The 288,358-nt window shown below is 44.1% G+C and overlaps 1 protein-coding gene and 1 pseudogene across 1 annotated transcript; both read right to left on the bottom strand.

The window, feature by feature from the left end:
• Nucleotides 1-289, bottom strand: part of LOC138515162 (proteasome subunit alpha type-4 pseudogene) — a 752-nt pseudogene extending 463 nt beyond the window's left edge.
• Nucleotides 290-48,733: 48,444 nt separating this feature from the next.
• LOC138515756 (SPARC-like protein 1) lies at nucleotides 48,734-285,133 on the bottom strand. The gene is made up of 11 exons (XM_069630458.1): nucleotides 284,947-285,133; nucleotides 195,281-195,345; nucleotides 188,333-188,386; nucleotides 159,665-160,864; nucleotides 137,224-137,296; nucleotides 134,233-134,351; nucleotides 124,304-124,424; nucleotides 113,818-113,954; nucleotides 106,745-106,893; nucleotides 62,316-62,464; nucleotides 48,734-49,383 (listed from the first exon to the last, which is right to left on the bottom strand). Exons 2-11 carry the CDS (start codon nucleotides 195,332-195,334, stop codon nucleotides 49,355-49,357), a joined length of 2,085 nt encoding a protein of 694 aa, XP_069486559.1. The 5' UTR covers nucleotides 195,335-195,345; nucleotides 284,947-285,133; the 3' UTR covers nucleotides 48,734-49,354.
• Between the last annotated feature and the right edge of the window lie 3,225 nt (nucleotides 285,134-288,358).

The raw sequence follows: 288,358 nt of genomic DNA, 5'->3' as shown, positions 1-288,358 counted from the left end.
ACTTCATCAAGAAGTTTATGGATGTTGCGTCTCTCTGCAGCTAGCAGAAATCCATCATTTGCTAATATTCCAAGGCATGTGCCACCATGTCCAATGGCTTCCATAGCATATTGCACCTGATATAAGCGACCTTCAGGGGAAAAAATAGTGGTCCTTGAATCATATCTTCAAGACATGGTGTTTGTAATTTACAGAACCCGCGATTCTGCAAGGATCCCGTAAGCAGGACTGCACAGTTAGAAGCAAACAGAGAGATACCGGCAAACAGTGCTCTGAAACAGGGACAAGTGAGCCCTGAGGCTTGATTATGGTAATGCTCTCTTTGCTGGCACCTTCGAGCGCAACATCTGCAAGATGCAGGTTATTCAGAACAACGCACTTAGAGCAGCCATGAATAACCCAAAACTCGATCACATCACCTGAGGCAGGAGAAAGGCACACTGGCTCCCCATTCGCGAGCCGATCATATTCAAGGTACTTTCAATCACTAACCGGTGCCTTCACAATGAGGCCTCCCCTACGTATCACAGAAAATAATTGACGCAAACTCTTCCAGATGTACAAGATCAGCCTATGCCCACCGTTTCTTGCAGCCTAAATTCAAATGGGTTAAAGCTGGAGGCTCAGGCTTCCCAACCATTGCAGCCAATTAGTGGAACCGACTCCTGCCAACCTTGCGTGCTGTGCAGTCCTACTGGTGCTTCAGGAAATCTCTAAAAACACTGCTATTTGCCTGAATACTGATCCTGCACATGCTTGTTATACATGTTCTTTCTTTACATGATCTTGTAACTACCTTCTGTACATGTTGTTTCTTTGCAAATAACTGGTTATGTGATACCCGCTTGATGCCTCAGCACTTAGTGCGCTTCACAAATGAAAAAATAAATACATTTAAAAAGAAATCTCAGCTCCTTTCTGCACTGCTTTGAATCTCATTCATTCTCAACTGTGGAGTCAGAGATTGTACACTCAACTAGTCTTAAAGCCAATCATTCTCTGGATCAAATGGCTAACACCTGGAGAGGACACATACAGGAGGCTTCTGACTGAAGTTCAAAAGTGTCCACAGAAAGGTAGCTCCTCTGGTATAAAGATGTGAAATCGCTGCTGTTCTGGATTGGGCGACCACATCTTTTGACACAACCGAAGAACATGACTGCAAATGACAAGCCTGGAGGGACGTCTTCCTATTTGCCTGTCGAAGGATAAACTCCAAAGACCCAGATTATCATTGAACCACTTGCCATGCAAAACTCACTTTGACTTTGAGACGAATTTAGAATAAATGTTTGGATGTTCACTTAGTACTTTGTATTTTAAATTTGATTACAAATACTGCTGATGCTCTCTTTGGTGGAGAAGTGGAAAGGTGAATGTGTTTCGCGTCAATTATGCTCTTGCAATTTATGGCAGGTGGAGACAGTTATACATTTTGCGTTTCTGCCCCTTATTACAGGATATTATAATCACACTGGTCGGTTCCCATACCTAAAAACAACAGTATCAGGAATATGAAAGTTACATATCATTTCTGCAGATGCACCCATTCTGTGGTCAGTCAATTATAAGTATTCAATATATTTTCAGGACTTGGCTCTGTGGGATCAGAACATCAAATAACCATTGCTTGATGCTCCTCAAACTGATTGATACTTCAGTTTCATTTTACAAAGGTGTTGTAAATTGATTAAGTATTTTAACTTGATTGTTTAAATGTTTATATGTAACAACCTGTACTAATGGTTCTATGTTTGGTAAACCATTAAAGATTTTACTTTACCACCGGTTATAAATCCTATTCTATAGTTGTTCAAAAAAATACCCCTACACGATTTTCAGGATTTAGATCATTGAAATATCAAATTTAATTCAAACATTACCAAAGAGAAAAAAACATACTTTAAAGTATTTGATGGATGGTGCTTCTATTATAATCAATTGTGCTAACAAACGTTAGACACTCGTGGTTATGGACACTTTGTACTATGTACTGGAAATTAGGACCCAACTGGGTGATTAAACCACTTACCATTCACAGACACTTAACCCTTTCAAAGAAATCATGAAGTTGTTTTCAAACGGTCATGGAGGGGAATGTCGACTGTGAATGCATCACTGATAAATGTGGCAAATTCTTCAGAAAAATACAACCACAAAGACCAGTATTATACACTTCCAAAAATTCATATCAGTTTGCAGTGCGATGCTCTGTTTAAACCAATTGCTATGTATGTCTTAGCACCCAAAACAATTAGTCAGCCGAGGCCCCAATTATGTTACAGACATGACTGATTTTATCAAAATATTGGAGGCTATTAACCTCATGCATACTGATATTATTGCTACTATTTACGTAGTCAGCCTTTATAGGCCTAAACCCTAAAATGAAGGTATATTTTCAGTTAGAGAGGATCTAAGGCAAATTGACATATGAGGAATATATGGAACATGTATTGTCTCTCTTCTTGATATATCTTTGGAAAAAAACGAATTCTGTTTTTTGTCAAAATTTTATAAGCAAATTAATGACACCTCAACGGTTGCTCATTTCCCCCCGAAATTGGAAACATATTTATGAATTGGCATGACCAAGAAAAAGCAAAATTGGCCACATGGAACAATGATTTAAAGGGGCCAATAGATAACTGTGGTATATTAAAAATAATGTTGTTGTGTGGTACTCATTTGAAGATATCCAGTTTATCTGTGTAACATTTTTTTAAAGTATCCACACTACAAAACGACTCCCATTTTATGTGGGTCCAAGATCTGTACATTGTATGGGTACAATGGTCGACATTCAGAACAACAATTGTCAGAGAAAAAAAGCACAGGTACGAATTCATATCTCTATGCAACATTTTATGTATTCATCTATATTCAGGAGGAACAATGCTCTTTTGATCACAAAAGAAAGTACAAGAATAGATATGAAATCAGATTTGACGGAAAGCAGTGAGCTTCTTATAATGGGGTGAGTAAATGGAACAGTCTCCGGGGACAATACATAAGTGGACATATATAGATTAAGGACAATGGATATTTCACATTTTTAAGTGCAGGTAGGGGGTACGACCAGCTGTGCTTGGGATGTGACCATGATGGGTGAAGTACTAGAGTGGAGGCGAGGGAAACATGTTAGCTAGCAGGCAGATGAGAGGTAGGTTAAGAGTGTCACTTGGAGGCAAGAAGTGAGGCTTTTAGTTTGGTTTTGAACAAATCCATGTGGACTGTTTCTCGGATGTCTGTGGGAAGAGAATTTCATGGAAGTGGAGCAAGAAGAGAGAAGGAGCGGAAGCAATAGGAGCACACAGAGGGTGAGGAGCCACAAGGGTAGTCGAGGAGGCAGAGCAGAGATTTCGAGAAGTCTTGCAGAGTTGGATAGAGGAGGATAGATATAGTGCTGTCCTACCATGGATAGATTTGTGACCCAGCAGAAGACATTTAAATCTGGCCCTGTTTTGCATTGTCAGCCATTCAGCCTGGTGATGGTACGAGGAAGTATGGGTGAAGTGCAGAGGCGTAGCCAGGATTGTCTAGCAAATGGGGCCTGAAGCTAATGTAGTTGGGCCCACTGCACTGGCAAAAATATCAGTAAATGCCCACACAGCGCTGCTGAGTGGGCATTTACAGATTTTGGGTGGGCCTTGCCCCTCAGGCCCTACCCTGCCTACGCCTCTGGTGAAGTGAGGGATTTCAAGGAGAGCCCTGGTAGCAAAGCTAATGATTTTTCCAAGAAGACAGAAAGCATAGTTGGGGAAACCAAAGAGGATGTGGACACAGTAGTCCAGTTTAGGAAAGACATGTTTGCCAGTATTACAAGGAAGCAGGTGCCTGATTTTCCTAGAATTTAGGAGGTTGAGGCGAGCTGTTGTTCCACTTTCCGAGATGAAGATAGAGAAGGCATGAGAAGGGTCATAGATGACGCATAGGTTTCTAGCTGAAGAAGAGTATGGAAGAGTGTCAGGTGGAAACTGGATAGGCAGAGGAATAGATGAGAGAGAGCTTTTTCTGAGAATAAGAACATCTCTGTTTTGGTACAGTTTAACATCAGAGTGTGCAAAGCCTTCCAATATTTAATTGCAGAGAGATAGTTGAAATCATGTTAGACAGAACAGAGGAGATTTCAGGAAACAAGACGAAGATCTTGGTGTCGTCCGCAAAATATTGGTACGAGAACCCAAATGAGTAGATTAGTACCCCAAGAGCAGAGGTGTGGAATGTAAAGAGGAGCGAACCCAAAACAGAGCTTTGTGGAACACCAACAATTAGAGGAGTGAGTTGAGAGGTGTTGCTACTCCAGGAGACATAGAATTGGTGAGGTGCAAGGTGGGATTTCAATGCAGGCAAGGGCTCGATCATGAATCCCAAGATGAAAGAGAGTATTAAGAAGATCAGAGTGATTCACAATGTCAAAGGCAGCAGACAGGTCAAGGAGAATTAGGATAGAGGATAGGTTGGAGTGCTTAGCAGTGGCGATAAAGTTGGACAGGAGCAGAAACCTGCTTATAGGGGGCCTTGAAGGTTGTGGATGTCTAAGAAATTGGTAAAATGGTTGGTAAGATGGTTCAACACAATCCTTTTGAGAACTTTAGAGTAGTGCGGAACTCGAGACACTGGGCAAAAGTTAGCTGGTAGGTTCGGGTCAACCCCTTGCATTTTTAGGAGAGTTATGACCGTGGATGTTTTGAAAACAGAGGGAAAGCAAACAGAGTTAAAGCACAGGTTGTATTCAGTGAAGTGTGAGGCCACTAAAGGGGCAACAGCCTTTATTAGCAGTGGTGCAAGAGGGGTTAGCCTTCATAAGTAGAGAAAGCACTTCATCAGTATTAGTGTGACTGAAGTGGGAGAAAGAGGCAGGCAATGAGAGTAGAGTAGCCAGAGTGTAAAATGTAGGAGATGGGACTATGAGAGTCTTTAACTTAGGAATTTAAGTATTGTGCTAGGTCATTAGCTGTGAGAGTGGAGTTGATAGTCATATACTTAGGAGGAGTGAGGAGCAAATTAAGGGTGCCCTGAAGCCGGCGAGGATGGTTGGAGTGAGAGTCAATGAGGCGTAGTTAGAATTCCCTTTTTGCACTATCAAGAGTGGACTTCAGTTCAGGGCAGAGAGGTAGAGTTGCAGGTCCTCGTGCAACTGTTTATACCTCCATTTGCGCCGCAGCTGGCGCATTTCTGTGCAGAGAGCATACGCAAAGAGTGAACCATAGCTGAGGATGCTGAGACTTAGGGGTGAAAGTAATCAGTGGAAAATGAGAGGATAATGCGTCATGTAGTAGGGATTGGAAGCAAGAGGAGACAGTGTTGGTGGAAGAGGCATTGGGTGTGAAGAAAGAAAGAAAGTGAGAAATGTAGGTCAGAGAGAAAAGGGGGAATGGCAGAGGTTTCAATTTCCTTTTAATAATAGGTGGAGCAAGAGGGGACCAGATATGGATGGTGCAACAGTAGTATTGAGGTGGAGGTGAAAGAGATCCAAATAATTAACCCATGTGTATGTAGGTAGGTTATGGATAGCATGGAGAGTGTGGTTACTAAGAAAAGACTGAAGTTCAGATTTCTGAGAAGTGGTTGGAGAGGGAAGGTTAAAGTCACCTAAGAAAATCAGGCGATGTTTAGTGAAAAGGAAGTCAAGGAGTTGACCAAGACCATCAAATAATGGTCCAGTGGGACTAGGAGGGTGATAGATGGAGATGGTGTGAACCAAGTGAGGCAGAGCAATATAAGAGATGGTGAATTCAAAAGAGGTAGGAGAGGACATGGCATTGGAGATTTGTGAGGCATTGAGGCAGGAAGAGAGTAGGTGTCTGACACTTCCATCTCTGCCAGTCAGCTGAGGAGAGTGAATGAAGGATAGGTTGGAGTCATATAGGGTCGCCACGGTGGCAGTGTCAGATGGAGAAATCGAAATACAGGTTTCAGTGATAGCAAGAAGGTCTAGGGGAAGAGAGCTGGAGTGAAAGTAGTCAGTGATAAAAGAAGTTTTGTTGCATACAGACTGAGCATCCCAGAGTGCAATGTTCAGTTGATGAGGTAACGAAGAGAAGAGAAGTTGAGTCTAAGATGAAGAGAGGTGAGGTGGATAGGTGTTGGGGGAGTCATGGTTAACTCATCAGCTTTGTTTGTTGGAAGGAGGTGGAAGAGAGATGGAGTAGTGGGAGTTTTGAGTTGTGAGTTCTATAAAAGCGAAAGGAAAGGAGGAAGTTGTGGCATGATTGTTGAAAGCGTAGGGAGAGGTGAGTAGGAGGAGAATGAGTGAATGCATTATAGGTGAGACGCACAGTGTAGAGTGACAGTACACTAATTTGGGAGCTTGGGGTACTCACAGGTGCAGGTGTATGCAATTAGCTGTTTTAGTGGAGTGCGTTGTTGGAGTTATATTTGAATGTTGTTTGTGTGCTGTATTCAATGCATTCTTGTGGCAACCTGTTGCAAACAGGGGCTAACAGAGAACACAGAATGAAATAAAGAAGGCTATAGTAGCAAAACCTAGCTCTGTCTTCCCTTTTCTCTGGACACCCGGGCAAATGGACGCCCAAAGGACATTGCTTATATACCCAAAGTAATCCAGAGGTAACTTTGTCAGAGGGCCTGGGGCAGTCACTATATTGGTCATGGATGCTTCTTTATGGTCCCCTGACCTCTGCAGCAGCCTGAGGCAGATGGGAAGAGGGCTTTGGTGGTGTTGGGGTAAGCACTGTCTTGTTTCCAGTTGAAGCCCCTTTGGGAGGAGGAAATGCCTTCCATAGATGGGGTTTTCGGGGTCAGAGATCATGGAGCCAGTCCCTAGATCGATCCTGGATGCTTCTTTAGGGTCCCCTGACCTCTGCAGGCAGCCTCAGGCATATGGAAAGAGAGCGTCAGGATGGTCTGCAAGCCACCAAGCTCACCTGAATCGCTTGTAAGCTAAAGAGGCGAACAGGGGTTGGTGCGGCAACAAACCCACAGCAAGGTGGACGATAAGCCTATCAGGGGAGGTGGGAGGGCTGGGATGCGGGAGGAGGGAGGGAGAGGAAGCAGATGCATGGGGAGCAAATCTAGGGTGCATGCAGGGTCTGGGGGCTTCAACAGTCACTGCAACGTACAAAATGCAAGGCCCAGGAGGGTCTGCACGCCCCCAAGCTCACCTGAATCGCCGGGAAGCTAAAGAGGCAATCAGGGTTTGGCTCAGCAACAAACCCACAGCAAGGTGGACGATTAGCCTATCAGGGGAGGTGGGAGTGCTGGGATGCGGGAGGAGGGAGGGAGAGGAAGCAGATGCATGGGGAGCAAATCTAGGGTGCACGCAGGGCCCACGGGCTAACGGTCGCTGCAAAGTACAAAGTGCCATCTACATATAAGAATTTAGTCTTTGGGCCTCATTACAACTCAGGCGTTAAGGGTTAACGCCGTCGTTAACCCTTAACGCCTGATTCCGATTTTAATGGCTGCTTTTAGCAGCCATTAAAATCCATGGCGCCAAACCGATTTGGTGCTAATTACGCCACCGTAATTTACGGTGGCGTAATTAGCGCCTTCCCCACTCCCATTATGCCCTATGCGGCAAAAATGGGAATGGGGAAGGGTAAAATGGGAAATGGGGATTTACCGCCCCACTCACCTTGGAATGGGGCGCAAATCCGCCATCCACCATGGTGTAAACATAGTTTAGTTTACACAATGGTGGTAAAGTCGGCGTACTTACCGCCTTGGTCGTAATGACCCCCTTTGTCTGCAAACAACAAGGTTATTGTAAACACATTGTGATTACAACATTAACATAAATTAACTAAATAAACTGAAACCACGCTCTACAATGGTTTTCAAATTGTGTTTCACCTACTGGCCAGGAATCATGAAATTACAGAAGATTATCAGGAAACATTGGTGACTCTTTAGTTCTCGACCATCTTGGAGAACATCAGTGGGACCGATCAAGAGCCTGACCACATGTACAATACTCAAGAAAATAAAGTTTTATTTTTGGAACACAAGTGGTAAATGGTTCTTTCAATAATGAACTATCAATAAAGGAAAGGTCTCTCCACATGTCTTGAATTGTGTATGTCATGGCTTTACTGTAGAGTCTGCTGGCAACAAACTCAGACCTCTGTGTTTAGGTTGCAGGCCTTCAGTGTTCCAGAACCCACTTCCACAGAGTCTGTAGAAAAGTCCTTCTGAGGCAAACCGAGGTGGATCTTTCCTAGCACTGATCCACTCTCCCAGAGTCTTATAGATGGGCTTTCAGGATGCTCTGTCACCTGACCACCTCGCTGCTCTGAGATCCTGGTCCCCAAGACTCAACCCCCTGCCAGCTCAGACATAGCCTCCCTGTCCGCCCATGAGGTTGTACCATCTTGAACCTCCTCCCACTTCGTAAGGCTGTCCGGGAGCATCCTGGTATGTTGCAACATCTCTAATCTGTCTGGCTAGTAGGGGTATCTGCTCTCCAATCTCCAGCTAAGGCCTTGTAGCCCGATGTCCCCCTTAAGCTTTCCTCCACCCTTCCAAGATGGTAATGATTCCCCCTTCTAACAACTTCCTCAGTCCTCCTCTCCAGATGATAACTCTCTCACTCCAGCCTTCTCATTATAGCTCTCCCCAGATGGTGACCCCCTCCCTCTGACCTCCTCAGTATCACTATCTTAAGATGGCAACTCTTCCTCCAACCTCCTCAATATTACTCTCTCAAGATGGTAAATTCCTTACTCAAACCTCCGATATTCTCCATCCAGCACTACTCTAAAAATATGATCCAATTGGAAATCTCCTCTAAACACCTTCCTCCAGCTCCCTCTTTAACACTACATACTTTCTGACTAAGCAAGCTGTCTGTTATAATTCAGTCTCTACCACCCAAGTGGAGGCTTTATGGTATGACTTGCACCTGTTTAGTTTAGCTGTGTTTGTTTTGTGATTGACTCATGTGCCTCTGCTCATGTGGGCTGAAAGGGAGTTGGCCTGAGCTAATATTAAGGACTGCCACAATCTTGAATTCTAACATGTCTCAGAACCTGGGTAAGGCCTCCTTGTCTCCCTTTTGCAAACCTGTTGACATTGCTTGATTTGAGATTGGTGTCTCTGTTTTTGTCCCACTTGCATCATCTTCATCCTGGGATTTGCACCCTCTCATACAATTGATGCATCTTTGTGGCAGGTAGGTACAGAAACCTGGCAATGTTGCAGTATGTACAAGAAGAGAATCTTGATTCCTTAGTTGTTGCAGGCAAGTAACAGTTGAATATAAGAATGAGATCAGCCATCTTTTCAGCCTGACCTCACTGCTAACTCTAAAACCCTTATTCACCCACTGCTTGCACTTCATGCACACACACACATGCACACAACTACATGCACATGTGTGGCACACTCCCCCACAAACCCAAACACACACACACAAACTCTGCACATAAGCTGGCGTGCTGTTCTATACTGTAATATCTCAACTAACTGAGTGATAGGAGGGTTGCCTGGTTGGAGAGAGAGATGCCTGACCCAACCATGGCAGCATGCGTTCACGAGCAAGGTGGAGGAGTGACACGGGCCCTTCGCTCGGGTCGTGGAATGTGGAACGCTGGTTGAAGGGCAACAGTTTCCAGCTTCGTATGGCGCAGCTAGCTCCCTCCTTTCTTTCCCATACATTAATACCTGTTGTCATAGTTAATGTAAATGTAATAAATATCTGTATAAATAAATACGAATTTACCATCTGTATCATTCATACGCCAACCCCCACACTACAATTGGCGACGAGGATTTCTCTGTGATTGTGACCAGCTGATTCACACGGAGCTGCTCCGCTCATGCCCGAGCGTTGCAGCGGCCCCGGTGTGCCCTGAAGGTAACGCGCTTCATTTTGTGCTCTCATATTCTCTGCTGGTGTCACTAATGATTAACAGGATCACTGCTGGTGTCCCATTTAAGGTGTCGGCCGTTGCACAGCTTGTTTCGTTTTATCTTCCTGTTCGTCCAGCGCGCATGCACACTCATCGTCTGCTACGTTGTGCAACCTGTGGATATTTTAAAGACATATGCGCAAGTTTTTCGGATCGCCTGCTTTTTGCTACAATGTAATGCGAGCATCCAACGGGGGATTTTAAACGGCTTCAAGTGTACACTGAACTATATTTAAAGGCACAGCGCGCATTTCTTAATCACTGACACTATACCTGTAAAAAAAAAAAATAACATGCAAAGTTGGCACCAATAAGCCATTTGTGAAAGCTAACAAGATTAAACACAGTGATTTCATGAACGTTATGTGTACAAGGATACTGACATTCAAACCTCAGTGTACTGCCACAGCTGCTTTTGTAGTGAACTGCAAAAATTGCAAGGCAGTATCAGTTCCAACCCAGAAGCAAACATATCAAGTGTCACAGTGATAGTTGTCTTATGCATCAAGGACTCTTTCAACAACATTCTACAACACAGCATTAGTTTTATATCATCTATCGCCTTAGTGCAACATGGCTTTCAGCAGTGTGCCCCCGCCTGCATTTTTTATGCCAAGTACTGATGAACCTAGTGTTCTGTGGAAGAGATGGATAAAGTCATTTGAGCATTATGCCGGAGTTGTTTGCGGCTCCAATTGCAGCGCAGAAAAAAGGAAGTCGTTGTTGTTGCACTGCCTGGGCCCAGCTGGTCAAGAGAAATATGAAAATTTGCCAGAGCTGTCAAGTGAAGAAGGTTCTGAGTTGAGTGTATATGAGTATGCTGTCAAGAAGATTGACAGACATTTTGAAAAAAAATAAGCATTATTTTGGAAAGGTACAAATTTGGAAAGAGAACACAAGAGGAGGGAGAAAGCGTTGAGAAGTTTATTACTGCCCTGAGAAAACTAGCCAAGTCATGCAATTTCAATGAGCAACTTGATGAAAGGCTTAGGCACCAGTTTATGCTAGAATGTCGTAGTACCAAAGTGAGAGAAAAACTTTTATCAGAAAATGATCCATCCTTGGACACAGTACTTCGTGTAGCGAAGGAAGTGGAACATACAGAGGAATGTGTGAAGGAATTGGAAAATAAGATGATACGTATGAAACTTGAGAATTGCAACACTAAATCTGTCAGGGTGTCTGATAACGCTGCTGAAGAAGGCGACTCCATATCCATGATCAATAATATCTCTACGAGAAGGAAAATATCTAACAGACAGCATGGGTCATCGCAACCTGATAAAGGGAAACACAAGACTAGTCATAATGGAGCCGTGAGTGATCGGAACAGAAAAGGTAGTCCTGACAAGCAGTCCATGAATCTGAGGAGGAGACTTCAAGGAAGGTGTTATAGGTGTGACAGTACCAACCACTGGGCCGATGGCCCAGATTGCCCAGCTTTGAAGATGATTTGCAGCACGTGCAAAGGTAAAGGTCATTATTCAAGGTGTTGCAGACTCCGGAATACCTCTACGAACTGGATAGGAGGTAATTCGGGTAGTAGCCATATCGGAGCAGAAGAAAGTGAAGAATGTGTGTTTGTCATAACTGGTGATGATGACGAGGAAGTTTTGGAGAGTCCCAAAGCCATAGTTTCAGTCGACGGTGTGGAGATAAGTATGATGATCGATACTGGTGCCAAATATACTTTGTTGCTACTGCACCTATGGAATAAAGAAAAATATGAGTATCTCCATGAGACTGATATCAACCCCAAGGCTTACGGTGGAGTAAAAATTAACACCATAGGGTGGTACTGGGGGAAATTGAAGTTTAAAGGTAGAAGAGGCAAGGGCACAATTTACATCACAAATATAGGCAGGACACCACTCCTAAATTGGACACTTCAGAACAAACTGCAGGTCAAATTAGACTCTACCATTGAAGACTCTGTGTTTGCTATAAGCAATGATAGGGGTGAACCAAGTAAGGATCCTGTCATGAATAAAGTGAACAGTACGGAGATGGTGCAAGCTGTTTTTCGAGATGGTGTGGGATGTCTTAAGGGCTATGTTCATGAAATACGATTAAGGCCTAATCATAATCCTGTAGCCCAGAAATTGAGAAGTGTCTCTCTTTCCATGAGGGAAGAAGTCAGAAAGGAGATAAGGAAGATGGAGGAAACGGGAATCATCGAAAGCATTGATGCTAGCGAATGGGTTTCACCACTCGTCATCATAAGGAAGAAATCAGGGAAACTCAGAATTTGTGTCGATATGCGTGAATTGAATAAATGTGTCATTCCTGATCGACACCCCCTTCCCAATATACAAGAAATAATCTCCACAATTGGACCTCCGAAGTTCTTTTCCACTTTGGATCTGACTTCTGCATACCATCAGATTAAACTACACAAACATTCCCCTAATCTTACTGCATACCGCCTGATGGGCTCTATCAGTTCAAGAGGATGCCTTTTGGTTCGGTATCTGCAGCTTCGGTGTTCCAGAAAGTAATGCATAATTTATTTGAAGGTGCAGCTGGTGTGATTTGCTTTCAAGATGATATTCTGGTCCATGCCGAGAATCAAGTTGTGCATGACGAGAGGCTGCAATATGTGTACGAGAAGCTGTACAGGGCAGGTATGACTCTAAGTAAGGCAAATACAAAATCAACTGTTCAGAGATAGAGTACTTGGGTCACTAAATTTCTGCGGAAGGAGTTTCTCCAAGGCCACAATTGGTTGATGCTATTAATAAGATGCCAAGACCGTGCAGCAAGGAAGAAGTTTGCACATTTATTGGAATGGCAGAGTATTATTCCAAATTTTTTCAGAGATTTTGCTGCTCACACAGTTCCATTGCGGGAATTCCTCAAGAGGAGGAGTTTTGAATGTGACGATGATTGTGAAGAGGAGTACAATTTTATTAAGGATGCTATAGGATCAGCTCCTGCCCTGAAGAATTCCTGCAACAACAAGAAAATAATCATCACGACTGATGGCAGCAATGTTGGGTTGGGAGCAGTTGTCACCCAAGAGGACAAGGGTCGTGAAGTAGTGATTGCTTTTGCCTCTAGGTTGCTTAAAGGAGTGGAGTTGTCGTATGCTCAATTGAAAAAGAGGCCCTGGCGATAAAGTGGGCAGCTGAAAAGTTTAGAAGTTTTATATGGGGAAATGAGGTTGAATTTCGAACAGATCATAAACCAATCACTCATGTGTTCATGTCAAAAGGTCTGGACAGAGTTTCTAACAGAATCAGAAGATGGGTTATGATGATGCAAGAATTTAATTACAAAGTGGTATATGTTCCTGGAGTAAGGAATGTCACAGCTGATTGTCTTTCTCGTCTGACTAATGTTTCAGAAACTGTTGATGAGGAAGATGATATGGAAGTTGTTCTAAGTATTGAAGCAGCATCGATTTCAAAGTCTGAGTGGGACAGTGCTGAACAAGATGATGAGTGTCTCAAAAGTCTAAAGGGGTTACTAAATTGTCAAGGTTCTTGGAACAGGTCAAAATTTAAAGGTGAAAACCTGTTGGATGTTTGGCCTGTTGCTGATGAGCTACACATTCATGACAAGTTTGTTATGAGAGGAGACAAAGTGATTCCTCCGTCAAGTCTACGCCAGAAGATCATTGAACTAGGCCATGAAGGCCATCAGGGGATTATAAAGACCAAGCAAAGAATAAGGAATGACTTCTGGTGGCCAGGATGCAATTTACAGATAGAACGACACATCAGAAATTGTATCCTTTGTCATAATAGCGAGACAAAATGTGTGGGTGTGAAACAACCAATGGTGATTACGGAAATACCTAACAGAGTATGGAAGGATGTGGGCATGGATATCTTAGGCCCAGTGTGTAGTAACGGTGTGCAAAAGTATAGTCTGTTGATTATAGATCTCCTCACTTGGTGGGTGGAAGTGCTCATAGCATCTAGTATTACGGGGAGAACAGTTACTGACTTTCTTTCCACCATATGTGAAAGGGAAGGATACACAGGGAGCATCCTCTCGGATAATGGTACCCAATTCAAGTCCAGAGAGGTAGCAGATTTCTGCCAAAGATACTCAATTGAGCATAAAACAAGCTCGATATATCATCCCCAGACAAATGGGATAGTTGAACGTTTCAACAAAGTTCTGAAAGAGACTATTAGGATGTCCTGGTCTAATGGTGTAGATTGGGAGGAAGCGGTCAGAGATAAGGTGGTTGCTCATCGTTTTACACCGCATTCCAGCACAGGTCTTTCGCCATTTGAACTCAGTAGGGGTAGGAAAGCCAACACCAAATTAGCACCTGTATGGTTAGATACCAAAGGTAATGGGGTGGAGAAGGATTTCGGCAGTGTGTGTGAGAAGATCAGAAGAGTTCAGAAGAGGAACAAACTGGTTTATGACAGGAAAAGGTGTAGTAGCAAATATGAAAGGACTTCTGTTGTGGGTAAATTGGTGAGAGTTTTGCTTCTGTCCGCTCTTAGAGTGGGCCCATGTAAGTGGTCTTTGCCGATTAGGGTGGTAGAAGCTTTTAGGCATGCTGTCAGAATGGAACATGGTAGGGTCTGGAATGTTGAGAGGATTTGGGTTTGTGAGGACAGCAACGGCAAACACAATGGGAATGGCAGAGAGTATGTCAGTATCGATGCGAGGGGTGTTGGTCAGGATGGTCGTGATGGATTGGATGTGAAGGAGAGGAAAGATGTTTCTAGGAGCAGAACTAAGCATATAGATATTTCCTTGTCAATCCGTCCCAGCGACAACGGTCGTAAGTCCAAATGGGGAAGACCATATCGACTGCCTAAACGGATGGAGGACTATGTGTGACCTTCATTTGGAGGACTATGTGTGACTCTCATTTTTCTTTGTTTTTTGTCTTCTTATTTTTTCGTTTTTTTTATTTTTTTTGAAGCACTTCGTTGTGAACAATATGAAGGAAAGGAGATGTGTAATATCTCAACTAACTGAATGATAGGAGGGTTGCCTGGTTTGTTAATGACTCCAATCAAGCATTCCCACTAAGTCAGTGCCTTGTCTGGGATTGCTCAAGGGAAGCCCTTATTTATATATTTTTATGACAAGTTATAATCTGGATGATGAACCCTTGTATTACGCCCCTCTCTTAGAATCCCCCTGACCCCACTGAGGCAAGAAGTAGGTTTGTTTTGCAAATTAAAAAGGTTTATTTGGAAGATTAAACAATAGATATATATCACACTTTTATAAATAAATTGATAATTGATAGCACACGTGTGGATATGAGCAGTAATCAGCAATAGGTAATCCTAAAGTAGCACAGTTCTTGGTTACTTATGAATAAGAACAGAGGACTAAGGTAGCAGAGAATGCTTTATATGGTTCAAGGAAATGCAAGGTGGGACAGAATGCAACACAGAAATAATTTGATATGATTTCACAAGAGATAATGTGATCGCTTTTTCTTTTGACAATTCACTCCCCCCCTTTATGCAATATAAGGAAATGGAAGGAGAGCACACAGTCTTCAAGAATACCAACAAAAATGCAATACAAAGTTCCAATTCCCCCCCCAGCAAACTTAGAGAAACTGGGATGATTTTAAAGGCAGGCAATATACTTTAAATGTGGTATGCAAAGAAGGGAAACATATGCTAAAAATGATTTTAATTCCCTATAAGAGATTCAGGGTGGGTGATAGCTACTTCAAATTAGTTCAGGATCACTTTAGCAATGGTTTATGAATGATTGTTAGGTTGCAAACGAATTTCAGCCCAGGAAAGCAAGAAGCTGCTATTTTGACACGTGAAGAAATTTGAGCCAAATCGCAAATCGCGGCACTTTTTCCGAGTGTGCAAGGAAAAAGTATAAGGAATAGAAAGTCCTTTCTGAGTTTGTTGGAAAGCCTACAATCTTAGCTTTAAAATGAAAGTTAAATCTTGCTTCTAGCACAAACGGTTCAAGAGATACGGACGATTTTATGAAGGTGGTTTTTCAGAAATGAAAGTAAAGCTCAGAATGACAGGTGACAGTTTTGCAGCTTTGAATCAACAGGAGGGACACGATTTCTATGATGCAGTTCTCAATAGGTTGAAATAGTTTGAATTAGATTATTTTAAACTAAGAGATTGGTTTTGCACAGTTCTGGCTGAGTACTCACACTATATTTTGGACAGGAATGCGACTTTGTCACAGATCTGGTCAACAGGTTGGACTGGACTTCTGGGCGGTTTCTGGTACTGGTTCTCTGGTTCCGGATCTCTGGTTCTGGTCTGGTCTGGTCGGGATCTCTGGTTCTGCTCACAGCGATCTGGTCTGGGTCCGGTCTGCGGTTCTGGATACAGCTCTGCTTTCTGGGTGTTTCTGGCACAGGGTTCTAGGCCAGAATCCGACAGCTCAGCCCAGCTGTTTGAATAATTTGCAAATGATTTTGAGGCCTGCTGAAAAAGGATTCAGCTTGTGGATTCAGGCCTCTCTACTACAAGTTCTGGAGTCTGGATTGAAAGTTCTTGTCTCTGGAGATTGATGGATTTGAAGTCCGGAGTCTCCCGGCAAAGCGTCCCGCAAGAAAGTGGAAAGTGAATGTCCCTACCTGGGTTCCAGTGGCTCTTTTTATGTCTTTTGAAAATGGGTGTGGATGCTAACTTTCTTTGCCCAACCCACTCACGATTTGATAGGTCAAGGATTTCTCTTTGACCTGATTTGAGAAGGGAACAGTGAGTGATGAGGTAGGTTTATGGTCAGAGGATCCTCCCCTTGTCAAAATGCACACAAATCTATTTCTGATCCAAATACCCATTTATCTATGTACCATTTTTCTAATATTATATGTCCAGTTAACATATTTTCTGTAGCACCAAACCATCCGATCCCTGTCTTTGTAAGATGTCGTGTCCACTTTTGACATAATTCTGCCCTTTTCATCCAGATAACGACCTCTAAACTTTTCCAGATTTTACAAAAATGTGCACAAGGGATATGGGTTTCAGATGATAAAGTGTCAGATTTTTAACATGCATACATTTGGAGTAACAACCTTATTTTCCACTACTACTCCGCAGAACATACCACAAAGTCCTGACACCTCTTAAATTGTGTACAGAAAAATCACAAGAATGATGATATTATTTATATAATTTTTACAAGTCTGCACTATGAATTATCCATCTTTTTAAAATTATGCTCTGGCCCCAAAGGGGTGTGGTTTTCCAAAGCACATGGTGGAATTTCTGGTTTGTCCACTTCCCCCAAGCTCAGCTTGCTCACAGAGGCACTTCTCCTCCCACTTCTCCCAAGAAGAAGCTATTTTACAACCCCCCCAATATAACATTTGCCTGAGCCCAAGACAGTGCTTTGTTCAGTTTCCTGCAGTCCCCAGGTGCCACTCCCCTAATTCAATCAGAGAGGTGTGATCTCCTTTTGGCAGGGGCAGCAGAATGCAACCAGGCCTGGGAACACAGCTGCTGATCAAGTTTCAACTCCTGTCGGGGATAGTTGTCAGGCAGAATTCAATCTCTTTAAGCCAGGCTTCAGCTAAATGTCACTTTGGTTCCCAGTTTTCTACATTCAAACCAAACTTGCCATTTTTACACATGCAGCTAGAAAACTGATTCTAAGTTCAAAACTATGACATTTAAACAATTGCAACCTATGTGACACTCAAAAGTAGGTCACTCATTTATTCCAAACATTTCGATTTTAGTGGCTTTAAACCCAAATTCACTTAAGCTGCTGACATCCCCAGCTATTTTCAATACATACATTAGACAATTACTTCCTTCAAGTCATTTCAGAATATAGTTTTACATTGTATCCACCTCTTAGTAAGTCTTTCTTTGGCCTTGTTTGGTTCATTTGTTCAGTTTTACACAAGTGTCTGGTGGTTTTAAAACGTCGGCTTTCTGGTAGTGGTGAGCATGAGTATTGCACCCCTTTTTGACATTAATAACAACAGATTTTGAACAGCACCATATTCCTTAGCACTGATTTCGCTCATGGCGCTTCTGGCCCCTCACGCTCACACTGGTGGGTGTTAAGCTGCTCGGCCCGAGAGGACCGCGTACCTGTATTCTTGGTGGTTGGTCTTGCTGAGGTCGCCAGTCTGGAGTCCAGGAACTGATGAATGGGCGGCACGAGGAATCAGCCCCTCCGCCACCCAAAAGAGGAACTGGGTGAAGGGTGGACCGACCCCCCAATGTCACGATAAGTACTGTCCAGATGAGCGTGACTCGAGGGTTGATGGCTCAAGATGGTGACACTGTAGCTTTAGGTAGAGCCGATTGTCGATATCATGAATCTTCCGGAACCAATGTAACAGTGAGGGATTACAGCTGATAGAAAGTCCGGTTGGTGCTGATAGCTCCAGAGGTTTGCAGGATTGGGTTCGGAGGTAGGCAAAACAGGAAGAGAGAGAACAGCTGGAGACTAGCTGGTACTGGGCAAGTCCCGGGTAAGTATGAAGATGGGCAGACCCAGTGCCGACAACAAGTCAAGGCTGGAGGTAGGTTGGCTCAGGACTGGCCACGGGTAAGGCTGGAGACTGGCTGACCCAGGACAGGCCACAGGTAAGGCTGGAGACAGGCTGGCTCAGGACAAGCCACAGGTATGGGCTGGAGATTGGCTGACCCAGGACAGGCCACAGGTAAGGGTAGGAGGTAGGCTGACCCAGGACAGGCCACAGGTAAGGGCAGGAGATAGGCTGACCCAGGACAGGCCACAGGTAAGGACTGAAGGTAAGCTGACCCAGGACAGGCCACGGGTATATGCAGGAGGCAAGCTGGCCCAGAACAGGCCACAGGTAAGTGCAGGCAGGAACAACGAGGCAAGCGAAGCGAACCGCGTTGAGACGCGACTCGCTGAGAATTGCGGCCTCCTTTATGGGCCGCCGGCGCCCGAAAGGCCTGGGACGTAAGCCGTTCCGTTTCCGGACGCCGGCGGACCCATAACGAGGCTTGAGAAGCAAGCCCCGCTAGGGAGATGAGTTCGGCCCACGGCGCATGCGCGGAGCCGAGAGAGAGGCCTTCCGCGCATGCGCCGAAGGCCGCCAGCCCTGTAGCCCGCCACTCCCCTCCCGGCGAGCCCCCGGAAGCAGATGCGCGGTTAGACTCGCCAGGAGGGGAAGAGAGCGGCAGACCCCCGGTTCCCGTGTGACATAACACTATGCCCCCTCCCAGGAAGGCCCGGAGCTCTGGGTTTCCAGGGAAACCGTACATAGAACTCACGTATCAACCGGGGTGCATGTACATGTTGGCGTGGCTCCCATGTACGGTCACAGGCTGGGTACCCCTTCCAGTCAACTAAATAGTGGAGCACCCCTCTACGGAAACGGGCATCACAGATCTCGTGTACCTCAAACTCCGGGACACCCTGCACTAGGACAGAGGCCGGACGGGGAGGAGTGCGGCCATAAGCATCGACCACATAGGGCTTTAACAGGGACACGTGAAAAACGGGATGTACATGCCAGGAAGAGGGTAGGCGTAGGCGAAAGGATACGGAGGACAACCGTTTGGTAATAACAAAGGGACCCAAGTAACGAGGAGCCAGTTTGACGGGCAAATTGCGGAGTGGCAAATTCTTTGAGGACAACCACACCTTGTCACCCTCCTGAAAGTCGGGTTCTACACTCCTCTTCCTGTCTGCCTGTCTCTTCATCCGATCTTTGGCCTCACTTAGGATCTTGCTTGCCAGTTCTTGTTGATTCCGAATGTGTTTGACTAGATCATCAGCAGAAGGAACAGTACTGGAAGGAATGGGTTGAAAGGGCATCAATCGAGGATGTAAACCAGTGGAACAGAAGTATGGACTGACTCCGGTGGAAGCATGGATGGTGTTGTTATAAGAAACCTCGGCCAGATCTAGTCCATCTTTCCAGTTAGTTTGTGTGGCATTAGAAAAACAACGGAGGTACCCCTCCAAAGTCTGATTGGTCCTTTCGGTCAGCCCGTTGGTCTGTGGGTGGTAGCCAGAGCTTAGAGCTCTGTGTATTCCTAAATGACCGCATACCTGTTTCCAGAATGAAGAAAGGAATTGGGTTCCTCTATCCGATATGATTTTCTCTGGTAGGCCGTGCAGCCGGTAGATGTCATGCAGAAATGCCGAAGCCATTTGGGTAGCTGTAGGGATCTTCCGAAATGGGATGAAATGAGCCAGTTTAGTGAAGCAGTCTACGACCACCATTATACAGGTGTAACCTTCAGATGGGGGCAAATCCACAATGAAATCAGTAGCGATTGTATGCCATGGATAGAGAGCTGTTTCAGTGGGCATTAATAAACCCAATGGCCGTTTTCTGGGAACCTTGCACTGTGCACATATTGGACAGCTGTCGATGTACTTCTGGACCTCAGTCGCCCAACCTGGCCACCAGAACTGTCGAGAAACCAACTCTCGAGTGGCTCTGACTCCACGGTGTCCTCCTATGGGTGAATCATGGAATCCATGTAAAACGCCTCTCCTAATGGCTCCTTTAGGTATGTAAAGTCTCTTCTGAAAAAACAAGAGTCCCTCACGTTCAGTAACTGAGTGACGACTAAGAAGGGATGTTCTTTCGGGGTCCAACCGGGTGGCTTCTGCGATGGACTTAAGGTGAGAGGACAAAGCCAGCAGGAAATGGCGAGGAGAAATCAATGGCTGTTCAGGACCTTGCGTCCCATCAACATTTTCCAAGGACCTGGAGAGAGCATCTGCTTTTATATTGGAAGTTCCCGGGATATAAGTGACATGGAACTCGAATGGAGAGAAGAAGAAGGCCCACCGGGCTTGACGAGGAGTCCGACATTGCAGAGAGCGAAGATATTGCAGATTGCGATGGTCGGTTCGCACTTCTACAGAAAAACGGGCTCCGAGGAGAAAATGTCTCCATTCCTCGAATGCGGTCTTGATGGCCAACAATTCCCTTTCTATCACCGCGTAGTTTTCTTCGCTGGGACTCAACTTGCGAGAAAAATAGGCAATTGGATGTTCCACTAGCGTGGCTGGATCTTTCTGGAGAAGGACTGCTCCGACCGCGAAGCCGGAAGCATCGGCCTCTACAATGTAGGGCAAGTCCTCCTGGGGATGGCGCAGGATGGGAGCAGCCATAAAAGCCGACTTTAATACTCCAAAAGCCTGGGAAGCCACAGGACTCCATTCGAAAGCGATCTTGCTGCTGGTAAGACTGGTGAGGGGAGCCGAGATCCGCGAGTAATGTGGAATAAAGCGCCTGTAGAAGTTTGCGAATCCCAAAAATCGTTGGAGAGCCTTGATATCGTGTGGATGTTTCCATTCTTGTATGGCTAGAACCTTCTTGGGATCCATCCCAACTCCTTCTTGATTGATAACGAATCCCAAAAATTCGATACTGGTCTGGTGAAAGCTACATTTCTCTGCCTTGGCGAACAAATTGTTGATGGATAGTCGATGAAGGACCTCACGAACGTGTTCCACGTGCTCGTCCAAGGATTTAGAGAATATCAGTATGTCATCCAAATAAACCCAAACGGATAATCCTAACAGGTCACCAAAAATGTGGTCCATAAATCGCTGAAAAACAGCGGGGGCATTACATAAGCCGAAGGGCATAACCCGATATTCAAAGTGCCCGAAAGATGTTTTGAAAGCTGTCTTCCACTCGTCCCCATTCCTGATGCGTATTAAATGATAAGCTCCACGGAGGTCCAATTTGGAGAAAATACGTGCAGTATGCAGGGTTTCAAGGATACTACGTATCAAAGGCAACGGGTACCGGTCCTTGGCTGTAATGTCATTCAACTGTCGGTAGTCGACACAGGGTCTCAACGTGCCTTCTTTCTTCTTTACAAAGAACAGGGGAAACCCTGCAGGTGACTTTGACGGTACAATGTACCCCTTGTCTAGACTTTCAGATAGATATGCCTGAAGAACTTGCTTCTCGTCACGGGTCAACGCGTACAACTTCCCATGAGGTATGACATGGTTCGGCAACAGGTCAATGGAGCAATCAAAGGACCGGTGTGGAGGAAGGGGTATGTTGCCGGGTTCAGAAAACACCTGTTTGAAATCGGCATATACCTGTGGAACCAGAGACGTGGAACATAGATGAACCCCAATGTTGTCCGTCTTTAGAGAAGTCGAAATGGTCATGGTGGGAACAGATAGCTTGCATCCTTGAGCACACCTTTCGGAGGAAAAGGTTAAAGTCTGAGTTCTCCAGTCTATCAACGGATTGTGATGTTGTAACCATGGTAGACCTAGGACCATTTTGTAGTTAGGTGACTTAATAACATCAAAGGAGAGTTCCTCGTAATGATCAGTAATCTGAAGAGCCAATCCAACCGTGAACTGGTTAACAGGCCCCGAAGACAAGGGGGTACCATCAATAAGCTCCACCGACAAGGGAGTAGGCCTGGAAACGAGTGGTATTTTATGTCGGGCGACGAATGTTTCGTCGATGTAGTTGCCGGAAGCCCCACAATCCAGCAGACCAGATATCTCCAGGTCTCTGTCTGGTAATTTAATCCTGACCTTTAGGGTCTGTAGCACCACTGGTTGCATGGGCCGACGAATGGAACAAATAACCGAAGGGTCTGAGGAGGAGATGGGACCTGTCGTTGCCCTTCCTATAAACGACAGGTCTCCTAGTTTCCCGACTTCTTCTTTTGTGGACGTAAAGGACATATACTCAGATAATGCCCAGCTGCTCCACAGTAAAGACACAGACGCAAAGACCTCCTTCGCTTCTTCTCTTCTTCCGACAAAGGCCCTCTCATGACTCCTACTTGCATGGGCTCAGATCCGGACTCGGTAGATCCAAATGAACCAGCAGGCGAGTTGGTTGTCCGGGAACCGCTTCTGTCGAACCGACGTCTCTCAGCCTTTCGTTCGGTTAGTCTTTGGTCAATACGAAGTACTTGATCTATCAAGAGTTGAAGACTCTCCGGCTCGGGGATGTGGAGTAATTCGTCTTTGTACTCCTCTCTCAGGCCTCGACGAAACAGCGTTTTCTGTGTAATTTCGGGCCACTGAGAGTCGGTAGCCAAAAGCCGGAAGCGACTGATGTAGGTGATGACGTCATTGCTTCCCTGTTTGTAGTCCATCAACTGATTCTGTGCGACGGAGGCCAGGTTCGGCGTCTGGAATACTTCCAGAAAGGCTTTTTCGAAGGCAGCAAAGTCATTCAAAATAGGACTGTTCGTGACCACAAACGGGGTTGCCCAAGCCAATGCGTTCCCAGTTAGATTCCCCAGGATATAGCCAATCTTGGCCCTATCGTTGTTAAAGTGCGTGGACCTGAAGAGGAAATGGATCCTACAGTGGTTACAAAACTCTGCCACCCGTCTAGGATCGCCGTCGAATTTGATGGGTGTTGTGTGAGCCAATGGTCCCTCTGTCTGAGAAGAACTGGATGCTCCTTGTGTTATCATTTGGCGTAATGTTTGATTCTCTTGATGCAGGGCGGTCATCTCAGCTCTGAGTGCCAGCAATTCGTTCCTCATTTCTTGCGATTCATCCATCTCCGAATCTGAAGGCAGGCGTCTCAATCTGTTAAGCTGCTCGGCCCGAGAGGACCGCGTACCTGTATTCTTGGTGGTTGGTCTTGCTGAGGTCGCCAGTCTGGAGTCCAGGAACTGATGAATGGGCGGCACGAGGAATCAGCCCCTCCGCCACCCAAAAGAGGAACTGGGTGAAGGGTGGACCGACCCCCAATGTCACGATAAGTACTGTCCAGATGAGCGTGACTCGAGGGTTGATGGCTCAAGATGGTGACACTGTAGCTTTAGGTAGAGCCGATTGTCGATATCATGAATCTTCCGGAACCAATGTAACAGTGAGGGATTACAGCTGATAGAAAGTCCGGTTGGTGCTGATAGCTCCAGAGGTTTGCAGGATTGGGTTCGGAGGTAGGCAAAACAGGAAGAGAGAGAACAGCTGGAGACTAGCTGGTACTGGGCAAGTCCCGGGTAAGTATGAAGATGGGCAGACCCAGTGCCGACAACAAGTCAGGGCTGGAGGCAGGCAGGCTCAGGACAGGCCCCAGGTAAGGCTGGAGGTAGGTTGGCTCAGGACTGGCCACGGGTAAGGCTGGAGACTGGCTGACCCAGGACAGGCCACGGGTAAGGCTGGAGGGAGGCTGGCTCAAGACAAGCCACAGGTATGGGCTGGAGAATGGCTGACCCAGGACAGGCCACAGGTAAGGGCAGGAGGTAGGCTGACCCAGGACAGGCCACAGGTAAGGCTGGAGACAGGCTGGCTCAGGACAAGCCACAGGTATGGGCTGGAGATTGGCTGACCCAGGACAAGCCACAGGTAAGGGTAGGAGGTAGGCTGACCCAGGACAGGCCACAGGTAAGGGCAGGAGATAGGCTGACCCAGGACAGGCCACAGGTAAGGACTGAAGGTAAGCTGACCCAGGACAGGCCACGGGTATATGCAGGAGGCAAGCTGGCCCAGAACAGGCCACAGGTAAGTGCAGGCAGGAACAACGAGGCAAGCGAAGCGAACCGCGTTGAGACGCGACTCGCTGAGAATTGCGGCCTCCTTTATGGGCCGCCGGCGCCCGAAAGGCCTGGGACGTAAGCCGTTCCGTTTCCGGACGCCGGCGGACCCATAACGAGGCTTGAGAAGCAAGCCCCGCTAGGGAGATGAGTTCGGCCCACGGCGCATGCGCGGAGCCGAGAGAGAGGCCTTCCGCGCATGCGCCGAAGGCCGCCAGCCCTGTAGCCCGCCACTCCCCTCCCGGCGAGCCCCCGGAAGCAGATGCGCGGGTAGACTCGCCAGGAGGGGAAGAGAGCGGCAGACCCCCGGTTCCCGTGTGACATAACAGTGGGTGGCAGGTCAGGCAAACATTTTGTTGTGCACAAAGACTGCGCGGTTCTCCAGGATTCTGGCGCAAATGTGGCCTTTTCCGCCCTCTTGGATTTCCTAAGCCCACAGCACCAAGTGTTGCAGCATAATAGTCCAAACGTGGGTCAGGATACCCAACAGGTTGGAGAGAAACATGCCTGACCCAACCATGGCAGCATGGTGGAGCAAGGTGGAGGAGTGACATGGGTCCTTCGCTCGGGTCATGGAATGTGGAACGCTGGTTGAAGGGCAACAGTTTCCAGCTTCGTATGGCGCAGCTGCTCCCTCCTTTTTTCCCGTACATTAATACTTGTTGTCATAGTTAATGTAACTGTAATAAATATCTGTATAAATACATACGAACTTACCATCTGTATCATTCATACGCCAACCCCCACACTACATATACACACAACATTGAAATCATGATCGTGCCCAACATCCCTTCTATCCAACTGCCCACACCATGGTCTATGGATATGGGAACCAAACCAGAAGCCTGCAAAGTGGTTGACAATCTCAGAATCCTGATGGACAATGAGTTAAAGCTGGAACCACAGGTTAACACATTCGTATAGAAATGCTTCTTGGACCTACGATGTGTCAGAGGGATATTACCCTTTCTCACTTCTCCACACAGAACTCTTGCCATTATCTTTCTTGTTATGTCAAGAATAGACTATGGCAATAGCATCTACACTCGTATGTCTGACTACCTCACCTAAAACTGCAACAAAGGATCTATTTGAAAACACTCTGCATTGTTCACAGGGCAACTCATGACCAAGCAGCAGAATTCCAATCAGAGCCCAGTGGTCTAGTAATGAGATATGCATTTAACCCATCAACACACAACTGTCTAATGCTCTCCCCAATTGAATACACACTATAGTGGAACTTCAGACCTTCAGGAAAGCAGTAAAGGAATCACTGCTTAATATGCCAAGCTAACCTGCAAACTATGTTCTTAACCAAATTGATTGCACAAATTGGAACGAATGCTAGATTTGACCAAATTCGGTCACTACCATTAGTTCAAATTTTTGCGATAAATTTGAATCTGAAAATAGCAAACATGATGAGTGGGGGTTACGGTGCTGTCGCCCGCTCCCCATGTTCGGTTTCTTCGGATTAAGATGTTGCGGGGGTGTCCTCCACACCCTTAAAATTGCTCAGGCCCCTGTTTTTAATGAACCATCAACCCACGAACACAACGTTTGCAGGCAGACAACCCATTTCACAAACCTCTGCCCATTGTCGAAGAGACACGAACAGAGCTGACCAAGGCACACTGGGTTTCAATTACATAACAAGCTACCCGCAAGACTGTGACTTAACCCAATGCCATAACGTTTGCACTCTATTTCCCGCACTTACCCATACTAAAATCCTCATACTCTTTGAAACATATCACACACCAACCAACTATGCATACACGATATCTATAACACCCTCCCAGCTGACACCAAACAGCAGAACTCCACAACTCCACTAATAACTCATTCTATCTTACATCATGCAATCTTAACACTGTCAATGCATCCTTGCAGCACAGGCACAGAGGGTTTCCCATATGGGGGCAAATGACCTGCACATTCAACAACCCAGGGCACCTAGTAGCAAACCCACACACAGAAACCAGTTTTTCCAAACTGAAGCTACCAACAACATAGTAAAAGCAATTGTGTACTCTCCCCCTCCTCCACTAACAAATGTACCCTCTCTTATTTTGCAAGTCATGGAAAGTACTCCATAGAATAACAGGTATATTTAACATAGCGACCAGGAGCATATGTTAGGATCTGCATGTGATGTACGTTTTGGTTGAACGCACAATTGCTCCCGGGTTCAATGGATCACTGTACATGACACTGGCAGCCTGGCAAGACGTTGTGAACCATGACCTCCCTTTGAAGCAAAAACCCCTTTCAGAGAGCAGGATGAAGAGGAATCCACTTTCTCATATCCAAATACAGACAAAGCGTTATAAATCCCACCGTAGAAATATAAAAACAACACTACGGAGGTAAGAAATGGCCGAGCACATTTCAGCCTGCGGCAGCACATTCCTTGGGATGAGCACACAATCCCACCAAAATGGCGGTTTCAAAAGAAATCCTGACGCAGCAGGAGTTAATTTGCTGCTTTAATGTAAATAGAGTTTGCGGAGCGCCCGTTCATAATATTCCTTGATCTCGCACGCACCGATCTCTATCAACAAGAAGAGCAGGGGCTTATTTTGAAACAATGTTGTGAATTTTGTATTTTTGGGGAATGTGTTTGCATGCCTTTGCAGTTGAGAGTTCAATAATTCAGAATAACTCTCACAGGGGGCACAGGGACAAACCAGCCATTGCTTTCTGAGACTGATAACACATCCCTGTGGTAAAATAAACCAAGAAATGGTTGCGCCAATGAACATTGGGCCTGTTAGAGGAACTGTGCTGTGTGGTGTAAATTAAAATTGCTGTGTTAAAGTTGATTTCGTGTTATTTGGCTTTAACAGTGCTAAACTGGAGGGGAATAGTGCAAATCGCTGTGGTACATTCTGCCGGCACTTATGTTCCGCATAAAATGTGCATTTATATTTTATTTCATTAAAGTGTCTGCTCACGTCTGTTAAAAATTGTAAAGAAAATATACAGAGAACGCATAACAAGAAGAACATGTCACACGGTGCAATTTACTTACCCCATGTGCAACATTCTTCTCTGCAGTTTAGCACCACTCCATCAAATTAAGAAATCTCATTTAAAATGTCATTATTAAATTACACAACCCATAAAAGTTTATGTAATCCAGCCCGTATCTGTAGCGCAGAGGACACTTGCTCTCAGCCTTCCATTGGCCCCTCTCTCTCTCTCCCTCCCTCATACTCTCCTCCTTCTCACCAATAGCACAGAATGAGGCCACCAAGACTGTTTGCTCTATGAAAGTCTACTCCACACAGGAGCTTCCCATCTCCACTAGAAATATCAAGGACAATATTGCCGCACTCACTCTCTCTTTGGCTGAGTTCTGCAACCACTGTTTTGCCACTGGCTCCTGCCCACAACTCTCAAGCCCTCCCTTGTGCACCCTCTCTTAAAAAAGCTGTCTGCGGACCTTTCCTGCTCGGCTAACTACTGCTCTATTTCCACTACCCCCTTCTTGGGGGAAACTATTGGAGAGGTTGGCCATCTCCCAACTAACCCACCACACTAAAGCTGTTGGCTGTCTTCATGAACACCAGTCTGGCTTGAGAGCAGCCAAAGGCATGGAAACTGCTCTCCCCAACAGCTGTCATGACTTGCTCTTTGATCTTGACTCTTGTTCTCCTTCTGTTCTCATACTCTTTGATCTGTCCTCTGCTTTCTACACTGTCCATCATGCCATCCTCCTAAATCGTCTCTACAATACTCTGGACATCACGGACCGGGCATTGGCTTGGTTGATCTCTTTGCTTTTTAATCGCCCCCCCTAGGTTCAACTAGGCCCTTTTCTTTCCTCTATCTCACTCTCTACCTGCAGTGTCCCTCAGGGCTCTATCCTCTTGCCGTGGCTTTTCAACATTTACCTTGCCCCTCTTGTCCACTTGATCTCCACCTTCTCTCCTCTCTTCTAGTGTGATGCAGATGACACACAGCTTTCCTTTAAGCTGCCCTCATCTACCTCCTCTCCTTCCTCTCTCATTCCCAATTGTCTGACAGCTATTCAGGCATGGTGTGCTCCTAACAATCTCTGTCTTAATGCCAAGAAGACTGAGATCCTTCCCATTGGAACTCCTGCACCTTCTTCCCCCAATCTCTGGCTGCCCTCTTTGGGCCCACTCCCCTCACCTGCTTGTGAGGCAAAAAACCTGGGAATCATCTTCGACTCCTCTCTCTCCTTCTCACCTCATATCGTGGACCTTGCCAAGAAGGTCCACTTTGAACTCTACCTCCTCAGAGGCATTCTCCCTTTCCTCACTTTCTCGCAGAAACTCATTGTCTCCAGAGCTCTGGTTCTCTCCAGGCTGGACTACTGCAACAGCTTCTCTCTCATTCTGCCTCTTTCCTCCCTCCGCCCTCTTCAACTAATCCAGAATAGGACTGCAAGACTTATCCTTGGCCTCAAGCCCGGGGAACACATCTCTCCAGCACTAATATCTCGCCACTGGATCCCAGTGGCTACAAGGATCAAATATCCTCTGCATAATCCTCAAGGCTTTCCAGGGCCTGGGACCGCACTATATCCAACGTACCCTCCCTAAATACCTCCCTTCTAGAGTCCTTCGTTCCTCTAGCACTAACTCTCTGCAGGTCAAACATTTCTTCAAGCAGAGATTGGGGAGTAGATCTCTATATTCGGCAGGTGCTTCCCTCTGCAATGGCCTCCCTGCCCTTCTCATACTTGAACCAGACCTCCTTAGGTTCCAGAAGCTTCTCAAGACCCTGCTATTCTCTACTTTACCCCCCTCAACCACCCACTTTCTTGTTAAAGGCCCCTGCTTGCCACTGCAACTGGTGGCCTGGTGCACTTATGAGTCACATAGTGAACCAGGCCCTCCCTGTCCAGACTCCACCAGCACCCGCTAATCAGTACTTCCCTCCCTGTGTCTCTTCCCTGACTAGCCTGGTGGGTTAACCACCCTCCCCCTCTCGCACTTAGATGGTGGCTCTCCTGTGTCCCCCCCTGAGCACTTGTCTGGCCCCTTGTTAGGGAGAATTTTCATTTCTGTGCTAATTCCCTTCAACCTTAGAGACCCCCAGCTCTTTTACTGGATTTAATGTTAACCCTGGAGTGAGTGAGACCTTTTTCTCACTCTCTAATGTGTTTTTACCTGATTTGGATTTTGTGTTTTCACTGTTTTTGGAGTCTGACAAACTCCATAGGCGTCTGCTTTTTGTATGGTGACACACAGCACCCTTGTCACTGACTTAGGGTTTAAATACAATTTCTTGGGTGAACTACAGTTCTCAACAATAGTAAAGTGAAATTGACTTTACTTACCTTTTCTCTTTGTAGGTACAGAACAAACCATCTTATGTGGAGTGCTGGTGGGTTACTTAATAGCCCCTTATCCTACATTTCCATGTAACATTTTTTATGTTACCCTCACTACTTTAAATGGCTGGTGGCAGTGGTTTACTTTTTCCTACCACTGTGCTTTACTACCGCAGGCTGAATCCTCAGCTGCAATGCAGCACCCATGGGTGACCATTTTGTCAAAATGGCCCCTGTCTTCTTTTTTCACCATTTTCTGTTTGTGAGGTCTTTCTTGGGTTATACTCTGTGCGAGACAGGTTTGAGCCCTTTGTTTGTCTTGCCTTTGGCGGGCTTCAGCCCTGAAGCCCGCCCCAGGCTCCAGTGTGTCTGGAAAGACAGGGTGTGAGGGAGGGTGCTGAAACTCCCCTGTCCTTTGTCTCTAGGAATGCCTGACTACAACTAGTCCTGAATGCCTGGCTGGCTTTGATTGACAGCCTAGGGTGTGCATGAATGGGACAAACTTGCTTAAAAGGCGAGGGTTTGGGGACTACAGGCAGAGTCGACCACTGGGAGAAACACCAGACGAAGAAACCATGAGCGAAGCTTGCTGCAACCTCCTGGACCTTTAAATTGCCCGGTGAAGCCCTGCTGCTGTGCTGACCGCCTATTTCACATCGACAGAGAAGCTCCGGACGGAAATACTTCTCTCCCTTGGGTTAGTTGGACAAACTAACCCCTGACAAACTCCACTGGGCCACCATCCCCGACTTGCTGTGGTTTTCCATTGCTGCTAGAGCCCAATGCAAGGGGTCGAGTGTCCGTAGTCAAGTGCAACGTCTGTCGCAGAACGAATCTGGCTTGTAGCTCCAGGAGCCTCCTAAGGACCTTCCAGTAGCAGGACCTCCAGATCCAGAGTCCTCTGACCAGAGTTCAGGACCGGGAGAGTGATGGAAGTCCAACCGGTATCCGAGATCCCTATCAGTGCTGTTTGCTAAGCACTGAAACCGCAAAATGCCTCTGTACCGAAAACAGCCCGTAGCGGCTGATGACCTCCCGAATACTGCCGCCGGAGCCCTCCAGACATCCCCCTCTTGTCCTCATGACTGCGGATCAGGAACCAGGGTCGGCACCGCTGTTGCAAGTCGGAATCCAGCGGGACCTCTCTTCTGCTAACCAGAGGTACTGTTTATGCTTGGGGTACTTACCTTATCACCTTTAGCACACTTTTCTGACTGGGGAATTGCATTGGCTTACCTTTTTTGAGTTGATTTCAACTCCCTTCTCACAAGTTTACAGCTTGTGACCCTACAAGTGATTTTCTTCTGAACTCTCCAACTTTGTGCAAGACTTTTATCCAAGAAGTGCAACATATCCATAGACTGTGTCCAAATGAGTTTGGCTGTCCTGGCTCCCTAATGGCACTCTTCTAAATCCATTGACTTTGATACTGTTTGTCCCTCAACAGCTTTGATAGCTTGTTGTATACTGGTACTGCTGGGAAAGGCTTATCTAGACTTCATTGGAGGATTCAGCTGTCCTCACAATTGCTGAGAAATGTTTTGAACTAACTTCCCTAGCCCTTTCCGTCCTGCAACTCAGAGTCTACAAAAGAATATTAGTGTGATATATAAATGCAAATACTATCCTTGTGATTGAAGTCACCTCATGCTCTAGGAGGAGTGTATGAAGCTTATCCAAAGATTATCCACTGGCTTTATTTGACTCTGAAAGGTAATTTTATAGTGTATTTGAATTGTTACAACAAATTGTCTTTTTAAAAGAATGCTTCTTTAAACTGATGTTAAATAAATAAATAACTATTTATAACTGAAACCTTGAGTGTAAGTGTTACTTGGCTACTTGAATTTACGCATTTCAATTGTACAGCTCTACAGCTCACATTTACCCCTCTTAAGATAGGCCTGGCTGCTCAGTCACACTACCAACATGTGTAGTACAGACCTATACCAAAAGGTGGGTTACCTAATACCAAGCAGATAAGAGTTGTGTAGTCTTATACAGTGTGACTGCACCAATTCTTAGCTAACACCCCTTAGACAGGCCTTCCCCCTGAGCACTTGCCAGGCCTACCCAACCCCCTCCCTGCATCTATTTCTTTGCTTTATTCCCCCCTCCACCACTCCTCTACCCGCCCAGCACTTCTTCCTGCACTTGCAGGATCTGAATGTCACAAGGCCTAGTAGGACCATTACTGTTGTTTTATATCCCCTGTGCACCCCCTCTTGTTGCTTTGGTGCACCTATACATTTTTTTTGTTGTACAGTGCGCCTTATAAATGCTCAATAAATAAAATAAAAGAAATCTAGTAAAAGCAATTACAGAAGCACCCTTTCCATCAATAAAGGAAGGACTAGTGTCCTTTCCGGGGTTGTATGAATTTATCGCCAAATTTGCTCCCAATTTCGCTTCTGTGGTATTGTGAGATTTAGTTAAGAAGGGGACAAAGTTTTGGTGGGCCAGTGAGCAAAAGAAAGCCTTTGAGAGAACAAAGAACATGAGAAAATACAAGCTCCTACTCTACAGCCCTTCAAAGCGCTCAACAAGTCAATACTGATGGTAGAGGCCAGCACCAAGGGTGAAGAACAACATATACTTATGCTGGGCCAACTAGGACTAGTGCAGGGAACAGGCTAGGAAGCTGCTGAAACCGATAATGCACCAACATCTGAGAACTTACTGCAACTATATCCCACGGTGTTCACCGGCTCAGTCAGGAAAACCAAACACTGCAGGCACTGAATTGTACTTAGGACAGGGGTGCAACCAGTCAAGCATCAAGTGAGGAAGGTGCCCTTCTGACTACAGGACCAGCTACGAGAACAATTTGAAGAGATGTTGAAAAGGGCATAACCCAGAAAGTACAGCAAGCTTTTCTCTCACAACTCAAGGGAGGAGAAGAGTACACCATTCCATTTGCATATAGGGTGCATAAGCCTGTGGAAAGGTACTGCCCATTTATCGAAAGGGAGGCCTTCACCTGTGTGTGGGCAGTCCAACATTTTTTACAGTACCTATGAGGGGCATCCTTCTTTCTGAGAACAGACAAGAACCCGTTGTTGAAGTACTCCCAGCAGCATGCACACCCCAGGTAGCTCCTAGATTGGCCAGGATCGTGGCCTTACACTAAGAACACACTACTCCATTGAGTATAAATCAGGAGGAGCCAATGTGGTGGCAGCAGACTGTTTTTCACGCATACCCATAAAGGAGGCGGCCACCGCAGAGCAATTTGATGCTGTCATGAGTGTTGATGAACTAGACCATTTTGATGACTTTGCCAGTGTGCAGTTAGGGTCTAAGGCTGCAATTCTGCGAGGGTGCAGTTCTGCAAGAAGTAAAGAGACATGTAAGGGATGGACAACCACCTTCTAGGCAATTAGATGAAGAACGTCTGCCATATCGAAGAGTTCGAGATGAACCAGCATTGTCTGGGCATTTCTTGTACAGAGCAGATAAAATAGCACCCATAGTCAGTGTCAGTCCTCCTGCTCAGGGCCATCCACTGGGGACATTCGGGAATATGATTCACTAAAGGGAAATGACTAAAAACTACTGGTGGCCAGCTATAGAGATTTGTAGGACAGTGTAAGTCTGCTCCCAATCAAATACGTCTCTTGCCACCAGGCCAGTTTGATCATGCCCATAACAGTTCCTGAAGGACCCTTGTGCACTCTGGCCATAGACATAGTAGGTCCATACAGCACTCTTCCTCATTTCACATATATGCTGTTGTCACAATCGGATCACTTTTTCAAGGGGGCAGAAGTCATCTTTCTAGAATCAGTCACCACAGAGTCCGCGAAAACGATATTGAGGGAGCTTTTTGAAAGAGAGGGTTAACCGAAAAAATGTATATCGGATGATTGGCTACAGTTCACATCAAGGGTCATGAAAACACTTCTAGGTTTCATGTGGCTTCGTCTATCGAACCACCTCCCTCTACCACCCACAAAATAATGGTATGGTTGAGAGAGTTAACAGAATACTGGCATCCACCATACAATTAGCATTTCAGAACAACGTTGAACCAACAGTGGTAGTACAAAGCATGTTGTTCACGTACAGGGACACTTCCCATTTAACAACAAAGGTACCCCCATTAGAGCTGTTGTGGGGATATAAAACACCCCTTCTTTTGCAACACTGGTAGGTGTTTAAGAACAAATCAAAAACATTACAATAATTCCTGGCATTAAACAGATGAATGCCAATTTACATATGACACAACAAAGCAAGAAAACACTATGCAAGCAGTCCCATGCCATGTGGTCATCTTGCGTAGGAGATTGGCTTACAGTAAAACTGCTGGGGTTAATTCCAAAGGGTTCTTCCACATACTCTTGCCCCCTAAGGGTAACCCAAGTGCTATGTGGAGCAGGGTGCACAACAGACGATAAAGTGTGGAATGTGGAACAAGTAAACCATGTCAATCTAGGAGCAGACCTGTTTGGTCCAGGGCAAGATAGAATAGGCCTCCCAGCACTGTCACTAACTGCCTCTAGTGTCAGCAATGACACAGGTTTCCATGACAATGACACAGGTTTCCATGAGAGCATAAATCCCGAAAGCATAGCCATGATGTCAGGGATGGGGCACCTGATCTCCAAAACACTGGAATTCCAACTTAATTTATTGACACCGGTACCTCTTCGAGGGGAGTAGGACTTAGGGTGTTGAGTAGTGGCTGTTGAGTAACAAAGTTATTGACACATTTATTGCAATGTTACTGGAAATAAAACAAAATGTGTGGCTATGTTAGGTATGAAAAGTTGTTCACAAAAATATACGTTATTTAGAAGAAAGGGAAAGGAGTGGTGTTGCATCTTGTGTCTCCTGATGCTGCTCCTCCATCATGGGGGTTCTCGAACCATGAGACCAAGCAACGTCACGAGTGGAGGACGACTGGGAGAGAGTGAAGGAGGCAAGAAGACTCTCCAACAAATAAACCGAAAGAACATGACCTGTGCTTCTCTTTTCTGTGATTGCTGCACCTCCATGACACTGAGTCGGGGTGAAGAAAGATTAGACCTGCTAGGAAATTACACAGGCATTCAGAAAAACGAACAGAGAGTGCAGGAAGAGCTGCCAGACACGGAGTATGATTTAAAGGACATCTCTGACACACACTTAGGGCAGGCTTACAGAGAGACGGGGAGTATCATACAAAACAAAATGTAGACAACATTAACTTACATGTCTGCTTACAGGGAAGTAATAGCAGCCTCCCTTCACAGTCCAGATTCAAGTGACATGATCTAGCACCTGGAATACTTGACTCTCACCAACCACCAAGCAGAGACACTGGAAGCTCACAGGTGAAAATCCCTATCTCAGGAGTACGCTAAGAGGACGAGCTCCACTATAAAAAGGCCATCAGCACAGATCAATGTGTCACTTGTCTGGACCAGATCAGAGGAGTTTGGAGCAGCAGTTGGACAACCTTTGGAGAAGTCTGAAGAAGGAGAAGACTGGAGCGAAGGAGATGCACAAACCGAAGTGGCAACCAGTGGTGGTGGAAGAAGGGTGAAGAGCTAGAAGGGCAGAACAAGGTGGACCAAAAAGAGGCTACAGACCCAGACAACCAAGATGGCATCAGCAGGATTGACAATCATCCAAAAGCCAGGTGACCGGACCTGGATGGCTAATGCAGGGAACTGGTCCGTAAAAGAGTTGGAACTGACAGAAACAACACTAGTAGACTGAGATGATCTTGAAAAGGGGAAAAGGTGTTTATAATTAAAGTTTTTGGATGTAGTCGAGCAGAAATAAAGGTTGCCAAGTTAAAGGGCGATGTTGGTGAGTTTCAGGTAGAGGATGGAGTATTATCAGAGGAAATGGGAGCAAGAGAAGACGAGGAGAGGGTGCTTCAAGAAAGGGCTAGGGAGTTCAAGGAGAAGGTTGGTGTGTTGTTTTAGGAGGCTTTCAGAGCTACGCAGCAGATACCAAAGTTCTTGGGAGAGATTGGGAAATTGAAAGAGTGGGTCAGAAAATTTAAGGCTGTGGGGGCATTGTCGGAGGACACTAAGTATGAAAAGGATGGAGGTTGTGGAGACATGGAAGAAGAACACATCAGGAAGAGTCAGAGGGTTTTATTGAGGAAGATGAAATACGATGCAAAATTAGTTATCAAGAGTAGATAGGAAGTGGTGGCCAAATATTGAAGAAGGTGTCAGAAGTGTGAGAGGTGTTATCTGTGGTTGATTCGTCATGGATGACAGTCAAAGAGTACTATGGAAAGGTGAAGATGGTTAGTAACAAGGAGGTTAATGAGAGTCTAGATGAGGAGGGGGACATAGACCTTGAGGGAGGAGTTAAGAGTGGAGGAAAACTAGTGAAGAGTAGAGAAGTTGTGCTGCACCACTTGAGAAGGACGGGAGTCAGATGAAAAACAAAGTTAGCAGTAGTTCAGCTAGCCGACACCTAGGGCTCTCAAATAGCTGTACCGGAAAGAACCCAGCGACCTCCCTCTCTCTATAACTCAGGATGACCTAAGCAGGACCTAGGAGGTGAGTGTCTGGGAAAGAAGAGGGTTTTAGAACAACCACAATCCCATATTTAGTTTTAGTAACTCAGGACTTTTGTGGGGCACTTGGAAGAATGGAAAACCACTTGAAAAGATAACGACTGGTGTAGCTCAAAGTGATAGAAGAAAGGTGGTGTCATTAAGCAGAGTCCATAGTGGTGGAGAAGAGGTGCTAGAAACCAACGCAGCCCAAGGTGGCAGAGAGGGGGTGGTGAGAATGAGAACAGACCAAGTTAGTAGGGAGGTGATGGGGACGATGAGAGCAGCCCAAAGTGCCAGGAAGTGGTGACCAGAACAAGCTGAGGTGGGATAGAGGAAATGGTTGTGATGTGAGAAGCCCATGTCGGTTAAGAGGAGGTGGCAGACAAAGATGCCCAAGGTATTAGAACGGATGCAGTGGCCAAATGAACAGCCCAAGGTGGCATCAAGGAGCTGGTGGCCATGCAAAGAGAAGAGAGTAGTAGAGAGGAGACAGTGATGGACAATGAAGAGAAAGTGCCCACAGAAGCAAAGAAAGAGGGGGCAACTCAGAAATAAAAGTTGGATAAACAATGGAGGGGTAAGAGGAGAATAAAGAAGAAGAACATGCTTCTGCTGATAAGACGAGAAAGGGGAAAGCTAGGGGAATATAGCAGAGGGACAGATACGTTATTAAGGAATCAAACAACGTGTGGGCTGCAGGGAAAGATCAGTCAGCTATAGGAGGGTGGCTCTGAAGGGCCAGAAGAGGCCTTTGGTAGGACAAGCAGAGGTGGAAGTTCCAATGGGGGACTTTCCCTCCTGTCTGACCCTTATGTTGTAATTGAAGGGACCTAGAGTACATTGCATGCCTCACAGACTGCATTCATATTGGGGTCTGGAACCTTGGAAAACAGCCAACTAGCGTAGACTGACCATAAGGGTTCAGGTCACAATTTTGGCCATCATTAGAAGGAAAGAGACATTTGCGAGCAGAACCTTTTGTTATGCTTGGGAGGAACCAAGGTACTCAGTTTAAGTTTGCCCATACCTGTACCCATTTCCCAAATAAAGCCTTGGAGCTACACTGTTGTATTTTTAGGGTCCATCTTGATTTCGGTGTCCTATGTTATAGGTCCATAAAAGTGATGTTGCTCCTTCAGAACCAGACCTGCATCTTAACTTTTTCAATAGGTGCAATAATCAATGCCCGCCTGCAACCCTGTTATTAATCCATCGCTTGAGGTGACAGAACAACTCAGCACAGTCATCTGCATCACTTATATCCTGTGAGCTAGAGTCATCATTTACCCAGCCACTGTTCTTCACTGTTGTCCTACGAAGCCCCACCCCAAGAGAACCCAACACTCCTGTTGCCTACTTTCAGGTCTTCCCACATGTCCATATCAGTCCACGGCCTGCTGGAGCACCAGATCTGGCTTTGTCTGCCATGAGTGCATACTCACCCCTGCAGCTCCGCCTCCTCTCCTCTGTAGCTTTACATCAGAAATCTCAGGGTGGCAAAGTTAAAGGGAATTGCCAGCATAGTCCTGTGGCCAGCACAGTTGTCCCAGTGGCTTCAACCATATTGGCTCTATCTTCTCTGACATAGACACATTTTGAAAGGAATGCAGGCTCTAGATTGATGCTGCACAGACTTGCCATGCTGTCTTCAGCCCACAACACACCATTTCTTAGTGTTCTAGGCAGGAAGCAGGGCACCAACCGTCCAACCCTGCTACTCCATTTTTAGTGTCTCAAGCAAGTTCTGCGAACTGGCAGACAAGAAAGAAGAGAAGGAGCTCATCAGGACTTGACCGAATTTGCCTCCATTTTAAACATGCCCCTTCCAAATTTCCTTTTGATAATGCGTTGAATTGGGATGAAACCCGGGAACTTATTTTGCCTTCTATGGGATAATGCATTTCTCTACAGGAGCCAACATTTCCTGGTGTTTGTTTGAAAAGATATTCTGGCATCGCCGCTAGAGTGCTGCAAGAGGGAGAACAACCTTTACAAAGGTACCTAAATACAAAATATAACAAAAACGGTTGACCTTTTATAAAACATATCCACTAGAAGTGTTAGATTTACATTGAATAACTTACCCTTTCAGTAGGATATCCTGCTACATATTATTGCATTGTATTTCATGATGTTATTCTAATTATACAATACTAGCTGTTGCCGGGGTAACATATGCCATTTCTATCATATCTTAAAGGTCAATATCGGTCGGTAATTCATAGGGTCACTTCTGTCCACCTGCTTAAATATTGGGATTACCACTGATCGCTTCCAGGAAGCGGGTGTAGGTCCCTGTGACTTATTAATGGTCACCATTGATCACATCCAGGAAGGGGGCGTAGTCCCTGTGACTTATTAATGGCCATTGAAAAGGCTAAACATATAGGTAACTGTCTTCTTTTGAATTTGAAAGGCATATTTGTATCAGATGGATTGAGAGGTATGCGTGGTATAAGAACACTATCTAAGTTCAATCAATTACAAGGGCCTCTATGATGTGTCTTTGTAGATGCATAATTGTCAACCCTGTTCCATTGCAGAGTCCCCATGATGGCATAAGATTGTGTAGTTGCATAATTACAGCACCTACTTTCAGTTTTAGCTTGTGAGGAGGCATTCGTCCTACAGTGTTTGGCTCTTTAGAGACTGAAACGTTGAGCCGGTAATTAACTGTTTATTGACACTGGAACTGCTGTGCTATGTGTGAAGAGAAGTAGGGGTGGAAAGAAGTAACTTGAAATTATTCTGAATGTTTGCAATATTGAAAGGTGAAAGTGACAGTATAGAACCATGCTCATTCTGTTTGTTAAAATGATAGCTGTGGTTAGGGCACACAGAGGTGCACTTTTCAATTTGGACAGCAGAGGGAAACCTAACACTGATAAATTGCATTAGAGTATTGAAACATACCTAAGCCTTTTATATATATATACATACCATCATCAACACATTTCTGTGCTTGTATCTTATCATGAAACATTCCATGGCATGTTATGCAATTTTATCCACTTCAATTGTTGGTGTTACTACATGAGTTGTCTTTGTTTATATTTTCTCATAAAATCTGCAAGCTCACCATATTTTAAGATCTCTTGCCTATGCAAGTCAGGATGGTTGCTTTTAGCAGTCCTAAACTTGCATGGACATTTTATTTGCTCTTTCTTCCATTAGACAACATTTAAGCAAATACTAACAATAGATTGATCATGAGGAATACATTTAGTTCAATAAGAGCTTAAGAGGTGAATGTTAAGAAAAGAACAAAAACAGGTTAGCGTAGAAGAAAGGACAGAAAGAGGGAGAGCTTTGAAAAGTTAAGAAACTAAAAGAGCAAAAGGCTGAAAGCGAGATTGCATAAAGAGAGGACAAGGGACAGTGAGGGGTAATAACAAAGAAGAGAGAAGTGACTAAAGAGGAACATAAAATGATACCAAAGAAAAGATTTGGTGCGCCGGGGGGAAGGAGGACGGGAGTGGGTAAGATCATTAATGCATTTAAAGAAAACAAGACTGAAGTTGAGCTGGAAATAAAGAAAACATGAAGCAACATGACCGTACAGACAATGTTCACACAGTACACAGATATAATATGATATGATAAGTCATTTATAAAGTTCCTGTACACAAGTGTTTCTAGGCGTAACAAGACAAGAGAAGGAGGATAGAGGGAGGACAAAACAAACTACCTTACTAGGCCTTGTGTCATTAAGATCATCTAAGTTCGGGGGAGAGGGGAAAGTACCAGAGAGAGGGAAAAGGGAAGTGCAATCAGGGCAGTATTGCTCTGAGTAAGTGCAACCAGGGCAGCGCGCTCTGGGTAAGTGCAAGAAGGCAGGCGACTGGGTTACAGATACAGCCGCTAAAGTGCACTGTGGGCCGAGAGCCAGTGTAGGGGCGACTGGTCATGGAGGGGCAGTAATACTCTGAGGCCCGAGCCACCAGTCATTGCAGCAGATAGGTAGGTAGGTAAACAGGTGAGAGAGAGAGAGAGAGAGAGAGAGAGAGAGAGAGAGAGCAGAGGTGAACAGGATGGTCTCGAGCTGCTTCCGGAAAACTTCAGGTGGTCTGGCTCAAGTTTGAGAGGGGCAGGGATTGCATTCCATAGCGAGGCACCTGTAGAGGAAAGAGATCTACCCCCACTCTCTGTCTGGAGAAGCATCTTACCCTCAGAGAGTTAGAGGTGGCTGAGTGAAGGACTCAAGAAGGAAGGTGTTTTCGAAGAGAGAGGTTGATGTATTGCGGGCCCCAGAAAGCCTGGTGGATGATGCAGAGGGTCTTGAACTTGTTCCTTGCATCCACCGGCAGCTAATGGAGAGATTTCAGGGCAGGAGAGATACAGTCCCTGGGCTTGAGGCCAAGGACAAGTCTTACAGTTCTGTTCTGGATTAGCCGCAGTGGGCGTAGAGGAGAGGAAAGCAGATTGGGAAGGCAAATAGTTGCATTCAAAATAGAGTGAAGTGGAGCAAGAACACAGCCAGGCAAACCGACAAGAAGAGAAGTAGTTAAGGTCAGAGTAAGAACTTGGCAGTCAAGAAAGAATGACATGGACGACCTTTGCAAATATCTTAAAGCTTGTAACAACTCTGCTGGATACATCGTCAAAAGGGGCTCCTTCTAGTGCTAGGTATATTAGGAAATGGAAAGCACAGAATGTTATTCCTGCAAAAGATTTTTCCTTCCTGTTTGCTGTTCCTAAATGGGCACTATCTCTGTGCAGTACATACACCAGCAGGAAGCTCTGTGCTTTTAAGAAAGACGCCATATTGTTTTGGGAAGAAGGCATTGCAAAGTTACAGGCAAGCCACCCCTTTTGGAACAGGCTGACAATCTCACGATAGCAACAAGGAAACAGGTGATTCCTTCTTAAGCAATCAGTTTCAATGTGAGCGTGCTTTGTGTAAATAGACTTTGTAGTACTGGTGAGAGGTTGTACGTGTTTTCATAGACAACTATTTTAAAGTAAGCATTTTGTTTGTGCGCTTTCGGTCGACATTAATTCAACCTTTTTTTTATTGCCCCCCCCCGCACCCCCCTAACTCCCTGCACTAGCACACACCGTCACCACATTGCTCACACATTCGCGCCCCCTACTCACATACCCCCCACATACACATATATTCATGTGTATGTAATTGATAGATTTCGACTAAAAGAGCACAAACAAAATACTTTCTTTTTTTTAAATAGTTATCTATTAAAATAAACACCTATTACGTCCGAGATTACATCTGTTCCATTGAAGTTTCTGTTAGCACATTTGGTCTCACGAATGCCATCTGCATTTGAATGCAGGTCAAAGGTCGCTGTTAATGATCGCGCGCGGGCCCTGCAATGGAACTTCGTCTTCAGCTCAGCTTTATTGCGTCTGCTTAATAAAAAGAAAACACCAGGTCAATGGGAGCACAAATCTGATTTTCAATAAGCCAGAAGCTGACCTTTCAGTAGAGTTTTGCATTCAGAGAAAGACAATAAAAAAGGGAGAGAATTCCTGGAATCTCTAAAAGTAGACACTGCAAGACATTTCTTTTTTATCCCAGATATTGTGAGAGGATTGTCTTCAGGAGATGTAGTAGAACGACCTAATGAATAAAACTGCATCTTGCAGAGAAAGTGAAGAAACATTCTCAGCTGTTATTCTGTACCGGATATTAAAGGCAGAAGAGGTCAGTGGTGGATTACAGGAAACTCTGGAACTTTCCCGGTAGGCCTCTGCAGCTGGGGCCTCTTTTGTGTGCATACCCTGGTTTTCTGTTCCTCTTACCTTCTTTCCCATGTGCCCTTTCATCCTCCTTCCATCTCTATGCGACACCCCCTTCCAAATATTCGTCTGAGAACCTCCCCAAACCCTAGTTTGTGGGGCTGAGCTTGCGTGCACATGTAATATGGGGCCACTTTGGAAAACATTTCCAAGACCACTTTTGGTTCCCAGGCCACCCATTGAAGAGGTGGCAAAATGTATGCCTGCATGAGCAAAAGATTTTTGATATTTTCCTTGTTGTTTGTCTAGCATCTGGGAAAGCTGAGTCATGTAAGATATCTCAATGTTTTTGTGTGCATTAGAGGATGTGTGTCATCTAGGAGAGGAAGAGAATCACAGGAGGTCTGAGTACCCTTTGAGAAAAGATGGCTGCAAGCGTGGACCCCTTTTCAGTTTAGCAGCGTGACATTCAAAACCAGGAAAGGTGCAGAAAGTACACAAGGAGGACACTCCATGCCTCTTCCACAGAGTGCATCCTGGGTACAAATTCTTTTGAGTCTGACAGAACACAAAACCGACCTATCTTTTCTTCTTCTAAACCAATGAGTTGAGAAGAATGTAGTGACATTTAAAACTGTAGCAGAGCAACTAAATGTAAAGTAAACATTTTGAAGGCACAACTAACTCCAGTATCTTCTGGAAGTCAGACTGGGCCCTCAAGGGTGACAAAAGGTAGCAACGCATCAGGAGGTAGTGGCACCAGAGGGATAGTAGTGTAAGTTCTGACTCCTCCGACCCTGCTGTCAGCTCCTCCAAAATGTTTTTGTGGTGGACCCTACTAAATGTCCTACATTTATGACTCAGTGTCATCTTCATTTTCTGTGTAGGCTTGAGACCTTTCCTGATGATACTGCCAACGTACTGTTAATATTTTCCTATTTAGGGTGGAATGCTGCTGCATAGCCAAATTCATTATCACAGAAAAATAATCAAGTGCTTGGGAATTTCGTTAATTTCAAACTAGAAATAGATACATTGTTTTCAAGAAAAGCATTCAAGCAATCTCTGGATAATGAAATCTTGAATTTGAATCAAGGGTCTCGGGATCGCATGCCATGCATCACTACCTTACATTGGATAAGTGATTGAGGCCAATTGTCGAGTAGCAAAGAACATCCTGGCTTTACCAAGGCCTAAAGAGGAATTAAAAGATGGCTTGGCACGAGTTGTTAATGCCCCTAAATGAGAAGACATGTAAGGGAGAAAGATAGGCCGTATCAGAGGAATAATAGGAGAATGAAAGGGGTCAGGAGGAGCAGCAGTAAGGTTCACTCATTGGAGCAATGAACAGTGACTCTTCAGAAAGAAAAGAGAATGGAAACAACGATGAGGAGGTAACCGCATAAGGAGAAAAAGAAGGGTTCAAGGAAACAGGCAAACAAATATGATTGATCTTAGAAGTAAAGTATAAGAAAAAGTCAGAAGCAGGGAGAATAGACTTAAGTGAGCAATCTAGAGAGCGGGGAAACAAAATAATGCAAAAAAGGCAAAAAGCACATAGTGTGGAGATCGAGTAGAAATTAGAGATTGATAGTGAATGCCTTTTTGCATAAAACACATCTACTGCGTACGAATCGCGAAGAAGGACAAAGCAATGAGACCGTATGAATAAGGAGATTTTCTCCAAGAGCATTCACGTTTGCAAAGATGTCTGCGAGAGGATTGCAAAGAAATCATTGCCCAAGTTTGAGAAGGTTAAAGAGAATGCAACGAGGAGAAAGTAGAAGAAGAAATAATGTAAGCTAAGAAGGAAGGAATACCAAGGGATATTTTAAGAGAAAGAAAGAAAGAAAGAAAGAAAGAAAGAAAGAAAGAAAGAAAGAAAGAAAGAGAAAGAAAGAAAGAAAGAAAGAAAGAAAGAAAGAAAGAAAGAAAGAAAGAAAGAAAGAAAGAAAAAAAGAAAGAAAGAAAGAAAGAAAGAAAAAAAAAAAAAAGCAATACCGCCTGAGGAATGTTTGACAAGCAGCAATTATGGTCAAAAGTTTTGAAAAGGGTAGACAGTTTGTGCTATTAATCATATTTAGGAACTTTTATAATATTTATAGAAAGTAATGCTTTGCATGTATAACATAGTCTGTTGTAAAGAAAAAAAAATATTAGCTTTGTACTGAGTATAATGAATATTGAAGAAAAAAACAGAAATATAATTGAAATAATGTTTTTTTTTTAATAGCATGCTGACAGTATCTAAATGTAACAATTGTTAGTTGCCCCTTCAGGGCATAACTTTGTGTTGATAATGTACAGGCTGAATCCAGACAGCCATAGTCCTTCATCAAATCTCCTTCTTACGAGATATCAAGTCCTCCAGCTATCCACTAATTGCAGACTTAAGGGTTATGTGATGGTTTGATAATGGCTATATCACACTCCTCTGCCATTTCCATGTCCCCTCTGGAAGCAGAATCCAAGAACTACAAGAGTCCAGTTAAGGTTCTCTTTCAACTTTTTCCTCATAGTGGTTTTTTTTCCTCATGGGATTTAGCAGCAGAAGGATCCCACGGGACTTTCAGCAGCCAGGCAGACTACGCCCAGACATCTTGACTGCTGGCCAACCACATCATTTTGGGGTTATTACCTTCTCCCATCGCATGTGCAGCGCTCAGCTACACATATTACTTTAAGTTCTCCATGCATTAGGGATAAAACGCCAGAGGAACTGTACACAATTCCCTCAGGCAGTGCCTCTGGACTTATTAGTCCACATTGTGTCGAGGATAAATCTGGAATTTTTCCTGATTACTTCCTTTCATGTACCTCACGTGTTTTCCAGCGCCCTCCACTATGGTCAAGTACCTAGGTACTGCTTGGGCTAGATTGTCCCCAGAGTATGATACTGATCCAAATTTGATATTGTTATTAATTTCTACCTTTATTTTTGAATTTTGCCATCTTGCTTGCATAACACCCTGCATTTGTATACCTCTTGCGCTTCTTTCTTCATTATGAAGTACACGTGTTAGCGAAAAGCCCCGAGGTTGCCACTTCTGATTTTTATTTCTTCACCTTATTGAATTTAGACTTCATTTAATTTTTTTACGGGAGAAGTGAGGTTATCACACATCATGAAAAAGTGCAGACAACCCTTTATCAGAAGGCCACCCGTATCCCAATCCTGCATTTAGTAGATGGTACTTTAATAAGCCAAGACGGAAGCGTGATGATCATTATTATTGCAACTCTTAAATCTGCGTGAATCGCAATTTGAAAATGAATACAATTACATCAAAGGATATGGGAACTCCTTTTAAAGAGGGAGGATATAACTGGTACATGTTTTTTTAGCTGAAATGTACATTTCAATAAAGTAATTATATGCCAATGGAAAAAACGGTTATATTTATTTATTTCTTGATTTATTGGGCATATGTATGGTGCCTATACAGGAGAAAATATTTCCAAGTACCACAAGACGAAAGAGGGGATGGGGGACATTGGAGAAAAGAACGATAACGGTCCTACTTGGCCTTGTGATATTCGGATCACGAAAGTGCAGTGTCAAGAAGTGCAGACAGAAGGGGGCAGGTCGGGGAAAGGATGGGAAGGGAGAGAGGAAGAAGTGCTGGGAGGGGTGAGGGCAAGGGGCTGGGCAAGTGCAAGAGGGTGCCCAGGAGAGAAAGTGCCAGGGGATGCTAGGGTCATAGTGCAAGGGGATGGGGAGGACCAGCCTCAGAAGACTAATCAGGGAAGGGTACCTGAGGGCAAGTGCTGATAGGGGACTGGATGAAGGAGTGCCTAAACCTAGGGAGACTCATAAAGGACATAGGCATCCAGTTATAGTGGAGGAGGAGTATAGCAGGGGAGAGGGAAGGAGGAGGATGGGAAAAGGAAGGTCTTGAGGAGGTTCTGGAACTTAAGGAGATCTGACTCAAGACGGAGAGGGGCAGGCAGGCTGCTTCAGAGGGAAGCTCCAGCCAAAGAGGGAGATCAACCCCCCATTCTCTGCTTGAAGGAATGCCTGACCTGCAGAGAGCTGGAGCTAGAGGACCAAAGGACTATAGCAGGGGGTATTTAGGAGGAGAGAGTTGAATGTAGCGAGGTCCCAGGCCCTAGAAAGCATTGTGGATGATGCAGAGGGTCTTGAATTTGATCCTTGCAACCACCGGGGCCCAGTGGGGAGATTTTAGGGCTGGAGAGCTGCGGTCCCTGGACTTGAGGCCAAGTATAAATCTTGCAATCCTATTCTGGATTAGTTGAGAGGGCGGAGAGAGGTAGGTTAAGGAAGAGGGTATTGCAATAATCAAACCTTGCGAGAACAATAGCTCTAGAGACATTGAGTTTCTGGGGGAAGGTGAGGAAAGGGAGAATGCCTCTGAGTATGTGAAGCTGATAGTGGGCCTTCTTGGCAAGGTCAGCAATGTGAGGTGAGAAGAAGAGAGAGAAATCGAAGATGATACCCACATTTGTAGCCTCATATGATGGTTAGTGGAGGGGACCCAAGGAGGGCAGCCAGGGAGTAGGAAGGAAGGAGGTAGCAGGGGTTCCATTTAGAAGGCTCTCGGTTTTACTGGCATTAAGGCAGAGATCGTTAGAAGCACACCATGCCTGAATAGCAGTCAGCAGTCTGGAATGAGAGAGGAAGAGGAGGGAACCTTAAAGGAAAGTTGTATGTCATCAGCATAACAGTGGAAATGAGGAGAGACAGCAGAGATCAAGTGGGCAAAGGGGGCAAGGTATACGAGCCAGGGCGAAAGGATAGAGCCCTGAGGTAGAGTAGAGAAAGGGGCCCAGTTGCACTTGTGATGGCCAATTCAAGAGGAAAGAGGTTAACCAGTCCAATGCCCGGTCCGTGATGCTGAGGCTATCACAGAGCCTACTTATGAGGATGGATTAATTGACTGTGTCAAAGTCAGAGGACAGATCGACGAGAATGAGGTTGAGGGAGAGTTGGAGTTGAGGTTTGAGAAGAGATTATCACAGGTGTTCAGAAGAGCAGTTGCCTCTGGATGCTCTGAAGCCAGACTGGTGGTCTTGAAGGCAGTTTGCATATTCAGTGTGATGGATTAGTTGGGGTATGATCAACTTCTCCAGGAGTTTGTCCAAGAAAGGGGTAGTGGTCATAGGGGAGTAGTTAGCCACGCAGGAAGGTTCAGCAGATGGCTTTTTTAGGAGGGGGTGCACAAGGGAGTGCTTGAGGGGTGAAGGGAAGGAGCCAGTGGCAGAAGACAGGCTACAGAACTCAGGCAAGGACGCAGCGAGAGAGGCAATGTTGTCCTTCATAGTTCTTGATGAGCAGGGAAGCACCTGTTTGGAGCAGACTTTCATTGAGCAAATTGTCTTGGTGACCTCATCAGGTGTATTAGGGGAGAAAAGGAGGAGAGTATGAGGAGGGGAGAAGGGGGAGGGGGAGGGCAACATGCAGTTGGGTGAGGGAGGGGTGCAGAGGAGAAAGACAAAAGGATATTTTTGGTCTTGGTTGTGAAGTGGGTGGCCAAAGCCGTGCAGCGGGCCAGAGAAGTAGGATTGACCAGTGCCTTACACATTTTGAAAAGTTGAGCTCTGTTGTTTGTGACTCCAGAGATGCGGGATTGCATATGGGCACGTTACTTGGAGCGAATAGAGAATCTATATTGATTTTGGCGCAGGCGACAGGACAGTTTATCAGGGAGTGTGCTAGAAGCCAGCCACGTCCGTTCTGCAACTTTGCATTTGCGCGGAACTATGGGCCGGAGGCACAGGGACGTATAATGATGGCAAAGGAAAATAGCAACTTTTACAGACCTCATCTCAGATGTGTAATGCCATTATATCATGGCAAAACGATAAAAAAACAGTCTAAAACAAACAAAAAAACAGTTGGATAAAGTAGTTTGAATCCTGGAGGGAGCATTGTCAGGATGGAAAGTTGGCTAAAGAAGAATGCTGATCATTGATGTGAAATGTTGGGAGTGAAACAACAGGCCCTGTGACAGTGGTTCAGGCCCTTTTTGAACCATTTTTCATCATGAAGACTAACATGCGTAATCCTACCATTCCATCGTTTCATTGACTCTCTGTGCCTGTGTGAAAAATGGGAGCATCCATGAAGACCTACATGTTCTCATTCATGCCTAGGTGCCCCCAGCCACACCCCACTGCAGATTATCTAAGGTTCAGCGCCTTGATGCCCTTGGGTTGAGGCCACTTTATAAATGTAGAAATATAAATAAATAAATAATAAATGCATTATTATAAATGTACTGCACCTACAGCGCATGCCATGTGTGGGGCACACAGTTGTGCGACTCACACAGATGTTTTAAGTTATTCTCAGGCTGAGCTGACAGGTGTTGTTGAGTGATGTTTAGCAGGAGCTGAATCTACAGGTCCTATGAAAATGAATTTAATTGTATATAACAATAGCATTATTCTAATAATGTCTGGCACCGAACTGATCCCTCTTCAGACATCAACAGGATTGCTGGTGTCTCAAGGTGCGGACTGCAACTCCGTCCTAACTTCATAATGATCGATCCGCGCCCAAATAACAGCAAAAGGGGCGGCAACAGCACCATGCGTGGAGACAAGGTTCCGACTCTGTTTTTCTCAGAAACACTGTTCCTCGTTCTAAGGAGAGGCTGAACACTTTGAAAGGGTGCTTTTTTACAACAAAAAATGTTTTAATGTGCACACTGATGTCATGCATCTCCCCCCTTCAGTGGCTAAAATGTTCAGTTAATGAGAAGACACTCTATAAACGTATGGCATACATTGCAAAGAGGACAATCAGAAGGTCAAAGGTCAGCAAGTCTGACGGCTCCAGTTCCAGGATCTGCATTCTCAAATTCCTCAACCTGTGCATCCTCTACTGTCATACCTTGCAGTAGGGCACTGCCTTCACCACCAACATAGAAAAGGATTGCACACAAAAACACTGAGACATGTGTTATTCCATATGGCCTTTAATAAAATGTCAACAGCAGCAAGTGACGCTACATTCAAAACACGTTCTTGACATTTAGACGTAGGCAGTGCTCAACTGTCCAAAGTATATCTGCAAAGAACTTTAACCAGTCATCAGACCCAATGACAACCATGATGCATGCCTCTTCCATTTTAAATGATTTTGAAATCTCCACACGAAATTGTTACATATTTAAAGTTTCTTTAATCAAATTCAGAGTGCGCTTCCAACTGTTACATGACTAGTATACACAAAAGCTGCTGCGTCCTGTCTTCTCAGGCTATCTGCCTTAGCAGAAGCCTGTTACATTCAAGTGACGATTAGTAGCAATGAAAATATAAGACTTGCTCTACAACGGATACTAACAGCCAACGCATTACATGTAGAAACGAAGGTACAAACATACGAAACGACAATGATTCCATTTTCAGACGAGGAGCCTTTCTTGCGAGGAAATCAGTCTCAGCGCGAGCCGGTTACATTCAACATACGGTTAGCATCTTTGACAATCTAGGTTTTGGTCTATTGCAGATATTAGCATGTAACCAAGACTACATGTGAAGATAAAGAGCGGGGGCATAGTACACGCCAATCCTCCGATTTTCAGAAGAGAAGATCTTCACGGATGTCTTCTGCAAAACCAGTACAAAAAAGAAGCACGTGTTATTACAGTGATTTACTAAATTAGCCAACTGTGATATTACTGTTACTATGTATTAAGATAATAGAACTAGTCTTTCTTCATATTTTCCTATATTGTGTAACTCAAAGCTAAACTACACTATCTGCAGTAGACTGGAGGATTACACAGTGCATGCTATCCTGTGGCCTCCTTAGTGCATTGAACCTGCTAACACTACTTAACCTTATCGTTAGGAACCCTATCCTTCATACAATCAATATGGACTCCTATATAGGTATGAATCCCTCCCTCGTAAATCTAGCAATGCCAAGTAACTTGCCCGCCCCAAATGACATCCAGCCATCTACGTTCCTAAAACCGTGCCTTAACAGTATCACATTTGTTCCTCCTAGGCTCCCTCCACTGTCCCCTACACAGTATCTATAGCCTCAGCTACCTTAATTATGCCACAGGTTAGAAAACCTGGATCACGCCTTACATCAAACAGACCTACCACCTGGCACCCTACACCTAGTTGCCCTCCTTTAAAACCTACAACTCTGCCATGCCCTATATAACAGAGAAACCTTAGACTTGTGTCCAGGCTTCCACAACACTATAGACTTAAAACCAACACCAACAACACAACTATCACTAGGAAAAATATTGTCACCACAGAACCTACTAATGCTGACAATGATTGCAAAATACACTCACCTGCACCTAGTTATATTACCAACACATTAAAAGTAGGGCTTATCAATGCTAGAACCCTCCAAGCACATGCATTAGACATATTGCACATCGTGACCACCCATGACCATCACGGAAACTTGGCTGAATGCTTCCTCAGGCCCTTCACCAGCACTAGCATTACCGGATAACTACTCCATTCTACGTTCTGACAGAGTGGCCAATGCGGCTAAAGGAGGTGGAGTCGCTTTTATCTACAAAACAGCATTAGATCTAAGAATGATTAACAATCAGCATCTAACATCCACCAAATTACTTTCAGTCAAACTATCTACATCCGCCACATCCACCATTACAATGCACCTGATTTACCGACCCCCTGGTAATAACACCACCTTCGAAGATGACATCTCTCACTTACTATCGACCAACACAAAATGTAAGTCTCAAATTATAATCCTAGGAGATTTTAACTTGGGTCTTGATTACCCCAAAGACTCTAAAGCAGCTACCCTTAAGGACACCGTTTCCAATCTGGAATTCACTCACCGCATTACTAGTCCATCACACAACAAAGGCCGTACGCTTGACTGGCTCGCGGACCTTAACTGCAGTATTAAAGTTTTCACTAACACACCTTGCGCCTGGTCCGACCACCATCCAATTACTTTCACTATAGATAAAGCTATATCGCAATCCATAAATACCCAAGCTCCAGCCTTAATGACAAGAAGTAAACGTAATCTTACCCTTGAAAATTTGTTATCACTGCTACGACCTATAACTCATCCTACCAACACCCACTCAGACCCATCGGATCTAGTGAATCTTTACAATGATACTATGCTGAATGTCATTAACAAGATAGCCCCGCTTAAGCTACAGAGATCTAAGCCCTGTGCTCATATCAACAAATGTTATACACCACACTTTAAAGTCTCTTAGGAAAGAAAAACGTTCAGCGGAAACTACTTGGAAAAATTCCCCATCCATACAAAACAAAGATATCGTCACAGCAGCTTCATTTAACTATAAAATAGCTATTGTCCAGGCAAAAAACGACAATTACAATGACCGAAAAGATAAAAGACAATTCTAGTACTAAGGAATTGTTCAATATTCAAAAGAACTGGAATCGCCTGCTCCTATACCTGACTCCTGTACTAAAGATACTCTATGGTACACCAATATACAGAACGTCTTACAAGATAAAATTACTCTCCTACTCAATAAAATATCCACAAAGTAAATTCTTATCGATAATGCCTTACCACAGAACCAGCCACTAACTCCCAACACACCACAATTCAATTTCAAACCATTATCTAGCAAAGAAGTAGAATTGATCATTCTCAAACTTAAACCGTGCAATTGTAAGGGTGATGTCTGCCCGGCAACGATTATCAAGCAAGCAGCCACTGCACTAGCTCCTTTTATCACTATATTCATTAAAACATCTTTTGACAAGAGCATTTTACCTACTAATCTGAAAGAAGGATGGGTACTCCCACTATTGAAAAAACCTACGTTGGACCCTAATAATCCGGCTAACTATAGACCTATTATAACATTCCCATTCCTGCTGAAAATATTTGATCGTGGAGCTTACCTCCAAATCCAGCAGTAACTGGAAACCAATAATCTTATGGTTTTAAGACAATCAGGTTTCAGACCAAGACATGGGGCGGAAACTGCACTCATTACAAACTTACAAACACAAATCCAGCTTTTAAAAGATAAAGGAAAGTCTGCCCTTCTCTTACTACTTGATTTATCTGCAGCATTTGATATGGTGAACCATGAAATCCTATGTAAACATTTGTCATCTGCAGCTCACTTTTCTGCCCAAACCAACTCCTGGAGTAAATCCTTCTTCAGCAATAGATCTATGAGGGTCTATGAGAGTCAGCTGCTCCGACACCAGTCTCCTGTGGAGTTCCACAGGTTTCTTGTATGTCCCCAAAACTTTACAATGTCTTCACCAAGGCTTTATTTGATATACTAGATTACCTGTGTGTTACGTATTGGTTTATAGTCATAAAACCGAAAACAAAAATCCCGAATACAATAATCTCGAATCCAAAATCTCGAAAAAAAAAAAGTCGAATTTTTTTTTAATGACGTTTTTTGTTCGAAATGGGGGGGTTCCCCCCCCAACCCCCCTTTTTTCTATTTTTTTTTTATTTTAACCCATTTTTTTTACTTACCTGACCCCAAAAAAGCATATAATTAAATAAATAAAAAATTCGACTTTTTTTTTTTCGGGATTTTGGATTCGAGATTATTGTATTTCGAGATTTTTTTTTCGGTCTTTTGACCGACCACCGTTACGTATACTAACTATGTGGACGACACCCAGGTACTCATCCCTATCACCGGTGACTATGTTGTAGATAGCAAAAAACGGAATGACATATACAGCACTATACAAATACGGATGGCAAGCATGGTTTATGGACCTGATTCATGGAAGTGTATTATAATGGCATAATCTCATAGTAAAACGTTCCATGAATCAGGCCCCATGTCTAAACGACAAAACTGAACTACTCTTACTTGGCTCTCCAACTAAATTTAACAAGTTAGGACCTTCATTTAAAGCTTTCAATATTGACGGCAATATTATTAAAGTAGCCAATGATGTGAAAACTCTTGGTATCTATATTGATTCCACATTATCCTTCACGAGACAAACTAATGCCTTAGCGTCAGCTACATCATATACATGCAAGCTTATTACATCCTGTCGACCGTATCTATCATTTACCAATTGCATCTCGGTAGCAAGAGCCCTAGTACTATCTAAGCTAGACTATTGCAATGCGCTCTACCTAGGTACGTCCCAACATAACATCAATAGAATGCAAGTCATGCAGAACAATGCATTTAGATCAGCTTGCGATATCCCCAGGAAACATCATATCTCAACAGCCAGACAGAACTTAAAATGGCTGAACATTAAGCAAAGGATAGATCTCAAATCACTCTCACTAACACATACATGCCTCTATAACCAGGCACCTTTATACCTCTGTGGCACCTTTTCACAACACATATCATCGCAATCCAGTTGGTCTGCACAGTCACACTGTGTCACCATACCGTGGTTTAACCAACAACGAGTGGGCGGGGCCAGTTTCCCAGACCTGGCTGCAAAAAAATTGAACACACTCCCCATTGCCATAAGGTCAGACCCTTCCTTCATGGCCTTCCGTAACAAAGTCAAAACCTGGCTACTGGACCATGAGCACAACAGACCCGTTGTTTAAACATGTCATACAACATTACTCTACTGTCACCTCTGTATATATGACTGTTAATTTGTACATTCATGTTGCTATTGTTACTCACGTACGAGCTTCTATGCCTGTTGTATTGCTCACTGGCACGTCAATTTGTATTCCTCAACTATTTATTAATAATGTACTAACGTGGGCCACTTGTATGGTTCATTGTTATGTTAACGTGTAATATTCCAATGATTATATGTAATGTCTATAACTGTGTAAACTGTATACATTTTAAGAACAAGCGCTCAGTTGCCTCAGTGCTGGACGCACTATACAAATAAATAAAATACAAAATACAAATCATGGCTGGAGCATTCCCATCTCGCCCCTGCATTGATTTCGCGCTTGCGGCTCAGGCGTCCTACAATAGTGCTATACACAATGCAGTGGCTTTAATTAGTCGACATGTTTGGGTGTTTTTAATCTCTCCTTTTTCGTCAGTAGTTGTAAAATGTATGGCCTGTCTTGAGAAACGAATTGAGTGTCTTAAGCCGATTGGATATGTGTTAAAAAAGTGACATTTTGAAATAAACCTCTGATTTCGTAAACACCCGTTTTTCTTTCTCTCCATTGTTTTAGTTACTTCGAAATCATAATTTCCAGTTGTTCAGCTAGTCCAAAGTGTTGCCTCCAGGACTCTCACCAGTACTCTCACTCTGAACCGTAGTACCTTGGATTGTGTAGCTCAATGGAAAAGCACTCCAAAGCAATGCGCTTGTCTGGGAAGCAAGCCGATGCAGGGCAATACAGGTTCGAATGGTGCGTCCCCGCTTAGAAATCTCTTCGGTATTTAGCCCGTCATAAATATCCAATTATAATTATATGTATAAGGCTTGATAATTATAAAACAGTTTTAAGCTCCAGCTGAGCAATTTGAAAGCACCATGGTCACTGATCCAAATGAAATTGCAATGCAACTTCTTTGATGCTTTCACCCTTATTTTGCTGTGAGGCGCAGCATGGATGTGGGCTTGGTTACGTCTGTGGGAGGTAGAGATGCTACAGGGACGCTACCTCCTGGTCTTTACAGTAGTTGAACTCTGCCACATTACAGATTGCAGAAAAGGCTGGTTGGAGCACCTGGCCACCTACAATTGTCCACCACCGGGCCACATTTGTGCCTGCTTCACCTGGGGACCTGATCATGGCTGGAATTACACAGCCTGTGGTGGTAGGGGAAAGATGGCCCACATTATGACGGACCTCAGGCAGTGTTTTGGAGGGGTCTCCCAGATACATTTCGATGTGTAGGTTGTTTGTATCACCTCCCTAACCCCACGGTTATGTTATGTTACTGAGATTTATAAAGCGCGCGGTTACCCGGAGATATCATGGCGCTAGAGAGGGAGGAAGTGAACCATTGGCCCAACAACAACAGTTACCTAAAGTAGATATGTTTTTATCGCCTTTCTAAAAGTCAGGTGATTTGCCAGTTTTTTTTACTGCCAATGGGAGGTCATTCCATAACTGTGCAGCAGTCACTGAGAAGGCCCGACCCCCAATACGAGAACGGCGGAAGGGAGACACACATAGCAAGCCTGCCAAAGCTGATCGCAAGGAGCTCTTTGGAAGGTAGCAGTTGAATTTAGCCCGGAGGTATTCTGCCCCCTGATGGTAGTAGCAATAGAGACCCTACACCAAAAAGTGTGGAATGGCCTGCAAATAGGAAGAGCTAATACCGATTTCACCATGTTCTGTTAGGGATATTGTGTATAAACATGGGGGCCAAGAAGAACATTCTGAGTTCTCCACTTATCCTGGCAGAGATGACCACATTCCTGTAATACCACTCTGCCGACGGGCCACACAAATGTAAATCGAAGTGCACACATACTGTACAATTCTTGCATGCAGTAATTACTGTCATCACATCATTGCTGAAATGTTGTGGTGGACATTTTAAATCTAGCAAACACAGTCCCAGGAAACGTGCACATCCGTTAGTGGTGCAGAGACAGGCTTCACATGTTACGTGAAGCCCCACAAGCTTCAAATGTCATGTTTATGTTTATGCTGTCATGCTCCTTCCGATACCAACATGGGGGCTAGCGGTCAGTAGGAGATTGTTCTCGCAGCCACCCCACAACAATATTTACCTTACAAAAGGTTAAACACAATGAACACTTAGAAAAGAACCCACTGGAGGGTCGTTTCCTATGACATTGAAAGCAAAGTATAAAAGGATAAATGTTAAATGTTAAATGTTAAATGTTAAAGGTATGTATACAGCGCACAGTCACCAATGGAATTGGTCCCCGGGCACTCAGGCGGATCTGTAAACAAGAAGGCGGGCGTGTTAGGTTAGTCAGGTAAACAGGGAGTAGGAAGGTGAGAAAGCAGTGGTGTGCTATTGGCGGCTTCCGTTCGGTTTCCACCGTGCGCTGAGCTTTGGTGTGAGTATCGGAATGATGCATGACCTTTTGTGCTGTTGGTTTAGTTTATGTGTTGTTTATTTGTTGTTATTGGGGTGCACATCTTTTAAACCTAAAAGCTGTTCTGCAACACTCCCGATTTCCTGCAGAGTCCAATCTTAACAGGTGATATCACAAACACCCCCAATCAGGTGCTGGAGTGGTTTTGTGCTGATCGTTCCCTTCTCAGTTTGAATTCTGACTTCGGCAGCGGGGCGTCCCATCACACCAAAATAATGAAGGGTGGCACATGGATTATCTCAGATGCGGGGTCACGTTTCTGGTCAGATACCAGACCAGTCAAAATCTGGTGCAAATGCCAGAACTGGTTAATTCCAATAACATTGCTACTACTGCATAGTTTCCTCTAATCTGTGATCTTCATCTTTTTGTTTTATTTAAAGTAACTGAACTATTATGCAAACAAGCTATAGTAGTGAATGAGACAATGCTGAAGCATTTATGCATCTAAGATTTGGCTACCAGAATTGACGTGGTTATCATACAAATTGAAGATAAGTGTACATATAAAAGACATTCAATTTGTGTAGTTTAACAGCCTGAAATTCATCGCATCAGACCAGTTGGTACATGCATTTGAAACATGGTCACTCCAGGGCTTTCTACTCATGGCATTAGAACATTCCTGGTTTTTGTCTATTAGTTGCGTTAGTTAAATCCCTCTACCTGTCAGGGTTAGACCATAGAAAGGCTGACACAAAAAGATCCAAGTGAATAGGATTGGCATTTGAAAATGAAAGCAACCGCAAATCTAATTTTCTGGAACTTAAGGATTCTGAAGATATCAACAATTTATTACATCATCATTAAGAATTGATCAATTATTGATTTTGGTTCTTTCTTCTGATCCCACGTCGTGTCACATTGCAACATTTCTAGAAGTCTCACTCTGCCAAGAGCACAACTTAACACACACATTTTCAGATTCCTATAGCACCATTTTATTTCAAACCTTCTTGTTTATTGTCAAAATACCTTAAACAATATGTATTTGAACTCCATCTGTCCTGATGAAGTCAGATTTATTTTGCTTTTCTGAAGCCTACCTTTTGACCTCTTTTTGTCTTTTGCTTTAAAGAGCTTTGTTGACTGCAACACAACTCTTTCCTGTAGTTGAAAGTCACACTGTTACAATGAGTGATTTCCAACAGAAAATGAGTTTCATTAAATGTAACAGTTGTATTTTCCTTTAAATAATAAGATCTAATGTAATGAATCTGGATCTTGCATTATACATCTTCCATGTTGACACACTCTTGTCTCTTGCTTCCGAAAGAGGTTGAGTTTTTTAAGTGAGTGGGAACCAAAAGTATAGTAGGAATATGCAAGATTTAAGCTCCTGCTCTGCACCAATGAATAGCAAACACAATCTGTGTGCATGTCTGATTCTAAGAGAGATGGGTTAGGGCACATGGGAGTTGTATTGCCATAGGGCAACCCGAGAGGTTGTTATGCTGTGTTGTGTTAACAAGATTTTCCCTGTCAGCATAGGTTGTGTGTGATTGTGTTGTGATAGGATGGTTGGCAAAGTGAAGAGTGGTGAGATTGTGACTGGTGTGATGAAATGCCCTGGCTGGTGATCATGTTAGGGGACAGTCACAGGGAAACTGAACTTGACCTCGGTCCTTTAAGGGCGACCCTAGATACAGGGTCTCCCCTTATCAACCGTGAGGATACTTCCTACTCTCCCCAGTTCCCCAGAAGAACCAATGGGAAAATAGGTGCACCTCTTTAAGGGAATCAAGGAGCAGTGACCCAGTAGGGCTGGTAGAGCCTGTGTTATTGGAGCCGCTGTGCTAGTGCAGAAATCTGTAAAGAGAACCATATGAGCAAGGCCAAGGAGGCAGTCAACCAGCAACATGTGCCACATCAAAAGTGGACGTGCCCATCATAGGAGGGACCTACTCGCCAACACCAATCCGAGCAGCCTAAACATGAAGAGGGAGTTAGGAGCTCAAAGATGGTGGATGTAGTTCCAGATGCTGTAGTCAAGAAAACCTGTCCATGTCACGAGAATGACATATTTCAAGTCCCTTACACCAGAACACCTGAGTCACCTTTCCCCACAGAGAGGCTGGAAGGTGGGGTAAAGGCCCCAGAAGAATCCAAGGCCAGAGTTAGTGTGGGAGGACAGAGGCCAGGGCAGGAGGAAGAAAAAGGAATTGTGAGAAAACTGGAGGAAGTAATGCAGAAGAAGCTGAAATGAGTTTGGCGAAGGAAACAGAAGAGGAGGAGCTAGAAGGTCAGCGGGAGTTTGCCCTGGCAGAGATTGCTGAGGGTAAGAAGGTGGAGGCTGAAGTTATATTGGATGAGGTAGGGTGGGGAGAGAGAGCAAGGAGAGGTTTCAATAGAATTCAAGGAGGAGATGGAGGAGTGTCAGGAAGTTTATGGTAAAGATATGAAAGAGGAGACTGACAAATGTTTGTTGGAGAAGGTAGAACATTGGTTGGAAAAGAGATAAAGGAGAGTTTGAGGAGGTTTGAATGAGGGGTTAAGAGGAGAGAACAAGGAGGAGGAGGGGAGATTATAAAGGAGGTGTTTGGAGAATAAGTTCAGGAAAGTATTGAGTAGGTAGAGAAGGGATAGGAGGTGGGATCAGGGCAGCATTGGGGGACAATAAAAAAAGGTTGTTAAACAAAGAGAGACCAAGGAGGAGGGGGAGAAGAACAGCAGTAAGGTGATGGTTGGAGAAGACAAAGTAGGTTGTGGTGCACTTTGTAATCAGTAAAATGATCCAGTATAGGCAGGAGGAGGGTGATCTTCAGAGCAGTGAAGGAGAAGCAGAGAATGGGGAGGTGTAGGAGGTAAGAAGAAACAAACTGTGGTTGAGGAAATATAGAGGTTGGGGGAGTGCTTGAAAGGAGAGGGGACAACTCGAGTGGGGAAAGAGAGGTTTCAGAGATCGGCCAAGGCTGGAGCGAGTGAGTCAATTCCTTCCTTAATGGTTCTGGAGGGGAGGGGGACTCCTGTTTGGATGAGACTTTCATAGACCGCACTTGTCTGGAAACCTCATCAGGAGAGACAGGAGAGAGGGAGGAGAGAAGGAGAGGAGAGGGAGTGGCCAAGTAAGGCTTGAGTGAGGTAGAGAGGGAGGGGAGCAGATGAGAGTGAGGACAGGATGTCCTGGACTTTAGTGGTGAAATGAGAGGCCAGGTGCGAGCACAGTGCCTAGGTGGGTGTAGTGGAGGAAGATACTGCAATAGGATTGGCTAGCTCTGTGTCTGATCTTTAAGTTTGGCCTGGCAACATAATACAGTTGTTTGCTTCATGTGGCCTGGAAAAGGCAAGCCATGACATGGTCCAAGAAGCAGGTAACTTTGGTGGTGTTATATAAATTAAGTAAAAGCAGTACTCACAAGGTGACACAAAATGCCTCATCGGATGGCAGCTGCACCCACGGTTCCTGCCAATCACACGGGAAAATTGAAAGTTTACCAGCAAAAAGTGATGCAGTAACCGTGGGTGAAGTTGCCATCCTATGTGGCATTGTGTGCCACCTTGAGAGTTTTTTTTTTAGTTACCTTACATAACACCACCAAAGCTACCATGGCCTGTCCAATAATTAGATCTACTACCGAAAATCAATGCAGCAGTAATTACTGCACATTCCGTTTTAGCATTATTGCAATAATATTCGTATCTTGCACAACCTGACTGATTGTGGTGTGCAGTATTCATTTGTGAGTATATGCTTTTAGGGTGTACTAACAGCTTATATTATAATGGGCACCGTTCCCAGGGCTTTACCCTCTGCTTGCCATCTCCCCTTGTCAGTTGGCTCCCATACAAGCAAGACATGAATATTCACTAGCATTAGAAAATATGTATGGGCAATGCCAGCAGTTTGGGATTTCGTGTAGGCATGGGAAAGGCACTTTCCAGGCACTGTCGTAGTGGTATTAACTTGTCATTGACGGTAGCAGATGCAAAATGGTGTGGCTACCTGGCCATCTAACAGCAGTGCCTGGCAAATGCCTAATACGTATACACAGGATATTACACCTGTAGCACGTTCACAATGCCAATTAAGTCATTCAGCTCAGAAGACTGTTTGAAAAAGCACTGGCAGGCAGTTTGAGTACAAAGTTTGATGGTAAGGTGAGTTCAAAGCGTTCCTCTGAAAAGGTGTTTTGGGCAGGGAGAGGCAGGGGCTGAGTGGGGATGGCCATAGGGTTTAACATGGCCATGGGCAGTCAATGGGTATGAAAATAACCAAACAACGCCTGCAAGCTTTGTGTCCATCCTCATATGCCATTTGTCCTTATCTGTGCTCTAATGCAATAGTTTTGGCTTATGGGTGGTCCTGAAAATCAAGTGGTCTGGCAGAGAAGCAGAGATTATTTTTGCTATAGTTGTGTTCTTAGGGCCATGTGCAAGTAGGAGCAGGAGGAAAAGGGAACTCTAAATGAGCATGACCCCTGTTCACAGTCAATAAGCTTGCACATTAAAACATCGGAGCACACTTCTTTTTGGAATATTTCTCACCTTATTAATTGCACCACCTCAACTTCAGAGTCCCTTTTGTGAAAGGCTTAATAGGACCGAACGTTTAGGTTGAAGAAATACATTTGGTGGAAATGTGCCAACTCTTTTCTGCTGATTATACCGAAGTTTGCACCAATCGCTACTTCCCATCTTCCTATACATTGCTGGTCTAAATTGTTTCAGCGCCCCACTATATTTCAGTGTCGGTTATGAAGTATTGCATTAACTGTTGAATTAGATTGTAGAGATTTTGCATGCTAGAAACATTGTTTCTGCACGCTAGAATAACGGTTGTATTATTTTTGTCCCTAGATTAATTGCTATCTCATGTATTTTCAATGCCTGGTTGTATTAAATGAATTGCTGTATTAATTGAGACCCTACATTATTTGTCACCTGCTGTATGTACGCACCCTAGATTAATATTTCCATTAGTCTTTGACCTAGGTTGATTGCTGTCCCACTCTATTTCTGCTCAATAGTTGTATTAAAGTAACATTTGCATAAACTGTTGCACTTGATTGGGTGATACTTATCTGTATTTTTGCAACTTTGTCTATTTGTTGCGCCAGCTGTTGCACTGGATAATTTTTGGGGCAACTGTATGTATGCTTCTGGGTTTTGCTAAATTAATGGTTGCCCTGGATTGTTACCCCACTGTATGTCTGATCCCTTGTTGTCCTAAATTAACTGTTGCAATTTTACTGGGTGCTAACCTTACCCACTGAAATGTCATCTTCTAAACTGGACCAAACAACAGAACACTTCATCTCTACGGCCTACTTACACTTACAGCCAAAGCGCATTAGCAACTTGGGCACACAAGGCTCCCATATGGATACACGCACCTCCATGGTCTTAACAAAGAAGACCCAGAAAACATACCTGCAGAGAGGGTTCAGGGTATTTCTGGTCAAATTTATCTTGCATTCCCCTCTCACTTTACTAATATAATCTACCCTACTGTCTTTCAGATCCACCAGAGCACCTGGGGACCATGCAAATGGCTGCCGTGCATGCTCTGAACGAACCCAGTAACATAACACAGCACAAGACAACACAACATTCCTGAAATGTGCAACACCAGTATGAGCTAGGAAACCTTCTGACAAGTCCAAGTAAACGAAATATCTCTTGCAAATATGCATCGTCCAAAAACAAGACTAGTGTCAGTGGGCCTCATTACGACCCTGGCGGTAAGGGGTTAGCGCCATCGTTAGCTGCGCCGACCCCTTACCGCCAATCACGAGTTCCCTTTCCGCCATGGCGGATTTTACACCTGCTTCTAGCGGGTGTAAAAATCCATGGCGGTAAGGGAACTTGGTGTTAATTACGCCACCGTAATTTACGGTGGCGTAATTAACGCCTTCCCCACTCCCATTATGCCCTATGGGGCAAAAATGGGAATGGGGAAGGGTAAATGGGGATTGGGGATTTACCGCCCCGCCAAGGTCGGAATGGGGCGGTAAATCCCCTTACCGCCATGGTGTTAACGTAGTTAGCACCATGGCGGTAAAGTCACGGCCCTGGCGGTAACTTTCCGCCAGGGTCGTAATGAGGCCCAGTATCTGGGCCTCATTACGACCCAGGCGGTAAGTTACCGCCTGGGCCGTGACTTTACCACCATGGTGTAAACTATGTTTACGCCATGGTGGTAGGCGGATTTACCGCCCCATTCCAACCTTGGCGGGGCGGTAAATCCCCATTTTCCCATTTTCCCTTCCCCATTCCCATTTTGCCCCATAGGGCATAATGGGAGTGGGGAAGGCGTTAATTACGCCACCGTAAATTACGGTGGCGTAATTAACTCCATGGTCCCTTAGCGCCATGGATTTTAACACCTGCTAAAAGCAGGTGTTAAGTCCGCCATGGCGCTAAGGGACCTCGTACTAAGGCGGTAAGGGTCGGCGCTGTTTACGCCGCCGTAAAACCCTTACCGCCTGAGTTGTAATGAGGCCCTCTGACTCAATGTCAATATCTGACAGTGAAGATTATGTGGCCACAACCAAATCCTACTCCACCCCTGCCCTTTAGCTCATTACCCTCTTTAATTCCAAAGCAAAGGCACCATTCCTTCAAGGAAACATATTTGTTGTTGTCGGTATTGCATTCCTTGAAGAACTCTGTTATGCAGTGCTCCATCGGAACCAAGGGGACCCGCAGCGGAGCCAGCTCTGAATGTGACAGGCGCCTGCAAAGGAAACAAGTAGAGCATAAATTCAGGGTGCAGGGATTAATACACACCAAAACCTTGCAAAACAGATATACTTTTATTTCCACTACTGGTCAAATGTTCCTTATGAAGCTCAAAAGATTAGCTACTGAAGCCCTCCACAAAACATCAGATGAACATCAGAATGTTGATGAGCATTGTACATTTTTAGGTGTATGGTTTCAGAGGTCTCCAAGCAAGTGATTTACTAGTCATCTTCTCTGCTCCCGAGGTGTACATAAAGAAACTAATGGGGTTCAGAGAATATGGGTCAGGAGACTGAAGGCCTATCTGTCCCCTGGCCTCCACGGTTTCTGAAAATGTGAAAATGAACTTCTGATAATAGATATTTCGAATGTCGGTGATAACTTGTAAAGCGGGAGCCATCAGATGATGATGTCATCACAAAGTTATATGAGCAACTAGGAATAATCACCATCTCCATCTCTTGATCTTCTCCAGATAAGGCTTGGACTGGCCCTTATGGCAACTGGGCAATGCCTGAAAGTCTGTTTTCCACAGGCCAGGGTTGGTCAATGCGGACTCTGTTGATGACTTAGCGCATGTATCACTAGTACTTTGGATGGATGCAAATTGCTGAGGTCCCTTAACCTCCACCAATTGCCACATCATTTTCTAGAGCAAGTGATATCAGAACTGGGAAAGTTGCTACAAGCCAGCAACACGCTTTAATGAGAAATCAATAACCAAAACAGTTCTCTTTTTGCATCTACCATGATTGTCCCCTTTGGCAAATCCAACTTTTATTTAATGGTCTATTTTGCCCACCACACAATGGAGGCCAAGAGTATGGCAATCCCCCCCACATCAGGGGGGCATAGCAGGGCAGTTAACATCTAGCCAGCCCGAGCTAAAGCAGGCTGAGGAGAAGCGAGGGCCTCGGGAGAGGGCTCAAGGTCATTACCGGTCCTGGTTCGCCCACCCAACTAGGGCGAGATAGCTATTTGCACCTCTGGACTCTGTGCAGGGGAAAATTGATATTTCAATTTGTTTATTTTGACCAAGTCATAAAACATACACACATACAATGCCAACATCACAATCGATCATATAAATCATCAATTGAAAAAAATAGCAGCTTATATTCATGGACGTATGACAGGTATACAAAAATGCATGATCTAAAACGTGACTTAAAAAACAATAAAATATTAATTATAAATTCGATTCTGCAGTAGGGTCCGTCGATAATCACATTTAGCTCAATAATAAGGTGTTACTGTTTTAATACCCTGGGATATTTCATACAATTCAATACAAGAATAAAGTGCATAGTGCATTGGAATGCTGCGGATTAAAGCCTAAAACAACGACAAAGTTCATTTGGCAGTTAATAATTTGGTGGGGACTCGCTCTGGGCGGGCTCTAACTTGCGTCACGGCCTTCAATGGTAAAATAGTAGGCATAGATAAAAACAGAAAAAGTCTGATTCATCTTAGCAAAACGCATACTCATTAAGGAATCAACCACTGTTACATTAAATTACATTATGCAAACAAGAAGCGGTTTAATTTGACACCGGCATATATCTTAATCTTTTTCGCCAAGCATCAGTTAAACATTATGCCACAGATTATTCAATGGAATAATCATAGTTTTAAAGCTTCCTTTAGATTATTGATAACTTTTGCTTTTAGCAGTGCAGTCAACCCATGGGATTTTAATGATTTATACAGGGGACAGAAGAAAATGAAATTAATGAATGTTTCAGCCTAGGATGAACAATAGCAGCATATAGCTGAGCAGTTAACCCTCGGTTTATGCATCAATGTGTTTAAGGACAACATTCCCAGTTGCATTTTGACTAGCAGGGAGCCGTTGCCGGCTTCAAATCTGTCAAGATATGCTTTGCAGGCACAGTCATTGTTAACTTTGACAAAATAATCTCCTGAGAGGTGACCACCCTCACTAATGCACACCATTTCGGTAATAGCCCAAGAGTCACATGCCTCGTTCAATATAGATTTTATCCTAGAAACAAGGCAGCAAGGCTTATTATGCCAGAGGTTTTGTAAATTCAACACACACAGCATATGTTTGACACATTTAAACAAATGTGGGTTCCCAGTCCCTGGTCATTTAAGAAAATGATCTAACAAGCCAGCCTATACTTTCATACGATCACTATTCCAAACTTGCAGAGAGTAAATAAGCGGCTTAAACGCTATCCCAAGTATCCCCAGTTTCATCTTAGTTGGAAGCGATGGTGCATTATAGGGTAGAGCTAACAATCTTTTCAGATCTTGTTTTCTTTCATTTCATTTGCAGAGATATTACAATGACCCCACAGTTCTGAGCCAAAGGTTGACGCTGCTACCGCCGGTAAATTGTACACCTCAATTGCATTCGATTGTGCCCTGCCTTTATAATACTTGAACAATTTAATAGCTGCTTCTCTTCTGCTCAGTATCGTAGCACCTTCCGCAATTTGTGGTTTCCAACTGATTACATTCTTATTTCTAACAGCAAAATAATCAAACTCTTCATCAATGTCCATAGAGATGACGTCTATTGTGAAAACCATCTTAAATGTCTTTTTGCTCCTGGGCGGTTAGAAAATTAAAATCTTTGTTTTGGCAATGTTTATTTTTAGGCCTTTGTCTGTTGTAAGGTTGTTAAAAACAAATACTCGTCTTTGCAAGCCTATTGGATTTTAGATAATAAAATAGCATCATCTAAAATATATTAGCTATTTAATTACGGCCAAGACACACGGCATCAGAGTTCAATTCTGATATACTATTCATCATATCAGTAATAAACAGTGAAAAAAGTACAAGAGCCTGGATGAACCTCTAGAACACCTCCAGATATATGTTGCATGTCAGTTTGTACATGGCATGCTCTAAGAGTATAAAAAGAAGACAGAAATGTATTCATTTTAAAAAGCACAATATGTGAATAGTTGATAGAAACCATGCACAGTATGCAGTGTGAGATTTATGTTTTAAAACCGTTGCACCTTTGACGTAAATCAAGGCTCCTTTTCAAAGCTAAGATAAGGGCTGACACGGAGACAGGACGTGATTAATAGTTGTAGAAAAACAGAACTGTTTGTATTTGAAAAAATGAGCTAGCCCTGTGAGTTAAAGCGGCTACGAATCAGTTTTGCATAAAGAAAGAAGAATATGCTTTTTATCTTCGTAAAAGTACAATACTTTTATAAAACAGTAGCAGAATTATGAGATGCTTTGTGAAAGGATACATGTATGTATGTGTATTAACATTGAAACAGAAATAAAAAGAGAAAATTCATGAAAGTATGATCAAAATCAGTGGGAATGAGTAGGGCCAGAACTGACACATGTATGAGCATAGCATGGAATAAAATGAGAACAGAGACAGATTTGTTTTTTAAAAAATATGTGGCTTTTGGCTTTTTGGAACATGATAGTATGTTCTGTATAAATAGTACATTGATTTTGGATCACCATTGTTAACAAGAGTGTATTACAGTGATTGATTTGTGCATTTTTGAAAAATTCATATTTTGTGTACAACGGTTGTAAGTGAGCCAGGGCTGATTCACATCCATATGGAAATGTAGCCTTGAATCAGAACTCATTGAACTGGTTTTCATTTTTTAGGGGGTTTTGTGATACACCCATGTAATGCTTGTGTTTTCTGAGTAGGGAAGCTCAGCTGTAGGTCCGTATGAGAAACACCAGTTGAAGAAATTGATAATTGAGTAGGTTTTGAGAACAGCATTTTTACATGGTATTTGTGCGTGCTTTGTTGAAGTCAGGTGCTAGAGAAGCACTTGCGTGAATTATATGACATTGTGGGATAGTTAAGCATCTAGTTGTTTTGTTAAGCAAAGGTACATCTTTTGAAAGATTGCTGTTTTGCCAAGGAAATTTTACGTGACTAAACCATATTGTGAGTTTACTGTTTTATACTAGAAATTGTCCCCAGTCATTGCACATATGTGAACTAGGGTGGCCCCATTAGGTCACTGTGTACAGTCACACAAGTCATTTCCCATTTTAAAGGATTTGTTAGTTATTTTGGAGTTAATGCTAGATACCTTCTCTTTTAAGCACACCCTAGATCACCTGTGATTTGGTAATCTCATTTTAATACAAAATAGGCATTTCTTATTAGGTATAGATGGAACAATTTGAAAGAGCATATATCATAAATCATGCATGGGCCAATCACACAGATAAGGAAAAGGTAATGGAAAGAAACCATTAAAAAAAATCTGGATGTATTGATGGAAAGTAATTGGGAAAAGAGGAAAGATGCTTTGCTAAAAAGTTTCAGTGCGCTACTAAAAGGAAGAGCAGATGCACACAGTTTATTTTCATGGAATTTGTAACAGAAGGCAATGAAGTATGTCAGAAGAAGGAAATGGGAAAGTGATTACAGAAGGAGAGAAGGAGAATGAGAAAGGGACAAAAAATGATTAGGAGAGAAAACATAAGGTAGAGATTGCAAATGAAAGCACAGGGGAGTGCTAGAAATAACCAGAACAGTGAGACTATTGGTTATTAAGGACAGAAAGAGGAGGAATGGGATATGCGCCATAATACAATACAGAGTCATAAGGATATTGCACATGCAGACTCAAGCATATGCACCATAGCCACAGCAAATTAGACATGCTTCAAGGGGGGAGCATCTCCCACACTAAACAGCACAGATGCATTACAAAAAAGAAATACAAAAAAGTCTACAATCACACAATTTGTGAAACATGTACCAAGAATGACAATGTAATTATGAGTGTAAATTACATTAAAAAGTAGGTTAACACAATAGTAAATTATATTAGATTAATCACAGTAAGTATTTATGGGGAATAGCAAGAATTAAGGAGATCAACTATCTTTTTACAGCAACAATGTTAAAAATGCATGCATTGATGGAGACATTGGTATTTAGAATGGGGAAGCAGTAAGTAATGAGAGGAAGTACTCTCAAATGCAGCAGGGCTAAGGTTACACATGCTATAGATAAAAAAAGACAAACATGATATATTTAACATTTGTACTGAGGATAGATCTCAGTAAATAACTAGGAGATAACATGCACTAGTTTAGGGATTATTTATGAAGACTCACAAGAAATCACACTAGTATTTTTTAATGCCCGAACGTGTAAAAGAGTGTGCCATTAGGTCAAAGATGTATTTTCTATAGAGCACACACCCTGATTAGTATGATTTACATGAATAAGGAGTGCATTATTTAGACTGTTTGCAGGGTTAGTTTTGATGAAATATATTCATGAATAAGTACAAACAGACTGGTAACTGACAAGAAAAAACAAGGAAGGCTTGGCACAATTATCAAGCAGGATATGGATTACTATTATGCATGATGAATGGATTTATTTTGAGAAGTGGAGAGAAACAGAATTTGGAGATATGACAAGAGAAGACATTTTCGCATGAGATTAGGCAAAAATAGAAATAATTAGGTTAGAGTCCCTATCATGATATGCTTATAAGGAGAGGGGGTGTCTCACACACACACATGCACACAAACACATGCACACACGCACAGACACACACACATGCACACACATGCACACACACACAATCTTGTGGAATTACAGGCAATCAATGGATCACAGGTTCAAGTTAGATAAAAACACATTTAGATAGTCAGTGAAGGAATTCAATACTGCAATGAGAACACAAACTCACATATAGGCTGCTTTCACTTTACATTAGGAATACCAGTTAGGAACATTATGTCTTGCTAAAATACGATATAAGAGTAGCTGGATATTTGGAGACTATGGGCCTCATTACGACCCAGACGGAAAACCATGGTGCTAATAGCACCATGGTCCATGCCGGTAATTTACCAACTCCGCCATGGAGAAAGAGGTAATTACCACCCCATTACAAGGTTGGTGGGGCGGTAATTCCCCCTTCCTTCATGGCCCTTCCCCATTCCCATTTTTGCCCCATAGGGCTCAATGGGAATGGGGAAGGCGCTAAGTACGGTACCGCAAATTATGGTACCGTACTTAGCACCAAGGTCCCTTTGCGGGTCCCTACTTTAAGGGCTGGTGTAGACCAGGCGCTAATGGGTTAATGGCGCCGCAGCCTTTTACGGCGCCATTAACCCATTAGCGCCAGGGTTGTAATGCGGCCCTATAAATGGAAGAAAGGTCAGAATACCTTGAATTAACAGGCTTAAGAATAAACAAGAAGGGTACACACTAATAAAGCTTCATTTGAGAGTGGTAAGGCTCTACTGGCAAGGCCAGGTAGGAGAGGGCACATCAAATTCCCAGAAGGGATGACAAAAAGAGAAGACAATACATCCACTAAGACAGTGTTGGAAGAATGTACATAAGGCAACAAAATAAAAGTATGCACACGTAAAGGATAATAATATGTTAAAAATATGAGTTTGTGTTGTGTTTAGATTAATTGAGTAATTAATATAAGATAACAATAAACAGTTAATACTAAAAGCGCTGAAGTAAGAAGTTCCTAACCAAAGGATTGATGTCAATCCAGGGGGAAATAAATAAATAAATAAGTAAATAAAAAATGATGAATTAATGAATGAATGGATATTAAAGCAACAAAAACACATGTTGATAGAAGGTGTAAATAAAGGAACAAAAAATAACATTGTGAGACAAGGGTGATGGAGGAAGATGTTGATAAAATATTCAGATTTTCAAACAATGAGCAGCAATGGGTGGTGCGTGTTTAAATTATTCAGTGTTGTATATTTGATAAAAATAAAATGCGATTAATGAAAGGACAAGAAGGTATGGATGGCCAAGATTGATGTAAAAGTATGAGAGAACCTTTAGTAGAATTGCACAAAAGAAGAAGTAACAAGAACATTGTTTGTGTTTATATGAAAATGTCGATTCATGTATTACAGATGAAAGAAATTGTAATTTTTGGAGCACGGGAGGAATGTCTATATGGCCTTAGTGGAGTATAGCGATATAATGGGAAGAAATATAATGACAAAAGTAAGTACTAGTGGACAAGTAGAGAAAGAAAAGGTAAGTACCGGTTTACACTGTAAGTGTGTGAATAACCTCATTGATCATTATTATGAGTCAGAAAACCCAGGGGAGTACAGAAAAAAGGTAGTAAGGGATAGCATTTTTTCCAATAAAGGTGTAAGCAGGTGTGTGCACAGGATAGTACATATATGTGAGTATCGCCATATCTAATGAAGAGAATGAGGAAGATTTTTGGATAAAAGTTGGAGTAACCTTTTTGTAATCCTGATGATAAGGAATGTCAAATATGTACATTTGGCAAACGCATGAAACTTTAAGGGCAGGCAAAACAGTGTATGCCTATATGCCACACTTGCATGTACTTAATAGGATCAGTGCTTATTTCCAAATACCATGGGTAGGTACGATTAGTGTAGGAAGCGCAACAAAATATGTTAATTATGTCTCAACAGAATAAATACAGCAAAGAAAGAAGAGACCGCGGTCCCACGTCATCAGGAGGAGGACTTCAAAGTACAGAGAACATTTTCAGCATAGCAGAAGAGATTAAAAATAGGCCTGTCACTACACTTATGACATTTCAAAAGAGACTAAAAGTGCAAAATCATTTTATTTTTCAGGAATGCGACCCTGCATTTTATTGGGCTGAGGATACCAAGAGATGACCTCAGCAACATCATGTTAAAGGAAAATCAAGGCTTATTTTAAAGAAATACCTTATTGTTTGGCTAGTTTATCATGACTTCACCTTTATTTTGGCTTCTACAGGGAGCAAGAAACCATAACAGCTACGGATACACCAAGTAGAAAGAAAAGGAGCCGCTAATGAAGACAACATCCTTTCTTGAAAAAAAATGTTTTGAATTTGTTATGTTGTTTGTTTTGTCTTTTATTGTTTTATCATAAAGAAGGAGACCATGTAACTCTACTGGTGTGAAGAATGACACAAACAGAGAGAAAATATTTCCGTTGTCACTTAGAAAATAAGGACACCATAAAAAATTGGAATGTAAGCACATGAAAAAATGAGGCAATTAAAGGGAAAAAAGTGATGTGCTTTATGGTTTCATGTCATAGACACACCCAGTTGTCAGCCAGTATATACGAAGCATAGGTGACATTGAGATATGCTAGTAAGGGAGAAAGAAGCAGCCATTCTATTATATTAGAAAAAGAAAAAATTCAGTAGCAATTGTTTTTAGGAGGTAGGAATGCTTAAAGGAGAGGGACACGGTTATTATAAGGTTTAGGTTTGAAGAGGCAGTACTGATGATAAAAATGTACTTAATCTTCAAGAAACTCATCCAGTTTTTATATTACAGATGGACGGGAGGCACCTGCACTCCAGGTGATTGACAGCAACCAGCGGGCAGGGAGAAAAACATATTGTTGTGAAAAGGGTTTTGAGCCACCCAGTTGCTACTAAAATTGAAAACATTCCTATATGAAACTCCCCCATCCTTGTGTTCCCCAGAAACAATCTAATGCCCCACAACTGACTATTTTATGCAAGTCCTCTGTGGTGACAAAACAGTGAATCCAAAAAGACTGGCCTATGAATTAAGGGGCCCTTGAACTTGCTGCAATGTAGCCAAAAAGACAAATAAAATAAAGTATGGACTGAATTGAGAAAGTCCTTGGACTTGGAATAAGGAGAATAAAGAATCGGGTGGAAGATGTGCAGATGGAAGACAAATAAGTTGAAGATGAAACTAAATGTGCATGGGGAGAGGAAAGGCACCAAGGAAGTGTTGTGTGGTGGGAGGAAGAAGAACACGTATATAAATGATAAAATGTTGCACGTGGAAGCAACAGTAGAACATGGCTGGTGGGTTCCCACAAGGAATGAGCAAATGTTCTAAATGATCTCTCCCGATTCTCGTGGTGGCTGAAATCACTTGTTGTGCATGTTATTTTAATATTGAATTGGGTAACAGGGATGGGAACAAGACAGGAGCAAAACAAAGTTATTGTTTGAGGATACATACATACAAAGATTAAAAGAGGGCAAAACATATGTCATGGTCTTTTGACAGAAAAGAGATACATATATAGCTTAGATTAGGAGAACACAATATTGTTGAAGACACTGTTGATTCTTTAGAAGCGTCTTTTATGATACCTCCCATGTTGAGATAGAGCACTACATTGAGGGGGATGATTGAGAAAGGGATGCATAGGTACACTGCATATGGGTGAGGGTGGAAACTGGGTGTAGTGGTTGAATATTGAACACTGGTAGAATATCGACCAGAGGGGGAAATGTATCCCTATACATTGCCAACCCCTCCTCCTTAACTGAATATAGATAATATGATAGGCAGATAAAATAGTTCTATTATTGCAGAAATCAGGATTATAGCACCTTTATTTAAGGTCAAACGTGCATAGGACACTGCACATAATTGGGTTAGGATGACCCAGGAAATGAAGGATGCTTTAAATATCACACACATAAGTGTATAAAGCTATATTATGAATAAGGGAAACAAAGTGAGAGATGCTTAATTGAGTAAATAATAGCTCACTAGAGAAAAAATACAGTCTTCATGTCTTCATTCTTTTCACAGTTAATGATTTTATTGTATTAAAATATTCAAACACCTCTGATCGCAGATCTTAAAAGTATGTTTCAGCCTAAATGTGAATTCTGTAATTTACATTATGACAAGTATGTCATCAGTTTTTTAATTGTACAACACGAATCATCAATTATTATTCACGTTCCTTTCAAAACAATGTTAATGCCTGGGTTGTGTGAACAGTCTTGGAATTAAAGGCATCCAGTGAAAATGTTGCTGTTAGGGAAAATTCTCATTTTAGTGCCACTTCCCTTCAACCTTAGAGACCCCCAGTTCATTTGCTGGTCTTCAGGACTTTTAATATTAATCCTGGAGTGCATGAGACCTTTTTATCACTCTCTTGTGTTTTGACCTAATTTGGATTATGTGTTTCCTCTGTTTTTGGAGTCTGACAAACTCCATAGGCATCTAGTTTTGGTTTAAATACCTTTTCTTGTTTGAACTACTGTTCCAAAGAATAGTAAAGTGAAATTGACTTTACTTACCTTTTCGATTTGATGGTCCAGCACACTCCATCCAATGTGGAGTGCTAGGGGGTTACCTATTAGCCCCTTATCCTACATTCTCATGTAACATTGTTTATGTTACCCTCACTACTTTAAATGGGTGGTGGCAGTGGTTTAATGTTCCTACCATTGTGCTTTATACCGCAGGCTGCATCCTCAACTGCAGTATAGCACCCACGCATGACATGTATTCAAAATGGCCTGGTCTTCTTTTTTTGCCATTTTCTGTTTGTGAGGTATTTCTTTTGTTTTACTCTGTGTATCAAGGCCGAGTTGAGCCCTTTGTTCATTTTGCCTTTGGCGGGCTTCAGCCCTTAAGCCCGCCTCTGGCTCTAGTGTGTCTGAAAAGGCAGGATGTGAGGGAGGTTCCCAAAACTCTCCTGTCCTTTGTCTCTAGGAATGCCTGAATACAACCTGTCCTGATTGGCTGGCTGGCTGTCCTTTTGGGACAGCCACCCCGCTGTGTGGTTGACAGCCTAGGCTGTCGATGAATGGGAGAAACCTGCTTAAAAGGCGAGGGTTTTGGGAGTAGATGAGTTAGAGGTGGGGTGTATCCTAACATGGATGCACAGTTCTCCAATGAATGGTTATTGGTCATTTGCAGCAGTATCAGCATAAGGAGTACCCCTAATCCTTCCAAATGTAAGGTTAAAGATAAATGGTATGCTGACAAACAGAGCTTTGACCATGAGTGTTAGAAACTTGAGAAATCTCTCTAAATGATACAACTTAATAAAATTTCCAAGTGTGCACTCAAAGGTTTCTTTTTTAATAGTCAGATCTTACACACCACATTCAGTTCTAGTGCCGTTGTGTAAATCAATGACTCCCCAAATGATCAATATGAATTTCCAATCCTTTGATACTTGTCCTTTTAGGTTCAAATTTGTTTCAGATTCACTGGCTCCAAATCATCCTCTTAAATATGTCGCTGGCGATTTGTATAGCTCCTCTCTTTGCATGTTTAAAAGGTCCCAATACCAAAGTAGTCTCTGATTAATTTACGGGATCAATTCTGCGTGGCTTCTAATTCAGGTCTGTCATGGTGATCGCATAGAACTTTTTGAAGTTCTCGCTACTAATGGATGAACACTCGACAATCATTTTTATCAGGGAAACCAATTGACGAAACAAGTTGCCTTGAGGATGACCACAGATCGAAACACGTGCTGGCTGTGCAAGATTTGACTATTAAAAAAGAAACTTTTGAGTGCACACTTGAACATTTTATAAAGTTGTATCATTTAGAGAGATTTATCAAGTTTCTAATGCTCATGGTCAAAGCGCTGTTTGTCAGAGTACAATTTATCTTTTGGGACTAGAGACAGAGGCGACCACTGGGAGAAACAACCGACGAAGAAACTGTGAACAAAGCTTGCTGCATCCTCCTGGACCTTTGAATTGGCCGTGAAGTCATGCTGCTGTGCTGAAACTCCTTTTTCTGGTCGGCAAGAGAAGCTCAGGAATAGAAGACTTCTTCCCTTGGGTTAGTGGGACCAACTAACCACGAGACAAACTCCACTGGACCTTCTTCCCTGATTGGCTGTACTTCTTCGCTGCGCAAGAACCAAGTGCCAGGTTTTGAGAAATCCGTAGTACAGTACAATGTCTAAAATCTGACTAGAAGCTCCAGGAGTCTCGGAAGGACCCTGCAGAAGCAGGACAACCAGAGCTCGAGTCCCCTCCCCGGAGTGCAGGACCCATGGAGTGAAGAAGCCCAACCAGTATCCAAGATTCACGGTGGTGCTGTTTACCAAACGCTGAAACTGCGAAGTGCTGCTGATCCGAAAAGAGCCGTAGCTGCCGACAACCTCCAAATTGCTGCCACAGGAGCCCTCCAGATGTCCTCCCTCTTGTCCCCACGACTGAGTTTCAGGAACCCAGGGTATGCACCGCTGCAACAGGACAGAATCCAGCTGGACCACTCTTCTTCAAATAAGAGGTACTGTTTAGAATTTGGGTACTTACCTACGTTTATTTTTGAGCTGCGCTTTGTGCAAGACTTTTTATCTAAGAAGTGCCTGAGCTCCATAGACTGTGCTCCAGTTGACATTGGCTGTCCTGGTTCCGTGCAGACCTTCTAGTCCATTTACCTTCATATTTCTGTCCCTCAGAGGTCGCAACTTGTTTTAGACTGTTATTACTGGGAAAAGCTTGTCTAGATTTCATTGAGAGATTTACTTATCCTCACACATATTGAGAAGCTGTTAAACCTTTTTCCTTCCTTTAACCTTTCCTTTCTGCAACCTCAGAATCTGCAAATTATAACTAGTGATACATAAATGCCATTTCTGTCTATGTGAATGAAGTCGCCTACTGGTGTAGGAAGTGTGTAAGGTGCATACCCAAGAATATCCTCTAACTTATGCTGATTCTGAAAAGTATTTTAAAGTATATTTGATTGTTACATATCTAGCCCTTTTTAAAGAATGCTTCTTTAAAAACAGATGTTAAATAAATAAATAAGTATAGAACTATTTATAACTGAAGACTTGAGTGTAAGTGTAACTTGGCTACTTGTATTTGCAAATTTCATTGCTACAGCTCTACAGCTCACATTTACCCATCTTGAGATAGGCCTGGCTGCTCAGTCACCCTACCAACGTGTGTACTACGGACCTATAACAAAAGGTGGGTTACCTAATACCAAGCAGACAAGTGTTTTGTAGTTTCACACAGTGTTACTACATCAATGCTTGCCTACCAGTTGCCAACAAAAATATAGTCAGTAAAAAAATAGTGTTGAAAATACCTCTGAAGTGAAAAAGTCTCCGAGCAAAACGTAGTAAAAAAATGCAGCTGAAAAGTCGCCAAAATATGCAGCGCTACTAGGGTTCAGTGGGATTGTGATTGCCAAGTTTTCCGGTTAGGATATGGTAATGATAGGGTTTAGGATTAGAGTAAAGATGCTGGTTAGAGTTAGGGCAAAGGTTAGGGTAAGAGTGGTTGTGGGAAGGATAGTGATGTTGGAGTTTTGTTAGTGGCAGTGGAGTAACTTTCCTGAAAATGGTGAGGTGGACATGACATCTAAAGGAACGGGGCCCCTGACAAATAAGAGGGACAAAATGGTGTGCCACGAAAGTTGAGGGGGACCAAACACCCTTGTCCCTCCCTAAAATTATTCCCCTGGTTAGTGGTTAGGGTAGACCAAGTTTTCAGGTTATGTGTTACAATGGGGATATTGTAAAATTAGCTCTTACAGAGTAATGATTTTGGTTAAGTGTTAAAGAAAAGGACAGGGAGTTTGAAGAGGGCAGTTGATGTTGGTTTACAATAGTGGTTAGGGTAAACTTGGTAGCTAGGGTAGAGTAAGCATTGGAATCATAATTACTTGTCATAATCTTTATCCAAAGCACCTTACATACATTTTATATACAATTGGTATTACCAAATCGAAATTGGTACTCAATTGCATTGACCTTTGACAGAGGAAAGACACAGTCGACCTTGCAGGGATTCAAACCTGCGACTGATAAATCACACACAGATTGCAGCAGCGAGTAATGAGCCCACTGAGATATCCTACTGACTTAAAGCAAGTCTTACAGTTGCGGTTAGGGTAAAGCTATTACATTTTTGGTGCACTGTTGATGGGGTTGGAGTTAGGTTCACTGTTCATTTTCTATTATTAACGTGTTATGTATCAAGTGATATTCAAATAAAATGCTTTAGTCTGCTGAAGGGTTAGTGTATGGTAGGCGTTCAGGGTAGAATAAGGGTTGTAATTAGAGTTAGAGCAAGGTTTAAGAATGGAGTTAGGGTGATTATGGAGGTTTTGTTAGAGATTGAGTCTGTTAGGGTTACAGTCTTGTGCATTTCTATATTTAAAAGTAGCCTTTTTGGCAACATTTTCACGCTTAGCTTTGCTTGTATTGAAGGACTACATGTTTTAAAACAACTTTTTGCTGACTACTTTTTCACATGACTACATTTCCCTGTGGCTATTTTCACATAGAGCGAATTACACATTAACAAACTGAGTGTTGCTGGTGAAATCTCAGGCATCTGATTTACCTGCTGTTAATCAACGTTGGGCCTCGATGGACAGATACATAGTCAGGCACACAAACAGGCATCTAGAATGACAGATTTTGCTGTTTGGTGCTTTAGAAACACATTGGAAAAGAGAGATGGAGACGGAGCGAGAGAGAGGGAAAGTGAGAGAGGGAGCGAGAGAGAGTGAGAGAGCGAGAGCGCGCCAAGCCAGCAGAAATTAATCGAGGTGGAAAGATCAACAACCATGCATTGTGACTAGGCCTGGACGAATGAATTCAGTAGAACTTCGGATCACCTGAATTTTAGGTGATTCGATCAAGTTGAACTTTACGGCAAACTTTTTTAGATGAGCTATAAAGAACCATAAATGGCTGGATTACACTTGCAGTCCTAGGCAGCTTTCAGAGAAGCAGCGATTGTTTCTGGATGCAAGCGCAGTAATTTCAGGGCACGCTTAATAACTGGAGTGGGGCTAGAGTAGTTGAGTAGGAAAAGGGTGCAGAGAGGCAGTGAGTGAATGGGTACTCAGGGCGTTACATTCAGGGTACATTTAGTTTGCAGCGTGTGACACATTCATTGATTTCCAGTGGGTGAACAAATAAGTTGTTTTATAGTGATTTTCATTTAGTGAATAATATCACAAGCATGTTGGAATTAAAATATTATGCGTTGCCTATGGTATTGTGTATAGGTATGTAGTAAATGGCATGTTTTTAGAAAATTATATCCTGAATTTTAAAGTTTTTGTATATACATAAAGGGTGTTGTTAGGGATTAGGAACGTCTGGCATCTCTTCTCTTTTAAATGGGCACTGCAAACACCCCAACTAGGGATAAGGAGCTGATCAATTACGGAACGCTTAATTCTTCCTATTAGTTTAATAATCTTATTAAAAACCTCAATGACAAAAATATGTAAGGTACTGATAGATATTTGCGTTATGCTACTTTATCTGAATGTATATATGTATCATTAGAGATGTATCACAACTGTAATAATTTTAGTAACACTGTATATAACTGACCGCCTCGCTTTTATAGCAATGCCTCAACCGTTATTTCAGATATGCTTCCCTGCTTCCCTGCTTCCCTGCTAAATCTGTATATACCTCCCTCCTTATCACTGTAAATTATGTCACATTGTAATTTTATGTAACATTGTAATTCGCTGTAACATTGTAATTCGCTGTGACATTGTAAGTTTTGCATATTCTCTTCACTGCGCCCGGTTACCCTTGGGTCTGGCGCGCATTACAAATAAACAAACAAACAAACAATAGTTGTATAAAAAAACATAGCCACCTTCCCTTTTTGTTTTATAACGATCGATATAAGTGGCATCAGCTGAGTCTATGGCAGTGTTCTGCAATATGCAGTACTACAGATGTTTTGGACTATGATTCCCTCCTGGAGCATTTGCTAAACCTTTTGGCTGCCCTTCTTTTACTTTGTGCTAAAGATTAGTGACGTCGACTAGAGAATTGGTGTTTTGAGATTAGTGGTACACAAACCAGACCGCAATGAACTCTGAACTATCTGCACTAAATGTACAGTTATACCTAAATCGATGACCTAGAAACTTCATCTATCCTACTTTATGATTTGTCCATGAATGTCACTTTGCAAGTTTGTTTGATGCTCACGCTACTAATTTACAGTATATTTATTGATGTGTTTTGTTTAAATATATGTATGTTTTGCCTTTTGTATACAAAAAAGTAAAAATGTTAGGAAAAGATCCAAGGAGTCACATGAATTAGACTCTACAAACCTGTAGCACTTAAGTTGTGAAGAGAACTAGCCAAATAAACAACATAGGGAGACTTGAAAAAACCCTCAGATAATTAACTATACATGACTCACGCTGTGTTCGTTTGATTGGTATTAATGCCAACCGATAGGGATGTAAATTGTATATATCACGCAAGGATGATGAAAGAATAGAGCCAAAATCATCTTAGAAACTATCTATTAGGGTAATCTCTGTGTTACAATAGTATCGGCTTGCTCTATTTTTTCCAATAGTACAGGGTACCCTCATGTTAAATATTTGAAGGAGAAAGTAGCAGAACTTTGGGAAAGTGGGTGATACGCCATTTAGTATTTGCATTTTGAAATGAGCAACCAAGACGTGTGACACTTGGGAAGAGGGACAGATGTATTGGGGAATTCATGAGGGCAACTTTTGCATTACTCATGGTGGCATGATTTTTGATGGAGAAAGTAGTAGAGATTCAGGGAGGCAGAATATGCACCTGTCAATGGCCATGTCTTAAAGTAATGAATGGGCCTCACTCCATCATGTGACACTTTGGAGACGGTTAGGAGGTGCAGAGAACCCTTGTGGGAAGCTTATGAAAGACTCCTTGTTGGATGATTTTTGAGGTAGAAAAGCAGAGATTCAGGGGGACAACATGAGATATAAGTGTTGTTTCTTGAAGTGGAAAAACAAGACACGTGCCATCAGGTAACATTTGCTTGATGGACCAGGGAGCGCAGAGAATACCTGAGGGAAGCTTGAGCCAGACTCATGGACACATGACTTTTGAGAAAGTAGCAGAGATTCGGGAAGTGGGAGATACCATTCCGTATCCTTTCCTTGAAGTAGCAAACACGGCATATGCCATAGGGTCACATATGGGAAGAGGAGCTGTAGGAGCAGAGAATATCTGAGGGCAGCTTGTGCGAGACTAATGCTCATGTGATATTGAATGAGAAAGTAGCAGGGGGATGGAAAGTACACCAGTCAGTGGGCCTCATTACGAGTTGGGCGCAAAGGGATACCGGGCACCGGTAAGGAAACCGGTGCCGGTAATCCCTTTGCTCCCTATTCCGAGTTCCCTTAGCGGGTCCCTTCCTTAACGCCTGGTTTTACCAGGCATTAAGGACGGGACCCGTTAAGGGACTTTAGAGCTAATAGCGGTACTGCAATTTGCGGTACCGTTATTAGCGCCTTCCCATTGAGCCCTATGGGGGCTCAAATGGGAATGGGGAATGGCTTTTTCAATGGGGACTTACCGGTCCCGCAAAGGTCAGAATAGACCGTTAAGTCCCCATTAAACGAGGGCGGACTCGGTACCGGGATTGGAGGTAGTCATGGCGCTAATAGCGCCATGATTACCTATATACTCGGAATGAGGCCCAGTGTCTTTCTTTTGAAGTGAGCAAATGAGGCACATTCCATTGGGTGACAGTTGGGATGAGATGGAGGAGAAGAGAATCCCTGAGGGCAGGCTGTGCAAGACTCATGCTCATGTGATCTTTCAGGGAGAATGTACCAGAGATTCAGGAAAAAGGGAGATACAATTTAATATTCATATCTTGAAGTGAGAAAATAAGGCCCGGTCCATCGGGTGACACTTAGAAGTGGAGCACATAAAGCAGAAAATACATGAGGGCAGCTTCTGCGGGACTCACAATTGCATGATTTTTGAGGGAGAAACTAGCAGAGATTCAAAGAAATGGGAGCTACATCAGTGAGTGTCCAGAATCATCAAGTGAGCAAATTAAACATCAGGTGAAGGTTGGGAGGAGAGTAAGGAGGATACATGTGCCTATGGATTATGAGGGAGAAAGCAGTAGAGATTAAGTGAGGCAGTGGATAGAAGAGTATGTGCTTATCTCTCGAAGAAGAGCTATGCCATCTGGTGACACAAGGGGTCGGGGGCATAGGATCCTTGAAGGCAGTTTTTCAAGGCTCATGGTCACATGATTTTCTAGATAGAAAGTAATAAAGAATAAGTGAGAAGGAAATACAACAGTCAATGCCTGTCTCTTGAAGTGAAAAAATGTACCATTCAGTGACACTTGGGAGTAAGATCAGGAGGATCAGAGAATAACTGAGGGCCGCCTGTGTGAGACTCATATGTGTGAGATTTTTGTTGGACAAAGTAGCAAAGATTCAGGGAGGCAGGAGATACCATTCAGTGAGTGAACAACATATGTGGACAACCTGTCTGTAGCACTGAAACGGCAGGTGGTGTGTGGTGTTGGGTGTGGTGTTTGTGTTCTTTTCCCATCTGCAGAATCACTTGCTGCATGCATTGGGTAGAATTGCATGAGGTCATTTAAATGTGCCATTCTTACGTTTCCCACCACCACAGCACAAGTCACTCTGGATTGTTTGCAACTGTACATGCATGCGTATTGCATGACAATTATGAAACCACACAATGGCAGAGAGGAGGCTGCACTTTCAGTTCCATCCACTACACTATCTCAGTGGCAGAATGGGAAGGGATGCACAACTTTCTTACTCACTAAACCTGCTGGGGGAGGCCAACATATTGTTAGTTCACACAAAAAAGGACCAACTCTGATCAACTACTTTCACTTGCAACATATTTCACACTTAAACAAAAGTGGAAAAAGAGGTCACCCTTACGTCTAAGCTCTACAAAAGAAGACACCACGATAGCGTGAAGGTCTATCTAATACTGCCTGCACGATACTAACACTAGTTTTCGCTGGTGTGCCGCTTATCTAAAGGCAGACAGGAAAAGAAGAGACAAACTATTAATTCTTCAACTATGTTAGGTAATATGAATGGACCTCTTCATAAAACATATGACATGGTTGTTTTAGTAAACAACGTATGTGCTTTTTAGATTTATTCCTTATGACAAATGGGATTTATTCATTTTCCTCTATAGGTAATTAAAAATGTTGTTAAACCACAAATAGACAACTGAACCACGTTAAAATTGCCCTGTCTCCCATATTTTAGATGTGTATGAGTGAGATTGACGGATGAGGAGAAAAGTGCCATTCCTATTACCTAGCATAGTTGAAGAATGAATAGATTTGTCTTTTCTTTTCTTTTCTTTTCCTGTCTGCTGTTAGATAAGCGGCACACCAACAAAAACTATTGTTAGCCTCATACAGGCAGTATTAGATAGACCTTGACGCTATCCTTGTATCTTCTTTTGTAGCGCTTAGACATAAGGGTGACATCTTTTTCCACATTTGGTTAAGTGTGAAATATGTTGCAAGTGAAAGAAGTTGATGATAGTTGGTCCTTTTTTGTGTGAATAAACTGCTTGTCAGGATCAACCCTGCATACTTGGTTGGTAGGCACCCCCTTTTGATTTTTTTCACCATATTGTTAGACCAATATTGTGACATATTTATCTAACATTTTTAAACCACAGGGAAGGAGAAACTCACATGACGTTAAGCACTTCTCCCAATAGCCTGGGATTGACCAAATCGATATTTTACCTGACACCAAGTTCTAACATAATGGATGCTGATGCCGTATATTTCTGGGGCTGCAATAGGGCATGGCAAAATGTAATTTCCGCTAGCTCCAACGTCTGTAAACTGGTATCTCACCACAGTATAGCACTACAACGAGCATCAACCATAGCTTTTGCCTGAAAAAGGCTCAATAGCACTAGAGATAACCAGGCTGCCAAACATTCTGTTGAAGCGCAGGACCATGCCTGCATTTTGTGGCAGTGAACCAACATCACCACTTTCAGAAAAACATACCCTGATCTCCTCCACTGCCATCTCTTGTCTATCCTAATCTTCATATCCTTTTCTTAAATGATTTTGTATCTTCTTTCTTCAACTCCCACATTTTCAATATTTGAACCATGTGAGGTGCTCAGAGACACTCTGGGTAGGGCCAGAGCAAAACAAAAATGTTCAATATAGAAATAAATACTCTTTAATATTTGAAGCTTCCACAATAGTTTTTTGAAAGTTGTTTTCCCAAGTGGTTTTAATAACTGACTACTTCCAAGGCTGCATTAAAAAAACACAACATGTCAGTGGGCCTCATTAGGACCCTGGCGGAGAGGGTTTTACGCCAGCGTAGTGCATGGCGTACCTCTCCGCCATACTACGAGTTCCCGTAGCGCCATGGCGGCCTTTTCCGGCTGGTTTTACCAGGCGGAGAAAACCATGGCGCTACGGGACCTCGTTGTTAATTACGCCACCGTATTTTACGGTGGCGTAATTAACTCCTTCCCCACTCCCATTATACCCTATGGGGCAAAAATGGGAATGGGGAAGGGTAAAATGGGGAATGGGGATTCACCGCTCCGCCAAGGTCGGAATGGGGCGGTGAATCCGCCAACCCCCATGGCGCTATCGGCGGCTTTCCGCCATGCTTCGCGGTGCATTTAGCACCGCGAAATCCGCCTGGGTCCTAATGAGGCCCAGTGTCTGCTTCTTGGATTTTGGATCATTCTTTTTTCTGTTAAATGATTTTTATTAATTTTTAGCATAACACAGTTACAGAACAGTAATGAACAGAATACTGAATCAATGTGAAAGTATGAGTGCTATCATATAATTATTCACAGCAAGTAATAAGTCAAATACAAAAATGGTAGACACACTAGACAGACAAAGAAACAATAGGAAATAAAAAAGGGCAAAAACTGTAATAGGGCCTCATTATGAGTCTGGCGGTGTGGCCAAAACGATGGTAATGCAGTGGTAACAGATTTACCACTGCATTATTGCTGCATTGCCACATTGCCAAACAATGGGTTTGGCGGTAACGTGGAGAAACAAACCTCCAACAAAATGCTAGAGGTAATTCTGCGACCTTTCCAAAAAACTGCCATTTTGGTGGAATGACGGCTGGTGGAATTACCGCCAGTGGTATTTCTATTGAATTCGTCATGGAGTCCTGCGGACTCCATAAATGGGGATGCAAACTGCCATACTGGCAGTATATCTGTAATCTGGTGGTAATTCTGCCAGACCATGTGGTGGTAACAGTAAATCCCTTTGGTGGTATCTCAGCAGATTTACCACCCAGGTACCACCAAACTCATAATGAGCCCTTAGTGAACACATCCCATTTATTAATTAATGTAGTGATACTATCACTCGAAAAAAACATGAAACTTTCCAATTCTGTGAATAGAACTAACTAAATTCCACCTCATTAAATAAGCAAATTTGTCAGAATTCTTCGAATCAGAGGGAATGTGACGAAAGCCAATACAGATGTAATAGCCTTTGAGAAGATATTATATACTTATATGGATTTGACAAGGGTTCCAATCATTAAATTGCATAAGGTGAGTGGTTCATGAAAGTCAAAAATAACCCAAACCCAAATCTTTTCTCAAAAGGCCAAAATAAGTTTACAGTTAAAAACAGAATGGGCCTCATTATGACCCTGCCGGTCCGGAAACAATGATGGCGGTAAACCAGCCGCCACCGTTGTCTCCGGACCGGCAGACTATGAGTTCAGCAGATGGGTGGCCTTACTCCCACCAGAGTAACACCACCCGCCTGCTGACGGAAATGGAAACACTGGAACCCTTAATTAGGGTGCTGGTGTTTCCACGGTCCCCATTCCCATGGAGTCCTAATGGAATAGGGAGTTACGGAATGCTGGCTCCCGAATTACCGGATCACCGGGGCTGTAATGCCCTGGTGATTCCGGCAAGTTCAGAGCCGATAATTCATTCTGGGTCAGAGGGCAACCTGCCGGTTTTTCCGGCAAAGTTACCGCCGGCCTTGGAATGAGGCCCAATGCATTAAATCTGCGTTTGGAGCCTGACATGACCAATAATGATTGGAAATGTTACTAGATAGTTTCGAAATTTTCACTGAGGTAAATAAGCTTGTGGCAAGATGAAAACATTGGTTTTAGTGAATTTGGTTTAGACAGATGTAATATAATATTGTTTCTACATGTTTTCCAAGATATCAGGGTAAAGATGTAAACTTCAATCTATCGCCCAATTTTTAATAGTAATGGTATTAAATAGAGTCCTATTAATGGTCTCATTCAAAATAGTGTATAATTTTGCAGTTTTAGTGGAGGAATTAATCATTGTTAATAACCATATTTGAGAGGGGGTTTTCTGAGAAACAATGGGCAAAATCTTGAGTATACAGCTAACAAGAGTGTTATGAAAGCTGCGATCAGAGCCCTTTACGTTAAATTCTAAATACAACTGTGGGAAAGGGATAGCAACAAAGTGATGTAATAAATAATTAATTCGACCAATGCGACTAGAGTTCCACCTATGAAAAAATGATAGGATCATTTTTAACCACAATGTACCAATTGAACCAGATACATTTATTACATGGATCTGTTTAGGCTTAAAATGTTGCTAAACATTTGTTCCAAGTAGTTTTAAAAAGGTGCAGTAGAGGGGTTGCTTTGATATTTGGCCACTGTGAAGTATGAAGAAAATGGTTAAGGTAAAGCAGATCTATTGATTGAGCTTCAATCTTCACCCAAGTGGGGGCCTTATTAAGGGCATGGAGGCCTCCATACTCGTATTGAGGCCCACAGTCTTCTTCTCACAGATAGGAAAGCACATTGCATCCTTACGTGGCATCTAGGACACCACAACCATCACTGCCAGCACAATGTCATCAAGCCTCTGTGCTGTTAGACCACAATGACAATCAAAAGTCTCATATTACTTGATACAGAATAACCAGTTACTGCTTATAGCTGCAGCACATTCTGGAGCAAATCGTTCTGGTGAATATGAGTATGTGGAGAAATGAGAACAAGGGAGAGCATGTGGCTTTGAGTTGCAGTCTTTATATGAAGTATTAGTGATTCCAGGAAGGGAATGAAAAACTCACATAGAAGAGCTATGGCAATAACCTATTAATAATGAGTAAATCTGTAAAACAGTGTCAAGAAAGGGGCAAAACAAAATGGTGATCATCAGGGTTCCCAAACACACTGGTCTGATGTGTTCAGTAAATGCAAAAGACTAGGATAACCCTAAACTGGTCAAATAAATGTTGCAAATCCTGGCCAACACAAGATAGATGTGGCATTTCCACACTTTGGTGTGTACTTACCTTCTTCTCAGGCCAGGCCGTAGTGTTGTGTACGGAACACATTTATATCAATGAATGTGGATTAGGTCCATGGGCATCAGTTGGACATTGTTTTTCTTTAGTAAACGTTAGAGTGCACAAAAGTGTATCAATTATAGTGAAATGTTTCATATATATATATATATATATATATATGTTTTTATTTGTTGTAAATATATGTTGATGGATGTATTTATGTTGTATGTAAATCATTGTCTTGTCTTGTATAATAATTGTCTTTATAATGTATATTTTATAATGTAGCTTTAATTAAAAAATGCATGCCAAAATGTGAAATATAATATTGATTTCTTGTTCTAATTGACAAATAAATGTTTGCATAGGATTGTTTTGTAATTTATGTTGATGTCGCACATACACTGTTTGCACTTTCGGCCTTGCTTAGATGTGCTTTTCTACCCCATGGAAATATTACCATGTTGATCCAGGATAAAATCTAATTAGTCTTTATATATAAAGCTGGATGTATGTATGTGTGTGTGGGTATGTTTGTCGGGCTATACAAATCCACACCGCTGAACCCCCGTCTACCAAATTTTGCATGGATTCCTCTTTTGTCTGGGGCAAGATTGTAGTCTATGTTTGGATGCAAAAATGTCACTCCGTACACACCCTCATTTACTGATGCTCACCCCGATTCACTAGAGTATGTACTAGATGTAGGCAAAATTTGAAAAAAGTGTCTGAAGAAAAATGTTCGATGTGTTGGATATTCCTTTCAAATGTATTACTACTGAACACAGTTTGAAAGTGTTTATTAAAGCATTTTTAAAGGGAATTAAAAAATAAATATTTTTTATCACGCTGGTCCAAATATGGGAAATGCCAAGGTTACAGTTTACTTAAGTCCATTCACAAGAAGAAAGCACAATCAATCAATCTTTCTTGGCCATTTTCTCAAATATCCGGAAGCCATTGAGTGACTGAAACATGCTGCACAAAAAACGAACATCACTTGGGAAAGATCCATCTTATGCAAAGCGAAAATCTATAGCAAGAGCTTCTGAAACACAACAACAAACAGAAGCACGATTTGCCAACCAGATGACAAGAGCAACTTTCTCCAGAGCAAATAATATGGCAGAGCAAGCTGAAGCAAGACTTGCAGACATGAGGACAAGAGCAACATCCTCCAGGGCATATGAGACACCAGAGCAAACTGAAGCAAGACTTGTCGACAAGATGACAAGAGCAACATCCTCCAAGGCACATGAGAAACTACTTAATCAGGACGCGGGCAATGCCAGGTAGCCCATCTATTGTTTACACCCTTAGATATGCATGTGATATTTGTATTGTATTTCTCATTAAGGAGATTTTGTGTTTTATTTACAACACATGATTCAACACATAATCTATCAATGTCTGTCCCCAGTCCAGAAATAAATGCAAAAACAATTTCCCTTGGAAACCTCTTTCAAGATGTACTCACAGTTCCGGTCTCTTCATGACCTAGCATCTCCACATCCTTTCAGCCACTTCTCCAGACCTCTCTATGGTCCTTCTCTTTGGTAAACCTCTCTGCGACCTCACGTGTTCTAGACCTTTCCACTGTCTCTCTCCTCTAAATATCTCCATGTCTCTCTTGTTCTCTGGACCTTTCCACCATCTTTCCCTTCCTTATCCAGCCCTCGCTGCAGATCTTCTCTTCTATAGACCTCTCCAGGGTCTCTGAGTTTTCCCATCTGCCCAGGTACTCACTCCTTCCTTTGCCTTTGGGTTTCAGTGAGGGCTCTTTTCACCTTAACCATGGGCACACCAGATCCCTCTCCTCAACCATCTGGGCCTGTTGTCAGAAGGTCATTTTCTCTCCCTCTATTCTCTCTTTCCCTATTTCACTCTTTCTCTGGGATCAGGGTACCTGCTCCTTCCCCAGCCTCTGTATTCATAGAGGATACTTTCTTCCCTAACCCGACCATGATCATCTTAGTATGCTCGTATAGCAAGTAATTTGTGCTGACTCATTCCTTGGATCCTTTGTAAAAATGAATGATGCTCTTTCTCAACACAGAAAGATTCCGGGTAGCTTCTGACAGATCCAATTGTTAGATCTCTATCCATCAATCCTTCTCTTTATCCCCCCTTTGGTTAGGGCATACTCTCCTTTCCTTGTCCTTTGTTTTTGGGTGGTGGTGCTGTCTATTATGAAGACCTGCTATAGTCCTACTCTTTCCTATCTAAACATCTCCACATTCTTTCTTCTCTGGCACTCAGTTTTTTCATATGTCGGGGTACTCACTCGTTCCCCTGCATTTGTGTTTGGAATAGTGCCTTCTTTTCCTTCAACCACACATCCTTCTTTCTAGATGCAAAGATTATTTTTCCTCCTCAATTCTGATATTATCACTCACCTGCCATGGGGTCCTCCTTCTCTTGATTGAGGTCTGCTCAGGACCATCTCGGAGGAACTTAGTTCTCAGATCTTTGGCCTTTCTCCAGGTGCCTGTGATAGAACCTTTCTGTGGGCTCCATCTCTCGCACACCAGTGGTTCTGGTGGTATGCACTCTGCCTAAGGTCTAGCATAGCTTCTGCTGGATAATTACCAGAAGGTGGGCTACCTCAGTTTGGTAGTAGTCTCCCCTTTTCTCCAGAGAGCGCGAATAGCACATCTGCTTCCTTCCAGTTTGTGCGTATTTGAAGGCCGCCCCGGGATTGGTCTGTCTTAAGGGAAAACTGTCTCAGGTCTTCAGATTGTCTTTTTTGCCATTGGTCACCTCCTTGGGTCTTTAGCCAATTAAGGGTAGTGTTCTGGTTTTGGGTACATGGCAAAGTGCAACTGTTATTCTCCCCTATTGCTTCCATGGCTTCAAACATATGCTATGCTCTTGGCACCATCTTTGAATTCCTTGTGGATATTGTGGTGAACCAGAAGAAGGAGTCAGACTCGAGGTTAACATTTGAAGGGTGTTTATCTATATATATAAAAGTGAAAATATGTTTGTGGCGGGATTTGTGGTGAAGCGTTGTTCCTTAGACTGTTCCACACCGTGTTTACCAATCTGCACCTAATGTTGCATAGTTGCCTGTTAGGAACCTTTGGGCATTACTAGCTACATGACATTTGGACACTCCACTCCTTTTGCCAGTTTTCAGCAAAAGTCAACATTTGTTTGTGGGTTTGTGGCTCGGTGAAGCATTGTTCCTTATACAATTCACACAGTTTTACCAATTTGCACCAGTTACCTGTTAGAACCCTCCGGAGATTACTGGCTACATGACATTTGGACACACCTCCCCGTTCCTGGGATTTCAGCACAAGTCAAAATTAGTGGGTGGGTTTGTGGCTTCACTGGCTAAGTGACATTTGGACATTCCAACACTTTTCCTGGATTGCAGCACCTTCACACATGAGACGGTTTCCTGAAATCAGCAAAACATCAATGTGGTCGTAGAAGGACCGATACCGACACAAGGCACAAAACTCGAGGTCCATGCCGTTGGATGCACAGTTTCCAAGATGTTTGCTCCACAATGCACCACAATGAACTGCACCACACCAGGGTGAGGCAACAGGTGGGGAGAGAGCACAGAACGACCCAGTATGCAGCAGCACCCCAACTCTCGCCTCGCCACAATGTCTGGTCCGGTCCATTCTCAGTGCAATTTACTTCAAGGTGCAAAGCACATCAAGTGATAAGCAAATCAGAACAGCAACCTACAGGATCCATGTTATCATGGCTGTCTTCAGAACTCGTTCGGAGAATGAATACTTCTGCTAGTTTTAACTAAAAAGAAAAATGCCTACCTGTCCCTATTGCTAAAAGGGATTTCTCTGCCTACAGACTTAAGGTGCTCGTCAATTGTCGAAAATCAATAGTCCTCACTCCAAAACCGATTCACTACTTGACCCTACCTCTTTAGAAAAAAACAACATAAAAATAAGCCAGAGCAATAACCTCCTTGCTCAGTCTTTGCCTGGCCAAAGTTATTAAGGTCTCTCCCATAATTGCTGGTCGTAGGTAAAAAGTTTGTTCTTCATAATTCACAAATTAAAGGTTTTCAGGTCTCTTTTTAAGAAAAATTGCAAATATTTATACAAATAAAATGTCTCAAGTTCTTAATGGGTGGGATTATTTCCACCAATTTAGACGTTTTCTTTTTCCCAGTAATATGACTTGGATAAACTAATTGTACCCTCCAGTTCCCTCTGGTATGAGTTGACAAATGTCCACTATCTCTCCAGGGCTCTCCAGACTCCTCTGAACCTCTGTCTTGCTTAACCTTTGAGGTGGTGTCTTGTACCACTATCCAACACTCGGCTCTATAGTGCTCCCATAACCCTCTTTATTTTTCTTACTATCTCTCAGGGTCTGACCGACCCATATGTGATATCACTCCACTTGCTACTATCTTTCTCTCCTCTCTTTTTGTCAGCTGGTCTCCCTCCATCCTGGGCAATCCTGGTACATTCTCTTCCCTCGGGTGTGCTCCGGCAGCATGGTGTCTCAGTGTGGACATTGCTGCACATCCCTCTCTTCAGCATCTCTGTCGCATATGTCTCGACAGATTCACTATCCTCGCACAGAGAGTGGGGGATTAATTTCTACATTGTTGCCCTGTATTGGTGTCTGTTTGCCAGAACCTGGAAGGAAGGGACGAATTTGCCAGATTCAAAACAATATCTTTATGTCCTGTACTGCAGCTCAACCACCTGAGCTTGCGGGCCGCACTGCTATGGTGCTCCCGCCAGTCTGTGCAGTTAACTGGTGGTTTTGAAACATCTGTCTCGACTGATATGCTAACTCTGCTCCTTCATCTGCCCGTTAAGTACAGAGGATCCTGGGCTTGGTAGTCATTTTTTTATTTTTTAGGTTCTGGTATCATCACTTGACAAAACATACTACTGCATCTCGGAGGTGGCAACTAACCCAAGGATAACCACTCCATTCACCCTCTGGAAAGCACTCCACAGGAGGGAAGGATGGTGCTGCATCAAATGCCTCTTCACATCAGCCTCAGTCGCTGTACAGTCCAGCTCCCCGTGGCTGAGAGGCACCAGGAAATACAAGCATTGGTGTCTTCATGCCTCTGCACCCAGATCTGTGGGTTATGCCCCAATATATGAACTGCCAGTGGTATACTGCCACCAACTGCTTGCTGGGTGGCATCAGCAATATTATCATGCTTCTGCCCATAGTCACTGGTGGCACTGTGGCACTGATTAGGCAAGACTGGCAGGTGTGTGTGTTCTCTGCTGCTTGGCATACCATGCCAGACACTGAGACACTGATGTTGTACTGCTCACTGGTCCAATGAAGTACTATGACCTGGTAGGTAGTTTGGTAGGTAAAAGCTGTATATAATGCCTTCAGAGAGGTCTCAGGGCACTAAGACTTAGCTCCTTAAAACCCAGACAATTACCCAGGCTCGGATTATTTAGGAAATGGCAAGGTCTGTAAATTGCATCTGGAATTCAGTTGATCTTCAATAGCGTGCATGGAAAATGGTATTGAATTCCATAATTTCAACTTGTGGATAAATGAGCGACCACCCCATTTGTAGCGTTTACATTTGGGAAGAGCAGGTAATGTCTCTCAAACAGGATTGAAATGGCAGGAGGGAGAGTGTATGCTTCCGTTTAGACAGAAAAGATGGAATCCAGATCCACACTGTGCCCTCAATCCCAAGATTATAAATGCTTTTTAAAAGGAGATCATGATCCACCATGTTGAACGCTGCTGACAAGAAAAGAAATATAAGTACCCTTATTCCGCCAGCACCCACCCATTGTTTTAGGCTTATATGGCTGCTAGTAGCCCTGTTTCAGTCTTTCATTCAGGTTCAAAGCCGGCCCGACCCTCATCGAACCATCCGGTTGCTTCTGCAAAGTTATATAATTGTGACATTACCAGCACATCCAACAATAATCCCCCATAAAGCAGTTGAGAAATTGGTTGGTAGCTTGCCAGAGAGGGTTCATTTAACAGGGGTCTAACAGCTGCTATTTTAAGTGGATCAGGAATCTTTCTGCACTGCAAGGACATGTTGATAATTGAGCAGATCTCAATAATCTTAACTGTTTCAAAATTCTGCCAGGACAAGTATCTTAAGGAGAGCCTGTAGGGTGCCCATCCTCCACCAAGCCAATTTAAGTAAGGACATTTTGGTAACAGGGACAAAGGATTTGTTTACCGTAATCTGCACCATGTAGAAAGGTGTTATCTGACATGGATGTTGTGAAAATTGTGCCTCGGAGTCGGTGCTGAGTCTCGAGAGTCTGCTGTGTGCTGGGAGCAGACCTTGTCCTCTCTCTATCTCCATTGACATTTGACTCTTGCCCATAAGAACTTCAGCAACTCGCGCAGCGGCGCGGAGTCGGTGCTGAGTCTCGAAAGTCTGCTGTGTGCTGGGAGCAGACCCTGTCCTCTCTCTATCTCCATTGACATTGAATCTTGCCCATAAGAACTTTAGCAACCCGCGTAGCGGCGCAGAGTCGGTGCTGAGTCTTGAGAGTCTCTGTAGGCTTGTGAGGCTCTCGAGGTTCTACTCACTTTCAACATGTTCCAGGAAAAGGAGCAAGAATGTAGAATTTGACAGCCGCTCACACGACTTCAACTTCGACGCGACTACGAAGGAAGCCGCGGTCAGAGCACATTACAGGTAAAAGAAACAGGCGTTGAACATGTTAAATCACAAGTAAGACCTGAATGTTTCATTTTTGCTTCGATTCCCGTTGCTGTCAACCACGCGAACAACCAAAGTCATCCCGCTGTACAGGACTTGGTTACTGCGAGTGCGAAGACAAACAGTAACGAACAAAATTATAGCCCACGCCCCACAAACCAGGACCCCAATGATGTAGATCGACAAGGGTGTAGTTATCAGCGCGAATGTGAGCATGGAGGGTATGAGAACGGAAACGAAATAATCCGAACATGTGAGCGAATGCGCGATCTTGGATTTACACTAAACATTAGTGATGTAACGACCCTAGCTAGTGCCATCATGAATGACACCAAAGTTCAAAGAGACCCAAATTCAATAATTTTTCCCCCATTACGTTTTCTTGCATGGGTGAAATTGTCTAATTTCAAAACTTCTGAAGCATTGAAACATGATACTCTAAAAAGCTGAATGCAGCGACTGACATCAGAAAGTATAGGCTCTTGGATCGAAAGTGACAACTTCTTGATAAAATGTGATTTACCAAAAAGATTCCCTCATAACAAAAGTGCTGACAAGTCTAGCAATATTGAGTGGCATAATAATGTTGGCGTGCCCTTGATTAACGAACAACAGGACTTAGTGACGGAATGCTGGGATGACGTTGGTGAAACAGGTGGCGCATTGGCTCCAACCTGTGAAAAGCTAAGCCCACTTCCCTGTGCTAGTTTGGACTCTTCAGAGCAAGCAAAAAATCAAGACATAAACAACCGAATCGAATGCAAGAGTCCAAGCCCAAACAAACGGCGGGACTCTATAGCAGTAGTAAACAAACTCCTAAAAGATTTGACAAAAATTAATGGTGACATAAATTCCAAAGTGACGACAAATGACTCTCCTATATCCAGCAATGAGCAATGAGGAAAGTCAAAGCATATTAAATGAGTTGAAAATGACCTCACAGCCTCAATGTGGAGGTGCTTAGCCTGGCAACTAAAGGGCTGCATGGAGCGTGAAAGCGCTGTCGATTGAACTCAAGTCCTTCACCGGAGGTGATGTGTTCACAAAAGAGGAAATATGTTCTAAATCAGACTCCAAAAATTAGGGAATTTTCGAACAAAAAGAACATGGTCATTCACCAACCTCACTATGTCAAAGATTCAAAAGAGAAGCCTGAAGGAGCCTCGTGTACATCCTCCTCATCAGACGAATCCTCGCTTGATTCTTCTATAATGGATCGTCAATATCCAAAAACAAGATGTCATCAAAATAAAGTACAGTGCAATCAGAACTGTAAAAAAAACTTCTCCCAAAACCTCATCAAAGAGGTACTAAATGATCTTAGGCCATACACAATGTCATCATTGACTATTTTGATAGCGCATATATATGAGCAACTAAACGAAAACATAAAAGATCCATCAACACTGTCTGCATTGATGAACACAAAATTGGTAAGCGGAGAATCCAACGATGTCTCTGCAAAATCCAAAATATGGAATAACATAAGTAGAATAGATGGGGCATTGAGAGAGCTTGCTGACCAAAAAAGGAATAACAGCGAAGACAAGAGACTGCTGGCAGAGGTTGCCAGAGAAGCATTGGGGCTTCTCAAAAACAACCAAAGTACACATAACGTAAACAATATGGAGACCATTGCAAACCTGCAACATAAGGAACTCAATGCAAGTAAAAACATAGCAACCATGATAAGTGACACTCATATTGTAGAAAACAACTTGATCCACAAAGACAGTGTTATAACAACCGCTGATGCACTAATGCCTGAAGAGGAAGTCATTGATTTGGAAGACACTATGGACATCCAAGATACACATCTTGCATACTTGCCCTCTGAAAATGCACACACAAATGTAATACAGAAAATTAGAAATAAAAATGAAGGAGAAGATTTGATTTCCCTAAAACCAACACCGTCTGCAAATGGAGAAGGGGTGATTGGCAATCCAGACCTCAACAAACAACAAACAGTTGAGGAAAAGGACAAAACATTTTCAATCTTTCAAAAGAACAGTGCTACGGTAAGAAAAAAAACAAAAAAAAAAAAATGCACAAGGAAAGGAAACAACTTGGGTTCCCGAAAATTTCTCCAAAACATAAAAGTGAGAAGCCTAAAAGTGATGAACAATCAGCAAAGCAAACCGTCGAAGTACAGGCTTCCGTAGATCAAACACAAATGGAAAATCCCAATGATCTATTAAACCTGTCCACATATGAAGATGAAATTGATTCGTATTATAGCCAGGAAGAGTGGGAAAATGTGCTCGTGGAGCCCCCATCTGGTATTCCAAAATCTGATAATGGTGCAAAATCAGAGACCTCTACAACTAATGAAAGCAATGCCCCAGTGCAAGACAGAATTTGCAGGCTAATATTAACGCTGGAGAATCATAAGCCGCCAAAATCAATGGCACAAGAGGTAAAGTTTTTAATCATGGACGAAAAAAGAAAACGACTGGCAATGATAAATAAAGAAAAAGCCCCAACAACTGATAAGTGTACATCGAGACTGGATGCGAGAGAGCAATTCATTGAATCGCCAGCCATTAATGAAATAAAACAAAACTCTAACGCAATCGAATTTAAACAATTAAATCCAAAAGTATACAATTTTACAAACAAGAGTACTAAAGCTGAAGAAAAGAGAGGGCCTATAAAGCAGACGGAAAATAAACCCCTCAAACGTCATCTCAAAACGGCTAAATATCGTTTAGTCCTTGAAAGAATCCTGACAGCTAAAGATGATCTAACTCTCAATCGAAACAACGTCCTTCATTTACTACATCATGTACCTGGACTAAGATCCATCGAATCCAGCGACATTCAAACTGTAGAATTCATAGACGAGCACATCTTCACATTGATTCCAGGCTGATATGTGATCTAATGATAAAAGCCGTCCCCTTTATTCTGTCCTTGGGGTCCGATATTCATGAAGAATTCGATGAAAGTATCGAAAAAAAGACAGCTGGAGATGATGCTTTACCCAGTCAAAGAGACAGACGCAGATGTGTGGAGTTAGACAGTTGTCACGACTTGGGGGAGATGGCGGGTTTGGAACCGATGGAAACATAGTCCACCGTTGATGTTCCCATCACGTTCCTCACAGCGTCGTGTGCAGGTGTAGTTTTCTGTTGCTGCACGTCCGACGCCCGTTGTTTTCTTTCCTCACTTCCGGCCCTCGGACGCGTTGCAACGTCCTATGGTTTTTCCACTTGCGGTTGCCTGCGCTCCCTGCTCTTGCTATGAGTTTCACTCCTGTCCGCCCTCCTTACCTTTCTTGTCGTTTCTCTCTCTCTCTGTTTTTTCCTCCCATCCTCCTTGCTACCCTCTCTCCCGTTCCCCGGTCCTTCCGTTCCTTCCGTCTTCCGTTCATTCCTCTGTTTTCCTTCTTGCATTCTTTCCTTCCCGTCCCTTTACCATCTACCGGCTGCTATTTTCCTGTCTTCCCGTATACCGACTCCGGGCCGCCTGCCTTTGGATTTCTCTGCCTACTCCATTGACTTCGTTACTCCTCTCGTGTGACCCAGACCTGCGCCTGTCCCCGGACTGCTTTCCTGATCGTTCGGCACTACGCTCTGCTCAAGGTGCCACTCTCTGCAGCTGTTTACAGTTACAGCGGTATACTCATGTGGAACCACCTTTCTCTAGTTTCTTCACCCGCTGGCAGTCTTGTCCACCAGACTCCTCATGTAGAAAATACTTCAGAGTCAAACCGGAACCCAGCAACTTCAATGAATTCCGTGGAGACTCCTTTGTTTTTTTTTGTGCCACTGGCTTTTTCCCCGCATTTGGCTACCGCAGAGGATTGCCCACAGTTTACCTATAAGGTGGCACTGTGGCGTCCTTCCACGGCTGCCCCTATCTTCATAAAAAAAGGAGAGACCCGGACTGAAAGGAAGAAAGAAGCCGGCATTCAGGTGGAAAAGTAGAGGTGAGGAGGAAGGGGAGGTGGGAGAGACGGAGTCCTCAGTGGAAGAAGAGGATATTACTGACCAGCCTGACAACAGTAAACAATTACATATAGAATCGAACAAAATTGCAACAGAGGCTGAAAACGATACAGGACGCATACAACCACTTGCAATCAAACTTGACAAAAGCCCAAATAAATGTATCCCGGGTGAACAAATCAAGATAACATTTAGGTGCAAACTGAACCCTGAGGACCAAAAGGAGAACCAACTGAATTCATCTAGCTCAGTAGAACCTCCCACACAGTGGAATTGGCTAGCTGGTGTCTTGGGAGGGCAGAAAAGCTAACGCCAAAAAAAAACCAAGAAGGTTGTGAGCTGAACATTTTATCCTGGAACACCAGAGGATTTAATCACCTCTTTAGAGACTGCTCAAATTGGATAGAAGATCTTACCATCGTATGCCTTCAAGAAACATGGATGGCTAGCTGCCCACTCTCAGAGGATTTTGAGATATCAATTATTCCTGCTATAATGAGAGAAAAAGGGCGTCCATCTGCAGGGCTGATGACACTGATTAAAAAAAATTCAGGGTGGAACACCATTTCATCAAGCAATCACTCTGCATTCATACAGCATACGATTATAAAATCAACATGCAGTAAGACCAAAAAGGAAAATCAACTTGATTTAATGAACGCATATTGGCATCACACCCTGGCAGGCACAACTAAATTCATAACGACAGTCTGTGAAGTAATTGATGATATAAACAGTGAGCAAGAAACACCAAACATCATTCTTTGTGGCGACCTTAACTTGGAGTGCCTAAAAATGAACATTGGCTGGAACAACACAAAGATAGGCTCCCAAAAATTGGCAGCCAGATGGCATACTGCAATGGACGACAGAAACTTAACAATGTTAAATGGTAACACCAAGGGTGACATCCCTGCTCACACAACGTGGAGCGACAAGAAGTCGACTTCAACTATAGACTTCTTCTTTGTCTCTGACAATCTCACACAACAAATCAACTCGTTCGAAATTAGAAGACGCAGATGGCCGATCATAGTCAACTTAAACAATCTCTTACATATGGTGAAAGAGTAAAGGCTGAGTGCTGGAATCAGAGTGTCCTGGTGGAACCAAATTGGAGACGCTTGAAGATAAATGCCAATGAGGTAAGAGTTCTTGTAAACGCATATGCAAAACACTCAAGCAGACATCTGCCTTTAGAAGTGGAGTACTCTCATTTATTGCAGCAGTACATATACCAGAACAATGGCTTAAAAAATTGAGCTTTTAAACGGAAGCACCAGTATAACAACGAACTTGTAAAAAGAAGACAAAAATTGCGCAATGTACTGCGACTACTTACAGCCCCTGCTAGTAAGGAACAACAAATTACCCAAAAAAATGCAAACAAAATTACAAAAACTGGCTAATCTCCCATAAGATAATTCTCCAGCAAAAAGATGCAGAGGCGATGATGCGTAGCCTGATAAACACCAACTTGCAAGAGTTTTGGAAATTAATAAAACAGAGTAGCTGTGAACAACAAGGCATACAAAGCAACATGGGAACAGAAGCTCAGTGGGTGTTGCACTTTACAAACGTGTATGAAAAAAAAGAAACTGCAGTTGATCCTGACTTTCCAAAACTAACACATTGGAATATTCAGTTTGATGAAGAGGATATTCTTCAAAGCATTACCCGGTGCAGTTCATCACGGGCACCGGGTCCTGATGGCTTGACAAACTACATTTTAAAACAGAATCCTAAAGAGTGGGCGTCCTTGTGTTTCAACCTCTTTTCAACCATAGTCCGGAAAAAAATAACACCTGCTTCCTGGAAGAGTGTGATCGTCGTCCCAATATTCAAAAAAGGAAACCGGGCCGACCGAAAGAATTATAGATCGATCGCACTCCTTGATGTTCTAGGTAAGATTTATGCGATGCAGCTACAGAAACAACTATTAAACTGGACAAGAACAAGTGGACATCAAGATCCACGCCAGACAGGCTTTGTGAAAAGAGTAGTATATGGCCTAAATTTGTTTACCCTTAATGTTTTAAAAATGGAAGCCATCAGAACCAGACAGAACATATATCTTGTGTTTATAGATCTATCGCAAGCTTTTGATAGTATCGACAGAGAGCTGATTTGGCAAAAGCTAATAGCTTGGAAATGTCCGGACAGTTTAATCATGGCAATAAAAGAGCTGCACACCGACACACATATAAGAGTGAGATTAACCCAAAAGGGCACTTTATCAGATCCTATATATACTGGTCGAGGAGTTAAAGAAGGCTGCCCCCTGGCGTCACTAATCTTCAATCTATTCATCTCCGACATTGGTGAAGCTTTTGTAAGAGCCAAAGTTTTTCCACCTAAGATCAACGGCAAGGAAATAAATTTCCTTCTCTACGCAGACGATCTCGTCCTGTTAGATTTAACACCGATTGGTCTACAGCGAAAGTTAAACATCCTGCAACAGTACATTCGGCAAAACAGACTATGTGTAAACACCAATAAATCAGAAATATTGATCTTGCAAAATCTACAAAAGACCATGCACACGTCCGCATCAAAAAAGTTCACCTGGAAAATTGGAACAGACTCCATCAAAATAATAAACCAAACCATATACTTAGGAATGTGCATCAGCTCTAGCGTTAACGAAGCTCCATGGGTACAAAGAACAAAGGACAAATGCAAACAGCTTCCATTCCAAGCATGCCTATTAAATAAAAAATATGGGAAATTTTCCATTATACCAGTGCTGAACTTTTATAAACAGATGGCTGTTCCAGCCCTAATACATGGTGCTGAGGCTGCCTTTGGTTGCAAACCGGATTTCTGGTCATCATTAGAACATGAATTCTGGTCAAGAGTGTTGTGGTTTCCTAAGGGTGTGCCAACTGCGTGTATACGTTATGAGCTGGGCTTAATATCCATTAATGCAAGAATATCATGGAACACCCTAAATGAATATCGTAAAATGAAGATGAAGCAGTTGGCGCCCCAATACGCAATTCTGCAAGATCTAGACATTGGAAATTGTGTGAATATTCTCACAACATGGGCAAAACATTGTGATATAATTTTGACTGACATAAGCACTGATATTTTCACCTTGGAAAGTAATCCAAACAAAGTTAAAACCATGTTGTGGACCCAAGATTGGATTGACACCATCGACATTCACAGCCAACACAGAGCTATGAGCTCAGTTCTCATGGAAGCAAAAAGTTATAATATGGCAGAACATTATCTTGAAAAATTCCCTGGGAAAGCTCGTAGACTTATATTTTTTAAATTTCGGCTAAACCAGTTGCCAACAAGGGAAAAACTAAACTTTTGGTCAAAAGAAGAGTCTGTAGTCTCATGATGTCGCTTGTGCAAAAAAAACCCATGTGAAACTCTAAAACACCTAACCTTAATGTGCTCGGGCCTAATCCAAGACAGCAATTTGCACTTCTCCAAAAATTTAGTCATGAGACCATCGTTAGACATAGAAGATTGGTGGAGAAACTTATATAGTGACTCCGATTGAAAATTAACAATTAAATTAACCTTCTTCTTAGAAAAGATTGTAGAAAAACTAAGAAATATCTCATGAAAAACTCAATGATAGATGTATCAACTAGTCAGTTTACTATTGAGCATGACTAATGGTCTTATGATTAATAGATAAGAATGTTTTAAAAGGAAAAATCTTGTTTTTTACTGTTCGACTTGTTTTTTTTAAAGGTTTGTAATAAACCAATAAAAATAATTTAAAAAAAAAATGGTGCCTTAAATAGTTCTGATTTTGCCCTAAAAAAATTGAACTGCATTTTCACATAAAAGTTGTCAGGGAGCTACTGAACAATTCAGCTTGGCTGTGATATGAACCTGAGCAAGAGCTTTAAATAGTTCTTTACTTTCATTTTAACTATTAAGAATCAGTTCAGTGAAGTAAGGATGCTCTGTCTAGTTTATGAGGCATTTGTATATGTGCAATTTTCTACTGCTCAATATAAAGTTGTCGTTTCTCATTTTCCTTCAACCCGCTCTAATTGTCCAGTAAGCTTTATGTCACTCTCATATTTGCATTATACCAAGGCTTACAGATATTCTATATTTGTTTTCTTAGACAGGATCTTTTAAGCAGGAGACAGGTGGCACACTATATTCATGCTCACGCCAATAAATGTGGCAAAAAGCATAGAAACGACCTGCAATTCCAAATGTTCTAGTGGCGCTCTTTGGTAATTAGAAAAAAGAGACGAAATATTCTCCATTGAGTGATTAGACCATTTCTGCCCCATGAAGGCATTGTGCTGCAACGAGCATCTTCACCGCTGCTGGAGGTGAATGCGTTGAGATCCAGGTCATTGGTGGTATAGATATTTGTGTGCGACTCATTTTCCCCATGCATCTCTTGGTGTCACTGACGAATGTGGTTGTGCATGGGTGTCATCCCCAGGGTGACGCCCTTGCTTTTCTGCTTCTGTCCCACTTTCTTGTCACAGCCACCCACAGTGCAGAGGACCTCACATTCATCATTCTCCACCATCTTCCACTTTTGAAGGTCAAATTACTGATTCACCCAAGCTATGATGGATAGGTCAAGAGGAGTGAGTCCATTGCTCCATGGGACTCCTGTTCCTGTATTAGCCCCCTATAGAATGGCAGGTTTAGGGTGAGCTCCTCCTCCTACACCACCTCATCTGTCTCCACCACCCCCACTCATAATCACAGGTAGGCAAACCTATTTCGGCCAACTGTGTGAAGACCGCTTTCTCCTCTTCGATGGCCCTCAAATACTCAGGAACTTTTACAATGCGGTCCTCGAGAAAACTTGTAGCAACTTCCCAGTGCTGCCCACCTATATGTCCTCCTTTTCCACCATATGGCCTGCTTCCTAGGGGCCTCTAACAGATGCCCTTCCTCCCCTGCCTCGAGGGAGCCTAAGCCAGAGCCCTGCCTCCCCCGCCTCTGTGCTTCAGAAGGCCTCCTCAAATGACCCAATCTCCTCTTTCATGCCTCTTTCTGTGGCTAGCCCAAATGCTGTAACCTACCCCGGCAACTCAGACACCATGCAATACTGCATGGACTGCAAAGTGGTGCCAGGAAACACTGCGCTGTTTCCATTTTCCCCATCAATCATGCGGAAATCCTCCTACTCCTGTGAGAAGCTCCTTCTCATCTCCTTGCAGCTACTTAAATTCCCAGAACCACAAGCACACCATTCCCCTCCTAAGACAACTGAACATGTTATAAACTAGTGAACTAGAGAACCATCGAGAATCATCAAATGGCTCCAAAGGAACTAGACAACACAAAACATACTAAAGTACTCTACAGACAGACACAACAAGACTGACCAACTAGCACAACAAGCACATGAGAAGATAATGTCAACAACAAACATGCAAAATTAAACTGTCAATGGGTCAACAACTTTTTGGATTCTTTTGAGTTTTTTGAGTAAAGGAATGGGGATGTAAAAACATTTTGGGCTTTTAACATGTTTTAGGGGTAACAATTTGGGAAATGGAGAAACGGAAAGGGCAGAGTTCCTTTGCTACCTTATTTTGTCAGAGGAAAACTAAAGAAACACTACACAAACACTAAGCAGATAAAGTGAAATAAGAATAATTGTCACAATCTCTGCAAACAACACCACATTATACAAAAATAAACACCAAAGTCTAAAAACTCCTATAATTGGTCAAAGTGTTCCAGAAAACTGAAATTATGACCCCTCCCTGTACACCAAAACAAAAGAGATGATGGCTGGAATGCTTCTATTTAATCTGAACCTCTGGCATTGCTCTGGGTTACCCTCAAGACCATTGTTTTTCACCCGCCAAACCTGTAAAAAAGGGGAAAGACCATATGCAAATCAGGCTTAGTCCCACCCCAAAAGGGATAGTCCAGACCGAACTGCTTGGTCACATCCCTTCTACACAAGGCCGCACACATACCCAAACATGTTTCGGCCTCGTACGACCTCATCAGTGAGGAGTAGTGTGGGTCTCCAGACCCAGCAGGCACGGGACCCAGAGCTGGGCATACCTGTCCCACTCGGGGTGACTACAGCAAAACAAAAGAGGTGATGGCTGGAAGGTTTCAAATTAATCATAACCTCTGGCATTGCTCCTGGTAACCCTTTGACCATCGCTATTTGCCTGCCAAGCCATTTCAAAAAGGGAAAGACTATATGCAAATCAGACTTGCTCCCGTCCCAAAAGTGGCAGTCCACCCTGTATACCACCTTTAACCCCAGCCTAGCAAACCCCCAGACGACCAAGAAGTGAGTTGGGCCTTTTTTATAAAGCATCAAACCTTCTTTAGGAAATTTTGGGGGTTAATATTGATTGTACAAACTCGATGAATGAGCCATAGAGGACATTTATTTGCGGAATGAACCCGACAAATTAGCCCGAGATTTGACCCAAGGCTCCTGATTGGATCACAAATCAACACAAGATAAGTGGAAATGAGTCATGAGTTTGACGTGGGAATCAACAGTATGACGAAAACATTGCATACGAGATTTGAGGTGCCATTGGGTCACATTTTATTATGTTGGTATAGGCTTAACTCTCACAAACTGATACAACAACCGAAAAGCAGATACAATCCAGGGACAGATGCATGTAATTGTCTCTCATTATAATAAGCAGCTCCAAGAATTATCCAGTGCTTTATAGACGCAAAGTGAAAATATGACACTGGCTTGTGTTTGTCTAATTGTCTGATATGACTTCTCGACTGACATACACAGCAACTAAGTTGCAGCAGTTCTCTGCAGAACTACCTCAATGTAAAACCACGTGTTCTACCTGCACTCTGCATTCATAATGTATACTTTGACCTCTCATCTTTTGTGGACACCTCCACATCTGCAACCCAACCACTGCAATCAACACATCTGAACGCCAATCTATTGTCTTCCCCTCTCCACTATGCTTCCCAGCACCCACACTCTGCACTACTAGTCTGTTCTGTCTTCCAATTGAATCCATCCACAAACAGATACCTCCTAGAAATCAGTCCCAGTAACTGCTCCTACATCTCTCAAGAGAGCTTTTGTTGGTGGCATCTCTCTGTCGTGCATAGCCTGTGCACCTAGACAGACACACACGTCCTATGAGTACCAGGAGGTTACAGCTTACTGTGATGAATTCCAGGATGTTGTCACTGCTTCCATAGGAGGAGGCAAGGTAGATGAGGCCGCTATGTGATAATCCCCTGGGTGGGGGGGTTGTTACTCAGCCTGTGGATCTCATGGCTGGGGAAATCCCCTATGGGACCAGTGATGGCTATTGTGGGAGAACACGGTATCCACCTTGTACCCACACCTCTCCTACACCCAATCTCCTCACCCCTACCCTCCTATCCTATACACTTCTGTAGTATGCAAGAAGTAGGAAGGACTGAGACGATGAAGAATAGGGATGAATACAATGAAGATCTAAAGGAAGAAACTGTGATGAGGAAGAGGCACAGAGCCATGCGGAACAGAGGAATCTATCTGAATGTCTTTAGTCACAGAGCTTCCTAGTCAGCAGCATAAAAACTGGCAACGGACTCAGCCAATTATCAGATGTTCCAACATAGGAACCTCGAGAGGAACTGACGCTCTGGGAGAAGAGCAGCAGGAGCTGACCCAGGTGCAGAGACCCTGAGGTGGCTGCCTTCACCAGACACACTGGGTGAACTGAAGGGCTATCTGGGGAAATCAACAACAGCACAGCAGGCAGAACCACGCAGTCCGGCTCCGAGAGAAGCGCAGGAAGCCAAGGAGAGCTACAGAGCAGCACAAGACCAGGGGAATCCCACAACCGACCGGAGGGCTGCAGCCAAGACCCTTTAGGTATTTGGGTGGCTGAGCCTATGGTTGGGAGTCTCCAATGGATACATGGAACCCTAAGTACCACACTAGAAGGAAAGTGGGGCAGAGAGAATAACTGCTAGAGAACACTAAGGAAAACGTTACCCAGATACAGTAACAAAAGGAATAGGGACTTGGACCCTTACCAAGAAGAGTTGCAGTGCATAACAAGAATATCCTATCTTCTTTGTGACAGTACTTGGAGGAAAGGCAACCCAGGGCTGTCAAATAAGAGAGGGGGAAGCAGTGTTGAACTGTAACTGTGAATATTAGACACATGACTACAATACTTGGCAGGAGAGTAAACCAAGTCTGCAGGTGAGGTCAAGAGGCTTTCAGAAGAACTATCAGAGTAAAACATATGGAGGCAGTACTTGGCAGGTGAAAAACACCAAGTCTACATGGAAGACTTACAGACTATAAAGAGTACTGTGACAGCAATGCAGATGAACATAGAACTTGGCAGGAGATTACACCAATTATATGTTTGGGACTAAGAGACCTGATAGAGAAGGAAGACAGGTCTAATGTTTGGAGAAACATCCAAACTATTCTTCTTAATTGCAGTACGTGGTACCAGGTCTTCCAACCAGGGTCAGGGACTCACCCCAGCTTGGGAGAGCATCCAAGCTACTCTTCTTCATCACAGTACCTGGTAGAATGGAACCAGGACTGCCAAGCAGGGTGAGGTATCCACTATAGCTTGGAAGAGTATCCACGCTACTCCGCTTCATCGCAGTACTTGGTGGAAGGAAATCAGGTTGGCCAACAGTGCCTGGGACCCCAGAGACCGAGAAGAGCCTGAGAAAGGCTGGTTGGAGAAGGGAGACATTCCTGTACCAATTGCTGAGCTGTTAAGTAACCTGAGGAAGGCTGGGGAAGGGAGACAATCCCCCAGCAGTCGATTCACTTTACCAAGAGCTCAAGGATAGCTGGGGGACGGAGATATTCCATCCCACCAACACTTGAGACTGTACCTTTTGTCCACGGGAACAGAGAAATTTCTCTGGACTAAGAAGGTCTTCTTTTGATTTATTTAACTTAGAGTGGACCGTGGGCTTTTACTTTTGATGTCCTGCTTGTAACATTAGTATTTCAGGTGAGGCAAGGAAACCCCTGTAAGAGTTAGGGCAAGATAGTGTTTTCTATAGATTTTTCACTTGAATAAAGGTTTATGCCAACCACCATTATCTCTCTGTGTCATAGTCTTCCTTCTGCATTACACACTTGTGAGAGCTTTGTTCAGGGAACGGTGGCCTCAGAGGGCTGTGGCCCCCCCTTATTTGTGTAAGGTGGACTTGGTGATCACTGTGGTGCTCTTGGGTGATGGCTGCTTGGTCATTTCACCTAACAGCAGCAGGTGCACAGAGATTGGGATTTCCTGGGGGTGATGGTCTGACATTTGTTGTTAGGAGCCAGGTGGGCAGTTTCCGCAGCCATGCGCTCGAAGATGTCATTGGCGAAGGATTGGGCTTCATGTTACCCGTGTCCTAGCAGATGATGCCGGCGTCTGGGTGCTCTTCCATTCTCTCCTTATAGGTGTACATGGGAAAGCTCTCATTCCTGGTCCTCTATCTCTTCTTCCCATCCTTCTTGGATGGCTTGGACAGCCCTTTATCGGTGCCCTTCTTTGGCGCTTGGCCTGGACTGACAGGCTCAGCCATGGTGTACAGCAATATTCACTATGTCGATGATTGAGATGTGTACTCTCAACAACATCCCCTAACAGACACAATTCTGCATTTAGACCAAAACATCGACCTTTGACATACCACAGTGCAAAAGAACATGTGTTTCTGCATACAGGATTCTGATTTAATTGTAAATAAGTCAAAGCATTGCCCAACTGAAGTGCACTATGCTGGGTACACAATCGCGTTACCTTTTATCAGCACTCTCAATATTTGTAACTGGATCATTTTGATTGCACACATTTCAAAACTGCGTTGCCTGTTAACAATTTGTAAATGTGCGACCAATGAATTGCATTTCGTAACAAAATTAGGGGGCATGTTCCAGTTGTCTGTACAGTATAGTCTCTGTTGGGAGTATGTTGCAGTCAGCGGTTAGAATGTCTTGACAGATGAGTGAACACATGCACCCTGAGGTAGAAACGCATACATGTGCAGTGTTAGGAGGGGGACGGAGGGGGAGTTCATGGCGAAAATAGTCTATGCAAAGCAAATCTAGGAAACATGTGTCTCCTATACTAAAGCCCACTGACTAAATTATAGGTCTCTTGTCTGATGTACAGGGCTGACATTCACCCTTGGCTAGCTCTCTCTCATGGCACACTCAGAATAAAAGCTCACGCTAGCGTGTGCTGCTTTTGCTGCGTGGCCTGTATTGTATGCTTTGTGAAGTATGCAGATAAAATATGGTAGAAAAATGTGTCAGTCGATGAGGGCTGTGAGCATGCACTGTTGGCTAAAAGTGTACACAAATGGACATGCATTTGTTGATAACTGTGTATTTTCCTGGATTGTGCCCTTAGCTTCACAATAAGGAGTTCAACCGATTACACAATAAGTGTTAGGTTCTCGCATATCCAAGATGGAAAGATGAACAGCCACCCACGTACTTATGCAATATACAGTCAGTAGGGGGCAGGCACAGCATCATGTGCCCTGCTACATTAAAGGTGATGAGACTGCCCGGAGCGACGAAGGAAGATCAGCATTCTCAGGCAGTCCACGGGTGATGATTTCACTACATTTGGTGGAGCATTGCTGGAATTCGCAAAATACATTTCCCTGCGCAACAACTATGCGAAGAGGATGTGACCAAATGATGAGTACGTTTTCGTCCATTTTGTAGAAAAGATTTCCAATCATGTGGCAGTGATGTCACTTTCTCAGTAGTAGGCGGGTTTTGATAAACATCATACTTCAATCAAAAGTAACATTTTCAGACCAAAATGGGCTCTTACCTGTCTGCCGGGTGAAGGTCAAGTTGACTAAACTGCCAGTGGACAGGGTACACATACATGTGATAATTCTTCTGAAAGTCTCTTAACAGGAGGTCAAGTGTATGGTTGCCGTTCATAAGTCTCTTTTCATGAAGGTATTTTTTCTTGACCTAAGTCAAAATAATTATGAAGCAAAAGAGAACCAGTAAGTCTATATGGATACTAACAAGAACCTGACTTTAATCTTAACAAGCTACCACATTCCATGCTTCCATACCATTATTCCCAGAGAAAGGGCAACTCTGACGTCTGCAGTAATTGAACATCTGATTCATGGAATTATTTGCGTGTAAAACAGGGATTTGCGTGCCATTCTGCCCGCAAATCCCTGTTCGTCCAACAGGAATTTGTGGGCAGAATGGCACGCAAATCCCCATTTTACACGCAAATAATTCCATGAATCAGGGCCTTAATATCAGGCAGAATGTTCTTCCAGAAACATAGCTCATTTAATTTTTTAAGCTCAAATGGGGATGATCTTGAGAATACCTGAGCATAGTTGTATACAGCTGTCACAGCCAGAGTGTGATTAAGTCTTTTCACTTGGCTGTCGAAACCCTCTGTTGGTGGTGGGTCAGGAGCAAGGGTTCTATTAGCAAAGGCTTTTTTGACATTTGCTTAAGTTGTTGCCTGTGCGGGACGTCTTGACACAAATGTGTCTCAGGAGAGTATGAGTGTGGCCAGGGGCCCTTAATGAGTCCACACAGGATAACTCAGTTTAGACAGTAAGCTATAAAGCAGTTTTTTATTTAGGCTTTCGAACACACTAAAAAATGAAATTAGAGGATAGTATTATCACACCCTACTCTATAATACAAATATATACAATCACCAATATGTGCATTCACTATATTTCATCAAATAACTTTCCATGAAACTAGGTCAGTAATTCAGATGCAGTTTAAGAACCAGTGACAAGCTCAATTCCATAAACTTTAGAAGCTGATACCCTGTAATGTATGGGGATGGTTACCTGTCTTTATAACAAACAATTGAATAACAAATGAACATATAACAAAAGAAAAATTACAACAAAAAATAATGAAATAGTTGGTTTCAATTTTTTGAGGGGTTCTGCCCCAACCCCCTGTTTTCCCTGGCTAAAACCCCACTCCAACCACATCCACACAAAATGAAACCCTTTACCCCATACCCACATATATTTTCGTTATTTTTTTCGTTATATTTTGTTTCATTATAAATTAATTTGTTATTATAAAGACTGTATACCATGGGGCCCAGTGCCCAAAAGTCACAGGGGGTCATTACGACCCTGGCGGTAGGGGGTTAACTGGGCCGGTAGAGCTGCCGGGCCGTTAACCCCCTACTGCCTCATTACGAAGGCCTCCTCGCAGGACCCGCTAAGGACGTCTGCTTTTACCAGGCGTCCTTAGCGGGTCCCGCAAGCAGACCAGCATGCTAACAATGGGCCTGTCATTAACGGGCCCATTGTTAGCATGCTCCCCATTCCCATTAAGCCCTATGGGGGCTCGAATGGGAATGGGGATGGGTTCCTGGAATGGGGAAATACCGGGCCCTCCAATGTCAGAATGGCCTGGTATTTCCCCATTCCAGGAACCCGGACCCGGTACCCGGAATGGGGGTAGCCATGCCACAAATAGCGGCATGGCTCCCTCCAGGGTCGTTATGACCCCCACAGGCTCCAACATAAGGTTTCTCACAAATATGTACTCTCTCTAGGGATGCAATAGACTTGTGGTAGTGATGATTCCAAATAGTTTCAAACTATTTAAAAGTTCAACAACAATTTACCAGAAGAAAGGTAAGCTCTCTTCTCTCTTTCAGACTCAAGGTTAACCCAGGGGCAGGGACCTGTCCCAAGTTCGACAAGCAAAGGTAAGTAAGAGGGAGATTGGAGACAAAAGGACTTGTTCCCAATGGTATCCAAAGGAGGGAAAGGGGGACAGGCACAGTTATACCCCGACTCAAATTTTCTGAGGGATCACGATGGCTTGACTAGGGGTTGATGAGAGCGCAGACTTCTGTCTTTTGTTCCAGTGAGAGGTTCCCAGTGGTTGCAGGTTCGAGGATTCTTCCTGTTGAGTGCAACTACAAAATACATTCCCTGTCGATGCAGAAATGCAGATTCTAACACCAATGCAGACCTCTTCAGGACACTTCACAGGATGGAAGTTCCAGCTACGATCACAATTTACAGACAAAGACAGGCTCCCCTCCAGTCACAGTCACGGAAGCACCAGGACAGGTTCTTTTGAAGATAGGAAGCTGAAATCTAGGGAGAAGGCAACGTGTGGCCCAAGCTGGCGACCACCAAAGTTCCAGGCTTCAACACGGATTGATGACGCTTCTGGCGAGGTAGCCCACGATGGAGCTTGTCAGTCTACCGGGCAGTAGGTGGACAATTCTGAATGCTCTGAGGGGCTGGATCCTCAAGAAGGCTTTGAGTCTATTTGTTCCCACTAGTCCAAGGGCTGAAGCACCAACAAGGGTCTTTGGAGATCAGGCAGAGGAGCAGGGATTCCCCGGGCTGGTCACTGGAGAGGTTGCTGGGCCACTGCAGAAGTCGACCTCGGGTCATCAACAGGCTGCTCTTCTTTATAGCATTCTTGGCTCCAACATAGATCTGAAGAATGGCTGCAGGTGTCTTCCTCTTATCCAAAATCCTAGCTGGAAGCAAGCCCAAGCCGACCAATGGTAAGGATCTGCACCATTCGAACCGCCAGCAGTTGTCCAATCAGGGACAACTTCTAGTTTTAAACCCATCCCGGTAGCAGACATTCTGGAACTAGTGATGTGGGCTGAGATTAGACAGTCCCAGTCCCCTTCCGGGGCCACACACACACACATACACAAATGCTGACTAGCCTGCTAATGCAGCAGCTTTCCCGGGCAAGTGCATGACCTTATAAGGACTTTCCTGACCTGAGAAGGCAGGGAGAAGGCCAAACTGCAGTTTGGCCAAAGAACAAGTGAAAATAATGTGCCACAGCCATTTTAGTGCACTGGCCACGTTTAATAGTCATACGCGGAATGCAAATGTGCACACCATTAAAAATGCAAAAACATTAAAAATGTAACTGCTGCACAGGCTTGTCTTTAGGCATACATGAAAGTAACCAAAACTCCCTTTTATTATTGTTAGGGTGATACAAAAGTATCTTTATTGCACTGCACTGTAAGGTGCTGTGTGCTATGTAAAAGTACAAGAATTCAAAAGGGAAAAAAGAAAAAAAAAATCCCAGTACCGATACTATGAAGGACTGATCAGTTTCCCCACAACACAGGAACAAAAGACAAGGGAAGGGAAGCTGAAGGATTTACTTCTCTTCAAAAGGTTAGGACAGGATCAAAAACAGAGAAAACGAATAGGGTTCCATGGAAGACTATGAGGGAAAAGTGCAAAAAGACATTTTTTACCTAACAGCTCCCCTACAAGGTCAGTCTTGGGGGGAGGGTGGCCTTGTATCCTCCATCCCAAAGCAGGAACCTGGTCCAACCGCCCACTTGTTCTGGCCCAGATCTGCTGTCTCTGACGCTCTCTAGGCCTCTTCCCCGGAAGTCTGGTCTGCTGTGTGGTGTGCAACGTGATGCAACTTTAGTGTGTTGGGCTTCCAGGGAAGCATCCTACATACCTCAATCAACTTGCACCTGACGGCTGATTTCCCGAATTCCTGTAGACACGTGTCTTAAGGGCCTCGTGTCCTCTTTCAAGTTGTCCTGTAGTTTATCTAGGCATGTAATCAGGTCCTCTTTGGAGAAAGAGAAAGGGTTAAAGGTACATGCAGACCTCTCTTCTTTTTCTGGATGAGTGGGAGTAAAGTGTCAACATTTCTACTTTTTTACTGCCAGTGTTGCTTTGTGCTTTGCTGCTCAAATAGAAATCAATGAACCCTTTAAGGAGTTTTCTGGCCTTTTTTTATCCTTCACATGGGGTTCAGTTGATCATTTAAGGCACCCACATAATCTGGAGATTAAGCAGCCAATTCCCTAGACTGCACAAGATGGCGTGCATTTGGAGGACAGGCGTCTCACCTCTTCTAATTCCAACCTGAACCAGACAGCCTATCAGAACAATTAGCACACCCTGTTGTTCAGTCATGGGTCTTAAATCTGGTGACAGCTACCACAGATAGACTTGGCTTCATTGTTTCAGAGACAGCTACGTTCCAGAGGTGGCTCTTAAAGCAGGGATGAGAGTGCTGCTGAAGGACTGTCAAAGAAGTAGATACCAGGGAGACATAAACATGCTTGGCCCCATCGCAAGTTTCAGAATTGGTGATGAAGCTCTCACCTGGCGTGCTATGGCGCTGATGAGTCAACGCACATTTGAAAAAAAAAACTTTATTTCATTTCGTGATATACAGAAAGCCGCACACATGCTACCAAAAGCTAAATAAAACGTATAAGCTGTACCCAGCACATTTTATGCCAATCTAGTATACTGCATCTCTCAAACACACCATCTCTTTTTCTCTCTCTTTGTCTACTTTGCTCTCTTCACTCTCTATGTCTCTCTCTTTCTCTGTAGGTGGGATTTATGTTGGCAGGTGTAAGTTTCCGAGAGGCCCCCAAACTTTGTTGAGAGCATCCTGACCAGGAAATAATTATTAATATCGTGCAGGGAATGCACTATGTTTTTTAGAGTTGAACGTTGAATGAGAGCATCGGCGATAGGGACAAGGGCTGGTATTTGGAAACATACATTGCCATTGTATGTGTCCTGCAGGAATGTTGCCATCAAACTGAGGTTGCATTGCCAATACAGGGGAAGCTGAGGGGGACACAGTGTACTGGGGTCCTGATATACCTTTTATGGGACCTGAGGACCAGGTTGCAGGGTTTACAACTGAGTCTGTAATTTTCTGTTATTATTAATGTTTGTGCAGACTGTACCAAATGCGCTGGTTCTGATATACCACTTTGCCAGGCCAATATGCACCATTCAAAATTGCCTTGGTGTTCATAGAAGACCGGATCACTGGTTTTAATCTGAGTGATGCAATTTCCAAGAAGGAATAACATCCTGATAGACAAAAGTGTGTGTATTCTCAACAAAAGCTTTAAAAAAAGAAAATTATTTAATTGTACACACATTTTAATCTTGTTCCGTTTACAATTTAACAATGGTCATTTCTAATGATCCCTGCCAGTCTATATTGTGGTCATAATAAAAACGTTACACTTGTCTCACTTAACAAAACATATTATCAAAACCTAGACTAACCGTATACATGATTTACTGAGAGAACTCTATAATTCAAAGGTGTTTCCTTCCTATAGAACTCTTCCAAAATGCCCTCATAGAAAATGAGACAAATATCACCAATGAGGGTTCCTTGCTTCTTGGCATACCATCGTAGAGCATTGTGGAAACATACACATACACATAGTCACACATCTTTGCCAAATATGCCTGTCATAAAAGGGTTGCAGGCGTTTGTAACCATGAACCATATATGCACATTCGGACTGCTTAAGGGTTTGGATCAGAGGATAAAAGGGCTCTGATATCTATCACTCCATTGGGGTCCGAGTGCCATCCTGCTTCTTGGTTTGTGAGCCTCACAGAATGTTGGGAGAGGAGGGACTGCGAAGGAAAGCTGAATCTCAGGGAGAGGATGGCAGTGTGCATTCACAGTCCCGAATGCACAGACATCCATAGAGAATTATTTATAGGACTGGGTGGTGAAATGTAAGCATGTGTCTCCATAGCTTCTCATTCCTCCTCTTCATCTGGGGTCTTGTCAATCCCTCTTCACTTTCCTGGCTGATTCCCTAAATTAGCACATGCTGCCACTATGCTCAACATTATATTTTGAGGTTGGGCATGAGAACTGCACAGATAATTTTCACTATTATAATGGTTGACAAACATGTTATTGTTTGCAATAGCGCCGAAGACAGAGGCCGTGGGGCCAATTTCATAGGGTGTGGCTCCCAGCTGTGGTCATAGGGTCATAAAAGTGGAAAAAACGGGGAAAGGAGAATTTCAGTGGGCTCCTTTTGAACATATGCAGAAAACCGCTCCCTCCCAGTAGGAATGACACTTTCAGATTTGGGGAAACAATGTTTGCAAATAGCCCGAGCAATAAAAAACACACAATTATGTCTAAAGACCTGCAATCTATTACTCAGCCAACATGACAGGAGGAACCTTTCAGAGGCTACACTAAGGCAAAGCCATGCATGGATCGGGGAGTTCACAGATGGCGTGGTTTCAACAAATTCATCTCTTTCATGGTCACCATGGATATCATCTACGTGATACTGTGCTTCATGCCAAATTCAACAACGCAAACCAAATATGTGGCAAGTAATGTATCTCTGCATACACACATGAAAAGGAACATTGAGGGCATCCTGTGAATGGTTCACAGGTTTGGGGTACTAGAAAACATAGCCCAAAATATAGAATGGTTGGTAAATATGACATTGTCAGGACCTGTCCCCTACTGCTCTCTTGCTCTTCTCTTTGCTTCCTCTCTTCTGCCCCCCTCATTCCTCTACGCGCTTGCTGATGCAGCTGCTTCTTGGTCTTTCAGTAATCCCATAATGCGGCACCAAACCTTGGGTCCATCGTCTTTCCGGAGATCAGCAAGAGTTTGTTCTGCTCTGGGGGTTTTTCCATCGTTTTGCAGATTCCTTGGCTACCACCTATCTCTCTAAAGGTATTCTGTGTTTATTTGGGAGCAAGATGGCTACCGATGTACTCTTCTCACCGCACAGGAGACAAGAAACGTGATCATCTCTAGGAACAGATAGCGGCTACTATTTATGGGTGGGCAGTGTGGGAATTGTACACGCAACCGGAATCTCATTTTATCATTTCATCGATTTGATTTGGCTATTTTGAAAGGAAGACCATTTAAAAAATTTGAATTTCCTCGAAATAGTATGAATGAAATGTTTACCATCAAATGTTTTCATTTTAGATGGTATATTTTCTATTGTTGACCATTGCACGCTGCCCTGACTCAGCAAGGTGAACATTCATATGTTTATTCACTTTTGAATACTTTCTGAGAAGATCTTTTTTTTTCAATCTGACTCACCTTGTTCCTCTGTTTTTCAGTGAGAATCCCCGACACATCCAGGTCACTTTCGTACAGCTGCACCAAGACGTTCTTTAGCCAGTCTCTCATCCGTAGAGGGAATTGAGCGAGCTCATGCTCCGAACAGGGAGGGATGTCTATTGTGTCACAGAGAAAAAGGGTGTTGGTACATTCCTGATCTATATCCGATGGCATTCAGACACATCTGGCAACATCAGAAAGCCCCCCCTGCCCTCAGTGATATGAGCTTTGAAACAGTAATATAAATAGTTACAGGGAAGCACATCGTAAATTGAAACATTTGGGAGCTGACCACCACAACTTCTTCAATAAGCAAATAGCGCCCTTATATTGATAAATCTATATTCATGAATTGTCTTCCTTTGGAAAATTCTGTTTAGCTCTCAAAATTCCTGCTACAGATACCTGATCCGCTGATACAGAGATATGATTGGTGATTACAATCCACAAGTGCTGATTATGTATATTGTACAATGTATGGTTAGGAGACCTGGATCAATAATTGTAAAGAACTAACATTAATGCAAGTTCGAGTTTTGCAAAGAATTCATGGAATCTGAACAGTTTTGTATTAATGCAGCTCTTTGTTGTGTTTGCTGAGAAATGATTTTCAAGCTGGAGTAGGATATTGCTTCTGATTAAACCCCAAATTAGGCTTATTGTCCACCAGAAAAATAATTGCTTTACAAACACAAAGGGCCTCATTATAAGTTTGCTGGTCTGGAAACATCGGGACCGGTAAGCTTGCCGGTACCGTTGTTTCCAGACCGGCATGCTATGAGTTCTGCGAGCAGATGCTTTTCAGCCCGCCAGGTCTGACCTGGTGGGTGGAACGGCACCCGCGTGCAGACCTCGACGGATGCACCAGCACCATTCATGAATGGTGTCGGTCCATCCAGCCTCCCCAGTCCACTGAGTCCAATGGGTCTCAAATGGGAATGGGGACTAATATTTTCCGGTGCCCGGGAATGGGCAATTACCGGGGCTGTAATGCCCTCGTAATTGCCCATTCCCGGGTGCCAGAAAATTCATGACTCCGGTGGCAGTCGTGCCGCTATTTACTGGCACGTCTACCACCAGAGTGATAATGAGGCCCTATAGTCTTTAATTTAAAACCAGAAAACACCCTTTATTATTTGACACCACAAATAGCTTCTGTACCCCTTTAGGTTTACATATATGTGGACGATCAAATCAGGACGCCACTGAAAAAATAGAAATCTTCTCTTTCTTCTGATCTCTGCTACAGTTGTCCATTTTTCTAATTTAGGTGGGTCATGTCCTCCCTGGCCACAAACCCAGCAAAGGTAAAAAAAAAGTCACCAAAAAGGGCAGTTGTTAGTTCCTCCTTTGCTATCCTGCATTTCCCTGAGGGACTCTTGCTGTCTGCCCGCCTGTGCCCACGCCACTATGTGTAGAAATCTTTTTCACCCAGTAACTTTGGGTTTGCTGTCTAGTACAGCAAAAAGGTGTTTGTTTTTGTTGACTTTATCAGAGCACTCTCTCTTCGGTGTCTCTTGTTTGCTTTTATTTTTTGGCAATAGACATACCTCCCCTCTCATTATACTGGCCCTTTTGTCAGGCTTCTCTGGCTCTCATATTCATTTTCTGAATCTAGAAATGATGTAGGAAAAGATGTGGAATTTGAAACACATAGGATCCTGGCTTCCCAACATCAACTAAGTCATGTGGTCTTGGAGGTTTCATCATATTTCTCAGTGCCTCAGTTGACTTATTCGGAAATATTGTGAGCGGATTCAGCGTTGACTACTTTAAGAACTAAATGTTTTATAAATGCTAAAAGAAACACGACCATTATACCTTTATTTTGCTTGCTATGTTTGATTTTAAAGAGCAAGATCTGTAATCATAACATTGAGTTAAAGGAACATGCAAGTGCAAGAGTTCTAAAGGTCTGAACATGCTACAAGAATGCTCATAGCATGAAGCTTAACCAAACGCTGAATTACTATTGCTAAGCAATGCTCCCTCATGTCTTAGGCCACTCTCATTTCATGACTCATTTGGGATGCCCCTGACTTGTTCATCCCACTTAAGGCACTGATCAGATTTCAACTAGATCATACATGATGCGCCTAGACCTCAACCCCTCACCATTGAGGACTTAGCACAGCATGGCCGAGAGTTTGTAGTGACCTTGCTTTGGCTGTTGAATCGTTACTTTGTAATTCAGAGACTTCTTCCCTACTTGCTCATGCCTACCCTACTGTCTCTCCCTCTGATCCAATTCCTTCTTTACTTATTCCTAAGGTCTATCCCTTGCTGGTTTCCTATGTTACTGCTCTCTTTAATATTTCTCTTCTTACTTCAACCTTTCCCTCCTCATTGAAACATGCCTCTACTCTTCCCATTCTAAAGGAATCTTCCCTTGACACCTCTCTTCCTGCTAATTTTTTGACCCATTTCTCTTCTTCCCAATCTCTCTAAGCTTCTCAAGCGCCTTGTCTATTCCAGAGGTTTCTACTTTTCTAACTGCGGCTTTTATCAGCGGCTTTTGACACTGTGAATCATACTCTTCTCCTATCATCTCTTTCATATTTTTGGTTCTCTAGTTCTGTTTTACCTTGGTTTTGTTCATAGTTATCTAATCGAATGCATTCGCTATCTTGGTCTGAGCCCTCTTCTGACACACTACCTTTTCTTCACGGCGTTCCTAAAGGTTCCGTTTTAGGACCTTTTCTTTTCTCTCTCTCTCCTTACACATCTCCTCTTGCTGCTATCATATCGTCTTTTGGAATATCCCATCATTTCTATGTGGCTGAAGCCCAGCTTTTTCTGTCCTTTTCTCCCTTTTCATCTTCTATTCTTAATAATCTTACCTCATGTCTTCTAGATATTAAATCCTGGATGTCAGAGCATTTTTCCGTATTAGATGCTACTAAAACCAAAGTACTCTTTTTCTCTGTAATACTTTTCCTTTTCCTCCCTCTTTTGTCTCATTTCCTCCTTCACAACTAGTGATTTCATATTCTGCTCGTAATCTTGGTCTTTATCCTGATACTGATTTATTCTTTTCTCATAACATTTGCAAATCTTGTCCTTTTCTTATGTTTGATGCCACTAAGCTTTTGATTTCTTCATTGATCTTTTCACGATTATTATATTGCCCTGCCACACTCTTTGGACTCACTGTCTCTCTGTTGGGCCCTTTAAATTCTGTTTTCGATGCTTCTTTTTGTCTCATATACCTTTTTTTCTCTTCTTGTGACTCAATTTCTGTGCCATTGTCTTCACTTGGCTGGCTTTCGTTTCACTCTCACCTGTAACTTTCTCTCTCTGGTCTTTAAATCTCTCTATGGTCTTGAACTCTCTTGTCTTTCCTCTCTTGTTTCTTTTTATTCTCCTGGACATGTTCTTCATTCTCAGTCTCAATTTCTATTATCAGTTCCTCATCCCCCCTGTGCTCAGTCATGCTTTTGCTCTTTTACTCTGTTAGCTCCTTCTCACTGGAATGCTCTTCTCCTATCTCTTCGTTCTATTACTTCTTACTCTCTATTTCGTATCTATCTTCTTCACTTAGAACGACATCCATGAATACCTTCTTGTAGTTTTTAACCCTGCATTCTATTATACTGTTAGGTGTGTTCTCTGTTCAGCGCTTTGACGTAAAGCACTATATAAGTCACAAATAAATACAAATACAAAAGATTATATATGCCCCTTCTCTAATCCTCTCAACATTAAACACCTCAATCGGAGTGGATGGGTCCAGTGATGTTTACATTTCCCCAAAATGTGCCTCACATGAAAGTCAAGGTTTCCTGGGTGGATTTAACAAACACTGCTGAATTTCCACAGGATTACCATGTGATTGGTCAAGGGTAGAACCCTTCTATGAGTCTCAGACAGAGTTTGAGGCTGGCCACCCAAATGAAAGGCCAAAGACTCAAGAGGGGAGTGTAACCAGCCAATCATAAGCTGTGAGCTATTCTAACTCAGGGCTGATGACCTTTAAAAGGGCTAGCTTTCCTTCTGCTTCCCTTGTTGGTTATGCTTGACTGTGAAGTTATTGTGGAGGGATTCCAGAGAGTTCATGTGTGTTTTGGAGTTGTTTGTTAGTACTAATTGACATTTCTGGTGTTTCCTGATCTGTTTTATATCCCTTGTTCTCTTTTTGTATGTGTGCCTTAAGCTTCTGCTGTTATCTTCCCTTTTGACAATTTCTCCCTTTTAATACATGTGTCACAATCCCTTTGGGTCACACACCCTTTAAAAAAAAATAATTCCCTATCACCTTTCCATTCCTTTGGTTGTAGAGAAACCTTTGTGTATGAACCCGAGAGTGTGCTGTACTTGGCCACCTTGCCTACCATGCGTGAGTTTCCAGAAGCCTTTCCCATTATGTGAATCTTGCAAGAATCACATTGTTTGTCACTTGTTTTGTGTTTTGCACATTGAAACCTTGGGCGTGTTAGGCACATTTGGGCTTGCACATTGAATCCTTAGGCAATATTACTTTTTTGGGGGTGGCTGGAAGTGGGGAGGAGATGAGGATCCAGACTACTACGCAGAGCTGGATGGGGAGGGCGCACAGAGGTTTACATCGAGTGATGGATGGGAAGATGGTGGCTGAAGAGGGTAATATTGTGGTTGAGCATGGTAGATGGTTGTTGAGGAGGGGGAAATGATGCTTGGGAATGTTTGATGGTGGCTGAGTAGGTGGTGATTGAGTAGCGGGAGACAAGTGGTTGAGGAGGAGGGTGTGGCTTACAATTCGGAGCAGGCTGTGGCATCTGTAGAGTCACTCAAGAAGCACCACAACACGGTGGGCAAGTACAACTACCTTGACGTTGGAGGATTTACTCCAGGAGCAGCAGGGATAGGTACCCACAGAGGTGCCGTTATAGTAAGGACAGAGGACGAAGAGGAGGTGGTGCTGCTGATGCAGGAGACCATTGAGCACCAGGCAAAGGACTCAGAGGTGGTCCCCAGAAGATGCTCCAGGAGGAAGAGGGGAGAGGGTAAGTGCTAGCTGTATCAAGAGCAAGGGAGTGAGAAGCTGTAAGTGCCTAGGTGGAATGGTCAGTCGGCAATAATGTACGTGCAGGCGTGTGGGTACATAGGCCAGTGGGTGTCAAGGCAAACTGCTGGGGGGGCATGGAGGCTGTAGGCAATTGGGTGTGGGAGGCCAGGAACGGGGAGGACAAATAAAGGCCCTGGTCACCAATCTCAGCAACTGTGGGATTTAGCAGAGGAGGGAGGACGGGAAGGATGAAATGAAAAGGAAAGTCTTGAGGAGCTTCTGGAATTTGAGGAGATCCGGCTCAAGAGAAAGAGGAAGGGGAGGCTATTCCATAAGAGGGAGCCTGCTGAGGAGAGAGATCGGCCACCAGCTTGCTGTTTAGCAAAGCGCTCAACACACAGAGAGTTGGTGCTGGAGGAACGTAAAAATCTGGATCGAGAGTATTTAGTGAAAGCAAGTTGTAGATAGTGTGGTCCTCGGGCCCCGACAGTCTCGAGGATGATGCTGAGGGATTAGAATTTAATCCTTGCAGCAACCGGGAGCCAGTGGAGAGTTTTTAGGGCTGGAGAGATGCAGTGCCTGGGCATAAGGCCAAAGATACGTCTTGCAGCCATATTCCGGATTAGCTGGAGGGTCGTAGGGAAGAAGGGGGTAGATTATGGAAAAGGCTATTGCAGCAGTGTAGCCTCGAGAGAACCAGAGCTCCAGAGACATTGAGCTTCTGGCGGAAAGTGAGGAAATGAAGAATTCCTTTGAGGAGGTGGAGTTGAAAGTTGGACTTCTTGGCAAGGTCCTGAATGTGAGGGATGAAGGAAAGAGAAGAGTCAAAGATGACTTCAAGGCTTCAGGCTTCAGATGAAGGAGAAGGGGGAGAGTCCATCGAAGATGGCCAGAGGAAGGGTCAGAAAGAGGGTGCAGGAGTCCCAATAGGAAGAATCTCAGTCTTGCTTGCATTGAGGCAGAGATCATCAGAAGTACACCAGGACTGGATGGCAGATAGGCAGTCAGGAATGATGGAGGAAATAAGAAAAGGATCAGAGGGAAGTTTGAAGAAGAGGTGTGTGTGTCATCTGCATAACACTGGACATTTAGGGAGAAGGTGGGAATGAGGTGTACAAATGGAGCAAGGTAGTTGTTGAAGAGCCAGCGAGAAAGGTTGGAGCCCTGGGGGGTGCCGCAGGAGGAGATAAAGGTGGGGGAGCAGAAGGAGCCTAGAATAAACTGGGACAGACAATCACTGAGAAAGGAGGTCAGCCAGTCCAGTGCCCGCTCCAAGATACATAGGGTATTTGTGGAGTCGTTTTATGAGGATGGACTGGTTGACTGTATGAAATGCAGAGGAGAGATCAAGTTGATGGTAGGATACATTGAATCTGGTTCAATCAATTTTGAAGTGGATTGTATATTTTTCTTTTCTTGTTGCTTTATGTAAATGTCTTGGGCAGGCAGTGGGATGCCACAATTATGATTGCAATTGTTTCTCCAAAATCTAATCTTGCTTAACCAATAATTGAGGTTAGAAATGCTACCAGAGGTATCAATATTTGTCCCCTTCTTGTAAAGTGACACAGTGGGCCGCCTGCATGGCTATCATGACCTTTCCAACTAGTCTGAAAAGGGTCTGCATAAGCTACACACTCACTGTCACTATCACTGTGAACATGGTGAACTGTAACAAGCAAAGGCTTCCAATGTTTGTTCGAGGCAGAATTAGGAAGTCTTTAGCGAATGAGGGCTCATCTGATTATGTATTGTGTCCTGCTATTGCTATTGCTACTACTGCAACTATTGCTACTGCTATTGTTACTACTGTAACTGCAATTACTATTGCTGCTCATGCTATTAGTGCTATTGTTATTGCTGATCCTGCTATTGCTGCTGGAATTGCTATTGCTGCTGTTGTTATTGCTATTACTGCTCCTGCTATTGCAATTTCTATTGCTGCTAGTGCAATTGGTATTGCTATTGCTGCTCCTGCTATTTCAATATCTCCTGGCCTCTTCCCACTTTCCTCACCAAGCGCCATTCCTAGCTGCAACTGGGTTCTTTTTTCTCCACACCACACTCTCGACCTGCAGCATTCCCCAGGGCTTCATCCTATCGCTGTGGCTCTTTAATATCTATCTCGCCCCTCTTGCTCACTTGTTCTCCTCCTTCTCTCCTCATTTGCAGTGCTATGCTGACTAAACTTCCCTCTACTACCTCTTCCTCCTCCTCTCACATCCCTGACTGCCTGACCGTCAATGAGGTGTGGTGTGCAGCCAATAATCTTTGGGGGTCATTCTGACCCTGCCGGTAAGGGGTTAACGGCACCGGTAAGGATGCCGGTGCCGTTAACCCCCTACTGCTGCATTCCGAGGTCCCTTAGCGGGGCCCACTAAGGCCGGCTGATTTTACCAGCCGCCTTTAGCGGGAGCCGCTAAGGGATCAGGGAGCTAATAACGAGCCTGCAACTTGCAGGCCCGTTATTAGCTCCTTCCCCATTCCTTTTGAGCCCTATGGGGGCTTAAATGGGAATGGGGAATTGTTTTCAGAATGGGGACTTACCGGGTCCTCCAAGGTTGGAATGACCTGGTAAGTCCCCACTCTGACTACCCGGACCCGGACCCGAGTTTGGAGGCAGCCATGGCGCTAATAGCACCATGGCTACCTCCAAATTCGGAATCACCCCCTATGTCTTAATACCAGTAAGACAGATATCCTTCTCATTGGGACACCTGCACCCTGTTTTCTTCCTACCCTCTGGCCGCCCTCATTGGGCCCCCTACCATCACCATCTTCAGAGGCTAAAAACATTGGGGTCATCTTCGATTCTGCTCTCTTCTTCCCCCCTCTCATCATGGACCTTTTCAAGAAGCCCCACTTCCAGCTTCGCCTGCTCAGAGGCATTCTCCCTTTCCTTACCTTCCTCCAGAAGCTCAATGTCTCCAGAGCTCTGGTCCTTTCTAGGCTGGACCACTGCAACAGCCTCATCCTCAACATCCCCCTCTCCTCACTATGCCCCCTTCAGCTAATCCACAATAGGGCTGCATGACTTATCCTTGGCCTCAAGCCCAGGGACTGTATATTGCCAGCCCTAAAATCTCTCCACGGGCTCCCGGTGGCTGCAAGGATCCAATTCAAGACCTTCTGCACCATCCACAAGGCTTTCTGGGGCCTGGGACCACGCTATCTCTAATTTTCCCTTCTAAATACTCCCCTGCTAGAGCCCTCTGATCCTCTAATTCCAATTCCTTGATTGGTAAATGCTTCTCCAAGTAGAGAGTGGGGGCAGGTCTCTCTCTTCGGCTGGTGCCTCCCTTTGGAATAGCCTCCCTGCCCCTCTCAGACTTGAGCCGGACCACCTTAAGTTCCGGAAACTTTTCTAAATTCTGCTCTTCTCTACCACCTTCCCTCTTTCCCTTCCTTGCTAACTACTCCACTGCCACAGAGACTGGTGGCCTGGTCCTTGTGTATCTCATAGGATACCAGGCCATCTACCAAGTTGATACCAGCCCCCAACCCCACCATTACTCGTCACCTGCGGGCCCCTGCCCGGAGTCTATCCACCCCACCCTTGGGATTCAGCCACCCTAGCACTTAGCCTGATGCCTTGCTCCTCTTGGCACTTCACTCCTGGGCACCCATCAGCACTTGGCCACCCCCCCATCCATCCCTTTCTCTTGCACTTCTCTTCACTGCACTTGCATGTGCAAATGCCCCAAGACCCAGTTGGACCACAAATGTAATTTTGCTGTTTTGGCATTGTTATTAATTCTCCTTGTTCCCTCCCCATTTAGCCTTGTGGCGCCTCGAAACACAATTATGTTGTATAGGCGCCGAAGAAATTCTCAATAAATAAACATAATGAATACCTGGCGAGGGTCAATGAGCTTGTCAAGAGCAAGCACATTGGCCCTCGCCCGGGCCTTACCCACCCGACAAGGCTTGGGGCACTGCTGCGTCCCGGAGTTCTTTGCACGAGTGGCCTCCATGGAAAGGGAGAAGGGACTATATGTAGTCCCTTTGCTGCTTCCATGGTGGCCATTTATTTTTGTTTACTTTTTTTTTAACATTGGTATTAATGGCCGACATAGAAAGGGAGAAGGGACTACCTGTACTCCCTTCTCCCTGATCCCTGGTGGCCATTTTTGTAGCTTTTTTTTTCTCGAGTGAAGAAACGGTTCCAGCGCCGTTTCTCGACTTGAGAAAAATTGTAATTAGTACCCTTGTACGACGTGCCGGGGTACTATTGGCAATGAGACCCTCGAAGGGGGGCTATTACCAGTAGGGTAATGCCCATGGAGCTCTGTTAAAGCCCTTGCTTTGCTCGAGCTTCTATCTATGGCCCCGGGGGCATTATCCGACCGGTAATGGCCCCCCTCCTCGGGTCATATTGCCTAAACAAAATTGCTAGTGTTGCTAGTGCTATTGTTATTGCTATTGCTGCTTCTGCTATTGCTACTGCAATTGCTATTGCTGCTGATGCTGTTGTTGCTATTGCTGTTTCTGCTATTGCTACTGCAATTGCTATGGCTGGAGATGCTGTTGTTATCGCTAATACTGCTCGTGATATTGCAATTGCTATTGCTGCTAGTGCATTAGTTAATGCTATTGCTGCTCCTGCTATTTCTACCGCAATTGCTATTGCTGCTGTTATTATTGCTATTACTGCTCCTACTATTGCTGTTTCTATTGCTGCTAGTGCTATTTCTATTGCTGCTAGTGCTATTGCTACAGCTATTGTTATTGCTGCTGGTGCTGTTGTTATTTCTATGACTGCTCCTGCTATTGAAATGGCTATTGCTGCTAGTGCTGATGTTATTGTTATTGCTATTGCTGTTCCTGCTATTGCTACTGCAATTGCTGTTGCTGCTCCTGCTTTTGATATTGCTATTGTGCTGCTCTGAAAACGTAAAGACTCCATCTGCCAGGGACTTGCAAGCAGCCCGCCTCTTTTGCGTTTTGCCCCCCCCCCCAGTCCCCATGGGCCCTGGACAATGTCCCTAATGCCCACCTATTAACCTAATCCTGCCCCTCAGCAGCTTAAGGCAACAGCATGAAGATGGTATCTAGGTCGCCTAGAAAACTAGTAAAACTAAATAGTCCAATAAAGGTGTTACTTACGAGTTGTTTTTATGACGTCAACTTGCATTTTCACATGGTACTTCACCCCTAACGTATTTTCTTATTATTATATAAAATCTTGAGTCATACCAAACCCCTAGGGCAGTAAGTGTTGTGACTATTATCAGAATGAGTTAGACATTATCTGCACACTGTGGTCTGATAACAAAACACCCCAACAATATATGTAACAGGTTAAAATGAGAGGTGGTCGATGGGGTCGAGGAAGGTGACGGGGGTGAGGGATCAACTCATCAAGTATAACCTGCCGAAGAGTTTAGGACTAAGGGTAAAGTAGGTCTATTGCCACTTGGGCACTATATGAATTATATACATGAAAACATAAGGGAGGCAGCTTAAAACACAAGAACTCACGTTTGCAGGACCCTCTGTAATCCAGATGCAAATGGCTTCCATTTTTGGTTTCTTCAAGTTGGCATTTGGTACCGAATAGATGGCATTCACTGTTGTACGTTTGGTTATCAGTTCCGCAGACCTAAACGTTTAAATAAGATGCTTTCAGCACTGTTGGTTTACACGCTTGCAAAATACAACTTGTTGCTGTGGTCCGAAAACGTATTATTACAGCATCCCAATAAATTAACTGATGAAGAAATGAGCAGGTTCTCTGAATCCTATTTTGGTTTCCACAGCTAAACTGTAATTAGGACCAACAACTGCCTTGTTTTTCAGGGCATGAATAGAGATGCACAGGTTCACCAGCTCAGCCAGTGGTGACCAACCTGTCAATAACTTTGCTTGCTCAGGTGTTGATTTGAAGATTTTAAAGACCCAATTACTAGGGACTAAATGAATAATAAATAGTAAACTAATGTTTTATCAGCAACTAAGCACATGCAAACGTATTTGTCCACAGAGCAACCTTTGTCTATCCAGATCATTTGGACCACAATCCCCATCAGTCCTAACCATTACAGTCAATGCTGAGGGATCTTGGGAGTCACAGTCCAAAACACCTGGATATTCACAGGTTGGAGAACCCTGGTCTATATGGTACATTTCACATATTCAAGAGATCTTTGTTTTAGGACAAACCAATGCCCATCCATTAAAGTTCTGGGTGAAAATAAACAGATCCCCGACACTTGGTTGCTACTGTAGAGCCATTGAGTTCCGCCCCGGTCACGGCACAGAATGTGCTCTGCTTGACCTAAAAAACCATCTTGATGACATAAAGGATGCAGGCAAGCCTGCACTACTCCTCCTGAACCTATGAGCAGCTTTTGATGTAGTGGACCACAACACTCTCTGTCACCATCTCACCTCCTCAGCTCACTTTTCACCCAATGTCACAGCCTGGATCAGTTCATTCCTACAAGGAAGAGCCATGAGAGTGTTTTCTGATCAGGCTTGTGCAGCTCCTGCCACTATACACTGTGGAGTCCCTCAGGGCTCAAGTATCTCGCCCACTCTCTACAACATCTTTACTAAGCCCCTATTTCACATCCTAGCCCCCATTGGCATAACTTTCACCAACTATACTGATGACACTCAAGTCCTTCTTCCACTTACCTGACGCCAAGGCCCTCAACATAGCCTAATCCACTATTCAGGCTTGGATGTCTGCAAACCACCTTTGCCTCAACAGTGATAAGACTGAAATGCTCCTAGTAGGTTCCCAAGAGCCCTAAACAACCTCAGCAACCAATACACGTCGTTCACAATCGATAACACAGTGATCCCCATCTCCCCATCGGTCAAAACCTTAGGCGTCTACCTTGATGCCAACCTGTCCATGTCACGGCAAGTCAATGCCATCACCTTCTCAGCTGCCTACTACACCAAGCTGATCAACGCAGCCAAACCATTCCTATCCACAGAAAATTGCCTTTCCGTAGCCAGAGCCATAAAAGGCTCAAGATTGAATTACTGTAACTTCCTCCTTGCCGGCACTACAGCGAAGAACCTAAGAAACTCCAAATAATCCAGAACAACGCACTTCGCTCTGCTCTCAACATCCCTAAAACAGAACACATATGTAGTGCCAGACGCAAAGCCCACTGGCTCCTCATCAAAGAACGCATGCTATTCAAAACTCTCACCATCACTCACAAGTGCATTAATCACACAGCCCCTCTACCTTTCCACAGATATAAAGAGTGCAGGCTCTTCCCGACCCACAAGAACACCTTATTCCCATTGACTCCTAATTCCCAGAGTCAAACGAGCCAAAGCCAGCTCCCCCTTCATTGCTGCCAGACAATGGAACTCACTACCAATCACCCTCAGAATCGAAGCATCACACCTTGCATTCCTCAAAGCACTCAGAACGTGGTTGTTTAACTAACCCATGGCTCTCCATCGCCCTCTGACCCCTGCATTAGTGCTCATATCTCTTGTGACCCTGCAATGGTCTATATCGCATCTGCTTCTCATGCACCAATCTTAAGATTCTGGCACCACTGCCACCATTTCACTAAAATTGGTATATCGTGAGCAATCTCTGTTGACCAAGCAGTCTACTTACCTGTCATGCACCAATGTAAGCAGTTCCTGTATCGCTGTAACCAACTCACTACAGTTGTATATCGCAAACACTCTCTGTCTGCACCAATGTATTTAAGCAGCCTTCTTAACTGTGTAACAGCGCCAGGATGCCTACGGGCTGTTTGTGCGCTATAATATAATTGTGCTACAAATTGAATATTTTCTTGGGCCTCTCTGACGTGGATTCAACAGAGGATAACATCAAAATCGTTTTTTTTTCCCTTAAGTAGTTAAGCTGATCTTTTCACACTAAAAGGACGTCTAATCTGTCAATTATGCTATTGTGATCTTTATTTATGTATTTATTTATTTATTTATCTTTTCTTTGGAAGAAAGGCACAATTTATGCAAACCAGGAGAAGCACTCTGGGTAAGTCCCCTCTTTAGACAATGGGCATCCTGAGTGAGAAGCATCGATCATGCCAACACCACACTATTTTCTCGCTCGCATGCCTGCATTCTGGACTAGTCTTTTGTGGGACAGGTTTCTATGCTGAACCAGAAAATGGCACAGCCGTTTACCACTTCATGCCAAGTACCTAAACTTCTGGACTGGTAAATACCATCCAGGCCGACCTGAAATAAAGTACCTACGGTTACGATCCAAAAAGAGGGGTAGGTGCTAAGTGCCTAAGCAAATATTAGTAATGGTGTGTTTAGGCGGGAGGCCGCAAACTCTACAGACCCATAGACCACCCGTAATGGTCTACGATATGTGTAAGATAAAGAAAAAGGGGCTGGGTCTTAGGTGTCAGCGCTCTACCATATGAGTTATCACAGAAGTCTTTTAAAGTGATTGATTCAGATAGAGATCAGTTTCCAATTAAATGTGGTTAGCAACAAAATGTCAGCTTTCAGAGGTGTTTTAATTGTTCCATTTGCACAGTTTGTACAGCCTGTACAAACTGTGCAAATGGAACAATTAAAACATCTAAGACTTAGCCCATTTTTCTTTATCCAACCTGAAATAAGGTGACAGGAACTCCCGACACCTGTTTCAGTCTCAGAGCTCAGATGAGGAGTAGAGTTTCTCCAGGCTGGTGGGCGAGTGAGAAGGGAAGGCAAGTTGTAGGGGAAGGGTGGATGATATGTAGATAGCAAATGCATGCTCCTAATTAACTGACCTAGCTTGAGCCAGGGTCAGAGAAAGCTGAGCTCTTTATATTCAAATCCGGCATAAAATGCACGTTACAGGAGGGCAGCATATCCTGCAAGGTAGAAAGCTTCTTTATTTTATTACGTTTCCAGGAGTGTACTTCTTTACCCAGACAGGTCAAGCATCAGAGACGTAGGCAGCGAATTAGCCATGCAAACATAGCACTGTGAAGCCAGAGTGGGCAGATCTAGCTAGTGTGCAACACAGGAAGCTAGTAAAAAACTGGGTGGGCCTCTTGGTTACTACTTCTTCCAAAGCAATGCAAGTCCCCATGCTGACTGTTGATTATTTATATGTTCACTCGTTTATTTTTTTATTTAGAGTGTTTTGTTTTGTACCATCCCGTCACCTAACTACCTCGTCAAACGACAGAGGTCAGTCATTTTGCTAGGCAGCGATCTGAGGCTGCGCACAGGAACCCTTTGGCAGCCGAGCGCGAGGCTGATGTGCTGGATGACTAGCAGGCTATTAAGCAGGCTAATAGGAAAGAGGTGCGGGTTAGTCCTGCTCATGCATGGCCAGTGGACTGGTGTGGATGCATCTGAAGCAACTGCTTCAGCTGTCACTGGGCAGAGAATGTAGTTGCCTTGGGCTAGGGAAATGGATTGACCGCAGGACAGCTGTGTGCTCTCAAGAGAGACTGCAAAAAGATGCTGAGGTGGAAACAGGGCGAGTCTGCTCAGAGACAATGGGAGCAGATGGAAAAGGATGTCTCCTCCAAAGACTGTAAGTCATTTTGGAGGTTTGGTAGCCAAGGGATTCGAGACCCTGCAGGAACATGACCCTGTTTTAGGTTTAATCTTTGAAGAACGGTGGGTATCACATTTAAAACCAAATATTCTGTACGATCCTGAGCGGGCGGGAATGATCACCTTCGTAGATTGCAGGGCAGAAGTTTTTGTCTTCTCCAAGGAAGAGATAGTGGCCTGCGTGAAGGCTGTACCATCTGGAAAGGAGGCGGACCCGGAAGGACTGAGGTCAGAGTATTTTAAATGGGCCAGGAGCTGTGGGCACATATTTTAGTTAAACATTTTAACGCTATCTCGTCATCTGCTGTAATCCCAAATTCCTGGGAAAAGGCCATAATTGTCCCAATTCTTAAAAAGGGATCTACTAATGATCCGCGTTGCTATCGCCCCATTTCCTTGCTAGAAATAACTAGCAACATTTTCAGCACGTGTCTGAAAAGTGGACTGGGCGAATGGGTGAGTTTTGATAACATTTTACAGCCCTCGCAGGCAGGGTTTAGGAAAGGTTTTTCAGCAATGGATCATTGTTTTATCATAAACGTTTTGATTAAACAATATAGTAATGTTAGAGGGTCGCAGATTATACGTTGCTTTCCTGAACCTTATAAAAGCTTTTGATTCAGTGGACAGGGAGGCCATGTGGCAAAAGGTGAGGGCTGTAAAGGCCCCCCTGTCCCTCGGTTTATTACAAATGATAATGAAATGTCAAATGAATACCCATGCTGTAGTGCGGGGCAGTAATGCAGGGAGATTCGCAACAGATTTTATGACAAATTGTGGTGTGAAGCAGGGCTGCTCCTTAGCACCCCTATTATTTATATACTTTTAGCTGATTTTAACCCGACAATTATGGGATCTAAAGTTTGCCCCCCACTTTTAGGAAAGGCGCCATTCGCATCTTTACTGTATGCAGATAGTTTTAATTGATTTAACACCAGCAAACTTCGGCAAAGTTTAAATTATGCAGAAAACTATCTCAGAAGTAACAATTTAAAGTTAAATATGAACAAAACTAAATTTGTGTTTTTCGGGGGTGAGGGGAAAGAAACATATTCATTCGTGTTTTTAAAAGGCACGAAAATTGAGGTGGTGGATACGTTTTGTTATCTTAGTATTTTGTTGCAAAAACCGGGAAATGGAGGTTGAGGGACTTTTAAGATTTTATCATAGATTTGGGTGACGTATCAGACACAAATGCTTAGAGGTGTATAAGATTAAGATGGGGACAGTGACATTTTGGGGCACTCTAAATGCACTAAGCTGGAGGTTATTCAGAATAAAATACTAAAGAAGCTAACTGACCTCCCACCGGGAACACCAAATAGCGTGCTTCGACTTGAATTAGGGATGCCCAAATTGGAAACACAAACAAGGTTAAAGTTCCGTTCCTTTTCTATGAATTTTTTTATGAGGAAATCTGAGTGCACGAACTTCCATAATGCACTTAGCGAAATTGCAAGGTCCTGTCACTTTAACTGGTACAGGTGGTATATTGAAGGGTGCAAATTGCTTAGGATGTGGGGGGGTTGTTGATGTGAGTAGGTTGATGCAATCTAGTTATTCTGCCCAGAAGTCAGAGCTAAGACAACAAGCTCTCTACACTGATCGAGTTGAGGATTGGAAAGTGGTTTCTCTCTGGACTCCCTAAAACTGTGCTCCACATTGAGAGGCGATAAAGTGGGGGGAGGAGGGGAGTATGGAAACTTTCAACACCGGAATGCCAGAGAATTGTTTTAATGATCCGTTTAAATGTGCTCCCTCTAAATGCTTGCATTAAATATGGGGGTTGGGAGAATGGTCTAACCTCTGTTTCTGTGAAATGGCTGTTCAGGAGGATTTATGTCATTTTCTATTGATTTGTAAGTGCTTTACAGACTTACGGAGGAAACTGTTAAAACCCTATTTTATCACAAATAATATTCGGCACTAGGGGTGGCATTGTGGTATATTTTGAAATGCAGTGCTAGTGATGTGACCTATAATCTGTGGGAATGTGCCAGTCTTGCACTGTTGTGTCGTCGTGTAAGAAATATACATGCTTAGGTTGCTCCTCTTTCAGTTCATTTATAATTCGAAGGTGAGGGGGAGGGACGAGTAACAAACTGGTTGATGCTTATAGCATGGGGAGGGTGGGGTTTTAGTTATGTGTGGTCTTTCATTAGGTGTTCCTACAAGAAATGTATTTGCAATGTATGCTTTTTATTGTTAATGGAGAAATCCGATTTAAAACATTTGACGTTGACGTGGTAGTTGCCATTGGCCTGGGTGATGGCAAGTGCAAGCAGAGTTCAACAGAGGGCACTGTGATCACTATTTACTCTGTGACTTTTCGAGTTATTTTGGTGCAGCACCTGTGCAGCTCCTGAGGTATGATGCTGTAGGATGGTGGGGAAGGAAGGGGAGAAAAAAGAAAATCCAGCATAGCACCATCCTGCCTTGTCGGGTAACTTTAATAATTATTCAGAAAATCACCTCCGTATTTTTACAGGCCCACCCCCATGCGCCTCATTAATGGCGGCAACTTGCACACACCCCATGCAATCGAGCAGAAATTAACACAAATCCACATCCCAAGATGCGCTTTGGACCCCGAAGTGTAGAGCCTCCAGAAAAACACCCGCTAGGCGGAGGCGTAGCCAGGATTGTCTATCAAGTGGAGGCTCAAGCTAATGTAGTTGGGCCACCTCAGTGATACTAACATCTGTAAATGCCCACGCAGCGCCGCTGAGTGTGTGGGCCTTTCCCGCTCAGGCCCTACCATGCCTAAGCCTCTGCCGCTAGGTGAGGAATCAAGCCTCAGGGAATTGAGTCATAGGCAGGAGGAGAGCTGCCCCACCCAAGTGAGCCCTAATCGTTTACATTTACATAGGAGCACAATGCGTTGGATGAAGCAAGTCCCCCACTCTCTAATCTCCTGGAGAAGTAATTGCTAGGACCTTTGCATTTTGCAATAACAAAAAATGTCTTATGCCGAGAGACCTTCGTTGGGTCCACGAAAATGCTGCAATGCTTGAAATACAGGAAAGAAGCCTCTTCTACTGCACCGGTTACCTCTGTAGTTTTCTCCCAGTTCCGAGGCTTGCCTGCCATCTTGAAACTGATGCCCCTGCCATGGCCAGACCCGAGTGCCGTGAGCAGCGAGGAAGCATGGAGTAGGAGGGCAAGCTGGGAGCCATCGTGGATAAGCTGAACAAGAACTATTGATGAGGCAGAAGACAGGCAGGAAGATGGAGGAGTATTTTGTTTAAGGTTGGATGAATTTGGACCAGTGGTCAAAGCGTTTGGGAGCACTGCTCCACTACTCTTTTGTAATTACGTTATACCGTTCTTATACTTTTGTTTTAAAAAGTAACCATTTCGGAATGTTTTCATTTTAAAATAAAAGCATAGAAACTGGGGACTCGAACATGGGACCTTCGGGATCAGCTCCGAACCTCACATCACAGAGAGATATAGTAGAATTGTTTGGGTGCTTTTAATTTTTCATTGGCCTGCTTGAGACAAACCCATTCCCAGTCCACATCATAGGACTGCTCCTGCAGTAATCAGAATGTTTCTTTTGCATTTAATCGACTTCATGTGAAAATGCTGCAGCCACCGCTGTACGTGCAGTTCATGGTTATGTGGGAGGGGTGGCTTAATCTTTAGCATGTTCCACAAGAGGTGCCAATGGTGGGGGAGGGTGCATAAAGCTGCATGCTGTGGGGGACAATTAATAAAGGCCCTGGGGTCATTTAAAATGCATGTATCTTGTTATTTCACAGTTTTTATGTCAGCCTTTAGACAGTGGTGTGGGTGGAATGGAGAGAAGGCGGGACTCGGGTATGCAGTTTGCATTGGCCGTGTCACTCGAGTTTGTTGGGGCGGGCCAGCAGAAAACATAGTTCCACTAATTCTTTACATACACTTTGACCACTGATTTTAGAACCAAAGGCCAAGAACACGTTTATCTTTTATAACCCTAAAGCTTGGATGTGGGCCAAACGGGGTGAGGAGTAGGTTTGGTGCAAGAAGGCTATGAATATGGATAAAGAAAAGAATACAAGTGAAATTAAGCAAGAAAGCACACAGTGGCGTGTCCAGGCAGGGGCCTGCAGTGGCACATGCTACCCATGGAATCTGATAGGCCACCCTAGGTGCCACCCCATTATCCTAAACTATGATCATTATGTGTGTGTGTGTGAGCTCCTACTTCAGGCCACTCCTGAATAAGTCAGTGCCCCACTTAGGTCACACCAGCCAAAAGAGTCTGGACACACCACTGAAGTAAAGCGTGCAAGGAACGTGCTTACAAAAAACTGCTTTAGGGTGAGGATTGGAACATGACAACAACGAGGCGAATTTCATAAACCAGATGCAGATCACATTACTCGCTTCCAGCAGACGGGCAGTAAACCTAGGGAAGAGGGAAGAGACGGAATATCACAGTGCAGCAAGTCCTCACTGGGTCAAATGCCAGAGGAGCTGATGCATTTACGATGCCCTCAAACTTCTTTTGAAGCTCAGCAGTAGATACAGATGAGAGATCCACCAATGCAAGGTGTACCTGGAGCAGGGGTGCAGGAAATGAGCCTAGACAGCCCAACAGAAGCAGAAAGAATATTCAAACATAATTGCAATGCATGCAGAGCCCAGGATGCCCATGCGGGAGGCTACTTTGGAAGGCACTGGCTTGGCTTGCTAAAAGAAAAATCCACTTGCCTTCAGCAGCAATATTTGAGGGCATAGAAAAAATGCTTTCACAAAATGTTTGTTGTTCAAACATCTGTTATTGATAAACTGTGTATTGGAAACATTGACGCCACTTTCTGCAAGCTTGAACGAGATATGAAATCATTTCTTTGGGAATTAGCTGCAATCAAGCCAGGTCCGTACTACGGCCGAGTGGTTGCACGGGGCACAATGTTTCTTTATCCATGGGTAGAGAAGAAGGGAACCATGGTACATTAGGTGCCATGGGACATCGCAAAGTTAGACGCGGAACAGCCTTTTAACTCAGGTTGGCAGAAAGGTTTGTATAGCACGCTTGCGCTGCCTCCCTAGCAACCCCTGCACCTGGGGACTGTTTTCTGTATCCCTACAGTCCTCAAACCAGCACTTATGTCTGCACACACCCTGCACTTGCCACCAGCTGGCTGGCCGTTCTTTATTTATTTTATGTGATTATTTATTATCCCATGTACTGCACTTTCCACTACCCCCAACCCCTGCACTTTGCTTTTTCCCCCTTCGCTTGCACTTGCACGATCTGAATAACACCTGGCCTAGTAAGATCGTTGTCTGTCTTCCCTCTGTTTCCCCTCCCTTGCCTCGTTGCGCTTTGAAAAACTTGTGTATAGGCACGTTATAAATGTCATATCATATAAAATTGAGGAAGGCGGATGGAGGTTCGGCCTCCTATGTCAATTGGGCACATCTATCATACAACCCATTAATGGCTAGGAGAATTTACCAGCTACACAAAATACAAGCACTTCAAACTACATGGCACCAAAGGAAAGATTAGCAACCTCGTCACGGGTTGTGCACAAGAATATCATACATCTTGCCAACGATTTCATCACAAACATCACACACATTTCAGTCATGGATGTTGAAAAGGCCTGTGCACATCATTATGAGAACAAATGTACAATCTCTGCTTCTTAGGAAAAAAATAAGGTTCCAGACAAACAGTTTTCCATTTTAAACAAGTGAAGAATTTTTTCATTTAGAACATACTTATTCATTTTGAAATAAAGTGTTATGGTCACAGAGGAAACACCCGTTAATTTACCACAGAGAATTTGACATTTTTCTGTAAAACAGCTTACAACATTACATCATAATGAACCATATTTAGCCAAGAAAAAAATAATTTCTCCCGAATCTCATAAGAGTGTCACACTTACTTGATCAAATATGATGGTGGGTGGGCAGGACACAACATCCCGGCAAACACACATTGGTGTTCCTTCTTCATTTGCCTCACAAGTCTTCCCTCGCTTGCAGCGGAAGTTCTTACATGGATCTAAAAGAGATATCAAATCAAAATGTCAATCCTTTCAAAGAAGAGAGTGCTGAACTCCATTCACAAACCTGTTAGTTTGACTGATCTCCTTATCTCCTCTCCATCTCTTTTAACTGTCTTTAATGACTGCCTTCTCTCTTGTACCACTTTTCTCATCCTCTTTCCCTTGCTCTTGCTTCTTTTCCTCCCCTTACTCTTCTCCTGGCCTTCTTGCTACTCTTTCTGTCCCGTTTCTGGTCCCCTTCGCTTCTCCTTCACCTTCTCATCCTTTCTACCACCAGACAACATTTACTTTGGATCTACTCAATATACGAAATTCAACATAACCTACACCAATAGGCCAATCCTTGATTAAGAGGAAGTGATGAGGTGTGTCCTCACGTTGGGAAAGTGCTAGGCCTCAGCCAAAAGCTGTGAACTCTAGACCATCAACTCAAGGTGGGTGACTGTAACATCTACATTTAGGACAGGCCAGCCTATCTAGTTAATGCATTGTGTTAATGGGAGCCACTGAGAGTGACCCACCTTGAGTTGATGGTCTGGAGTTCACAGCTTTTGGCTGAGGCCTAGCACTTTCCCAAAGTGAGGACACACCTCATCACTTCCTCTTAATCAAGGATTGGTCTATTGGTGTAGGTTATGTTGAATTTTGTATATTGAGTAGATCCAAAGTAAATGTTGTTTGGTATAGATAAGTAATTTAGCAATAGGTTAAGAGGGCAGGGGGGTTACCTCGTTGTTTCTCTGTACCTGACCATTCACAGGAATGTGATGCATGGATAGGATTCCTGAAATGCCCCATGTATGGATATGTTCATACCGGGGAGGATGGAACCAACCCAATTCACTTTGTCCTGCAGGAGAAAGGTCAGGTAGGAGTGAAGAGGAACCAATCCTGGTGAGATGTTAAATGAGATATGTCATGACAATAGAAAAGGCTACTCTTTACCTCAAAAACTTTGAGGGTTTGGGAAAATGGAGAAAGGAAGAGTATTTGAACGCGGTGCTGTGACATTTGATGTTGGTGTGCTGGATTGCAAATTGCCTTTGGGAAGAATCAACGAACGAAAGGCTGTTGGTGAGATATCCAACTTCACCTTCCACTCTCCTGCATTTATATAATTCTTCTCTGGGATTCTTGTCTCAAGTTATGGTGATTTGTACCTTAACAGTGAGTATGGGTCCTCTCTCTCTTTCCATGCTGTTTTGCAGGATTACCCAGAGTCTTGTTGAAGTAAATTCTGCTCCACCTTTTGCGTACAGGTTTTTGTGTAGTTTCTTAAATGATGCTGTATTTACTGTTTGCCATCTTCTTCATATCTAGGGGGTTCGAGACTTCCTTGTGAGTCTTTGTCTGGAGACAACTTCACTATCTGTGCCATTGACAACATCATTTATTGCAATCACTCTTTCCTCCCTCCTTCCCCTCTGGATCTGAGGGAATTTGGTTTGAGGGACTGATGTTCAGTGTGTCTCATTGATAATTGTTTTACTATCTTGTCATGCCCCCTAAGTCGAAGTAAAGGCTGAATTCCTGATTGGTGTATTTTTTTATTTTAGGGACAACATGAACCTGACTTCCCATCCCATGATGAGCAGCTGCAGTTTGAGAAAGTTTAGCAACTCTGTCCGAAACCAGCAGGCGAGATGGGCACTCCTTTTTCGGGATAGGGAAGATGTTTCTGCTGTTGTAGATCTGCATCAAGCAGACTTATCTTCACTAGATCAGTGCCTAGAGCCATCTGCAAATTATCTGGATGAAATGAATGTTCACCCAGCTTCCCTTACCCTCCCACCTTCTCTAGATGCTAGGATCAGTACACACAGCCTCCATGGCCAACCTACCTTCTCTGGATGCCAGGGCCAGTTCACCAAACCTACATGACCATCCCACCTACTTCAGTGCACACCGCCTCCATAGCCAACCTACCTTCCCCAGATGCAAGGATTAGTTCACCCAGCTTCCATGACCATCCCACCTTTTCCAGATGCCAGGACCAGTTCACTCACCTTCCTTGACCCTTCAGCTTTCTCCGGAGCAAGGTCCATTACACCCAGCTTCCATAAGCATCCCACGTTACTCGTGCAAAGGCCAGTTCGCTCAGCTTCCTTGACACTTTAGCTTTCTCGGGATGCAAGGCCCAGTACACCCAGCCTCTATAGGCATCCCACCTTACTGGCGGAAGGACCAGTTCACTCCGCTTCCATGTCCATCCCATTGATGAAGCCATTCTGACTTTCCTACTCAGGAACCCCTAGGTTTAGGACTGCTGGCCATTGAAATATGGACTATGTGTACATCCCTATAGTTTCCTGTGCCCCTTGCATGTTTTTATCCAAGTCATTAGGCAATCTAATGTTTGCCATCTACTTTGAATGATGTGGGCCCTGCATTGGGCAGATAAGGCATTTCATTCTTTGATGACTTTTCACAAAAACTAAGATTTTAAGATCATGGCCCACCCACTAAATAGTATAACCTGCCCTTGCTGTTGATTCTTCCTAGATTAGCAGCCACTTGGGTTTGCAGGCTGGGTATCCAGATATGTATGGCCGGGTTTAGCATGGTTAGGGTATTTCTAGCACAAATAGTTCATGCCCAGAAAGGCTAAGAGACAAACGTCCAAAAGTGGTTGAGTAACCAGACATTTCCAGGTATCACACAAACAGGTTTGTATGTTTAACGGATTGCTGTATCCATGTTGAAAGAGTGGTAAGAAAGAGGTGTCATTCCGGTGTAGTAGGTTACAGAACTTGAAGGTCAATTGTTTTAAGATAATAATGTTCCTCCCGCCTCTCACATTCTGTCACCTGATCTTATGTCAGTCAGTGAAATGTGTTAATGTGATCAAATTTCAAGGAAAATACATACCCACAATGATTTCCATCTTTTCTTGGTCACTTAATCTGTCCTTGTCATCATCCAAGCTGGCAAAGGATGCTACCTTCAGGAATACCAAAAACAGCTCAATTAATGCATGTATGAATGCTAAATGTTGCCCCAGCTTAACATTACCACTTTTGCAAAATAACAAAGGTGCAATCACATGACAACATGGGGATCCTTTTTTTTTAATTGTGTTTGTGGACCTGAGGCTTTGCACATTGTTAAAAAGGGTCCATACAACTTTTCAATACCTGCCAACATGCCCCAATTCGTTCGAGAGTTGCTTTTCCAGTCCTGTTTAAATTCTAAGCATTCTAGGACTTGTAGTCCTGGCCCTATATTGGGAAAATGTGGACTTCTACTGCCAGAATTCAAATATAACCTGGTGCTTGTTTACCATGAATCTCTCTGTGTTTTGAATTCACAGTTGCTTTCAAATCCAAGTTCCGCAAGCACCTCAAGACTTTCCCCTTCTCCTCCTCCTTCCCTTTGTGACCTGGTCCTTTATGTGTCCTTCTGAGTCCTGGCCTTCTGTCCAATCGCCCCCTGCAGCATTCCCCGTCACCCCCTCACTTGCCCTTGGGCATCATTGGCCTGGGATGTCTCACAGGCCTGCACTTATTGTATTGGCTGGTGACCCCTCTTCCAGCAAGTGATCTCTGCTTGGCACTTACCTGTTGCCTTTGCAACTGGCTCTGTGACACTTCCCCCCTCTGTGGCACCTCTAGCCCGTATCCCCTTCCCCTGTCCCTTCTCTCTTTGCACTTGCACGCTCCGAATGTTCACAAGGCCTAGTAACTTTTTTGTATTTTGCTCTGGGCGCTTTGAAAAACAATGGCCCTCATTACAACCCAGGGGTTAAGGGTTTAACGGCGCCGTCGGCGCCGTTAACCCTTAACGCCTGATTCCCATTTTAACGCCTGCTTTTAGCAGGCATTAAAATGCAAGGCGCTAAGCCGCCTTGGTGCTAATTACGGCACGGTAATTTACGGTGCCATAATTAGCGCCTTCCCCACTCCCATTATGCCCTATGGGGCAAAAATGGGAATGGGGAAGGGGCCATGGTGAATGGGGATTTACCGCCCCACCAAGCTTGGAATGGGGCGGTAAATCCGCCATCCACCATGGCGTTAACGTAAATTACGCCTTGGCGGTAAAGTTGAAAACTTACCGCCAAGGTTGTAATGAGGGCCAATTTCTTGATGTATAAGCGCCTTACAAATGCCCAATAGAATAAAAATAAATAAATAAAGGAGGAAAGCCTATCCTCATTAACCGGAGAAGAGATGAGTAATTCCTTTTGCTAGAAGATGCGTACCGTCCTTTATCGAGGAACCTTTAATCCCAAAATGGCTAAAGATTATATCCAAAATAGTAAGAGGGCTCCTTATCCCTGCTCACTCTTTACTAAAAACAGGGCATGTGACCCACTCACGGCTGGTTCTGATTAATTGTTTTGGGGTCTTGAAATCCCAACAAAAATGTAACACAATGCATCACTTTTTATCTCTGTCTACACCTTTCAGAGTTTGGCAAACATTAGAGTATTTGGCAGGTTTGCAAAGAGATGGAGCCGTGTGCCATAATATACTCATAAAGAATCAGCACCTGAGGCTTTTGTATTGAATGGTTGAACATGGCAACATGTGCGCCTTTGCTGACTGTAAATGGATAGTGACAAATGTAATGTGCAGTGCTCACGCTGTAATCGTTAACTAAAAAGAATCAAACCAGAAAAAATGAAAAAACATTGAGTTGTTTTACATTTAAGTTGAACAACTGTTTGGACTACGAAAGTCTTGCGAGCAGAAAAACTATTGCCTGAGTTGCTTGAGGTGGCACATGCTGGGTGTGCAACAGTATGTATAGGTAGGATTGTACGGTGGAAGGTGCCCTGTGGTATGGACAGATGTTCCAAATGTTCATTAGGCTGCGCCTTGCTGCATTGGTGGTGGAGGTAATGAAGTGTTGAAGTTAAAGCTTGCAGTCAAAGAGAACTGCTGTGTTACAAGCATTAGGGGTAGATGAGATGATGCAAGAGTGAAAAGATAAGGGCAGGAGCAGGAGGTGTCTGCGAGGTGTCTGCGAGGTTCAATCACCCCAAATTCCAACATTTTGGAAACATGCAGCCTTGATGTGTTCTAGGACCTTGCCAGACATAGGACTTCATTACAAGTGTGGCAATCCGGAAATAAGGGTGCTGGTTGCACCGTACCGGCATACTTTCAGTACCACCACACTACAACTCTGCGGGTGGGTAACGTTACATCTGGCAGCTCTGACTTGCCGGGTATAACGGCACCCATCCACAGTTTTCATGGAAGCACCAGCACCGATAGCAACGGTGCCAGTGCTTCTGTGTCCCCATCATGGCCGTAATTTTAGGGGGGATAGGGCGTTTCATGGAACACTATTTTGTCCCCAATCATTTGGCTGGGGCACCTTTTCTTCAGATATCATGCCCCCCCCCCAACATTTTCAGCAAAGTTACTCCATTGGTTCCCATTACCATGGAGTCTTCTGTAATGTCCCAGTGACACCTGGATCTCAGGCGACGGAAACCGTGTTACGAGTCTGGCCGAAACCCGGCAGTAGCACTGACAGGTTACCGCTGGACTTGTAATGAGTCCCTAATACTATAGGTTTTGTTCTTAACAGACATACCGACGGCAATGTTTATATGATGCTTTCATCATGGCATGCACCTTAGATGCCAGAGAGAAGTAAAGGAAGGAACAAGTTACTTACCTGTAACTGTTGTTCTCCACCATGGGTCTTGTATGGATTCACATGCTCATGAATATTCCCCGTCGTCAGGCTAGGAATCCCTGGTAAAGAAAAAAATCAGTTTCAGTTTCATTTCTGAACTGTCTTTCTACTAGTAACCAATCACTGGTCTCTGGGTCATACTGCCCCCAGCCAATGACTGCCCTCTACCTAAGCCCCTCCTCTGGCAGCCATCTTCAGATTTGGTAGCACGTAAAGTGGCAGTAGGACCAAGAGAAGAGCCGCAGAGTGGTTGGAGGGAGGGTTTGCATGTGAATCCATGCCAGACCCATGCTGGAGAACAACAGTTATAGGTAAGTAACTTGTTCCTTCTCCAGCATGGGGCCTGGCATGGATTCACATGCTCATGAATACAAGAATACAAAGCAGTACACACATGCACAACCACGGGAGGTGGCAAGGCTCAACATTAAGCATTTCAACAACTGAACATTAAGCAACTCTTACCTCCTCACCAGGCTCACCTTCAAGCGAACAGGTTGCGCAGCACTGCCTGCCCGACTCTTTATTCCTCCCTGGAATCCCAGTCGATGCAGTAGAATCTCTTGAAGGTGTGCGTCGACCTCCATGTAGCAGCCCTGCAGATGTCCAGCAGGGGCACACCAGACAAGAACGCTGTGGTAGCAGCGATAGCTCTGGTTGAATGGGCTCTCGGACGGCCGGGCAAAGGTCGGTTTGCCAACCGGTGACAGTGCATGATGCAGCCGGAGAGCCATCTGGAAATGTAAGCCTTCGAGAAGGCCGTCCCTTGGTTCACAGGTGCAAACTTTACAAACATCTGTGATGTCTTCCGAAGACCCTTCGTGCGGTCCACGTAGAACTTCAGCGATCTAGCCACATCCAGTGAGTGCAAAGTCCTTGCAGCCGGCGACAAAGGCGACGGGAAGAACACCAAGGGCTTGTTGAGATGAAAGTCCGACGGCAACTTGGGCATGAAGGAGGGGTGCGTCCTCAGCACTACCCTCATCTCATGGAATGTGAGGTATGGAGGTTTACAGGAGAGGGCCTGGATCTCTCCCACTTGTCGTGCAGAGGTGATGGCCACAAGAAACGGTGTCTTCCACGACAGGAACCTCATCGGTGCCGAATGCAGAGGCTCGAATGGCGGCCCCATGAGCCTGGTCAGCACCACGTTGAGCTCCCACACTGGGGCCGTAGCCTTCACCGGCGGGAAATATCGTAACAGTCCTTTCATGAATTCCTCGACAAGGCGATGGGACCACAGAGATGATTGCCCCGGAGTTCTGGTGTAGTGGAAGATAGCCGCCAGATGGATCTTGATGGAGGCATGTGCCAGCACCGCCTTGGCCAGCGATAGCAAGTACGGCAGCACTTGAGGAGCCTTAATCCGCACAGGGTTAATCTTCTGTGCACGGCACCAGACAGAGAACCTCTTCCATTTGTGTCCATAGCACTTGAGAGTCGAGGACGCCCTGGCCTTTGCAAGCACTTTCTTGTAGTCCACCGGGATATCGTACCCTCCAAACTCTAGTGCTGCAGGAGCCAGGCCTGCAGGTTCAGCGATCCTGGGTCGTGGTAGAGGATGGCGCGTCCTTCCCTGGTGAGAAGATCCACGTCCAACAGTAGTTTGACTGGGGGGACGCTGACATGTCCAGAAGGTCCGGGAACCAGATCTGCCTCGGCCACGCTGGTGTGACAAGGATCATCCTGCACCGTGACCATCTGAGTTGACTGATGAGTCGCAGCAGCAACAGCGACGGGGGGAACGCATACAGGAACAGGCCATCCCAGGGGAATGAGAAGGCATTGCCCATGCTCCCTGGGTGGGGAAACCTGCTGGCGAACCTCCGGCACTTGACGTTCATCGCCGTCACGAATAGGTCGATCTGGGGATTGCCCCATCATCGGAATAAGAGATCCACTTGATCCTGCCAAAGTTCCCATTCGTGGCACGAGCGCAACTCCCTGCTGAGTGAATCGGCAATGGTGTTCTTTATTCCTGCCAGATGGAAGGGCACCAGGAACATCCCTTGGGCAACAGCCCAGTGCCACAGATCCGGCGCTTCCTTGGATAGGGCTGGGGATCTGGTGCCCCCCTGCTTCCTGATGTAGAACATCGTGATGGTGTTGTCGGTGAATACCCTTACCACCTTGCCCTTGAGCAGCGGAAGGAATGACCTGAGGGCCCAGAAAACGGATCGGAGCTCCAGGACATTGATGTGTAGTGACCTCTCCAAAGGCCTCTTGTGTGGAGATCTCCAGTGTGTGCTCCCCATAATTCCAGGGAGGCGTCCGTCGTCACCGTTTCCTGATGTGCCGGGGTCTGGAAGTCCATGCCCACTGCTAGATGCGTGCGGGTGCCCCACCACCGGATCGCTTGGCGGAAAGTCTCATTGAGTGAGATCTTGTCTTCGAAGCTGCCCGCCGCTTGCATCCAACGGGCGTCGAGGAACTCCTGTAGTGGTCGCATCTGCAACCTGCATACGCGCACGAGGTAGATGCACGAGGACATCATGCCAAGTAGGGACTTGATGGACATCACTCTGACCACCTCCATGGTCAACAGCCGTTGTATCTTGCCTAGGATGACCTTCATCCTTTCCTCCGACGGCGATGCCAATTGCGCCACTGTGTCGAGTCTGGCTCCCAAGAACAGGGCAAATTGCGACGGTACCAAGTGGGATTTTGCGAAGTTGCTCGGGAATCCCAGATCCGTGAGCAGTTGGATGGTCTGCGCTGTGTAATCGACGGCGAGTCTTCTTGACTTCGTTCGGATGAGCCAATCGTCCAGGTAGAGGTAAACGTGGATCCCCTGTAGGCGTAGCCGCGCCGCCACTGCTGCCAGGCACTTGGTGAAGACCCTGGGTGCCGACTTCAATCCAAAGGGAAGGGCCTTGAACTGATAGTGTCTCCCTTGGACCACGAATTGTAGGAACTTTCGATGTCCTTTGAGAATGGGGATGTGGAAGTAGGCATCCTCCAAGTCCAGCGACGATAGGAAGTTGCTTTCCTCCAGCAGTCCCAGCATGTAGTGGAGGGTGACCATCCGGAATTTCTGGGACTTGATGTATTTGTTTAGATGACCAAGGTCCAGGATGGGTCGCCAACTGCCGGTCTTCTTTCGGACGTGGAAGTACCTCAAGTACACTCTGGAGCCTCTTTTGGACGAGTTCTATCGCGCCCTTTTTCAGCATTGCTCGTACCTCCAGAAGTAGCTGTGGGCCGTGGCTTTCCTTCCTGCCCACAGGTGGTAGGCAGGGACACTTTCTTTGGAATTCCAGAGTGTGCCCGTGGGCCAGCGCGTCCAGCACCCAATGGTCAGTGGAGATGGACTCCCACACGCTGAGGAACTTCGTCAGCCGGCCTCCCACCGGGGTGCTTCGGTGGGGGCCTGATGCCGCGGCCGGTTCAATCTTGCTTTGCCGAGGTCTTGGTGCCCTGGCTTCCTTGGCAACGACGATGTCCTCCGGCCTTGCTGCGGTCTCTGTAGGCCTCCTGCGATGATGAACGGGCCGCTTGGTGGTACGACGAGGAACCGCCACCAAATCCTTTGGAGGCACCTTGAGACTTGCCTCTGGAGGTCCAAAAGGGCAGTCGTCGTTGGTGGAGAGAACCCAAGGCCCAGGCCATCTTGGTGTCCGCCTTGATGGCCTGCAGTGACTCATCCACTGCCTTGCTGAACAGGTTGTTCCCGTCGAAGGGCATGTCCAGTACCCTGGTCTGCACGTCCTGGCGGAAATCGGTGGCCTTAAGCCAACCACGCTGGCGAAGACAAACGCCTTTGCCCATCTGGCAAAAGCTGGTGTCGGTGATGTCAGTGGCCACCGTGATGGCGTGGTCCGAAGCCACCTCGCCTTCTTGCAGGATTTCAAGGGCTTCCGCCCTCTTGTCATCTGGGAGGAAGTCCAGGAAGGGAGCGATCTTGAACCACAGCTCCCTGTCGTAGCGCCCCACGATCGCGAGGGCGTTGGTTGCTTTAATAGTAATCACCGCCGACGAGATGACTCGTCGCCCCATGACGTCCAGCTTTTTCCCCGTCCGGTGGGGAAGTGGAAGTTGATCCCGTCGTCCCTGCCGATTTCTTTTTGGCCGCTGCAGAGACCACCGAATCCGGAGACGGCTGAGCTCTAAGGCACATCGGGGTGGAATCTGGGACCCGGTATTTCTTCTAATACCAGTCCAGGAGTCGTGGACAGGTTTTTTAGTACCGACAGTCCCTCATCCCAGATGTCGTCTAGCAATGGCACTGAGAGGACGGTCTTCCTCTTGGCCTCCCGTCGTTGGTAGAGGAAACCTTCCTTCTTCCATTCTTCGGGGAAAAGTTGGAAGAGCTCCGAAGCCCTGGTGATCATGACGTGGAAGGAGCCAATTTTGGCGGGGGGGAGGCCCGGGGCAGGAGGTGATGGGAGATCCTTTCCGTCATCACCACCGTCGTCGTCCGTCCCCGTCATCGCCATCTCTGTTCCCGTTTCCTCCCTCGGTGGAGGGGAAGGAGGTGAAGGCTGAAAAGGAAGGGGAGAATGGATTGACGCCTGGATCGGCGGGCTTCCCGACAGTCCAGGAACCGCCGGATAGTCCGCTGGGAGTAAGGGCAACCTTGTCCTTATCTCTGTACACAGGGCCTGGATAGCCGTCAAGATTGCTCCTGAGTTGTCCTGCGGCATGGGTTGTGACGGGAGCGATGGCTGGGGAGTAGGATCCTCCGTCTCCACGGTCCGTGGCTCCTCGTCGGCTCCACCATCGACTTCCACGTCCGCCTCTTCGGGAAGGACTTCTTGTCCAGGATCTTTGCGACGCCAGCCAGCTCATCTTCAGAGATGGTATCTGTGTCCGTTATGGCTACCGTGCCCCCCCTCTTTCTCCACCTGGGGTTTCACAGGGGTCTTATTGATAGGCTGAAAAGAGAATTCCCTGCGGGGTGGCAGGGAAACTCTAGGCCCGGAAGTCGCCTCCACTGGGATAGCCTCCACAGGCTTCGCCAGGGCCACCACGACTCCTTCGATTGAGGCCTTAGCGGGGTAATCAGGGCCTTCGTGACTTTGGGCGTGCCTGAGGCCTTCACCTTGGGGGGAGGGTCACCACCTCGCTTCCCCTCTGCTGCCGCCGTCGGGATCGACCGGGGCTTCTCCGACTTCCTCTTCACCGAGCCAGAGCGTTGGCTCGTGGTTGATGGCATCGGTGACATCCCGCCCTGCCTGGCAGCCAAGGAGCCCAAACCATCGCCACTCCCGGTGCCCGCGGACTCGTGGTGCTTTGCCTTTTGTTGAGCCCCCGTCGCCGGAGCGCCCTCAAAGGTCTTAGAAGACTGCTCGGACTTCCTCTTCTTCATACCTGCTCCTGGACTCTTTCCCTCCAGCCAGTTGGTGAGTCAAGTACGACGATCCCTCATTGTCCATTCGGACATATTCTTGCAAAATGCACAGTCCTTCTCCACATGCGATTTGTCGTCGTGAAGGCAATAGAGGCACCGAGAGTGCTCATCTTCCTTGAAGACATTCTATAATCCACATCCAGGGCAGCTCCTGAACAGCTTGGATCCAGGTGTTGTGTTTCCTTTTTCCTGGGCCATGTCCACGCAGGGTAGGCCTCAAAGATGTTCCGGATTCCTCCAAGAAGCGAAACTCGACGAAATTTCGCCCTTGAGGGGCGTAGAAAAATTCTGAAACGGGTCTCCGTTGATCGGAAGTAGGATCGGTGGAGCTTGAGGCTCGATTGACCGAAAAAATAAGAGTAAACTCTTCTAAAAATCGCAAAACGCAGTAAAAGCTTGAGTGCTATAGCACGAGGACTCCCAACACTTGAACGTGCGGTAAAAATCTGAAGATGGCTGTCAGAGGAGGGGCTTAGGTAGAGGGCAGTCATGGGCTGGGGGCAATATGATCCAGAGACCAGTGATTGGTTACTAGTAGAAAGACAGTTCAGAAACGTTCAGCCTGACGACGGGGAATATTCATGAGCATGTGAATCCATGCCAGACCCCATGCTGGAGAACTACCTAAGCACAGCTGTGCAGTCCTCCTGCTGCCTGGATGTCAGGTTCTAAGAGAAGTTCAATCCTCCAACTAAATCGTCTGTTGCTCTCCTTGTAGGCTGGCGAGAGCCTCAACGTCTACCTCGTCCTTCTCTGAGACCTCAAAGAGAAGTGCCAGTCCTCAAGATCGGGCAATTTGACCCGATTGATATGGATAACCCTGTAAGATTTCCTCATGGATAACAAAGTCAACTACGTACATGACCTCATCTGGCATTTCAAGGACAGCAGGCCCTATTATGTGTATAGTGGTATTTTCACTACTCATTTTGATAGTAAATCTGCCAGAGTGGTAGTGCTAATCCCCATTTTGGAGTCCAATAGGACTTAGTTGGGGTTTAGGAGGATGTTGTACCAGTTGTTAAGTAATAAATCCTCCATTTATTTGAAGCAATCCCAGGAAAATCTACAGACAAGTGCTGGAGGTTTTTCCACATCACCTGCAACCTTTAGAATATGAGTTTGGTAAACGCTGCTGTAAAAGAGTTAGCCCCACTTTACCCCTCCCCTGCAATGCTTGTGATGAGGTTCAGTGTGAGGGTCCATATACTTACCTTCAAAAAGACATTGCTGTGTGAGTCCCATTAAAATGACCCTTTTCCCTCCTGTCCATCTACAGGGGCCCCTTTCATAACCACCGGTCTGCAATCTGCAGGTCTTCAGTGATTTAGACTATAACTCCCATTGTCCCCCGACATTTGCTATAAATAATGGGCGATATAGTCAAAAATACCTGTTCTAACCAAACCATATTATAATAAGGTTACACTTTGCCTAACACAGCAGCAGCATTTTCCAGAGACCCAGCACACAGTCCAGCATTTTATGTATTTGAATTCTGATACTTCTTTCTCATCTCTTCTTCGCTAAGGAGATAACAATGCTTGCTCACCGGGTGACTGAACAGAACATTGCAGAGGCTCCATTCAAATCCCTCCTGGGGTACCTTCCTGCAGGAAAAAACTAAGAATAGCAAGGTGACTTCCTGCTTCCTCCTAGGGGCTTCCAGAAGGCAACCATGGTGCACTTCCGAGTATTTCTGAAGTGCTTCTCCAGCCTATTAAGTCTGAAGGTGGCAGGCCCTGGATGGCATTCAGATCTTCATTGTGTTTTTCATCCATGGTACCACACCAAGGTCAACTTTTATATGAAATAGTTCAGGAGGGACCCTCGGTTCAGGGTCCCCACCAGCTTCCATTAAGCACACCCACCAGGGTATGTGGACTGACCTGTACCTGTCTTCTGTCTACTGCTTGTGAACCTCTAGCTTCTGCTAAAGGGCTTTTTACATTTTTTATTTATTTATTGTAATATATTCATAGCAATGGCTTTTTATAATTCATATTAAAATATCAATCATATGTCAATGCAATACAAATCATTACACATCCACAAACAAAGGATTAAAAAAGAAACTAATTGTTACATGCCAATTATAACTAATAAAATACGAGGACCATTAGTTCAATGTTTCCAAGCAATGTTTGATCTTGTTCCACGTTTTTGTGAGATGTATATAAGCGGGATGTGGTCCCCCTTCGTATATTCTTCCCATATTATTTGCCCAATCTGAGCGGTCAGTCGAGGATCCCGCTGCCAGAGTGGCTTCCTTAATATCTTTATTAAATTTTGAGCATTCCGTTAAACAGTGTCTTCCAGATTCTGCCAATCCCTGCTGACAGAACCTGCATATATGTTCGGACCTTGAAATACCTTGTCTAGCACGCAGGACTCCAAGCAACTCAATTAGATGAAACTTTACAAGCATATACTCAGTGCGAATAAATGAATTAGGGAATGCCTTTAGGTAAGCAGCGGGAGAATTATTGGGAATATTTTTAGAAAGATGCTCAGTACTAAGCGACTTAGTGGAAAGATTAAGGAGGTCCTGATGCTTATCTGCTGCAAACAGTTCAGTTTTCAGAATCCCTTTAAGCCGGGCCCCTGTAAACTGAGTTGAGGTTAACACTGAGGCTACTTTCCCAATGTTCAGTCTCCGTGACAATGAACCTGATGGTTGACCTCATGGAGAATAATCTATGATTTGTTACTTCCTTGTTCAACAGCTGCAGTATCAAGTCCTCTTGTGCATTATCTAATCTCCACCCAAGTCTCACCATCTTGTATTTTCTATTGACTTAATGTCTAGTTCAGATCTCAAATATTGAACCGGCAAGCATGTTGGTTGATTGAGCACATATCTTAGGGCATTTGCTTCCGTCCTACCTAACTCAGTGGCTTTTTTATGAGCCCATATTTCCGCCCGATATAAAAATGTAGGAGTAACTTTAGGTTGGAAGACTTTGACAGCCGAGTCTATGGAGTAGTCAGCATGGCTGTTGGCAAATAGTTACATTCCGCCAGCCATTTGCCTGGATGCGCTTTCCAGTTGTTCTAAGTGCGCTTTCCAGGAAAGCTGCCGGCCAATGTAGACCCCCAAATATGTATAGGTATTCACTCTCTCCATTATATCACCATTGATGGTCCATTTGAATTGTTTTCCCCAATTTCGTACCTTTAACTTTCTAAAACCATTATCTTAGCTTGTTGGTATTGATGTTCAGGCAGTGCTGGTTTCAGAAAATCATTAATTTGTCAATCAGTTCTTGTAACCCACTTGGCGTCTTATCTAACAACAGGAGGATGTCTGCATAAGCCAGCTATGAAATCTTTGTGCCCCCTAACTTGGTTGGGTAAGCAGTAGAGCCCTGGACATATGCTGGCAGGTCTGCAAGATACAGATTGAACAGCAGGGGGTGAATATGCACCCCTGCTTTAAGACCGCTTACGTCGGCATTTCTTCAATGTCCCAGGATACTACTTATCTAACCCTTACAGTTGTGTTCTGATAAAGGGCCATGATCATGTTTAGGAGGCCTGTTGAAATGTTCCAATCAAATTGTTTTTTCCATAATATGTTCTCGTTTGCCGTAGTCTATTACCTGGAGGATGCTCACCCTTAACAAAAAGAGAACAACATACATTAAACTGGTACCCTGGCGGTGGGGGTCGGAGGGATCAGGGATACAAATGCTCATCTATAAGAAAACCAACAGCAACAGAACTCTCCTACAATGCCTTTAGGAAACACATGAAGACCTCTCTCTTTAACTATCGTTTTTTCCAACCCCTCTTTTGCCATTGTACTCCCACTCTTTTCTGCAACCAACACCTAGATTCCCGTGGTGTAGGTGCACTTATACAAATTTAAAAATAAATTAAAATAAATAAATAAATAAACAGAAAGAACAACGGCCATCTCTGTATTCTGTAACCTAGAAGAGTATTAACGGTTTGCAGGAAAAAGAGTAATTTACATTGAATATAGGGGACCTGTAGTAAAGACTTTCAAAAATAAAAGAGAGTTATAAGACACACCTGCCTGTGTAAGACATGGGAACAAACCTTTAGGAAAGTGGAGTGATTGTGAAGGATTTCAAGTGTGTGATTGTAGAAAAAGAAACATTGTAAGAAACATCTATTGCTAAGAGATGTAAGACCAACTGCATTGCATGCTGGAATCTGGAATCAAAGCCCACAAGGCGTCTGGCAGTAATGTAATGTAAGTTGCCCTTTAGCCGCTATTGGTGGCCTAACTGGTACTGGCTCTCTAAGAGAAAAAGAGGGGCCATTAGTGGGATAGCGATAAAGGCAAGTGCGAAGCCGGTGGTCTTGATGGGTGCAGCACAGAAGTACCTGCATCCTGTGTACCAACCTGCTCTCTATGAGTTTCGCGAAGATGCTTGGGAGTATTTCTATTTATTTATGTATGCATTTATTAAGTGCACTAAAACCTTGGGCATCAAGGCGCTTTTATTTAAATAACTCTCTTTTATTTGATTATTGTGTTTTGTTCACCCCCTAGAAGATGCAAACAATTCCAGAAGGATTCTGCTCCGATTTAGTTGGAAAAAAGGGGTCAACTGCTTTCAAATTAAATGAAAGTAGAACTGTCTAAAAATTCTATTGAAAGCAATGTCTCTTGTCGTGAGTTATCAGGCTCCTTATTTCATTAGTTCACTCAGGTATGCAATGAGACTGCTCCTTTATATGCTTTTAAACAATGTTGCAGTCCTGCCCTTTGTGGTAAAAATCGAGACCACTAGAAGCAATGACTAAGGTAAAAGCTTTGAATGTATGCTATAAAAATATATATTTTTCTGGCCAAAAAGCTCTATCTTCAAAATTAAATTATGACGGATGATAACATGCCTAGAACATTCTTCCAAATTATTAAATCATTTTTTAAACCATCTTCTTGTTCCTCTTCAAATGCTAAACCCCTTGAACACTGAGAGGCATTAAATCGCTTCTTGCCTCCCAAAATATTGGATATCCAAGTTACAATTGAAGCTAAGAGTTAACCATATGTTTAGAAGGAGAATCTCCACACCCTCTGGCAGACCCAATCTGTCCTTGTTCCTCTATTCAGTTGGATTTTTCTTCAGTTTCTACTTTCATTGTTTTATTACTCCCAAGGAAACTTCTGCCTACTATTTGTTCAGATGACACACTGTCAGCCTTGTCATCCTCTTATTTTGCTCCCATCATTGTTAACCATATTGCACATGTTGTGATATCTGAAGGAATTGTTCCTGAACCCCTCAGATTTTTATCCCTTTCATCCGTACTAAAGAAGGCATCCCTGAACCCTCCCCTGCTGAGGAATTCTCTCCCAGTCTCTGGTCTTTCGTGGCTGTCTATGATTCTGGAACAAGCAGTCACCAGTCAAGTGCAGCAGGTCATTGAGCATAATGTCAAGTTTCATGAATAGTCTCCCTCAATCATGGTGCAGAGACAGCTTTGCTCACGGCATGGAATGATATACTTGCTTCTGCTGATGAAGGTAACCGACCCCGTTGATAACGCAGACCCTCTCAGCGGCCTTCGACATAGTCGACTTCAACATACCTTTGTCCCAACTGACTTAGCTAATAGGGTTCTTGGAAGATGGTATTGGATGGTCTGTTACGTCTTAACATCTAGGTTTCAGCTCCTGAAGTTGGGCCCTTTTTGGTCATCAAAAGTTGCGGTTAATTGTGTTCTTCACCAGGGCTCACCCTTTCCCCATTGCTAATTAATATCTACATTTGGCCTTTATTTAAGATCTTTATGAAGTTTGGCTTGAAGTTCCATTCTTACCGGGATGACACTCAATTGTACCTCACTATTGAGTGTCCCAACTAGAGGTTTATAATCTGTCCGGTTGCCTCCATGAGGTGGAACAATGGAAGCTTGATGATAGTCTGCAGTTAAACACTCAGGTGCTATGCTGAGTGGGCAGCTGGGAAGTTTGCCTGTTGAAGGCAGGGCCTGTCGAGGTAGTGTAAGGAGTTTGTCAGGCATTGGTTGGGGCAGGAGCAAGGACCCCTTTTTGTTTCTCCCAGAGGTCTACCCTGCTGTGTCCTAGAATCCCCAAACCCTTCTCACACTGTCCAAAATAAAATTCCCTTGCCCGCCCAGGTAATGATGCAGCACCAGGACTTCAGAATCAGAATGTTGCTTCAACCCTGTATGTGGTTGGTTACAATAAAACAAAAAACATAAAAGATAGAAGATGGAGCGCAGACCTCGGCATACATGTGGGGAGTGAGGATGCAGCGACTGAAGGATGGTGAAGAGCACTATGTTGGCAGTGACAGAAAAGGGTTCTGGGTGGGAGATAGAATGGACTTTCCATTAACACTGCATTCTCTAGTTTGTAGTATCTCTGGCCCCTTGCTAGGTAAGGGAATTGAGCGGATCCCTTACAAAGATGGATGCCAGTGCCACTGCTAAATCATGCCACCAGAGCAAGAAAAGCGGTGATCTATTCATCCAGATTTTAAGGGCTGTTCTTCCAAGGGTATGGAGGGGCTGTTGGGGATTAGCATAGGCACAGGGTGTGTGTGTGCTGTTCCCCACAGAAGGTTCCTGGCGACAGTGAAGGTACTGCCTCACCCATTAACATCCATTTATACTACAGAAGAGGGCAAGGGGGAGAGCGTTTCCCTATTTTAAGTAAGAGGGGTGCGGACTAACTTGTGCACTTTCATTTACAACCTTTACACAAGTTGGTAAGATGTTTGAGGAAACATTTCAGAGAAGGCAGCATAAGCACCCCACACTTGTCCTTAGTCTGTGCAGCTGCTGCATGTGCTGTTGGTGACCACAAAAGCAACACAACATTGCTCTCCTTCTGGCACATGCTAAACCAGATAACACATTTAAACATGGGATGTGCATTACAGGAGGACCTGGACTTTGTGAGGAATTAAGAAACGGATGTTCAGTTCTGAGACTTGCTGTGAATGACTCAAAGACATGCACCAACAGAAATCCTGATCATCTCAAGTGTATTTCAAAATAAATATGCTTAACTTTGGGCACCCTTGTCAACAAGTATTCATTTGGTGGTGGCACGCCACATTAGATATTTTAAAGATTACTTTGATGTCGTTTCCTCTTTCCCATTTTTCGACTATTGTTACTCAAACAATTGAACTCGTTGTTTTTCAGTTTCTTTAAAAAAAATCTATTAAGTGTAATTATTTTTGTATACATATAAACCAGAATGCCCCCACCAAAAAAGAAAGCAAGTAAATAAATATGTAGTTAAGAAATTCAGTAGATTTCTGGGAGTCGTCCAAAGTTTGGTCAAGTGATAAATCAGGCCGAAATCCTTGCCATTTAAAAATAGCCCCTATGTCTGTTCCCTGTTAATGGTGAAGAGTTTGGGGTTACCATAGGCTAATGCCATTGATATGCTTGTTTGTGCAAGACTCTACATACATAGTCTACATTTGTGGTTATTTCTGGGGACATGTTGCCTTGCCCCATCACCTTGTACGTTTGTAGTGCATTGAACTTCATTCTGAGGTGCTCATGAAGAACCCAGATGTCTGGAAAGGCATTTATGTAGAGTGGTACGGTTTTACTTGTGCTTAGAGTTAGCAAATATTCTTCGTTCAAGGATTTACAACCTACATCTACCACTGTCTGTTCGTACCAGAGATTGCGAGTCAATTTTGAAGGTGGATCTGCTGACAACAAAGGGATGAACATTATGATGTTATCACCGCAGCTTACGACAAGGATTCGGCTCCAACAAATGAAGTGAAGTTGCAGTGTTGAATCACATTTGAAAGAGTGTTGGGAGTGGAGTTCATGAGTTGCCAGTATAGAGATTTGCAACGTCTAAGTAGGATGGGAACCACCCCTGAAATCCTGAAATCAATAGTTAAATACCTAGTCAGGCATCGTATGGTGGGCCTTGAGCAGAGATTTAAGACAGTAGCTTTTTATTTGTTTGAGCTTTCCGATGTGATTACGAGCCCAAATTTCAGCACCATATAGAATTTTAAGTAAAAGTGTAGATGAATAAAATGGCTTTTAAGCAGTATCCCCCATGTCCTGAGGTAAACAGTTTTGCGCCACCCAAGAGCTGGCGGATAGATAAAGAGAGATTGCCAATGTGTGTAGTCCATGTTCATTTGTTGTCAACAGTGACACTGAAGAAGTTAAAGTGAGTGACTACTTCTAGGTTGGAATGATCTATTTTCCAAATCTAGTTGCTATTGCGGCGTGTGTTAGCCTCAAAATCATGACTTTACATTTTTGGATTTTGACCCGAAGACCATTAATATTAGACTATGTGGCAAGGGAATTAAAAGATGTTTTTACATTTCTAGGCGTGTAGTCCAGTAGGAGCAGGTCATCTTCGTACCCCAACCCTATCAGGCATGATTGGCCCAGCCTAGGAGGGTAGATGTTGTCAGCGTTCAATATTTCTGGTAAGTCTGCCAGATAAAGATTAAACAAGAGTGACACCAGTATGCATCCCCGCTTAAGGCCTGCATACGTGCATATCGGGTTGGTAAAATGTCCAGTAGTGGAGATCCTAACTCTTACTGTGGTTTCAGAGTGCAATGCCATGATCACGTTTAGGAGGCAGGTGGAATCCCCACACTTGCCAATTGATGCCATAGCACCTCTATCTTCACTGTGTCGAAGGCTGAAGAATAGTCAGTAACGGCAATATATATAGATAGATGTCTAAAGCACCAGGCAATTTGACACAGTGAGCAAGGACCCAGATGTTGTTTAAGAGGGAGTTCCCGTTGCAGAACCCAGTTCGATTATACAGAAGAATGTTGTGGTCTTCCACCCAAGTATTAAGCTCATCAAGCAGAAATGTTAGCAGGAGTGTCGAGCATAACAAGGATGCAGTAGTTTTTGGGTTCCCTCTTATGTACCGGGACAATAATACTATCCGTCCAGCTCTGAGGTGACAAACCCCAATTTCTAATGTTCTTAGAAGTGTCAAGATGGCAACCTATAGTTTGAGATTAAGCTTCAACAGGACATTTCAGATTACGTCTGGGCCAGGAGCTCTGGATGTCTTCCCTGAGATGGTGATCTTCCGTATGTGGGTGTAAGAGTGACTAAGGCTCCATTTCTGTTTGTAGAGTCAATTCCAATGGCATTCTCAATTAATATTTCCCAGTCTAATTCCGGGGCACCCACAATTAGTTTGCTAGCATTGGAGCCATTCACTGTGTTCCAAAAATAATAAAAGCCATTGTCAAAAAGAGCCATGGCCAGCTTGGTGCAATTCTGCAGTTTAAGTTGTTCTTGATGTATTCTAACCCAGTGTCGCTACATTAGTTTTCTTTTTTACGTGTTGCGATGAACAAATCTGAAGTTGATGGATACAGGTGGCGAAATGTTTTATTATGGCCAAAAAGGGACAGGTTGTGCGGGGCAGGCGATCTCTGCTTGTTCTATTCCATACTTAGATACATGCAATAGTAATTTTTCATAAATTGTCCAAATGAAGCTTGTAAGAGTGGGCTCCTCGGCTTCAAGACTAGATAGAATGTAATTGTTGTTATAATGACCAGGATTGATATCACCTTGCCTTCCCGTGACATAATAGAAATTAACATCAGACAGCGCTTGAGACCCCAGAGCTTCAAACAGTGCATTAGCTTTGTATATATTGTTAGGCTTCGAATAAATTTGATTAGCTCCCGTTTTAAGGTCTAAAGTGTTAGTGCTATCGATGTCAGTAGGAAGTGTGAAAAAGGAAAAACTAGCAACCAGAGGTAAGTGATCGCTTTCCTGTCGTGGCAAGACTTCCATATAAAGGATATAAGGAGTAATGTGCAAAGAAATTATCAATGGCGGAGGCACTATTATTCAAAGTGCTTGTATTTTGGCCAGGAGTACCCAGAGGAAACCTTCCATTAAGCATATAGCGACCCTTATTGTTGATTATTTTTGCCCAGGCCTGTCCTTTCATATTCGTTTTAGTTTGCTTTAATAGGGGGTTAGGAAGAGCCTACACTAGTAATGGGTGGATGGTGGATAATTTCCCCCCCAGGATTATTGCATTTAAGTCTGTTTTTCTATAATGTCTTCAGCTATTTTAGTGATGTTCCTGTGTTCACCATCATCGGGGCAGGAGGGGTGGCAGGTGGGTGGGGGGCTCGTAGATGTAAATTATGAGCAGGGTCCTCCTATTACCCTTTGGATGTTCCCAGTACACTGGTTCTGTAAGGAGGGGAATGTAACCAACTGTAAAGATCACTTAGGACTCCATGGGAATGTAGACACTGAAACACCGGGACCGTTCTTAACGTTGCCAGTGCTTCAGTGAAAAGTATGCCCATAGGGGCCTGGACTCCCAGCAGGTCAGGCCTACCGGGAGTTTCGTGCCCCTACCTGCATTCTTATAGTTTGGCGGACGGAAAGGGTGCCTGTACCTTGCTACCGGCACCTTTATTTCCGGTCCGCCAAACTTGTAATGAGGCCCAGTGGGTTGGAAGTGGTAACTTGTGGATGGGTCCTCGTCAACTTCTGTATTTGGGTTCCTCAACTTTGTGATTGCTACAGTTGCATGCAATGTATCACAGGGATTAGCATAGGCAAGCAGCTCGTTATGTCTGGGGGGATTGTTTGGTGAACTAAGTCTGCCACGGTAGAAACTCCCCACCCACGTTGGCCGTACAGGGTGCAGCCGTCTCCGTTTCAGGAAATCACATCGCAATGTCCTCTAAAACAGCACAGACATCCGTGAGATCCACATATTTGTTGAGTTTAGTGCTCAAAGGCATACAAGCTGTGAATGTTTGAGTTGGAATGTCTCTGTAGGTAGAACCTGCATCAGCCAGATTGTAAGTACCGCATTTAGTGGGTGACCAATGGGACCACGGTCAAGTTGGAGAGAATCATGTTGTTCCTATATGTTGTCTTAAGTTTTTTTATCTTCTTTTTCTTCGTTAGTATTTTTGCCTTTTGTTGGTTTTTTTGGTTTCTTAATCATGTCACCCCTAGAGGGCGTGGAAAGGTTATTTACCAACGAGGTCCCCATGGTGCCCGTCCGTGAGGGTGGCACTTCCGTAGCCAATTCAGTAGAGGACGTGTGTATTTCTGGTGCAGGCTCATGCAACCAAGAGCCTGTTTTATTTCCTGCTGCAGAGTCAGCCATCTCCTCAATGTGAATAATCTCTTCAATGACGTTGCATGCCACCTTAGTTAGCAACCTTTTTGGACTAACGTACGTAAGAATGGTATTTAGTACGCACGTGTGCTTGGCAAAGGTTGTGTGCAAAACTTTGCAAAGCTTGACCAGAGAAGTTAATAAAAAGTCCATGACTTGTGAAGGACTGATGGTTATGTTCCCTTCATCTTCATCTGATGACGGAAATTGAGACAAAGTGCGTGAGACGTCAGATTCAGTGTGTGAGGATCTATTCAGTGTTGAATTAACTGATATGAGCTGTGGGGTTGCAATCAGGCTCCTGTTTAAAATATCAGCTTCCAGGTGGTGAACGATCACCTGATTGGCCGGCAAAGTTTCAGTTAGCAACGGTAGTGACGTTGACGCATGAAGGGTCGCAGCTGGTGTTATGTTGGTGGGCCTGGGACAAGCAGAGGATGTCAGCAAAGCGGGCGAGACAGTGGTAGAAACAGGGCACGAGAGTGTCTCAGTAGCATTAATAGTACAATCAGAGGTAAGAGTGTGAGAAACATTCTCCAAAGACTGCTTCCAAAAGAAGCCATGGAAGTAGATAAAAGCTCTGCGAGTGTTGTTCTCACAAGACCCTACCAGCGTGACAGTGACTCGCTTTGCGCATTTCACGCACGCGCGCATCACCATTGCGCTGATGAAGCACTGCTTCAGAGCTGCGGCAGAAGTTATGCGCAGAAAGGAGAAGCGCCTCAATGGGAAACAGCTGCCCTGCAGTCATCCGCCAGCCAAATGAAGTTTCAGTTCCATATTTATTGAATTTCATAATTTCTGAATAGCTCAGTTAATTATTATTGAGACCGCTAATGCTTGTACCTGGGCCTTTTATAGTGTCACTTAGTTAATCTCTTTAAAACAGTTTTAGTTGATCTCTTTAACATGTTTTAGTTAATCTCTTCAAAACAGTTTAAGCAAGATTCCGTTGTCTGGATCTTTTGCTCTCTGCATCTTACATGGTTTGTATATGGTGATGATTACTTCTTGAACCTCTGTTAGGGTTAAATCTTGAACCCAGCCTAAAAGAGCCTTCATTTACCTCTGGCAGTAAAGCTGCAGAAGCCATTTTGAAGGAGCTTGAGTAGAGCACATTAATCCTTTATCTTCTCTTCCACTTTAACTCCCGTAATTAAATCCTCAAACTTTCCTTTTCATTTGTGTTGCGTGATGATGCCCCTGCCTAACTCTGGAGACCTCTAGTGGGTGACGAAGTGAGTGGGTAGCTCCCTGAGCTACTGGATAATGGGCTTGGGGTGGTATTGGGTGCATCCCCAGGCCACTGGCATTTAGTCCATGTCCCATTCAGAGGACCATTACATGAGATAATCCAGGGCCACTGTCTGTTTAATGGAAGCAGATCCCACACTTTGGGACTTCAATAACCATGTTTATGAGCATCCTTCATCTGCCATGGCCCTCCTCAACTCACCTGTATAAAATGAGGAAGGCAAAACCAGTTGGTTCTATCTTAAATTGGAAGAAAAAGCTATTACTTCATACAGCTCCTAGTGGAGACATACCAATTTTTACAGAAACTACAAGGTGAACCTCAGGTTGTCCTATGGCACCACCAAACGGAGACACGCAGGACGAAAGGTCAGAGAGAGGACTATGAGTGAATAACGAAGAAGTACCCCAAACCTTGGAAAATGTTAAAGTTTCCATCACTCTATTGGATTTTTGAGAAGAAACTATGCTGGCACTTTGATGTTTGCCGTTTGGCCCAGGAGAGGACCTTTTGTATATTTAAAACAAATTGGCTTAGGGCCTCATCACAAGTACGGTGGTGCGAGAAAAAATTGTGGTAATGCAGTGGTAACGATGTTACCACTGCATTACCGCCACATTACTGCACCACTGTACTACAACTTTGGGGGTGAGGTGCAGGGTTTTCCTCCTGTTAAAAGCTGGAGAAAAGTCTGCCAGCTTACAAACAAAGGGCCTCATCACAAGTTGGATACCACCAGGGCTAATAGAATTATTGCCAAACCCCCCGGTGCTATTAGCGCCAAATCATGGGTTTGGCGGAACGGTAATTCCCCATTGGGCCCATTGGAGAATTCCCCATTCCCCATTGGACCCGATGGGGAATTTTCGGCGTGATTACCGTCAGCAGTATTACTGCGCAGTAATTGCACCGAAAATTGGCAAATTCTCTACGCATTTTAAAGGCTGCCAAAACCATGATTTAGCGGACCCTTAAATGCGGCAGTAATAGCATTACTGCTGTATTTGATACCGCCAAACTCGTGATGAGGCTGAAAAAAATTGGCAAAAACAGCGTAATTGCGGCAGGCAGAATTACTGGTTGTGGTAAATCCACCGAAATCCCCTACCACCACTTGTAATCCAGCGGTAATTCCACCAGACAGAGTGGTGATAACGGTAAATCCAGTTGGTGGTATGTCCACAGATTTACTGCTGAAATACCACCAAACTTGTAATTGGGCACTTTGTTCGGTCACTTTGTAGACCTCAGTCGGCTGTATGACATGCAACAAGTCTATGGGCCTCATTAGGAGTTTGGAGGTAGCCATGCCGTACTTACCTTCATGGCTACCCCCAAACCGGGTTCCGAGTCCCGAAAATTGGGACTTACCGGGCCATGCCGACTTTAGCGGGTCCGGTAATTCCCATTTTCGGAACCTGGACCCGGTACATCCCCATTCCCAATTGAGCCCCAATAGAGCTCAATGGGAATGGGGAGGATGCTAACAACGGACCCGTTAATGACGGGTCCGTTGTTAGCATCCTGGTCTGCTTGTGGGTGCCGCTAAGGACAACTGGTCTGACCAGGCGTCCAGAGCGGCACCCGCGAGCAGACCTCGTAACGAGGCGGTAGAGTGATAACGGCGCCGGCAGCTCTACCGGCGCCGTTATCACTCTACCGCCTCCGTGTAATGAGGCCCTATGAGTTAATTCTCCTTTGCAATATATTAATCAAAAGAAAACATACACGTGTGCTTATTGAAGATATAAACCTACATGATACCAATCATTCTGTTTAGCCCCTTTTGATAACATTGCAATGGTATACTTTTAAATGAAATGAAGACAAATTAAATGAAGTCTTAAGTACAGAGAACTAAGCTGGCACTATTTTTCTTTCTGTTATGAGCTGTACACATGTGACTTACATGCTCTTTAGATTCTGATGAACTGTCATGCATTCGCTCCAGGCTGGTAGTATTAACTTGATCATGCATGTCAGTATCTGCTTCAGTTTGTATTCTTGACCTAAGACGTCTGTCCTCTCCCGTCTCATTGGTATCAACACCATCATCTCCTTCACCATTTTCTTGTTCAACATCTTCAGTGATTAAACGTTCCTGTCCCTCACCATCAAGATTTTTGTTGGCCGGGAAGTCAATTCCATCTTCACTTCTTTTGTGCTCCTCATTTATTTCCATGGAGGTTTTACTCTCTTCACTTTTGTCACCATTCTCGCGTTTGTGTTCATTGTCTAGATCTGTTGCATCAGGAAATACATTTTCATAGAGACTCTGTCTTTTTTCGGTTTCCTCCATTTCGCTCTTGTTTTGGTCACTATTAATGTCGTCTTGACTCATCCGCTCAGTCTCTGTTCCCTGTTCACTTTCATTTGAGGACGTGTTAGCTTGTTCTCCTTCCATGTTTGTTTCCAGGATGCTCATTTGGCTTCTGTGCATGCCGCCTTGCGTCAAAGAACGAGAGATGTGGCTGGACTCTGCCACGGCAGGGTCAGAGTAGATGCTTGCTTTCAGCAAGTCAGTCAACTGAGAGTAGTCATCGGCGTTTACCAGTTTGTCTTTCTGCTTCTCGTCACTGTCGACATCTTCACTCGCTTCCTCCTCATCATCATCATAGTTTTCGGCGACAGGGGCTCTTTTGCTGTGCGCCCATGCATCGGCCTCCTGGCTCTCGCTGGAATCCGGCCAGGGTGTGCCCATGCTTTCTCCAAGCTGCATCACAGCCCGGTCCTTCTTGCTTTCTTTGCTGGCATCCTCTTTGCTGAGACTATTTTCCTCTCCACTGACAGTCTTGTCCCTCTCAGTGTTTGACTGCGACTCATTTTGGCTCACAGTTGGGCTTTCTGCAGGTTCCAAAGCCTTCAGCATATCCTGAGAAAGCAAACTGTAATTGTCCAGAGGGCTTCCCCTATACCCACTGTTGTTTTGGGCATTATAGGTCTGACCGTTCTGTTCGGGGAGTATGTCTATTTGGCTATCACTTTGGTCTTGGTTGCTCTCGCTGCTTCTCATTTTCTTTTCATGGCTATCGCTGTTGCCATCAGTTGTGTTGCTTCTGTACTCATCAAAATCCTTTTCCTTAGATGTATCAGGGAAATCCCTTTCATCCTGCCAAAGAAAAACCCAAGCTTGTGTTTAAAATCCATGTACATACACAAGATATTGATTTCTTTCGTAAAGGTCCAACATAATTGGTCACTACACATACAATATGAAACAAACTGTATATCCATTAATCCAGACAGATTGAAAATTGAAATAATCAGTTGTAAGGGTTCTATGTTGTTTTGTGGAAACAATTTAGTTGGGGGCAATTTAGTTCAACGTGTTTTGGGTAGTTCCACTTTTTTTTAATGCGTGGTCCCCCATACTCAACAATTGAATGAGTTAGCAAGATACTAATGACAGGTACGGTGATGCCAGTCAAGCTGCAACACTTTTTGTGACAAGATTCCAGTTCAGCTATCTCTCTAGCTGTAATTTGGGTTTTATTTATTCTTGTGTTGAATTTATTTTGTCATTTAATTAAGCCATCATTGTTGTAGAATTAGGTCATTGTTAACATCGTGCCCCAAGAAAGATCCAAACTGTACATAGATCACACGTAAAACAGTAACAACGGCAGTGTATGCAGCACAGGATTGGGTTACAAAATAAAAATGTCTGGTCGCATGGTTGTACTGAGCATTCTCCCAATGCTATTATGCAGAGAATATATTAAGGGTAATGGGAACAATGAAACTATATAGAATGGCATTGTCAACTCCCAGACAATAAAGGATAAGGGATGCATGGCTACAGTAATCTAATGGTGCCTTTGGGGGTATAACGCAAGGTTTGATTTTAGGGAAGCAGCAGATGACAAGACTATCACTGAATTTCTGGCACTATGGGACCAATTCGCAAAGCATTTTAACACGAAAGGATAAAAGTAGCACGTTCAGAGTGGCTCCCGGGTTTGGGAGATACTAAATCACACAATATGCAGCCATTTAGAGGCCATGGGAATGAGCACGTGAAACACAATCATTTCCATCACCTAGGCCCATCACACTGTCATGCAGCCCCTTATTTTCCTTGTGCTCTGCCATTGAAGGCCCTTCAAGCAAGACCTGAAGAGCTTGTCAGAATGGAAACCGTGAATGGTGCCATTTCTAGTTCAGTAAGAGCCCTACATGCCAGAGTAGGGGATGTCTCTGCTTGTCCAAGTGTTCTATTGTCCACAACCAACCTCTACCTGCAGACAAAGACCAGACCACACCATCGCATGTGGGCTTTCTTTAATATATATTTACTAGAAAGGTGGCATTGCGACCCCAGAAAATGTGCAGTATTCCAGTGTCAGTTCCTCTAGATGAAACCGTCATGTTTCCCTACTGACAAGTTGAAAGTGACATTCATTATCTAGAATATGGGGCATGGGAGTGTATTCTGTGCTGCATTCAGATATTTTTATTTCAAATTCGATGTTTAAGATTTACAGAAAACCATTCAACAATCTTAAAAAGGCAGAATGATACATTTTTGTTTGCCGAAATCATGCATCACGATAATTTACATTTCTTAACTTCAACCCCCATTAAATCCTCCTCCCGGCATACTTCAACCTTTCTTGGTGATCTCCATAGCCATATTGTGGAACCAACTTTATTGTATTTTTAGTTATGTGCACATTAGTCTGTCTTTTTCTTTTAGGTATCTATACAGTCAGACTCCTCTCTTTGAATAATGATATTATTCCCCAATGAGAGTGCCTGGATGGTAGCGGTGAGTGGTATAAATCAACATAACATAACATGATAAAGGTTTTGAAGCAATTGGATGAGCTTTATTACAGGTAGAGATATTCCCTGCTAATAAGCAATTTATTAAGGAACTTTTACACATTATTCTTTTCAATAATTTCTTTAATTTTTATGGAATTTTTCACCTACAGGCATCTGGAACATCAATGGGGACAGCAGTAACCCTGACACACGCTTTATTGGAGAATCAAATCTGGTCGAATAAGATTCGAATAAGATTCTAGCCTGAAAGCATTACATTGATGATACTTTTGGCATCTGGACTAGTTCTAAAGCTGAACTGGATACCATTTTGAGCTTTCTTAACTCAATCCATTCTAGGATCAAATTTACCATGGAGCTAGGTTAACCGATGTTACATTTCTTAGAAGTCGACATTAGTATCTACAATGGCATCTTTGACACTAATATTTACAGGAAACCTTCAGATGTTAATAATATACTTCACTACACTAGCTTTCACCCACACTCCATAATGAAGTGCCTACCATATAGCCAATTCTTAAAATTCAAAAGGATTATTTCTGACACTGAGGCATATCAGATTGAATATGACAGATGGACAAGCAAATACACTACCACGGCTATCCTTCAGAGGTAGTCCCAGAAGCTCATAGAAAGGCTTCAGAAACCAATAAAAAGGATCTGATGGTTACCAAAATAAGAGACTCTTTGACTCTGTTACTTTATATCCCTAGCTATTCCAACCAGTCATCAAATAGCTGGAATAATTATAACAAATCAGAAGGTATTTTGATCCACAACTTAAAAAGTAGTTTCCAAAACCACCTATGATGGATTACAAAAGGGGACTTAATTCAAGGGACAGATTGTTTAAAGCAGAAAACCTACTCATAATATACAAAGAACATTGACTAAACAGAAAATAGGGAGCTTCCCATGCTTAAACTGCAGCAATTGCAATAACATCATCAAAGGAAATACAATACATCACCCATACACTGGGAAGAAAATTAGATAAGGGATTATGCCACTTGCAATAGTTCAAATGTTATCTACACCATGAAATGCCCCTGTAGCCTTTTGTACGTGGGACAATTGACAAGAAAAGCACAAGAAAGGGTAATAGAGCACAAATCAAACCTCAGGACATGCTATCAAAAATCACTGATTTCATGCCACTTTTTAGAATAAATATATAACATTGCACAAATACGATTTATGATTCTGGAGGTTATACACATTCCTGCAAGAGGTGGTAATATAACTAACCGATTGGCACAACATGAGTTGTGTTGGATTAATACTCTGGATACCCTACCACCAACTGGGCTGAATGAGGAATTTAATTTGCTCCACTTTATCTAAGACTGTATCCCAATGATCTTCCACAATGACATTGTACAGAGTTATGGATTTAGTTCCATCATTTGGTTGGCACTGTGTTCTATTTCTATTGTGGAATCGTTCTAATTAATCAAAAATATTTTTGGTCTATTTGATCTTACCTTTGATCTGTCCACAACTATTAAACTGTTCAACAATTTGTAAATGATGACATTTTGATATGTGACATTGATCATAAGATAATTGTTTGATATAAATCAATTTTTAAGAAAATACATTATTAAATTGGGGAATTTGGCCCCATGTGAAGTGTGTCCCTGGGATACCATTATAGATTGTGAGTGGATTACAGAAGTTTCCATTTTATTTTGGAGAATTTGTCACTATGTAATTGCCACTAGGTAAATTGTGGGATACCATCATCGATTATGAGTGGTTATCTATTTTTACTTGTCCTTATACATAATTTAATTTTTCCATATCTTCTAGACATTTTCTGTTAGTCTTTACCTCTTGTTTATTTCTCAATATATATTCCCAAAGTACTATACACATCATGTTCAACTTGTCTCTGCATCTGATTCTCTTTATTCTATAACCACACATTATTTTGTTTAGTCCTATATTTTACACTTATATAATCTTGAACTTCAGGCCCAGTAGAAAGTCGACGGTTCAAATGAGTGTCCTTCCTATAGGATGAACAACATATTTTTCTACATTAATATTATACCCTGAGAAATAGTCTATGACCATCACGTCACTTCTCCCAAGGGGGAATCCCTTCCCTCTGAGGCTGGGGAGGTGATGCCTCTACCCAATAGTTACCCTGTGGCTTGTGGAAAGCAGGACCTCACAGGACCTCACAGGGAGAGACTCCCCTCATGGGGATACCGACTCCATTTCATGAAGGAACCCTTCACCCATGGTACCAAGCCTTCATTAGAAATTCCTGAAAACAACCCGTTACGGAATGGATTCTTCTGTCTTTGATCTGCAAATCAATATGACCCAGACAAAGTAGAACCAAAGAGACATGCAGAGTAATAACAGAATGCGTTGATGTAGTACTAAGAAAAGTTTGCATACAGATCATCTCAACCGCTGATCATAGCACTGACAAGAGATGGCCTCAAAGCGGCAAAAAGATTGTCTCAACAACTGACCATAGTATTGGGAAGAGTTGGCTTCATGAGGACTAAAGATCACATCCGCAATAACAACAAAGATGGACTTGGTGTGACGGTTAGGGCTCACCTGTGGTTTTGATGACGGTTTTGCAGATGGACTTTGTCGGTATTTTTGCCGCAAACGGGAGCCCTGCAGAAAAGGGCGATCCTCTCAGGACACCACACCATTCGGTGAGGTGCAACAGAGGGGTGGCACCCACAGCAAGCATCCAGAAAGAGGAAAAAACCCTTCAGGGGAAAAACCTTGGTTGACTGCCAAGTAATACAGATGCAAGCTCTCCAGCAGTAAGTGAGTGATTTAGTTTCCAGGTAAAGACAATTGTGGAGCGAATTCCACGGTAGCAGCAGGCTGACTGGGAATCAAGGGTCAAAGGGAACATCAGAGAGAGAGCTACTTCGGAAGCAACAGGATAGCAGGTATGTCACGGATGGCACTCTGTTAAGAGTGGCACAGGACACCCAGGAAGGGTTTGGGTGGTTGTGCCGAAGTAAAGTGGACAGATAAGTACACACACAGCTGAAAGTAAAGAGAACGAAGAGTAGGCAAGTGTAGCAAGGAAATAAGGTACAACATAATGGATTCCCTGTTGGGGTGTATGCAGATATAGGAAAAGAGTATTCCACGGACCTTAGGATAAACTCTAGCCTTCTGCACAGTTTGCTATAACAGAGGCCCACACTGTTTGCTCATGGCTTGGAACAACAGCTATGGGTGTCTGTAACGCAGAAACGAGACAAGGGAAGGGGCAGAGGTTGCCTGACGGAACCCAACAGACAAGCTCTGTACAAAGGGGTCTACAAACAGTACAAGAGAAGACACTAACAGACAAATCCAGGAAAAAGGAAGTCGATAAGCAAACTAGCAGAAGGAAATGAAGGGAAAGCCGTATAACAGGATTGGATAGGGATACAGAACAGAGGGTTGAAAACAAGGAAGAAAGCAAGGGAGCAGCAGTCAGGAAACAGGGGGACTGCAATAACTGAAAGTAAATAATGTAGGTGAACTGTTGTGGATAGCAGAGGACGGTAGGGTACAAGGTTGAGAGCTCAGAGGAGCAGGAAAGCAATGAGCAAGCCCAAAGGAGCAGGGCTGTAAGGAAGGGAGCCCAGAGGGAAAGGGCTTAAGGCAGGCGGAGTAAAGCAGGCTGCATGGCAAGGAGCCCAGAAGGCCCGGGCAGCAAGGAGTGAGCCCAGGGGAGCAGGGCCGCTGACTGTAGAAGGCTGCAGAGGACTGTAGAGGGCAGCTAGGCTGAGAACCCAGTGGACAAAGGCTGTAGGTAGCAAGCAGCGGAGCATGATCGGCTGCAAGGTAGGAAGCCCCAAGGACAAGGGCTGTTGGCAGCGGAGAGAAGCAGGCTGCGCGGCAAGGAGCCAGAAGGACCGGGCAGCAAGGAGTAAGCCCAGAGGATCAGGGCCAATGACTGTAGAAGGCTGCAGAGGACTGTAGAGGCTGCTAGACTGGAAGCCCAGCGGACGAAGGCTGTAGGTTGAAGGCAGCAGAGCGTGATCGGCTGCAAGGCAGGAGCCTGGAAGACAAAGGTGAAAGGTAGCAGCGGAGCATGATCAGCTGCAAGGCAGGAGCCTGGAAGACAAGGGCGGAAGGTAGCAGCTGAGCGTGATCAGCTGCAAAGCAGAAGCCCGGAAGGGCAAAGGCGGAGGCTGGGAAGCAGCAGAGCGTGATCGGCTGCAAGGCAGGAGCCCGGAAGGGCAAAGGCGGAGGCTGGGAAGCAGCAGAGCGTGATCGGCTGCAGGGCAGGAGTCCGCAAGGGCAAATGCAGAGGCTGGGAAGCAGCAGAGTGTGATCGGCTGCAAAGCAGAGAGCTCGGCAGGGCACTGGATCCAAAACAGGAGAAAGGAGGAACCGCATACAAGATCCGTAGCTCTAAGCAAAAAGGTGCTGTAAGGACTCTAAATGCAAGAGACTGAGCTCCTGCAGGCAGCAGCTTTTATACCGCCCAGCCCAGCACAGAGGCAGGCTAATTGGTCGCACCTGGATCAGCACACCTGCATACAATCTGCCTGCTCCCTCTCTGTTCCTGAGCTGGTGGAAGCAGAGCTGATCCCTAGGGCTTCTGGGGATTGTAGTTCCGATGATGACGAATAGGAATGGCCAGGAATAGATAGTTATAGCCAAGTGCATTGTGGTAAGTGTAGTTTGTTGGGAAAAATAGAAAAGCACCAAAGTCTCGCAAATGGGAAACAAGGTCCAAAAAGTGAACAACGGTTGATCCGAGAGTTCTTCGCAGAAAAATAAATAACAATTAGTCCATATTGATCGCCAATGTATGCGCCCATGGCGCAGGCATGACAAGGTAATCCAGGAATGAGAGAACGTAGGGAAGAAACAGACTGGTGGAGGAGTGAGCAGGTAAGGCAACATGAGACCAGAGGTGTCGGAGCAGAGAGAAAAGAAGCGCTGAGCTAGGGATTTACGGTAGCGTTGAGACGCAAAGACTCCTGTCCCTGTGATCCTTTTCAAGAAGCTGGATAGTTCTGTGGCCGGGTGCAGATCAATGACACAGTGTTCTCAAGCGCATTGACACAAACAAGAAACTACAACATTTATGGAAGGTGGTGGTTATGTTGGTAGTCCTTGTGATCGTACTGGTAGCACAGTAAGCCAATGCTGTGCAGCGTTGCCACCTTCCCCAAACGGATCACAGCGGAAGGCACGTGCCATGACACTTGGGCTTAATGCTGGGAAGGATACAGCCCCATGAAATAAAGACTGAGAAAGGACTAGGAAGAAGTGAAAGCAGCCGGTGTGAAGCCAGTCCAGCCAGGCGAACCTGGAAACATGAAGTTACAAGCATGCTGATCCCTCATCGGGAGAACTATGTTGGTAGCCAAGCTACTGATCAACCAACGAAACAGAGAGAAAACAGCAGTGCTGTGACCTCAGGGAGGTGGACTGTGTGGTCCTGCAACTGGGCTAGAGCTGTGGTGTCGAAGTCTCTGCGTAGCCGTAAGGAAAAAGCGGGCAGCGGAGTGAAGAAAGGAGACACCAAAGCTACTCGAGTCAGCCCAACACCACAGGAAGAACCAGTGATGCAGACCTGTCATACTGCAGTAAAGGGAACAACAAGAGACCCTGTAGGAGTTTGGGGCAGCTCCAGAGACTCTAGAGTCCAGAGAAGCTCAGGAATAATCTCCCTCATCACATAAGTGATATTCAGAGAACTAAGAGTCAAGAGAAGCTCGGGAGTAATCTCCTTTGTCATAGTAGTGATACCCAGAAAACCGTGAGTCAAGAGAAACTTTGGATTAGTCTACCTCATCACAGTAGTGATAACCAGAGAACCAAGAGTCAAGTGAAACTCAGGATTAATCTCCCTCATCACAGTAGTGATACCCAGAGAACTAAGAGTGAAGAGAAGCTCAGGAGTAATCTCCCTCATCGCAATAGTAATAACCAGAAAACTAAGAGTCAAGAGAACCTCTGGAGTAGTCTCCCTCATCATAGTAGTGGTATCTCAGTATTCTCTTGCCGTGGGGTTGAAGTACCGCAAAGCATCTACAAGACTGTGGCATTCCGCTATTCCCCCATGCCGTCACAGCTTTCGAGGGCACCTGGTGAGCTGAGGCTGAGCCGTCAAGAGACAGTGACAAGGCAATGTTAAAGTCCCCTGCCTACACAATTTGATGGGAGGGAAATTTATGAATATGGGATGCACAGCCGTGGAAAAAAGTCAATATTCGGGGCATAGATGTTAATATTGAGAAGCTGGATATCTAAGCATTCACCCACCAAGAGAAGAAATCTCCCGTCAACATCAGAAATGTGTTCATGCAATCAAAAATGCAATGACCTATGTATATACGGTGCAACCCCTCTGGTGTGGGATGAATAGGAGGAGCCATACCTATGTACTCCCCACCCTGAGGCCCTGGCCAGTGCTCCACCCTTAGACAGATGGGTCTCTTGAAGGCACAACACATTCACCTGGTGTATTTTCGCCTGGTTCAAAATCAGGCAGAATTTCTTACCGTTTGTCAACCCTCTGATGTTCCAGGTCATCAAAGTGAGTTGCTCACCTGACCCATCCATCATACACATGCAAGTCATTATGTAAGACCCCCTTCCACAAGGGGTATCATGAGGGGAGATTGATCAGGCATACTACCGTCCCTTGAAACCAAAAAGCATATGGAAGAATCCCATACATAGTACTCAAGAAGGATGCTAATCTTCTGCTCAACCTGACCCAACCCCTCCCTTCCACACCCACTCATGCCAGAAACACAAACATACTGGCTGCAACTACACACCAACTGGTTTATCCAAACAAATTTCCCCTGCATGCAGGAACTGCAAAAATGGGCAGCCGCCAGCAGTCACATTAACTCAGTGATCAATGATCCATACATTATGTGTGCTTCTCTGTATTAGCCAATTGCAGAAGGGACACCAAGGACAACATAGAGGCCCACACAGAACATGCAGGGGAAAGAAAAGGGAAAATCAAGAACATGGAGTAGTTCCACATCAGCCTGCCTTTGGTCAATGATTTGGTTGCCACGGGAATCCCCCATGAGTCTAGTGGCTTAGCAGCAAATGGATCCGCCTCTTTGGGGCTTGTGAAGAACCAAGTCTTGTCATTGTGAACTACCCCCAATTTTGTAGGAAATAGCATAGCATAACGGACCTCCTTCTTCCTCAGGATATTCTTGACTGCCTAAATAGTCTTTCTATGCTCCTGGACCTGTGGGCTAAAGTCTGGGAACACCCAGATCATAACGGAGCGGAACCACAGCTCAATATTCGATCTCGTGGCTCTAAGGTGCACGTTCCTACACCTGTAATTGAAAATCCTGGTGATAATGGCCTGCTCAGGGGAGCCCAGAGGGAGTCTGGCTACCAGGAATCAGTGCACCCTCTCCACAAGGAACATTTTAGAGACAGTGGGAGAGCCCAGAAAATCCCGAAGTAGTTTCTTGACACATTTATTCATGTTCACTATCACCGTGGATGACGGAACCCCCAATATTCACAGGTTTTTCCTGCGTGATCCCCCTTCAAGGTTATCGGTTTTAGCTATCCATCCTCTTCACAGTCTGTTGTAGGAGCGGTACCTCTCTCTGTAGTTCTGCTACCTTATCTTATCCGACTCAAATTCATTTTTTTGCTTTTGACATACGTCTGCACAGCTCATCGATCCAGACCGCAGAGATGGCTACCTTGCAGGTGAGGGCATCAATCTTTGTCCGCAGATTATCCATGCTGTCCTTCAAGGCGAGGAGAGTGTGATTCAAGGCAGCAACATCAATCTGAGAAAAGCTTGGGAAGTGGCCGCTCGGAGCTCCGGCTGATCCGACTTGGTGAACTGATCCATTTTGGCTTGTTTCTTGTGATTGCCCATGCTGGGGTGTGGAACCCATTGGCCCGCTGGGGCCAAGTAGGCACTGAAAAGCAACCGCCAGGCACACGGGTCCCTGTCCAATTGCACACTACACTACTCACAGAAGACTTGTAGTTCACCAGGCTATTAACAACAATATGGCACCCTGGGAGACTGTTGGGCAGTATTGCAGCAGAAGAGGACAAGGCACCACGTAGCCCAGTCACAAGTTCATCCTAGGTCCCAGCCAGCGAGGGGCCTCACTGCCAGCCAGCCTGTGGACACAGCAGAGCCAAGGAGACCTGCAAGGCATCCCACCTGGGCTAAAAGGAGATCCAGCCCAGCCCCACATAGCTATACTTAGCAGGAACAGTCTGCCCACCCCAAGGGCCCGGTATGCGCCCGCTCTGGGAGGCAAGAGAAATCATTTTCAGCCCGCTCTGCGACCCACCTTCCTATCAGACCACCCACATTTCCAGGCTCCAACAGATCTAGGGACAGGGCAGAGCACTGGCTCACCCTCACCAGGTCCAGAGTATGTTCGGAGAACCTCCCCTTAATCCAGCCTGCGAGACGGGGCACCACCTCCATGCAGGGACACTTTTGTCGCAGCTCTCCGAGGGGCGCTGGAGCTCACCTCCTCAATGCTGCAGCTCCCACCAGCCCGCTCAGCAGATCTCCACCCTCCGGCTCACACAGCCAGTGTCACCGATCAACAGGAGAGGAACAGGGGAGCCAACTCCAACCACACACATTCTGCACTGCGGCTCCGGTGTCAAGGAGGAGATGGGCAAGCTGCTCCATCCCCAATCCGAAAGCACACAATATCTTCGTGTAGTATGGAGCCCCAAATCAAATAGACAGCTCATCGGGAACCCCCAGCTGTCAGCTCTCAGAAAGGTAGGTCCACTTTGGCCACTTGTTCAGCAAAGTAGGATGAATGTGCAGGATGTTGGTCTGAACTGTTTCAGTCTGTGGCATCTTGCAGCTGTGCAACAGAGCTCCCCATCATACTCTATATTCTTGCACTATAACAGGGTTGTCCCATGCTCCTTTTTTCACATTTTGCTCCAAGTATGTTGGAGCTCTTCTCACCCATCTCCAGCAGCCCACCAACTGTTGTGAGTTCTCTACCTGAAGTACCTTAAACCTCATCCCTAACATTCAAGAAGATGTTTGAAAGACCCCTACTATGCAGGAAAAGGGTGTAGAGATACTGATTTTCGTCAAGGATTCTGTGACCAGATCACCTACATCGCACATTTCCAGAACCACATCACTGAGGTCAAGTGGTCCATAGAATCCCAACGCACAGTGCTTTAACAAGGGCTTAAAGTCAAGTTACAGGATGGATTAGTACAGGTACATCCTCTACCCGCCACACTGGAAGAGCTTGTTGACATAAACCTGAAGCTGAATCAGCTCCTTTAGGATCATCATAACAATCGCTGGATGTTTAAAGCACTGTGTCTTCACCATAAGCCACTTTGTAAGCCATGCTCCCCCCAAGACCATACACCAGAACAACCCAAACCTGCGGAGAGTGGAGGGGTATGAGGCCAAAGAAGAAAGGCAGCAATGAAGACCAGAAAACCTCTGCATGTACTGTTCCAACTGAGGCCACTATGTGTGTGGTTGTCCCCATGGCAGGTCTGGAAATGGTCCTCCACAGGAGTGAAAGGAAGCTCTTTTTAAAGCATTGGCCAACATCACCAAGGCTCCTTGAATAATAGACCAGTTGACATTATCACCTCTCATATAATTCTACGAGTGGAATTTCTGGGTCCTGGAGCAGCACTGCAGTCTGCAGCACTGATGGATGGCATAGCATAAGGTAACTACATAGATCTTCAAAATGCACAGCATTTGATATGCATGTTCCTGAAAGCCGCCACAGGATCAGTTCATTCCACTGATGGCACTACATTAAAGTCTGTAACCACAGTACTCTGACATTGTGCATGAAGCTACAAGGACACCAAGAATACATCTGGTTTGATTGTATTCATGTTCTTCAATGTCACGTTGAAGCTAATATTGGGGATGCCATGGCTGAAATGCAGTTATCAATGCACCATCAACTGTCCTTTGCAACATGTTCACCCCACCTTGGAGTACTGTCATGGGATCTGTCACAGTGAAAAATATTAACAGAAAGTACCTTCCCTTCTAACCACACTCAGGCATAGGTTTGCAGTGATTAACCAATTGACAAGGAATACTAGGACTTTGAGTGTGTCTTCGTTACAGTCGAAGCCAAAATAAATTACCATCCCGTCATCCGTGCAATTACCCGATTGATCTGATACCTGATCAACTTATCCCTCAGGGGTGGAATTATTCCCTCATGGTGCAGGAAAATTCATTGCTAAAGGATTATCTGGAAGACTCCCTGAAAAAATACTTTTGCTCACTCTACAACTCCTGCAAGATCACCAATTTTCTTTGTGGAAAAGAAAACAGGAGACCTATGATCCTGTGTAGACTATAATGACCTGAACAACATAATGAATAACAATTGATATCCATTATTGTTAATACCAGACCCTGGATCTTCACGGGGCATATAACCTGATTTGAATATGAGAAGGAGATGAGTGGAGAACACCATTCATGAACAGGTTTGGCCACTGCGACTAACCATAGTGATGTTTGGGTTGTGGATGGCACTTCTGGCATTTTAGCATTTTATTTCAGATGTGTTTCAGGACGGGAGAGGGGTTTTCCTAGTGGTATACATAGATTATATCCTGATTTAGGCACACCATTTTTGGCAATCCAAGTGTCATGTACGGGAATCCCTGCAGAGACTAAGAGATCACTGCTTATAAGCCAAACTTGAGAAATGCCAGTTCCATATACAAGAAATTGAGCTCTTAGGGTATGTTCTCACACTTTCTGGAGTGCAGATGGACCAGAAGAAGACCTAAGTAGTGATGGAGTGGCCCCAAGCATGTTCAGTGAGAGATGTACAACAGTTCCTAGGTTATGTCAACTTCTACCATTACTTCATTAGTGTCTAAGCCTTGCACTTAACTCACAAAGGGATGCCATTTGTGTGGATGTCAGCAACTCAGAATGCTTTTGAGTGACTTAAGGAGGCCTTTTGTACTGCTGCAGATTGGATACAACCCAATACTACTAAATATTGTAATGGAGGCTGATGTTTCCAATACCACTGCAGGGCGATCGAATCATAAAAGGGTCAGGATGGCTCTTGCATCCAAAAGCATGCTTTTCCAAGGGCTTACACCAGGCTCAATGCAACTACCACTATAAGGTAAGGAACTACTGGTCATCAAAGGTGGGTTCAACCCCTGGTAACATAATCTGGATGATTCATTAGATCCAGTGGACATATTCACTGACTACAAGGATCTGACCTTTCTCGAAGAAGCAGCGTCTGAATCCATGCCAAGCCGGGTGGATGTTATTTTTTTGCTCAATTTTTTTTAAACCTTCACTTATGGAGGTGGTACATTATATGATAAAGCTACTTCCTTACCCAGGCAGGAATCCATCATGAATACTCAAGTGGAACCATTACCATCCTCACTCTGCACGACTGGACATTATTAGGTCACACACGGGCACATTGCAACAATATGTACAACCTTCCTTGCAAGAGCCGCAGGTGTTACAGTTATACCAGCAGTATCCATATGTAGCACCCACACTGGCAGGATTGCTTTCATAGCATGATCGCCTGTACATTCTGAACAAAGATGCTTGGGAAGAACTCCTGCAGTGGTGCGACCGCGCTTCCTTAGGTGTTCATCCCAACATCAAACAAACCGGTGAAATAGTTCCGCTGTGGTTCTGTTGGCCTCACACAGGTGGATATTTATCCTCTGTGAAAAGATAGTGAGCTAAAGACTCTGGGTAAGGCTCTCGTAATCAGGACTAATGTCTGGCAGAGGGATTCCCAGGACTCCCCTTCTTATTTGCATATTTTAAGTAACTTTGGGCCTCACCCCAAGTTACTAGGGGAATCCAGACGTGGATCCCTTGCTCACCATTCTTAGAGAGGCACAGCTCCACCCTACTGATGAGGCACAACCAGACCGAAACACGTGTGTGGTGTTGCTGTTGGTACTCTTGTTCAGAAGAGAATTGCCTAGCATTTCAGTGCTGGACTGCAAAGACTCTGGGTAAGGCCATTGTAACCAGGACTAATGTCTGTCCGAGGGACTCCCAGGACCCCTCTTGTTATTTGCTCACATGGGTGGAGACATAAAAGAATATGGCAATGATTATTCTGTCAAGTGAAGATCAATATGTAGACCCTGATAGGTCCCTTGCAGCCATCAGAGGAGGCTTCCTAACCATGGGGAAAGATCACTATCGAATTGTGGTGGACTAGCTGCCTTCCAAGAAGAAGATGGTAATTTGGGGCATTACAGATGCTTATACCAAAATTGACCACTTTGTCACATTAAACACCCTGCCATCGACGGAGGCTCTAGCATTCCACTTCATTCAATATGTAGTTCAGTTACATGGACGTCCTGCCAAGATCATCTCTTACCAAGGGCCACAGTTTAGAACTATGCTCTGGCATGTGTTAGCAAGACTATTAGGCTTTCAAGGACTAGATTCAACTACATTTCATCCACAGACTGATGGACAGACCAAAGGGGTCAACCATATAATTGAACGATATCTAAACGGTTTTATCAAGCATCTTTTTGAGAATTGGACTGATCTACTTCCTTTGCTCTCATTTGAATATAATATCCTGTATTATGTCTCCACCAGTATGTCTTGAGTCTTTTGTCTGACAGGAATCCATCCCAAGTCCAGACCTGCAGATGCACCATCCGATATTTCTGTCCCTGCTGCCTAGGATGTTTTGAAATTAGTATTAGATGTGCAATTAGTAAGCTATAGTTAATCTGCAAGAAGCCAAGGAAATGTACAAGAAATATGTTGTAATACATGGAAATCTGCTCTGCCTCTGTGCATCATTTAGTGTGACTCTCATCCCAAAGCATGAATCTGCAACCGTCTCACAAGAAAGTAAAGATTTGTTTTCAGGGTTTGTTTCGTATTGTGAAAGTGATACCTACAATGATCATGAAGTTGTAGTCGCCCAAACATTGCTGTATTCACCCTGGGATCCATGTCACACTTGTGAAACTAGCCCGGCCGTCACACCCGTAGCACTTTGTCCCATTGCCCCCTGTCCAGGATTAAAGAATCAGGGTGGTACAACACATCCAGATATAAAGGGTGTGGGTGGAGTATTTGGTTCACTGTTAGTGTTGCCATCCTCAGGAAAGATCATGGAAACCTAGTACGACCATCACAGACAAAAGGTTGGTGCGTTTGTTTTATGTGCACCATCTGTTAAGACGGATTTCGGAACTCTGTCCTGGAGGTGCAGAGGTTCAGAAGGCCAGCCTAGTTTCTTGGAACAGGGTAACCTCTGGACAAGCTAGACCAATCAGGGTAGCGATCGCGGCGGTCAAGACTAGGTCTCAAGAGGGGTGAGGGTGACTGAAAGCCCGCAATGAGCACACAAAGCAAGGACACTTACAAATTACTCCAAACAAGTGTTATATTAAAAATATATACACATTTATTACAAGGCCTTTGTAACATTGACCGTAGCGAGAAATCACAATAAAACTCCAGTAAACCAACACATACCAAACCAATGCAATATATATACAAATACAAACGAGTCTAACGAGTTAGACGCACGAAATGTGTAGACCACCTAGATGGGGAGGAAAACAGGCAGTGCGAATAATAATTAGACCCAGTCCGCCTTCAGAGGCACCTAACTAAAAGGAAGTCCAAACCCTACGAAGAGTGGAGCCTTGTGCTCAAAAGTACCTGCACACGCTGGTGCCAACGGGCAAAAAGGGGAGTCTCTTCGAGGAAATCAGGCAGTTTAGTTCGGTGAACAAATGAAGATGAACAGAGCTCCGCAACTCAAGCGCAGCCTCCACTGGGGGCAGAAGCAGAGCGCGAGTACGGAAAGGCGTGCTGTTAGATACAATGGGGAAAAGCTATGGGCTCCTGCAGGAGGGCGACCAGTTCCTAGCGATGCTACTCACCGGTCCCCGATGCAAGCAGACCCAGGCTTCTCCGCGTCAGTTTCAGTGCTGGCAGGTTCAGATAGGAGTAGGGGACGTCTCGTCGTCGTGTAGATTCCGCAGCAGCAGAAGTTGAGTTGAGGACGTCCCAAACGCAGTGAACCCGCACAGTTTGTTACCACAGCAGGGCAACGGAGCGGCCGTGCGTATCTTAGCCAAAAGTACACTACTCACTTCAGACCTGGGAATGCCAAGTGTACGAATCGTGTGAGAGTGACAAGGACTCAAAATACAACACACCCTGACGGCGGTTACAGGGCCAGACTCCTGGGTAGGCTGGTCAGTCTGCTGGATGGCCCAGAGACACTTCCGAAGGCTTACGTGCAGGAGAGGGTGAAGGTGCCGAGAATAGCTGTCCCCGCTATTCCAAGGGTCGAAGTACCAGTACAGGCCTTCTCGTTCGATCCGAGGTAGAAAGGGTTGCACAAAGCGACAGCAGTGCAGAGGAGCAGTCCTTCAGCGGGTCACCAGCGATTCCTCGGTTCAGCCTCGTGGTTGCAGGATACTTGGCTCCTGTATTCCTTTGTTCGTGAGAACTCTGGAGATCGACCTGGTAGTGGCATTTCCAGCCCCCTCTTATCAACGGTTCCCTTCTCGCCAAAACGGAGGGGACCCAATGGGAGATCCGCTCATAAAACAATCACACCATCTGTGGACCTCATCACGGACCACGGGGGTCCCAGGCATTCACACCACCCTAGACTCTCTGGCGCCCAGGAGGGGTATTGGGACCAGACATCCCAGCCCCCATCCTGGAGGCACACACAGGCCTGTAGAAGCCCGCGAAAGCATCTGTGTTTCGCGGGAAAGTACATGTCCAAATAAGAAGGCCCCGGGTCGGCTCGACCTGGGGGAGGTGAAGGGGGCAAGACGGTCAGCAGACAGGACAAAGAGCCTCGTGGTCGGGCCATTTTGGGAGCCAGGCCACCATTTTGGGCTTAGCGCGAGAAACGCGCTTAAAACGCCAAAAGGAGCTCAAAAACACAAGAAACGATCGCTGCCACCAATCCCGTCTGTGATTCACTTGCACCGTTCATTTACAATCCAAAGAGAGTATCTAGGGCTTGTAGAAGACTAGAGACCCAAGAGAGCAGCAACTTAGCTTACAGTGCCCTCTTGTGCCATGTTGCACGAAAGCTGCAACATGATAAAGAAACTACGCAAAACAGCGTTTCCCGGTACTGACTGTCTTAAGGGCATGTCAGTTTCCCCGTAAGAATGGAGCGAGAGCCCAGAGGAGTGCGTCAGAAGGCTGCACTTCTCTGGCAAAGTCTAGATCATGGTGAAAACAACAGCAAAAAGTTTAGGGGTTGCCACATGGATGGAAAATTACCCACAATTAAGAAATCTTTCCTAACACTCGCCCCTCCCAGACTATGGACAGGGGGAACTAATCCACCCCTGGATGAGTCTCGTGTTCAGGTCGGTTAAACATTCTGGACAACCCATCAGCATTGCTATTTTGGACACCTGGCCTATGCTCAATAGTGAAGTCGAAGCCTTGTAGACTTATGGACCACCTAAGCAACTTTGGATTCTCTCCCTTCATGTTCATTAGCCACTTTAAGGGCTTATGGTCAGTTTGCACAGTGAAGTGGGTCCCATAGAGGTAGGGCCTCAGCTTCCGTAGGGCCCACACAACAGAGAAGCATTCTTTCTCCAATGTGGACCATCTGAGCTCTCTGTCCTTAAGTTGGCGACCAATAAAACCAATAGGGTGTTCCTTACCCTTCTCATCTACTTGCGATAGTACAGCTCCTATCCCAGTGTCAGAGGCGTCCGTCTGCACAATAAAAGGTCTTTGATAATCAGGGGCCCTGAGGACAGGGGCCTGGCACAAGGAGTCTTTTAAACCATTGAAGGCCTTCTCACACTCGTCGGTCCAAGTAACCTTCTTGGGTTTCTTCAGAGTGGTGAGGGCAGTCAGAGGGGCAGCTATGGTGCCATAGTCTGCCACAAAGTTGCAGTAATACCCCGTGAGTCCTAAGAAGGCTCTCACTTGGGTCTGTGTAGTGGGGGTAGGCCAGTCTTGTACTGCTTGTACTGCTTGTACTTTACTGGGAAGAGGCTGTATCCTCCCTCCACCTACTTCATGTCCAAGGTAAACCACTGAGCCTTGTCCAATCTGGCATTTACTAGCCTTTATGGTCAAGTGTGCTTTCCGAAGAGCCTGGAGCACAATCCCGAGGTGTTTCACATGGTCTTCCCAGGTGGCACTGAAAACTGCTATATCGTCCAGATATGCAAGGCAGAATTCGTCCAACCCATTCAACACATGATTCACAAGCCTCTGGAAAGTGGCAGGTGCATTTTTCAACCCAAACGGCATTACCCTGAATTGGTAAAGGCCGCCTGGAGTAGTAAACGCTGTCTTTTCTTTGGCATGTTCTGCTAAAGCTATTTGCCAAAAGCCTGCAGTGAGGTCAAACGTGCTGAGGTACTTGGAGGCACCCAAAGTATCCACCAGCTCATCTGTTCGAGGCAAGGGGTGTGCATCTGTCTTGGTGACAGCATTCAGAGCCCTGTAATCCACGCAGAACCTCAATTCAGAAGTGCCTGCCTTTGGAACCAAAACCACAGGGCTGGACCAAGGACTACTAGAGGGTTCATTCACCCCAGGGTCTAACATCTTGTTGACCTCGGTCTTAATGTAAGACCGTACTTTGTCTGACATCCTGTATCCCCTACTTTTGGTAGGTACACTGTCTCCTGTGTCTATGTTATGTTTGCACCAAGGTGTCAAACCAGGCGACTGCGAAAACAGGGGGGAAAACTGCCTAAGCAAACTTTTCACCTCAGCCTGCTGATTAGAAGTCAGGTGAGGGGCCATTCGGACACCCTTAAAGGAGCTATCTGAAGGACCGCTTTGGAACAAGTCGGGGAGAGGTTCAGACTCCTCTTCCTCAACATCTGAAGCCAGTAGCAGTGCTGCGATTTCGACTCTTGGGACGAAAGCCTTCAGCCTATTTATGTGAAACACTTTTGGAGCCTGTCCAGGCCTTCCAAGGTCCACTAAATAGTTAACCTCATCCAGGGGCTCCACCACTGTGTAAGGGCCTGACCATTTGTCCTGTAAAGCTTGGGATTCATGATCAGGACTTGCTGACCAGGTGTAAAGTTGATGAGGGAAGCTTTCTGGTCATACCAATGTTTCACCAGTGCTTGTCCTGCCTTCAATTTATTACTAGCCAAGCCCATCAGGAGTACCATCCGTTTTCTGAGCCCCAGCACATAATCTACTATGTTGGTAGTAACAGGGGGAGTGGGCATCTCCCATCCCTCTTTGACTATGGCTAAGGGTCCCCGTACAGGATGACCGAACAGAAGTTCGAAGGGGCTGAAGCCAACACCCTCCTGTGGTACCTCTCGGTAGGCAAACAGTAAGCATCATAAAAGAAGATCCCATTTTCTTCTCTGAGGTTCTTCCAGAGCCACAATCATGCTCTTTAACGTTCTGTTGAAACGTTCCACCAGACCATTGGTCTGGGGGTGGTATGCAGAAGAGAACTTGTAGGTGACCCCACATTCTTTCCACATAGCCTGCATATACTTTGACATAAAGTTGCTGCCTCTGTCAGACACAACTTCTTTAGGGAAGCCAACCCTCGTAAAGATGCCAAGTAACGCTTTTGCGACTGACTTGGCAGTTACAGTTTTCAATGGGATGGCCTCAGGATATCTGGTAGCATAGTCGACTAGCACCAAGATAAACCTATTGTCTGAGGATGTCTGCTTGTCAAGGGGACCAACGATGTCAATACCTGCCCTTTCAAATGGTATTCCCACAACTGGGAGTGGTACCAAAGGAGCTTGGATTGTTGAGCCACTCTTACTAGATAACTGGCAGGAGGCACAACTCCTGCAGTGACTTTCTACTTGCACCCCCATCTTGGGCCAGTAGAAGTGCATGGATAACCTTTGCTTGGTCCTCTTAATACCAAGGTGACCAGCAAGGGGCACTTCATGCGCCAACTGCAGGAGGAAGGGTCTTACAGCAAGGGGAACAACCAACCTCCTATGGTTTCCTTCTGTGGATGCTGTGGGCTCACTATACAGGAGTCCACCTTCCCAATAAATCTGATGCGTCCCAGGAGGTTCACCCTCAAGCTGGGAGCAGGCCTGTCTTCTTAGGCCTTCCAGAGATGGGCACTCACGTTGGCCTTTACTGAATTATTCCCTGTCAGGACCACCTTCTACTAACAAGTCTTTTAGTTCCGATGGTCGTTGGGGTCAAATACTTCAGGCATCGTCATCTCCTCGTCAGGCCCGGGCGATTGACCAACTTCCTCCACTGCAGTGGTAGGCGAGCTCAGGGGAACGTTCTCTTTCCCTCGTCTTGACTTGTTTACTCCTTTCGCCTTGGGTTTCCCCTTCGGCTGGGGTGGCTTATTGGGCTTGGCCAATGCTGCCTGTGTTTGAGACCGTGTGCAGGGTCTGTTGGCAGTGTCTCCTACGAGCCCTAAAGCTCTGAGATCATTGCCTAACAAGACCTTTCCTGGGACGTTTCTCTGAATGCTCACTGACTGCTGTACCATTTAAAGTAAGATTTACAGGTATTACTGGGAACATGCGAGGTGGGCCGTCAGCCAACTTAGTGGGCATCAGAGTAGCTCTGGCAACTTCCTCTGAGTCTACCAAGGTAGAATCCACTACAGTTCGACTGCACCCACTTTCCCTAAGAGCTGGAGTATCCACTCCATTGATCAGCACATTGTCTTTAAAGTAGTGCTTGGTATTATCTGAAATCCTAGCATAAGCCTCTGCGCCTTTAGGCTCCCAAGAACCCAGGGAAACTAAAACTACCTCAGCTTCTACCCCGCTGGGGAAGGAGTCTGAGGAGAAGGATGCTCCTGTAATCTCTTCTTCCTCGTAGGAGGAGAAGGCCAGATTAGCGGAGTGGACCCCCAAAGGTTTAACCTTACACCGGGGATCCCCCTTCACGTGGTCAGTTGCTCCACAAGCAAAACAAGATCCATTGGGTCTGTTTACATAGGGAGGCTTATTGTAACCAGAGTTCTGTTTCGGAGGCTGACCTCCACTACCCTGTGAGTTCTTGTGTCTTACCCTTATTTTTCTTTTTGTGACCCTTTTGAGAAGAAGATTTATCAGATTCTCCACCCTCCTTATCTTTGGACTTTTTCCCTTCCTCCTGCTTACCAGGATGAGTTTTGTCCTTATGGGACACTCGATGTGAGACCCATAAGTCTGCTGCAATGGCCAGCTTCTTAGGATCTATCTCCTTTGAATTGGCCAAATGCTGCTTAAGCTCCGGGGAAGAAGATGCAAAAATGTGTTCCAGCATGACAAGATTTATCATGCCTTCAAAGGTAGAAACCTTATAACCTTCGACCCAGCCAGTCAAGTTTTTTAAGGATTCGGTTACATAAGATACCCAAGTACCACCGTCTTTTTTCTTGTACTCTCGGAATCGTTTTAAATATTGGGCAGGAGTCTTTCCAAACTTTAAAATGAGAGTTTGCTTTAACATTGCGAAATTAGCTCGCTCAGCCTTTGACATTTCCATAATGGCACTACAGCCAGAATGGGGCAGTCTGCTGAGTAACCAGGCTATCTTATCAGCATTGTCAACTTGTTGAACTTCACATGCATACTCAAACGCATTCAGCCAGTCCATAATGTCATTCCTTTCCTCGTACACACTGAGCAGATCTTTCGGAAACCGTGGATGAGAGGAGGCCCCAGACCCATGTCCAGGACCATTGGATCCATTTGCAACCTGAAGCTTGGCCAGTTCCAACTGGTGATCCCTGTCTTTCTGTTTTTCGGCCTGTTCGATTGTTAGTTTGGTTATGTTGAACTCAAGCTCCTTCTGCCTAAACCGCAGCCCTTGCTTCTTGAATTCAAGCATGGCCTCCCCATTGACACTGGCAGAGGAAACATTAGACATCTCATCCTCCCTTTCCTCGTGGTCGTGGTGGATCAGTGCAGCGGCAGAACCGTCGGTTCTACCAGTGAGAGCAGCCCCACCTCCTTCCGCACTGTCCTCAGAAGTTATAGCATCAAGCTGCGCTTCTTGCCACGCCACGATTCTTTGGATCATATCCAATTTGGTGCCTTGAGAGGAGACGCCTCTCTCCGCACACATCTTTTTCAATGTTTCGGATTTAGAAGCATTTAAAGTTAACAAGGTATTTGTTTCCATACTGTTAGATAGGACTATGGCCTTTTTAAAGTTATACTACGACAATTCAGTACGTGTCCTGGTAGGAATAACTTGAAATGCCTTCGCTCGTGCGCAACACTTGATACCTTCAGTCGTATCCCACCGCTGTACATCAATTTGTTAAGACGGATTTCAGAACTCTGTCCTGGAGGCGCAGAGGTTCAGAAGGCCAGCATAGTTTCTTGGAAAAGGGTAACCTCTGGACAAGCCAGACCAATCAGGGTAGCGATCGCGGCGGTCAAGACTAGGTCTCAAGAGGGGTGAGGGTGTCTGAAATCCCGCAATGAGCACACAAAGCAAGGACACTTACAAATTACTCCAAACAGGTGTTATATTAAAAATATATACACATTTATTACAAGGCCTTTGTAACATTGACCGTAGCGAGAAATCACAATAAAACTCCAGTAAATCCAACACATACCAAACCAATACAATATATATACAAATACAAACGAGTCTAACGAGTTAGACGCACGAAATGTGTAGACCACCTAGATGGGGAGGAAAACAGGCAGTGCGAATAATAATTAGACCCAGTCCACCTTCAGAGGCACCTAACTAAAAGGAAGTCCAAAACCTACGAAGAGTGGAGCCTTGTGCTCAAAAGTACCTGCACACGATGGTGCCAACGGGCAAAAAGGGGAGTCTCTTCGAGGGAATCAGGCAGTTTAGTTCGGTGAACAAATGAAGATGAACAGAGCTCCGCAACTCAAGCGCAGCCTCCACTGGGGGCAGAAGCAGAGCGCGAGTACGGAAAGGCGTGCTGTTAGACACAGCGGGGAAAAGCTATGGGCGACTGCAGGAGGGCGACCAGTTCCTAGCGATGCTACTCACCGGTCCCCGATGCAGGCAGACCCAGGCTTCTCTGCGTCAGTTTCGGTGCTGGCAGGTTCAGATACGAGCAGGGGACGTCTCGGCATCATGTAGATTCCGCAGCAGCAGAAGTTGAGTTGAGGATGTCCCAAACACAGTGAACCCGCACAGTTTGTTACCACAGCAGGGCAATGGAGCGGCCGTGCGTATCTCAGCCAAAGGTACACTACTCACTTCAGACCTGGGAATGCCAAGTGTACGAATCGTGTGAGAGTGACAAGGACTCGAAATACAACACAACCTGACGGCGGTTACAGAGCCAGACTCCTGGGTAGGCTGGTCAGTCTGCTGGATGGCCCAGAGACACTTCCGAAGGCTTACGTGCAGGAGAGGGTGAAGGTGCCGAGAATAGCTGTCCCCGCTATTCCAAGGCTCGAAGTACCAGTACAGGCCTTCTCGTTCGATCCGAGGTAGAAAGGGTTTCACAAAGCGACAGCAGTGCAGAGGAGCAGTCCTTCAGCGGATCACCAGTGATTCCTTGGTTCAGCCTTGTGGTTGCAGGATACTTGGCTCCTGTATTCCTTTGTTCGTGAGAACTCAGGAGATCGACCTGGTAGTGGCGTTTCCAGCCCTCTCTTATCCACGGTTCCCTTCGCGCCAAAACGGAGGGGACCCAATGGGAGATCCGCTCATAAAACACTCACACCATCTGTGGACCTCATCACGGACCACGGGGGTCCCAGGCATTCACACCACCCCAAACTCTCTGGCGCCCAGGAGGGGTATTGGGACCAGACATCCCAGCCCCCATCCTGGAGGCACACACAGGCCTGTAGAAGCCTGCGAAAGCATCTGTGTTTCGCGGGAAAGTACATGCCCAAATAAGGGAGGTCCCGGGTCGGCTCGACCTGGGGGAGGGGAAGGGGGCAAGACGGTCAGCGGACAGGACAAAGAGCCTCGTGGTCTGGCCATTTTGGGAGCCAGGCCACCATTTTGGGCTAAGCGCGAGAAACGCGCTTAAAACGCCAAAAGGAGCTCAAAAACACAGGAAACGATTGCTGCCACCAATCCCGTCCGTGCTTCACTTGCACCGTTCATTTACAATCCAAAGAGAGTATCTAGGGCCTGTAGAAGACTAGAGACCCAAGAGAGCAGTAACTTAGCTTACAGTGCCCTCTTGTGCCATGTTGCACGAAAGCTGCAACATGATAAAGAAACTACGGAAAACAGCGTTTGCCGGTACCGACTGTCTTAAGGGCATGTCAGTTTCCCCGTAAGAATGGAGCGAAAGCCCAGAGGAGTGCGGCAGAAGGCTGCATTTCTCTGGCAAAGTCTAGATCATAGTGAAAACAACAGCAAAAAGTTTAGGGGTTGCCAAATGGAAGGAAAATTACCCACAATTAAGAAATCTTTCCTAACACCATCCACTGAAGGTCAGTCCTTGTGGGGTGTAGAGGGTGCCTTATTTCCCCAGCATGAGGACCTGCAAGGAGCTCTGTGGCCAGGGAGACTATGATACATGCAGCATGCTACCAATGAATGCCCACTCGAGCAAGCTTGTGTGCCTTGCAACATGCGCCTTCCCGTTGCCTGGACCCACCACACTGCAATGTTTAACCCTCTCCTATTCCCACTTCTCCAGGGTCATAGTGCAGATTCTGGCATATACAGCTACCATTTGACCCAGCCTTCTAGTCCACTCCTTAACTGAACACTAGAGGATTTTCATACCACCTCTTTGCCTTCGCCAGTTTTCACATGTCATTTTCTAGGTGGCTGCTTCTGGTATATGTGGCTTGCATTTCTCTCCTTCTCTTTTCTGAATCCCTTTGCCAATACAGGCAACCATGCCTGATTCACACTGTTGCCACTCACAGGGGATCCTCGTCCGCTCTTCTGCTTGTTTCCTTGTGGATGGCTCCTCCTTTGACACACACCAGTTGCCTCGCTCAAACGAATGCTCCTGCTCTTCCTAGGCCCCTCGCTGTCTTCTTTGACTTCTGCACCCCACTTTGGGAATATTCCTCTGAACTGGAAATATTTCCTAGGCCAGTGTTATGTATTAGGTTAGGGCTCTGACCTCACTTACACAGACCAGCTGTGGAGCTGTGTAGTTTAGTCCGGGAAGGCTTTATTGTACATACATACATTTGTACAGGTTCCAGTTACTCGTGGTATATACATCACAGGTTTACATCACAGGTTCATGTAGACACAAGTGGACATTACAGGAACAGAGACCCACCAGCCATCCTCTCACTCCCAGCTCAGGCCCCCAACTGACATTCATAGAACACTCACACACACACCCACTCAACATTCTCCTGAGCTGCCTATCATGCATACATCAATATTCCATCAGCATGCACTCCTGGCCAGTGGTACATAACAAGACTGACTAACTTACATCACAACGGCCAGCCTATGTGTGTTTGTACCAGTGTATATGTGTATTGACCAAAGGAATCAAGCAAACTTGCTACCTGCCTCTTTGGTAGGTGTTCTGTGTCTTGTGCCTGCTCCTTTCCTCTGCTCCTTCTTTCCCCTGTGCTCAGCCATTGAAAGCACTTCACTCAAGATCTGAAGAGTTTGTCAGCCTGGAAACCTGCTTTGCTTCTCCAGTTAGCAGCGTCACCTACTGGAACCGCTGACCTACATTGGTGTTGGTGTATTTGGGTTTCTCTAGGTGTAGTAGGAGGAAGGTGAGTTTATGCCACACCATATGTTCCATTCCTAATAATATATTGTTGCCTTCAAGGCCCATTCATTTGTGCATATCACTCCATTACTCCTGGGTCCTCCCTCCACCTGCTACAATTTTCTGCCCCCAGGAGCTGGGAAGTTCCTGTCAGCGGTCCGGCCCTTTAGTAGGATTCTCTCCTTGGTTCTGTGGGTGCCGCCATGCTTGCCCGTCTGAACTGACTTACCAATGATCCACATGCGCCTTCTGCTGAATCTGTTCCTAAATTCGTCATCATCATCTCGTGATCATATACAGCATCTGCCCCCTCTGCCCTTAACACTTTGTATTCCCTTGTTTTGCATTCTAAACTTGTAACTAAGTCCCAATCGTCAGGACAGCTGCATCAAGTTATCAATTAAGGTCTCTTGATCCTCAGTAATCCCCTGAATTTTGGGTAGTTTGAAGAAGGTTGAACTGCAATCCTCTCACCAGCGTGCTAGCTCTTTACAAATCTAAATAAATAAATAAATGTGATGAGGTGGCGTGCCTTGAGGTCAGCGGTGTATGAATGGGTGAATGTGGCATGCTTGTGCCTCGAGACCTCAATGCAGCAGGTAAGCAAGACGGGAAATGGCGTAAAACCATAGGGCATGTCAATCAAGAGTGGGATTGGATGAGAGCTGCCTTGCAGTGGTATACAATATGTCAATAATTATGAACAAAAAATCCAATTCAATCTAATACCAGGTCTTTGATGCCTATGTGTTCAGTAAATATCTGGCTTTTAAAGTGTACTTCATGCCAGGGGCTCTCTTAGAGCTGTTGACCTGAGCTGCAGTTTAAAGAAACATATTTTTCCTTTAACAGCAGAGATGAAGTTGGTTTTGTGCAGGTCGAATGAGAGAGCGTTGAGGGCGTTGACAATTCAGTACACTAATAGGGGATCATTTTGTAATGAGCGGTGTGAAAAACGAATGTGTAAAAGTGCTTTAACACTTTCATTTTGGGCTCCAACTCATTTTGCTGCCGTCCTGAGGCATGGGAGGGCAGAAAAGTAGAAATAGCCTCTCCGCTTTGTTCTCCTCGTCCGACTCACAACATGTCTGCGTTCGATTTTCATGCAGGCGTAAAACCAAAGATTCCAATGAAATACGCCTCCCATAGTCACCTGCTAATGAGCATGCAGATTTAAATGGCATGCAATTAAAAACTGCCCATTGCAAAGAGTAATTTGCAGGCAGCGTTTTATTCCTCTTGAATCAGAGAATAATAGTGAAGCGTATAGGTGTCTCTTGTCTATTATACTCTGCTTTGAGAGTGACGAAAATTGCATTCAGGTAGACCTACCACCATGTAAGCTTCAACTTTGGCCGTCCCCAATGAAATTTCAGTTTTATCGAAAATGGCCCCCGTAGTGTACGAGCACTGAGGGTTACAGCAGCTCTTCTGACGGTACTAGTTTCAGTGCACAACACCCGACTGTACATCAGGGGATGAGAACAAGCCGCTATGTGATAATTGGTGAGGGATATCCCGTCATATTCACTTCAGACGCAGTAATCTCAGCCCTTATGGAAAACTACTCGCCAACTTTAGAATAAGGTATAATGATAACGATTTGTTATTTATACAGCACTTTCGCCAAAGCGCTATACAAAGAACATATTTGCATACAATAATCACCCAAGCGCAGTTGGTACTCATTTATCGCACTCGGAAGGATGAAAGGCTGAGTTGATCTTGCCGGGATTCAAACCTGCAACTGGCAGATGACACACAGATGACAGTGCTCAACCCGCTGAGCTAATTTACCGGCTATATACTCTATATACGCTGCCTTTGCCAAACTGGTAACCAGAGCAAATGCTTTACAGATCTATTCAAAACCTCTTCACTTGACAACAACAAGAACATTGAGTGATACTAATAGCCAAACAAAAACATCATTTTTGTATTTTTAAATTCAGGAATATGGTAAATATCAAGTCTCTAGATGAAGGGGACTAAGAAAAACAGGCATAACATTAAAAGTGAGGGTCCCTTCTTATTCAGCCTGTAGCTCAGCTCCACTGTGGTGTCATCCCTTTACTATCTGGAAAAAGAAACGAGAGATGGTCATGAAAAATAATCGGTTGAGTGAATTTTACCTTTTCTGAAAGATGATGCCTTCTTTCTCTGACATGATGTCTAAAGGATCGAGTCTAAAAAAAGAAAAGGGGAGTTAATGTCGAACTGAATACTTATTTATTTTTTGTACATTAGTTTAATGTGGCTAAAATGCAGAGCTTTCCGTATCCAGATGCGTGCTGTTCTGTATATAATCACAGGAGATGCTAATTTAACAGGGCACCAACAAATACATTAATACAACTGGAGAGATGGGAGCAGTTCAATGTACATCTCTATAGTTATCTCAAAAGGCGCAAATTGCCGTGACTCTTCTTCTTCTTCTAAATTATCGAAAGCGTGGGCGGACCCACGCAGGTGCTTCCCCATCCTAAAGGATGATGTGCACCTAACCCACCAATCATTATTTAGCTCACATAAACTCACAGTTCCTCCCACCTCCCCGTCTGTCTCACAAAATCCAACAACACACTGCTCTTCTTCCTGCCACTCACCCCATCATCTCCCAACAAAGCCTTCCCACTCAACTCAGCCACGCCCAGCGCAGATAACCGAACCCTCATCAATTCTCTCTCTGCAACATGTTTCTCACATCTAAGTAGAAAATGTCCCACAGTCTCAGGCACCCCACACACCGCACAATCCCTCGACTCTCGCTTTCCCACTCGAAACAGACATTCATTCAGCCCCACATGCCCTATCTTCAATTGATTCAGCATCACCTCCTCCCCCCTCCTCCATTCCAAACTCCCCGCATCCACCTTCACTGACACTTTCCCATGAAGACCAAACATCCACCTGCCCTTCGCCCCACTCACCCACCTCTCCTGCCACTCATCCATGACCCGTCTCACCACCACCGCCTTCACCTCATCCACACTTAAAGGTAATCTCACATCAACCTCTCCCCTTCTCATACCTTCACCCGCCGCCAGATCCACTAACTCATTACCCAAAATACCACTATGGCTGGGGACCCACGCCAACTCCAAATCCATTCTCCCATGTACGCACCGATCAATCTTTTTCCTGATATCCATAATCACATCCTTCCTATCACCATCCCCCGCCATAATCGCCTGCAACCCACTCAATGAATCTGAAAATATCACCACCTTATCTAACCCCAACTCGCACACCCTATCAATTGCTGATGCAATCGCCACCAACTCAGCCGTAAAAATTGATACATCATTCGTCAATCGTCCCACTTTATACTCCCCAGTGCTTTCCAGATAATACGCCATACCCACTCTCCCAGACACAGGATCCTTCGAACCATCTGTAAACACCTTGCATCCTTCCTTTCCTGCCACATATGCCTGACCCAAAGCTTTGATCTCACTCCGCAATCCTCTCTTCTTCGACACCACATTCGCTGACTCCAAACACACCTTTGGAGACCCCATCATCCACCTCGGCCATCTCTCCAAATCCATATCAGTTACAGTCATCAAATCGCCCACACCCCACTGCACTCCCTTTTCCCACATGTGAAACCCAAAAGTGCCCCCTTTCCTCCTCCATCGATCTCTATAATAATCAAACCTCCAATTATACTTCAAACATTCACGCACCGGATGAGCCACGCTCTTCGCACTGCACTTCACCCACCATCTCATATTCAACGCATCTCTCCTCAACCTCAACGGCATCTCTCCCACAAGCACCTGAACCGCATTCGCTGGAGAGGATCTCATCACACCCGAACACACCCTCAAAGCCCTAGCCTGAACCCTGTCCAACAGCAACTTCTGACTTGCCGTAAAACCCACTGACACTTGACATCCGAAATCCATCACACTAAAAATTAACCCTTCATACAACATTCGTAGACGTTTCTGTTGAGCACCCCACTCTTTCCCAGTCACAGCTCGCAATAAATTCAACCTTCGTTTGCTTTTATCCACCATTCCATTCACCTGCAAGTTCCAATTTAACTTCCTATCCAAAATCACTCCTAAATACCGAAACTCTTCCACGCGTTTCACCCTCTCACCTTTCAGAACCAAGTCCAACCCTTGCTGCACTCTTCTCCTTGAAAAAAACATACTCACGCTTTTATCCACAGACATCGAAAAGCCCCATTTCCCACACCACTCCTCCATACGCACTATTGCAGCTTGCAACCGATTCTGCATCAACAAAAAACTCCGCCCTCTTACCCATACCACACCATCATCTGCAAAGAAATCCACCTGACATCCGAAACCCTCCAAAGCTCGAATCAAACCGTCCACCATCACATTAAACAGCATTGCACTAATCACACTCCCCTGTGGTGTCCCATTCTCCATCTTCCAAACCTCAGACAACACCCCCCTCACTCTTTCCTGAAAGGTCCTGTCAGCCAAAAACGCCTTGATCCACCGAAACATCCTCCCCTTCACACCCATCTCCAACAGTCCCACCAGCAACCCATTCTTCCACACCATATCATACGCCTTCTCCAAATCTAAAAAGAACGCCCCCACCATCTCCCCATCACACAACGCCTCCTCCACTCCAGTCACCAACCTTACTAATGGATCTGCCACTGAACGATTCTTTCTGAACCCACTCTGAAAATTGCTCAGACACCCATTCGACTCCAAATAAAACCCCAAGCGCTCAACTATCATCCGTTCCATAACCTTACACATCACGACAGTCAGTGCAATCGGCCTATATGTCTTACACTCCGTCGGGACCTTGCCACTCTTCAAAATCGCTACCACAATCGCTCTCTCTGTCACCTGACATGTGCGGCTAACTCAAAGAACTAACATCGACAGAGGAAAGGGAAGGCATTATACAAACATAGAAACAGGACATAACACATGCTTGGATTCATGAGAAATCTGTGACTTGTGCAGAAAGTTAATAAATCAGTGAAGTAAAACCTCCCTCAGCCATGTTTAATTCAGCGTACAGATGTGAAAGCATATACAGCTCAGCGCACATGAGTCAGTAAGTGCAAAACTTACCAAATGTTAAAAAAAACGGTGCTCCTCGAGCAGACCAGAAGGAGGGTGGTGCAGATCCCGGGCAGCTAGGAAGAATGGAGCATGCAGTCCTCATACCTAATTGCAATGCAATGCACTGGGCAACACTGGTTTGGCAGCTATAACAGGTGTGAGAGTTTGAAAGTTTATTGAAGAGGATGAAAGTGTGGTAACAATTGTCTCCACATTTCCTGGATGAGAAGGGATTTGAGAAAATTAGTGGAATTGGCAGAGGTCGATGTGAATGGGAACTAATGAGAACTTAAGTCCACTAATTATATTATATTTGTTTTACTGTTATTAGATCCATTACTTCTTATAGCCATTTGCTGAGTTCTGGAACTGTTCTTTTTGCACTTTAAACATACTTCTACATTTTGTTTGCTAGAATCCCTTTGCAAATATTCTCATTCACTCAGCCAATAAAGACTGGGGATTCCATCCTGATTCTGCGCACTAATGCTCAGGAGCCACTCAGAATTCCTTAATTATGTCTGGCTGTGTTAAGGAGAATTTTCTCAGTGCCTGTAACCAGCCTCTCTCCCTATGCGCCTTGATGGTTCTTTCCTTTCAGCCCTCTACTTGTCTACTTGGAATCTTCCTCTGTCTTGCTATGGTCTCCTCCCACCAGCTCCTCCTCATCTATGGAGCCATTTTGCTGCCTCCTTCTGCCTCGGCTGCCTCCATACACGGAGTCCCGCATCCGCCTGTCATCGGGTCGGGAGCAGCCCATGCTTCATCTCCCTGTGGCATGCCTCAGTCCACCATTTCCCCTTTTCATCTGCCCCACATCCTTCTGGCTGCATCCACTAGGGCAACCCAATACTGTCACAATCTACATCCCGTCCGATGGCTGTAACGTCCATACTCTCCCAATGTTTTGCCTTCAGGTAGCTCAAATCTCGCTTTGGATAGTCCCGAAGGCGAGCCAAGCCCAAAGCTAATCTTGTCCTAATTGATCTAAACCAAATGAGATTTTTTCTGAACCTGGATATGCACGAAGTTCTGTAAGGTGGGTTTCATATATAGACAAGGCAGGATTCGCCCAAATCCTTACCCAGACCATGAGAGGTTTTAACGCCACCTCCTCAGATATTGGTCTCCTACCTAGTTCTTTCTGGGTCAGGATTGATGATGTTGCAGACGAAGAAATATGTTCTCCGCTCATTGTAATGTCAGCGAATTTACAAGGCCCCAAAGTTGACCCCATACATTGCTCCAGCTATGGCTTTGGATCGATAGGCTTCTAGCAGGGTGCCAACAAAGTGGCTACCAAAGCGGCGCAACAAGTCGGACTATCCCTGGCAAATCTAATCCCCAAATAATGGAATGATTTTACTTTTTCGAGGGAGGCACCACATAAGACTATCTTGGAGTCGACATAAAAGAAGAAGAAAAAAAACTTGTGACAACCCGGGCCAAAAGCATGGGGGTGAGAATAGCCTTAACTACCTCCTTGGGCCTGAGCCCTTGGCAGGCCCCTCGCTGCTCTCAGGAATATCTAGTTTGGGCCAGCTGACCGCTGACGGCCACGTCTGCCCCCATGTCTGAAGTTAACACTTAATAAGGCTGCCATCAATGCCACTGGGGTGAGGTGCTCAGCCCCTTGTCGCTGTTCATGGCATTTGGTGAGCAGCGGAAGGAGGCCTGGCAGTAATATCCAGATAAGTGAAGGGAGCCGTGTTGGGGCGGAGAGGAGAAGGTGGGCTTTTGAGTGGGTCTGAAGAGGTGATTGCGGGTTGGAAGTGGGGGCCAGCATTGGGGTGCACCACAGCAGGTGGCAGCCAGCAGCTCCCTTCAAACGTAGGCTGTTACTGTCCAAGCACACCCAGAGTTGGAGGAAGTTGATTTGCTGGTTCCCTGAAGCTGGGTGCTAATGTCAGATAATGCCCCAATCAAGGTTCTGACAAGCTCCGTAAATAATGTATAAAAATCAACATGAGCAACAGAGTCCTGTGCCTCGCAACATTTCTGATTCACAAGCAACGAGGCCTTTGGGTCTAAGCACAAAGGTTCAATGGTTTGCACAAAGGGCTGTATATAATGTATCTTTTGTTTAGCCCGCCAGAGAAACTTCTAATCCGCTCCACCAAACGTGCCCATGTTTTTTTTTAATCGGAAAACATGGTCCAAAGTAGGAGGAATACAGTTGCTCAACCTTGACTCTCCTCTCCCCCACACTTCAAAACAATGTATTTTTTAAATCTTGCACATTATAAAACACAATTTAAAAAAAATGAACGAAGAAATAAATTAACAAAATCTGTGGTGGTCTACACATCCACTTTGTTTTTAGATATTAAGAGACTAAGTGCCTCCAACTGTTCATCTGGATAAACTAGATGCGTTGTGCGGACAGTTCATATCCTATTAAACATCTTAATTTCATTTTTTTTATTTTGGCGATGTCCTACATGAGAAAACCCGAATGTATGAGTTGGTAAAACAATGATACAGTTGAGAGGGTTAAGAATATTTCGTCATGGCTTCTGACATTTAACCCTACCCACATAGGGTGTCATTTCTAATACAAATATCTTATTTGTGAAGTTTTAATGAATTAGTGAAGAGGTCTGCATCAAATCAATTACGACTGCCTCGATCCTTCACCTTTCACTAGGATGGCTAGGGCTGATGGGAGATGTAGTCCAAAACACCTGGGGAGCCAAATGTTGAAGACCCCTGTACTACTGCATTACTGTGTTGTGCATGGTATGCAACCATCTGTCTCTTGGAGACTTGTGTAAAATAGACTTGTATTATTTAAAATCTCACAGATCTGCTGGAATGTCCAAAAATTGCCGAGTTTGCTGTTCACCCATATTGATCAATTTTCTAGTATCCATTTTTTTGATGCACACTGACTAGCCCTTTCCCGAACGTACAGTAAACACGTCAGATAATGCATTTCAAATGTTTCCGCTGCAAATGTACCTGCCTTAACTGCCACCACATCTGCCTAAACTGCAGCTTTTACTATCACTCTAGACTGCATTGACCTTTCCAACTTCCAAACATGGCGTCAATGAGTTCCATTAGTACTACTATCATTAACATTAGGTGATAAATCAAGGTAGTCAGAGCAGGGATGGCATTTCACCAAAATGCCAGGGGTAGCGAAGTAACATCACAGGACCCTTGACCCCTGATGACATCACAGGAAATGATGTCATTGTTCCCACCCTGAAGTGATATCGCGGGAAGCGATGGAACATAACCTTTCACCCATTGACAAAACAGGAAGTGGTATCTCATAGCATTGTACACTGCGAAAAATATGGTTACAATATCACGATAATGTGATGTACATTTCATACAAGAATGGATCCCCATATGTATCATTAAGATCAGTGTGTATAGGCCCACATTACGAAATTACTGTGAATGCAAGCAGAAGTCCATGACCAAATGATAATAATGTGTTATTATATAGCACTTAAGCTTAAGTGCTTTATATAGAAAAAAATATACACCCAATATCACCCAACCTGTGTTGGTACTCATTTATCGACCTCAGAAGGATGAAAGTCTGAGTTGAGGCGTTTAAGAACAGACTAAATCAGTGACTCACCCCCTGAAGTGTGCCTGAAATAAACCTTTAATGAGTCTAGCAATTATTGCATAGAATTCCAGAAGGACACCTTATTTGGTATTCCTATTCTTTCTTATTTAGGGTCAGTCTATTTAGAGTCAGTGCTGAAAGTGTTAGACTTGTGGCACTCCTGTTCTGATTTTTCTTCTTTTTTAAGAGGCCTGAACAAGAAAGCCAGCAACCCCAGAAGTAAAGAGCCACATCATGCTGGCCACTGCCCAGGAGCTTGCATTACAAAAAAACCAAAAAATCTTATTTTTTTTTAGAGGTCGCAAGGGAGACCACAGAGGTCGCGAGGGAGACCCCCCAAATGACACCCCTGAGTCAGAGCTACAGCAATGCAACATCCGATTAAATAAAGCAACGATAGGTAAAGTATAACCAAAATTTACCGGAATAGCAAAAGCTGCTCCCAGAAGACAAACTGTGAAAATGACCGTCTTCATGTTTCCAAACACTGCAAAAAAGATGAACAATCAATATAACGTGATATGAGAGTAAGTAAATACAGACACTACATATGTAAATCAGTTCTCATTAATGGTTGGCAGAATTTCACTTCCAGAAGCCAAAACGTCAGACATTGGCCCATTTTTCGTGAATGCATGTCAGAATTTGACAGTCTATCTTCTGCATGACGTTTGCTTATTGGTGAAAACCAAGCGAGTGACAAGATAGCCGTAAAAGATCTTTTTTTAAAAAAATTAAAAGGTCGGTGATGTTAATTTACAAGTTATAAAAGTAATTTGCCATGTTTGCCAATAAGTAAAGAAATAAAAGGTCCAACTCTTTTCTGGGAGCAAACAGATCCTCAATCTCCTTGGGGTGCTCCTAAGGCCTGCCTAGTTGGTTTTGTTCCACACTCGAGCATTTGGTAGGAGCTAGATATTTTTTTTAGAAAACTAAGGGTGGGGTCTCAATGTGCCCTGAGCTGTGAACATCACATGGCGGCCTGGAAGAGTATCTAGATTGTTCCAGTGCAGACCACGTGTTGGGACTGTAGCCTGTGAAAAAGTTACACTGAACAAGAATTGTTGCCTTCTTTTAGTATACATTTTGATGTTTGGAAGGCACCAAACTTTCCAATGATGGAAGAGGTGGGGGCAGACTTAAAGGTTTTATCTGCAATGATGTGTGCATGTGTTGTTTTCACAATGCACTGCTGGAGGTTCTCTCCACAATGCTGAAACTCTAGGCTCTGAAATTGTGGCTTTTCTCACTACACCTGTTGCTCCACTCCCCGGTTCAACTTCCCCATCATGTCCTTTCTTAGTCTTTTGCTGCACCTCTTGATCCCACACCCACAGCTTCAATCTTCAACCTTGCCCCCGTGCCCCCTGTGGATGGGCACTATGCAATAATCTTGGCAAAGCCTCTTTGAATGGTGTTGCATGTGCTTTCGATGACTATTACTAAAAGTGGGTCGTTTTGCTGCCACTTCCACCCCTATGTTACCCACAACTTCTCATGCATTGTTTACACTCATGACTGCTGTGGGAAACTCCCCTCTTCTCTCTACATACTCTTCACCGTGCCTTCTCGCTTCATGGGTCTTTCAGGAAGCATATTTGTGTGTAAACAGACATGTATCCTCTAGAAGCTGTTTTGCGCGTTCCAAGATTTAACAAATGTTTCGAAGATGGTCCTTCCCAATAGACGTACCCATGGGGGCTTCCCCGTTCCAACAAGGCTGAGCACTATATGTTATGTTATGTTATGTTGCATTTGTATAGCGCAGTACAATTGGTATGATCTCAAGGCACTGGTAGGCACTGGTAGGTTGAACGCCCTCGGGAACCGCAGTTCAAGTCAGTTGAGAGAGAGAGAGTCATAAAGTGCATGGGCGGACCAGGTATGTGTGCAGCCAGTGTGGTTGTTGCATGATAGCTGCTTCTTAGCGGTAGGTGTAGTGCTGAGGAGATCAGTTGAATGTGTTCAGTCTGGAGGGTTGACAACCAGACTGAGTTTTGGCTGCCTTAGGCCTGAGGAGATGCCTAAACTAGCCGGTATGTGCTAGCAAGCTGTGTTTTATTAGGATGATGGATGGTTTGATGGGTCATGTTAGTATGAGAACAGCTTTACCGAATGTGTCATAGTACTGCTGTGTTCTAGTTGAATGGTGGTGTAGTAAGCATGGTAGTGAGATATTGTGGTAATCAGTGAAGTGTATGCAATCAGGCACAATCTACCTACTAAATTTAACTTTTAACACAGTGACGCTATAGGGTACATTCAATGTTGTTGGTGATACTATCTTAATTCAACTCTAATACAGTGACTCTAATAGGGGATGCTTCTAGGTTGAACTTTAACACAGTGACGCTACTGGCGCACATTCAATGATGCTGGGAATACCGCCTAGGTTCAACATTAACACAGAGATGCTACAAGGGTGCGCTTTCTAAATTCAGCTTTAACACAGTAACGCTAATAGGGCACACTTTCTAAGTTCAACTTTATCACAGTGACTCTAATTAGGGTACGTGTTCTAAGTTCAACTACAACACAGCGACTCTATTAGGACGCACTTTCTAAGTTCAACTTTAACACAGCGACTCTACTAGGGCGCACTTTCTAAGTTCAACTTTAACACAGCAACGCTATTCGGTATGCATTCTAAATTCAACTTTAACACCGTGACACTATCAGGACCCACTTTCTAGGTTCAATTATAACACAGTGACGCTATTAGGGCACCATTTCTAAGATTAACTTAAACACAGTGACGCTATTAGGGCACACTCTCTAGATTCAACTTTAACACAGTGACGCAATTATGGCACCATTTTTAAGATTAACTTTAACACAGTGATGCTATTAGGGCACACTCTCTAGATTCTACCGTAGCACAAGGACGCTATTAGGGCACACCTTCCAAGTTCAGCTCTAACACAGTGATGCTATAAGGGCGGGCACACTCTCTAGATTCAACATTAACAAAGTGACGCTATTAGGACACACCTTCCAAGTTCAGCTCTAACACAGTGACGCTATTAGGGCGGGCACACTCTCTAGGTTCAACATTAACACAGCGATGCAATTAGGGCACACTTTTAGATTCAGCTTTCACATGGTGACACTTTCTTGATTCAACTTTAACACACTGATGTCATTGGGCACACTCATTGATGTTGGGAATACCGTCTAGCTTCCATATTAGCACAGTGACGCTATTAGTAGGCCATAGTGGTTCACAACACTATAAAAGGAATGTTGATACATACTCTGTGTGTGTCTCAACATTGCTGTTTCTCTGGGCCCTTTTGTCAAGCCCTGTTAGGTCTTATTATTGAATCCACTTGCATTACAGAATACTAGTTCCTTGTGTTAACTGCGAGGTGTCTATTCTTCCAGCTTCTGATTCTGAAAGAGATCTTTGAGCATTCTGCTTACAAGGGTTCATCTATGTCTTTTTGTGGAGGTTTCTACCTGGCTTCTGTTTGATTTCCTACATCCCCTGTAATCTAAGTTATTAGTACTTCTCATTTGTGTCACAGGCAGTGCTCTAAGTGGGCCGTGGCCCGCCGGGGCCGAGCCCCGGCAGTCTCCACCACACCACAGCAGGACACATTATCTTGCCACGGCCGCAGCCACTGAGGGAGATGCGCCCACCATTTTCGATTCAGGCAAGCTGATAGAAGTGCCAGCCAGCTGCAGCTGTGGCTGGCTTGCACTTCTTTCAGTCAGTGTAACTTCCTCCAGTACACAATTCAAGCTTTCTTTTATAAAGCTTTGCCGACGGACAAAGACACCTCAGACTTTGTCCGTCGTCAAAGCTTTACAAACGATGGATTGATTTGTTTACTTTTCAAGCCATCTTTTATAAACACAGAAATATTTCTATGTTTAAAAAATATGGCTTGAAAAGTACGCAAACCATAAGGTACGCACACAAATATATAAATGCTATATATTTGTGTGCGTACCTTACACATTTCTATGTTTATAAAAGATGGCTTAGTACACAAACCATAGTAAGGTACACATACAAATATATAAATGCGTACATATATTTATATATTTGTTTGCATATCTTACTATGTTTTGTGTACTTTTAAGCCTACCATCATCCTGCAAGCCATGCCCCCAAATGAGGGCCCCCCTCGATTTCTTACCCCACTTAAAGCCCTGGTCATAGGCTTTCTATCTTGCTCAACCAAAGTGCTAACATGGGGGAAGGATACAGTCTGATCTAGCTTTTGCTCCAAGGAACAAGATGGCACCCGTCTTTTGAAGGTGTCTTCTCATTGTCCAAAATTAATTTTAAACTGTGTGCCTTTTAACCTGTTAGACCCTGTACTCGTGTAGATTCCAGACCATAGCTGCCTTCAGGAGGATGGCTTTTAAGTATAGATATGAAATGGGTATTCAGCCTTCATTGAAGACTTTCTTACGTCGGGACGAGAAATGCCTCTGTTAACGTTTAACTCAGCGGGGGGCCTTGTGCAGTCGAAGCACAAATCACTCCATGGCTGGCTTCCTGTTCACAGGTGGGTTGGGTCTGAGAAAAGGTGAGCACAGAACTGTAGCACAAACCTTAATGATAACAGGGTAACAGCATGGCAATCCAGATCTTCACTCCAATGTGACCCATTTCATTCCCGGCGACTATCCATCATTTACACTGGCTTTATAGCCTTGTGCTGGTCTCTGGAACAGCTGGGTTCTCTTAAAGAGCAGGAGTCAGAGGAACTCTTCCTGCAATTATCCTTTAATACTTCAAATGGCCGTTGATCCCAATGACTCCCTATTAAAAATCTGATATCGAGATTTGAAACTCGACTGGCTTCTGTGGCCCCGTTGTGCTCTGTATCACCATGTCCAGGACTAGTAAAGGAAAGACCGGTTGGTAACCTTGGACATTTTCTGCTCCGTGTGGAGGGACTGGTGTCTCATCCAATCAGATGGCTTTTAGGCCCTATGATGGGCCGTCTGTGGTTCTGTAGAGACCAAGAACCTTCTTGCTTGCGCCCTGTTTCCCTTGCTACCTGTCTTATCAGAGGCGAGCTGTGTATTGACTGGGGGAATCAAGCGAACAATGGTTAGCAAGCGCCTCCCATTGTTCCCGCCACTGAATGGTGCTTGCAGCAGTAATTCCCAGGTGTGGAAGGTTGTGGCTTACCCCAAATTTTCCTGCAAGTTCATATGAGTGCCTACTCTAAGGTCAGGGTGTACCATGTTATGTATCCCTGTTGGCTCATTGAGGATCGCAAAAAGCATCTCCCAGAGTGATGAGGAGTAGCGTCTTGAATCTACAGGATCCTGCAGCACAGATGTGGCAGCACACATATCTACATTGGTACTGTTCTTCTTTGCCTCCCAATTCTTCATGGCTCCTAGATATCCTTTTTTAAGTCCCCTAGAATCAGGACCTCCCACCATGAATGACACTAATTAATCATCTTTCTCATTTAGAGGCTTTGGGGTCCTTGGATATCCTGAAAATGACTCAGGCTTCAAACATTTTAAACGAGACACATCTCAAAATATCTAAGTGCCTGTGGAGGTCCCTGCAGACCTGCACAACCACTCCCTGCACTACTGACAGGCTGCACCCCACCCTCAGTTGCTAACCCCAGTGAAAGCAATTCTGCATTCACATTTTTCCAGCTGCTTGCATTGGTCTCACTCATCCCTATGAGCTGCTGTGGCGATCTGGTTGTACAATGATTCGTCGTGGCAAACATCAGCCCCAGACCATTTTTTTTTATTTTTATTAAAAGTTGTTTATTAGTTTGATTAACAAACTTTTACAACATACAAACAATTTCATTTATCAATTCATACATTTCGAAAATACAAAAAACAAAATCACCAATTTACAATATTTGTTACATAATGTTCTCTATACATAACATTTTAAAATTAAAACAGAAAGTGTTTATCCTACCCCCTTTTAGTAGTCTTACTACTAAGATTACTTGAATGCCGGTTATACTACATTGAGAGCATCTTCTCTTTCAAGTTAATTTACTAGCATTGCAAGAAATTTTGTAAGTGCAAGTATATTGCCTACAGATGTTCCCACATCATATTCGTCCAGCACCATTCTCTGGCACTACAAGTGTTACCCACTTTTAACACTCCTATGAGGTCGCATCGTACGAGTTCAAAGTTCTTTCAATAAATAACCAAGTGTTTCAATGTCTCGGTTTGTGACTGATCATTACACAAACGACATAGGGACTCTACATTGATCTCTGTTCCTTTATCCCACCTTGAAGTATGCTCCAAGGTATGTATCTTGTTTAACTTAAACCTCATATATAATTCTCTCAGTTTACAACATGGAAATTGCATCAAATACATTTTACGTGGCGTTCTTTTAGTAGCAAACTGCGAAGCCTCATGATAATACAACCTAGACTTCATTGTATCTATCGTTTTAGACAAGTCCAACTCAAAAAGATGTTTTTTTACATGGAGGATCCTTAATTCTAGATCCTCGGCACTTAAGGCCATTTCCTGAAGAAGATTGTACATTTCTTGATAGAAATTCCTTACAGATAACCGGTTGGACTCAGAGATCATTGTTTTAAAGTCCTCATACAGAGAATTGTTTGGAGGATACAGCATTCTTGATAAATTCAGCAGTTGGTGCCATTGAAACGTTGCAGATAGAGCAGTTAAACCTAATTCCTGCCTTAGCACACAATTTGGAAGAGATTGTGCAATTCGTAACATGCTCTTCCACATTTTTCCCTGAATCCGGTCAAGGGTATCATTGATATTCAATAGGCACATATCCAACCCATACAGTAACGTTGGCTCTACTTTTAGCATATAAAACTCTATAAGAGGACACATTGACAATTTACAAAATCTTTGATATACCATCTTCATTTGCGTCCCTAGAGTTACAATCGTAACATTCAACCCCTCCTTCCATCTTGTTTTAGAAATGGTATCAGTAATGTTATAACCAAGATATTTTAATGATGGCTCTTGGGGCATTATCGTGCTCTCTTTTGTCCATTTCATGGTCTTAGCCTTCCTTTTCAAGTTTTTAAATATCAAAATCTTCGATTTATGTACATTACACTGCAGGTTGTGTCTATAGAGATAATCTGCAAATATGTTCAATTTAAGTTGTAAACCGTAAGGAGTCCTGTCGAAAATTAGGATGTCGTCAGCAAAGGCAACCATTGGATTTTTAAGCGGACTAGCCTTGCAGGGTACGAATCTCTTTCATCCAAATTTCGTCCATGTCGCAGAGGTAGAGGTTAAACAAGGTCGCTGCCAAGTTGAAACCCCGTTTAACCCCCACCTCCGTCAATATCGGCCGCATTGTTGCACCTGTGTTGCTCACCCTTACTAAGTAGGAGGTGCCCTGATGGAGTTTGGCGATTAAAGGTATTAGATGTGTGGGAATTCCCTTACGTGCCATTTTTTCCGAGAGCAATGATCTAACCACGCAATCAAACGCGGCCCATAAATCAACCGAAGCCATATACAATCGTCCTGAATTAGGTATTTTAGTCTTGGCCAAGAGATGTGCCAGAATGGATGCAATTAGGGCAGTGTCCATTTGGGGACGAAAACCAATTTGGAAGTGAGAGAATACATTAAGTTCACCTATACTTGATTGTAGATCTTGTAAAATTAAAATTGCAAGCACTTTTGCACCCGCATCAATCAGGGCAATAGGTCTGAGATTTAGTGGATCTGTGGTCTTTCCTGTCTTGTGGATCGGTACAATTATAGCTTTAAGCCATGATTGTGGGATTATTTGGGTTCTATTAATTTCTTGGATTTGGGAATGGATTATATTTGCCCACAAGGTGGGATGTCTTTTTATCGCACAAGGTGGAAAACAATCGGTCCCAGGGCTTTAGAATTATTAAGTTTGTTAATTGACACTATAATTTCCGTTGGGTTCCATCCGATCCCAGATCCCTCTATACATGCATGTGCATGTGGACCAATTTAATTCCACAATCTTCTCACTTTAAAACTTCTAATTTGGATTTTCACTACGATTTCAAAATGTCTTCACTAAACCTTCAAAGTACAATATCATGCTCTATCTTATGCGGGATGGTAGAAGAAGAATCAGGTCAAACCTTCTATGTTTTACCAAAACTTTATTTTAACCAGTAAGGTCATAATTACATGGGTTATTTATATACTTTCCATGGGTATTTACTGTTCATGACATCATCTCAGTAAAGTTTGTTAATGTTCATTTTATTGATTTGACTAGCTCTTCGAAGTAGTGCATAGTTAGAATTGAAGAGTAGTCTATTTTGGCTGTAATTATGCTTCCTCCCTCCACTTTCCCATACCTTTGCTATAGCGAAATGTTACAGTCATTTGAGTGCCAGGGGAATATCCTCCCACGTGAAGATTAGTTGCAGGCCTGTGGTTTATTTTTACATGTATTTGTCCAAACATGGGTTACACAGTGCAGCACATTATGCCTTAAGAAAGCGCATGGATGCGAGTGAGAAATTGGATGTTCTAGATCAGCTAAATGGTTGCAATAAAGTATGTTTTTGGTCATACACTTTTGAGTCCTTGGGATGTTCATCTCCCTAACCTATTTTATGTTAGTGGGCTCAAGGGTCTGCAATGCTTATACTAATGTATCTCTTCGAACCTCAGACTGGCTTCTACTGGGATCGTACTGCCTTCCAGTGACTGGCTCTGGCTTGATCGAGAACTTGCGCCTGACCAATATACTTTGATTTTGTCTTCTCTGGGCTGATCATATTCGGTTGTAGGAGGAACTGTCTGATTCTGTTAAACGCTGTGTAGTTAGTCTAGAAATGTTTTGTCTCTTCAAAAAATTAATTTTTCAAGGAATGTTGAAGATTATTTTAGAGGAGCTAATCGCACTAGGATTTTCTCATTTCATATATTCCAGTCTCTGTACACAATGAAATGCCTAAAGGAGGCTTTTCATGTAAAAGCACAAGTACATATTACTTTGTATTGAACTAAGACCATTAGGATGTAGGTGTTGTTTTCCTTTTTCCCAATTGCGTTTCCATTTCCAATGATATCCAGACAGTTTTGCACCTGATCACCAGCATGAAGTGCATGTATTCATCCCTGAAGCTATACATGGGGAGTTTTCATTTATCTGGGCATAAACCCCTTTTCGGATTTCCTAACTGCAGTCATTTTCCTTAAGGTTGTCCTTATAAAGATCATAAATATAGAATCATAGAAAGCCAGAACTGCCAAGGAATTTGGGCCCCATTGGTGTAACTAACTTCTTATAGTGTACCTAATTGTTAGAACTATTAAAGCCACTGTGCTTGTTTTTTGAAGAAATGTGTTCTTTCAATGTTCCCTCATATCTTAAAGAACCAGTCTTTAAGCTTACTATACCGACTTAAAACAACGTGTTCACTTATCCTTTATAGAAGGGGAATATGGCCTTACAGTGAAGTACAACAATGAATTTTCTGAATGTCTGCACGGGTGAAAGAAAGAGTAAAGATCCCGGAGAGGACTGATTTTGAAAACAAGAACACCAAGAAGTTACTGAGTGATCCGCCTAAGGAATTGGACACTAGGCATCCTTGAATCATGATATCTATCAAGCCCTCAAGGATGATTTTTCATACCACGAATACTCCAGCGTTCCAAAAGGTGCTCTCACGTCCTTTCACAATTAAACATTGATGATTTGGAGGTCATGAAGGAGCTCAAAGGCAGAAACAAGTCTGTGTAGAAGGTTGACTTCTTTTGGAATAGACATCATATATACATGCACAAGAAAAGTGCTTGTGGTCTGGATTTCCCCTGATGAAGATCCCATAGCAACAGTGAAGACTGAAACATGCAATATGAAATCTGTCTATTGGTAGATCAGTCAGCACCTTGTGACTACATACAACATGACGTAATTGAGGGAATTGGTATCCAAACTGTGCAATGAATTGCATTGCACAAGTAGTAAGTGATAAGAAGATCTGTTTGAGGTATCAACAACCTTAAGGACATGATTGTATTACAAATGCAGTTTCTTTAACTATGTCTTTATATCAAATGTTTGTCAATATGTGAATTTAATGTGACTTTGGCAAATGTGCTCCACTTGTTTGTCTTGATCGATGTATTATTTATACATTTTTAAGTATAATATGTTTGATACAGTTCAATATATTTTATAGATTTTTAGCAGGGAATGAATATTATTTTTTAGGTGTATGAGGGGGGATAATAGAAAAAAGACAGGTTTATAAATCCTTTTAAATGCCATTCTCAGTCAAACGATTTTTCACTGTTCCGAGCATTTATCACGTGTGCCATTTTTAATTGTGGTGAAAAAAAGTGAAATTCAGTATTCTAAATAAGGTCATAGCAATACATTATGAAGGAAAATCCTTCCCTATGTTACGCTCTTAACACAACAATATATCAAAGGTTCTGCATTTTGCTCTTCGATCTCATCGTCTAATCATATGTACCTGTATTCCCCTGTCCGTTTTTAAGGACAAACACTTGTGTGCATACATTTGATATCAGCATGTCCTAGCAGAATGACTATATAAATATTATATATATATATATATACACATGTACATATATATATATATATATATATATATTCAGTAGATTGCATTTCATTTGCCCGTATAGAGCTTTCTCCTTTGTCTAATCAAATGGTCTTCAAAGTGGGGAACCTGGAGAATAACAGTGGGGCTGTGACACTCTTAAAAAATTGGCACCTTATTTTTTCTTTATTTTATTTAATTGCTCATTTATAATGCACTCAATGCCAGTGAGCAGTTTCTAAGCATGGGATTGGGATTTTACCCCGTGTTGTGCCAGGTTGTTTTGCTTCCAAGACAAACACGTTGCCCCTGAACTATCCTTCCTTCCCTTTTTAAAGAGGTACAGTTAGGGCATGTGAAGGGGCCTTGTAGCAATATTTGTACTCAAGGGGGAGCTCAGCATAAGAAAGAATGAATACCACTGATCTAGACCTTCATGCATTGGTCGAAGTGGGTGGGAGCGGTTGGGAGCGGTTTTCCTCTACTTTTTTTTATTAAGTTTTACTGTTCCTATACTTTTATTTTAAAGTGAAACGGTTCCGGAATGGTTTCGTTTTAAAATAAAAGCGTAGGAAGAAGTTGAAACTTGCACTTACAGTGCACTGCACTGAACGTTACCCTAAACAGCAGGCGCATGTGTTTTGGAGTCTGCATTGTGTGTGGGAGGCGGGGATGCGATGGGGTTTGTGGGGAGGGTTGCAGGCCATTATGGAACATAATTCCACTACTTCTTTTCGTACACTTCGACCACTGCCTTCATGCCATGCATATCCGTCTTCTGATACACACTCTGATACCCCAAAGCTGTATCCACAGAGGGCTTCATATTTTCCTAAGTAAAGGGAGACCAATTGAGCTATGTCAGCATTGTCACGAATACAATATATTTAATTGATAAAAAGTCCAGTTTTTAGAATATAGACAAGGGATACGATGTAAAGAATATTAGTGGTGAATACCTGCGTGGTTTTGTTGCCCTTCTGAAATATTGACAGCATATTATTGCGTGGTGTGTGGACAGGCCGAGCACTACTGCAAGGCTTGGGGCATACCCTAGGCCATCTTTCTTGCGCGTTGGTAATGGTGGAGTTTTCTCGATATGCCGTTGTTACACGTGTAAGTTACTCGTTTAAGTACTCCATTAACTGAGCTAGTTCCCCTCGGGTACTGGCTTCTCTAGTCCCCCCTCATGCCCACTAGTGCACCTGTCTCTTTGCAACCTTCATCGACCCTAGTCCGATATAAACAGTCTTTCTACTGAGGTGGACCTGAACACACAGTGCCCTTGTTTCCACTGTTCAATGGCTGGGACATGTGCAATGAAACACCTTTTTGAAAAAAAGTAAAACAAACAGGAGCCAGCCAATACTCACTCGATGAATGTGTGCTTCATTTGTGAGTGAAGGTTTCTTAAATGTGACCTTTTCAGAAAAGCTGCTTTATTGGCTTGCTGTGCTCTATTTACTGTGTGCTATTTATTGTTCCACTTGTAATGAGCAGACACAAACAGTAGCTGCGCTTCTTCCTTTCTGCCAATTAGTTGAAACTGGAATTTTGATTGTGGCGTTATGTTTCCAGTACAAAGTAGGCCAGACAACGAGGTTATTCACATCAGCAGGTGTTCTGAGCGGCTTGGGCAAATCTGCCCCAAAGGACAAAATGTGTGCCAGCAACTCTGCCACCACAGAGGAAGTGCACGCGGACACCACAAGAGGCTGCATTGAGTGTCGGTGTTTCATGAAAGCCCTCACAAGTAAAGGAAACCGAGGGGTGATGGGGCTTCTCTTCCAAAGCGCGCACTGCCTCGGAAAGCGCTCTTCTTATATTCCATTCATGTAGCAACGACCTCTCAGACATGGAGATCGGTAAAACATATGCAACTGCAGCCGGTAGGATTTTCTGACAGATAGCAAAAAATGACATTACACCGGCGCAATGCAAGCCTAGTCCAGGGTGACCAGATATTCTGGTTTTGCCGTGACTGTCTTGGTATTTGTTCCTCTGTTCCCCCATCCCAGCATTTTTTAATTTTATTTAAAAACCCGTCCCGGTTTTGAGGAAAGCGGGGGGGGGGATTGCGAGGGGGAGCAAGGGGGTTGCACTCTGGGGTAATTGGGAAAAGGAGGCGGACACCTTGCTCGGCAGCAATTATAAACGAAACAAACATTCTAATATTTAAAGAACTTTCACTTTGCAAGATGGTCTCACACCCCCAACCTTTCATGGAGCACCCACAGGAAGTAACTAATTGCGCTACAGAGACCAATTGGGAAACAAGTGAGAGTAAGGCCTATAACATCAGTCAGACAATTCCTGACGTCATACCGCATGGAATGGGCATGCCCAGGCGTGTGTGCTTATCCCATGTGCTAAGCTGCACTGATGAGTCCCAATGAGGCTGAAACATGTCTGGGGTTGCGTGTAATCTGCTGCAGAAGATAAGTGACCTATGAGTATGTGCTGAACTTCCTCTTTTGGGGAGAGCCCAGGACTGATTTGCATGTTATCTTTCCCCAATGGTTTGGAAGGCTGCTCGGAGCAATGGCAGAAGTTATGCGTAACTCAAAACCTTCCAGCTCTCATCCTTCGTTTTTGCAGGAGCTATTAAATATGTAAGGTTTTTTAGAAGGTGCAAACAGTTGAAGCTATGATACAGACCATCACCATGGACCTTTTACATCATGTAATAATTTCAGGTATCTGCACCTGCAGAAGGATATTTCATGCAAAACATTTGTATTTTGGACTCTTTGATGGGCCACCTTTCACAAGTACTTGTATAACTGAATGCAACAACATTGTCATTCTATGTCAAGTTCGTATTACATTTCAGCCTCAAAAAAGCTCGTTTTAGTACATTTAGCGGGCATATTTGAGACAGTGTCAGAATCCGGAGCCCATCATCCAAGATAGACTACTGTAATTCCCTTTACTTAGGCACCAGCCACAAAAATATCAACAAACTGCAAGTAATTCAAAATAATGCCATCAGAGCTGCCCTCAACATCCCCAAAAAAATGCACATCTCGGAGACCAGACGCAAACTACGTTGGCTTCCAGTCAAGCACAGAATATCCCTTAAAACTCTGGCCCTTACACATAAAGCCAGGGCCAACCTTGCACCAGCCTACCTCACCAACCAACTTACACCTCACACCTCTTCAAGACCACTTAGAGCAGCACAAGCTAACACTATGTCCATACCGAGATTTAAACTTCATAACTCGGGTGGTGCTAGCTTCCCTGTACAAGCCTCTAAATTATGGAACACAATACCTGCGCCTTTGCGTGCAGAACCTTCATTTAACCTATTTAAACATAACACCAAGTGTTGGCTTCACAACATGGACTCTTTGACACCCTAACCGCCTGATCCTAGCATGATCGACTGTCACTGGCACACTTTTGTAATTAATGTACTTATACTAGACTATGTATATATGCATTTGCATGACTAAGTTTGTACCCACCTGTAACTACAATGTAACGTAACCCTTATTGACTGCCTTCAATTGCAACTGTAACCAGATCTAACTTATGCGCCCGTATGCCCCTGGGCCTGGCTGCGCTTTATAAATAAAATAAATACAAATACAAAATCTCTAAACAGCGTACCTTTTCATCATCAAATTGTCATGGGGCAAACTATTGGACTTTGCCAGGGCACAGACTCTGCACACGCTGCATCGTCTCTCCAATCCTTAGGAATGCAGAGTCATTAACCTGGGAAAGTCCAACAGTTTGGCCCTTAGTGATTCCACTGATGTGATGGGAACTTTGCCGGAGAATGCAAACATTTACTTCTTATAGTACTAGACAAACGGCACATCATTCAAGTGCTCTTTTTTCATGTAAATGTGTACAGTTCATTACACATTTTTTTAACCATTTTAAGACGCAGGAAGATTTAGCTATTTGTCCAAACCTACAAATATGTGTGGTCACGTGCCAAAACAGTGACTAGAATCCACTGCATATTCTCCCAAATCCTTAGGAATGCAAAGTATTTGCCCTTGCAAAGTCCAATAGCTTGGCCCTTGGCAAATTGTTGATGAAAAGTAAGATGGTTACCCACTCGAAAAGCATGTGCTGAGAGACAGAAAGGGAAGATCGGAGCCACTTCATTCATGGACTGTCCACAGAATAAACAGGTAAAGAGGTCAGAAGAAGAAAGCTGGTTCCCTCCTGAGAAGAGAAAGTATTACCAAGGAGCAGTAAGCTGATATCCTTCTAAGAAGAGAGTGTATTACCAAGGAGCAGAAAGCAGGTTCTCTCCTAAGAAGACAAAGTATTACCCAGGAGCAGTAAGCTGATATCCTTCTAAGAAGAGAGTGTATTACCAAGGAGCAGAAAGCAGGTTCTCTCCTAAGAAGACAAAGTATTACCAAGGAGCAGTAAGATGATATCCTTCTAAGAAGAGAGTGTATTACCAAGGAGCAGAAAGCGGGTTCCCTCCTAAGAAGACAAAGTATTACCAAGGAGCAGTAAGCTGATATCCTTCTAAGAAGAGAGTGTATTACCAACGAGCAGAAAGCGGGTTCCCTCCTAAGAAGACAAAGTATTACCAAGAAGCAGTAAGCTGATTTCCTTCTAAGAAGAGAGTATATTACTAAGGAGCACAAAGCTGATAGCCTCATAACAACTACAAAGTGACTGCTGCATACCAGGGGCGAGCTGGGATAATAAGAAAAAAGGGATCCTCTGCTAAAACCCAACATACTGCCCCAGGGCCCTAATTTGTCTATATGTACTTCGAACACATCTGACCAAAGCAAATGGCGCACTAAGCATCAACTTTCTCAAAACTGAATTTTGTTACTATAACTGAAAACATATATGTTTTCTGTGTTCCACATACTTATCATCTGCAAACTGAATATTTGCATCTTTTTTTACCTAAATGTTTTTTTAAAAGTTATAAACAGGTCAATTTAATGTATAGCATGAAAGTGCAAATTAAAAAACATACATATATATTTCTATGTGTCGCTTATGTATGCTCTTCAGTGGCACTGACTACACAAGGGTCAAACTCTGGCCCATGACAGGTACCGCACTATGAGAAGCCAGCAATACCAATGTGTATCAATTCTTTGTTTTCTCTGGGTAGTTATTTATTTAGGCCTGCAGCAGATACAGCAGGTCGTAAGCTATGGGATGAAGGGTCATTTACACCTCAAAGTGAAATTTCCACTGGCCCTTTGCTAGAATCAGTCTTGCTCCTGCCATGACGCGTAGTACAGTCTGAACTTCCGAGCCACATCCCGTATACATGGGAACGCAAGTCATTTCAGCCCTGTTACTCCCAAAGTGAGAGCGTTTGTGCTCCAATGTGGGGTTCTTGTTTGCTACACATAAGGAATCAGGCAGTAATTCACTGATTAGGTCCAAGAAAGCCGATACAGAAATTGGAATTTACTGTCTTAAATTTACTGTCTTGAATTTACTTTTATTTCCACTCCAAATTACATTTCTCATGTAACAAACATCAATTTGTTCCAATTTTCTTACATTGCCAGAGAATAGATAATTTGATCATGAATTATAAGCCTGGACAGACATATTCTGCCACATTCTGAATCCCTGGAACTGTGGATGTTTAACTGAATCAGGCTTTCAGAAACGTTAAAGTGGTATAAATAGTCTATGAATGGCTCAATTTCAGAATATATTTTATAGGCAAAGGCAATAGCAGTGGCCAGAGGTTACAGGAGTTTGGTGCTGAGGGAAACAACATTTGTTTCAACAGAGGTTAAAAGTTAACAGGATTGAGATAATAGAGAGTTGAAGGAGAGACGGGAGATCAAAATCGGATTAAAGTGGATCCTCTCTCAGGAATTCTATTTGCCCAATAGAGTGGGTATGTATTTCTGAGCACAGATCAAAACATTTCCAATGCCTCTTACCTTCAGTTTTCTCACATTTATACATGTGAGACTCACGGGTTGGAAACCACCATCTTGTGCTAATATTATCCATCGATCTATCACCCTAAATTCAGGTAACCTTGTGGCAGTAAATCCGATCACCCGCCTCTCAAGCTGACATCACTAGAGGCTTATGCCTTTTATCACAATGCCATGCATGTCTCATGTGAATGTCCTCTGCTCTGTGCGCAATCGATTGATGTGTTTCCATGGAAATGTCAAGACTCTGATTTCCTCGATATGTATCAACAAACCCTTGTTGATCAGACAACATTGGAGTTTCTTCTTCCTTCGTTTCAGTGTATTTCATTCCAAGCCTCTGCAACTCCTTTTTCCTCTGTTCAGCTATCAACCAAGTATGACATACTGAAAACTGGTACTTACACTACCTCAAATTAATCATCTCGGTAAGCGCTTTATATTTAACCAATTTATATATAATGTACAAATGCCTTTACCAAACCATATTGACATTTTATATTTACATAACTTCTTTTTTACACGTGCCAATGCATAATTTCAAAGATCGGGCCTATTCCTCTTGTCTTTGAACTATGGGTTTTTCTAAAATGTCTGATTCTGCTCATAGTTTTTTCAACATTGCATTTTAAACTAAAACCTGATTGCGTTATGTTATGCAAATTACAATTTTCTTTACTTTTTCTCCCACTGTTATTTTAGATTTCTTCAATACTCACAAATTATGGCAACAATTTAGCCCTACCTATAGGAGCTAGAGTATACAGAAGAGGAAATGCTTGAGAGAGATAGAAGGTGAAAAGATAGGCAATCTACTGTAAGTCTTGATGATCAATCACAGGATCGTCACCCTATTCGAATGGAATACGTTTCCACTTGGTGTACCTGCCTTCGATAAGAGGTAATGCCACCTTTGGTGGAGAAATGCTGTTGCAGAGAAAACTCTGTCTGCTTGGCCTACATAGGCAAAGAAGAGCATCCATGGCTATGCGTTTCCCAGCTGAATTACTTCAGGGCAGCGTGCCTTACAATTTCGTTCTTGAGAATGACGATGGTTCTGATGCACAAACTTAGAGTTGGCCCTCGTTCTCCAAGTAATGAGTGTGTTTTGTGTTAATATGTGATGTTTGTGACAAACTTGAATTGTAGTCATTTATGTTGTTCTCCTATTAAATGGTGATTGAGATGGCTCACTGATGATAAAAATGTTCATATATTTTAAAAAAGGTGTAGTTCTTACTTCAAGCCAAACTATTCAACATTGTATTTAACACCTTTGCATTTAAATGTTGACTTTAAAGGTAAAAATAAACTTTACCTATGTTCCTATCTGGTATTGCTCGCAAAAAGGTTTACACATTCCTATATCACCGTTACTTGAAAAGAATTGTACTGTCAGTACTTTATTAACAAAGATACTTTTTTCAAACATACCAATGCCTTGTATTGGAGATGATAGCCCAAACAAGATAAATGCAAATATTGGATTCATTAAACAAAACCTTTTTCTGCATTTGTTCTACCGATGGTACAGGTTTATGGCCTTGAGCGAGTTCACACGGTGGATTTATGGAAGACTGGGATTCTGCTTTCGACTGTAATATCTGCCTGTGTGGTTCAAATCATTTGTGAAGAATTCCCTAGTGAATCGGGACACTACACATGATTTATGCAGACATTACTTCAACCACAGCAGTATAATTTGTAGTTCCTATATACCATTAATGTTTTCTAAAAAAAAAGTAGCATTCTACTGAAATATTTTCAATATTTACCTTTCAATTAAAAAGATATGTTTAAAATAATTTACCATTGGGCGTTTATCACATTATTTCAATGTTCCATGTTTTTCATTTAAAGTTTTCAGTTTTCCTTTCAAATCTCAAGTTTTGAACAACAACATACATCAATGCACATACACTGCAAAGAAAATAAAAAATAATCTGTACTTGCATTGAAAGGGTCATTGCAAATCATATTCTTTTCACATGTATTCACGTTACCTTTTGCCTTCATGTACTCTATATTACAATACATTCTATTTCTGAATAAACAACTCTTTCAATAAAAGTTAACAATGATAACACGTTTTCTGTCATAGTAAATCAAATCAATGTGGTAATATGACAAGTGAATAAAAGTAATTTCCTAGTCACCAGTACCTCCAAGTATACTATGAAAAAATGTATGCCATACCATCTATATCTAGAAAGTTTTCTGTTACGGCCATCAATATATTTTAAATATCTTTTTGACTATATCATATTGTAACTAAAGAGTTATCCGTTATCAATGCACTCATTTATAGAAAGCCTTATTTTTGGGCCAGAAGGTTCAACACAGTGTAAGTGAATGTACAACTCAACGCATTCCAGCATCTATCGACAATTGTCCACCTAGGCCCAGTTGTCTCCATACTCCTCTTAGAAGTCCATGTCCCTGCTTTGAACATAGCTCTATGTCCTTGGACTATGTTTGTGACCTTTTGCTCTCGCCTCCTCCATGTCCATCCCCTATTCCTTTCTCAATGGCAGTTGTCACCTGTGACCGTGCGCTCTCAAGGGGGCTGGGTAGATGAGAGTGCACAAGGTGCTGAATACCATGTACAAGTCAAAGGAGTCTTGCCTTCAGGGACCATTGCCCACATGGCCACTGCAGGCCCAGTGTCTCCATACTACCCTTTGAAGATCCTATCCCTGTACTCGACATATCTCTTTGTCTTTTGACAAGGTTTGTGCCTATTGCACTCACTTCATCTGCATCCATCCCCCAGTACCAATGTTAGTTGTCACCTGTGAACGGGCGCTCTCAATGGTGCTGAGTGGATGAGAACACACAAGCTGCCCAATACCATGCACATGTCAAAGGAGTCTTGCCTCTAGGGACCATTGTCCACATGGCCACCGCAGACCCGGTGTCTCCATACTACTGTTTACAGACCCCGTCCCTGCAACAAACATATCCCAGTGTCCTTTGACTAGGTTCTGGACATTTTACGCTCACCTCATCCACATACGTCCCCCTCTCTTTTGTCAATGGCAGTTGTAACCTTTGACTGTGCTCTTTCAAGAGATCTGGGTGGATGAGAGCACACAAGGTGCGGAATAACATATAAAAGTCAAAGGAGTCTTGCCTCTAGGGACCATTGGTCACATGGCCACCTTAGATCCGGTGTCTCCATACTACCCATTGAAGATCCTGTTCCTACAATCAAGATACCTCGGTGTCAATTACTTCACCATTATATTATCAAACTTTCTAAGTATTATTATCTCTTGAATTGCCAATTCACATGACAGTGTTTTAAAAAAGAAATATCATCTTTTGATCATCCCTCTTTTGTTTTGGTGGCTGACCGATTCAGAACCAACGGAAGTACTGGCGATGCTGGATTGTGGTGTGGCTGGCAATTTTATACACTTAAATTGGGCCAGAGAGAAGATGGTACCTTCAAGACCCAAGCCGAGACCCATACCAGTGGAAGGAGTAGTTGGAACACCACTGTCGTCAGGTCCCATAACCAGTGAGACAATACCCTTGAAGATGAAGTTGGGAGAACATCAAGAATATCTGGTTTTTGATCTCATCAGAGCAGCTCACTTCCCTCTGGTTATCGGGATACCGTGGTTGAGGAAGCACAATCCTCTCATTGATTGGACATCAAATAGGCTAAGCTTTAACTCACAGTATTGTGGATTCAACTGCATGAACCTTCCGGTCAAGAAGTCCAATGAAGAAGAGAACAACATCATCAGAACCGTAACCATTTCTTCGGTTCTACTCCAGTATCAGGAATATTCTGAAGTGTTCCAGGATACCTTACCCAGATTATTACCCCCTCACAGGAAAGAAGATTGCGCCATAGATCTAATACTGGACTCAGTGGTGCCTTTTGGTCGTATGTACCCACTATCACTGCCAGAAAGACGTGCAACGTGCATTAAGAGACTACTTAGATGCAAATCTACAGAACAGTCTCATACAGGAGTCAAAATCTTCTTGTGGCGCTTCATTATTCTTTATCCCAAAGAAGGATTCCTCTGAACTACGGCCATGTATCAATTACAGGGGTCTCAATCTAATCACCATCCGTGATCGATACCCGATGTCATTAATACGAGACATTCTGGAGGCAGTTCAGGGAGTGGTTTATTTCACCAAACTTGACCTTAGAGGGGCCTTCCACCTTTTGAGGATAAGGAAGGGCGATGAGTGGAAGACGGCCTTTCAGACCCCTTTGAGTCTGTTCGAATACAAGGTGATGCCCTTTGGTCTGGTAAATGCGCCTGCCATATTTCAAAGGTTTATGGATAAGATCTTTTCGGACATGTTGTTTCTGTCGGTGGTAGTCTACCTGGACGACATTCTGATATTTTCCCAAACTTTAAAAGAACACCGCCAGCTAGTGAGGGAGGTGTTACATCACCTACAATCCCACTGATTGCTGGTTAAACCAGAAAATTGTCAGTTCGAGGCTACTTCTACATCATACCTAGGTTTCATCCTGTCGAAAGACAGCATCGAGATGGACCCGAAGAAGATCAAAGCTATAAAGAATGGAAGGAACCCACTAACATCGAGGAGGTACAGAGGTTTCTTGGTTTGACAAATTTTTATAGCCATTTTATCCCTAATTTCTCCAACGTGGTGTTACCTATCACATCTCTTCTAAAGAAGGGAGTCAAATTTACCTTTGACAAGGAACCCAGAGAGGCCTTTCAACAACTCAAGAATTTGTTCACCTCAGCCCCTATTCTGGTACAACCAGATCAGACCAAACAGTTTATCCTGGAGACCGACGCATCGATAGGAGCAGTGGGAGCCATCTTGCTACAGAGAACCATTGATGAACCAGAACATCCTGTTGCATACTATTCTAAGACGTTAACCAGCAGGGAACGCAACTATTCCGTTCTCGAGAGAGAGCTGTTAGTCATCAAGTTAGCCTACCAGGAGTGGCATCATCTTTTGCAAGGTGATGCTCACAGTTTCATTATCCGCACAGACCATCGCAACCTTCAAGTACTGCAGCAGATGGAATGTACTAATGCTCGTCAGGCCAGATGGGCCTATTTCTTCTTACAGTTCGACTTCATCGTCACCTACATACCAGGTTAGGAAAATAAGAAAGCTGATGCTTTGTGCCGTAGTCATGAGGAGGACTCTGGTAATTATCAGGGTCACAAACGGGTTTTCCCAGACCTGAAGATAGTCGCTACTGCCACCCATTTTCTTCGAGATCTGATTCCACTGTATCAGGGTCAACCCAATTTTCCTTCTGTCACACAAGGTAGTGATGGTCTCTACTACCATGTTATGGCCCTCTATATACCCATCAAGGGACTACAAGAACAAGTACTTTCCTGGTGTCAAGATACACCTTTGTCTGGTCACCCTGGTATCAGAAAGACATACAAACTACTCAGTAGAGGATTCTGGTGGCCTACACTCTGGAAGGACGTATACAATTACGTATCTTCTTGTCCCGTTTGTGCTTCCAGCAAATATCAAGCTGGTAAGCCCATTGGGTTATTACAACAGCCACCATTGCCGGGACGTCCGTGGGAACATATCTCCACAGACTTAATAGTGGACCTCCCCAGATCATATAACATGACAGTGATTATGGTTACTGTGGATCCATACAGTAAGTTAGCCCACTTCTCAGCCTTCTCACAGATACCCTCAGCACCAGAAACCGCAGCCATCTTTCTCAGGGATATTATTCATCTTCATGGATTGCCCAGGACTATTGTATCTGATAGAGGCCGCCAATTCACCTCCAGGTTCTGGTCCGTACTCTGTCAATAGTTGGTAATTCACAAAGCTCTTTCTTCAGGTTATCATCCCCAGAGCAATGGGCAAACCGAAAGATTTAATGCCAGTCTCGGACAATACTTGAGATGCTTTTGTAGTCCCCAGCAGTATGAGTGGTTTCAGTTTCTCCCGCAGGCGGAATTTGCATACAAGAATTCCATACATACATACATCCAGATGAGTCCATTCTATTGTACATATGGCTATCATCCTCAACACTTACCTTGGTCAAGTATACAGTCGACCAATGCCCCAGCCCTGGACAGTGTCTTGAAGGACCTCCATGAGGTGCATGCCCTGGCAAAGAAGGCACATGAGGCTAGTCAACAGTCACAAAAGAGATGGGCCGACAAAAGTAGATGCACCAACCCTGACTGGATGACTGGTCAGTTAGTCTGGTTATCTACCAAATTCCTGCCTAAATGCGTCCACACCGGTAAATTTTCCTGACGATATTTGGGTCCCTTTGCCATCTTATCCAGAGTCAATCCTGTAGCCTGTAGGCTTAAGCTACCCAAGTATCTTCAGAGAGTACATACAGTCTTTCACACCTCCCTCCAGAAGATGTACAAGGAAGACCCATTTCAAAGAAAGTTTCACGGGGTTCAGACTTCTGTGACTCCAGTTCCTGATGAATACGAAGTTTCCTATCTAGTTGATTCTAGATATCGCAAGGACAGAGTGCAATACCTGGTTCATTGGAAGGGATACCCAGTTGAAGAGAGGTCCTGGGAACCAGAGACCCACATTCACGCCCCCCGATTGTTAAAAGTATTCCCCCAATTGCATCCTGGAAAGCCGGGGGGGTTTCCGAGGAGAAGGGGGTATACTGTCAGGAACTGTGGGTGGAAGTTGTGGAATCGTTGGAGACATTAGGCTTATGTCTCTCACCCACTCCAGTCCTCATCCAACATGGCGGCATCACGTATTTAACCAGACTCCGCCCCCTCTCAGTGCATTGTATCTGTGGTCTTTTGACAGCACTCCGAGCAACACTCTTTGGGTATTCCTTCTGTTGTATCTTTGTCAGTTACGCTCTGACTTACATTCTGTTGTTTCTGTGTCTACTTCTGTGTCTCTGTTCTATTCTGCCTCGCTTTCCTTTAAGCTTCGTTCTATCGAGAGTCTCTCACGGCTTTCTGCTTACTCCCACGTTTCCTATCCTTCGGCTTTCTTCCGCATATGTTTGCTTGACCGATCCGTCTTGGGGACTGGGTTGCCTCCCGGGACTCTCCGCGGTTCATTCTACTGTTTCTTACCTTTGGCATCTTAGTGCCGTTCATAACTGTTCTTCCACCATTGGAGTAGTGTGCTTTCGTGACTCTTCGCGAGTCACTCCTCGCTATCTTTCCTTTGGCGACTTCGGGGTCCTTTCCGCGGTGCTCCGCATTTCTGGCAATGTTTCAGTTTAGTGTTCATTGCGACTTCCTTGCCTAAAACTCTATCAGAACTTGTATTGATAGCTCTTCATTCCAGTATTGTCACTTAACTCCATCTTTTCCCATAAGTAGCCAGCCTTGTCTTTTATCCTGTCAGCTGGTACACTATCTCTGCTATTTACATCTTTCCCTTATCTTCCTTTCTACTTATCCCTTCTGGTTCCCGTATTCCTGCCATACCCTTGTTAGGATCTCCACTCCACGGATCTACCTGGTAACATTATTCTGTTTGTTGCCGGTCTAACTCCACTGGCTGCAGTATCCAGTCTACAGATTCGTCAATACAATAATCATGAAATCCGGACCACAGTTCTTCTACCAGTACTCTTGGCCATCAGGGTTTTTTCTGCCTCTCAGCGTTTTGCCTGAATCTGGGGCTGGCTCCACGGAGTGCCCCGAGGGCAGATTCCCATCTCTGTCAAGGTGGCCTCCGGGGAGCCAGACCCTATTTACACGATTGAAAGGACCACACGCCTAAGGAAAGGCCAGCGCTCGACAAGAGGAAGAACCGCAAGTCATCAGTTACAGTTGCCAAGGACCTATCATCAGAATAATAAGGTGAGGAGGATTGGGAGGGAGAGCAGGAGCCTGACAGTATCAAAGCACACTCCAAAAACAAGCTTAAATACCATCCATGCTTTTAAGATTTTGTTAAAGTCATTGTTTAGTAATTGTTTAATTGGTATTCTATTATAAGATTGTTATTCATATGTTCAGTAATCATGAAAGAGATAATGCTTGTTTGTGTGGTATTACAGGCCTAGGAAGAAGAAGAGCAGGAATACTAAGACCACACCACTATCAAATCATGTCGCTTGCCAAACTGATGTGAATTGGCAGCAACTAATGTTTGAGGTTGAGCATGCTCATCCCAAGGTTCAGAGTCAGGATGCCGATGTCTAGTGGCCGGAATTTGATCCTCTCACACAATCCACACACTGAAAACAATTTCAATCAAAGAACGACACAATGTTCCCTGTTTCCCCCATACATTCTGAACATCCCGAAATATCACAGAGTGAAATCAATGAAGCATCTTCGGAATTGATTGACGACTATGTTTTTGAACCTAACCTCATTATTCCTAGTGTGGAGTATGTATCCACCACCAAAGAATGGAAAACCACTGTACTACAGGATGACTGGCTACTACAGGAGTGAAATACTTTGTATCTGACAGCTGCCTGCTACAGATTATGCGCATGATTAAATGCGACCATAGGATATGAAGGAGGATTTGTGGGGAGCTGTTGGTGAAGTTTACTTGAGTAGTCAAAGGAACCAACCTGAAGATAAAGGGTAGCTGTGTCCACCAACATAACAAGTTTACGTGGTCCGTGCAGCCCATTCTTGGAAAAGTGCCTGCTGGAAATGTACTTTGTTCTTCTGCTGTTTAGTGGATCAACATTCAGTAAGATTTTAGGTTTCTGTACATTTGTAAGACTTGAGTTTCTTGCAAAAACCACTTAGTACAATTATCAGAGAAAGTTCTTGTTCCCCACTATTAGTCAGGCCTGAAATCTCAAAGAGATATCCACAGACAATGCTCTAGCAGGCAAAAGGGTTAGCCTTGCTGGTGATGGGCAGTGTAACAGTCCTGGTTTTTAGGCCAAGTACTGCACTTACCATTTCCAGGAGATGGGGCCTCATTACAAGTGTGGCCGTCCGGCAATAAGGGTGCCAGGCACACCGTACCAACACCCTTTCCAGACCACCACACTACAAGCCTTCTCACTAAGATGTCACCATTATGTTATCTGACCATTGCCTATTTATGCGATTGTTCACTGTCTCTTGATTGGTTATACCATTTTACATTATCTTTTTCTATCTGACCCATCTGTATCTAGGGTCCCACGTGTTTTCTCCACACTTGATTGTAATGTGCCTTTTTTTACTATGTATGAAACCTCTAAGTTTTTCAAGCGCCCAGTTACCGCAGGGTTTGGTGCGCAATACAAATAATAAACAAATACAAATACAAAAAAATACAACTCTGTAGGTGGGGCTGTTGGGCCTGACAGGTCTGACAATGGTTGCATTCCACCATTGTTCAAACCTGCACTCATGGGAGGAAAACGAGTGTGTACATGAACCTTTGAGTGAGGAGCAGGAATGTAAGAAAAAGTGGTTGGTGCAACACTCCCCTCCTCACGCAGCGGTTGAAAAGATTGTGTGCAGCATTATGCTCACAAGAGATTTGAAGGGCCTGGCAGAATTTTGCCACACTGCTGATTTGGAAGTTTTCAATAATATTTGCCTAAAGTGCAGGCCTAAAAGTTTGCATTTCAGCATAGATGGTATGGAGGCTAGAACATGGCTGGCTGTACTTGCACACAATGAGAGCACATTCGTTATACATCATGGCTTTTACAAAAAGAACAAAACAATGGATGCCAGAGCCAATTTTACAGCAGATGCTATTTGACTTTGTGAACGATCTGACATTGACTGTGCTGTCCAATGCGAACACATGGACCGGCACCAGAATATGTTTCCAGAGCCCAGTCTATGCCATAATACATTGCTAATGTGGGTTGTCCTCCAAAACTTGAACTTGTTGAAAAGTTGTCTTCAAGATTCAAATGATGTGTTGTGGTCTTTACACTTTCATCCGAAGCAAGTTTCAATCATTTGTTTCATGTTGAGAAACAAATATTGGTAAAAACAGTAGAACTGTAAATATCTTTGACATGTTTTTATTCTTGATATATTTATTGTTTGTTATTAAATGTTAGTTGATATTTATTGCTGAATGTGTTTTTATGACCTTTTCATTATTTACTTGCCTAAAAAATATCAATTGATATTATAACAATAACTGAGTATATCCACATGTTATATCTGTACCTTTTTTACAAAATCATTGAAAGTATTTTCTTTATAGAAAGTCTATATATATAGGTTATTTTATTTTTTCTCATTTGTAATAGGTCATTGTAAATTGTTGAAAAAGAGAAAAGGCACTTAGATGGAAGGGACAGTTGGGCCAACATTGAATCATTTTAGTCAGACAGGTGACAGATGTGACTATACACTTTTGGGGGGAATTTGTAAATATAGGTTATAACAACAGAATATGATTCTTTGCCCTACATTTAAATATATAACCATAAATATTTACATTTTACACCACATACCCTAGCGTTAACTTATAACCAGACATGGAATCCTTGCTCACTGTGCTCAGAGAGGCACAGCTCCACCTCACTGATGAGGCCCAACAAGGCTGAAACACATATATGGGGTTGTTGTTGGTACTCTTGTTCATAAGAGAATTGCCATAGCATTTCGTTGGTGGACTGCCCATGTGGGTGGGACAAAGACTGATATGCAAATGGATGTTTCCCATCTGTGAAAGGTACAGTGAGCAAAAAGCAGATGGCTGCAAACTTTCAAAGTGGTTACAAACCACTGAACAGGTAATCATGCCGTGTTCTTTCGAGAGAGGGGCGCATGCTACCTTTTTTATAGTAACTTATAATAGGTATTACAATAGTGTAGAAGATGGTGATTCTGCAGTGTGTAAGGAACTCATGGTGGCAACAGTAAAGACAGACACAAGTGATCACATTTCAAGGGTGTTTATTAAACTGTATGCAGGTTGGAAAAATGCCTAATCTAAACCTAAATCTAAGATAGGAGCAAGCATCGACCAACAAATGAAAACTAAGGTAGTCCTTGTGGCGTTGTGTCAAATTAAAGGCCTATACTAAGAAACCTATTGCCAAACCTCACAACTAATAAAAAAGCCTACTTTTACTGTGCTTTCTTATTCCATCTTTTATCCCTGTGGGGAAGGGAAAGGGCCATCAGGTGTGCGTGATTCTGATCAATTGCTTGACTTTGCCTGACCCTTGTATTGGGACATGTCAGGTAAACGGCTCTGGTGTTAGTCGGTTCTCTGGTGTGTCGTGCGAAAGTGTTTGTATCCGAAAAAGAGGGGGCAGTGTTTTTGAATGTCCTACATTGTAGGATGTGGAAAAGGTGTTGAAAGAAGGGGAATACCACAGCTCACCCGTCGGTGTCCCACTCCCATTCCCTTAGGACCCCTCATCCAGGTGATCCTCCCTCACTGGTCCACCCCCAGGAACTGGATCCAATAGCAATGGCAGTGTCCTGGCAACATGGATGACAGATCCCCGGGACCAGCCAGGGAGACACCTTCAGGTTTCTCACAAGTGGCATAAGAAAACCCTACATCCCTAACAGTGATAACAACTATATTGAATATGATAGCATACGTCATGATTACATTAGGATTTATCTTGCAGACAGGACATGGACTGACAGGAAAAGATTAATTAGTTGTGTGGTTGATGCTAATTGTGCATCATGGTCTGGCCTTGCACAACACAGAGCAAAGAGTCTGACAATATATGGATTTTATCCTGCAACAATCAGGTACTTTATTGTAAAGAATGAAGCAGATTACTTCTCAATTGCATTGCAAAGGCATGGAGGCCATGAAGTGGTACAGACGGACTGTTCCACAAATCTTTAGTATGTCCATGGCAAAAAAAAGCTTCTCTATTTTTATATATAGTGATCTCAATTCAAATGTGTCTGTCTTCAACCAATGTACTTAAATATCTATGCATATGTATATCTTGCTGTCTCCATCCCTCTATCTCTGTTCTTGTTGATCAGTGTTTGCTTGTCTCTACCTATCAATTTATATATATAGATATACATTTGCATCTATGCGTTTGTCATTATCTATCCATATCGCCCTATACATTTTATGGAATGTATCTCTTTATATATCAATGTAAATTTCAATCCCTGTCTGTCTATATACCTTGATCCATAGGCATCTCTATGGCTCTATCCATCTCTCCCTGCAGATGAAACAATATTTATGTGTTTTCATATGTATAAATGTGCATGCTGATTGATCTCGATCCATCTCCATTTATTCTTCTCCATGTATGCATCTTCATATGTGCCTCTATAGATTGGTTTGTATAAATCGATCACAAAGTTTATCTCTCTGTCTGCATCTTTATCTATCCATCAATCTCTATGCATCTATGCATATACATTTGTCTCGTGATCAATCTAAATTTGTGTCCAACTCTGTAGCTCTATAGACCATTCTCCAACTGAAACAAGTTGCCCACATACTCTGTCTATGTGCCTGGCTGTCTGGTTCTCTGTATGTCTGTAGTATTGTTTTTTCAGCCATATATCCATTGGTGTGTCCAAGAAGCAGTGTGGAGTTGAACAGCCTTTTTAAGCACTTTTATCCAGCACAGATCGTTAATAGGGAGTGCATAGTTACCTTGCAGCAACAGATAGTTATCAGGTGAGAGAATAGGTGCAGTGACTAATTTTTAAGGAGGTGGGAAAGTCACAAGGGTGAAATGATGTAACTGATGGACAGAATTTTGTGTATGTCTAAGTTGTATTGAGTTTGAGGTGGCGATACGAGTTTTTGGTGTGTGTAATCATGTAGTGTTTATTGATAAGTGTGCCCAGCGTGATATGGTTATATTTCGTTGTGATGGAGTGCTCGAATTTAAATTGAAGAAAGCCTGCCACCTGGTAAAAGCTCTTGAAACAGTAATGCCATTATATGAGAGATCAATGCACAGTAAAAAGTGAAATAGTGTAAAACCCAAAAAGTTAAGAAATAAATAATTCCGACACTCCCAAAACCCAGAGGACAAACGCCCAAGCTCACATCCAGCCTCCCCAACATAGACAGCACAAGCCCTATACCTTGCATCCTTCAAACCTATCACAGAGATTGCAAACCCAATGGATGGGACCCTGTTACTCGCCACTCAACAGCCTAAGCAAAAATACAGTACTGGGCACCTATTGGTGCCTAGTTGAAAGAACCTAAGTGGTTTGCCCTGGGTTCGATGCTGGCTGTCTCGGTAGAGAGGAAGTAAGTACAGAGACAGATGAACACACCTGTCACCCGGGTGTAGGTGCTGGTGGTATATTATGAACTGTTACTATCAGGGGACTGTTAAGTGTTACCGGATTGGTGGGCATGTCACGTAAAATGTTGAGCTACCCACCACATGCACCATCAACAATTAATGATAAACTTACACACAATCATTCCTGCACCCCATGGTGACTTGAATAAGATTCATTCAGAGGTGGGACAAGGTGCTGTGTGCTCATACTCTGCATCTGGCTCAGCCCCTTATTGGGCATGCAGTGCAGCCGCTGTTCTAGAGTGTGACATGAATCGTGCTTCTGCAGTGCCTCCCATTGTGCAAGTGTGGTGCAGAGCAGGAGCATACGGCCAGACTGCTCTATGTGTCCTGTTCCAGGCCGCCGTTTTACAGGCATCCAGGCTGAGCAGGATTACATGACTATACTGTCCCGGACAGGATGCCCAGCAGAGAAACCATCAGGACACATCAAGAAAGTGCTGAACTGTCAGCCACAAACTGTCATGAACCATGGAACTCGCCCTTTCTGGGCCTCCTGGTCTCTGACACGTCGGGGTCTACACTCCATAATACTACCTACATGGCGGCAAGCCCAGAACGCCGCTCGCCAGTCTTCGCGTTCTACACAGCGTGCTCTATAAAGAGGCCACACCACCGCGGCCCAGCGCATCTCAACGCTGCTGCTAGCTGTGACCGGACGTGTGCGCCATACTCTTCCTTGTACTATTCTGTTGTTTCCTGGTTCCAGGAAACCCTTCTTCCAATCTAACTTTCCTCCTTCTTATCCAGCCTTCCCGGAATCCTTGCACCGCCTCTGCATGCTTCTTTCCCTTTCTTGAGTCTCCTGGAGTTTCCCCTTGATCCCGGACATCGAAGCTGAACGAACACTGGAATCCGAGGACGGCCGAGCGGGCTTGTATAAGACCTGAACCATACGAAAGAAGACTCCTCCTAAAGAAGTCATCAGGCAACGAAAACAGGTGAGAAAGGGGGAAACCTGTGACAGATTGAGACGCCACCTGACCGAAGTCGATACAGACATGGAGGCGTCCATCCAGGATCTTATGCGCGGCATGCAAGAACTAACCACCGAAGTACAAAACCTGAAAGCTGAGAACGCTGCGTTAAAACAATTGGTTCTATCCCGTGACTATTGTCTCATTGCCTACTCCTGGATCCTTCTCCAACACCATCGGAAGAACGTTCAACACACCCAGCAAGGTCCTCTCACGGTCTCCAACATCGTCCAGGTTCCTAAAGCCTACCAGCAGTACAGCGATGTGTTCTCTTCGCTATTGTTCAAGCCTTACCACCCCATAGGCCAGAAGACTGTGCTATTGAAACTGAACCTTCAGCTGTGATTCCCTTTGGAAGGATGTTTATTCTGTCCGAACCCGAGAAAAGGGCCCTTTGTGAATACCTAGATACTAACCTAGAAAACGGAACCATACTCCCATCCAAATCTCCAGCCGGAGCTTCACTATTTTTTGTTCCTAAGAAAGATACCAAAGAGCTCAGACCTTGGGCCTCATTACGACCCTGGCGTTAAGGGTTTAACGGTGTCGTAAAAGGTGTTGGCGCCGTTAAACCCTTAACGCCTGATTACGAGGTCCCTTTGCTGGTTTTACCAGCCGTTAAAGTAGGGTGCCGCAAAGGGACTTTGGTGCTAATAACGGTACCGCAATTTGCGGTACCGTTATTAGCGCCTTCCCCATTCCCATTGAGCCCTATGGGGCAAAAATGGGAATGGGAAAGGGCCATGGCGGCATGGGGAATTACCGCCCCACCAACCTCGGAATGGGGTGGTAATCCCCCATTCCGCCATGGCAACACCGGCATGGACCATGGTGCTAATAGCACCATGGTCCTCCGCCTGGGTAGTAATGAGGCCCCTTGTCTTGATTATCGAGGTCTAAATCAGTGCACCCTTAAGGATCGTTATCCGTTACCCTTGATCTCAGACATCCTGGAAGCTGTAAGAGGAGCCATAATATTCACCAAATTGGATATCAGGGGTGACTACCATCTGATCCTTATTAGGGAAGGAGACGAATGGAAGATAGCCTTCAGAACACCCTTTGGTCACTATGAATACTTGGTCATGCCCTTTGGACTTGCTAATGCTCCGTCGATCTTGCAACGCTTTATGGATCAGGTGTTTTCGGATTCGCTGTTTCTCTTCGTCATCGTCTAACTGGACGATATTCTGGTATTCTCTAAGGACCCTCTCAAGCATGAAGGACATGTTAAGGCAGTACTACAACGACTACGTGAGCACAAGCTTCTAGCAAAACCCGAGAAGTGCCTTTTTCATGTTTCCAACATTCACTATCTAGGATTTGAACTTAGCCCAGACGGCATAGGAATTGATCAATCTAGGGTTAAAGCCATACTATCCTGGCCAACTCCGACCACTGTAAAACAGATCCAGACTTTCCTGGGCCTAGCTAATTTCTATCGGAAGTTCATACCATCCTTCCCCGAGATTGTTCACCCGATAATTGCCTTGTTGAAGAAAGATACTCCCTTTCATTGGACATCAGCCCATGAGAAGGCCTTCCAACGCTTGAAAACAGAGTTTACACAAGCCCCCATCCTGGCTCAACCTGATATAAATCGACCCTTCCTAGTGGAAACAGACGCCTCTAACTATGCCATTGGAACAGTTCTGAAACAGGAACTTGTTGACGGACTGAAACACCCTATTGCCTATCTTTCATGGACATTGACCCCCAGTGAAACTCATTACTCGGTTTTAGAAAAGGAACTGCTAGCCATCCGTCAAGCCTTCACCGAGTGGCGTCATTTACTTCTAGGAGCTAAACATCCTGTCCAGGTTCGCACGGACCATCGAAATCTCCAATTACTACAGGCCCTGGAATGCAGGAACAGCCGTCAGGCCCATTGGGCCTTCCTCTTTGCCCAATACCAGTTCCAGATTCACCATGTTCCTGGAACACAAAATATAATTGCTGACGCCCTGTCTCGGCGTCCTGACTATGAACCTCCTGAAGACCCAACATTTCCTAAGATGTTTCCCCATACAATATTTGTAGCTCAGGCAACCAGTCTCCTAGATGAAGTCTACATGCAAACTCAATCCTCTGATTTCTGGAAGGACATCTCGGGCAAGAAGCAGTGGAATTTGAAGACTAAGTATGGATACCTGTTCAAAGATAACACCTTGGTTATTCCAACACAAAAACTACAACAAAGGATAATAAACCTCTGTCACGATACCCTTTACTCCGGACATCGTGGTATTACCAATACCCTCCAACTAATACAAAGGCAATTTTGGTGGCCCGGAATGAAAGCTGAAGTACAACTGTACGCTCAGGCATGCTCTGTCTGTAATCAAAACAAACACAACAACAAAAGACCGGCGGGTCTACTACAGCAACCTCCACTACCAACAAGGCCTTGGGAATTCATAGCAACAGACTTCATTGTGGAATTACCGCTTTCCAGGGGATACACAACCATCATGGTCACCATTGACTTGTTCACTCATATGGCTCATTTTACACCCCTGTATAAATTGCCATCCACGTCAGAACTTGCTGGAATTTTCCTAGCACACATATTCCAACTCATGGACTCCCTTCCAAGATCATATCGGACAGAGGGCCTCAATACATTTCTCAGTTCTGGAAACACCTTTGCTGGATACTAGGAATTCAACGTGCCCTCTCCTCAGGCTACCATCCCCAAACCAATGGAGCTACTGAGCGAGTAAACCAAACCCTGGAACAATATCTTTGTTGCTTCTCTACCAAGGTCCAGGACGATTGGTCCCTTTTAATACAAGTGGCTGAATTCGCTTATAACAACTCGGATCACTCGGCCGTTAAGACCAGCCCTTTTTTCTGTAGCCATGGATTCCACCCTTCGGTTCTACCTACTGTCCTTCGACATCCTACACCAGTTCCCACAGTCGACTCCTGGATTGAAACACTCATTAATGTACAAAGAGAAGCCAAAGATCAATTAGAGAAGGCCGGGACCCAGACCAAGCTGCATGCGGACTCCAAAAGAAGGCCAAGCCCATCCTACTCAATAGGGTATAAAGTATGGCTATCCTCTAAGCTGCTGCCATGGCATCTACGACCAAATAAATTGGCTCCCCGGTATTATGGGCCATCCCCTATAAAGGAAATCATCAACCCAGTGGCCTTTCGACTCAAATTACCAGACTCCTGGAAGAAAATCCACCCAGTCTTTCATACATCATTAATGAAGCCCTACGTCCAGACCTCTTGAACTAACCTCCAGCCTAAACCAGTAGTCGTCAATGACCACCTAGAGTATGAGGTCTCCAGAATTTGTGATTCCAGATATAGCCGTGGCCAACTCCAGTACCTGGTGGAATGGAAGGGATATCCCCCAAGTGAACGCACTTGGGAACCTATCTCAAACTTAAATACCCCCAAGTTACTCAGAAGGTTCCATCTCATACACCCAGGCAAACCCGGCGGGACGGGTTTTCAGAGGAGGCATGCTGTCATGAACCATCGAACTCGCCCTTTCTGGGCCTCCTGGTCCCTGACACGTCAGGGTCTAACTCCATAATACTACCAACATGGCGGCAAGCCCAGAACGCCGCTCACCAGTCTTTGCGTTCTACACAGCGTGCTCTATAAAGAGGCCACACCCCCGCGGCCCCATGCGTCTCAATGCTGCTGCTAGCTGTGACCGGACGTGTGCTCCGTAATCTTCCTTGTACTATTCTGTTGTTTCCTGGTTCCAGGAAACCCTTCTTCCAATGTACCTTTCCTCCTTCTTATCCAGCCTCCCGGAATCCTTGCACCGCCTCCACGTGCTTCTTTCCCTTTCTTGAGTTTCCTGGAGTTTCCCCTTGATCCCGGACATCGAAGCTGAACGAACACTGGTGCTGAGGACGTCCTAGCGGGTTTGTATAAGACCCGAACCATACAAAAGAAGACTCCTCCTAAAGAAGTCATCAGGCAACGAAAACAGGTGAGCAAGGGGGAAATCTGTGACACAAACTGCACTCTAGCCAAGCAACAAAGCACGCTATTTTTGGTACGTGCCACCACCTAGCCAGACCAGAACCTTAGGTGTAGACAGTCCCGCACCCCACCGCCCATTGCTGCATGACAGCCTGACTTCTGGGCATCTATGACAAACCTTATCATACATGACCAAAAAAAAGACATGCCACAGTAAGCCGTCAGGGACACTGCAGGCAGCTGGTGCCTGCGAGGCCCCTATTGCCATGGGCCACTAGTCAGCTGCAGAGACTGTCCATGCCTCGGGGTGGCCCTGAGCATACAGCACAGTGGGGTGTCCATGCCGCGCAATGCAACAGGCTGCAGCTGCTGCAGTTGACCAGAGTGGAGTGGGGCAGGGCACCTAGAGACCATTAAAATGGCAGCAGTGTGCGGTATAAATCACAAAAAAATAACATAGCATAACATAAAATAACATTAACACTTGTTTCTGATGTGCTGCTGCTCAGACGGCAACATAATTGTCTTTGCAGACGGACACCAAGCATTTAAATTAAGAATGTGTTTATTTATAGTCAAGAACAAAGAAAGTATTTGCTTCTAATGAAAAGTAAAATAATGTTCTTATTTTCACTGCACAGCTTGCAAATGAAACTGGAAGATAATATTTTTCATTTTGTGGCATTTGTTCCCAAAAACAAAACGTTCCTTTGGCAATATGACCACACAATACATGGTCTCTGTCATATGCCTCTGAATCCCTCGTACTAACATTTTCAAGGACACAATGTGGCAAGTAACTAAAAAGAAATGATAAGATTCACTTTAATGAAACATAACATACAAAAGTTAAGGTTCTATTCATAAGATCTTTTCAGCGCGACGGCCATTCAACCTTACATTGCTAGAATGGAAAATCAGCATGTAATCTAAGTAAACTTTTACATAATATTAATGCAATTGCATGCTTCATGATTAATGATGTGCCGGACTGTTATTCAAGTCGACGCAAAGAGTGTAAATCGTAAATGTCAATTTTAACAAAAATTCAATTTGTAATTAACATGTTAATTTATTGTCTAACTTGTTTTCAAATTGGGAACAAAAACGTATTTTTGCCTCCCCAAATTTACATGGTTACTTCATTCTGATGTGTGTGTGTCATGGATACAGTCTTCCCATGCATGGGTTCTTTAACCAGAACTGGAAAATAACCATCGGAAATGGAACAGTAACAACCATGCTTTGGGATGATATTGAGGCACCTGTTTGCCCATTTGCGCTGCCAATGATACGGAACAACATGCCAGGATTTATGGCCTGAAAATGTGTCGATGTCAACATGAAAGGAGACCTTGGTTCTCACAAACGTAATGCCATGTGCTTCAATACTAAAACGAAGATGGAACACAAGTGCATTCGATTTTACCACATGTAACTTTGACTTCACAATTCAAGTACAGATCGATGAAGGCAATCTTAAATATTTTTGGAATGTGACAGTCGAGCTCAACATCGGAAACATGCCCTGTAGTAAAGGTTTTCTTGCAATCATTATATTTTCAAATGTGTTCAATTATTCCTTGGATGTAATCTTCTATTTTTTATTTGAATTTAAAAACATAACAACTTGGTAAATTCCTGACTAATAGTACTTTCTTAAAAGTGTAAGTGGTTTTCTTGTTTTTTGTGAAAAGAAAGTAAACGTTTATGCTGGGTGTATGTGTTGGTCTTCCTGGATTTTGTGATGACGTACTTGATGACAGGGTACATTTGGCTACGCTGTCCACAATTGTCATGAAAAGAGGTGGAGCATGCATGAGGGGTGAGTGATCTGATTTACTGCCCAGAGACTAGGGTGATAGATCAAGGGATAAGTTGGTGGTTTCCAACTTGTGAGTTTCACATGTGTTGATGTGAGAAAACCAAAGGTAAAATTAATTGGACATTTGTTTCAGATTGATCGATATATGCTCATAAAGATATACCCGATCCACTGGGCCAATACAATTCCTGAGAGAACATCCCCTTTAATTTGAGGGAGGGGGTGGAGAAAATTGAAATTGTCACAAGCTGAGGGAGGAGTAGGAAAGTAATATAGGATTTAGTTGTGTGGGAGATGGAATATTGAAAGGGCATAGGTCTTCTGTTTGCAACCATTCTGACTACCAAAAGGGAATGTGATATTCCATATCAGCATCTTGCACAACATATACACACACATGATAGTTTTTGTCAGCGACTAGGGAGCTGGGAGAAAATCCCCAAATTGGTTGGAGTCGGGTAGGGAATTAAATTCAGTGGCTGCAACTCAAGATGAAAGAGAAAAGACTAGTTGCGTAGAACATTTTTGAGAACTCTTCGGAGGCAGACGGAGATTATGGTAAATGGCTTTAATTCAGTCTCCCTTCATTTGTTATGATTAACAAGAGAAAATACTATTTTCAGAGAAAAGTCTTAGAATTATTTATAGTTCAAAAGAGATGATATTCAGTGGGTGCAACTCAGTGTGCCATCTCCTTGAGGCTTGTGGAGAAGTGACCCTTGTTGGGAGCAACTAAGAGTACCAAGGTGAGAGGTAGGTATGTATCTAGAGGGCATTTCACTTCAGCCACAGCAGCTGTTGCACTGGGTGGGGCAGAAGTGTACATGGCACATTGAATACCACCAATTCAAAGTTGAGCAGCAGTACCTTCAGCCACAAATCACTCTCTACTGTACAGGTGCAAGTAGAAAATGCTCAGGTACTACAGGAGGAGAAAGTTCATCCCACTGTCTCTGGGGCAGAAGCGGGAGAGGAGTCACAAATTCAACATCACCACCTACATCCACTTATGAGTTTGAGAAGAATTATGAAGATGATGAGCAAGATAAGATTGATCTATTTATGTGCAGGCTGCAACATGTGATTTTGCTATTTAGATGGAGAAGGAGGAGTGAAAGCTAGAGCTACTTTTGACCTTTGCACATGGTCTTGCAAAGACAGCTTAGCAGGTCTGAAAGTGCATAACTCCAGCATGTGACAGCCACATCACCAACTCCACCACCACCATGGTCATGGCCAAATAGCTGTAGAAGGACATGTCTTCTTAGCACAACAAGGAAACACAAAGTGTGAAAGTTATTTGTTCAGGAAGGAGAGTGACAACATATTACAATGTGCACTCTCTGCAAGAAAAATGTGTGCTTTGAAATGTCTGTGGCCAACTTAGGTAATCAGATCTTTGTTGCGCTGTGTGATGTGATTGGGAGGAACAAGGAGACCTCTAATGAAACCCTCTGACCGGTAGACCATTATCATGCAACCCCCATATTGTACTGTCACTCCAGAAAAGGTTTTTGCTGCGCCATAGCTCAAGAGACTAAATTCATTAGTGACTGACTGTAATAAAATATGCCATTAGTGTTTGTGCCACTACAAATGTGTCTGTGTGTCCTGCTCTTGCTATATTGCAACCACAGCAATGCACAGAGAGCCACGTTCCAACATCAAAGGCAGTAGTAATACATCTGGGGTTTTAAACGAAAGTTACAAACGGGAGCATGTTTGTGTGCTCAAATCCTTGCAGTACAACAAGCAGAAAAACAAAAGTTTGAGTTGCCATCAAAGTCTGTCTAGCCCTGAAGCACGCATGTGTTTTAGGAACGGGACATTTCTTGCTTGCTCAGAATATACGAGTCCGTCATATAGTCTCAGGCAATATTAGAAATGATAAATTCAAGCGAGTTTCAACTGCAGTTGGATGTGGTGCATTTTCATGTTCGAATGGCATTAACTGATTTCTTGTGCTTTTCTAAAATTGCAAATATCTAAAGCGTTACTTAAAAACGCATCAGCTGTAGACCATCAATAAGATGACACATTTGCAGTGTTAACCAAGTATGATGTACAATCAGTCTTATTTTATTATCCAGAGTTGTGTAAAATTACTTCAAAACCTCTTCAGAGATCACAATGTGTGTGTTCTTCTTCATTCAGCCCAGTTTATATTGGCATTGGATTCAGTGGTGGCTTAATGTATTTCTGCACTATTTCAAGTGCACATTGTGCTTCCTTTGATTCGTGAGAGAGGAATGATGCAAGGGACCCATTCTCAGCTGGCTGCAAAGAGCCGGATGTTCACAGCCATGTACTATTACGGGGCAACATATTGTCCATTACATGCGTTCCCGATTATCTGCATTACTTTTTCCACTACTGCTTCAACTATGCAGACAGTGGTGAAACCTCCTGTGTTGTGTATTGTATATGTATACGGAGCTTCTGCATGGCATTGTGACCCTCTTGCACAATTTTAGAGCCCCTCACAAAATATTTAAGGACTATCACTCTGGTTTCACAGCTAAGTCAAACAGTTACAAGAGTGGTGCGCGTGCGTATTCCTCTCCAGGCATCCCCCACTGTCATGGGGTTCAGTTCCCAGCTCACTGATGCTCATCTGCATTAGAGGCACTACATGCCAGCATGGTGCAATTGGCCCCTCCATGTCTGCCAAAATAGCACCAAACCCACAGAGCATTTGGCCCCACCAGCAATGCGCTACAGTGGTGCTGATGGAAGTGACAAGAAGCCCTTTCATTGGATAATGCAACTGGCCAGTATACACAAAGGAGGTTGTGCAGGCACAGAGGGTAGGCTGCTGAGGGCTGCTTGTGCCAGTATGTCTGGTGAGAAGCAGGTACATACTCCTGCGAGAAACCGGTGTTTACTCCTTTCGCCTTCCGCACCACTGCAGAGTACTGTGGATGAGAGGTCCCAGGCAGCTGAAAAGTGCAATTTAGAAATAGTCCAACCATGCCTCCAATATATCTGCTGGTGCATTGCAGCGGTTCCCTAGATGCAGGTCTTCCTTGGCACACTAGGCCTACTCACATATCACAAAGCATGTTTCCCTCTTCACAACCTCCCACTCCTGCAAGGGAAGTAGTTCCAAGATGTGTCACAAGTTGGGCATTGTCATGGGTCAGGATGTTTCCTGACCCACCTCAACTTTGGCAAGGGATGCCTGTGCCTACCCTGCCCCTCTACAGGGTCAGGAACATGTGTAGAAGCCGCAGTCTCTTTCTAATCCACCTGAGTCATTTGCCGATGGTCAACCTCTGTCTTCTCCATCTGTGTACTGCAGCACCAAAACATACACGCTCTCCACCTCTGTATCTAGGGAGCCCCACACCTCTGCTGCACCACCAACTCCCTGCTGAGTTACCACCTGTTAGCTTTCCAACTCCAACGTTGAAAGATACATTGTCCAGCAAATGTAATATAATCCATATCTTAAATGCCCCTCTCCTGCCTTAAGACAACTAGATCTTCACAGCCCACCATAGAAACCTTGCCTGCTCCTTCCACCACCTCTGGCACAAGAACTCCCTGCATGCCCTCATCCAACAGCACTGCCTCCCTTCTTCCAATGCTGATGGCAGTGGCAAACCCTTCTCTGTACATTCTGCCTCCTCTCCTTTTCCTTTGCAGTCCCAGATTATCTATTTATTTAATTGTATTTATTTGTAACCTTTATATATCGCCTAAACCAAGGGGTATGACAGCGTTTGGTACAGTATGACAGTAGAAAATACATTGATACAAGTTTTACTCATACTTGCTCTCCCACCTCTGGCACCCACACCCAAAAGTACAAGTAGTACGCCATTCTGCACCAAGACCTCCAGCTTTCAATGAAGATCCTTGTCTACGGAAAAGAGAAGCTCCTCTTCCTTACCCACCTCTCTTTTCAAAAATGACTCCCAGTCATTGGACTGCCAGTTCCATTTAATCATTTCAATCCTTTCTAGAGAAAGACTCAGCCGAGACCAAAAAAAACCCAAAGACAAATGATCGTCAAGTGCAAATAAATGGATACAAAGAAGACTTACATCGACACACTAAGGAGGTGACTAAAACAAATGAAGGATTCTTAGGCTCAAACACAAATGGAAGGACATTTTAGATTTCGCACAAACAATACAAAAGGGAACCATTTGTTATTTCGGGGTTAAACCCCATGTAAGGCAATCACATTTAAAAGGTCATACCATGCCCAATGGGACAAACACAGAGGCAACTGGCATTAGGACTACAAAAGGCATAAATGCGTTTTAAATTTCTGACGAGACCCAAATGGCAAAGAAAAAAGGGGAAAGTACAGGGAACCCCCCTTTTTTGAACTTAATATCTGTAAGAAAGGAAAGACAACAAAAATCCTTAATACACACACAAAAAAACAAAAGGGAACAATAAAAACTACTGCTCTGGCAAGACAAGAGCACCAAGTCCAGTAAAACACCTCTAAAGTTGTGGGCCTGCCCTGTGCAGTCCTGCGCTTACAGTCTTATAAGGCCCACAGAAAGAAAGTGAGCTGGGACATTTATATGGTCACTGAACCTCCCCAGAGCCAGTGAATCTGCCTGCAAACTTCACTGGTTCTAACAGGCCCGCTGGAGGACAACCTGTGCTTCTGATCACATGCGTGGGTTCAAATGCTGTTTTGGGCGTATTTAGGCTACTGGTGAGAACTTCAAATCTTGAAGGTTCACTGAATCCCACTGTCTAGAATTAACAAACACATTCTGGTGGTGGGTGTAACAAAGAAGGAAATATCCTGGATCTTGGAGGAGTATAGACCTTTGACTTAGTCTAACTTTGGGTCTTGGCAATTCGGACATCTGTTTTGGGCCTGCTTTCCTGGTTCTAAGTCTGAAAAAGGAGGTGTATTGTTCATACAAACTAGCAGCTGCTGTCATGACTCATTTAGTCGTCTTTTTGGCCAGTTCTTGCATGTCTGTCACTATCCAGATACATGATGTCAGCTCAAAAATGCATTCATCGATGTGGACATTGGGGGCCATGTATGTATTTATGTATGCAACTTTATTTTTTAAGAGCGAACCAAGGGCCAAAGGCATCTGACCGCTGACAGCAATTGGTGAGGCACTTCAACAATACCATAATTCAAAACAGGAAGGTTTTAAGAGTTTTTCGGAAGAGGAGGTGGTCGGAGTTCCTTTGCAGACATCCAAGAAGAGAGTTCCAGAGTACTGGAGACAGGACAGAAAAGGATAGTCCTCCGATCTGTGACTTGCAGAAACTCCAAAAGATTTTATGACGCTGATCACAGAAGTGGCAAAGGGGCATAGCTGGTAAGCTTTGTTCGACGCAAAACGGGCTTGAGAAATGGATAGCATGATGTAAAATGCATAAAACCTTACGGCTTCGCACAGAGAGCCAGTGAAGCTCAGTCAACTACACAGTTGAGTGAGAATGCCTAGGAGCATTGAGAGCTAGATGGGCTGCAGAATTGTGTCAAATCTGGAGCCTCTGGACTAAAAAATCAGGCTGTCCGAGGTAAATACCATTGCAATAGTCCAGAGAGTCCACAATAGAATCAGTAACTACTGAGGAACAGAACCGAAATGGCAAAAATGTAAGAATCTTCCTAAAAGGTTGAAGGCTAAGGAAGCCAGCTTTACAAACAGAAGCTATCTGAGCTTCACATGAACCACTAGGACTAGGAACGAGCTTTATACCTAGATTCTTAACACAAGCACAAGGAACCAGACAGGGACCCAAAGAGTCCAGACAAAAATCTGAGTTCCAAAGAGAACAAGGATTTACAGAGCCAACCACCAGAATCTCTGTTTTCTCCCCATTGAGCTTCAGCCAGTTCCCAGACATCGAGCTACAACATTCCTTAAGTTTAGAAGGAGGATCTGAGGCTGGGGTGGCAAGACGGAAAACCAGCTGACTATTTTCTTCATAGGTGTAGAAACGAATACCATGGGAATAAAGGTCAGCAAGAGGACGTAGGTATCGATTAAAAAGAAGCAGTAATAGGGATGACCCCTGAGCCACCCCACAAGAAATAGAAGATGATGCCATGGACATCTTCATTAGATGCTGTTTGCAGAGGGGTACAGGTAAACATATATACATATAGGGCCTAAATCACAGAGCGTTTTCCAATGGGGGTTTTGTCATTATAGAATGCTTCTGTGAATTAGGCCCATAGCCTTTCTGGCATTAAAAATGGGGAATCCAGAATGTCCACATCATACAGTGAAAAGATTCTTGTATTATTTAGAAAGTGAAATGAATACATTTCAAAGTACTTCATCTCATTCTATAACTCACGCCTGGCGTTGTTTTGGCATGCAGCAAAGTGCGCAGCTGATCAAGAACCAAAAGTACATGTCGGTTGCTGCCCATCTCCGCGATCCTTGGTGTTAGGTCTCAACTTGGTGGCGATCCTTCATAAGACAATTTGAAATTAACCCTACCATTAACTAAAAATTAAAATGCACATGCTTGCTTAGGCTGGGTGTAGCCAGGCATCACCATAGGGGCCTATTTATAAAAGCAGTACCGATATTCCATTGAAAAAAGAAAATCCACGAGGGTTAAACAAATAATCTAGAAAATCCATCAGCCTTATTTAGTTGGCCTACTAGTCAGCATTGCCCTTCAATATTAGTCACAAAGCAGCTACTCCAAAGACCTCAAATCATTTGGTGACAATATAATCCACAGTTATGTTATATTATGTTATTTTGCACTTATATAGCGCCTTATGTACTTATGGTATGGTCTGAAGGCGCTGGTAGGTTGAACGCCCTTGCGAACCGAAGTTCAGGTCAGTAGAGAGAGTAGGGAGATTCAACGGCGCGTGTGCGCACTAGTTATTTGTGCAGCTGGTGTGGTATTCATGTAATAGCTGCTTCTTAGCGGTAGGTGTGGTGGTTGAGATCAGGGGTATGTGTTCGTTCTGGCAGGATTTAACCAGACCAACTGTGGCTGCGTTAGTGCCTGAGGAGAACGCCTGGCTGGGGGGTGTGTAACCAGCAGTGTTTACTTAGAATGATGGGGAGCGAGCGGGAGATGTTGGTATGAGAACAGTTATACCGAATGGTGTCATAGTATCTCTGTGATCTAGTTGAGTGGTGGTGTAAAGAAGAGAGCAAGCCTGGGGTGTGATATGATGGGTTACATGCACTTTCAAACGTTCCCTGCATTCCAGACCATACTATTTACGTCGCACAGTTCTATGCGCTCCAGTCCGTTCTATGGACTTTTATTTATTCCATGCGTCCCTGTCTGCTACACACTCCGGCCTGCTCAACCGACTCATGCACTCCAGTAAGCCCCACGCGCTCACGTCCGCCCCGCACACTCCAGTCTGCCCCACGCATGCGCTCCTTTCTGCCCCTGTATTTCGCATTCACCCACCTTACGCAGTCACCAGTTCCCCACACTCACCCGCTCCCCGCACTCTTCCGCTCCCCGCAGAAAAAAGATGAGACTATACAATAGATGCACGGAACAAAATAAAAATGATTGAAAATAAAGAGAAACTCAAAGCAACAACAATAAAAGAAATATAAATGTGGAAAAAAGGAAATCAAGACATAATATTCCTCCAATTAAATCAGAAACAAGTGAAATGCTCAACGACTTGGAGTTCGAGCCCGCTCATCTCTGCAGTAGCATTATTTGAATGCTATGAAGAGGAAGCAGTTCATGAAAATGAGATGTAGGATTGAATATCATACATTTTTAATTCATGGAATTCCTTGTATGAGTGAGTTCAAGATTTGTATAAGAATGCTATATCAAGCAGGAGATTCTGTTAAATTCTGTGGGATTTGTCTGGTATTGTTCAACAACATGTCTTGCAACGCCCTTGCCTTTATTCGTCTCTTCACTGATGGTGCTCTGCTATTATTTGGGTTTTCCGTCCATTTCGCTTAAAACCTGTCCCCTTTCTTTGCACTGACGGACCAGCAATTTGGCAAAATCTACGCAAGCAGGCCATAAGGCAAGCAATGATAAAACCCTACAGGTACAAGATTGGTGGACCCACAAAATATGGTGTGTTGCCCGATGTTGCCTTTGGACATCGAAACCGAAAACAGGGTTTCTTCTCTAGTTTACTTCTATATTTACGCTGGGGCACAGGTGAATCTCTCCAAGGGCTGTACAGAATTGAAGACACACTGGCAGTGGGGGCCTCAACATGTTTCTCCTTAAATCAACTCTTAAGGCGTATTAGCTGTCTACCGATTACTGAACAAGATCTTTAATATGCCTTCTGAGTACATGAACCACTAGACCACAATGAGAAAACAATAGAGCACAGGTCAGTCGTTACGTTAATACTCCACAAAGGGGAAAAATTGGCTATTGCATGCATGCCTGAAAGCTTGCACAATGGACACAGAGGTTTAGAAGGACTGCTGGGATTGTCCTGGACAAAGATGCAAATCACACAGCACTGGCAAGTCATAGGTTGACATCAACTAACAACCCAGAACAAATAAATAAGTAAATTAATAATCAATATATTGACAAAAAAGAACTCTCTACAAGTGACATCTCTGTTTTACATCTCTCCCTGCTCTGCTGGCACAATCTCTGACTTGACTGGGCGACAGATGCCAACCCAACAGAGGTCAGGGGTAACATTTCAAAGGAATCCATCTGATCCGCTTCCCTGGACAGCCACATCGCTCTCTATTAGGCACACAATTGGTCCAAGCACCCTCATTCAGTTTGCCAAAAAGGAAATAGGGTCATCTGGTGCCTGTGGGAGGAATCCTGTTGCAGGCAAGGGCTCAATGGTTGGCGCAGGTCCACTAGAAAGTGCATTAAAACCTGAGAGTTCAGGCTCGCCCTGTTACTCACTCGATGCAGTGGTGGAGGTTGGGAGCAGCCTCCCAAACTGAGTCACTGAGGTCAACCCATGGAAAATGGGGCTGCAATATTCACAGGAAAAAGGCTCCAAACGAATCGGGCATTTTGGCAGAGTTTAATAGATCTTGCTATGAGAGGTGAGGAAAAATATGCATGTTAAACAAGCTGCACTTGAAGGTTTCAAGACATTGGACAATGCTTGCATTAAATTGATGCAATCACTGAACATCATGACCCAACTCATACACTAAGATGCTCTTAAAAAAAAGACAGCGGCCTTATTCCAAGTTGGCTGGTACAAGGTAAAAGTGACCATCATAATGTTTATCAGCACTTTTACCGGACTGGACCACTACAAAAATGTTGATGGTAGGGGTAAAGGATTTGGCCACCAGTTTAGAGCTTGGGGTAAATCTTTCCCCTACCGGGAAATAACTGCCTGTCTTAATAGTGGCAAAATCTCCCCACAGAGTCTAATGGGACTATATGGAATGGGGATTTACCACCCTTACCGGCAATTCAGTTTGCCGGTATTCCGGCAGATTTACCGCCGGAATACCAGCAATCTTGGAATGAGGCCCACTGTGCCACATTACAGGTTTTGCCATTACATTATTGTTACTGCAAGTGGTAACAGAATGTACCACCTTATTTAGGGTTGTGTCTTTCATTACTATGGAGTCCCATAGGACTCAATAGGGGCTAAGCGCAGTCACTGCAGTAATTACACTGTTCCACCTTTACTGTGACTGCTAGTATTACCCCTATGTCAAAGCTGGTGGTTTTGATTCTACGGGTTACTACTGTACCATATTCATGCTGATTGGTAAAACAGGCCGTATTCTGAACTATGACAGTTTTACACTTATCACATTACTTGTAATGACACCCACTGTGCCTTAAGTAAGTACATATGTTTCCACAGTTCTACGTATATTCTTAAAGCTGGGCACTTTGTTTGTGGACTTGTGGATGATATGATTTTTATGTTTTTTTAATGAATGGGGGTCTCTCCCCATGGTCCTCGTCTAGCCCACACCCCCAGGACCCAATAACCTCCCACATCTCCACATCCCCACTCACCTACCATCATATACACATTTACAGATACACAGAAACGTGGCTTCACCCAGCCTCAGGACCTTCCCTGATGCTAGCCCTACCTGAAGATGATACCATCATCAGAGCCGACAGAACAACCAGCAAAGGCGGTGGAGTCGCATTGTTTGCCAAAGCAAAACTTGGCTTTAGAGAATGCGCAAGCCAACCAATCCCATCTTGAGAACTCCTCTCTGTTAAACTCCCCCTATCAGCTTCAAGCACTCTAGTCATCCACCTTCTGTATAGACCGCCCAGCCCTATGACCTCTTTTAAGGAAGACATCACTCATCCCCTTGCCCAAAATACCAAACCTAACTCCCAAATGATGCCTTGTGTGTTCTGAATCTAGGTTTACACGACACCCAAGACATAAACGCTGCTGCATTAGAGAATTCTCAGACAGAATTAGGTTTCACTCAGCGTATCTCTGAACCCACGCATAATAAAGGCAGAACCTTCGACTGGGTAGCTGACCTAAATTGCAACACAAATATCCTAGCAAACTCGCCTTGCGCATGGTCTGATCAACATGTCAGAGCCTTTGAAATTCATAAAATCTGTCGACCACCACACTTAATGAACCACAAGCCCCGCCAGCCTTAACTAGAAACAATCATATGGTTTCCCTCAAAAACATACTCATACAGCCCAAAGAAAGGGTGGGGCTATGTGAAGCCTTCTTTTTTGTTGAAGGGGAGGCCTGACTCAAGAAGGCACTATAACGTAGTGAGAAGGAGAAGAGTCAACAGCTACCCCTGTGACATATATATAAAAGCTGTAGGTCCGTACAGAAAGGAAAAGACAATTGTTGAACCTTTAAAAACTCACATTTAAGGCCACATTGGGCTTACAGAAGACATTTGCAGACTGTTTTAAACATCACAGTTCAGTGAGTGAGGGTTAGTAGTACAAGTATATGGTGCGAAATTCAATACTACTTGTGAACTAGTAGTATATTATGCTTGTCGACACATGATAATACAGCTTTTATATATATGTCTGAATTTATGATTAAATTGAATCACCACAAAATTACCTTGCAATCAATGTGTGACCTGCATCAGCTAGGATTTGTATAATCTAGCTATCTGCCCCCTTTCGAGCCTACCACTATTGCACGGTTGTAACATGGGTAGCTGTTGACTCTTCGCCTTCTCACTACTCATACAGCCCATCAACAACCCCCACAAGAATTTAGAAAAAGACCTGGCTAATCTGGTGGACCTATAGAACCGGAATCTACGCCTAGTCCTTGACAAAATACCTCCACTTTAACTTGGAAAAATTAAACCTGTAGCACATTTAAACAAATGGTTCTCTCCGCACTTGAAAGTACTTCGCAAAACCAAAAGATGCGCTGAAGCTACCTAGAAGAAAAAAAAACTCAACACGCAGTAAAGAAAAATTCATCATTGCTTCCAATGCATACAAAGATGCTATTGTGAAAACAAAAAATTATACCTTCAATACTAGATTCCAAAATGCCAAATCCAGCTCCAAAGAGCTCTTCACTATCCTTAAAGAGCTAGAGTCACCTATCTGTACGCCTGATGCATGCAAGAAAGATGCCACATGGTGCGCAAACATCCAAAAGGCCCTTCCAGACAAAATCACTCTATTACAGGACAAAATTAAAGTTAAAAAACACAGCCTTGCATCTAGTTCCAAATCTATGGATTTCCACCCCACTCCTCCCAAACCTTGTAGCCCATTTGAATTCTCCCCAGTCTCAACCAAAGAGGTAGAAGCTACCATTGCTAGCGGTAAGCCTTTGAGATGCCAGGGTGACATCTGCCCAGCCACAATCATAAAGGAAGGTGCAAAAGAATGTTCACCCTTCATCACGCCCTTCATTAATTCCTCATTCGCATCTTGTTCGGTTCCAAAAAATCTTAAAGATTCCTGAGTCATGCCGCATCTCATAAAAAACAGTCTTGACCCAAGTATCCCAACCAACTACAGACCCTTAACCACGGTCCCTTTCCTTTTGAAAATTTGGGATAATGCAGCATATATCCAATTTCCGAACCACCTCGAAGCCAACAACCTCCTGGGTTTCAGACAATCTGAGATCAGGCCCAGACACAGTACTGAATCAGCCCTTTTGGACCTAAAAGTCCAGATGGACGAAACTAAAGATAATGGAAATCTCGCCTTACTCCTCCTACTCGACCTCTCGCCAACTTTTGATTTATTTGACCATAACATCCTAACTACTGACCTGACCACAGCAGCTGCTTTCTCACCCAATGCTGCTGCTTGGGTCCAATCCTTCCTTTCTGACAGAACTATGAGGGTCTTCGCTCCTACAGCCTCAGCAGAACCTTCTCCAATCTTGTGGGGAGTCCCGTAGGGCTCTTGTATTTCCCCAACCCTATACAACATATTCACAAAGCTTCTGTTCGACCATCTAGATGATCTGGGTGCTGGGTGTCTCATATACCAATTATGCAGACGATACGCACATTCTCATCACTCTCTCTGGTTCATATGCTAAAGACTCCCTACTCCTAAGTGAAATTTACCTCAGAATTCATGCCTGTATGGCCAAACATGGTCTTTGTCTCAATGATGACAAGACTGAGCTACTGCTCATGGGCTCCAGACGTCGACTCAGTAAACTCGATCCCCAATACACCTCATTCAACATAGACATCAACACTATCAAGGTGTCCAAAGACACTCAAACCTTAGGAGTCTACTTGGATACCACCCTCTCCCTATCCAGACAAGTAAATTCTACAGCATCAGCTATGGCCTACACTTCTAAACTGATAAACTCATGCAGACCCTTTTTGTCCACTAACAGTTGTATCTTACTGGTAAGAGCACTTATTCTCTCCAAATTGGACTACTCTAACACTTTGTATTTAGGCAATAGCAAGAGAAACCTAAACAAGCTACAAGTGTTTCAAAATAATGCCCTTATATCAGCTCTAAATATTCCCTGCTCCCACCATATCTCACAAGCCAGACGTAATTTTAACTGGCTTCCCATACAAGACAGGATTACACTTCGAACTTTAATGATCACACACAAATGTCTCTCAAATTCCGCCCCTAAATATTTAGTCAACAAATTTTCCAGAAAGCAATCGTCCAGGCCCACCAGAGCTACGTACACTGCCTTAACATTCCTAAATTCAAACTTCACAAAGCTGGTGGGAACAGCTTCCCGTTATTGGCAGCTTAAACTAGGAATTATCTGCTCCTCTCGCTAAGAGCTGAACCTTCATTACAGTTCTTCAGACATAAGGTTAAATCTTGGCTCTTTTCCTAGCATAATTAACTTCGACATGTGCCATTTAGGACCCTTGCCCACCCTTATATGTAACACCAGGCGCCACCCTCAAAGGATTATTGACTTAACTGTATAGTATACTGTATATAACTGTATCTCACCCTCATGCTAGGCAAACTATTACTTGATTTGTAACACAAATCAGTTGCCTACAAGATTTTATTGTCATTGTATTTTATTATTGCATGTAATATGTATGTTCTCAACTCATGACAATTTGCTGTAAGTCTAAGCAAAAGCGCCCAGATACCTTTTGGTTAGGTGCGCTATATAAGAAAATAAACTAAACTAAACTAAACACAAATGTATATGTAATTAGTCGATTTCGACCAAAAGTGCCCAAACATAGTGCACACGTTTAAACAGGTGTCGACAAATAGGCGTATTATGGTCACCACACACGTAAGCAAAGCTGGTCTTGAAGTGGTGCCGCATCTAAACAACTTCCTATGACTAACCCTGACTATGTGCTTCACTGTCAACGAAAATAAATTGTAGAAATGTTACAATGCAGGGTAGTGAAAAACCTCCCCTGGATTTAATCGGGGTAACCCACTCAACTACCCCTTGAAAAAGTAGGTATTAACAGATTCAATATAGTTTTGTATTTTATTTGTGCAGCGAAAGCCTGGCAAGAATCTAGAAACTCACCCAACTGCGTCTAGTCTCTACCTCCCAAAATAAGAGCTCTGTGCACCTTGTGCTCAATCCAATCAGACTCCATTATGGAACTGCGTTAATAGCAATCTGGGTTAAGCACATGAACATTCTGTAATCTGAGTACAATTTCTTTACTTCACTTCTATACTATCATTTGTAGTCTCAGCCATTTTGCCAATCAGTGTACCAAAGAGCTGAAATTCTGTTGTACTTTCCACAGAGTGCGACGAGCTAAACCCAGATTCCCAGCAAACACTATTGTTTTATTTCTATTTTGTGGGTACATGAGATATGCGCCCTTGTTGTTATTCATAAAAAAATGTATCAATCAATCAGCGTTTATATAGTGCAGAGAAACATTCACCAATGGCATCAGTGTGCTAATCCTTCCGGTTTATATGGATTTGAACAGTATTTTTGGGGCACATTCAAAAATTCAGTTAAAATCCATATGAACTGGATGGCTTAGCCATCCAGTTTATATGGATTTGAACAGAATTTTTGAATGTTCCCCAAAATTTAGGAAATGTCACTAAAAAGGTGTGAAAAATAATACTTTACTAATCTGGGGCCAGATTATCAAAGATTTGCACTGGTGCTAAAAAGTGAGCAAATACTTTGGTATTATGTAAAAACATTTACAAGGGGCCAAAACAATCATACTGTTTTGTGTACTTTGTTTGCTGCATAACATAAAAAAGAAATCTGTTCGCTTCATTTCTATTCATGCTACTCAACAAAAACAGTCCATTTCCCTTTGGCCCTTATGAAAAACATGTTTAGACAATACAAATTGGGGCAAAATGTTATTGCTCCATTCCCAATTATCTAGGCAGTAAAATCTGTGCTAAATTCATTTGCTGCACTTTTGTTGCACCAGTGCAAAGCTTTGATAATTAGGACCCCACCACTTCTTGTAATTAGTCTGACCGACAAATCTGCATTGTTACTCATATCTAGTGCCTACAGCATCAATGCCTCTAATCCCCAAGCATTATTTATGTAAAGGAATTACATTTATGAGAGATTGTTTTTAATCCAGGGGACACCAATGAAGAAATTGATATTTTTTTGTTGCCATTTCTTTATTAGCACACTTGGCACAATACATTTGAGCAAAAGGATAACATGACACATAGCGAGGAATAACAGCATGGCACCTCATTGGGCACAGTACTTGACACATCATACGGGTGACTGTTGGAGCAGGGGGGGCGGACACTACAATCACTAACATGAACACAGCATTATTAGCCATTGAAAGCAACATAATTCAAGAGTCACTAGAGGTGTCCGGGGGAGGAGAGGCATGCAGTACATATTCCTTGAGTGGCCCCCAAATGTCTCTCAGGCGAGATTACCCAAGTTGCATATTTGACCAATTTTTCCTCCATGTCGTTTGCCCAAAATACATCTCGCAACCATTGATCAGCTGAGGGCAATCTCGTGGTCATCCACCTCAGCAGTACTCATCTCTTGGCCAAGACTCAAATGTACAAATTTACCCATTTAACCCAGTGCATGTTTGAAAACAGGAAACAAGCAATGCATCGGCGTGGGGTCAATACTTCTGCCTGCCATGTCAAACAGCCCACAGACATCCACCCAGAATAACACCAGTAGTGGGCAGTCCCACATCTTATGCAGATTGTTAGCCGCAGTGATATTACACCTGGGACATTCACCCGTCCCCTCCCCAGAAAATAATTGCAGCCTATTCGGTGTGTAGTGGTAACGGTGCAGAACCTTTAATTGCAGCAGCTGAAATTTCGAGTTGAAGGACACTGCAAGTGGCTGTTCGCACATAGGTAATCTGTGCAATCAACCTGTAGGTCCCTTGCCCATTTAGCATGAACATTGAACTGGGGAGTCACCGAGCGATTTTCTAGTATACGATAGAGAACACCCAGTGACGGGCAGCACCTGCACCTAAGATGTACGCCAGCATTGTATCCCCCTCTGTTAATCTGCATTGTTTTATGATTAGCAAAAGCTAATCCATTCCTTCATTAATGTAAACTCTGTTTAGCAGTATGGTTTGTTCTGAGTTATCGTGGATCCACATTTGCTGAGAGCCATGCAAAAAGATATACTTGTTATTATGTATAGCACAAATTCTAGTTTTCTAAGTGCTAAATGTGGTCTGTTTTTGTCCTTTATGAATCAGGCTTTGCTGAGTGCGCAAGGAAATGTGTTCATGATAAATGCTGAACGCAGCTGAACACAGTGTAGAGATGTTATTATAATGGCAAGACTCTTGGCAGATCATCAGCTATCCTTTAGCACAGAGAAACAGCCTTGACTGCCTTGACTGTGAAGATAGCATGACTGATATTTTCATTTCATGAGAGTTACGGTATCTTGTACGAGAAAGAATGTTCACACAATATGCCTTGCTTTCTTAGATAATATGTTCCAGCACAGTACATGCTATGATGAAATGCTTCTACGCATGTAATGTATGTCACTTCCACTATGTATAAACAGTGGATTTCTGTTCAGTGCTAGTGCGAGTGAGAATGCTAGCGTATGCTAGTGTGTATGCTAGTGCTAGAGTGTTAGTGCTGTGGGCCTTGGCTTGTAAGTGAGCAGCTGACTTCCCCTGCCATGCATAATAAACTGTTTTCAGTTTAATATCTATCTCTGTCTCTTGTGATCTTATTGTGTTTCCATAGTATATATTTTGGGACTTACATCTCAGGGTCCACCAGGAATCCATACCACTGCTTCTTACAAGACCTGTACAGCCCAGCATGCTGCAACAACAGCAGGGTTGTGCGCTGGACTGGTACCAGGATGTCACCAGTGGAAATAAAATTCCTCTCCAAATACATATCACCTAAGGTGAGAAATACACACTGCACCCATATTTTTATTTTCTATGAGCCGGAGTCTGGCCGGGTACGGTGGGTACAAAATTCCAAAGAGGGAGGTCTCTAAAATATGGGATGGACATGCCAAGCTCCTTCCAGAGTTTACACCAGGCCACCACCGTTATACTGGCAGAAATTGATTTTTCTATGTCCAGATGCTACTTATAACTATTTTAATAAAGGATAAATGCCTGAGACAATTTGTAGTGGAATGGCAGCTGCTCAGAAACTACTGTTCATCTTTGATGAAATGTGAGAACTGTAAACGCACATACACACATAACTCACAGACAAATGTAGCAATACCCTTTTCAACAGCTAAGCACCCAAAAAGGCAAAGAAGACATAACACAAAACACTGAATTACAGATGTGCACGCTCTTTGCAAATTAAGCTTAAATGAACTAATTTAAATGCAATCAATCATTTCTCTGATTCCTGCATTGGCTGGGAGTGTGATATTCAGCTGCACATCCTGTCAACTTAAAAAGAGAAATGGAATTAATTTTGGCACAGTTCGTTTTTGAAACTGTAAACCAACTTCCCAAAATGGTTCATACTTGATAGATATTTCAGGATTATCAACAAACCACCTTTGATGCCCTACTGGTAAATTTAGAAAACAATACATCTGTAAGAAAATATCCAAATATCAAAACTTTGAAAAAAGGGGCTTAATGGTTAAGTTGTCCTAATAAGAAATTCAGTGAAAACATGTTGTTACAGGGACGCTATGGTTGTGCAAAAGAAATAAACTCAGAAAATGTGCCAGTTAAGATTCCTAAACTTCCAGAAACTGCCACTATATTGAGACCCATGTTGTAAAAGATGTCAGGACAAATGATGGCATCATTGACATCACTGATGACATCACAAATGATGAGGGGCACATTTCTAAATACATTAAAATTAGTGATATCCATGACATTACTAATGAAATCATAGATAAAGTCATCTTTCATATTAGTGACAACGTGACGATGTTATTTATGACATTTCTAATCACATCACAGATCATGTTATACATGAGTATAAACTTCACTACACAAAATAACCTATATAGAGTATTCAAATTTTTCCAAATGTAATAGATGTTGTCTTTAGGGAGCGCAATCTATATTCAAATACTTCGGATATTAACAAATGTTACAATGACATCATATACCAATGTTGTTTTACAAAATTTTAGTCGTAATCTGACATGTTTGCTGTATCTTTAAAGTGCATTATGTCTGAACCTATCAACAGCTTTAATAAACTCTGTAAACAGAACATGTGACTCATGTGAAGTGACAGTTTGGTTTGTAGCTCTGTTTGTGGCATGTATACAACAGTTTATAAGGAACTATATGCATACAATCCTCCTCCTTTTTACATATTGGTTTAATTACACAATCATAGTGTGGTTAAGCACTTCTGCAGGCAAGTTTTCAAACAATTTCTAAATACTTACATAAACAATTTCATTTACATTTTTTGAAGAAACTGTATACCCATCTCAAATGTCATTTGCGATGTCATCAGTGATGCCCTGTTTGCTATAATTGTGTTTACATTTTATTATTAAGTATATATGGTTTATCATTAAACATTTATACTTATATTTACAAATAATAAAAAATGTATAAAAACAAAATGGAATAAGACAAATTGTGTATGCCGAAATGTGTGATGTCATTGTAACAACAATGCCTTCTGTGAGGGATGAATAGCCAGAACTATTTTGATTAGATGTGGGAAACTCTGCCTCAAAAGCCCAGCCGGAATGTTCTCCTTCATTTCCAAAGCTATGAAACAGCACTGCAGTCACAGTCCCATTGGTATGATTGGATTTCATTCCATTGTTAAAACCCTTTTCTAAGGAGCCTTTATTGTCGCATCTCTTTAAACCATCATCTACACATTTGACAGTTTGACTGTAGCTGACACACTGTGCTAAAGCAAAATGCCAGAATATTTCTGAAAGGCTAGCAAAAATACCTCAAGAATTGTTTTTCTAATGCATGTCACTTTAGCTAAGACTTTCAGATGCATGCCTGCCTCCCCTGTTAGAATGTGCACCTTTTTTGGTTTGATGGACATCTTGTCGGCAATTCCTGAGATATTTTGCAAAAAGCGGGGGTTTACACATTTTTACATTTTAGACTTGTGTGTGGTGGAAAATCTTCATCATGCAAGTGTCTAAAATGTGAAATTAGAAGAATAAGAGATTGGCACCAAATAGTCAAATCACACATGCTACAGCAGCATCCAGTAGCCATCACTGAAAGTTCGCCTTCAGTTCAGAGCCACTTGAGCAAAGCATTGTGGGTATGCAAATTAGCATAATACAAGCTTTTATCATCAGAAAATGGTCATTGTCTTACTGTGTAGTCCTTTTTTATACATAGTTCTTCAACCCAAAACAGGGTTCTGAAGGCTGTGAAGAACTATCTAGCAGTTTCCCCACATCCTTATTTGGGATCTTCAGTGCAGTATAATGTGATTCAAGCATTGGGTCATGTGTAGGAAACAACAGTAAAGTTACAGTGGTTTTTAAAAAAAGGCTTAAAAACAACACTTCCACCTGACACGTTTAAGTAGAATAAGCCATTTGAACAAAATCACTCATGCCGTATAAGCACCCAATACCGGTTCCCATGTTTTTATCGCTGCAATTTTTGCTGCGGCTATTTTCATCGTAGTGTTATCACCACGGCTCTTTTTGATGACAATTTTGTTTTATTTTTTAATGTGGGATCCCCTCCCATCTGCCCAACTTTAATCCACCCCCACCACCTCACCCACCCCAAAACCCCTACACACACACACTTTACATATATTCATTAAAAAAATGCGAAAAACGGCCAGGGTGAAAACACCACAGTGAAAACAGCTGCAGCAAAAAACGTCCACAATGAAAATACCATGGGAACCACCCAATACCTATCACTGGAAAGCTCCAATAGCTACCATTGGAAGTTCACCTCCAGTCTATAGCCACATGAACAATGCACTGTGGGTATGTACATTATCCCAAATGCAATTTACCTCCAGAAAACTGTCTTTGTCATACAGGGCATTTGTGACGCAGCTTTTTCAATCCATGGACAGACAGTGCTCAAGGATGCATACAACTAAATAACAGTTTTCGCTCTTACTGTGGATTTGCAGTGTAGTACTGTTTGACAGCTTTATGGTCGGAGCATTGAGGCATGTGTAGAAAAAGTCAGTTGAGCCAAGTCACACATGTCACTGCACCATCCAGTAGCCATCACAGCAAGTTCACCACCAGTTCACAGCAGCATGAACAAAGCATTGTGTGCATGGGGAAAGGCGACTTCTCCGGGAGTTTCCCCAAGGAATGGTTGATAGAAATAGTGCAGTAGTTAACTGGACAAGTAGGGTCTGCTGAAGGCTTTTTCGGGATGGGGTGCACAAGGGAGTGCTTGAGGGAGGAGGGAAAAGATCCAGTAGAAAAAGAGTGGTTGCAGAAATCAGCAAGAGCGGGGGCAAGAGAGCCAATGTTGTCCTTGATGGTTCTTGAGGAGCTAGGGGAACCCTGTTTTGGAGGAGACCCTCATAGAGCGGACAACTCTGGTGACTTAATCAGGTGTGACAGGCGAGAAGGAGGAGAGGAGGAAGGAGAGTGGGAGGCCATAGGAGAGAAAGGGGATTCGGGAGGGGTTGGGGGAGAGGGTAGCAAAGGTGTCCAGGATGTCCAGAGTTTTTGTGGTGAAGTGTGTCGCCAGTGCCAGTCAGAGGACCTGGGAAGGAAGAGGTGAGGAAGAGACTGTGAAAGGGTTGGCTAGTTCCTTGCAGATTTGAAAGAGTTCAGCCTACTTGTTGGGTGCACCAGATACATGTTCCAAACAAATTATCCTGTCCTTAAGAGTTCAAGATGAATCAAGGAAGGAATGGGAGATCTATTCCTTATAAAGGCAAAATGCTACCCATGTTTGGATGAAAGCAAGCCTGCTTTAATGTGCTTAATCTCTGTCAAGGTAACAAGTGACATTTGCCTTCTTGCAGCACACCCAAAGTGCTCTACTCTTGCTGAGTGTAGGACTGTAGGAGACAGGAAGGAAATAGACTGTCGTAACCCTGCCTCCTTAAGAAGCCTGCAGCTTCAAAAGCCCTTTGTAAGAAAACACTGTAATGTGAGGCTGGACCTTTTGTTGTGGGTCAGCCAAGTTCCTGGGATGATGTGGAGTTACCCAACCTCTCAAGGGATAAACAGAGAACAGCTTTTCTGTCTACTGTCTTGCTAGCTGAGCAGAGACCTGCAGTTTAGCTTGACTCCACATGGTTCATGAATAGCAGGTATTTGTATTTTATTGGAGTTTATAGAGTGCTTTTAGCCAAAGCGCTTTACATAGAACAACAGGAGATACAAACAGAGCAAGTGAATTCTTACTATGAATCATGTAGCACAGAACAGTAAACAGAACAATTTACTATGAAACATACAATAATATAAATCAGAACAGAGTTGGATGGTGAACAAACAGCCATTGACTGTTATGTGGGTGATTGGAGCAGGTGGGCTTTTAAAGAAGTGTGGAAGGAGGGATAAAGGGTGATAGAGCAGAGAGAAAGAGGTAGAAGGTTGCAGTGAAGTGAGGCAAGAAGTTGGAAGGAACGGAAACGGAATTGTGCACAGGGGGGGGGGGAACAGTAAGTAGGAAGAGATCAGCAGAATGGAGATAACGAGAGGAGGAATAGAAGGAGAGGTGGGATGCAAGGTGGGGGGGCAAGTCCGTAGGGAGATTTAAACACAAGACAGACGAAGTTGTATTTGAGTTGAGAGTGGAAGGAGAGCCAACCTAGTGTGGTAAGGGGTGAGGAGATGGAGTCATGGTGGGAAAGAAGACAGAGAGAATGGATGGCAGAATTGTAGATGGATTTAAGAGGTATGGCTTATTAGTAGAGATTGCTCTGCCCCAAAGTGGATAGTTCATTAGTATGGTTTTGGATCATAGATGCAGATTTAAATGCAACCTCTGTCTGCTGTGACTTTGCTTCCAGAGCAGATGTCAGACAGGAAGCTTGCAACCTTTGAACCTGTTTTGTGTCACTAAAAGCAGGAATTGCACATTAGGAGACTGATGCCACAGGGCATAGGTGTTTACTATGCTTTTGGCATGATGCTTTCTGAAAGTAGGGTCTGTTTGGCACACCACCCTTTCTGAGATGGATTACCGCATCATTTCATTAATGAAAATCAAAAAAGGCCAGGTCTACACTGTGTTAGCACTTAAGTAATCAATAAAAATATGTAAATATGTATTCGTTCAATGCATTTTGCCCTGGGGCGCTGTTTGCCAAAGTTCTATACCATTATCTATTAGCAGTAGGGCAAAGTTTGCCCCAAGTGCTAATGACTTGCAATGTTCCAGTTCCACTGGTACACAGTTTCTGTAAGACAAATTTAGTAGAGAAATAAAGCAAATAGTCACAGTGTGATTAGGGATTGCAATATCTGCTGTAAAATAAACACACATTTGTGGAGAACAACCATTGGACGTGAATATTTAATGGATGTATCTATCTGTAATTGATTGGTGTGCAGGTGCATAAGAAACACCAAATATTAGAACTAAAGGACAGACTACAATAGTAGCTGTGTAAACCGATTGTATTTTTGCAATAGAAATTGCTCAATTTGTGTGGACATTAACATCACAAACCTGTTGTTGAGTTAGTGAGCTTTTTGTGAAAGAGTAGACAGAACCCTACCGTGAACATATTTGCTATGAACACTAATTGTTATGAAGACATTTGGGTCTCATTACGAGTATGGCGGTAAGGCAACAATGGCAACGGTATCACCACTGGCACCATTGCTACCGTACTGCCATACTAGGAGTTCTGCTCGCGGGTGCCCTTGCAGCCACCAGGTGGTCGTATCGACACCCGCGAGCCGAACCTGATGGTAGCAACGGTACCGTTATTAATGGTACCGTTGCTACCACCCTCCCCATTCCCATTGAGCCCTATGGGGACTGAAATGGGAATGGGGATGTACCAGGCTCGGCACCCGTGAAAGGGCAATTATCGGGGCTGGAATAGTCCGGTAATTGCCCATTCGCGGGTGCCGGACCCGCATGCGAGTTTGGAGGTTGCCTTGCCGGTAAAACCGGCAAGGCTACCTCCAACCTCGTAATGAGGCCCATTACATTGTTCTATTAGTCCCGACAATATTATGTTTTATGTTTACTACAAATAATTCAGAATCCCAATGAAGAGATGCAGTATTTCACAAATTGTCTTCAACCACCTTTTAATGCGCAATATTGATGACGAGTTGAATTCTAGTAACCTTTGGTAATTAAAGTTATGTGCCTCAATTTACAAAAAAAATCAATGTGCATGTGGAAACTACAGCGGCACAACTTGCGCATGCGATCACGTTCAAATTGCATGTGCGTGGTGACATAAATCACAAATATGTTACAAGTCTTTTATACTCCGCACAATCACTGTGGTAGTGGTTTCACAGAGAGTAAACTTGCCCAACCTGTGGTTTATTGTAGCCCGCCATGAGTGCCCATACCATAGTCTGTGGGGCAAAAGGAAAAAAAAAGAAAGGGTAGAGAGGAATAAAGAGGGTTCTATTGGTTGGACGTACAGGAAGTAGCTTTTGGAAAGGTATATGTAATGTAGGGTAGAGGAAAGGGAAATCTTTTATATTGCTTTGAATGCATGTTGATTTCAGTGGTGTCCCGAATGGGGTGTGAGGAATTTGGGACGCAACTTTACATGCGTTTCGTATTAGAAGGACAGTATTCTTGAAGGCCAGTTGCCACAAAAAACGACGTGTGGATGTGTGATCGAATTGAGATGTGCTAAAGTGGATCTTTGTAACAGGAATGCCTAGTTTGCGTATAATTACTGCCATTGGGCAAAAACCCATAATTACTGGCATTGGGCAAAAACCTAGGAACAATAGTTAAGGGAAATGGCCAGCCTGGCTGCAACTAGAGGCAGAGTCAAGGGAAGACTATGTAATGTGAGAATGAGGGAGGAGAAGGGAAGCGAGTAACTATCCTACCTTCAGGGATGGACTGGCCTACAGGGGACTCTGGAGATTTCCTGGTAGGCCTCTGCACCCTGGGCCTCTTTTGTGTGGTATAGGAAAAGTGTTCTACTTGCTGAAAATTTTCAATATGGGGCTACTTTGAAAATAATTTCCAGGGCCTCTTTTGGTTCCCAGTCCCCCCTGCCTACCTTATGTGAGAGAAACAGTCCAAGACAGTGTGAGAGACACAACACCCACACAATGTGTGCGTAATGCACTTTCCACCCGCAAATGTATTTGATGCTCAGACGGCACCGTTCCCTAGAAGGGAAAATGATGTTGAAAAGTCAAAACACCCAGGGGTGGAATGGCCTTTAGGGAACTCTGGAGATTTCCCGGTGGGCCTCTGCACCCTGGGCCTCTTTTCTGTGGTATTTCCAAATTTTCTCATAGGAAAAGCATTGGGCTTGCTGAAAATGTGTCCTATGGGGCCACTTTGAACTTTATTTCCAGGGCCTCTTTTGGTCCCCAGTAATTATTTCCAGGGCCTCTTTTAGTTCCCAGTCCAGCCCTGAAAACACCATTCTGTTGTATAGGCGCCTTACAAATGCTCAATAAACAAATAAATAAAACCAGCTTTCACATTCTTACCTGAAAGTCATGTCCAGCTTTGGGGAAAGGGAAACACTTTCAGTGTCAAAAGATTTGTTTTAAAGTTACGTTTGTTGCTGTGAATTTGCTGCTGTCCCAAGACTTACACCAGGTTGGGACATGGGCAACTTGCTACATGGAGCAGGTGTTCTTTTCTTCTAATCAAGGTGCACCTGTTTGTGAGTAGCTGCAACCTGAATTGCATTGACTTGGCACTGCAACTCCTGCAGACAGCCCCAGTCTGGAAACACACAGCGAGTGCATCTGGAGATACGCCCCTCTCTCTCCAATTAGATCGCTCGTAGCCCTTTTTCCATTGCACCAGATAACAAAAGACCTTTTTCACACTTTTGCGAATCATTTGCTTTTTTTGCATCAGGCATCATTTGTGCATTTTCCACCATAAACTAATTTGCACCCAGAACATTGTTTGTTGAATCAAGACCCTGGTGTCTTGCACGTTCTTGTTGCAAAGCATACAGGGAGCTCCAGGCGCTGTGTGAGTCCCCATGAAGAATTTAGGGTTTACAGAGATCACATCATCTTGCACTAAGAAATACTGTACAACATCATCAAAAGGGCACAAGTCAATTAAAAGTACTACGTGGTGTAGTGTCACAGATTCAACATATCCGTTGACCAATCAGGGATTAAACCTTTTCAATGGAAATAGGCCCCAGAGCTCTGGAGGGCGCCCGAGCAGCTGCCCATTGTTAGCAGTCTTATGACACAGGAACGTATTCCTTTAGTTTGGGAGATTAAACGTGCACAGCGTGAACTTTAGAGGATACATTTGCTGGTTCCCTCAAGCCGTCACCTCCCTCTTGCAGTATCCAGCCGCATTCTTGTTTGTTTGTTTGTTTATTTATTTATATTGCGCGCCGGACCCGGAGGTATCTGGGCGAAGAGGTTACCGGAAGACTCGCAGCTCAGGTTATACAAGGCATAAATACAAATCAACAGTACACAAAGATACAGATTCTTAACATCTCATTGCCTTTTATTCCAGTTTCCCAACATTAGCCCCCTCCTCTCAAACAGGCATTAATAGCTTTTCAGCGGACACTCAGGGTCTCATCACGAGTTTGGCCTGGGCACTTAAATGCAACGGTAATGGTATTACCTCCACATTCAGGGTTGGTCAAATCAAGAGTTGAGCAGAAAATGGCATTTTTACCTCCAGCTTTTTGCTCGAGGTAAAAATGACAATTTTGGGGCCGTTTTGGCTGTTTTTCGGGACTATTGCTGCTGGCGCAATTACCGCCGGCGGAAATAGCACCGCCCAACCCAACCCCAACAGGGTTTTACGCCCGCCGCGAGCCATGATCCGGGGCAAATAGGCATTAGCGCTGTTAGCGCTGGGCGGTATCTTGCCGGGATACCGCCCAACTCGTGATGCGGCCCTTAGTGTTTCAGCTCCCTGTTGGATTCTTGTCTCACGATACTCTGCAGCTATTAGCCACCTTTCTCCATTATTTTGACTGCATTATAAGTTATGCACCCAACGTTAGGCAAGGGGGTCCCCCAGATATCATGTTGAAATGGCCCCCCGCCAGCCCTGAAACATCTTCAGCGCTGCCCTGCCTTTGATGCTCGTTTTTACACCTGCCATGATTATCAGAACGAGGGAAGAGTTGGCAAGCAGACGCACGGCAAGGTATAATACCCTGTGCTGGCTGGCTTGTGCAGGAACGCTGTTTTTTATTCAAGTGGTCTGTTTTCCAGGGGCATTTCTTGCTGGCACCGTTGGGAACCCCATGCTAGGTGGGCACAAAGAAGAGCATGTATTTTGGCATAAGAAAGGGAATGCCTATCCAGCAAACATCCACTTACAACGCTGCAGGAAATCAGGAGAGCTGTTCACACATCTGAAAAAGAACATAGTGTGGCCTTATTACTCCAGTGAAAGATGTCAAATGAAATCAGAGCCCAGGCCTGTGAACAGCTGACTCTTTGTGCTCTGCTGCCAGCAGGCTGTCCAGGGTCACACTGCTGTCCGGTTCCATTTGCCACAGGCACTGGAGGGAGACGTGGTTATTAATGTAGCTAGGATGCTTTAAAAGACCTTTGACCCATGTTACCGTTTTTGGCAGGCAGGCTCATGCCTCTTGCCATGTTAATGTGTGCATGGCACGCTATCAAAGGTATCCCACTGGCATCCAGGGCAGCCGAGCAGAATCAATTGGTGATTCAAGGCAAACGTACGTAGCACAGAATCCCATTGTGGACTGGAGTACAAAGAACTAGGAACGCACGTTGCGCCTCCAAGTCCTCTCCTTAAGGGCCAAATTCACTTCACGTTTTCATAGGAGAACCACATAAACGGCCTTGCAATACAAAGGGGCTAATTTACAAAAGCGTTTTTCAATGAAAACATCCTAGATAGCCCTAATGGGAAATACTTACTTAGTCTATGGTAACCTTAAAATCCTGGTCTGGCTGATGCTCTCAAGGAACGGACTGGGCGACCCCCCAAAAGATGTAAAAAGAAAAACAAATAGAACCTCTATGAGAATGCGTTCCTCCTAGTTGCTTAATTTGCGGCGGTGTTTGCCAGGGCATAGCCCTGGCACTCTTTTCTGAGCCCCAGCACTTATTGTCTCAGACTAAGAATGATTATGAAGTAATGGCAGCCAGGGCATTCATGAGCCCCAATGAGCTGGTGCGAGCTGTAGTTTAACCACAAATGTGTGGAGCAGCTGTGGGTGGTGGCAGCAATGGTGGGGAACTGCCCGCCCACAGTGTCACAAGCGTGCTAGAACCTATTTGGGCCTTGGCACTTATTTTCTTACAAATTCAGCACTGGGGCTCCTCAACCCTCTGAAGTAAAATACAGCCAGGGTTCAAGATGCATTCATGAAAGATAAATGAGGAAGTGGTACATATATCCGGTGATGGTTATTTGCTTATTTGTTTGTCATTGCAAACGTGATTGGATTTTGCTCTTGTGTGTGTTGACTAGCACAGTCCTTCTACTTGGCCCCCATCACTAAAATGAGAACCACAGGTTCTCACTATGGCTCATACATCTTGGTTAGTGTAAAGTGCATGTGCGGAAGATCTATGCAGATACCTAATATGCACATATGTAATATGTTTTGCACCCAGAAGGTGTTTCACAAGCAATCAGATTGTTCAGAACAGGAGCAGTAACGGGAAGTATTCTTTTCATCCTGGCACCAAATCGCCCTCCCCCACAACTCTTCGTCACTCCTCTTTTTCTCTCCTCTGTCTCCACTATACTTCGACTTTGCTTTGTTCATGGAAATAGAAAGGGGCGCTTTTCATTTTGAAGTTGTTTCTATCCCAGTTTGTGTTTGTCTAGTGTTTTCACTGTGGGAAAACATGTTTGTGACCCGGGAGCACAAACTTAATCCCTGCAGTAAAAACAAAGCACTGGGTTGCTTGGTCGATAATAGTCTGATAGCTTGAAGCTGCGGTCGCTCAGCCCTCAACTTCTGGACCTGCTACAGTTTGTATTGCTCATGTGACCAGACGTCCTATTTTTTTTACCAGGATCCTCCCGTAATTGGGCCTTTTGTCCAGAAGTTCCAAGAGTTTTTTTTATATTTAAAAACACTGCCTTGGTTTTGAGGAAAGGGAGGGTGAACGCTGAAACATTCCAGATCGAGTTAACACAGAGAGCTCCAACATAACACTTAATATAAACTTTATACACACTTTCATATTTTCCTCACTTTGCGCCATCATGAACTATCTGTTTGTGCCGCTGGGGCTGGCTTTGAAATCGATACCCACCAATGCCTGCAATATCAATCTGACAAAAAAACGTGTTTATTTTGGACATGCTTACATTCACAGCCAAATCCGAAAATATATCAAATAGCAGTGCATAAAATTGAAATAATTTACTCTGGGCACACACCAGTAGGTTGATTGGGGCGAATTTCCAAGGGTTATTGGGCATTGGGGTGTAGCACTACTTTTATGTTTGTGCCCGTCCCTGTTTTTTTATTTTGAAAACTTGGTCACCCTACTGTAGAGCGCAGCTGCAGCTCACACAGCTTTGTTGTCTCATTTTGTATACCCTTATCAAATGAAGATATATATCAGTGCCACTAGGTCCTTACAGGCAGCCAGGTTTGGGTCTATCCTGTTCACTAGATGTGGGGTTCAAAGGTCCCCTGAGTCAATGTATACTCCAAGTGAGTTGCTTGATCCTAGAAATCATTTACCATTGGCAGAGGTAGCAATGGGGGGCAACAGTTTGGTCATGCTGTTATTGTAGTTCCCGCCTTAGTTCCGCCAATCAGATCTGGCTGCCTTAAAATTGGAGCTTGAGCTCAGCAGATGTTTAGGACTACATCTCCCATGATCCTTCACCACTCAATATGCTGGATATGGCCAATGGGAGTCATAGTCGAAAACATCGGCATAGGTAACTGTTGCAGACCATCACACAGGATGAAAGGGAAGCAATTGACACTTGACACTTGATGTCTGCACTTGCCACCAGCTGGCCAAACATTTTATTTATTGTTTTTTATTTACTATTACTGTTGATCTCATGTACTGCACTGCCCCCTCTCCTTTCCCCTCACACTTTCCACTTTCCCCCTCCCCTGCACATGCGCAATCTCAATGTCACCTGGCCTAGTAATATCGTTGCCTTTGTCTTCCCTCTGTTCCCCCTGCCTTGCCTCGTCGCGCCTTGAAACACTTGCCTGTCCCCCACCTTATACAATGCCTATAGCATAGCTATCAATCACATTTCAAATACCCTATTTCACTGTTTCTGACATGGGTTCTATTTAAGTCAGACAATTGGGAATTGTAGTTTGGATCTGTTGCACTAATAACTGATTAAAGAAGTTTAAATATCACGGAAAGTTGTTGATTATTTTTGTACCTTTAAGTGCTTCGAATTTTGGCATTGTGATGTTTTTCTGGCTTTCAAATGCATGCGCTATTTATTGTTAAGTGGTTTAGAGTCATAATATCGTGATGTTTTCTTTTTGCTGAGGTGCGCTTTCTCAAATGTGCGGTGTGTGTTTGGAATAAAATGTGCCCCACCTTGCTAAGGCAATCGAGAAATGCACAAATTGTTTTGTGTAAAACATGAGGAACCGTAGAAAAAAAATGTGTTAACCTACATCCACAACACTGACATAGTGGGAGCTCCCCTAACTCCCGTGGTGCGGGAGACCTTGCCGCACCATGTCTTGAGAGGTGTGGACACATGTTGGCGCGTAAGGGAGAGATGCACACCTATATGCGTGCAGGGGAGATATGGGGGAGGGAGTGGATGGGGGAAGAGGGTTGTGTAGAGGATAGAAGACAACCAAAAATTGACAACAAATGATTGCCAGCAAAAGGCCACTATACAAATGATGGTGGTGAAAAGCATACGGCCACAATGCAGTGCATCTCTCCTACGCTATTGCAGGGGTCTACAAACTCTGGGCCTCATTACACGGAAGGCGGAAAGGGTTAACGGTCACCGGAAATGGTACGGTGACCATTAACCCTTACCGCCTTATTACGAGGTCCCTTTGCGGGTAGGTACTTTAACGCCTGCTTTTTGCAGGCGTTAAAAACCAACCCGCAAAGGGACCTCGGTGCTAATTACGGCACCGCAAATTTGCGTTACCGTAATTAGCACCTTCCCCATTCCCATTATGCCCTATGGGGCAAAAATGGGAATGGGGAAGGGAAATGGTGGAAGGGGGAATTACCGCCCCGCCAACCTTGGAATAGGGCGGTAATTCCCCTTTCATGGCGGTGCGCCATGGTTCACCGCCTACCGTGTAATGAGGCCCATGACTCTCTGGATTTTCTGGACTTCAACTCCCATGATCGTTTACCATTGAGTGCACAAGGTAGTCCTGATGGGTGTTACCGTGCAAAATACCTGGAGTGCCAAAGGTTGCTGAACCCCCCATACTGTCTCTATTTTAGTCATGCACTGCTGCACTTCTAACTCCAGCATAATAAATATGAAGAGCAAATAGAAATAAACACTTTCTACCGTGTTCTGTACTGAACAGCATGTTTTGTCGTGTAACGTGTGGTAAAAGATGCGCATGGAGCATCCTTAAATACATGGCATTTCATTTGATTAGACAAATGTAATTTATTTATGCCCTCCATATTTGATTAGACATCACGACTTTGGCGGTAACTCGGGCGGTATTACCGCTGGCGGTATTAGCCCTACCGCCGTACTCCCCGGCACTAATAGCGCCGGATCATGAGTTCAGTGGTAATGTAATTCCCCATTCCCCATTAAGCCCATTCGGGAATGCCCCATTCCCCATTGGGCTCAATGGGGAAAATTCGCACCTTTACTGCCGGCGGATTTCCCGAGCCAAGAGCTGGGGTGAAATCCGCCAAAGTCCTGATTTGGCTGACCCTTAAATCCGGCGGTAATAGCGCGACCGCCAGATTTAAGCGTTACCGCCAAAGCCGTGATGAGGCCCATAGTGTACCTGCATGCAAAACATCATTTTTCAGCTTACCTTGCCGTTAAAGAACAGTCACTTCGTCACAGATTCCAAAAGGTGAATGCATCAGACATCTTCTGTTTAATTGTATTTATTTATTTGTTTGTAGCATTTAGTACACCCCCAAACAGGGGGGTATCACGGCGTAGGTTACATAGGATTACTTGTCTGGATACAAATGATATTACAATGTAAGTAGGGTTTGTTACATCATTTGTTGTGATACAGTCAAAACGGTTCAGGGGAGACTAATAGATACCATATTAGTTTAGAAGATTTCTGGATGCGGCCGTTCTGATTAGAATTTGTTGAATAACCACATTTTTCACAAGACTCTTGAAGTGGTCCTGGAATAGTGCATTTCTGATATGCAGGGGAGGGAGTTACAGATCTTTGGTGCTGTAACTGGGAAGCTAGCACCCCCCGCCCTGGAACTCTTGAATCTAGGGTTGAAGAGGTGAGTGCTCAAGCCTGATCTAAAGGGTCTTTTTTAGGGTAACACTATTGTTGAAGTAGGTGGGGGCATCTTTGGTAATACATTAGTGCGTGATGATGAGAGACTAGATTAGTATTCTCGCGTGTACGGGTAACCAGTGGGCTTCTCTCCTGATATGAGAGATAGGGTCACTTCTTTTTATCCTTAGGGCTTTATTTTGCAGTAATTGCAGATTGGCCAGATTAGACTTTGTAGCAAGAGGATGTTGCAGTAATCCAATTTAGATAATATTCGGGAGTTTTGTGGGAAGAGAAATTGGCGGCTAAGAGCAATGAGTTTGGCTGTGTAAGCGGTGGAGAAGGAGAGTGCGATAATATATTTGGTCATGGTGAGATTAGAGTCAAGGTAGACACCTAGGGCCTCATTACACGGTAGGCGGTAAACCATGGTGCTATTAGCACCATGGTTGCCACCGGTACCATACCGGTACCACCATGGAGGAAAGGGGAATTACCACCCCATTCCAAGGTTGGCGGGGCGGTAATTCCCCGTTTCTCCATGGCCCTTCCCCATTCCCATTTTTGCCCCATAGGGCATAATGGGAATGGGGAAGGAGCTCATTATGGTACCGCAAATTGCGGTACCGTAATTAGCACCAAGGTCCCTTTGCGGGTCCCAACTTTAACGGCTGGTCTACACCAGCCGTTAAGTTCGGGTCCCGCAAAGGGATCTCGTAGTAAGGCGGTAAGGGTTAACGGTCACCGCTACCCTTACCGGTGACCGTTAACCCTTACCGCCTTCCGTGTAATGAGGCCCCTAATGTTTTAACCTGTTTGAGTACAGGTATAGGTGTTCCATCAATGGTGATGGCGTGGTAGTTAAGGCGTAGAGTTTTAGTGGAGATGTTATTCAGGACCTGGTCTTGGGACATTGAGGAAAAGTTAATTTGGGGGATTATTGTGCCGCCTGTGGTGATGGTCGCAAGGTAGGGCATGCTTTTGCAGGCTAGTAGATTTCTTTTAGCTAGTATTTTCTCTTGTAGTGTGGTAATTTTGGAAGCTAGTGCATTCTGAATAGTGGTGCACCAGGCTTTGCTTGAGTTGATGGGGTTGGTGGAGGGGATTGGGTCTTCTAGCTCTCTAAGAATAGTAAATCATTCTTTGCTGTTAGAGGATGCGTTGTTAATGGGCGTGTTCAGGAAATTGCTTCATGGGTAATAACTGCAGATTTTTAGACTTACTTGGCTGCCAAATGTGCATTGATAGTGGCTGTGGTTGGGTTCTTTTTAAGTAGGTGTTCTAGTGCTCTTTTGTAGCATCGACTAACAGTGAGCTCTTCATTAAACCAACAATTGCTTCGTTTGGAATTACGGGGTATTTTGAACGTGAGTGGGGCAACTGCATCAATGGTTGATTTTAGGCAGTTATGATAGAACAAGGAGATACTATCGGGATTGGTGTTAGAATTTGTGTGTGTCTCAAGGAAAGCTGTCAAAACAGGGGTGAGATTTTCTACTGTAGGTTTGCGGATATTTCGCATCATGATGAGGCTAGGTATGGGTTGGGGTACACATTGAGTATTCAGTGTCGGAATATTGAAACATATTAAGAAATGATTCGACCCGTGATTTCGGTAATTCCTTTTAGTGTTAGATTGATGTTTAATGTTAGAATCCAGTCCAGGATTCTGCCTTTGGAGTGGGTTGGTAAGTTAAACATTTTGGTAACTTGCATCTCCTGTAAGGCAGTATAGAAAGAGTAGCTTTGTGGTCCAGATGTTCATTGAATCCAAGGTTAATGTCACCTAGGAAGATACATGTTGGTGTTAGGTTTGAGGAGAGGGGTGATGAGTAATGGAATGTCTGATTCAGGGTGGTTGGCGTTATTTGGTGCTCTGTAGATGATAAGGAAGTTAATGGTTGTTTTGGGGTCGGTAGTAAGTTTGGCCATTGTATTGAAGTGCATGTTTGTGAACATGAATTTCTATCTATTCCTCAAAGGATGCCTGTGTAGTGGGGGTCTGGGCAAGCTAACACTGAAACCTAGCAGGACTTCTTTTAAAATAGCAGCCATTTTATCCTGGCATCCACACGGTTAGGCTTTCCATATGACAAGATGTGTTCATGAAAGGGGGTTGAGTCAAAGTTGTGAATTGGCTCCATCATGGTTTTGTCTTCATTTCAACAGCTTTGCTGAACAGGTAGCAGCTATGAACACTAATGATCCTAACTTAAATGAGGCACAGATCAAAATTGTATTATACGCTGATAACATTGTGCTTATTTCTCAAACTCCCTTAAGATTGCAAAAAAGCTAGCTAAATTTAAAAATTATCATGAAAGAGAAAACACTGGAAATTAATTCCAGTAAGACGAAAAGTATAGTATATATGCAAAGCAGCAACTATTTGCATTATCTCAAATGTGAAATTGAGGTTATTATCATAGAGGAAGTGTTCTTTTTTTACTTCCTTTGTTTCTGTTTTTGTAATGACATGAAATGGCAAGTCTAAAACGCTGAGAGTAGCCTGACACTAGCGAGATTAAGTGGAGCCCTCTTACTCCCTTGCTAAAAGGGAACATCTTCTGGAGCTCTAGAATATGAAGGTTGAACTATCAGCAACATATGGACCAGAGCTATGGGGCATAGTTTTTTGTGAAATTCTATTTTAAAGAGGTTATTGGGCTTGACAGTAAGTATCGCAAATTGTTTCTGTCGGCGTTGAGCATCATGTGAGACTGCGTTAGATTTCATGTTGGGCCCATCTCTGCACCTCCTTTTCCTTGATTAAAAAGTGAGAGGTGTACTATTGAGTGCACAGAACCACCCGTGGGGTCAATCATGTGTCTTGGTGGCTCATGTCAATACATTCTTTTAATCGATTGGGCTTCCCAGGATTCAAATGATCCGATTTCCTTAAATAAATCCTCAATAAACACCATTAAAATTGTCTATACTAATACGCTACATAAAGATTTTTTAGTAAAGTCTTTTCACTTGAGTTCCATATGACTGTACATTGAGGGTAAAGAGAACGAGGGATTTTCACGCTATTTACATACCATATATCCGGCCTTTGCAGGAAAATTGTTTTTAAAGTTTAGGTTTTGTACTTTACACTTATAGTCCATTTTACACTCATGGAAAAGGGCTTCATTGGATAAATGTATGCATGGTAGCAATCAGAAACTATATCATATTTCTTGTTCCTCTCTCCTTATACCGAGATGTAAGAACAAGAAATGTGGAAGCCTGGTTGAGTAATCATGGCCCGAGGTCATTGTTACGCGTAGAGATTATGTGCAGGTCAGCCACCTATTTTCAATTGACTTTCACTGTTTTTTCATTTATTCAGGCAGCCTGCTGATGCAGAGAGAGGTATATGAAATTAATGTATTGATATAAATATTGTATCTATGTTTATGTTATGAGGCTACCTGGATGTTTTGTTTCACTGTGACAATGATCATTTGATTAATTACATTATTTTAGGTAGGTATGTTGATGATGTTATGCATCTTCTTTGGAGTTGACCTTATTTTGTTATTTTTATTCATACATTTATTTTAGTTGTTATATATGCTGGTGCTGCTATGTAATTAGATATGAAATGGCAACAGTATGATGTATTTTAGTTCTTTTTGCTATTATGACTTATTGTTAAATTAAATCATGATGATGATGACCATTTATAGTTCATATTTACAAACATTAAAATATTAGGGTGAGCGTTGTGAAAACTGAAATTAACGCCAATCCCAGCGTGCATTGTGTACTTAGTGATTCATGCATTCTACCATTTTCATGTTATCAAAACGTGTTTGTCAAATATAAACATCTTTATATAAATGCCAGGAACCAGCATTGATGCTATTTGTTCCCTTCCCCTTTCTGTTATGGGTATTTCACAATAGTGGAATAGGACTAGACTGTCAATCTTGGACAATAGCATTCTATCAGAAAATAATGCATATATTTATTCTAAGTTTTCATAATGTGATATTCTCAGAAAGACATATGTAACTTTCTTCTATAGATCACAATATCCACTGCCAGTTTACAATGTTAGTATGATTAACACATTTCCTGTTAATCTCGTCTTCTGCGAAAAAACACAACACCCCCGAAGCCCTCAAGGTTTCTATGTTTTTATTTGGTCACACTGCTGTTACCAATGCCATTAGGTGGCTCTAGAAAACACACACCGGACAACTTGATCCCAGCCCGTAGAGCAAGACAGAGACATAGACTGAGACCGAAAGAGAGAGAGAGAAAGAGAACACACAGAGGGAGACCCAGGGAAGTCATTTCACCAAAATGCCAGGGTTGGCGAAAGTGACATCACACGACCCTTGACCTTTGATTACATCACAGGAAGTGATGCCATTTGACCACACCTCGAACTGACAGCACGGGAAGTGATGGAACATGTCCTTTCACCCCGTGATAAAACAGGAAGTGGCATCACACAGCCTTGTTCCTAAGTACACTACAAACAATATGGTTGCAATATTACTGTAATGTGATATACATTTCATACAAGAATGGATCACAATATGTATCGGGGAATATCAGTGTGTATAGGCCCATATTACCAAATTGCCGTGAAGGCAAGCAAACGTCCAAGGCCAAATGATAATGATGTGTTATTACACAGACAAATATACATACACCATCACCCAACCTGTGTTGGTACTCATTTATCAACCTCAGAAGGATGAAAGGCTGAGATGGCCTTGCAGGGATTTGAACGTGCAACCTGCAGATCATACACACATCGCAGCATAGAGCATTCAACTCACTGAGCTATCTTACCGACTCTAGCTATTTTACCGGCTATAGTAAAATGAGCAATTACATTTATGAATGTCCTCAAAGTCAGAAAGGAAATTACACTCTGTAGTGGACACCATTAAACTGGTAACTGTTATTTAACAGCAGGCCAGTTCATCTGTAGGTCTAGTGCAAAGTCAGCCACATTTCAAGCCTGTGTAGATCTACTTTTCAATCTTCAGAGGATGGCAAAATGCATACCATTGGGAGGGTTCATAACTGTGTATTAAAGAATTTAGAGTAGCGCAGGGAAAGCAGCCCACTCTCACAGAAACCTGTATTCTGGGCATTTGTTACCACATACATGCAAACAAACATCCTGAACAGCATGCCAGGGAGATAGGAAAGATAGACACTTTAAAACAAAGCATTAATTGTGGCACAATGAAATCAAGGGTCACTTTATGTGCTATGGTCAAACGTTTCTACACTGTACACAAGCTTGTAGGCACAAGGATGTTGTCAAGTGACTGAGGACAATGAGATGGAATGTATTGTGATGATCATAACAGAGAAAAAGGCAGAACAAATTCTATAACTGCAACTTGCAAAAAGAAAAATACATAGTCCAAATACGTAGTCCAAAATGGATACCTAATCTACTATAAATGCTTTTTTGACGTTTTTGTCTGCATTGTGAATTTGAGGTGTTTAAGAACAGACTACATCAATGACTCACCCCTTGAAGTGTGCCTGAATTAAACCTGTAATGGTTATAGCAATTAGTGTATAGAATTAAAGAAAGACACATTATTTGGGATTTCTAGTCTTTCTTATTTAGGGTCACTGCTCAAAGTGTTAAACTTATTGAACCCCCTGTTTTTTTAAGAGGCCTGAACAAGAAAGCCAGCCACCCCAGAAACAAATAGCCACATGGCGCTGTACACAGGCCAGGAGCTTCCATTTAAAAAAATAAATGTTTTTCTTTTCTTTTTTTTTAGCAAGGGAGACCACAGAGGCAGCAAGGGAGACTTCGGAGGTCACAGGTGTGACCCCTGGTGACTCCCACATGCTGATCTGGGGAGAGCAAGAGAGACAGAGAAAGAATGGATAGAGGGAGGGAAAGAGAGGGAGAAGGGGAGATAGAGTGTGAGAGAGGCAGTCAGTGAGAGAGGGTTAGATTAGTGTATGATAGGCTAGGTACAGCGAATAGTATATATTCATCATAGAACAGGCCCCAATTGATCTTTTTTATTATGATTTGCTCAATATCGTTTAGTGCATGAGTGTGTTTAAGATTGTGGAAAATTACCAATGTGTGAGAACTTAAAACCTTACTGAACGTGTCAAAAAGTGTTTTTTCTCTGTGAAAGAAGGGCTACTTATTTAAGTTACTTGATTGTATAACTAATGAACGACTGGAAAATTGTTTAGCTTACTTTCGTTGCTTTCTATAACTAAAGAATGATGGAAAATGTTTTATTTTACTTTTTTTTGCTTTCGGTGCTCTATCGTGGGGCAGAGAAATCTAAAAAAAATGTCTGGGCACCCAACTTCCTTTATTGTGTGTAATGCAAGATGGTATAATACAATACATCACAGCCAAAATGGAGACCAAAAGTACCACATGCTGGGCATGAAATCACCTTTTCCTCAAGGTCGGACTGGGGCATAACATTTACTTTGGCGCCAATAAAAAGTGACCGACATTCGCAAATGGCAATTTGTTCCTTTTGCCACAATCCGTGTAAGTGGTACCCAATAGGGATTTTTCTGTTACAATATGTTGCAAATTTTGCATTTGAAAGAAACATTGGTCAACACTGAAGCTGCACAGTGAAGTAACTCATCAAAATGGCCCACTATGAGCAAAGATCTGACCCCCTTTGACCAGAAATTCTGGCCCACACTAGCATGTTGTGCCTGAAATTCTGGCATTGCCCTGTTGCCCGATCGGCCAGTCCAACACTGCTTGGCTTGTCTCTCCTTGACAAGACATGTCCAAGCTTGGTGCTGTTTACGCGTTTGACGTTCACTTTTACACAAGTCTACGTTTGGGGCTAATTGGGGATGGGGAGCAGATTTCAATGTACTGTAAATCGCCAAAATTAGACTACTTAAAACCGTGCCAGGCGTGAACACTGTGAAAAAGTAGGGCACTATGTCCGCTTGGAGATCTACACTTTTTGGTGTGAGCGTGTTTGGGCACTGAGGTTTTGACTTTTGAGTCCAGTTTGCACATGTTTTTGTTTCCTTGCTTATATCACACAGTGGTGTATCACAAATTGTGGGGGCCCCCTTGCGAGATATGCTGCACCACCCAACCCCCCCAAGCTACTCAGAAAAAGCATAGGCTGCGCAACACTCCAGGACGAACTTGACCAGTACGCAGGCGCAAGGCCTATGATGACCATGCTACTGCAATGGCATGTCACACTCTGCACTAGGTGAAAGATGTAAGTATGTTTTTTAATCAAACCTTCAACCTTTTACCCGGCAATGGAGCAAGGGGTGATGCCTGGCACCCAAGTGTACCAGCCACCTCTGAGTGTGGCCATTAATAACACAGTAATGCTACCAAAAGAAAATGTGCTCATGCTATTTCGGCCAATATATGCCAGTAATCATGTAAGAACATACTTTGCTCTTAATGTAAGTACAAATCTCATACCACAGGAAGAAAATATGTTATTGCTGGCTGCACAAATGCTTCCCACCCCATAATGTAAGAAAGAAAAGAGGTTTTTTGCTCCCGGCTATCTTGTTTATAAGATCCGAAAAAGATATTCATAACACTCTGGTTAGTACGAAATGATTCGTTTATTTTCGATAATTTTCTTGAGTGGTTCTTTCCATAGATATATTTTGTGTTTTGAGAAACACTGTTAGAAACTTGGAGGAGCAGATCACTGCCCAGGGATGCAGATAGAGCACACAGGGCCCATTAGGAGCCAGGACTGCCGCACGGACAGTCCCAAATACAACAGAACCCCACTGAGGGCACTCAGCAATTTTTACTTGCCTTGAGAAAGACCCTATGGGTCGAAACACGTGTCAGCTGACCAAACTTGCACACCAAGTTTCTAACAGTGTTTCTCAAAACACAAAATATATCTATGGAAAGAACCACTCAAGAAAATTATCGAAAATAAACAAATCATTTCGTACTAAGCAGAGTGTTATGAATATCTTTTTCGGATCTTATAAACAAGATAGCCGGGAGCAAAAAACCTCTTTTCTTATCTACCAAACTGGGGCTCAGGCTAAACCCCAAAAAACGCTCCTGTGATCTTGCCAAACTCACAATCGCAATGCAATTGAAGCTCAGCACAGACAGGTTCCATTCCTAGAAGCCTCAACCCACAGTACCATAATGTAAGAACACTCCTCATGCTGACTTTGCCTTTACACTAGTAGAAAAAGCCATGCTTCAGTGGAAGAAAATAATTTCCTTGCTGGCTGCATAAACACTCCTCCCCACCATGTAAGATCAATCACCATGTTGATTTTGCCATTAATGCTAGTACAAAATGCCAGAGTAATTAAACATTTCCTAAGTTGCTGCACAAATGCCCCCCTCCTAGCGCCAATGTTATAATACTCATCATGTCAGCCAAGGCTCGCCCTTAATGCAATTAAAATGCCATGCCACAATAACAAAATGTCCGGGGTGCCTGCCATACTGAAACACCCCAACCCTCCTCCACGTAATAAATTCATCAAGTTGGCTTTACCCACAAATGCCAGTAAAATGTACTGTGTCACTGTAGGAATATGTCAATGCTCCAATGCCTCCTGGGCCCAGCCTTTCATGCACACATTCATACCAGGTATTCACCCACCCATACAATTTCTCTCAATCATTGAGTCACGCCTACCCAGAATATTCACACTGCACGCTCATTCACATCACACACATACACCTGCATGAAAAACAGCTTTTTAATTAGGCAAGTCTTATGTCTCCTCTAGTTGGGTTAACACAAAAGGGGGATTTACACGCTGAGCCCCTGGGAAATTAATACAGGAGACATGGCAGTTTGATTCTCTCACAGATCCTCTGCATGGCCTTTCCAGGTCACCTGCCCCTCTATGCCCCTTTACTGCCGTTCCACCCTGATTTCTCATTCTACCTATCTCTCTATGCTTCAACTCTGTTCATCTGGGAACATTTGGAAATACCACACAAAAGAGTTCCCTATAGGCCAGTCCACTACTGCGTTCCCCCTATGGGTCGGTAAGATCAAAGGTCAAGCACTTGCCTACCTGTGATTGGTCACTTCCATCCTCATTCCCCGCAAGACACCAGCTGTGCCCACAGAAACAAGGAAGTTTAAAAGCACACATTAGCATAACTAAAGGGCTTGTAGGAACGCCTTCCCCCTGCGTCATCGGGGTAAACACTAGTCATCTGAATCTAAAGGGTATATGATCGATGCAGGACAGATAGCTCACATCATTAGGCGCTGCGTTGTTAGATCCGTGTTTAGTGTTCAAATACAGGAAGACCCCAAAAAATGTTTTCTGTTGTTGAGAAAATGTGTCACATTAAAACGGCTAATATTAAGAAAAGTGCAGCAAGAACATGAATCCATGTACTGCTTTTACTGTGATTGTAGCACAGTGCATAGAAGTCTTATTTTGCGGCAGTGCTCATGAGTGCAGAAGCGTTCACAACCTTGTGTGTGGAGAGGAATAGTTGAACCTTGGGAGTCCCTTTCTGCCTGGGCTGCTGGCGGCCTCCCAGTCCGCCTCTGGCTCTGCCCTGGTCTCACTGTAGCTGTCCCTCTCTTTTGTCTCTCTGCCTTTCTCTCTGTCCCAATTCTCTTTATCTCACTCCTTCTTTCTGTGTCGCACAGACTCCGTGTGACTCTCTCTTGATCCATCTCATCCTCTTTTCCCTCCTTCTACCAGTCTCCCAGTTTCTCTTGGCCTCACCTCCACTTCTATGTCTCCCTTTCATGCTTTCTCTCTCTCTTTCCCCCTTTTTATGTATCTTTCTCTCTTGCTCTCTGTGTCTTTCCCCCTCTCCCCTTTTCTCTCTGTCCCTCTTTCTCTCTTTCTCCGTCCTTCTCTCTCACCCTCCCTCACTCTCTCTGCCTCCCATTGAATCTCTCACTGTCTGAGCCCCTTTCTCTCTTTCTCTCTTCATCTTGAACTCACTCATGCACACACTTATCCAGACACACCCTAACGTGCACGGATACCTGCATACATACACACACATCCAACGCAAATACACAAACACAACATCTTTTTTGCTCACTCTATCTCATTCTCTCTTGGATTCTCCCTCTACCCCCCCCCTCTCTCACTCTCTCGCTCTCTCACTCTCTCGCTCTCTCTCTCTTACACCCACATACAGCACCACTCATCTTGAACTCACGCATTCATACACTTGCACAGACACACCCCTGCATGCAGGCACCCATACATGCATACATAAACCCTTACAATCAACCCCCTTACATGCATGCACAATACACAATTACCCATCATTCTTTTTTCTCACTCTGTCTCATTTTCTCCCAGTGTCTCTCTCACACTGTCACCTCACTATACATCTTGTTCACACGCACTTACACAGACACACCCTCGCTTGCATGCATACATGCATACACTCATACACACTCACAAACACACACAATACACAAAAACAAAAAAGGGCTTTTTTACTTCACTGTCTCATTCTCTCTCGGTTTCTCTCTCGGTCTATCTCTCTCTCTCTCTCTTCCTCTCTCTCTCTCTCTGTAACACATACTTCACCATTCACCTTGAACTCACTCATACATGCACACTTACGCAGACACACCCTTGCATGCACCCATACGTGCATTCATTCATACATACACCCATACAACCCCCTCACATGCACCAACAATACACAAATACAACAGTTATTTTGTCCTCGCACTGTCTCTTTTTTTATCTCTCTGTTACGCATACATGCACCTCGCCATTCATCCTGAACTTGCTCACGCACATACTTCTAGACACACACCCTCGCATACACCAACACATGCATACATACACACATCCAAACCCTTCACCTGCACGCACAATACACACATACAAAAATACTCAATCCGTCTCATTCTTTCTCTGTCTCTCTCTCTGTTACACATACATACACCTCACTACTCACCCAGAACTCACTCATACAAGCACTTACAGACACACCCTTGCATGCACCCATACTTGTATACATCCATCCATACACCCATCCAACCCCCTTTCATGCACGCACAAAACACAAAACCAAAACCACTTTTCTCCTCACTCCATCTCTTTCTCTCTCCGTGGCTCTCTCTCTGTTACACATGCATACACCTCACTCACGTATGCACGCACCTGCACAGACATGTGATGATGGGCCTGGTCCAGCTCAGGCCCGAAGCAATGAAGGACGACACAGACACAGTGTCTGCTTCACGGGTCCCCTGCTCCAACTGGCACAAATGTGCCACAGGGGCCCACCTTTATTAGATGAGCATCTTGTGACATACCATCACTTAAAGAGACACACTACACTGCTCCCTTTTCATATTTCAAACAAACAACAAAACAGTATCCATGCATAAGTGTCCAGCATAAACATGTAGCATAAGTAACCAAGTTCAACGATACCATCTCGACAGTTCAACGATACCATCTCAACAGCTGCACCAACGGGTGCTCTCAGGCATCAGGGGAGATCTACTTCAAAGTCACGCATGTAGCTGGGCTCCCTGCTGCGCTCTCGTACAGGATAGCACCTCTCCTCGCCAGGATCGTCCTTTGCAGAGTCCAAACCTCCTCCTTGGTCAGTCGGCCCATCTTCCCCGCTACAGAAAAAAGATCCTTCTCTCTGGCTCTCCAGGCTCGGCCATCTCGTCAAGGGCTCAGACCTCTGGCATAGTTTGCGGCTTGACTCCGGCGACTGTCCCAACTTTCTGAAGAAACAGGCGTTCCTGGTCACAGTCGTGTTGCCATCTGATGCAGTCACCATCAGTCCCTTAGTGACCATCACTGTGAGTGGGACCGGCTCGTGGAACAAGAACAATTTCCCTCTCACATTTCTGGTTCTCAACAGCACCCGGTCACCGACCTCCAGGTGTTCACTCTTCAATCTCCTCCGATCGTTCTCCCACTCGTTGGCTGTTCTTCTTCCCTCGGATAATGCGTCATCATCAATGACTCAGGGTGTTCATGGTGTGTGATCCGGCAGCAAACCTCTCTGGCACCTTTGGAACAGTGCCTCCGCTGGGGATACTCCCATGGAACAGTGAGGCGTTGCACGATAGTCTGCCAAGTATTGGCACAGGGCACGCTTCTCACACTCCCCTTGTCCATGCGCTATCCTTAAGACTTTATTTAGGGTCCGAATCAGTCTTTTGGCATCCCTGTTTTCTCTCGGGCACAGAGGCGTCATCTTTCAGTGAGTCATGCCACAGTCCCACAAATACCCCCCAACCCTCTACCTTGGAAAGGGGGGCCATTGTCGGAGCATATTTCCACTGGTAGTCCATGCGTGGCAAAAGCTTTCTCCAACGCCCGTATTACCTCCTCCAAGGACGTGGAGTCGATGAACTCAACCTTAGGGTACCTTGACCAATGATCAACAAGGAACACAAAATGATTGTCCCTATAGGTCGACCCGAAGTCCATGTGTATCATCCTGCAGGGCACACAGCTCCTCTCTATCGACTCCATGCGGGGATCCTGTCAATGTTGCAGTGCACCTGACACCACACACAGTTGAGGACAAATTCCTCAACCCTTTCCTCAAGGCATGGAAACCACGCCTTCAGGCGGAGATGTGCCTTGGTCTTGGCCATGCCCTGGTGCCCTTTCTGTGCAAAATCCAATACTTTGCCCACTAGGCTTGTGGGAACCACCATATTCGAGCCTCTTAATACGATGTCATCTTCCATGAAAGTGAGCTCTGCCCTCACTCTCCACATCTGCTCTAATGTCTTTCTTTCTTCTATGGTGCTTTTGTCGAGCTTTTCGAGGACTCTTCACACTCACCCTTTGTTCAGCGGCCTGGAGTACCTGGAAGCACTCGTCCTCGACCAACGCCTTTCTGATAGCGTCAAGTCACATGGAGATGGGAGTCACCAATTTCACCAGACTGTGCAGGTATTCCTCTGTCACTGCCTCATCCGTATTCTTGTTCTCACGACTTGGATGACGTGACAGGTAGTCTGCTGCATTGATGTTTCCTGGGCGGTACATCAGATCGATGTCGTTCTCCTGCAGAATGAGTAGCCACTTCTCAATCCTCACCGGCAGCTTGGACGATGACCCAGTCATGATCGTTATCAGGGGTTTGTGGTCAATGACAACTTTCACAAGTTTTGACGTATATGTAGAGGTGGTAATGTCTGCATCCCCAAAGCACCACCAGAACCTCTCATTCAATTTGTGAATACCATTGCTCGGTCGCCAACAGCGCCCTGCTAGCAAATGCCACTGGTCGATCCGATCCACTCTCATCAGACTGCATTAGCACCGCTCCCAAACCAAACGGGCTGGCATCAACCGTGATCCCCGACTACTTTTCCGGGTTGAAAAACGACATTGTGTCCTCTGCTTTTAGAACCCCTTTTATCTCGTCAAACGCGCTCTGTTCCAGTGCCGTCCATCTCCACACACATTCCTTGTTTGTGAGGCTCCTAAGCAGCTTGGCAAGGGTGGCCAGGTTTTGGGTGAACTGTCCACAGTATGTGGCCATCCTCAGGAAGCTACGCATCTCCAACAGGTTCACCGGGGCATAGGCTTCCCGTATTTGTTTTACCTTCGCCGGGTGAGGGGAAATGCCACCCTCCTGGAACACAAATCCAAAGAACTCAATTTTCCTCTGCTTCAACACACACTTGTCCCCGGTGTAGGGTAAGACCTATTTGTTGGATATGCTTGAGTACATTCTCGAGTCTATCCAGATGTTCGTGTTTGCACTCTGCATAGACTATTATGTCATCGCTGATGTTTATCCCCCCTTACAGGCCAGCGAGTGCCCCTCTGGTGGTGTTTTTGAAAACCTCTGCAGCCAATGATATTCCAAAGCTCAGGCGCTTGTACATGTACAGGCCCTTGTACGTAGTGAACGTGGTTATGTAGCGTGATGCAGGTTCCAGCAGATGAGCTGATGGTAGCCGGCATGGAGGTCCAGTTTAGAAAAATAGCGCGCTCCTTGGAGGTCTGACAAGATGTCATCCAGGGTGGGCGTGATGTGTATCTCCAACCAGATTGCTCTATTTGGTGCATGTCCACACAGATGCATATGGCATCGGGTTGTTTGTGCTTTCTTGCGACCACAATGGGTGAAACTCACAGGGTTGGTCCATCCACCTTCTCGATGCTGTCCAACCTGACCAGATCGTCCAGTTCCTGCTCCACGCATTTTCTCAGATGAAATGGCACCCTTCAATGCTTCAATGTGATGGCCTGGACCGTGTTGTCAATCTGCAGCCGCACCGGGTCACCCACCAGTCTCCCAATTCCGTTGAAGACACTTGCACATATTGCAAGCAGGGTCTGAATGTCCTCGAGGTACACCCCAAAAGCAAAATTCACTATGCACAGCACCTCGGCGGCGGCGCACCTCAGTAGGGTCACTTTGCTCACCTTGGTGACAAAGAAACAGGCTCTGATGGACACGTCCTCATGGTGGACATGGGCACGGACACGCCTTTAGGGGCAGTGGGTGTTTCCCACCGAACGTGAAAATGCACACCTTTGTCTTGTTCAGGGGTGGGGCATTGATCAATTACTGATATTGGTCCTCCAGCCATGCTGCTCACGGAAACTCCAGTGTCAATCACTACAGGGACCGGGGAGTCAAAAATATTAACCAAGCACTTGGGCTTGCGCCGTCCTGACCGTTGCAGCACAGACATGCTTGAGACGAAAAACACATCCTCCTCGCCTTCTTCTTGTTCCTCATGTTCATCTGTCCATTGTTGTACTTGGGCCACCTTGCATTAAGACCGCTGAGATGCAGGCCTCGTGGACGCTTTTCCCCTTGAGTGTGTCGACCGCACCAGCGTCCCTGCAGATGCATGCAAAACGGTTCGCTATGCCACAGCATCCGCACACATTGCCCTTTGCCGGGCAGTCTTTGAGATGGGGCAGGTCGTAACCGGAGTTGAGGCATGGGACCGTCTCCCCCACTTTTTCCTCTTTCCTGTTCCACTGCTGGTGCCTGTCAACTCTCTAAAACTGCCTCCGCCCTAATGCACAGGCGTCCTTCGCTTTGACGGTCTTCATCGCGGAACACATTTTGCTCGCCCGGACATTCGCCAGCTCGTGGGATCTCCCCAGTTCCAGGATGCGCGTTAACGTGATCCTGGGCTTGCGCTGTATCTGGCGCCTCAATTTGACATCAGGGCAGCCCTGTATATCTTGCTGGTGCACCTCATGCTCCACGTCAGGACAAGCACATGCCATATGCTGTAGCCTGCAGTGAAAGGAGTCGAGAAACTCCTCCCTCCTTTTGTATAGCAGTCCTCATGAGGATCCTCATGTGGGTCCTCTCATAGTTCACGTTTGCCATGGGTGCAAAATACTCCAACAAAGCTGCTTTGGGAGTGGTAAATGAGTTGTCTGCGGGCTGCAGAGTGTCAAAGATGTTGTGGACGCGCGGGCCAGCCGAGTAAAGCATTATGGATGTCATTGTCTCATCATTGTCCTCACCTGTGGCCTTGAAGACCATGTCCAGTCTCTACCCCCATTGATCCATCTGGGACCCAGCAACGATGGGGCCCCAGTAACGTCAAATTCTTGCAACGGGGCGAGATGCACTGATGAGCATGGTATTCTGGGAGCCACATGTGCCTCGTTTTCCTACCCCATGATGCACTGCAGTGGTAATTTCTGGCTGGAGCAGGCCAAGGGTTTCCTGGGCAAGAGAAACACTAGCCAAGTTCACTGTGGGGCCAAGGGCGCACAAGCTATCACCTCAGGAGCTGCAACCCTGTGAAAACCCTGTCCACCACCAACCTCCAGGGTGGTGGTGGCCTGCTTGGGCACACAAGTACTCCTTCTGGATGCTGCAACCCAAACAGTGGTATCAGCATGAGGGGCTCTCCCTCAGAAGAAAGCTGGGTGCTGCGTGATGTGCGCACCCAGAGCACGTACTGGAGAGAGCCTGGGGCCTTGCGCGTGCTTTCATTTTCCTTCTGTTTTTTTATCTTTGAAATTCCACGTTCCGGGGACCGGAGAGGGGTGATGCGCCCCTCCCCCTGTCGCCTCCGGCGTTTCGCACTGCCAAAGGCCCGGGCCCCAAGGCAGAGGAGATGGAGCAGGAGGTGCGAGGTTTCCTGAACCTGCCGACAAAACAGGAGTCTGCAGCGGGCAGGACCGCACAGCCAGCGCACACGTGGGATCACCCACTTTCATCACCAATGTGATGATGGGCCTGGTACAGGTAAGGCCCGGAGCAATGAAGGATGATGCGGACGCAATGTCGCTCATCTAATAAAGACCTATGAAGCAATCATGTGACATACCGTCACTTAAAGGGGCACTTTACAAGACGTACCCTTGCATACATACATAAACATACTCACCTGACACCCTCACACAAATACACGTATGCAAAATAGATCAATACAAAAAAGCCTTTTTTCTCTTGCCTGGTTCCTGCTGTGCGCGGAGCTCCAGACTCGATGCCGCTCTCCCCCTCAGGCATCGAAGCATAGAGCTTCCTTGTTCCGCACATGCACGTAGTGAGGGGTGCCGGAGCACCGCCATTTTGTGCCTCCAGACTGCCACCACTGTAGCGCGACCCCGCCCACCGAGTCCTGACTTTAGAAAGAAATCATTTCTCTCTAAAGTCTGACTTAGTCAGGCTGTGGGCCCCCTAGGACATGAGGCGGTGGGCTCCCGTTACGCCAATAATATCATGGGAGGGATGTCCATATGCTGCTACATATCTGCAAGGCCTGCACATTGCTGTGATGAATAGAATATCCGTGTTAATGCCTGGGGTATATTGGTTATGGAAAGGGATTACACAGCACAGCAGACCAGGATTTCCTAGCATAACAGCATATGCCCCATGAACAGAGGGCAAAGTGGGCAGGAACTAAATGGTATGACGTTACTCTGCTTGTTTGGGAAAACTCACCATCAACCCTTACTTTTTGTTGTTAGTTCCATTCAAGAAGGGCAGCTGAAAGACATTTTTTGTTTTTGTTTCTTTGCTTCCATCTTACTGGGGATTCGAACCTGTACGCTATTTAGATTGCCCTAGTGTCAGATATTGCTAAGCTGGCACATAGGCTCTTATTTCAATACCCTGCTTGCAGGGGGTCAAGTCCTAAAAATTTAAGTGCGGGGACTCATCAACAAACGCGATGGGATGTGACGTCGCCAGAAATGTGCATATCAAGGCGAAATATGCAAATTTCATTTAATTGGCTTTGCATAACCACCCAAATCAAACAGGACGAATGGCATAAAATCAACACAAACACAAAACCAAGAGAGGATATTTTCATCTAATAGTTTTTTTGAAAACTTTAAAGGTGTCCATGTTTTAAACTCCAAGAACCAATACAAATGTTTTCCCTGGCACTTGCAGTACCGAAATGGGATATTTCCCCTTTAGTTGCTTGTTATTTTTCATCAGGTAATGTAGTGCAGTGGTGAAGTGTCCAGCCTACAAACCTGATGACTGTGGTTTGAGCCCGGAGGGCGGCTTTAATTCATAAATTCAAAGAGGGCAATCAATGTTTCTCTTTTAGCCAGGGGGGACTGAGTCCCCCCTCTGAATAAAGTGGGTGGACTCTGTTCGCCCACGTCTACCCTCGACTTGAGCCCTGCCTGCTTGGGTCGTAATGCCCAATCCCGAGCCGCCACAGTGATCAGCATGTGTCTCGCACGAATAACGTGGAATTGTTACAGGCAGAGCTGTGTGTGCAGGTGATGGGTAGGGACTGGGGGTGGCTCTACTGTCCCTGAAAAGTCACCTAAGAGGTGCGAATGGTGGGTGATTAGAAAAGGCAGTGGGGCATAACGCTCTGGGGGAAAGTAGTAAAAGGTAGCAGTGCCCCTTTAAGGGGCAAGTGTGTTCACTGAGTTTCTTGCAGTGCTGTCAGTGCAGTTGTTCCATGCAGTGTTAGGGGGTGGAGTGGAGGAAAGGCACGGTATGGAGTTTGTATTTGAAGGGGGGAGAGTGAGGGTGTGCATGGGGTCAGTGGTCAGCGGGGATGGGGCAACTGGGAACATGGTTTCCCTACTCTATTTTGTACACGTGGACCCATGTCCCTAACGGTATGAATATCTGTACACTTATAAGTGATACCCTCATTCTAGACCACTTTAGCGTCCAGCTTCACAACCCTATTTGTAGTAATTTTGCTGGTTTTGAAAAGAGTTTGCATATGGAAATATACTTTTTGGGGATATTTTGAACAAACACGCAGAAAGGTCTCCAATCTTTGTTAAACAAACAAAGCAAAGGTCCAATATTGCTGCTTCCTTTACGGACACATGTGTCGTTTTTTCAACCAGAATCCAGGGATATTCCTGAGCTTGATCACGTGTGTCTAGATGAAATATATCAGAGATTTAGGCCCTAATTCACAGAATGTTTAGCACGCACCAATGCACTTTAGACCGGCCCCAATTCACACAGAGGTGCAAAGTGACTTTGCACTGCATAAATACACTTTAGACTGGGCCCAATTCACAGAGAGGAGCAAAGTGACTTTGCAATGCAAAAGTACTCTTTGCACCGTGCTAAATGGGCCTAAGTCACAAAAAAACACTACGTCTGCGCAAACGTAGTGCTTTTTTGTGAATTAGGCCCATCTAGCGTAGTGCGAAAATTGCTTTTGCAGTGCAAAGTCACTTTTCTCCGCTCTGTGAATTAGGCCCGGTGCAATGCATACTTTTCCAGTGCAAAGTCACTTTGCTCCGCTCTGTGAACAAGGCCCGGTGCAATGCGTATTTTTGCAGTGCAAAGTCACTTTGCTCCGTGCTAAATGTGGGGTGAATTAGATCCTCAGACCGTGGATCCAAGCGACAGAGTGTAACTTAGAGTGCATCCCCTCTGCTGTGTGCCTTTACTCGATTTTGATCAATGTGGCACACAGTGGGCTACACGCGTGCAGTGACAAGCACAGGAACCTGAGATGCTTCCTGGGTTCTCGCGCCTCTTGCTGCAGCAGGCAAGCAATCTGGGGAGATCTGCAGCGGCAACTGCAATAGCAAACATGGTGGCCGACATTGCTCCCTTGATTCCATAGATTTCGCCTGTTATATCCAGGAGCTAGAAAAACATGCACGATCCTTTGAAATCATGCCCATCCCATCACAGGATCAGAATTGTGATCCCACCAGCATGAGGCATTTTCACTTGCTGACTCATTTCGATGAGCGCGCAATGTGCAATGTGGAGCAGATGGAGGAACCCGCAGAGGCAATGCTTCTCCTCGTTTCCGACATCCGCCCAGTGCTTTTGATACAATCATTGACTTCTCATGTCCATGCTAGTCCCTGTGGCACTTCCCTCGCACTGCATGCTCCATCTCACCCAAACCATAGCCCCTGGGATATCCTTGAGCTAGTCCTGTGTTTTTAAGGGGATGCCCGTGTTATTTTTAATCAGTCGTCTAAGGGGTAATTTCATAATTGCAGCTGTAAACCAGCTCTTGGTGTAATAAAAATGTCTTATGCAAGCGTGCCTTCTCACACTTGATTTATAAGTAATATGAGTGTCATTTCACCTGTTTCTTGCACTATATTACTTTTACAAACACGCCTTGGCAAAGCCAATACTGGTAGCTCTTGAATAGGTATTGCATAGACACTTGCCGGGCACTGCCATAATATACCTAGGTACCAACACCATTTGCCAGTTATTGCCCCACTTAGACCAAGCAGTACCATTATGCCAGTGCCTGTAAAATGTCAATCCCATTGGCTTTGTCAGCACTTGTTACTCAGGTGAGAGAGCAGTCCAGTCCAGGAATCGGAGTGCTGTAGAAATGGGTCCAAATGATCACCTTTCTGCGCTGTTTAGATATTTAAGAATATGTGTTCATTGTGAAGGTGATAGCCTTTCTGGAGCACAATGGATATGCTTGGTGAGCAATTGCCGCACAGGAAAGATTATGTGAAATGAATCCAGCAAATGTGCATCAAGATACTCACCAATGAGGCACATGCCATGCCAAGAATTAAATTATGCAATGGTGGTTAAATGCTGAAAACTTTTCATTTAGACAATTCTATTATACACGTGTTTCAACGTTTAGATAAAGGTGGAAAAATACATGTGACATGGCTCATTCTCAGGCTGCAAGGGCATGGACATGGTCAGTCATAACATCCAAAGGCCCTGCTTCCTTTCTCACATCATATCTGTCTCATATCTTTACCTCCTAAATCAATAATGTTGACTTGTAAGCAGCTCTTGCGGCACCACCTAACAGCCAAAACTAAAAATCAGAGATCAAAACATTAGAGTTGCACCTAAGTTCCCCTTCGAACGGGCATTTGGCATCATTTGACCAAAGTGATTTCTTTCCGGTCCATACGGATTTGGATGATAAATCACTTTCTGTAATAAAATATTTCCTACTGACCACCTTTTAACTTCTCTTTGTAGCACTTTCACAGCCATGCAGCCCCCCCCACCCCCCCAAAGCACTTCAGTGCAGGAGGAAACAGGCCACAGGAAGTCTTGGAAATAACCACTTAAAAAGATGACTCATGCATGGGGACAACGTCATGAGTAGATCTTGCAGAGATGGGGTCTACAATACGAGTTTATCAAGCTTGGAAATTTGGTGATAAAAAAAAAGAATAGACTTTTCAGCTGTGGCCTCAGAAAAATATTTTGCAAACTATTTGCTAGTGCCATTCTGTAGACCCCCACAATCATGAAAGAAATGTCGCACTAAAGGAATACTAAAATGATGTTAAAATTCTTAGGTGATGGGCGAAGTATCGTTGTCAGAAGATGTCACTGACTAAAGCTTTCTTTTTCAACAAAGATAACATCGACCAATGCACTTTGTCTCTCAAGTGACTCATATCTGCCGATTATAGAATGGGAATGTAGTCTCCTTCCCTCTAATAGCGTGCCTATTACTGCACAGGCTCTGAAGCCTTTATTGAGGAACACACATCATTCACAATTGAGTAAGATTCAATATTGTTGGGGTCACCAACAGAGCAAGTGTCCCCAAGCAGTAGCCATTCTATCCTCATGAATTGCATGTTCTTTAAAACAAAAGAGAATTATATTTTGAAACAAAAATAGTCTTGCAGCATTTATATATGGGCTAATGCATCTCCCACTGCGCCATGGAAGATCTTGCAAATCACTGGGGAGTTCCTTTTAGAGTAAGGAGGCCGAAGGTCACGGACCTCCGAGCTGACTTGCAAGATCCTTCTTTGCCTACGCTAGAGGATAGTTGCTTCATGGTACTACATGGCCATTGTCTGACTAAGATCTGGCCTCCAGCCTATTGTATTGCAAGAGATCTTCCAGTTGCTGATACATTTAAAATAATCAAATAATATGCAGCTTCTAATGGGTTGTAGAAAAAGAGGTTACACACTTTAATACAATGCATCTACATTTGTGCTCGTTTTATGCTATAAACGTACAGATGCCAGCTCCCGTGTGTTAAACTCCAGCAGTGCAGAGAGTACCCACACTACCATAAATAGTTCCTGATCAGTTTATGCCTGTAAAGTGTCACAGAAAGCTATCTTACAAGAAAGGAATTTGAAAAGCGTGTCACAGCTTTCATTAACTTTGCCAATAGCAGCTGGAATTCTTGTTCCAGCGGCAGGCATTGTGCTGTCACAGCTGAAACGTAATAACTGATTGCCGAGCAGCTGTGATGTCCTTTTCTTATTACAGGTCAGTAGTGATGCGACAAGCAGCCTGGCCTGGGAACCTTACTTGACAGCTTTCATACAGGTATTGGGGGCTGTCATGTATTATTGCAGAGGCTCCCAGATTGTGTTGTTACTGATTTCTATTTATAAATGCAGATGGAAATCACTCTGTCTCCTTTCTGCATTTGTTTGTCTCGAACTGAAAAAAGTGGAAATGTATGTGTCTCGATTAGCTCTTCAGGTTGTCATTTATGCCTTGCAGGTCAATGGCCGTGCAAAGAAGCACAGCTGAGATGCTGAGAAAAGTGATGCAGTGCCCTTTGAAGTTGTTTAAAAGGCTGCAGAGACATTGATCAGATCAGTGGAAGGAGCAGCTGTTTGATTTTAAGGTGAAAAGGTCCTTTACTTGACGCGCACTAATCCAGCTCTATGAGCTTCCCATCGCAGGCATCAAAGCACTACATTTTTAATGTGAAACTGCAGAAAAGCAATAGCTGAACATTATTTTTTACAGAGCAAAAATACACGTGGCGCAATACAAATACATTTGCTAAAAAATAAATATGGATAAATACGGATGAAAACATTGAAAACATAAATTTCGTAAAACCGGGAGCCTTAATTATAACCTTCTTTGAGCCACTCTCTTTCATTGCAAAGCCAGTAATAAAACAGTTTGTATAAATGTTTGATGAGGATATTGAAAATATTACCTTGGGAGAGGAGGATCTGAAAGGAGAAGTGGAGAGAGAGAGATAGAGAGAGACGCACGCCTGAGCCCAGCCTTCTGCGGCAGCCAGTGCACTGCCTCTGCCAAGAGTCCAGAAGAGGCCCGAGATCCGCTCCCTTTATCCCTGCCCGCCAGCCTGGAAAGTAATCCAAGCCCACTGGGGGTGAAATTGTGCCGCTCTATCACACACGTGTCCGCGAACCTGCCGGGGGCACGCCGCCGCCACTTTTTAATCTCCAGAACATGGAATCCTTTGTTTTCTTTGAAAAAGAGTGGACACTTTGTGAATCGAGGATGAATGCACAGCAGCAAAACTGGTGAAAGAAGTGAAACGGAGGGATTGGTGCAAATATGGGCTGTGCTAGTGTAGTTTCAATGTTTGGTCGATCACAGAAGTTCCAGCATTTGCTTAGAAATCAGTTGTCTCCTTCCTGGCCCCTAGACCTGCAGTTTTACATAATGGATTGGTAATTCACTGTAGGACAGAATTAAAGTCTATGTGAGAAGCCTTGGTTTTCTTGCTGTTATATTTGCTCAGCTTCGTTTTCTCTCGTTAAGACATGACTCCATTGTGCACACCTGGTTTCACACTTAGATTGAGAATACTATAACACACTTTATGTGCGGTATTTGTTTTCTTTCCATTGCCTTAGAAGCTCTTTTTACTTTTGGCTATTAAATTGCACTACAGCATCTCCTATAAGGTGAAGTTAGTGAATTGGAGTGCAGCTAAAAGCACTTGAGCTATGGGTGGGGCACAAAGCGTGTAGGTGCTGTTTGGCTATTTACCTACCCATTGACTGCCTGTGGCCAAGCTGGCCCCTATGGCCATTCTCATCCACTTCATTCCCTGGGCTAGCTCTTTCAAGCACTAACATCACATTCGTTGCTTAACGTGCCTGCCAGTGTCATTTAAAGCAGTCTTCTGAGAGTTAATGGCTTACTTGGAACTACTGTAAATGAGCTACTGGTGTAACAAAATCACCTTAATCAAGTGAGCCTTCAGCCACTTGATTTATAAGCTGTGTGTGTCTCCTACACTGACGTACTGCTAAAACAAGCATTGGCAAAGTCAGCCGTTTTGGCCTGTTCATAGTTATTAGAGAGGCGTTTACCAGACACTGCTTTTATATGCCCAGGTAGTCACACCATTTTTCAGCAGCTGAAACTTCAGTAGATGGAGTCATTACTTGCCAGTTTGTAACATTACGTTTATTGCCTGACAAATACCTATCTCATGCCTACACACAAGCTCACACTGGTGGCGTTGGTAATGCGTGTATCTCTGGTGCGATGGGAATGCAGTGGAGAATGAACCTCATTACGACCTCGGCGCTAAACCATGGTGCTATTAGCGCCATGGTGAATGGCGGAATTACCTCCCCATTCCAAGGTTGGTTGGGCAGTAATTCCCCATTCACCATGGGCCCTTCCCCATTCCCATTTTTGCCCCATAGGGCTCAATGGGAATGGGGAAGGCGCTAAGTACGGTGCTGCAAATTGCGGCACCGTACTTAGCACCAAGGTCCCTTTGCGGCACCCTACTTCAACGCCTACTAAAAGCAGGCGTTAAGGTCGGGTCCCGCAAAGGGAACTTGTAATCAGGCGTTAAGGGTATAACAGCGCCGACACCTTTTACGGCACCGTTAAACCCTTAACGCCAGGGTCGTAATGAGGCCCAATGACTTTATTTTGTCTGTGAGAAGCCATTAGCAAAATATTTATTTCAAAGGCTGTATCGTCTTACTGTGGCATCAAGGCATTCCAGTATGAACGGCATCATTCACTTCTGGTCATGCCATAGCCAGGAGGGACAGCATCTGGGAACACATGAAATGGGAGCTCTAGGGGGGAGCAAGCAGAGAAAGCTAAGTAGGCTGACTTCACAAAATGCGTTCACTGGATACTTTAGAGAAGGTGGTGCATCTGTGGGGGGCGGGGGTTCTGTCTGGCATAATTTGCACCGCTTTTGTCTCCCAAAATCCACTATTTTGGTGATATTATGCCAAATGACATTTTAACACATACACAGCACAAAAAGCTCTGGGATCATTAAAGATTTCACCCCAGTGCCCGGTCCTGGAACTGCCATGGCTTGTGCAGCAAAGGACATGCAAACCTCGACATCTGCATAATAGTGATGTTAACGGAAGAGATGTCACAGCGAATGATATAACAAGGAGTGCTGTCAGTCTTTGACACTGGGGAGGGCATCATGGAATGTGACATTACAAGAAGTTGCCGTGAGTAAGCTAAGAGACTACTCTCTCTGTGGTGTGCAAGATATGAACAATCAATATTATTATGAATGATTATTATTATTATTATTATTATTACTACTATTAGTGGTGTTTCTTGAGTGGAGACGTCGCTTCGGGAAGCATCGCAGACCTTTACAAGTCTAATGAGTTGTGATGTGGTGTGCATACATTTGCAAACTAGGATCGATAGTAATGCATCAATAGGGATGTGGTGTAACTTTGGGTGCTTCCTGGGTATAGGAGACTTTTTGTAAAAAGTCGTTTGATATCTCCCACAGTTTTCCAAGCTCAAATCATGTCTGCTGCATCCTGATGACACACACAAATATGGGTGTAATAGGTAGAAGCATGTCACTTATTACCACAATCCAGAAAATCGAGCAACTCTATAGTATACTAAACCAGGTGTAAGGGGTCCTTTTTATATTAGTACCCTGCGAGGGACAATGAGATGGTAACACACAATCTCATCGGCCCTTGCCGAGTCCTTAACAGGCCGACAAAGCCTTTCGATTCCCATCAGATTTTCGAACTATCGCCATAGGAAGGACTCCCCGTTCCATGGCAGCCATCTTTGTTTTTTTTACTCTTATGAATCGCTGCCATGGAAAGGGAGAAGAGACTACGTAACCGGTTCCATGGCAGCCCTGTTTTATTTTAATTAGGTTTTTTTCAGTCGCTAAACGGTCTAATTGGTCAGAGTACTAATAGTATTAACTCAGGATCACATTGAAGTGGTCAAGACGCAATTTCATCCGAGTCTGCAATTTAAGTTTTTGACAACATATCTTCCCAGCTTTAGTCCGATGTTTGTTCAAGTTTGGGCTCCAAAGACAACTGGATGAGACAACTGGATGAGTTGCAACTATATGCCACAAATAATGACGTATCTCTCAATAAAGCCAAAATAAAGCCAAAACAAACAATTTGTTCATGAGATTTTAAAAAAATTATCCAAGATATCCTATAAGTTCCATTAGAATTCTGCTCCGTTTGAAGTGGTCTCTTCTTTCACTAACCTGTTTTTCACAACTCTTGCGGGAAGAATACATTTAAATTTGATTACCAAATTGAAACAAAAAAACTACAAGTTAAGCTTCCCACGCCTGTTTCATTAATAGAAACTTTGGTTGC

This window comes from Ambystoma mexicanum, chromosome 6q (genome assembly GCF_040938575.1).
Source record: "Ambystoma mexicanum isolate Mex_15411 chromosome 6q, UKY_AmexF1_1, whole genome shotgun sequence".
NCBI classification, from domain to species: Eukaryota; Metazoa; Chordata; class Amphibia; order Caudata; family Ambystomatidae; genus Ambystoma; species Ambystoma mexicanum.
This window is presented reverse-complemented; position numbering and strand designations above follow the sequence as displayed.

Coding starts and splice junctions, on each gene's coding strand:
- LOC138515756 (XM_069630458.1), bottom strand. CDS start 195,334: ATGAAGACGGTCATTTTCACAGTTTGTCTTCTGGGAGCAGCTTTTGCT. Junction 134,352..137,223: donor AAAGATGGAAATCATTGTGG/GTATGTATTTTC, acceptor TATCTCTTTTAG/ATCCATGTAAGAACTTCCGC. Junction 113,955..124,303: donor TTACAGAGGGTCCTGCAAAC/GTGAGTTCTTGT, acceptor GTGACACAATAG/ACATCCCTCCCTGTTCGGAG.